General features: G+C 40.8%; 3 protein-coding genes across 6 annotated transcripts in view; all 3 read left to right on the top strand.

Annotated features, from left to right (window-relative positions):
• Window positions 1–18,161: 18,161 nt before the first annotated feature.
• Window positions 18,162–64,317, top strand: TEAD4 (TEA domain transcription factor 4). 2 transcript variants are annotated; one of them, XM_084297733.1, is made up of 11 exons: window positions 18,162–18,305; window positions 38,152–38,216; window positions 39,094–39,156; window positions 42,939–43,073; window positions 44,002–44,045; window positions 46,799–46,854; window positions 47,679–47,809; window positions 49,078–49,251; window positions 60,901–61,041; window positions 62,062–62,214; window positions 64,077–64,317. In XM_084297733.1, the coding sequence occupies exons 1-11, from the start codon at window positions 18,299–18,301 to the stop codon at window positions 64,188–64,190; spliced, it is 1,083 nt and encodes a 360-aa protein (XP_084153859.1). In that variant the 5' UTR covers window positions 18,162–18,298; the 3' UTR covers window positions 64,191–64,317. The 2 variants fall into 2 exon arrangements, with proteins under 2 accessions (XP_084153859.1, XP_084153860.1); XM_084297734.1 differs by having other exon boundaries at window positions 62,062–62,253.
• Window positions 64,318–78,930: 14,613 nt separating this feature from the next.
• Window positions 78,931–250,725, top strand: TSPAN9 (tetraspanin 9). Of its 3 annotated transcripts, none has more exons than XM_084294415.1 (8): window positions 78,931–78,958; window positions 156,051–156,130; window positions 240,005–240,196; window positions 241,833–241,907; window positions 243,492–243,593; window positions 245,491–245,622; window positions 245,733–245,816; window positions 246,616–250,725. In XM_084294415.1, the coding sequence occupies exons 2-8, from the start codon at window positions 156,068–156,070 to the stop codon at window positions 246,685–246,687; spliced, it is 720 nt and encodes a 239-aa protein (XP_084150541.1). In that variant the 5' UTR covers window positions 78,931–78,958; window positions 156,051–156,067; the 3' UTR covers window positions 246,688–250,725. The 3 variants fall into 3 exon arrangements, with proteins under 3 accessions (XP_084150541.1, XP_084150540.1, XP_084150539.1); XM_084294414.1 differs by lacking the exon at window positions 78,931–78,958 and adding an exon at window positions 147,926–147,977; XM_084294413.1 differs by lacking the exon at window positions 78,931–78,958 and having other exon boundaries at window positions 155,140–156,130.
• A 17,316-nt stretch (window positions 250,726–268,041) lies between these two features.
• PARP11 (poly(ADP-ribose) polymerase family member 11) overlaps window positions 268,042–270,481 on the top strand; it is an 8,755-nt gene continuing 6,315 nt past the window's right edge. Inside the window, exon 1 of the mRNA XM_084293278.1 lies at window positions 268,042–268,102. Coding sequence (XP_084149404.1) covers window positions 268,067–268,102 — 36 coding nt within the window. The 5' untranslated portion in view covers window positions 268,042–268,066. The remainder of the gene's footprint in view (window positions 268,103–270,481) is intronic.

Raw genomic sequence — 270,481 nt, 5'->3', positions numbered from 1 at the left:
CCTTGGACATGCTCCAGGGCCTCGATATCTTTTTTGTAGTGAGGGGCCCAAAACTGAACACAGTACTCGAGGTGCGGCATCACCAGAGCAGAGTTCAGGGGGACAATCACTTTCCTGGTCCTGCTGGCTAGACTGTTATACAAGCCAGGATGCTGTTTTTCTTAGCTGCCTGGGCACACTGCTGGCTCATATTCAGCCAGCTGTCAACCAACGCCCTCAGGTCCTTTTCTGCCAATCAGCTTTCCAGGCACTCTTCCCCAAAACCTGCAGAATTGCACAAGATTGTGACCTAAGTGCAGGGCCCAGTGATTGAATTATTTTTTCCTGTCCCTGTTATAGAAGACAAGCAAAGTCTTCCCCATGGTTTACAGGTCAAGAGCAGGGAGTTTGTGCAAAACCTTGTGAAACTCAACTACAGACACACTCCTTCTTTGACAGAGACAAGAATTTCATCTTCTCTGCTATAATGTTGAACTTGTAAGTAACTGCAGTTCTGAACTATTACAGCAGAAATCCAGAACTAAGAAAGAAACTGAAGTATTCTAGGGCCAAGTGATTGTCCCACTATATAATAATGAAGATCAGTAGCAGAGCAACTGTGGTGAGGGCTTCCTTACTAACAGGGAAAAGAGCCTGCTACAACTATAAAGTGCTAACAATCAAAAACCCTGCCATGAAAGATCCCTTTACTCACTGTTAATCTTGTACCTTTTGAACTGTACAGTCTTGCTTCATTGAATTGAGCCCATTATTAAAGAAAAAATAATACTATTTTATTGTGAAAAATGACTATTTTAAAAGCTGCATATCAAAATCATTCAGACAAACAGTGAAAGGTTGGGGAATTAGGTCTGATCAAGTTGTCCAGCTCCTTCTGCTTTCTGTTCTAGGCAGAATAGTTTGCTTCCACGTTACCACCAGTAACAAAACGTAACAAAACAAAAAAATACTCTCTTCTCCTGAGCGAGTTCCCATATGTGATTGACTGGAGGCCTGCAAACAATTTGTGTGATGATTCACAGGAAGGAATAGGCTTCAACTCTTTCTCTTTGAGCTGTGTTGATTCGGCAGGGAAATGTGAGCAAAACTGTATGCTGGTCACATAATTGTGAGACCGGGCCTAGAAATCATAGTCAGACGTTATGAGAAATAGTTGCCTTTAATATAAAAAAAAAGTTTTTCATAAAATTACATGTTTTAAAATATGGTTTAATAGAAACAGTGGCTAAATGTCGTAATTACGGGGCTTTATGTAACAACAACAAAATAATAATTTCATTAAATGTTATATTTTTGTCTTGTACTGTATATACTTTTGATTCCTACAGTTTTGTGAGAAAGCTTTTTTTTTATGTATTCATAAAATAAAACGCTTATTGCATTTTGCTACAAAGAAAAGCAATTATAAGAGTACTAGAAAACATTTCTGATATCAGTTAACTTCATCACTGCTAAACTTAAAAACAAAACAAAACAAAAAACAATTTAAATTAAGTGGAGCTTGCCTTCTAAATCACAAGAATACATTTTTGAAGGTGTTTTTTGCACCTGGTTTCTGACGCTCTAAGATGTATTTAGGTCCTGTTTTCAGTCTTTTCTCTGCAACAGAGAGTTATGAACTTCTTCCTGTTCCTCCAAAAGCTTAACATATTTCTTTTTGCATTTCTTCAATATATCGAAGTTTTAAACAAAGCCAACTTTATCATAATTCTTTCACAGGTAGCTATGTATACACGAGGCATCTGTGACAAAGTCATTTGCTGAAGACATGAAAAAGTTTGATTATTTTGCTAATGTAGCTGCACTGCCCAGAGCCCCTAATAGTTACATTTACTAGACTTGCTGTTTTACCAGGGTGATCTGCTTGTTTTGGAAATGTGCCTTTCCAACCCAAGTGCAGCAATCAGTCTCCTTGTATCATCATCTTCTAGTGCTGGACAAAATTTCTAGTATATGTATACCTTTGAAAAGAGATTATTTTTGCTACCTTAGATGTTTCTGCAGTGGTTAAACTATGCAGTATGCGCACACTTAAACAATGCAATAGGCTTATATCAATTTGCTTCTTTTTTAAGTCATTATTGTTACTTGCCTGGTATTTCTTTGGCCCGGACCCCTTGTGCTATGTGGCACAAAATGCTGAATCCTCACTCAAAATTTTCTAAATAGGTTTAGGACAACAGATATCAGAGGCAGACAAGCAGGGACGTTATCAGGAAAGAGTGGGGCAATGCTGATTATTATGATACTCTGCATTTTAGCACAATAGCCTAAAGATAAAGTTTTCTCTGGGTCTCATGATACGCAAAACAGTTTTTAAAGCTGGGGAGATTTTTGTGCAAATAAATAATTTTCATTTAAATGAAATAAATGTTTCATCCAAATAATTAGAACTAAAAGGGGGTTAAAAGTACACAGGCAGAGAAAAGTGTTCTCAGGCTTACAGTGCTCCAAACAGAAATAGCTGAATTCCCTTGGCATGTTTTTGACCATGGTCCTGCTTTCTCAGGTGGTCGATTTCCAAATGTAACAACAGGAAAGGAAAAAGAAGGGAAATGGAAATCAAACAGGACCACCGTGGGACAGGAGCACAGCGGGAGACTGGTCACTGATCAGAAGAGACCACCGAGAAAGAAACATGTTAAAAGACCCCGAAGGACCCTTAGGACTTAATGGTGAAGATGTTCTGTTATTTGTTGCTGTGAGGAAGAGCCAGGCAGTGCCAACAAAGCATGGAGATGCATGGAAAAGAGCAGCTATGTAGTGAACCAGACTAGCCAAAGGACATGGTTCCAACTAACCTGCCCCAAGGCAAGTCTGGCAGGCGTAAGCAAATAAAGGTCTGCTACCAAGATGGGACTGCCTACTTTGGTGGCATGCCAGAGCATGCATGGGGTCACAGTGTGTTGTCCATGTAGTGATGGGTCACGGAGTGTGCTTTGCAGATGGGGGAGGACTGTGAAGGGAAGGCAGAGAAGGGACGCACGGAGCCCCCCCAGAGAACTGGAAGCCATTTTAAAGTCAACTACCTGCGAGAGCGATTGAGAAAAGGCTGCAGAGGACATCCCATTGCTGTTAAGTGAGTAATTTCCTTTCTGGGATGCTCTCTGGACAGCTGAACTGCTGTAACCACTCCTGCAGTGCCGAGGCCGGCTTGTTCTGCAGCAGCTCAGCTGCAGGGGCTGGAAGTCACGTCCCCGAGGGGCTCCGAAGCGGCGTTTCCTGCGGGTCACGCCTGGCTGCGAGGGGCTGGCCGCGGGACCAGCGCCTCTCCCCCGGGCTGCGGCGCTGCAGGGCAGCTCCGACGGGGGCCACGGCGCGGGCGGGCGGGTGGGCGCTCCTCAGGGCTCCGCACCCCCGGCGCTGGGAAGGCGCCGGGAAAGTGGCTGCGGTCCCGGGGATGAGGCTGGCTGCTTCCAGGGGACGAGCCCGTCCCGTCCCGGACAGCGCCCGCAAGTTCCCAGCCCGCCCTCGCCGCCGCACTGATTGCTGGCGGCCGCTCCCGCAGCCGGCCCCTCGCCGTCCCTCCGCCTCCCCCCGCCTCCGCTTTTCCCTGGCGGCCGCCTGGAGTTTCCTTCCTCCGCTCCTCTGTTCAGGGGGCAGCCCGCCCCCGCCTCCGCAGGGCTTTTCTTCCGGCCATTGCCCCGCGCTCCCTCCTCCCTGGGCACGCACGGCCCGGAGCCAGAGGCGGCCGATCCCTGCTGTGTTTTGTTCCCAACTCCGCCTCGGCCTTTCTCTCGCCTTCCTCTCCTTCCTCCCCCCCACCCCGGCCAGCCCCCTCCCTAGCCCTGCTCCAGCCTCTACGTTAGACGGGAGTCCCCTCCCTCGGCCGCGTTCATTTCATACCAGCTCTCATTCCTCGCATTCCTCACTTCCTCGTTTCAAACTCCAGGGGAAATAAAAACCCTCCCTTTTCCTCCCAAACTCCTGCCCGGCCGCCGCACGGGCTTGCCGTCCCGCCAGCCGCTCCAAGCTCTCGAGGTGAGTTGTTGGCAGCGCCGGCCCGGGCTGCGCCTGGGGCCGCTTCCCCCTCGCCCCCCGCTCGCCCCCTGCCCGCCCCCGGTCGCCCCCCGGCAGCCCGGCCGGCGGCGGCGCCCAGCCCGGCTTTGTTCGCTCCGGCCCCGCCGTCGGGCTGGGGAAGGGGGGGGCCGGGAGCCCATCCCGGAGCCGCCCCGAGGGCAGCCGCGGCTCCCGGCAACTTTTTCCGCTGTTTTTTTGGCGGCGGCGACACCGAGCGCGAAGCGGCTCCTCCCGCTCCGCCTTCCCAAACCCCTGCCCTGACCCCCGCGGGCTCGGGGGTGGGGATCGGGCGGGGGAGAGGGACGGGCGCATCCCGAATAACTCTCATCTGCTCTCTTGGCAGAAAGTCCTGGAGCAGAAGGAGGATTTGAAGCCGGTCCTCTCTGCCTTTGCGGAACGGCAGCTGCTCTTGCCTCGCTCAGGTCAGGACACGCTCTTTTCACGGTCGCTTTCCCGCGGGGTAAAGGGGACCGGGTGCCTGCCGGAGGGTGAAAGGAGGGGTTTGAAGCCAGTCATGTGCGACGGAGGAGACACGGCCGTACAAAGGAAGCGATCGGAAAATTCTCAATGGAGGCTGCTGGCGGCTGCCCCCGCTCCCTGCCTGCGCCGAGACTTCGGGGTCTCGGTGGTGTGGTGCATCGGCAGGAAACTGCCAGCGCTTTTCGTTGAAAAAATAGGTTTCTGTAACTTTAGTAAAGATGTGCAGGGTATGGGGGGTGGAGAGGAGGATCAGTGCTTTCTGTTATAAGGATATAAATTCTGGTGTAAACTACAGAAAGTGCTTTTTTTCGGGAAACAACAACAATAACAACAAATGCAAAATATAGAATAAGCAAAAACAACCGTGAGAAAGCATCTGGGTTGTTACAAGGCATTTAACAAAAGATGGGGGAATATTGTTTTCCGAGATGAGTTTCTCTGAAGTTGGAAGAGTTAAGTTTGGGTGGCATGTCTCTGGAAATGATTAAAAAAAAAAAAGGCAAATGATCATCCTTAAGTAACTTCTTATCTTACTTATATAAATCCTTCTAAACAACTCCTTGTGTGGGATGCTACAGGTTTTTTTTTTTTTTTTTTTTTTTTTGTGGAAAGGGGGAAAACATGCAACTCCTTAATATATCTTAAGGGCTAATTCCACCAAGTTGTTTTGTTTTTATTTAACCTGAAGTTACACACGTGTTACTTTCCAACCTTAAGAGCAGAGCTCTGCAGATCAGCTATAAATAAACAACACAAAATACTTTTTAAAGACAGGAGAGATAGGTAGTAAAGCAGTTTTTTTTTTCTTGTTTCTCTTTACTTGGAACAGATTGTTTTCCCTTAGACTTGATTTCACTGTGTGCAAACTGAGTGGAGCACTCATTCACCTGTCTGTCCATCTGCCTGTGTAGATGGAGAAGATCTTATTTTTCCTTTTACAGAAGGAGGTGGGCAGTACAATAGGGAATAAAGTAATGGGGAGGGAGGAGTAAGATGAACAGAACAAGGGGGAAAACAGACAGGGTTTTTCCAGGCTAGGGCCCTGTTGCAGCTGCTGTGCTACCACCAGTACAATTGAAAACTTTTGTTCTCAGTAGATTTTTCTCACTAGAGCAAGGAGGTTGAACTGTGCTGTAATGAACATAGAGGGGCTTCTTTATCAAGGCTGTGGGATGTGGTAGGCTCTTTGGCACTTTAATTCACAGACCAAAAGGCAGCCAGTCTGTGCGGTCACCTCACAGGGTTTTCCTAAAACCTGGTCTGGATTTCTCAAACTTGAGCATGTGGCAAATTTATCATCTCTAAACTGGAGCATCAGCTCATTGCTCTTACCCCTTAGAGGTGATCTTGTAATGATCTAGTGTGTATGGGAATTACTATTGCAAATGGGGGTTAGTATCTTCTCCACTCTCTTGGTTCCCACTGCATCTTTTAGATTTATTAATGTTACTGACAGCTTTCAAGTATTTTAGGTTATTACCATGGTAAGTGTTTTTTAACGTTCCTATACTACGTAACTTTTTGTGGGAAAAATGTAGGAGAACAGCACTGCCAGGCTCTGAAGAGAAGGGCTCCATGGCACGGAATCTTCCCGTGGTTTAAAATAAAATAAGAGTTGCTGGTGGTTGTTTTACTCTGATATTTGTTTCACAGAACTCAAAATCAGTAAGTAGAGTTTTGAGCAGGTTGCCGAAAAGTACAATTTCTGATACCTGCTGCTTGAGATTATCTCTGGAGTGGCGTTATACTCAATCACAGCTTTCCTTAGTGCTGTGGGTTTTTTTGTTTTGTTTTGTTTTGTTTTGTTTTTTCCTCCTCTGAATGTATCTTTTAACTCTTGGTTTCATCACAGTAGAATTCAAGGTGAAGACCAACAAATACTTTAGGCTGGCACTGCTGAAGACACAACTTATCTGCACAGACTGTCCCTTCCTGTACTTGTCTTACCTCTTTCCTTTGTCGATTCCATGGGTATTTGTGCAGCCATTTAGTGACTTGGGCCAGGGGAGGCTAACCAAAATGAAAAGTAACGCTGTTCTATCAACTTAGTTTTCAGCCAGATCTGTTCCCAAGTCCAGTTAATTATATATTGATACAAATAGAGCTGTGTTTGGAGAAGGGGGTGCAATGAATGGGGAGTAGGGGAAGAAGCAACATTGCCACCTTAGCAGCATTGCCATCTTATCCTGTCTTAGGTAGTTCTTTGGACCATGTTTACAGTTGCTACTGTGGTAGTCAAAACAATTTGTCTTATCTGGCCACAAAACTGTAGCTTAAGGAAGCAAAAATCAGCGTTACATTTATTTTTTTTAATATTAAAAAGAAAAAGAAACACCGTCCATATACCTCATATTTGTCCTTCATTGATTTATTTCTTTTTCCTAAGTGCCATGCAACAAATCTTCTAGCAATGCTCTTGGGCAGCTTTTCCATAGCCCAGTGTTTTTTTAACATCAGTAAGGATTTCCAGAAATTTAGACTGATTTTTCTTAGTCTACTGCACCAGGATTTGCCTTGGCATGTTTCAGTGAAATTATTGGTTTTCTCTCTCTATTGCATTTACACCTAAGTTCTTATAGCCTAGCAATGAGAATATTTTTGTAGTTTGTTTCTGCAAGATGTTGGAGGTAATTCATCTCGCTTTGTTGCCTGAAGTAATAACTGAGCATAGGCAGACAAAAGTTACCGTGGTCTTACAAAATTGTAGAAGTATTTGCTTTTTTGTTCTTTGAGGTTTCTTCAGTTTCTTGGCATTACTTTTCCAGATACTCTAATTTGTCTCCCTTTTATCCCCTTCTCTTGTTTATTTATCAGCCATCCTTTTGAGTTGCCTATATCCACTGGTGTTTGTAAACTTTATTCTGTATCATCTGCAAGTTTCATTAACATTCCCTTTATTCCATTTTATATCATTCATTAAGATGTCAAAGAAAACTGGACTACCAAAGATCCCTGCAGCAAAACAGCAGGTGCCCCCTGTACCTGTTTGTTCCATTAGTATATACCATTACACTTAATTTTGAAGTGCTAGGTAATTTTCTAATAATATGAGCAGAGCTATCCAAGCCAATTTGATTTTTTTTTTCAGTCTTTATTTCCTGAAGAGAGTAGCAAATGTTTTTCTAAATCTTAACCTATCACATTGTGCACTTGTCTTCTTTTCATTCTCTAGCTTCATGGTAATTCTGTCCTCCTTTGAAGAACATTCATGTTTATCAAGATTTACAGTAGCGTTTATGAAGCCACGGTCTTTATTGATTATGGTATGCTTCTTTCTCTGCCCCAACTTATCCGTTATGCCCATCACCGTGTTAAATGCCCAACATGTTACTTTGTGGAGCTGTGATCTAGTGAAGAGCCTTGTAAAAAGTTTGGAATTTGCATGTTTGGAGCTCATTACAAGGTATGAGATTAGATGACTGGAGTTCTTTGTTTTTTGTTGGTGGTGAGTTTTTTTTGTTTTGCTCTTTTTCCCTGCCCGTTAGGTCCTCCTTTTTCTGGAGATGATGCAGTCACTCCCCTTTGTTTTTAACACCATATGAATTAGACGTTTTCCTGCTAGGGAGGGGCAGGTTTTCCAGTTCCCTGTGCCACTGACTGAGTCATTGGCTCTGTTTTTCTGTTCCATTGTAGGCTCATAATTACGGAGTCCTACTTTCATTAGAGTATGTTTGCTAAAAGGGAGGTGTTTTATTCTGCTGTACTAAGACATGAGTGCCAGTGGCTGGATACAAGGCACTGAAGCATCTGCTTTGCTATTGCCAGTGACAAAATAAATTAGCATGGTCCTCACTGTGCCTTCCTTGGTACAGTGGTAAGCATTAATGATAGATGTCCAGTCAAAATCTAATCTCTTGTAACCAGGACTGCTGTGCTTCAACTAAAGGAAGAAACGTCAAAAGAGCACTGAGCATGTGTATGCTGGAATGGAAAGGGAGAAAAGATGTGCTGGTGTTCTTACCAGATCATACATCAGTATAGCAGGTCCTTGAATCCAGCTCACTGATACTGAACTAGCAGGTTTTAGTCAGGCTCTCTTTGGGTGAAAATCTTGTCAGCTTAGGGGAAAAAAAGAGAGAGAGAATTGAAGAGGGTTGCATAAGATGATTTTCTCCAAGTACACTTACTGCTTTAGTTTTTTGTTTGTTTGTTTTTGTTTGTTTTTGTTTTTTAAACTAAATAATAACAGTATTTATTTCCCCTTCTCATTTCTTTGTGAAAGATCTACACAAACAAGAAAATTACTGTACAGGTGAAACAAAGTAATTTTTTTTTTCCCACATGGTAAAATAACCGAGAAATAGAGAAGAAGCATGGTTTTCCACCACTTTTGGTCACAAGTTTAATTTGTAAGAATGAGCTTTAAAAACTGGAGTTAAGTCTGTGGTTGTCTGTGTCCCTTTAAGAGTCTAGTTTTGCTTGGCTGGCTGCCCCTGTTCCTCCTGTAGATTAATCCAACAGAAGGTATATAACCTGTTGACCTTCCTGGGAAGAAAGGTCTGGAAGGGCAAAGAGATCAATCAAAAGGTTTGTGCTTTCCTGTAATATCCTGAAGCAAGCTTAACCTGTGTTTTTCAGTTTTGCTTTTTCTGTTTCCTCTTTCTATGCTTAGGGATTCCAGTTTGAGCGTTGGACTTGTACTTACAGGTTTTCATGGTTTTCACTTGCTTTCTATGAAATCACTGTATTTTCTATAGCTTGGAAATGACTGTGTACTGTCACAGCTGAGAGGGAAAAGTTCTGACTAGTCTGAGTTGTGGACAGCTTTACTACATTTTGTATCAAGCCAATGGGAGAACTGGAATCAGTCCAAAATGGCTGGAATCTCCTTGTCTGTTGGGAATTTTCAGACTTTTTTTTTTTACAAAAGAACAAATCTGGTGGACCTTCCTGAGTGTTAGCCAAGAAACAATCATCTTATCTGTAAGTAGGCAATATTCACCTGCTTCATGTTTCAGGTGGGCTGTGTACTACAAAACTGAGCTGTGATGGTTTCTAATTTCATGGGGAGAATGTGGTTTTGGTTCGCAGTTGTGAGCAGGGCTTATGCCTATGAATCAGAATGGTTTGTGTTGGAAGGTATCTTAAAGATCACCTAATCCCAACCCCTTTGCCATGGGCAGAAATGCCACCTATTAGATTAGATTGCTCAAAAGCCCCATCTAACCTGGCCTTGAACACTTCCAAGGATGGGTCATCCACAACTTCTCTGGGCAACTTATTGCAGTGCCTCACTACCCCCTGAGTAAAGAATTTCTTCCTAATATATCCAATCTAAATCTACTCTCTTTTAGTTTAAGACCACTACCCCTTGTACTGTCAACACACTCACTGATAAAGAGTCCTTCCCTGGTCTCTCTAGCAGGCTCCCTTTAAGCACTGGAATGTTGCTATAAGGTTTCCCCAGAGCCTTCTTTTCTCCAGGCTAAATAACCCCAATTTAGCCTGTTTTCATAGGACAGGTGCTCTAGCCCTCTGAATATCCTTTGGACCTTCTCTCACAGATGATGCAGATATTTCATGGTTGATCTTTACTTAGGCATTGGTGCATCAAAACACCTTTAAGCTCCTGTCTAACTCCTACTAAAATCAGGGCACATGCTTAAATTATTAATGAATGTTGACTGAACCGAGGTCCCATTTAATATACCTGTTCTGCCTGTTTGTGGTTTGCTTCTGTCTTAAGGCTTTAGTAAAGGCCTTCTTTAGCCCTGACTGGACAGGGAGGCACACAGATTATGCTTGCAACATAGGCCACCTGAAAGCAAGGAAAATGTGGAAATCTGACTGCTTGTGCATTGTGGTTAGTGCTTGTGTCTATCCTGTTGTAAGACTCCTAGCGCTGGTTCAGCTATTGCTTTTGTTGAAGACTGGCCCTAGTTTTGGAGCTAAACACTTTCAGAGCTTTAGATGAGATTTGCAAACATTTATTTCCTGTCTAAGTTCATGTGAAATTCTGCCACTGGTTTTATGGGAACTGAAGTATGTAACAGTTGTGCTGTTTTGGGACATGTACCCCTGAGTCCTAGAAAAGAATCATAGAATCACAAAATATGTTGAGGTGAAAGGGATCCATGAGGATCATCAAGTCCAGCCCCTGACTCGAAATGAGGCAATTGAAGAGTTAAACCACATTTTTAAGAGTGTTGTCCAAACACGTCTTGAACACTGATAGGCTTGGGGCCATGATCAGTTCCCTGGCTAGCCTTTCAGTGAAGAACTTTTTCCTAACATCCAATCTGAGTTTATATTGTCAGAGCTTTAAGCAATTCCCTCATATCCTATCACCAGTTGAAAGAGCAGAGGCTGAGAGACATCCTCAATAGGAGGCAGGATTGAGAAATAAGAATTTAATTTGGATATCATAAAATGACAGAACATTATGAGTCCATCAATTTTGTGCTACTTGACTGGAGACTCAAAAGATGCTCAATTTCTGGAAAGTGTTAAACATCAGTCCTGAGAAAAATGAGCCCCTCTGAAGTTAAAGCAGCTGCATTCACAAATCACTTTTAAAGTTCATCTTTCCTTGTGTTGACATTCTTGGCTGGATTTTGCCCTCAGTCTGATTTTCATCATTGGGCAATTCATTTAGGTAGATCTTTGTGCTATATTTCTTTTCCACAAGTAAAATAGGGGCTATTTTAGCCTCATGGTGAGATTTTCAGAACAGGGGGTTTAGGAGTAAATATTTTTTAGGTTCCTAGTAAAGGTTCCATTTCATTTAATAATTAAGTGAAGAATACTCTTTGGTAAGCAAGACTTGCTTCTTCAAATTTGATTTGGTAAGATCTAAGTCATTTTAATCAGTAAACCCAGAGGCAGTTGTGTTAAATAACATGTTAAATAATACTACTAAAAATTCTGTGATAGAAGGGGAACACAATTATTGGAGCTCTTCCTGGTTAATTCTTCTCTAATTAGCTTGGTGACTGTTGAAAGAAGGGCTATTGGTGACCACTGCTGCTAGTATAAGGGTGGCTAACCACCTTCACTCTACCACAACCTTTTTTTTTTTTTTTTTTTTTTTTTTTTTTTTTCTGACTCCCCAGGAATTACATAGTTCCGCTGAAGGCTGGAGCCAACCCTGTGTATGGCTTAATCCCAGGGCAACCTGGCAGTGTCAATCTCAGCTACCATTGCTGGCTCATTTTCTCTCCCAGCTGCCATGTAAATGGTATAGTTGTCATTTTCTCAGCCCAAAGCGCAGCCTGTGTTGTCGTGTAGCCAGTGTTGGAGCTGTGAATGGGTTGCCCGTGGCTAGGGATCAAGCCACAAGTTGGCCACCCCTGGAACAGTGGGAGCACACCAAACCTTTGAGCCTGCATATGTTTTGTTGTTAGATTTGGGGTTTTGTTGCTGTTGTTTGTTTTTGTTTGATATGGGTTGTTTTATTTTTCTTCTTCCTCCTCTTAGGGCGGCAAGACTGTTCTGTTTTCTTTATCACAAATGTACCTGACTGGATAGCGTGCAAGGCCACACAAAGTCTTTTGTCATCACACCCTATCTGACTGCATTATCCAGTGCTGCACTGATAGAAGTTCTCCTTTCTTGTTGTTTTGATTTATATCACTGCATTGGACACTACATCCTCTCTCTGTTTCAGCCAGAGCTCAGCTACTGCAATAATTTAAAAGCATTGTTTTGCTTTGGTCATGAAGTCAGGTGCCTTTCGTACAGTAGCTGCTGTGGACAATTTCAGTGTAGCAAGCAAACCAAGCTTGATTTTGCACCTAGCACAAAATCATAAGCGTACAGATGGAGTTCAGTCTTGTATGTTGAATATGATCCAAGGCCAAAAGTGCTTGTTCCTTTGTAAACCAGTCTTGTTCAGTGGTTGGATGGAGACAAAAGTCTTACAGTGCAGTCTGTAGGTGTAATAATTATACTACCTTACACAACACACAGAGGGAAATCTCGATTCTCTTTTCTTCCTTGCCCGGTGCTGTTGCCTATTAAGAGCTTTTGCTTCACCTACTGCCTGTAACACATATTTTAACTGGTTTTACTCTCAGGATTAGTCAGCAATACTCTGATGTCCTGGGTGAATAGAGGCATTCAGAGGGAATAGCCAGCATTGCCCCAGGATTGCAGAAGTCCAAGGGCAACAGCTGTGGTTGTAGCCCATCTCAACAGTTGGCTAAGTTGTAGAGTGAGTGAGTGGAGACCCTTCAAAGGCTCAGTGAACTGTTCCCACTTGCTTCCACCATTGCTGGACCTTCTGATGGAACTTAAACTAGCACTGGGTCCAGGCCAATTTAATGACTAGATTGTAACACCTTAGGGAGCCTGAATAACTGGTGGCTAGGGTGCTGTGGAAGAGTTATACCCTGCTAGTTTAGAGCTAGTTGGTCATGCTACAGTTGCATCATCATTTTTTTTTTTTTTGTCGTTGTTGTTTCTTAGAGTCCCTGTAAAAACATGTTCATGATTTTTGTCCTCTTTTGCCTGTAAACTTCAGACATCATTCAGTTATTGTTGTGTAACTGTTTTTGCACCTTTTCCCCTTCTAGTACTTTTGTTTTTCCCCCTGCAATCTCTAAGTTGAACTCACTTGGAGCTAGTCATCCATTGATTGCACTCATTCTTCTCTTTCAGAGGATCTGAGCTATTGTTGTAGTATGCTATAAAATTTCCCCACCGTTTTCCTCTGGTAAGTTTCAATACTATGCTCTGTTATACCCTATACATTTCACATTATTCCAAACTGTTACTTTTCTAAACCCACATCTTGTATGACTGCATTGGCTAAGTTCATCTCTTAACATGTTCTGGGTGGAAGTAATTGGTTGTTGCTGTTTCCAAGTCTTCTTATTATACACTACTCCTATGAAGTTATTGCTTGAGTAGCAGGACATACTCCCTTCTGGCTGAACTCATTCTTGTTTGAAGTCCTTTATTTTACTGTTTCTGTGGATGAGACATGAAAATGAAGAAAGTAAGCCTTTCCTTTGAAGAAAAGCTGAGAGACCTGAGGATGTTCAGCCTGAAGAAGAGAAGGCTCTGGGGGACTTTACTGCAGCTTTTCAATACTTAAAAATGGGCTTATTAAAAAGATGGAGAGGAACTTTTTTCTCAGGTAGACAATGACAGAACAAGGGGGAATGGTTTTAAACTAAAAGAGGGGAGATTTAAATTAAACGTCAGGAAGAAATTCTTCACTCAGAGGGTGGTGAGGCACTGGAACAAGTTGCTTAGGGAGGCTGTGGATGCCTCATCCCTGGAGGTGTTAGATCAGGTTGGATGAGGCCCTGGGCAACCTAATCTAGTGGTTGGTGTCCGTGCTCATGGCAGGGGCTTTGGAATTAGATGATCTTTAAGGTCCCTTCCAACTCGAGCCATTGTAAGGTTCTCTGAAAATGTTGTGGTTCACATCCTTGATAGTAGCAGTATTTGACTCCTGTAACTTAGAAACGAATGCTAGAGTTGCTTTTTTTTTTTTTTTTTTCAATAACATCGAAGAATACCTGTAATGACAAACAGTCCTTGACCCAACAGCTTGCAGTTCCATTGAACAAGACAAAGGTTGAAGAGACGTCCATGGTAAAGTGAATTGCTCAGAGTGCAGCCAGCTCAGAAGCAAGACTGGAACCACACTGTCAGATTTCACAAAGCTGTGCTGGCAAGCACTGCTGCCTGGGAGGAGTGAATAGGGACATCTCTAGTTAGTGTGTTGTGCCTGATACTGATTTCAGCAGGGAAAGGGGGGCAGATATATAGTAGGGGCTATAAGGGACCTTAAAGATCCTCTAGTTCCAACCCCCCTGCCATGGACAGGGACATCTCCCGCTAGACTAGGTTGCTCAAAGCCCCATCCAACCTGGTCTTAAACACTTCTGGGGATGGGACATCCACAGCTTCTCTGGGCAAGCTGTTCCAGTGCCTCACCACCCTCACAGTAAAGAATTTGTTCCTTAGATCTAGACTAGATCTACCCACTTTTAGTTCAAAGCCATTACTCCTTGTCCTACCAAAACACTCCCTGATAAAGTCCCTCTCCTGCCTTCTTGTAGGCCTTCTTTAGGTACTGGAAGGTCACTATAACGTCTTCCCAGAATCTTCTCCAGGCTGAACAACCCCAACTCCCTCAGCCTGTCTCGATAAGGAGAGGTATTCCAGTCCTTTTATCATCCTCATGTCCCTCCTCTGGACTCACTCTAATAGATCCATGTACTTCTTGTGTTGATGCAGCCCAGGATACAGTTGGCTTTCTGGGCTGCAAGCACACGTTGCTGGCTCATGTTGAGCTTGTTGTCAGCCTACACTCACCAGTCCTTATCAGTGCTGCTTTCAATCTATTCTCCACCCAGACCGTTTGTGCTTTGGATTGCCCTGACCTCGGAGCAGGACCTTGCAGTTGGTCTTGTTGAACCTCATGAGGTTCTGACAGGCCCACCCCTCAAGCCTGTCCAGGTCCCTCTGGATGGCGTCCATTCTCTCCAGCATGTAGACCACACCATGCAGCTTGGTGTCATCTGCAGACTTCTCAAATATGATGAAAAGTGACTTAGCAACTACATGTGCCAGTTCCCTCGGGACCCACAGATGCATCTCATCAATTCCCATGGACTTCTATACCTTTGGCTTCCTTAGATGGTCTTGAACCTGCTCTTCTCCTATAGTGTGTGGTTCTTCATTCTCCCAGTCCCTGCCTTTGCCTCTGGGGCTTGGGCTGTGTGGCTGTAGGTCTTGCTGGTATAGACTGAGGCAAAAAAAAGTAATTGTCTTCTCCGTATCTAGATTTCCCATTTTCTTCTGGAGAGGACCCACAGTTTCTCTAGTTTTCATTTTATCACAGATGTACTTACAGTTATCCTCAGTGTTTTGTGTTGAACAGCTGCCACAAACACTTGAGAGGGAACTGTTACTGACAGCAACGACTGTGGGACTGATATTAGAAAGTATATGTGTCAGACTATGGAGTTGGTAAAAGATGTGCTCCTTGTCAATGAGACCTCACTGAAGGTCCCTTGGCAGCTCTCTGGCCGTGCAGGATCTCTGAATCTCAGTGAGATGCTATGTGTGAAAGGAGAGAGTTAGCATTGAAATTGCCAGCATCAGAACAATTAAACTGAATCTGCTGGAGGTAAAATATTTGTGCTTTTTTCATGGCTTGGCTTTCCACTGACCCCAAAGCCTGTCTCTGTGGTTTGTGTTAAGAGATGGGCCACGACAGAAATAAGAACAGAGAGACCAAGAGTGAATAAGAAACAGCGTTTGAACAGAGGGAAATGTAACAAGGAAACAGAGATACTGTGGTGAGGAGGCGGAGGTGCTGTGAGGAGCCTGTGTCTTTTATCCTGGTGGAGAATGCATCACTGGAACATCGTTAATCTCTCAGTAAAACAATGGGTTCAGAATAAGAAATGTGAGAGTGGAGGAGTATAAGGTTCAAATTGGTGGAAACTGAAGAGAACAAATGCCAAGCCTGGAACCTCTGGCAAAACTTGCTCTAATGAGAAAGGAAGTCAGAGGATGTCCAAAATACATGTGCCCATCCAGGGGATTCAAAAGGGGAAGGAACCAGTTGAGCATGCTTTGTCTCTCACCAATGTGAGATAAAGCTGACAGATTCTGTCTCTGGTTTTGTGGACTTCCCTGAATACACAGGTGACATCTGATGAAGTTAGTGCAACTCTTTCGTGCTGAAAGAAGAGAGTCTTGGGAGTTGGCACACAACTGAACAGTGTGTATTTTTTTCTCTTCCACTAAATTGTGGAGCTTGGATCAGAATGGACTCAGAGCTTCCGCTGTCACTGAAAGTGCTTGGCGTAGATATGAAACCTTGAACTGTATTCAAAATGCTTTTTATGTTTATGTTGGCCATACATCCTTCAGGAGATGGTGTTGTCTACTTGTATGCATTGCTAGGGAGGGGATTTGTCTTGAGCAAAGTGACTGGCTTTGGAAGCCATACAGCTGAGCAATTAAGTGCATCTTTTCACTTGGTGTGAAAATTTTAATCATGAAATCCAAAGAAAACAACAAAAAAAGGCTAAAAAGGAGTGTATCATGTAATGTTTTGGTAAGCTGATGTCAGGAAAATTTCTGGAGACTTCAACCCTTACTTTTTGAACTTCTGAAGTTGAACAAATGGGTCTGCTTTGTGTTTGGGGTTTTTTGTTTGTTTATGTAATGTATACATTGTATGTATTTAGCCAACCAGGGCATGGCATATCCACTTTTTTTTTTTTTTTTTTTGTCTAGATAGTTTTTGACATAGACTACATAGACCATGCTCAAATTCATCTTCAGTCCTCCTTTACTGTGGTATTTCTGAGCTTGTCTGACTTGGTGTGTCAGAGCGTTCTCCTCATTCTCTCGTTTATTGAGGCTTTGATGATTCTGTTGCTTTTGATTAATTAAAAAAAAAAACCCTTATTGTTATTTTCTTGCTACCCAGCTGAACATGATGGTACACAAAAATTTTGAACACTGTCATTTAACTAGGGAATCTCAGATGGTAGCTTGTGAACATTCTTTGTGGCTCAGATAATGAAACTATTAAAAAGGTAAACAGTTTTGGAATTAAGGCAGGGGAATGATCTTGCATCCTTAGAAGACATTTGTCTTCTATATGGCTGACTGGAAGTGGCTGTACGATTTGCATTTGCTTTCTGAATGAAAGCTTTTACAGCTCCATTTAATTACTTCAGTCTCCACCATAGGGGTTTATAAGTAGACTGCAATTTATTGTAGTTTTCAAGAGCTGGTAGCTGCCTGCTTAGGTTCAATTGAAAAAGTTTCTGCTCCTACCTAATGGCAGTTTAATAGCCCAAGAATGGTTAAGGATGGAGGGGACAGAGAGGCACAGAGAACTGAAGGCAATTGGCGGAGGTAGTCCTGATGATAAGGAGTAGAAACTGTCCAAGCAACTGGGATTCATAACCCGCAACCTAGTGACTTTATCCTTTTACTTTATCCTTTTACTCATGGTGCCTTTGGCTCCTGCCAGGATATAATTGCTGAGATTTGGGAGACATTGCATTAAACTGCCTGGCTCCAGGAAATGCTCTTTAGAAGTGCAGTTGATCCTTGAGAAGAAATGTCAGTGTTAAAAGTGGCACCGACTGCGAACTCCAAAGCAATGAAACAGCATCTGAGAAAATTTCAGCTCCAATGCTCAGTAATGAGTAGATAATGCATCACTGCTTTGCTTTGTGTAGCCTTTCATACAGACTGAATCACTGTATGCATGCTTCAGGAAGTTAAATAACGCTTTCAAAATTAATGACATCAGCAGGAGAAGGAAATTAGGAGATGAAGACACAGACAGGCAAGAGGACAGTTTCTGAGGAGAACTGGAAAGTGATAGAGAGTTAATGAACCAAACAGAAACTGGAGCTGTTGTTTCAGAAGCGTTTGGAGAAAAGGTTTCTATCTCCAACATTAGTAGAAATCAAGCACATGATCAATTCACCTTTTAAGATAAACTTGAAGTAAAACTCCTCCTCACTGAGTACTTTTTTGTTGCTGTTTCTTTAGTATAGCTTCATTTTTCTAGAGAGGAGGATTTCTAACTCATGGATGGGATATGTTTGTCAACACAGGTTCTGAGTCTGCTTCTCCACGTGGCACCTTGGAGCTTCTAGCTGGCACCATTACCTCCAACGAGTGGAGCTCTCCCACCTCCCCTGAGGGGAGCAACGACTCAGGGGGCAGCGAGGCCTTGGACAAACCAATTGACAATGATGCTGAGGGTGTATGGAGTCCGGACATTGAGCAGAGCTTCCAGGAAGCGCTAGCCATCTACCCACCATGTGGACGGCGGAAGATTATCTTGTCAGACGAAGGCAAGATGTATGGTAAGGAGAAAGAAAGAACACGTCACCAAATTTCAGGCAGCCTACCCTGTGCAAGTCAGTTCTACCACTCATGTTCTGAATGAATTCTTTCTTTTCAAGTTACCCCAAATTGATGCAGTTGGTCACTTCAAGTTGTATTTAGGAAAATTCACAAAGGTTTTAGTTAGCATAAGATTTTAACATCTGTATACGCATATGTGAAAATCAGAAAGAATTAGAGATTGGATGCCAGGGGAATCCAATTGGATGCCTTACTGATTTTCAGGGGAAAATCAGTAAGGTAGCTCCCAGAGTTGGTCATGCTGTTGAATTAAATTTTGGGAAGATGGCTCCATGAAGTGACTAAGTCTATCTTTTAAGGTATCTCTCACTGCTGTCCCCAACATTCTTGTTATTCTAACAGGTAAAGGCTTGTGTGTCTGTTGCTACGAGACAGAAATTCAGCTCCTGAACCTCCCACTGATCCTGGTGGTGGTGTGCAAGCAGCTACAGTTAGTTTTCTAGTTACACTTTTGTGATCTTCAGAAGGACAGAAAACAGACTCTTTTGGATGCACCCTTTCATTGTAGCTAGCCATCTTTCAGTTCTGGCATGAATGCCTTTCACCAGTGAGTTGTTCTCAGCTAGCTAGCTAGTTACCCAGTCCTGAACACAGAATTGCTGGCTTGCAGTTGCAGCAGAAGTCAACTTCTTAGGTAGTAGACATGATTTTGAATTAATCTTTTGACCCATTCCACAGTTAAGCAATATTTCTTGTTTTTTGTCCACAAAAAAAAACAAGTCCAACCTGCATTCTCTACCTCAGAGTTTTGGAAGGAGTCACCTGGTACTTCTATGACTAAAAAGCAATGGTCAGGTTGAGAGTGCATAGTTGTTTTTAGTTAAAAGTCCAAGCTTAAAACTGTGCGCTAGCAAGGATCTTATGTAAGTCAGACCTCTCACTGCCCAGTCAGTGTTTTTTTTTTCCCTTTACAATTGAATCTGTTTCTCTTTGCACACATGGGAGTGCCCTGCCCTGAAGTTTCATATGGAACACTTCACAAGTCATTCTGTAGATTTCTGTCCACCCATCGGGCCATTGTTCTTTGAACTAGGGATTAGATTACCCTCATTAAGGGGGCAGGGGTGGGATTTTGTTTACACAGCTTTATCTGCAATTCATGTTTTTAATGGTTACATGCATCAGTATATCTGTAACAGAGCAATGTATGTTGAATAAGACTGATCACCCTAAATTGCAATAAGTGTCAATATTCAGATGTAGACATCCATTCTTGCCCTATGTTGGCACTAATACTGTTATGGTTATGCCATGGAACTGCCCAAGGAACTGATCCGTAATACTAACACAAAGAAAAAGGGTGAAAAAGTGAACTTCAGTTTACATAGGGCTGATGGTATGTTTCATTGCCCAGCCACACAATTGCTTGTGCTGATATTTAGAGAAGGGATGATGGGAATGGGAATGAGGATCTGTAACTAAGGTGAGCATAGGACTGCTTCTAAAATCTTACTTGAAAATCTATCCCATGGTGCTTTATGGTAATGAAACATAGGTTAGAGACATGTTCCTTGCTGCTGTAAGTCTGTGCTACTTTTCATGACAGCTGACTTTTAAAATTACTGGTGAACGTGTTGTGTTTAAAGACTGTCTTCATTCACTAATCATTCTGTGCATAGCCTTTGAACTACTTCAGCTTTGGGGTTAATATGTCAGAGCAGGGAGTGAAATGGACTGGAAAAGAAATGAGAGAGCAAAAGTAAAAGTGAAGTAGAATGAACTACAGAAGCAAATGAAAATTAGCTGGAATTTTGTGGAAAGTCCCTTACTGCACTGGTGAGTTGGAGAAGGTAAATAACCTACTTGCAGGGTAAAAAGTTTAGGCTCAGCTCTGGGAGATGAAATGAACAAATTTTCTTCAACCCCTCGCTCATTACTCCAAATAGGACAGTGTCCCTGCTTGCCTTCAGTGCACCTGTTCCCAGCATGGATAGTTAGTTCAATGAACTCCTGACAGACGCCTAGGCTCAGATTTATGCCCTCCTTTGCTTACTAGTCTCTAGGATCCATGCCAAAGAAGCAGGGCGCAGCCTGGGATCTATAGAAAGATATGACCGGGCAGGGAGAACAAATATAGTCCCTGATTTCATCTTCTCAATGCTTATGAGCCAGGTCCCAGAACAGGACAAGCTGTAGGTGGAGCAGGACCTGCCTCCAAGGGAAGGTTGTTTAGCTGTCCTATGACTGGTTTGCACATAACACTTCTCAAGTCTCATTCAGTAAGTTACAGAGAAGCGCATATGCACCTTTTTTTTGAAAAATGTGAAACACAGAATGATAGAATATCCCAAGTTGGAAGGGATCCACAAGGATCATAGAGTCCGACTTCTGGCTCCACACAAACATTTTCATTGTTTCCCAGTAAGAACTGGGTTGGTACTATTCTGGATGGTGTACTGTCGTGGTACTATTCTGCATGATGTTTCATTTCCAAGGATCTCTTCTGTGTGTGATTTATATAGTTTTCACCTGGTGGGAGGCAATTTGTTATCAGTTTTAAATTAGTAGCTATTACCAGTGAACACGTTGAACAAGCTAAAGTGCACCAGGCCATTATGAAGAACTTGTGCTGTTTTGTTTGAAAACATTTAAAATTGCACCAAAATGTGCAGTTCAGCTTATACACTGGCCTCATGGTCATGTTCCCTACCCTCTTCAGAATTCACATGCTTTTTGTAGCTCTTCAGGTGACATTCCACTTATTGCTGCTGTATGGAATCCATCATGTGGACATGATTCCTGCTTCACCTGCAAGCCAGTCAAGTTCTTGATGCCTTTGCCATTTTCTTTTCTTTCATTATCTTTTTACCTCCTAGACATGTTGTACTGCCATAGGCAGCATCCTGATTGGATAAGCTTATACCACAACACTGCTTACAATGCAAGCCCTCGCTCTCCCTACCAATAGTCTCTGCTTACCACCTGCTTGAGGCATGAAAAGCTGTGTTGTCATATATGGGATCCTGTTATGTTGATCTTTCTATTCACTTTAGTATCAGTGAGTCCAGTACACCCATTAACTGGCTGATCTGCTGCCTTCTGGTACCACCAAGGTCTTGCAAGGATAACTCTCATAATAGTGCTTCCTACTAGAATAACACGGGAGTACAGTATTACAGATCTGGCTTTTACATTGTCCATCTGTTTTTATGTGGGAGAAATAATACCTATATCATTTATCCCAAATAAACAATCACATAGTTCAGTGTTACAGTCATTATTTCCTGGTATCTTCGGTATTGGTCTAGAGAAAGAGGAGAGAAAAACATTAGTACCTTTGTGTGATTTGCATGAGGATCCTTAAGAGTGAGAGTCTCCCAACACTAATGAGCATGGAGAAATAAAAAGTAACTAGCAAAGTGAGATTTAGTTTAACAAAACACTGCTGAGCGGGCTTAGCCAAACAAACTTCTGAACACTGAACAAACATCTGGCTTAGAGCACCTTTTTGTAACATGAGCTGGAATCGGCCACTGTTCTGAAGGAGGCAGTAGTTCAGCAGATAGCTTTCAAATGGCTCAGTAACTTCTGTGCTGAGCAGGGTGGAGCAGATAGCTGAGGGCGCTCATCTCTCAGTCCGGTGCCATCTGTTTGTTTCTTAAAGTCCTGATATGGCAAAGAGCAAATATCAAAAGATGCTCAAAACTCAGTCTGAGTGACAAGAGAAACATAATTAACCATGTTAATAGTTAAAAACCTAGAAGAGGCAGTGAACTGCAAAGATTTGAACTTGCAATATGAAATAAGCTGCTATAAAACGTCATTCTGATGCTGAAAACCTCCACATCTCAGGTAGTTCTTCCTACCCCTGTTCTGAAGTGTCTAGGTAAATTGTAGAATATAGTCTTCATTTCAAAGGGACATGTTACCAGTTAATATTTTTTCCCCAACCTCAGAAATTAATCTAGTAAATCTGAAAAGCAAACAAACCCAAAGAAACAAAACATATACTGCCTGTCCCCGTTCAAAAACAATTTTCCTCCATGAGTGGAAGGAGGAATATTACAGCTATTACAATTGTAGAAACCTTCAAGACCTTTAATGCTTTCAAGGTCTTAATACTTTCTTCTATAGCTAGTTCAGAGTCTCGCCTGATATTGTTTCAGTCAAAGCAATTGGAATATGCTGAGGATACACTCAGTTGCCACTGAACTGCCTGGCCCAGGTAACTGCAAAACTTGGATTTGAGCTGTGATATCTGTCAGGGAAAAAAACTAATGCAGTTCCTATTCCTTCCATTATCTTGACCTAATGAACCATAGAATGTCCCTTTATCCCACAGTTTTGGTAACAGAATGGAATCTTCCATTGTAGATACTAGAAGGTAGACAAAACGTAGTTTCTGTCAGGATGCAGACTTTTCCATCTTCTGTTCTTTTTCTGGGGATATGTATGATGTTTTTGGAGTTGCTTAATAACAAGGCTTAGTTTCACTGAGTCAGTTTTCCACTTTGCTTATGTGTAGTTCTAGTTCTTTGTTGTTAACTAGGTGGAACCAGGTTTCTGGAGACTTTTGCAACAAATAAAACTTCTGCTGGAGTTTGTCAAGTTTCTCCTTCCATCTCCTTTCTAAGCAGAATTTAGTTTTCTTAATATTAAATTATATGTCAGTTTAACTGCTCATTTTTCTATGTGAACATAAAAACAACTTTTTTTTTCTATGTATTACAAGCACTTCCTGAGTATTGAGGTATTTACCACTTTTGAAATGTCTACCAACTAGGAAACTGCTTGCAATTGCAATTAATATAACTGATAACACTGGCTGTGGCATTTTTCCTTAACGTGCTTGGTGAACAGAAATAAATTAGTAGTTTTATTGTGCCCTACATGTTATCTAAATGACTGTGAGTACTTTCTTTTTCTTCATTCTGCTGTTTAAACAACGGGCATTTCCTTTTCATGTCCCTTTGTGATTTTAGCAATTTTGTAGTCCCATTTTTATACGTCAGGCCTAAAACTAAGTATGTTTTGTGGAATCGAGATTTTCCCACTGTATCTGTCTGCAGCCACAGAGCTTTTCTCATGTTGATGTAACTTCCTTCATTAGCAACAGTGCACTGCTTTTTTTGGCTCTTCCTTTGGCTTTTTCATTTCTAAATTTCGAATGTTTAGTAATTCTCCAAGATAGAGCTAATCTGTAGCAGTTTACTGTCAGCAGTGTAATTCTTTGTTATAAATTGCACAGAGTTTAAATCATTCCTGGTTTAGTAAGCCAGTCATGTGCTTTGTAGTTGGGTCCACTCCTTCTGTCTTGTTACCTGAGAGATGGTTTCAATTTAATTTGTCAGCCTTTTCCTTTGTTTCAAGTCACTGCTTTATTTTCTGCTGTGCTTCTGGGTAACTATGTGTTTCCAGTTGTTTTCTGAAAAGTTTAGTAGAAAGCCCTAGTGTTTCTTTCCATTTTAAAAAACACTATTCCTTCACAATTGAATCCAAATATTTGCTAGTATGCTCTTAGATAAATCTGCTCTTAAATAAAGAAAACGTTTGTTTATAACTTCAGTTTCAATCCAAAACCTGGGAACAAAATCAGATGTGGAAAATGAAAATTAATCAAGTCCAGTGGCTTGGGTTTCTTTTTGCCTGAAAACAAGAACATGTAAATCTCTTCTGGCCAGGCTTTTGCAAACACATTACCAGAAGGATCTCAAAAACATGGATTGAGTTCTAAGAAGAGCAATGAGCATACCAGACTTAACACTGAACTCTGGGAGTTGAAGGGACTGATTTAGGAGGAAAGATTAAAGTAGCTAAATATACATAGCTTGGCTAAGTGATGACTGAATGGTGGGGGGTGGGGTGGACACATAATAACAGTCTAAAAATATTTGAAGGGTGTTAACATTTAGGGGAGAGAGAGGGATTTTATGTGGAACATGTGAGCATGACTAGGATTAATGGTAGAGAAAAAAGGAATATAGGATGGATATCAGAAGAAGTTTCATGATAGCACAGTGTTCAGTACTGAGAGATCTCTTACATAAGGAGATAGAATAGAAAAGCTGTTATTTGAGATTTTTAAAATTGTATCAGATAAAACTATTAAGAAATGTATTTGTAAAACTAGTGCTAAAGTATACCCTGGTGTAGCAGAGTTTTGTATAAATGAGACTGATTACAGATTGGATATAATTTTATACGGCATTGTAATAGAGGAAATAGAAAACTGTGGCCATTAGTTGGTGATTAAATATTGCTTTCCACTTTGAATATCTGTGGATTTTTTTCAAAATTGTTAGTAATATGTTACATACTGTTTGTGGGTTCATTTGAACCAAAAAAGTTAATTAGACCAATGAAGGCACAGACTTCTCAAGCTTGCAACAGGAAAAGCAAACTTCAAGATAAATACAAGGAATGCTTTCGCAGAATGTCTTAATTCTGTTGATTATTGAGGGGGATGATAGCATTTCTCAAGCAAGGATTTGCATCTACAAAGAGCTGATGAGCATCAATGCACAGATTGCACAGGAAAAAATTAGCCTTTTTTCTTCTACAGTGCAAGTAAATAAAATCTGTCACATGAATGAAGTCTCCCTTAAAGGTGTGTCTTAAAGCTGGAGGGCAGGGGTGATGTAAAACTTAGCAAAGCTTTATGTAATTGCATATCAAAACATCCCTGTGCATTTGTTAAGCAAAATGAAGACAAGTCAACATAGCCTTTTGAGGTTCCAGCGCCTTAAGGGGTGGCCCAAAAAGGAAGGAAAGATGCTTGATCAGAAAAATACTATTACAGCTATAAGATGAGGAAGCATTCTCATTTGTACAGGATCCAGCTAATGAACACAGGAGAACTAGGACTGTGTGTTGGTTTTAACAGTTGCTCATTAGCTAATCCATAACAAACCCTGTATTGTCTGTGTACAGCAAAGATCTGGGCAGCAAAACTGTGAAGGCTGTGTGTAATTTGTACCCAAACAGATGGTCTCACAAGTCTATTGGTCACTGGCAGAGCAGACTTAAACCTCTGGCCTGGGTGCACCTGCTGCTGAAGGGTACATAGCAGCTGTTCCTCATTTTTGTCACCTTGAACTTCTGACCCATCCTCTGGGTACTCCTTCAAATTCTCTGGAGCTTATTGCATGCATGCATACAGACACAGTCTTGCTCTATCCCTAGCTTTTTGAACAGGAAATGTCACTGTTTTCATTGAAAACCTTCCACCGAAAATGTCTTTAAGAATCACTCTCTTCCCCAGAGCATGATTTGCGCAGTAATCACAAATCCCTTTTCAGGAACTTGGTGTCTACAGACTGGAATGCCAGTCGTGTAACCAGCTCTTGATTAAATAACACAATAGGAATAACCCAAACTGTTGACTAGAAGTGCATGGGGCATAGGCCTACTTCTAATCACAGTGGTGTTACAGGGAAACACATGTGTGAGTGTGTTATTTAGCACAATGGTATCTGGAACCTTCACTGGAGTTTCTAAGCTTTTCTTCAACATGAGCAGTGTGTCATCATCTTTACTTGTAGAACTATTTAAAAAAAAACAAAAAACTTCAAAGCTTATCTCCTCTCTTTCTAGGCATGGAGAAAGAGCCAACTCTAATTAAGCTGTTCATGACTAGCCTGATATTTTTATGGCTAAAACTGGAGGAAAGTGATTCTAGATACAACAACCTTTGTCTACAAAATAAATGAAACACATAGATATTTGTGAATTTCCTTCTAGATCCACGTGCATTTTTAAGTATTCCTTGCAGCTTAAATAGCTTTGTCAGCCTCCTGTTCCTGCTTTTGTGCCAGTGCCTGAATCCTGGTTGCCAGCTATCAGGTTACATTATAAACTGTAAGGGAACATGTGTTTAAATAATGTAGAACAGAACTGCTCCAGTGTTAGGTGCAAAAAGAAAGAGGGGGAAAAATCACAAGTCACTGTAAAGAAATGTTATGAACTTGGCACAATTTAGCTATTATCCATACCAGATTCTGGGTAGCTACCCAGAACAAAGTTCACAGAACAAAGCCTTAATTTCTGTGAAGCTTTTCTGTCCACATTCTCTTATGACCAGCAATGATCAGTTCTTAATTTTCACCTCTTAGAGAATGTGTTGACCTGATCTATGGAATAATCTGGTGAGAGGGAGTTAAGGAAAAAGGCAAATGCATTTTCAGGAAGAGTCAGCCATTCAGTTAGGCTCAGCTTCCCATAAAGCTATAACCTGATGTCTTAGAGTAATCTTCCGCATACAAAGAAGGACTGGGTCCTGGTGTTCAGGTTAGTGAAGCAGTCAGAACACAAGAGCTAAACTAGACCAGACCAAATGCCTAGAGAACTGAATAGTCCTGTGTTGGTCATGCAGCAACTGGCTGAATGGATCTCACAGATCCCTTTTAGCTCTGATTTCTGTCATGGCTGGAACTTTGAATATTTGATTAGCGTGCCATCAGGGCACATGCTCAAGAATGGCACTTGGGCAGAAATCTTCAAGAAACAGTGTACTGTTGGTGCCAACAGAGGCAGTTGAGTGAAAAAGCAGGAGGACAAGATGTGCTGAAGTTTTGGTATCCTTTGAGGCAGTATCACTGAGGACTACTGAGAGTTGCTTTCAGATGCCCTTCAGCTATTGGAAGTTACTGAAACAGGTGGGCAAAACATTAATTGACCTAAAAGAGAGTTTAGCATATGTCTGATTGTGTAATGTAGAACTTGGATTCATGGGAACTAGAGGATGTTGTTATAGTTAAGCATAGGTTTCAGTGCTACCCTCAATGGTCATGCTTTCCTAACAACGTGGGCCTTAGTGAGGAAAATATTCTTGTGCCTGTACAACATTGTCATTCTCAGATGACCTATGAGAATGAAAGTCTGACATGCCTTTCCATGCGTGATTTTTACTGGCTCTTTTGTGTATTACCTGATGCCATGCTTTGTGGCATATTCAAGACTCATTACTCCATGTAGCTGCTTTGGTGTGATTTTGGGATTTCCCAGACAAAGTCAGTCTAAACAATTTATTTAAGATTCTCATCAGTCTTGGTTCCTGCCTACTTACTGGATCAGCTTACATTTCTATGTCCTGATGCGATAATGTGGGAAAACAAAGCTGATGAGGCTGTTCAACTGATGCACTGAAAAACACTGTACTCAAGGCTGAGGGTTGGTGCAGAACTGCATAGCCTGGAGCTTCCCATTAGGGTAATGGTGAAGGATTGCTACATAGATGCATTGCTGCACTCCTTTCCAAGGAATAACCTCCCATACCTTTGGGGCAGTAATTAGGAGTTACTTTAATTCTGTCTTCAAACAAATGAATAAAGGACAGGAAGAGCATTGCCCATACTCTTACCAGTCCATGTTCTACAGTTAGGTGGAATACAATTCCAAGCTGCAGTTTCCCTGCTGGCAAAATTGTTTTAAGAAGTTCTACTCTGATTCTTACTCTATTCTATCTACTGTGCCAGCACTGTGGTCCACAGGGCCACAAAAGGAACTGACTGAAAGGAAAACAAAACAGAAAAACAGAAACCCAGAACTAACCAACGAACCAACCAACAATCCCTATTCCCAACCCTACTGCCGCAAAAAAACAACCGAACCCAAACAAACAAACAAAACCAAATACCATACACCAAATAAACAAAACCAACAAAATCCAAGGGGGGTGCTTATTTTTTAATTTTGGCAATTAGAGTAGTATATGTCTGCTCTCCCTTCCATCCTCCTTATTTCAGAAATTTAGTTGGAATCACTGCACACAGGAGATAATGAAATACTTTATGGGCAGAAATGACCAGCTGAGGAAAAGGGAAGCTCTTCAAGTTGAATGAAGAATTTGTTGCTGTAACTACTCACAAGGTGACTGACTTTTCACCTATCTCCACTCATTATTTGGAACCAATAAGAAGCTACCCAAACCCTGCAGACTCTGTAATTATTAACCCTCATTCATGTACCTTGCATGAAACATCTTAAACTGGCCATCAAGGAAGAGCAGTTTCTGAATGCAGTTAGCCCTTTTTGTGTTTCTAGGTTTGGGTTTAATTTATACAGTGAAAAAGAGAATTGCTCTTCTCAGGAAGACTTTTTATGTGAGACAGTTTCATTTTTTAGATCGGTTATTAAATGAAACACTTGAGTTTTATGACCATAAGCAAATTTTCCCTTATATGAGGGGATGAAATAATATTTTGTCACCTTTGCAAAGTACATTTAGATTCAGGGTTGAAAAGTGCAGCATCTTCTTTCCAAACAAGTGTATGTCTAATGAAGAGATGCTGGTCTAGCTTAACTAACATGTTCTGCCCCAGCAAATAAAGCTTTAACTTCTTTAAAAGTCTTCTTAACAGCTTTAAAACTTCTTTAACCGGGTTGTTGCACTCAAAGAGTCAACAACTCAGTGTCCAGGTGGAAACAAGTGGCAAACCTGAGGAGACAGTATTGGGAATGACACTATTTAACGTCTTTGTCGGTGATACGGAAAAGTGAGATTGAGTGTACCCTCAAAAAGTTTGCCAATGTCACCATGCTGTGTGGTATGGTTGACATACTGGAAAGAATGGATGCCATCCAGAGGGACCTGGACAGGCTTGAGGGGTGGGCCTGTGAGAATCTCATGAGGTTCAACAAGACCAACTGCAAGGTCTTGCACTGAGGCCAGGGCAATCCAAAACACAAGTAGGGAGAAGAATGCATTGTAAGCAGCACTGGTAAGAAGGACTGGCGGGTATTGGTTGACAGCAAGCTCAACATGAGCCAGCAACGTGTGCTTGAAGCCCAGAAAGCCAACTGTATCCTGGGCTGCATCAAAAGGAGCATGGCCAGCAGGTTGAGGAAGGTGAATCTTCCCCTCTACTCTGCTCTCAGGAGACCCTACCTGGAGTAATGCGTTCAGCTCTGGGGACCCCAACAAAAGAAGGATATGGGCCTATTAGAACGAGTCCAGACGAGGGACATGAGAATGATCAAAGGACTGGAATACCTCTCCGTATCGAGACAGGCTGAGGGAGTTGGGGTTGTTCAGCCTGGAGAAGATTCTTGGGTGACCTTATAGTGACCTTCCAGTACCTAAAGAAGGCCTACAAGAAGGCAGGAGAGGGACTTTATCAGGGAGTGTTTTGATAGGACAAGGAGTAATGGCTTTGAACTAAAAGTGGGTAGATCTAGTCTAGATCTAAGGAACAAATTCTTTACTGTGAAGGTGGTGAGGCAATAGAACAGGTTGCCCAGAGAAGCTGTGGATGTCCCATCCCCAGAAGTGTTTAAGACCAGGTTGGATGGGGCTTTGAGCAACCTAGTCTAGTGGGAGGTGTCCCTGCCCATGGCAGGGGGGTTGGAACTGGATGGTCTTTAAGGTCCCTTCCAGCCCAAACCATTCAAAGATTCTATGATTTTGCTTCATTTCAGAGGATGAAGGAGCTGAGCAATTTGCACAGTCAAATAATGAAAACAGATATGTCAAGACAGAGCTTAAGATGATGTGGTACTAAGCACTTCATAAAAATGCTTGCATTTATATGATTTTTTTGATTTTTTTTTTTCAGAAGGACTAGCTCAGCTTTTTTTCTTGAGTTTTCATCTCAAAATTTTATTGCAGGAACTGCAATGATCTCAGAGATTTTTCTCATGGAAGGTTAAAACAGAAAATTAAAGAATGATAGGAGTGATGAAACTCATCTCACAGCTGGATATAAAGTTCTCTGGTATGTGTAACTGTGCTACAGGAACTCAAACTTGACTGCTAAGCACTGTAATTCTGCAGTGGCAGGGGAGAGATGTCTTCATAGTATAGACCAGTGCGCTGCAGTAAACTACTATGTTTTTCTATGGTCTGTTTCATGCAAAGGGTCTCAGTATGATGATCACAACTATGTATTAATTTTTTTTCTTGCTTCCTGAGTATGTCTGGATTCAGTATAGAAGTTAGGAAGAAAAATACAGGCTGTTAAGAATTGTGAAAGAAATTTGATCAGAGTTAAGTTTGTTAATATATCATTTAAAGAGTTGTCTGCAACTCTTGTCTCAAAATGAACATGCCACTCTTGAGATTGTACACTGTTATTGGGGCCACTTGCCACATGGATTTGCCACAGCTGCAGTCCAGATTAATGGGAAGAACAAGACACCATGCTGCATTATTTGCTCAGTATATTTAATTTATAGTTACTGTTGAAGACTACAGAACAATGAAGAGCAGACATCAGAGTTTAGAGATTAATGGTTGGGAAGTTGAGGATGTAGGGTCTCAGGGAGGGGTGAATAGAAAGATTGTTACCACATTTTTCTTTTTTTATTAACTTTGGGGATAGCCTTAACTCTGGTATTGGAATTATGAGTAGAAGCAAGAGCGGAAGCAAAGGGGGGGTGAAATTGAGCCTTTCAAAGAGCCTGGGTGCTGAACATCATCGCTGTATTATATATGTGATATACGAAGACAAAATTCAGAAAGAGGGTGAGAAGGAACTGTAGAAGAGATAGAGTTCAAAGTCTAAAATTTCATAGACAAGTTCACTAATTAGGAGATTTTAAGGTTGAAAACAAGCAAGCTAAGGAATCAAGAAAGATGTGACATTAATGATTGCCAGCAGTCAAGGAAGATAGGAAGGGGTGAAGGGAACCCAGGCCAGAAAGGGAAAAGTCACATGCTGCATTTTATCTGGCTTTGGACAAGTTAGGCTGGGAAACTGGAAAGCTAGCAGAAGATTCTCACCAAGTCTTGGGTAGGAAAAAATGATTTGTGTCAGAGGGATCTAATAAAATCAGCATAAAAACTAATGTTAAGGATGATATCAGTAAGAGTTGAGTGTGCATCTTGCTGAGAAGATGGGATTAGCCAACAGAAAGACAAAAATGTGGTTTTGAAATATGCAGCCCTGTTTGTGGAAAAGGTGATGCCCAGGAAGGCATTTAGGGTAGATGGGAGGAGGAAGCAATGCATTGAGTGGCAGAAAATAAGGCTGTACAAGGAAGTAGGGACCAGGGCAGAGGCCAGTGTCAGTTAATCCCATATTGTACATGCTCTCATGAACATTATATGGTTTTGTATTAAGTGTCATTCTGTAGTAACTTGCTGGATGTTTAGTTTTGTGTCATATTCACAGAATCACAAAATCATTGAATAGGTTAGGTTGGAAGGAACCTTAACGTTCATCTAGTTTCGGCCTCCCCCACTGCCCCCATCATGGGCAGAGATGCCACCCACTAGATCACGTTGCCCAGGGCCTTATCCAACCTTATCTTGAACACTTCCAGGGATGGGGCATCCACAGCTTCTCTTGGAAACCTGTTCCAGTGCCTCACCACCCTGAGAGAAGAATTTTCTCCTAACCTCTAATCTAAATATCCCCTCTTTTAGTTTGAAGTCATTCCTCCTTGTCCTGTCATTGTCTGCCTGAACAAAATGTTGCTCTCCATCTTTTTTTATAAGCCTCCTTTAAGTATTGAAAAGCTGCAATAAGTTTACCCAGAGCCTTCTCTTCTTCAGGCTGAATATCCCCAGCTCTCTCATTCTTTCTTCATAGGAGAGGTGCTCCAGCCCCTTGATCATCTTCGTGTCCTTACTCTGGACCTGTTCTAACAGATTCACATTCTTCTTGTGAATTCTGAAATGATAGTTGAGATGGCTTTCTTGACCTTGCTTTGATTAACCTTTCACTGGATACACCTGGATAGTTGCTTTTTTAGATCTCTTGTCTTTGCTGCACTTCACAGGTAGGTAGGTACACACAGTAGCTTTTGGAACAGAACAGAACAGGTATCACTATCAAGAAGCAGATACTTTCATGTAGTTTCCTTCTGGAAGGATTTTGCAGAAATCACAATGAGTTCTTTGCTCTCATCCATCACAGAAGAGTGTTTTTAGTTCTCCTACCTGTCTTTGAAAATAGGTGTGCAAGAAATATCAAGGCTTAAAGAGAAACCTTTTCCGCCTCTTGTACAAGCAGTAATATACTAGTACTAGCAGAAAGCCAGCATGAAGCTTTGAGGTGGGCTTGGAAATGCTTTCTGTCTGTGGAATTGCCGTCATTTTTTCCCCCTCTCCCTTGGATGTAGACACTTCTCTCCTCTGACACTGAAAGGCTCACAACTGTAGAAAGAATGGAGAATCAAAAAGTCATTTTACTCACTTCTGTTAGCAGTGTCTTCCTGGTAGCTGCTGAAATGCACAGTTTTGCAATTCAGTGTGAGAGCGAGTGTGAGTTAAATTGATGTCATCAGAAATTTATTTGTGAGGAGTGAGAAGTAAAGAACATGAGAGAGTATCTCTTTACTTCTCTCTCTCTCTCTCTCTCTCTTTTTCATGTCATGCTTACAAGGGGAAGGCTTCAGGGGAGGATAAAGAGCTTTTGGGTCCTGGGCTGCAGTTGGTATGTTGGCTAGAGCTTCATGAAACCCAATGCGTGGTTTCGACAGAGGAGGCACAACTGTTGGCAGGTTCTGGTGACCATGGCAGGCCTCAGCAAGAGTTATTCTAAGAACACAACATATGATCAGATTACTGAGGGACACTTTACACGGCTCTAAAAAATGAACCATCCAATGTTTTATGACAGCTCTGCCTGTTGTGGCCAAGTGAGGAGTGCTACCCTTTGCTTACCCAACAGCCAGAGCTGTGAAACAAATAAAATGCTTGCCATAGGCTATGAGCCTTCAGACTTTCAGTAGAGTAACACCTGCTTACATCTAACTTCTGATAAACAAAAGACACTTAGGACTTGTTTCTCTTGCAGTTTTGGTTCATGGTAATTTAATACATTCTTGCTTCAGAGATTACTGAGCTTGGCAATTTGCATAGTTCCATCTTTAATAATCCCTGTGTTGATAATGTCTTTGTGGGGGTGGTCTGTTTTTTTTTGCTACCAGTATCTTTATTTGCTTAACATACTCTGCCACCTTTCTTTTTTTCCTGGTTTTGTGAGGACACAATTCTGGAAGAGGAAGTCTCGTACATTTATATGAAAGCTGGCAAGCAGGAAAGTGAATTCTAAATCTGGAAATTTGGGGGATGCATATTTAAATGCTCTCTCTCTACAGAATTTCTACACCAGCTTCTAATATGTATAATTTTTACAATAGTTTCCCTTCCTCTCAGTGTTCTTCAGTGTAATGCATTGCCTGCTTTGCAATATTTGCTGATTTTGTCAAAGACAAAGAGTTAAACATACACTTTAGGAAACAATTTCCACTTCCAAAGGCTCAACTTCAGTTTATTGCCTCTCCAACCCATTTTCCAGTCTCAGCTTCCCTAGTTTTATTCACTTAGTCCCTCCTAGTTCCTCTGGTGATGTGGCAGATAATGCAGTTTTTTTCCTCCAGTGCTCCTTATTTCTTACTGTGCCTCTACTCCTACATGGGTTCTCCTTGGGCTGCAGTTGTTTCAGAGTTGTCCCTGCTCTGGCATGGGTCCTCTACAGGCTGCAGTTGCCTCTGTAGTCTCTGCCATGGAGCACCTCTTTCCAAAATTACTTTGCCAGCCTTATCCCCAAGAATATCTCCTTCCACGTCTCATCCTTTTTTTTTTTTTTTTTTTTCTCCAAATATATCTTTTCACACATCTTACATGTCTCCTTTTGCACATCCTCACATCTCCTTTTGGTGATTCCTTTCGTCTGTCTCCTCATGTGTCTCCTGCCTCTAGTGGCTATTGCCCTTTCTGAAATGTTTGAGCAAAGGTGGCATGTGGTTCTCTAACTGGTTAAGGTTTTGGTACATAAAGGGATGTTTTCGTCCATTTTGGAGATGGCTAGAATCAACTGTGACTGGCACAGGGCAGTTCATGGCATCTTCTCACACAAATATAGCCTTGCAGCTCTCTACTATTGAAGCAGAGTAGTGCTCTGTCTTACTGGTCAGTTTGTATAATTTATTGACTTCCATGGAATCACAACAAATCTAATCTTATTCTATACCATCTATTATACCTGTCTGATAATCCATTGAAATTTAGTTATGCAAGGATGACCCATACTTCAGTAGTGTCCATAGTGTTTTTATGTGTTCAAATTGTAGTATAACCCAATGTGCATCCTTTTAAAGTTTGTCTGCATGAAATTCTTCACATCCACTTCTTTTCAAGGGTAATTTTTCCTCTCTCTTCCATTAAATCATTTTCCCTTGTCCCACAACAGGCCATCTTGGTGTATATACATTTTCCTTCTTGTTTCTGTGCAGATAATGTGTTTTGAGCACCTTGTCTTGTTCTGCCTATTTCCCACATTTGAATTGTGCCAAACCATCCTGAAATTCTAGATATTACAATATATGTGGGAGCAGCACCTCTTAACATCACTTCAGTAGTTGCTTACCTTGCAACTTGGATCCATGGAGATCTTTGGATCACATGGAGACTTTGAAGAACTATATATTTCTGGCACTAGAGAAAGGTGGTCTGGATATTTGTCACTAGTAATGGGTGTTAGCTTTGTAAAAATGGTTACACTGGTTGAAAAAACAGCCAGGTGGAATGTAGCAACAATAGTGGCTCTTCCCATAAAAATCTCTTGGGCATGTCACTATGCTATGCTGAAACTGGGAAATGAAGAGGTCAGTGATTATATGCTGTGCATTGTGTGTCTGGCACAAAAGCAGTTCCTAATTTGCGTATAGAGGAGCTGGAGCTGTTTTCTTGTCTCAGCTACAGACCTGATCCTTCCACAAGGAGAATAAGGAGAACTTTGGTAATGATACCATTAGAAAAAAAGATTAACATCTGTAAAGGTAAAACACTTTCCCATCCCTACCTGTGCTTTGGTGAACATGGCCTAAATACAATCATGGAAATTTACGTTCTTTCTGTGAAATAGATGGAATTAGTAACATTGTCAGCCCTTCCCTAAAGGTTTGGCTGGTGAATCTGTAGCACAGAATCTGTCCTTACATTCATTATTTTTTTTTCTGTCTTGAGTTGAAAAAGGATTTAGAATAAAACCAATGTTTTCAAGGAAGAGTAAACTCTCTGAATAAAAATCACATTTCTTACCACTGCTTGCTTTCTTGATGTCTATGATGTCCTAATGTACAAGTTTTTCCCATACATTTTCCACAGAAAATAAAGCCTTTTTAACAGTTACAAATAAGCTTCACAAGAGCTGTGGCTTTGCATCCCAGTTTGTTCTTGTTCCATTCCTCAAACAGTTGCGGCCATATAAGACATTGCAGCTGTATACTTCCCACTCCAAATTTTAATTGAGGTATTCTATCACGACTAGTGTGGTCACCACAGCTGTGTTATTTTGCAGAGCCTGCTCTTTCTGTCATGTTTCCTGCCTTGAATCAGCCTAGAGTTCAGATGTGTAGCTACTGCTTTTCTGTTTCTGCTTTTTATTCCTCCATCACACTCCTGCTCAAAAAAAAAAAAAAAAAAAAAAAAAAAGACAATAAAATAAGGATATTTGTTAAGAGCTGATACATGTGAACCTGTTTATGGAACTGCATAGTCTGCCTTGTATCTTGGTGTCCACTGTCCAGCTGTGGTGATAGTTGTGAATCAAGTCTAAACCTTATTCTCCTGTTTGCTCCTGAAGTTGTCAGTAGTTCATCGCTTCTGTTTCTCTTCCTGATTTTTAAATCCTGGATCTCATTCTTGTGCAGTTTCATGCTGTCATTCCAAGCAATTTCAAATTCTGTACTTGTAACTCTGTAGCTTCATGTTTCATTGTGTTTTGCAATTCATGTTGCTGATAATAAATACCATTTTCCTCATTTATCACTGTGACTGTCTTTTCTTTGTATCCCTGTACTGGCCTCTCATTTTCCTACACTGCTCATTCCCTTGGCCCTGAAGGACCTATTCTGCCTGTCTGAGCCTGCAATGACTGTTTGTTCTATATTCAGACAAGGATTTCTTCACCTCTTTCAGACAGTGCCCCACATTCCTGTTTATTGGAGCTCCCCATAATCTTCCACAAAACTAAGCTTACTTGTCTCTGTCTTCTCTAAAGAATTTACTGTATCATTTCACACTCCAAAATCCCATGTAACCATTTTCATATATTTACCGATTGTTGTTTATTTTCTTAGTCCTAGTTTCACAGAATGACAGAATCATTTAGGTTGGAAGGGTTCTCTTGAGAGATTCCTCTTTTGCTACAGCAAATTGCCCAAGACTGTGTCCAGTTGGGTTTTGAGTATCTCTAAGGATGGATACTACACAACCTCTCTGGGCAACCTGTTCCAGTATTTGACCACCCTCACAGTAAATAAGTGTTTTTTGTTGGTGTTTTATTTTATTTTATTTTATTTTATTTTATTTTATTTTATTTTATTTTATTTTATTTTATTTTATTTTATTTTATTTTATTTTATTTTATTTTATTTTATTTTATTTTATTTTATTTTTTTCTTGTGTTCAGGTGGAATTTCATGAGTTTCATTTTGTGATTGTTGTCTCTTGTCCTGTGCACTACTGAGAAGAGAGTGGGCCCTTCTTCGTTCACTCACATCAGGCATTTATATTCATTGGTAAAACTATCCAAGAGTCTTCTCTAGGCAGAGAACAAGTCCAGCACTCTCAGTCTTATGTGAAAGATGTTTTAGTCCATTAATCTTCGATTTATTTATTTATTTATTTATTGATGGACCTTTGCAGGACTTAATCCAGTATGTCCATATCTTTCTTGTGCTGAAGAGCCTCAAACTGGACTCAGTATTCCAGGTATCTCCTTAGCAGCACTGAGGAGAGGGGAAGGATCACCTCCCTTGACCTGCTGGCAATGTTCTTCCTAATGCAGCCTGGGATGCTGTTGCCCTTCTTAGCTGTAGGGGCACATTCCTGCTTCACATTCAGTTTGTTTTCAGCCCAGGTCCTTTCCTTCAAAGCAGCTTTCCAAATTGTCAGTTCCCAGCATATGCTGATGCTTAGAGTTATGCAGAACTCTGCATTTCCCTTTGTGGGACTCCATGAGATTACTGTTTGACCATTTCTCCAGTCAAGGTCCTTCTCCTGTCAAACACATTCTGAATAGCAGTACAGACAATCTGGTCTATCAGCAACTCCTCCCAGTTTTGTGTGAACTTTCTGTGGTGCATTACGTCCCATTGTCTAGGTCATTAATAAAGGTGCTGAACTGTATTGGCCTAGTACACCACTACAGACTTGCCTCTAACTGAACTTTGTGCAATTGGTCAGAATCCTCTGGGTCTGGCTGTTCAGCCAGTTTTCAGTCCACCTTCTTGTCTGCTTACCCAACTCATGCTTCTTCTGCTTGTCAATGAGGGTTTATGGGAGACAGTTTCAAATGCTATACTAAAGTTGAGGTACTCAATATGTAGTGGTCTCCAAGTTAGTCATCTCATTGCAGAAGCTGTGTTGGGTAAGAATGATTTCCCATTTGTAAATCCATGTGTACTACTTCCAATCACCTTCTTGTCCTTTGTGTGTCTGGAAATGAAGTATGAGGTGCTCCATCACTTCCAGGTATTGAGGTATTTCCTGGTTCTTCCTTCTTGCCTTTCTGAATGATGGAGAGTGAATGGATTTTTTTTTTTTTTGATTGGTTAGTTGGTTGGTTTTGTTTGTTTGTTTTCTGTTCATAGTGGCTATCTTGATCCATGCCTACGGAGTTTACACACTGTGGTAGGAAAACTATTAAGCAAAGTGTTTGATTCTCTTTTTTATCGATAAACTGTATTTTTATTGGGAAGCTATACAGATGCAAGCTGAGAAATAGCATTAGTAGCCCAAAGTTCTGCTTAGACTCCTACCATGTGAACTAATCATCGCCTTTCTAAAATCACTGCACTGGCAATCTCTATAGAAAGAAAAAGAAAAAAAGGTGGGGGGGGAAAACGAAACAACAGTTTCTCTAAACTTTTATTTGCATTATTTCTCTGTTTCAGGCCGAAATGAGCTGATTGCTCGCTATATTAAGCTGAGAACAGGGAAAACACGCACAAGGAAACAGGTAGGTGTAAAGTTTTGGGGTTATTTTGGACCACTACACATACTGTAGGCTTATGAGAACAAATTCCTTGCTACGCGCTTGCTATTAGTTTCTAGCTTTTGTGGAAATAGATGGTTGTGCTGAGCTAGTTAGTAACAGTGGTGGGAAGAGTCAGCTCAGGCATTTGATAATAGGACTGTAGCACTCCCACCTCCCATCCATATTGTGACCCACAATTCTTCCTGCTGTTAAACAGTGTGGGATTTTATTCATTCATTTCAGTGAACATCATTGGAGGATTCTTTATTCAGGTCAGACAAATAGACAGCAATGGTGATTTTGAAAACACATGGTACGTGTGATGAAAAAGGCACTTCTGTGTTTTAGGAATGACTGTACAGGCTATGCTGGACAAAGCACTGAGCAGCATGGACCTCCTTTGGGTAGAGGGTTGATAGTTGATCTCCAGAAGTTCCTTCTAACCTAAACTATTCTATGATGTGTTTCAGCCCAGATTCTGAGAGTCATTGTATAGTAGCCAAGGGTATGTAACATGGGTTTCCCTTCTCCCAAGAGGAGGCCAAGACTGGGAGTAAAGAGATTAGAACTCTTAATCCCCAGATACATGGATGGGTTGCTCAGTTTTAGAAGATGTCTCTGGTTTAATAAAGACATTTGAATTGGAAAAGGCTTTATATGGCTTGTCTTTGTTGATAACCCATCTTACTTCATGACAGTTATGCTCAGAAAAGCATCTCATTACTACCTCAACGCTCCCTTCCTCCACAAACCTAAATAACTCCCTATTGCATAAGGTGCATAAAGTAAACTGTTTACTTCTGCAAGCAGCTACCAAATACTCCTCTTCAATGAAGATGGATTTTGTCTTTCAATGCAGGTATCTAGTCACATCCAGGTCCTGGCAAGGCGGAAAGCCAGAGAGATCCAAGCCAAGCTCAAGGTATTATGGGTATCCTTTTAACATATCATACAAGCCCCCTGAGTCAGCCATTCCCTCATCCGTTCCCTCTTTGAATAGCCTCAGAAAAGGCTGAGATTAGGCACTGGATTGTGGTAAGCTGGAGAGGAAAAGGTACTTCCCAGGAAATGTTGTGCAAACATTTGTATTGTTGGAGCTCTGTGACGTCTGAGGCAATTCTATTTAAAGAGTAAAGAAACAATAACTTAAATTTTGATGTGTCTGATTTCTACCTCCGGTTTATGCTGCTGTCCTTCAAGTCTGAATGTCCTTTGGACTTGGGAGCATGGGAAGAGTGTTCACCTGAGAAAGAGGGGGTTATGGTCACAAATGTTGACCAGTAATCACTCCATAGTGTTTTGTGGGCCTTGGGAATGGGTAGCCTTACAGTTAGGGCTGTACTAGTTCTATCTTTACTAGTGGTATTGACATGGAGTTGTCCCTGGGAAAGTATTCTGAGTCAGCAGAACTTGGAAGGAAGTTACAAAGCCACCTGGGAAAATGTAAAATGGTACTAGCTGAAGAGACTTTGCCCTTTGATTAATTCAGACCCAATTTGAAGAGGCCTGGGCTAATAAGGAAAATGGTTGACTTCTGTCTACTTGCCTGAGTGAATCTGTGTTTTCCTTTCTGTAGGAAGAGCTCTGAGATCAAGTTAATGAACTGATACCTCTTGATGTTTATTTCCACTCACACCTGAAGCAGGGAAATGGCTCAGACTGAATTGCCAGAAATATCAAGAAGGTCATGTTTATGGGTGACAATTGCACAAGAGGGTGCTCCCATTAGAATGGGGCCTGGCCATTCTAGCCCATCCAGAAAGGGCCTGCTGAGCAGGATGTGTGGTCCAATGCTTATTATAAATCATTCAGATGGTGAGGGAAGGAAGGCCTTTCTGACTTGTTATGGCATGCTTTAGGTGATGGTGAGGGTCTTGATATCTCAGTCCAGCCCAGACTCTTAGGTGGAAAGCTGTCACGCTATTTCTCTTGGCTGGCTATGTAGCTTCTTCCTGAGCCACACAAGGTGTAGATTTTCTGTGAATGAAATGTTAGCACCTAGTCTTGACCAGTGCTGAAGTGCATGCATCTCTAGTGTGAGCAGTGATTGCCTCTAATGATCGTGACTGTGCACTTCCCTCACCCCATTCCCAGGTCCATTTTAGAAACTCCTGTGGTGTCTGTAATTTGCCTGTTGTGTTTCCAGCTGCTCTGATAAAGAGAAGGAGCCGCAAATTGCGACTATCTAATTCAGTGCTTCTAGGTAGGGCTGCCAAAGTTTGAAGCCTGTGGTGCTGTTAAGCAGTCAATTCAGGTGGAGGCCTGGTTGAGAGGCAAGTTAGAGCGAGTAGGAAACAACAACTGCCTGGGGTGTTAAAAGATATACTGCTGCTTATATCTGTGACCTTGATTTTGTTCCTTGCTTGTCACAGCTCTGGGATTTGGCATGATTGAAAAGTCCATCAGCCGAGCTTGTTTCTACTTAGTACACAAGAGCTGGCCGTTTTTGTTCTCAGGGAATGGAGGTGTCTTGGGGAGCTCCATGAAGCCATTGGTTGTTCTCCTTTTACACTACCTCTGGCCATGCTGTGAGCTCTACCTGCTGCCTGCAGTGAACCATTCCCCACTACCAGACTGTTCCTTTCTGCCTGCAGAGGCGAGTCTGTAGCACTGATTCAATTCATTTACTTCTTTGCTTTTCCTAGTCATTTTCACAGAGTAAGGAAATGAAATCACATAAGTTACTGCCCTTCCTCTAAGTTCTTGCTGGTAGCTGCATGTTCTTCTATCAACGTTCATTTTCCACACTATGTATATGTATTCATACTTATATAGTAGAGATCCAAGCAGCTATGTGCTGACTTTTCAGAGCATGTAGTCTAATACTACTTTCTCCCACGCAAACTGGGGTCTCTTCCTTAAGTGTGCACTGTTCCTACAGTAGATAGAGGTGTGGGCAGTAGGGTAAAGCTTGAAGAAAAATCTGTCACCAGAAGGCAGTAGTTTTCTGTCTTGGGTGGCTAATTGATACTATACTAAGGAAAAAAGAGGGACGTTTTGTTTTTATTATTATTTATTCCAGTGTGTTTTGAAAATATAAAAACAAAAGACAAAAATTGCTAATGTCTGGGAAAAGTTTTTGATGCTTTTTTTTTTATTATTAAACTGGAAACACAAATATAAATAATTAGAGAATTGTTAGCTGAAAGAGCAAAAGAGAAAGGAGATGTCTCTAGCAAAAACATGCTATTTTCCAGTAGTCTGACAGGCATTTAAACAAAAGATGAAAACAAAAGAGATTTTGAGAGAGAAAATCTTTTGCCTTCTTAATTTTCCTTTTTTTTTTTTCTTTAAAAAAATATTTATTTATTTTAATACACCCATAAGTAATTTTAATTCTTTCTCCCCATAAACTCATGGATAAACTCAAGTTGACAAAACTCAGGTTGACAAATATGATTTTTCTAGAGAGAAAATAAAGGAAGAGAAAAGCCACTTTTCTGCACTGACAACTTGAAATGTCATGGGAAAAATAAAAGTAAAAGGAATTCTTACCTTTATAATGTTGCATGTAATCCTTAAAAAATTACCCAAGGCATCATTTAAACTGCATTCTGAAAAATGTAATCTTCACTTTGGAGATACTCAGGAACTTTCTTAGTAATTAAAATGCTTCCATACATTTTAATGGTACTAACAAGAGTCATAGATACCATAAAAAATGTTGTGCCCATTCAGATTATTTCACTTAAAAGTTATCATTTATTCTTGAGCTTTTGTTACACTTCCTCCAAATGTTTTTGCATTACACACATCAGTATCCCTGGGATATGACCTTCAGAAAACCCTAGGAAGGGGGAGAGAGAGTGGAGACCCAAGGGTGAGAACTTACTGCAGTTACTAAAATTAACAAATCTCATAGTTTTGAGAATTCCTGAGGAGGACAAGAGCTTACCTCTTTCAGCAACTTCTCCAAGCCATCAATTCATCTGTGGCATTCCCATTATAATTATAATGCCACGGATAAATGTGGCGTGTCTAAGCGATAAAGATTACTTGTTGGAGGGATGTAGGAAGAATGTGGCAAAGTACTTTTGCTTGTCCAGTTATTTCTTGGTAGAAGAAATTAAGAATGTCCTTAGTTTTAACCATACATTAGACCCCCTGTTTGTTGCACTGTTATTGCCTGTAAAGATGTGTACAATTCCACAGTGCTGCTAAAATACAAAACAGAATGTTCTTGTGTATGTGCCCTGGGAGGTTATTAAGATTTCCTGTTTCCCCAAGAATGGTAATAAAACATTCAGTTCTACCTGGGAGTAATGCAGTCCTGAACTGAGATAGTCTTTTTGCAATGATGAAGACAAACTCCTTTTGTGTTAACATGTTAACAAGTAGCTAATTAGCTGCTTTTTTTTTTTTTTTTTTTTTTTTTAATTAAGGTCATATTTTCTGTAACAAAACATTTCAACTGTGGGGCTTAAAAACCTTCAGATAGAAAGTACAATTGCTTAATAGTGTCTAAAACAGTGATCCCAATATTTCAGAAAGGAAGATTAGTCACATTGAAAACACAGTAATGGATAAGGGACTCAAGCTTTGAAGAGTTCTTAGGATAGTTATTGGCAAATCTGATGCCCAGTTTCTTAGGGATACTTATTCCCTATAAAGAAGCTGGTGATAATCCTGTGTATGCAGCATTAGGCCAGGCAACAGGTTTATCATTATAATCATTCTGTTTTCTCTTTCTACTCTTGCCCTTAGGATCAGGCAGCTAAAGATAAAGCCATGCAGAGTATGGCTACAATGTCATCTGCCCAGATTATCTCTGCAACTGCCTTCCATAGTAAAATGGCTTTGCCTGGTCTCCCACGACCAGCCTACCCTGCTGTTTCTGGGGTGAGTGAATCATTGCCTTAGAGGAGTTGGACTGAAGACACTTGAATACTTAAAAGGGTGTTGGGACCTGCTCAGGAATATTCTGAAAACATTGGAAAGAATGGACCAAAAGGCATTTTCTTTGTAGAGTAAATCTATCATATGACTTCAAAGTTTGAGTCTGATTCTTGGCTCACACTGATGCAAAATAACAGTGTTTTTATTTATTTTATTTTATTTTATTTTATTTTATTTTATTTTATTTTATTTTATTTTATTTTATTTTATTTTATTTTATTTTATTTTATTTTATTTTATTTTATGACACAAGTGAAAGAACAATCAGAGATCCTCTGGGTATTCACCTTCCTGAAATATTTTTAGGTGTCTGTACCCCTTTCTTAGTCCAGGATCTTGGATAAAACAATTTGGGCCACCCTAACCCTTTCTCAAGCCCATCATTCCCAACCTCATTCTGAGTGTTTAGATCACAAATTGATGGCCCTTACATAAAAACTTTAAGAGAGGAGGCCTCTCAGCATCCTACATTCTTTGTGTTGGACCTAGTAAGATTTGCTGAGCAGTGATTTCTGCCAAAATATTTCTGCAAAGTTTTCCTGGAGAAAATGGTCCATCCAAGAGGGGGAATCCCTCAGAAGATGGAGGTACAAGAACGTGTACATAACATTTCACATTAAAAAACACTGTTGGGTCAGTTTCTTGCATGTCACTACCAGTAACATGTAAAAAGAAAACCAAGACCAGTGAGCACCTCCACAAGTATTAAATCAAGAAAGTAGAACGAGTAAATCAAGAAGTGAATGAATGTAGCAAAGTCACATCTTTAAGTCTGTGAGCCTGCAGTTTCTTTCTTTAGACAGTGGCAAGTCTGGCTTTTTAACTCTGTCCTGAGAGTGATGACCATTGCCTGTATGTTGTTGTTTTGCAGTTTTGGCAAGGACCTTTGCCAGGCCAAGCTGGATCTTCTCAAGAGTGAGTATTCCTTCATCTGAGTGTCTAAAGCAGGTGCTTCCTTTATCCTCCTTGAGGAACACCATTAGCTATTTCAAGATTTATGAAATGCTAAGATAATGCGGTCTTTGTTCTCAGACAGATTCCGTAACAGTGGATCTGAGACTTAAATTAAGGTCCATAGTTGAAGACAAACTGAGGGTCACAAGAGAGTCTTAAACAGATAAAACCCTATGACTTCATAAACAACACAGACAGACTCTGAGCATTTGTAGAAATACAAACGGCACCAACAGCCTCGTCCTTTACCCATCTCTGGCTGATCAAGGTAAAGGTGTTTGTATGAAATAAACAAATGACATGGATCCATCCAGTAGCTGGGTGTGTGCACTCTATCCAGAAGCTATCCATGGATCCATTGTCTCCCTTTTTGCTGGCACCCAAGCATGTGAACCCCAGAGGCTGCAACTCCACTCCGTTTGCTGTTGCAGGCCCCTCACTCACAGAATCACAGAATCACAGAATTTTCTAGGTTGGAAGAGACCTCAAGGTCATCGAGTCCAACCTCTGACCTAACGCTAACAGTCCCCACTAAACCATTTCCCTAAGCTCTACATCTAAACGTCTTTTGAAGACTTCCAGGGATGGTGACTCCACCACTTCCCTGGGCAGCCTGTTCCAGTGCCTCACAACCCTTTCAGTGAAGAAGTTCTTCCTAACATCTAACCTAAAACTCCCCTGGCTCAACTTAAGCCCATTCCCCCTCGTCCTGTCACCAGGCACGTGGGAGAACAGGCCAACCCCCACCTCGCTACAGCCTCCCTTGAGGTACCTATAAAGAGCGATAAGGTCACCCCTGAGCCTCCTCTTCTCCAGGCTGAACAAGCCCAGCTCCCTCAGCCGCTCCTCGTAGGACTTGTTCTCCAGGCCCCTCACCAGCTTCGTCGCCCTTCTCTGCACCCTCTCAAGCACCTCCATGTCCTTCTTGTAGCGAGGGGCCCAAAACTGAACACAGTACTCGAGGTGCGGCCTCACCAGAGCTGAGTACAGGGGGACGATCACCTCCCTAGCCCTGCTGGCCACACTGTTCCTGATACAAGCCAGGATGCCGTTGGCCTTCTTGGCCACCTGAGCACACTGCTGGCTCATATTCAGCCAACTATCCACCATCACTCCCAGGTCCTTCTCTGCCTGGCAGCTCTCCAACCATTCCTCTCCCAGCCTGTAGCTCTGCTTGGGGTTATTGCGCCCCAGGTGGAGAACCCGGCACTTGGCCTTGTTGAACTTCATGCAGTTGACCTCAGCCCATTGGTCCAGCCTATCCAGATCCTCCTGCAGAGCTTTCCTACCCTCAAGCAGATCGACACACGCACCTAACTTGGTGTCATCTGCGAACTTACTGAGGGTGCACTCGATGCCCTCGTCCAGATCATTGATGAAGATATTAAAGAGGACCGGCCCCAGCACCGAGCCCTGGGGGACGCCACTAGTGACTGGCCTCCAACTGGACTTGGCTCCATTCACCACGACTCTTTGGGCCCGGCTATCCAGCCAGTTTCTAACCCAACGAAGCGTGCGCCAGTCCAAGCCAAGAGCAGCCAGTTTCTTGAGGAGAATGCTGTGGGAGACGGTGTCAAAAGCCTTGCTGAAGTCAAGGTAGACCACATCCACAGCCTTTCCCTCATCCACCCAGCGCGTCACTCTGTCATAGAAGGAGATCAGGTTCGTCAAGCAGGACCTGCCTTTCATAAAGCCATGCTGACTGGGCCTGATCGCCTGCTTCCCCTGCAAGTGCTGCATGATGACTCTCAGGAGGATCTGCTCCATGAGCTTTCCTGGCACTGAGGTCAAACTGACAGGCCTGTAGTTTCCCGGGTCTGCCCTCCGGCCCTTCTTGTAGATGGGCGTCACGTTTGCTAGCCGCCAGTCGACTGGGACCTCCCCCGATAGCCAGGACTGTTGATAAATGATGGATGGTGGCTTGGCCAGCTCCTCTGCCAGTTCCCTCAGTACCCTTGGGTGGATCCCATCCGGCCCCATCGACTTGTGCACATCTAAGTGCCGTAGCAGGTCACCAACCAGTTCCTCACACACACAAACACACATGTATGTGCAAAAACACACAGAGTGAATCGCTTTGGTAGCTGGGTGTAGATGCACGGTCCATCCAGTAGCTGGGTCTGGGTCTTCAATCTCCCTAGTTTGCCTCCCACAAAAATAAACACACACACACATGAACTGGACTTACAGTCACCATCCAGGTTCCATCATTCATAATTCAGGTTGTTCTGCCTGCCATTGTTCTGTGCTACTTTTGAGTGTGTGGAGACAAACTTTTTATCACGTAACTTAACAGGATATGTTTCTGTGAACAATTTAAGCCACAGAAAGGACAAGTGGCTGGAAGGGATATGGTCTATATTCTTCACCCTGGCTATGTGTTCTTGCTCTCTTCTGGTGCTGTTGTTGATGTTTGTGGAGCAGATCAGGGAACAGACAGGCACAGGGAACAGATAGGAATAGATAGACTATTAGTATTAGATACTAATAGGCTATTGGTAACAGACACCAATAGGCTATTAATATGGGGAAAAGTGGTTTGTAGAAGAATAGAAGCCATTCTGGGAGAAATGAAAAGGGTTTGATTTAATCATCTAATCTGTGTAAACCGTTGATCAAGTGTCTTTTCTTTTTTTTTTTTTTTCCTTTTAATTATTTTTTTTTTTTGGTTATTTTCTTGTTATTTTTAACCATCTTTCTGTGTATATCTGTAGTGTGAAACCTTTTTCTCAACAACCATATGCTGTACAGCCTCCGCTGCCACTACCAGGTAGGTAAGAGAATGCAGTTCCTTGCTTTGAAATTGTGCTAACTTCAAAAATAGCTAACACTTTAAAAAAATGATGCAGTTATTTTTTTAAAGTCTTTTTACCTACTGAAAAATTTTAGTGCATCCAAAATTAATTTTATATGATTTCCCCTTATCACCATTTTCCATCCTTTTATTAAGAGAGCTGAAGCACTTTAATTTTGGTTTATTTAAATAAACACACACACACACACGCATTTTATCCTATTTTGGTTAGTTGTTTGGGTGTTTCTTTTCCTCATAGCTAAACATAAAATGAAAGCTTATGTATCTCTATTGCTCTTCCACCATGATGCATATACTACAACAGTATTTTTTGTCATAACATGATTGCCTTTACAATTCCTTATTAAATGGAACAATAAATGTCTTTTTCTTCTCAACATCCTCAGTTTGAGAAGTTAATGATCATGTTAATGGTATTGCTTCATTCTCTGATACTAAAACAGCCTATTCCTCTGCTCATTTAGGGCCCAGTCCAGGTCCTGTTAAAGTTGCTGAATATGTTTTCACTGGTGTCAAAACCAGGTAGATTGTCTTTTACAGTCATGACAACCATGATATTACTGTCTTAGCAGAGGGTGACTGAAAAGCCGTTTAGAGCACATGTGGATTGAGAAACCACATGTGAATTGTGAATATTTATGAATAATTATGAAGTTTATTTCTAATTATGAAGTTAGATGAAAATGTAATTAATCAGCTTTGACAACAGGTGCTTTTCTGGAAAGTTATTACCAACTTGTCTATTTCCAAATTTTGATACATAAATCTTGTGTATTTAGGGTTTGAGTCTCCTGCTGGTCTTTCCCCTTCACCATCAGTACCAGCTTGGCAAGGACGAAGGGTTGCTAGCTCCAAACTTTGGATGTTAGAATTCTCTGCATTCTTGGAACAGCAACAAGATCAAGATACAGTAAGATAAACACCTGACTTCTACCCCTCATTTATTTTTGATATTCAGGTAGCTTCTGCTCATTGTGGATGTGTTATGCTACTATATGTACATGGAAATAATTGCTTCATTGCTCTACTGAGGATACGTCTTCGGGAAACAACCCAGTTAAAATAAATCTCTCTCTTAGAGGACAGAATTGCTTATAGCAATATAGCCAGCTCTGTGCCGTGTGCTTCTGGCCTCCCTTTACAGGGTCATGGTTGTTCACGTACCAGATCTCAAGGCACTGACATCATAAGCTGGTGGAACAGGCCCTGCAGGGCTATTCTAGCTATCTTTTTCAGACTTGGAGTACAGATCCAACACCAGATGATGCTAAGATAACATGGAGCTACATAGTCTCCCTGGTGTGCTGAGAACTTAAATCTGGGGGCAACTGGGATGAATGTGAATCAGAGTGTTTCTGTGTTGCCACCTGTAAAATGGGAATAATAAGACTTGCTTGTCTCACTGAAGTCTTGTGATATTGCATATTGAGACACGTTGGTGATGGACCAGTTACACTTCCTGTCCCTGAGACAGGATAACTGCAGTTCAGAAAAGATAGTAGTATTTGGCTGGTATCTTGCTGTAGGAATTTAGGCAGTTCTTCACAGGATAAGGAGCTTTGATGTTTATTGACTGAGTGATTTGTGACAGGTAGCATTCTGCATCTCAAGTCATTTCATACTATATAACAGTGGCATGAGGCAATGGTTTAGGACTGAATATAGGAAAAAAAGCAATACACAATGTTTCAGAAGAAGCAAGAAGCATGAATGCATTGATAAGAAAGAAATAACAACATGAGCTAGTATTAGCTGATATCTTTCTGCTAATTTTTCTGCTTTTTTAGAAAGTGCTGTCAAATTTTCAGTGATTCCAGTAGTCAGGCTGTGTTTGCCTGTTACTTCTGGATAAAGATGACAGAACAATTATTGTCACAGTTCTGGAGTGATGGTTTAGTGCGTAGTGTGGGGGTACAGAGCTTTCTGTGTAATCACTCAAACAGTTTTAGGCAGCACCCCCTTCTGTATACTGTTCATACACCCTGAATAGATTGATAAGTGAACTGCATGCTTTCTGAGCATGAGGATATTTTAAAATGATCTTATGAGCTTTTTGGTTTTCTGTGGTGGGACAGACTCTACCAGTTTGCTAAAGTGTCAGCTTTTCTCCCATGAAGAAATGTATGCTCAGAATGTACTGAACAATTTCCTAATTCCATGCTTTTCTTCTTCTTGCAGTATAACAAACACCTGTTCGTGCACATTGGGCAATCAAGTCCTAGCTACAATGATCCCTATCTCGAGGCAGTGGATATCCGACAGATCTATGACAAGTTCCCTGAGAAAAAAGGGGGCCTGAAGGAGCTGTTTGAAAGGGGGCCAGCTAATGCCTTCTTCCTTGTCAAGTTCTGGGTAAGGGAAGGGCCCTTTGTAGGGTACCCATTTGCTATGAAATTCTCACTTTAAAGCTTATAGCTGTTAGAAGACTAGCAGCTCCAACAAATTTACACTGTGCAGAAGACTTAATAGAGTCACAGCTGTCTTTGGGGATCTTTCCTCGATTGCACAAGGCCCTCATTCCAGCCTGGAGCAAGACATATCTTTCAGAGTGTCATTTGTAGAGTTCTTCTTGACTTGTGTCTGTGGAGTTTGGTAATTAGAATTTATTTATTCATTTATTTTGAATTTTTTATTTATGTATAAGAGAAGAATTCGGAGAAAATTCTTCTTTGTGTACGCATATGCATTCACTTCTCTCAGTGCTGAGTAAATTCTCAGTCAGAGGCAACATTTTTCCTTCTCTTCTCCTATCTAATTAGCTGGATTTTGTGTTATCCAAGTACCAATGATTTACAGATATGTATTGACTGCAGGCACAAGGATAGACAATAGACAAGAGGGACATATTATGAAATTGGATTATGTTGTTAATATACTACTGAGTTTACTTATGGTAAGCTGGCAGAAATCAGCCTGGCAAAAAACTATGTACTCAATTTGGCATGGATAGAATTTTCATGAGTTAGCTTAAATTTGCAAAAATCTGTGCCGTTGTGCTTCAGGATACAAATAAAATAGTTTTGATGATCAATATTATTACAGATATTACACAATTAAAAATAATATGAGCTTGGGGCAGTTGCAAGCTAGATGGCTGAGGGAATTTGTAATGAGATTTGAAGCTTTTCACCTTGAACTTACCACTTATGATTCAACCCCAGGTCAGGAGTGAGATGATGAGAAATGATCTTCCATATCTCATACTCTTCAAACAAACTGGAATTAAAAAGCCTCTTAACTATTGCTTTCAGGAGAAAGAGGAGTTAATTTAAGTGCCTTGATGTGTCTTCCCAGCTGTCCCAAGCCTGGCCTTTCCAGAACTGAATTGGAGAATGCTGGCTAGGAGTCTGCTGTTCAAGTGTCTGGTATTTTTCCTTGGAGACACATCATTTTTACTGCCCTAGATTGTGTACTACTGAGCTGTATTGGTAATGGGATTAGCCTCAGTCAAAATACAACAAAGCCTGCTTGAGAAAGTTGAAATAAAATGTAAAATACCAGCCCTATTTCCCTGTGGATGGCAGATACTTGGGAGAGACAGCAGCATCTTGCTGGAAAGGGTCTCCTTTGACAGATGTCTGGGTAGTAAATGCCCTGCTAAGAACTGTCTGAGAAAGGAAACAGAAGTCTGATGTGACAAAAGAAAGGAAAAGCTAAGAGGGAATGGCTTCTAAGAAGAGGTCCTTGCAGAAGTAGGAGCAGCAACAAAGCTTAGGTGCTTTGTTCTGTAGGGATCACATATTAATGCTTGTGCCAAGGTGAAGAGGACTGGCTCTTCTGTGGTATCACTTGGAAGTGCTTTGGAAGTTTTCCAAGAACAAAACAAAACAAAACAGGGAATCATAGACTCATAGAATAGGAGCTTATAGGGAGATGTTAACTAGACAGAATAAAACACTCTGAATTCCTTGACTTAAGGGGAGAAAAATCACAATGAACTTGTGATCTAGTGCAACTGTGATTTTATTTATCTAAACAGCATACTTTTGTGCTTGTGGGGTTTGCTTTGGAGATTTTGCTTCTTTTTAATAACAAGGGTAAATGTGGCCTACATACCATGTCAGACCAATTTGAATCAGGCTTTTAAGGATTTACATGTTGCATTGTCATTGAGTTGGCCCTCACTGGGCCCACATGGGGTGTCTGGTGTTCAGAGGGTATCAACTCATCGAAGCTTGGTTTGCATAAAGAGATATGGCATAGGATTTGAAGAATCTTTCCTCTACTGTCAGTGGTACTATACATGATGCCCTGGGGGTCTACATTTGTACTCTTCACAACAGTGATATTTCTGGATTTCTGATTTAATATTTTGGCTTTCTCACTTGTTTTTTGGTACCTTTGCATTGTTGAGTCCTGTCTGGAGTTGACATCAGGTTTTATTGGTGGAGACATTGAAGGATGTTGCTTACAAGTAAGCTTACAAGAAAAGTCATTGATTGAATAAAATTAAATAAGGTTTGTAAGGAGTAAATAATTCTGTCTTGTATTTGTTTCTCAGAGTAGTAAGGGGATGAAAGCATGACTCCTGCTGCCATTATTCTGGATGAAGGAGGGTTGGGGCACTTTTATGATTTGTATTGTGCTTTACAGGTATGCTTACTTACGTTAATCCTGTTGTAAGATTTCAGCTAGGATCTCTAAGGTAGCATAACAGAAGAAATTATTATTTTTTTTTAATCTTTTTTTTTTTTTTTTAATCCAAAGCTTTTTATTGGAAAACTTTGAATTCAGTCTTCCAATGTGCTTCATATGTTGTGTTAGTTCAATCTTATACTTAATCAAAGCACATGAGCCATGACTGTAATGCACTGTGCCACATTTATAATGGGAATTTGTGAGTTTTATGTATTGCAATAGATGGTGCAACTCAGCCCACAGGAGAGACCAGCTGTGACATTATGTTGGTATTTCCAAATATGGAAGTGTGGGCTTGACCAAATGTTTTACAGGCTCTGGGCAAGAGCAAAAAGTGTTCTTGTTTTCAAAAGTTCATTTTTGCCACACCTCACCCTCCCTAAACAAATGCTTTTCATAGATAAGACAATGTAATTAAAAAAAAAGGTTTTCAGAAAAAAAATGAGATTTCAGCTGAGATTTTTATATATCTTTGCATCTTTATATCTCTGTAAACAGTATACGATAGAGTATTTTTTGGATTTTATTCTCTGATTGCTCTGAAAAGCTGTATGAGTACACTGATGTCCAAAGGTGCTGGATAAAGCAATTGCTATACTATTGAATTCATAGTTCTGTTCGTTTGTTTGTTTTGTTAAGTTAAAAGTCTTATCCAAAAGCAACTTACTGATAATCTAAAATTGGATGGGTAATTAAACACTTATTAAGGTATGTTTTGAGACATGAAGATAATGAATGTATTTTTCAGAGGTTCTGAACTGAAATGGTGGTTGCAGGTGGCAAAGATTTACAAAAAAAAAAATCAAGACATTGAATAAATTGTTTTTGTATTTATGCAGTTTTACACCTGAAGAACCTGAGTCAGGAAACTGCCAGTACTGCACTATGAAGTGAATATATTCAATGATCTGTTGTGCACTAGAAGCCTAACTCCAAACACTAGGTCTGAGATTTCTTGACATTTCACAGGAGATAGTAGAACTGAGATATAGAGTTCACATTTATTCACTGGTGCTTTAAATTATTTATACAATAGCTAAGTGTTAAAAGTTTACTAATTTGAAAGATAAGCAGTGTTCACAATTCTTCCTTGATTTTGGCTTTGAAAGTCTGGTACAATGAACTAACTCTTTGACTTGGATTGGCAGGTTGTGTATGATATCTCAGTGACATTTCTCCGTGCTCCAAGTGCATTCTAGCACACAACAATGAATGTGAGACATTTGCCTTCCAACACATAGGCAGTGGCAGCTCTGCTCTTTTCCAGTGTAATATTATCTCTACCACCTGTTACTTGTTTCTCCCCATGAACTCCTCCTAAATTCATCGTTATTAATAGTTTGGGGAAGAGGAGTTTTCAGGGCTTTGCACATTAGTAGAATGGTGTACTTGCATCTTAAAGCTTTCAGAAGTTGTGAAAATGACTAAAAGATTGAAGGAAAATGAGGAAAAAAATTAAAAAAGAAAGAAACAAAGAAAGAAAGAGATTCGGGATAGGCAGTACTTTGTCCAGAGCAGACATCTGCATTGGGGTATTATCAAGGGAATTGCTTAGGAGACCTTTCCTGTCAATGATGAAAACATGTAATAATTTCTCATCAGTGATAGGCAAGTCGAATCAGTCAAATCACTGTGTGGTTTCTTTCCATTAAATGAATTATACTTTAGTGGAAGGGGCTGGAGGGGTGGGCTAGAGTGCACGTCCTGCACCTGGCTACTCTCCTCTCCCAGGCAAATCCAGTCAGCACAGCAGCAGTGCAAATTCCCTTTGTCACCTTGTCCTGTATGCCTTATGCCTTCCATCCTGATTTTTAAGATCTTTTATCTTTTTTTTTTTTTTTTTTTTGAGAATGGATCTGATTTGACAGTGCATTAATTTCACCTGCAGCCAACAGCAACACCTCCTAACATTTGCTAGCTTATGTAAGGGATCTCTATGTCAATCAGTGACACTTTTTTCACCAATGTTATTCCCCAGAGTGTTCAACAGAACAGATATTGTTGGCAGCAAAAAGCACATTGAATTGCTGAGGCAATCTGTCCGCTGGGTGTTAAAATTACACAATCCTTGGTGGCTAGCTAAGTCATAGCTAACCTAATTGATTGCAATACCTGCAATTTTTGTCTACCTCTGGAACTGCCATCTTGCACCTTTCTTGGAGGTAGTGGCACACATTTTGAAACATTCTTAAAGAATTGCTTACCATATGCCTTTCCATTGACCGTGGGACATGTGTGCAAGGTATTGTCAAGCTATGGTTTCTCACAACATTTACTACAACTTGGACTCTTGTCCAGTTACTGCTTTTCAAAACCTCAGATAAGCTGAAGACTGATTCTCAAAGGTCACATTTCCCTTTGTGAAAAGTTTCTGAGAAATTTTGATTCATAGCCTTATCCTAGCAGGAACGAGGCCTTTCTCAGTAATCAGTTACGAAACTCACTCCCACCAAAGATCAGACAAAAAACTTAGTGTTGTTAGGACACTGTACAATGCCAACTTTTCTGTAAGTGTTTCTTTCCTGGGGTTGCAGTTATTGAGTAATAAACACAGGCTCATCTAAACTGTTTGCGGCAGAGCTGCTAAGAACTCAGACCACCAAGATGATTTTTTAAAAGAAAGAAAAAAAAAAAAAAGTAGTACTAGCCTTGTTCAGGATTACTATGCCTTTCCCCAAATAAATCCATTTTCTTCTGTCTAGATTTTTTTTTTTTTGCATTTAAAAAAATTGCTTACTTCTCCATAAAGGAGGAAATCTCAGATGTTAGCACCAAAACAGGCAAATCAACTCTCTTGAATGCAATCTGTAGATCTCTGAGACCTATTTCCACAGACACCTCAGTGACTGTAATTTCAGTATATTTGGAATTCAACAGGCAAGCTGAAGACGAGTATGTCATCTCTGCTGAGCTTGCACAATAAGTTGAATGCATTCCAGACGCATTAGATTGTTGCTATGAGCAGGCTAAAGTGTGCACACCTTCTTGCATCTGGAATTTCTTGGACAGAAGGCAAGAGCCCTGACTTTTTCAGATAAAGTAGTATGGTCCAGTCAGTGGCTCATCAATCACATTTAGCTTGTAATATGTCTCTTGTATTTATTCTTCTTCTTTGCCCTTGAAGAAATGTGAACAGCTGTTTGAATGCTGACAGCACCCAACCAGCTTAAATGTTGCTTCTGCTCCATGTTGCTAGCAGTGGCTGCTAGGAGCCTGGGGGACAAGGCAACTCATCCCATTGGGTGGGGTCTTTCTTAAATCCCAACTGTCTTTCCTTTGGCTGCCTAGGATGGAGTAAGGAATGTGTTCAAGAGCTATCTCATGATTTGTTGGATATGCTAGTGTATTTGCCACTGAGGAGCTCGGAGACCTAGGTTCTAGCCTCCAAATCTGAATCACATTTAGTGTTATGTCTTCAAGAAGTCCATGCATTCCCAGACTATAAAGTGAGGACTGGCCTTCCCACTTGATGAATTGATGGGGAAATTAATTCACTCTAAGTTATAATTAATATTATTGCCTTGTATCTTTGAGGCATGGAATGTACTGGACAGACCTTCCTCTGCTTGGTTTCATACTTGGTACATTCTGGGCAGAGAGATATGTGAGCAGGCACAGGAAGAGGTGTGATTTGGCACAAACTTTTGTTTAGAGGAAGAAACACTGGAAGTGAAGAGAAAGGAAGAATCCTTTCCCCAAAGTGACAATATGGTTTTGATTCCTGTTGATGAGGAGCTTAGAGGAAGAAACACTGGAAGTGAAGAGAAAGGAAGAATCCTTTCCCCAAAGTGACAATATGGTTTTGATTCCTGTTGATGAGGAGCTCATAAGAATCTAGGCATGGAGTCTGTATCACTTTCAGATGATAAGTTAAAAGCAATATCTTTTTTGGTCATTAGAGATTCTATTACATAAAGCAAGATTTTGTCCTTGTGCAATCATGGGAAGTGTAACTGCATCCATTAGGGATTCATTAGGGATTAGGGATATCAACCTGACTGTCCACTTGATACTTGAGGTTAGATTGGCTATGGCACATGTTATTGTTTTTTTTTTCCCCTCAATTGTCATCTCCCTTTGGAAGTAATAATCTCCGTAGGAGGGAAAACTAGTGTATTGGGATTCGACTCCTGAGCTGTTGTGGTTCTTTGGCCTTATATTTACATATAGAATCACAGAATAATTGAGGTTGGAAGGGTCCTCTGGAGATCATCTAGTCCAACATCCCTGCCAAGGAGGGTCACTTAGAACACATTGCACAGGATGGCATCCAGGTGAGTTTTGAATATCTCCAGAGAAGGAGACTCCACAGCCTCCATGGGCAACTTGTTCCACTGCTCCCTCACCCTCACAGTAAAGATGTTTTTCCTCATATGCAGATAGAACTTCCTGGGTTTCAGTTTGTTCCTATTGCTTCTCATCCTATCACTGGGCACTGCCAAAAGGAGTCTCTTCCCACTGTCTCGACACCCCTCCCTACAGGTATTTATACACATTGATGAAATCCCCTCTCAGCCTTTTCTTTTATAGGCTAAACAGGCACAGCTCTCTCATCCTGTCCTTGTAAGAGAGTTGCTCCAGTCCCCTCATGATCATAGTAGCCCTCTGCTGGACTTGTTCCAGTAGCTCCATGTCCCTCTTGTACTGGGGAGCCCAGAACTGGACGCAGAACTCCAGGTGTAGCCTCACCAGTGTTGAGCAGAGGGGGAGGGTCACCTTTTTCAACCTGCTGTCCACAGCCCTCTTGATGCAGGCTAGGATCTCATTGGCCTTCTTGGCCACAAGGGCACACTGCTGGCTTATGGTTAACTTGTTGTCCACCATGATCCCCAGGTCCCTCCACAGAGCTGCCAGCAGTATCCGTCTGAGGTGTTGCAGCTCCATTCTGCTACAAACATGAATCAAAGTCCTCAGCCAGTGCTGCTCTCCTTCCCTAGAGTTGCTGAGATTTCACGTATGTTTTTTTTCATTGTGTTTATCCCCCCCAGCCCAAGACATAGCTGAACACTATTGTGAAGGACTCCTAGTCTGGTTCCTCTTTTGAGAAGAAAAGGAATTAATCTTTATTCAGACAGCTGGAGTATAGGTCAAATAAACCAAATAAGCAATACAGTTAGCTGCCTTGACATCTGGCCTGAAGGCCAAACCCAGAGAGTGGTGGTCAATGGCTCTATGTTCAGTTGGAGGCTGGTGAAAAGTGGTGTCCCTCAGCTGTTCATCCTGGGACCAGTCCTGTTTAATATCTTTATCAATGACATAGACAGTGGCATTAAGTGCACCCTCAGCAAGTTCACAGATGACACCAAGCTGAGTGGTGCAGTCAGTACAACAGAAGGAAGGGATGCCATCCAAAGGGACCTGGACAAAGTTGAGAAGTGTGCTCATGTGAACCTAATGAGGTTCAACAAGTCCAAGTGCAAGGTGCTGCACCTGGGTCAGGGCAATCCCAGGCATGAGGACAGACTGGTAGAAGAACTCATTTAGAGCAGCCTTGCATAGAAGGACTTGGGGATGCTGGTGGATGGAAAGCTGACAAGAGCTGGCAGTGTGCACTTGCAGCCCAGAATTCCAACTGCATCCTGGACTGCATCAATAGAGGTGTGGCCAACAGGTGGAGGGAGGTGATTGTCCCCCTCTGCTCTGCCTTTGTGAGGCCCTACCTGGAGTGCTGCATCCAGGTCTGGGGCGCCCAGCACAAGAAAGATGTGGATCTGTTAGAATGAGTCTGGAAGAGGGCCACAAAGTTGATCCGAGGGGTGGAGCACATTTCATATGAAGAAAGGCTGAGAGAGCTGGGGATGTTCAGCCTGAAGAAGAGAAGGCTCTGGGATGACCTTACTGCAGCTTTTCAATATTCAAAGGAGGCTTATAAAAAAGATAGAGAGCAACTTTTTGCTTAGATAATGACAGGACAAGGGGGGATGGTTTTAAACTAAAAGAGGAGTGATTTAGATTAGAGGTTAGGAGGAAATACTTCTCTCAGAGGGTGGTGAGGCAATGGAACAGGTTGCCCAGAGAGGTTGTGGAGGCTCCATTCCTGGAGGTGTTCAAGACAAGGTGATCTAGTGATCTAGTGGGTGGCATCCCTGGCCTTGACAGGGCGGGGGGCGGGGGGAGGGCGAAGAAGGAGGGAGGGTAGGTACATTCTATGATTCTACAATAAATGAGCATTGTGGTAACTCAGTAAAAACCCAAGCCAGAAAAAAGTAACATTGCTTCTCTCTAATACATGTGTATTGGTAGTGCAAATGAGGTATCTGCATAAATACAGTGGGGAAAATTAGATAGCAGTGACTGCTTCGTGAACTTAACAATTCACTAGGCAACCTGAATTATGATCAAGCCTGTAATGCTTGTGCCTTGCTCCTATTAAAACTGGTTCTACCAGGTAAAAGTTAGCCTGGATTTATCTACATATGCTGCTCAAGTTTTGACAGACTGTGGAAGTATAACACTGCATAAAATATTTGCTGGCTTTGTACAGCTATCACCTGATAAACCAGAGGGTGTTCGTGGTATAGTGGCATGTAGGAGATGATGAGTTTAGGAAAACGTAAAGGGTTGGGTGCATAGCTGGTGCAAACTGGTGTGGATGTGTTATATATAGAGCCAAGCAGGTTTACAATGGTTGAAGATTTGTCACTGTTTCAGAGGGAGACATTCTACTTAAAAGAGGGGGTTGGAGAGAGGAGGGGATTATAGAAAAAAAAAGTAAACCATTTTGACAAATGGATTTTCTTTCATCATAGTCTGTGGTGTGAATGACACAACTATTAAGGATATTTGTAGAAACTGTGGGCAACACCTTGTATTTTGAAGAGTGATTTGTGATCATGTATTTAAATACTGTGCTGTTATGCTCTCAATTAAGAAAACAAGCAGATTGAAAGCTGTGTATCCATCCCTAATGCTTCCAGCATTTACTCTAGAACATTAGACTATCCTGTCATCTTGTCTGGACTGAATATTTGTACTGCTAGAATTATCTGGATGCTACAGCTGCTTGTCTATGAGATATTCCAGGAGATGCACTGCTCAATGTACTTTATGAAAAACCTGTCCAAAATCTGTCTTTCTGAGTTTGTACTTTAACAAAAAATCATGATAATTGGATTTTATTGGATTGTTGGCTTGGATTTTCTGTGATATCATTATCAAACGGAGATGGTAGTTCTTTAGGTGGAAATACGCATGCACAAATGCAGAGTAGCAGCAATGTCCCAGTGTTGTGCTAAATGGTAAATGGAACTGGATTTTCTGAAATAAATGAGGAGATTTTTTTTTTTTTTTTTTTGCTGTCATCTCTTCATCCTTCGTATGCCTGAGGTGGCAAGTTAACAGCTAGGGGAATTGGACTGTAAAGAAATACTGCACATTACTACATGACTGCTCTTCCTGTTAGTGCCTTTGTCGTCACTACTGGCAATACCTCTGCGAGATGGGAGCTGCTGGTGAGTGTTGTGGTACAGGAAAGTTTCAGCCTGATTGTGCAGAGCCAAAACTTAACTTGAAAGGAGTGGCAACAAAAAGGCTTCTAGCAGGTTTCTAGTTCCCGCTATAGTTGCTCAAACCCAGCATTTACTAGTAGAAGCAGATGTGCCTTCTGCTTTCCCCATTGCTGCCCATCCTCCCAACACACATTGTCTGAATATACACAAGTGGTTTTGAAACAGGTCACGGAAGTGATCGATCCCATGAAGAGCTAGCTGAGTAATTCCTCAATGACTTTTGTACTACAACTACACAAAAGTTTGTGCCAGTACAAGAGGAACGAGAGGGCATGAGGTACTGAGGTACAGATTCCCAGTGTGTGTTGCTATCAAAATAGGCAGCCCTTAGTTTTCATGTATGTATACCTCTTCCAGCCCCTATAGCTTTGTGAGGATCCAAATCTTTCTTGTCTGACTGAAAACTATCCTACCAAAACCACAACAAAATTTAAAAAACTGTTTTGGCTGCAATTAGTTTTCTCATCTGGCTTAATCACAGACTTGTACAATTGCTAATGGTAGCACAATGGCAGCAGCAGGCTTGTGTTGCTGCAGATGGGGAGAAGGCTGGATTGGCACTTTCTATCAGCAGCACAGATGTCGATTGACTTAAATCTTTTTTGAAATTGCTACTTCAGAGAAATAAGTTAACAGTATTATCTCGTAATAGAGAAGAGACAGGTATTGTAAATGGCATAGAAAAAGGACATTCGTTATTGAGATTCTCCATTTCCAATGTTAGTGTTGCTTGTCCTAAGTCTTACTCTAGTTCTCAGGTGAAAACAATCATCAATGACATCAGCTAAGAAAACCACACTAGAATCACATCGAATACAATCCTATTCATGCTGTATCCACTGTAGCAGGAATACAATTTCTACAGTTTCCTGTTTCCCTCAGTTCAGCAGAAAGTATAGAATAGGCTGAAACAGCCTATGGGAACTGATCATTGCTTTTCTGATGAAGTAAGGTAGCACCTGGGCTTATAGAGTACAGAGATCTACCCTCTTAGTATTGAAACGGAGGAAGCTGAACTGGATATTCCCACACACTCTTTGTGTTTTCAAAGTGTAAGTGAATGTCACTTCTTCTTTTCTTAAATGTAGTTTGAATGACCCCCAGTGGACTCTTCAGAGAACCACGATTTCAATGAGCTAGGTCCCAACATGAGGCTTCAGTTGGCCAAACTTAGGCACCCACATTCCAAAACTGTGGCTACTAATGAAGATGGGTTTGTATTCAGGTGGAACTGGGCTGGATCCTTGAACCACCTACATTCTTTTTGTTGCATCCTATTTAATTACATTCTTCAAATCACTGTACCTGAGCACAGCATGTGTGTGTGTGTGTGTACTCACACACTCCTTCTCCCTGCTCTGTCTCTTTCCATGCATTTGTTGAGTGGAAGAACTTTATTCCAGTTACTCTACCCTTATTTTTCCTTCTAAGTGAAGCAGCCCAGTATAGCCTATCCGTTGCATTGCTCTGACTCTACAATGCCCTCCTGTCTGCTCTCCAGATGCTTTGTGTACCTCCATGTTGTTCTCTCACTGCCTTGTTATGGTAAATATCAGCTAAAGCAAGAGGCCATGCCATACATTTTTGATGTTCAAATTTTAATGTACATATTTTCCCCAAATATGTACAAATTCCTACCAAGTTTTTCTGAAGAAGTTTTTGAAGTTTCCAACTGGATTTTAGTGTATACTCTTCAGATTTCTCCTGCTTGCTTGATGCACATTGATCTGCTTTGGAGCTTGGGACAGTCCTGGCTAAGCAAAATCCATTCAGGTAATGGTAAAAAAAAAAACACACAACAGGTACTTGATAATCATCTATTTTTCCTTTGTTTTTATTTTTTTACTTTTGGCAGGCTGATTTGAACACCAACATTGAAGATGAATCCAGATCTTTCTATGGTGTTTCCAGCCAATATGAGAGCCCGGAAAACATGGTCATTACCTGTTCCACTAAAGTGTGTTCCTTTGGAAAGCAGGTGGTGGAGAAAGTGGAGGTAGGGAGCAGACCTTTGCGTGCAAGGTCCTCTGGCTGCTGTTCTGTCACTTCAAGTATTTGCATGCTGCATATATCTAAAGGTGAAATATATCCCATGCTTCCCACCAGGGAGATGGATGCCATAGATTATTATTTTGGAGACATGCAAAATTGTTCCAGTCTTCACCATGGCATTTTCAGGACTTTATGGAAGGCCTCATATTGCTTGATGCTTTTTCTTTAAATCTCAGTTTCTGAAGACTTGGGAATATGTAAGACTTTCAGGTGATTATCTGGATTTTCTGGGGAGCAAAAAAAAGCTAGGAAACCTGGACTTCTGTTTTGTAGTCCTGAAAGGTGAAAACAGATCATAGACTACAGTAATTAGTGAATAGACTGTAATCATTTGCAGACTATAGTCTTACGATTTTTTGAGGCTTATCTCAGTGCTTGCATACTTACAGCTCTAGCAACAGTGAAGCTGCATAATTATGTGTATAACTGCTGTTGAAGAGACGTTTTCTGATACGACATTCAGCTGCTAAGAGAGCTGCTCTGACCTGCTTCCTGCTGCTGTCTTTCTCAAAGCAGCAGCCATGTGCAGAACACCAGATGTTCCGGTGTCAGCAGTCAGTTCAAGCTATGTTCTTTCCCAAGACTCATCTCCAGTCATATGATAGACATGCCTGGAGTCTGGTTATGGATTTGCATGATAGGTTATTTAGGTCAGGGAAAGGTTTCATGGTGTATGGGAAAGGAAATCAAGCTCCTGAGGTGAAAGGAGGTAAAGGGCATCTAAGAGTCTGCTATGAAATGATACAAACAAGCATCAGTTTCTGTTCAAAGGAAGATGAAATATACAGGAGCTAAGATGTGTATGAAAACCAAAAAAATCCCTCTGTGTAAGGCTGTCCAGAAACTCTCATAAGGAGGAGCCTTGACAAAGTCTTTAAGTCTTTTTTTTTTTTTTCTTTTTCTGAGCCTTTTTATGTGATTGTTATTGATGTGACATATGCCCCTTTTCTATTTTACATTGCAGACAGAGTATGCACGGTATGAAAACGGACACTATTCCTATCGCATTCACCGTTCCCCTCTTTGTGAATACATGATAAACTTCATTCATAAACTCAAGCACCTTCCTGAGAAGTATATGATGAACAGTGTGCTGGAGAACTTTACTATCTTACAGGTGGGACTTTGAACTGTTTTCGTTGGAGCTTGGAAACATGTAAGCCCCATGCAGGAGTTCACTGTTGTGAGTCAAAGCAGATTCCTTTTACAGCTCAGCATCTAATTGTAGTTAGTGTTTCTCATGTGTATTGCACCTCAAGACAGGAGCTCTAGAGATCGTAGGTCATGTAGAGAAGTAGTAGAATTTGAGAGGCCTGCATAACAGGGAAAAGAAAAGACAGATAAAGGGAGAATTGATGAGGCAGAGACATACAGTAAGGAGAAGGATGCGAAGACATAGTGAAGAAAGTACTCATTCCACTATTAGGTGGACATTGAGGTCCTATCTGTGCCCTGGTACTTTTTGCAAGTTAATAAAGCAAGAACACTGTTAAATAACTATATAATTTTGTCATGGGGAGAGTTCTTCACCCAGGCCTGGTAGGAAAAAAGAACAAACCAAAAAAGTTGTTTTCTTAGTACCATCCTGAACCTTGAAAGAATATTAAGGCAAGTAAAGGAAGAGACATGTTAGGGGAAGCTCTATGACACATTCATGAATCACTGCAACCTCTAGGTAGTGTAGTACTACAAGGCTACAGTAACTAGATTGCATTAGTGCCTGTATTATACCAGGAGTCTTTCCTGGCTCGGATGCAGCCTAAATTTGGGAAAAGGGCAAAGTCATCCTAGAAGGTGGATTATCCTAGTGGACTGTGAGTTCTGTGCTCGCCTCTACAAGATGTGTCTCAGATCTTTGCCCAGAAAACCTGAAGTTGGGTAAGTGGAAGAGATTCTACAGACTGCAAAGAAGTGGTGTTTATTCCATTCTCTGGAGGTGCTGTGGCTCTGATTTGTGGCTTATGTATCTTGGCTATAAAACAAAGTTAATAATATCATTATACATCCGAGGGTATGAGGTAAAGGAGGCTTTACTCTTTTATGTTTCTACTAAGCTCTTTAGCATCTGGAAGAAAAGATAAGTATAAGTGCTAAGGGTTTTTTTAGATGAGCAAAGGCATGAAGTGGGCAGGGACAGAGAGATTGAAAGCATGTATGCTGTCATTTATACTGAGAAATGCTGTAACTGCTTTCTGCATGTGTCATTCCACATTTAGGCCAGTGCTTGCTATAAATTTAGTGAACAAAATTGTCATATATTTATACTTCATCTGGAGCTTTATGTTTTCAGTAATCTCATGTCCTTTTCTCACCTCCTGTCACAGAGAGGCATATCTCATGTGGGTGCTAGCACAGCCTTTTTTATATTACCTTTGTAGACCTGCAGTCCTGCTTCCTGAACAGCATGCTGAGAATTTTCTACCCCTGACTGGGGAGATGAAAAATGGTTGCTCTTAATATCTCCTGTAAAATGAGATATACTCTCTAATTCTCATGGTCTGTGCCTACCACTGACAAGCAGGATCAGATGGTGGGAAAGAATTGTTCATGGCTGTGGTATACCATCACATGAGCAGGAGTGGATGTGCAACAGGAGATGGCCTCTCTAAACCCAACAAACAGAGCAAAAATACTTTTCTGCAGATCCCTTCTCTGATGAAACCTGTAACACCAGGGGGTGGGGAGTAGAGTGGACCTGCTTCCACTTGGGTGGTTGCTGCTTGGTCACAGCTTTCTATTCTCCTCTGTAGACTCTGCTCACCTCCCTGTCTCTTCACTGCATTGTAGCCCTGCTGCTGCAAAAGTGCTTCCCTTGAGGGTGTGTGCACATAGATTAGGGCATGTGGTGGCTGAGTTGTGCATCATTCCTATGGTTCTGTTCTTTGCTTATTAATGACTTTTTGCTCTATGTGTTGGAATATGTAAGCAGAGAAACAGCAGATGCCATCTCAGCTTCTGTCTTCTTCCTTTTCTGTCTAGGTTGTGACAAACAGGGACACACAGGAGACCTTGCTGTGCATAGCATATGTTTTTGAGGTGTCAGCTAGTGACCATGGTGCCCAGCATCACATCTACCGGCTGGTGAAGGACTAGAGACTTATCTGCCCTGAGTCATCCATGGGATGCATGCCTGAGGAAAAAGCCCATGCTTGAAAATCCCTTGTTCCCTCATACCAAACTGAAAAATAAACTGCAGATACTGTGTATTTTCAGAAAAGCACCTCTGAGCGGTTCTCTGATTCGCAGTGTCAAATAAGTTTGTATCTCCAGGTTTGTGCAAATAGGGAAAAGGCTTGGAGTCAAAGAAGCAGACAAATAATGGCTTAAGTGTTTCACCCAAACAGCATCCTCTGGAATGTATTCCTCACACTGGAACCAGCCCTTAGAGCACACAGTAGGTGTGACTGAGCACATAGAAAGAGCAGCGTGCATGCTACACCGGGTCTGAGTGTGTGCACGCATGCATTCATTTGTAGGTCAACACATGCACAGACATGCTTACCATGCATTTGCATAGATGCATGTTCATTTAAACATGCATGGCAACATGCATGTGTGTTGAGAGTTCACATAAAAACTACACATCTGCCTGGATAGCTGTCCACCTCAGTAGATGAACAGTTACAGGCTCATTCAGCCTTCCTCCTGTTAGAAGCTAGACATAGTTTCTCTCTCTTCTATGCACGATGATGAGAGACCAACCATTCTTTTGCCTTTAAAGCTGGCCTTTAAAATGCTGTTGTGCTTAGAAAACTTTGTGTGTTAAACCATGTTGTCTTGCCTAGCTGATTTCCTCCATGTGTCAGGTCTGCTGTCTTGACTGACTAAAATAACTCTTGATAATTTTGCTTCAGTTTTCCCCATGCAGTTAGCACTGCTCAGGGAGCTAGAATCTGCTCTTTTCTTGTGCAGAAGTAAAATAATTGTTTACAAAGATCAACTTGTTACACCTGTTGGTTGCAGACAGTGAGGTGCACAAGTATTACCAAGAATGCCATTTGGCCAGCAAATCACAGGAAAAATATGAGAGAGAATAGTAAAAAGAGGTTATCTTTCCATGTTTCAAAGGCAATCAAACCCACTCTCTCTACACAGATTGTTTACTCAGGAGGCACTGAAAGGCAATAGCCTTAGTCCCCACAATGCTGATGATGGTGGGGAAGAGGCAGCCATTCGTGTTACTTTGAAGGAGGAGGTGGATGGTGTGATGATCTCTGGCAGCCACTGAACAGGCAATTTATTGGGTGGCCAGGCACAGTCCCTTGGTACAGATTTGAATAGATAGTGTTACATCTGCTCTTTCCACAGTGCATCACAACACCACAGAAAACACCTCACATTTGTTTCAGATGTTTCCATCCTTGGATTCTGGTATAGAGAAAAAGACTCACTGGTACTTGGCATTTGAGATACTGTCTGAAATAAAATGCTTTATTGGAATGCCAGAAGGTAAGGACTTCAGATACACACACATGAAATCTGACTTGCTTAAAGAACTCATAAGCTTATTGATACTCCTTTCTACAGCTCTCAGTGTGGTTGTTAAAAGGTTCTTTGGACTCCATGAAGATACTGTACAAATTTTCCCATAGCAAATGTAGATGCCTGCAGACCTGCATCTCCACTCCAACTTCCCATCTGTCTTCCTATCCTTTACAATGTTTAATTTCTGCATTTGAATTTTAAGTTGTAATCAGTTATGAGATACTTCAGAAGTCTTCTCACAGTTTGACAATTTTGTTTCCTGCACACTTAAATCTCAACTCCCTTCAGAGTTTAAATCTTTCACTCCTAGAGAACGTTCTTTCCATGCGTTACAGAGTATTTCAAAGTCTAAGTTTCCACTGTTTTTTTTTTTTTGTTTGTTTTTGTTTTTTTCCAGAAGTGTTGCTGAATATTCCCTATTCTGTTGTTGAAATTAATGAGAAATGCTAGCCAGCCACCTTCCAGTGCGTCGTTAACATCACTACTACTTGGTATATTAGATTGGAGGTGGTGTGGAAGACTGCCTTCCTTTAAAATAGAGTATTATATTTTATAAACATTGTACTCAAATATCTCCTCAAAATTCTTCACTAAGCTCAGAGAAACCATGGGCATGTTGTAAGAAGAGGCACTTCCATCACATCCTCTTCTTGTTTTTGATGGATACTTCTTACACATCAACTCTCAGCTCTTTCACTTTCCAGGGGTTCTCAGGTTTTCCCTACAAGGTACTTCCAGGCAATCCACTGCTCTAGATGTTTGTTTCAACAACCTAGTTTTTCATCAGCTCTTCTTGTTTTTTCTCCTTGACTGTTTTACTAGCTGTGCATTCTCTTACACCACTTTAAACAAGGATAATGGTAGCTTCAGCCACTCCCTGCAGTGTTTCTAAGGAGGAGCCTGTTGATGCCTTGGTATCAACATGGTTTTATTTTGAAGCTGATACTAAGAGCAATTGCTAGCTCATAAGAGTAGAGAAACATGCAGTGTTTTCTCCACTGACTCAAATCTTCCTTATTCCTCTGGCTCTTTGCTGCCAATACTATAGAATTTCTTTCTCTGAACTGTTTTCTAAAGCCTGTGTAAAACTGATTCAAGACTATAATGCTGCCTTAAGGTTTGTAATACTTAGTTCATGAACTCAAATTGAAATGACAAATAATGAATTGAAATAATTGAATGCAATAATTTCTTACTCTCTGTTGAAGCTGAGTGAGTTGATTCCTCCCAAGGAATTCATATCCAACCAACAGTAAAGAACAAACTACTAAAATTTAACTTCTAAATCAAATTAGATAGACAAGTTACTCAACGTTTTTTTTTGTCTCAGTCTTCACCAACAATTGCCCTTTCTACACATACCAAGTAAAAATGTCTCAAGTCTGGGACTGGTGAAATGAGGTCTCACCCACTGTAAGAGAAGACCAGGTTCAAATCTATCTGAAGAACTTGGATGTGCATAAGTCCACAGGATGCAATGAGATACATCCCAGAGTCCTGAGGGAACTAGTGGGAAGCCACTATCCAGGATACTTCATAGGTTGGAAAAGACCTCCAAGATCATCTAGTTCCAACCACCCACCTATTACCAATATTACCTACTAAACTGTGTCACTAAGTACAAGATCCAACCTTTTCTTGAACACTCTCAGGGATGGTGACTCCACCATCTCCCTGGGCAACCCATTCCAATGCCTGACTGCTCTTTCTGAGAAGAAATGTCTCCTAATTTCTAACCTAAACCTCCCCTGGCACAACTTGAGGCCGTTCCTTCTTCTCCTATCACTAGTTACCTGTGAAAAGAGGCCAGTCCCCAGCTTCCCACAACTTCCTTTCAGGTAGGTGTAGAGAGCACTAAGGTCTCCCCTGAGCCTCCTCTTCTCCAGACTGAACAATCCCAGTTCCCTCAGTTGCTCCTCACAGGACTTGTGTTATAGGCTCTTCACCACCTTCATAGCACTTCTCTGGACATGCTCCAAGGCCCCAATGTCCCTCTTGTACTGAGGGGCCCAAAACTGAAAAAAGTACTTCAGGTGTGACCTCACCAGAGCAGAGTAGAGAGGGACAATCACCTTCCTGGTCCTGCTGGCTACACTGTTCCTGATACAAGCCAGGATGCTGTCGGCTGTCTTGGCAAACTGAGCACACTGCCCGTTCATGTTCAGACAAGCATCGACCAACACCCTCAGATCCTTTTCCTCTGCACAGCTTTCCAGCCACTCTGCCCCAAGCCTGTAGCCATGTTGAACCTCATCCCATTGGCCTCTGACCATTGACTCAACCTGTCCAGGTCCCTCTGCAGGGCTTTCCTGTCCTCCAGCAGATTGACACTTCCCCCAATATCATGTCATCTGCAAATGACTTTGTCGCCCATTCTGCGTGCATTAGTGTAAATGCACTTCAGTTGCACCTTTTGCTCTCACCCCCAACCCTGGCATTTCTCCCCCAGGTTTATCTCTAATGACCCTCATTTCATCCATGTCCCCCTTTACACCTAGTTTAAAGCCCTATTAAAGAGCTCTGCCATCTCATCGTTTAGGATATTTGAGAAGTCATAGCAGTCTGGTGAAGTTCCAACTAACTCGAAAAGGGGAAATATCACATGCATTTTCAAGAAGGGTTAAAAAGAAAAATCTGGGGAACTACAGACCAGACAGCCTCACCTCTCTGCCTGGTAAGGTCATGGCACAGATCCTCCTGGAAACCACGTTAAGGCATACAGAAGACAGAGAGTTGGTTGGAAACAGCCAATATAGATCCCCAAATGTAAATTATGCTTGACTAATCTGGTGACATTCTATGACAGAGTTACAGCATTGTTGGACAAGGGAAGAGCAACAGAAGTCATCTACCTTGAATTGTGTAAAGCTTTGGATACAGTCCCCGTCAACATCCTTGTCTCTAAATTGGAGGGACATGGATTTGATGGATGGGTGGTTCAGCGGATAAAGAATTGGCTGGATGGCTGCATCCAAATAGTCATAGTCAATGGCTCAATGTCCAGGTGGAGATCAGTGATGAGTGGTGTACCTCAGGATTCTGTACTGGGAATTGTATTGATTAATAACTTTATTAATGACATGGTAGGAAAGTTTGTGGATGACTCCAAGCTGAGTCGTGAAGTTGAAACTTAAAAGGAAAGGAATGCTGTCCAGAAGAATCTTGGCAGGTTTGAGGAGTGGTCCTCTGTGAACCTTGGGAAGTTCAGCAAGACCAAGTACAAGGTCCAGCACCTGTGTTGAGACAATCCCCAATATCAGCACAGACTGGGTGATGAACTGATGGAGAGCAGCCCTACAGAGAAGGACTTGGGGGTACTGGTGGATTAAAAATTGGACATGAGCCAGCAATGTGTGCCTGCAGCCCAGAAAGTCAATTGTATCCTTGACTACATCAAAAGGGAAAGACTCCTTATCAGGGTGCGTAGTGACAGGAGATGGGGCAGTGGTTTTAAACTCAAAGAGGGTAGATTTAGGTTAGATATAAGGAAGGAATTATTTAGAATGAAGGTGGTTAGATGCTGGAAGAAGTTGCCCAGAGAAGCAGCACATCCCATCATTGGAAGTGTTCAAACTTGTGGGGATGGGACTTTGAGCAACCTGGTCTTATAGAAGGTGTCCGTGCCCATGGCAGGGGGGTTGAATTAGATGCTCTTTAAATGCTCCTTCCAGCTCAAGCCATTCTGTGAATCTATGGTTCTAAGTTTAGCATGGGAAAATTTTGATATGGGTCCCTCTCTCCTTCTTCCCTCCCCCCCCCCCCAATAAATAAATAAATGTCTGAAGTATGTTTTCATGTTGGTTTAGCTATGCACACTGTGCTTGAACTGGGAGAATGTACACAAGACTTGAACTAGGGTAATAAAATGGTAAGAATTGTTTGAAATATAATTCAAAATGTCCGTGAGAAATAACAACAACAACAACAAAAACACAAGAGACAGATGGCAAGTGGAAGGTAAATTATCGGAAAGGTAATCAGTACCTGAGAGGGACTGAGAAATAAGAAGCTTTGTACATACAGCATGATCCAAAACCGGACAGCACAGAATACTGGAACTGCAAAATATCAAATGTACAAATAAAACTTCAGTGCCAGAATTGAATGCAGGAGTCAGAGTTGGATGAAAGTCTCACAGTGGTACCCACTCAGCGATATGGAGACATTCACTGAGGGATGAAGATTTCATTACCTGTAGAAGAAGTGATGCAAGATCCTACAAAGGGTCTTTTATTTGGCCTGGCACATGACTGGTCCTGAGGATTTTCATCTTGAGTTTTCAAACAGAAGACCAGAATACAGTTATGTGCAAAGTTCTACTGGATATGCTTCATAAGCAGATGCAATTTCTCTATTCAGGTAAGCACAAGCTGCACCAGGACTAGCCTTACAACACACAGCTCTGCAGTCCCCGTGGGTGTGACAAACAATTTGATGTGGAAGTGGGACTAATTTTTATCTAATGTTAACCCCATTAAGTTATTGCATGCCAGTTGCTTTGTTGTAACTGTCTAAGTACAGCTTCTTATCTGCATGTGGGAGGTCCCTCACAGAATGAGTCTTCACCAGACGTTACTGTGGAGCTGCTGACTTGATACCTCCTCCACTTTGGGGCTTGTGACCTGCAAGTAAGACAGAATCACGCAAAAAAATGAAGGGGTGTGGATAAAGTTAAGTTTGCAGATGACACCAAGTTAGGTGCGTGTGTCGATCTGCCCGAGGGTAGGAAAGCTCTGCAGGAGGATCTGGATAGGCTGCACCGATGGGCTGAGGTCAACTGCATGAAGTTCAACAAGGCCAAGTGCCGGGTACTGCACCTGGGGCGCAATAACCCCAAGCAGAGCTACAGGCTGGGAGAGGAATGGTTGGAGAGCTGCCAGACAGAGAAGGACCTGGGAGTGATGGTGGATAGTCGGCTGAATATGAGCCAGCAGTGTGCTCAGGTGGCCAAGAAGGCCAACGGCATCCTGGCTTGTATCAGGAACAGTGTGACCAGCAGGGCTAGGGAGGTGATCGTCCCCCTGTACTCAGCTCTGGTGAGGCCGCACCTCGAGTACTGTGTTCAGTTTTGGGCCCCTCGCTACAAGAAGGACATCGAGGTGCTCGAGCGGGTGCAGAGAAGGGCAACAAAGCTGGTGAGGGGCCTGGAGAACAAGTCCTACGAGGAGCGGCTGAGGGAGCTGGGCTTGTTCAGCCTGGAGAAAAGGAGGCTCAGGGGCGACCTTATTGCTCTGTACAGGTACCTCAAGGGAGGCTGTAGCGAGGTGGGGGTTGGCCTGTTCTCCCACGTGCCTGGTGTCAGGACAAGGGGGAATGGGCTAAAGTTGAGCCAGGGGAGTTTTAGGTTAGATGTTAGGAAGAACTTCTTTACTGAAAGGGTTGTGAGGCACTGGAACAGGCTGCCCAGGGAAGTGGTGGAGTCACCATCCGTGGAGGTCTTCAAAAGATGTTTAGATGTAGAGCTTAGGGATATGGTTTAGTGGGGACTGTTAGCGTTAGGTCAGAGGTTGGACTCGATGATCTTGAGGTCTCTTCCAACCTAGAAATTCTGTGATTCTGTAAAGAGAATAGCAAAGATGATGCCATGAAGTCACAGCTGGGGAAAGATGGGTTTGTTCTCATTTTGGGAAGAGGGGTCCATTTTATTTATTTATTAATATAATGAAGATTTTCCCTCCTAATCTTGCAGACCCGGTACCCAGAAGAGACTGTTCTTAAGTACTGTGTAGGGCTAGTGCTGTTAGTCTTCTCTATGCAAGTGGCTAGTAAAGGACAACATCACTTTTTACACCAATTAAGCAACATCTGTACCTTTTTTTCTGTGCATGAATGTCCTGCTGTGGCTACTGTCTCTAACAGAAATAATGCCTCCAATATGTGACTTCCAAACTGCAACAGAGCAAGCAGACTATTTTTTGGGTCTAGCTGCAGTTGCCAAAATAACAGTATTCTCCATTGGACGCTGCCAATACCTTTTCATAAGGTCTGGTGTGGCTGGTAATCAGAGTCAGTCAAGCCTGGATAATGTCAAGCCAAGTCCTTTAAAGATCTAGAAAACAGAGCATCTCAAAATGCTTGCTGTTCTCTGCTGTACAGAAGAAATTCATGCAGGCGCAGTTCTGCTCATTTTCATCAAGTGTCATTTCTAACCACAGAATGGTGGGAAATCAGCCAGGACCGAATTAATTACTTTTCTGCAACCCAACAAGTTCCTACATTTGGCCAAATACATATGAATGGCACCAACTGACTATAGCTCACTACTGACACATGCACCTGCCTATGCCAGCTCCATCTTTCCTTCCTGATTTTTGAACCAGGTGTGAGGCAGAAAAAAAATCAAACCAACCTCTCTAATGATAAAATGACTGACTCTGGGGTCAGTACTTTTGTACTGTTGGCAAACATAGACAATAAATATGTTTTGAAATTGAAACCTGTACAGAGAAAGGGCATTGCTTAGTTTGAAGCAAAGGAAAATTGTTTGTGTGTATTACAGCTCTTCTGCAAATATGAGCCAAGTGTCTTGCATGCATTCACTGCAGTTTTATACCAGCACAACAGATGCCATGAAGGATTCCCTAAAGGAGATGAGGACTCTGCTTAGTCCCTCATTTGATCATGAGTAAAATCAAGTCAGAACATCTACATGTATAAGATGTTATCAAAGCAATGAATACAACTGAAGTGCATCTACACTAATGCACACATCATGGGCAACAAAGAGGAGGAGCTGAAAGCCATTGTGTGGCAGGCAAACTGCGACCTAGTTGCCATCACTGAAAAGGTGGTGGGACCACTCCCATGACTGAAGTGCTGCAATGGGTGGCTGTAAGCTCTTCAGAAGGGACAGGCAACTAAGGAACGGAGGTGGCATATTAAGGAGTGTTTTGAACAGGTCATCTTGAATACAATCACACAGTGCAAGACAACCAGGGGATCAGACCTAGCCATCATGGGTTTATGAAAGGCAAGTCCTGCCTGAACAACCTCATCTCTTTCTATGACTGGGTGAGCTGCCTGGTGGATGAGAGAAAGGCTGTTGATGTAGTCTACCTAGGCTTCAGCAAAGCCTTTGACATGGTCTCCCACAGTATTCTCTTGGAGAAGCTGGAAGCCAGTGGCTTAGAGAGGTATACTTTGCTGGGTTAAAAAATGGTTGGACAGCTGGGCTCAGAGTGGTGAACAGAGTGAAGCTGGCGACCAGTCATGAGTGGTGTCCCCCAGGGGTTGGTGTTAGGGCCCATTTTTGTCTCCTCTTAGAGCCAAATCTTTATTGATGATTTGGACAAAGGAATTGAGTGCACCCTCAGTAAGTCTGCAGATGACACCAAGCTGGGGGGAAGTGTTGATCTGCTGGAGGATAGGAAGGCCCTGTAGAGGGACCTGGACAGGTCGGGTCAATGTTCAGAGGCCAATTGGATGAGGTTCAAAATGGCTAAGTGATGGATCCAGCACTTTGGCCACAAACAACCCCATGCAAATGATACAGGCTTGGGGCAGAGTGGCTGGAAAGCTGTGCAGAGGATCTGGGGGGTGTTGGTTGATGCTCATCTGAACATGAGCCGTCAGTGTGCCCAGGTGGCCAAGAAGGTCAACAGCATCCTAGCTTGTATCAGGAATAGTGCAGCCAGCAGGACCAGGGAGGTGATCGTCCCTCTCTACTCTGCTCTGGTGAGGCCACACAGGATCACACAGGATCACAGAATTTTAGGTGTTGGAAGGGACCTCAGGAGATCATCAGGTCCAACCCCCCTGCCAAAGCAGATCTTGAGTACTGTGTTCACTTTTGGGCCCCTCAGTACAAGGAGGACATTGGGGCCTTGGAGCATGTCCAGAGAAGTGCTATGAAGCTGGTGAAGAGCCTATAACACAAGTCCTGTGAGGAGCAACTGAGGGAACTGGGATTGTTCAGTCTGGAGAAGAGGAGGCTCAGGGGAGACCTTAGTGCTCTCTACACCTACCTGAAAGGAAGTTGTGGGAAGCTGGGGACTGGCCTCTTTTCACAGGTAACTAGTGATAGGAGAAGAAGGAACGGCCTCAAGTTGTGCCAGGGGAGGTTTAGGTTAGAAATTAGGAGACATTTCTTCTCAGAAAGAGCAGTCAGGCATTGGAATGGGTTGCCCAGGGAGATGGTGGAGTCACCGTCCCTGGGGGTGTTCAAGGAAAGGCTGGACTTGATGCTTAGGGACATGGTTTAGTGGGTGACATTGGTAGTAGGGTGATGGTTGGACCAGATGATCTTGGAGGTCATTTCTAACCTTAATAATTCTATGATTCTATGATTCCTACCTCCAAGGCTCCCTTTCTTGGAAACTCACCAGAAGAAACCAAATAGTGTATCAGGCTAAAAGCCAGCTGCAATTTTGCTGAAAACAATGGAAAGTTGTGAGAATTAAAGTTGTGTTTTTGCAGTGGAAAATTCCACTAACCCTACATATTCAGAAGTGCAGGCATAACAGTGGCGTAACAGTGGGGAGTATGTTAAGCAGATCAAGGGACAGTGGAAGATGGCTAAGAAAAACAAGACAAGCGGTTGTGGAATCAGCAAAAAGAAAATACCACGGGCTCCTCCAGCCAAGAGAGAAGAAGAAAAAAGGGGAAAAGGAGATATTAAAGGTTGGTTGTGTATATATGGTATAGTAACAAGCATCGAGTAGGTTGTGAACCTCTTGTACAAAGCCAATGAGGAAACAGGAGGAACCAAGCGTCAGCTAATAGGGGATATAAGTTTAAGATACACTTCTGCTGTGTGTTCCTGCTTGCAGGACTCCCGCCATTGCAATTGTGAATAAAAATGCTACTTCACTGAGATCTTTGCCTGTGTTATTTATTGGCTGTGGATTGTTTCTCAGAATATAAACACCAAAAAGCAGCACATGTTAAAAATGAACTAGCCTAATTTTGAAAAGGAAAGTCTAACCTGAACTCTAACCAACCAAAAATAAATGAGGATATCAGTGCCTTATGAGTGTAATTTCTTTCGGGGCAGAAATATTAGAAAACACCACCTAAACCTGTAAGAACTTGCTGTAAAATCAAAGGGCAAGGCAGCAAAAGCTGATCCCACTGATCACTGTATAGCCGCAACACTAGGGCGTTAGATGATTAAGTGACAAAATGGGGATCTAAATGTCCATGGTGCAAAGCAGCTCAGTATTTTTCTTTCATCGATGTCTCCTTTCTTTTCTAACCCCATATGCTTCCATTTACCAGCCTTCATTTTTGCAGCTACAACTGCTTGTGGAGTCATGTCAAACTCAATTACTGAACTGATTCCACTTAGAGATAGCCTTCTGAGATAAGATAAAATAAACTATGGGTCTCAGCAACACAGAACTAGGCAAGATAGGAGCCCCTCCCTTCAACTTCACTTCAAAGCAAAAAGAAACATTTCAGGTAAGATGAGTTCATTTGAATTCTTTCATTTATCTGTGATGAGGGGGTGGGAACTTCTTAAGTGGACATTGTCAATAAAGAAAACATGTAAGTCGACTTAGAGACAGAGGTAGGGATTGAATTAAATCTCTTTCTACTTCTGTATCTAGACCCAATGATCAAATTTGTTCCTTGAGTATTACATACCTGCTTTAGCCTTTGGCAAATGGTTTCCCATTGACTTTTTCTTCTCTATTATTCAGCTCATCTTTCATTGGTTCTTGGACGAGATAAAGGAGGTGAAGAACTTGAGTAGTGACAGCAAAGAATAAGAACTGATTCAGACAGAGGAGAATGCCCTCAAACTTGTGTGAAAGATATAGTAGAGGCAAAGGAACATGTCCAGTGCTGCTAAGGAGTAATGCTGCTTCATCAGTCCTGCATCACCAGTCTGCAGCAATACCAATGGCAGCATCAATACCAAGATAACCAGGCTGATCACGTACCACCCCATTTCCCTCACTTCTCAGCACTATGGTAAGCACATTTGCTCATCAATATTGCCAAAGCCCAGGTGCTGGGTTGCCAGGAAGTAGTGAATGAAACCCATTGTGGAACAGGGAAGCTTAACCACATTTGAAATACTGCATGTCAAATCAAGCAGGTGCAAGTCCTCAGTGGGACTTTAGACTGGGATTGCTGCTGGATGGCAAACTCCCTGATCCTCAGGAATATCTCCACAATTGTCTTCTTCCTCTGAGGGCTGAGAGATTGACTTGTGTTTTTCTAGTTGAATTCCAAGTCTAGATTATGGTTATAGTATTGTGCAGTGATTATTCAGAATTTGACCTGTTATGCAGAGGGTCCAGGTGACTAACAATTCTAGATGAATAAAAACTGCAGATAATAATAAAACCATGCTAATTATTAAGATTTCTGTGTACAAATAACCTGCATTATTTATTAAACAAACAAACAACAAGCTATGCTGATTGTTAGTATTTTTATGCAGTAATAAAGCTCTAATTATAACCACAACCCTGTGGTGAGTCCTCATTCTACCAAGGATCCCTAAAAAAAACAGCCTGTCCCTGTAGTGTTGTATGACAGACATTTTGCCTGCATTTCCATAAAGTAATCAAGACTCTAGATCCATGATTCAAGCCAGTTTGGGCCACTGAAATGAGTCACAAAGTACTGGTGCTCATTCTGAGGAAAACAAACAGTGCCTCATCACATCCTTCAAATGGGCAATATAGCAATAATGAGGGAAGAACCTGCTCTGAATATAGCAGTGCTAGAGGGTAGAGATGGATCATCTCTTTCTGCGAAAGACAAGACAGATTTTTATTTTTGTCCTCCCTAATTTCCCGAAGTATTCAGTACTGTTGCCATGCCAAAGGGGATATACCCTGTGAATCATGCTGGAAAGCTGTATATCCATTTCTAGATGCCTCAAATACAGCTACTCAAAGCTGCTTTCAAAAGCTGTGTGCAACCTTCAGATTCCTTGGTCAGATGTCATAGATTCAAGCATACTGCTGATGAAGTGCAATTCTTTCTGTTCCTCATTGTGTGCAAAAGGTGTGAACACAACTAGAGAGCCCCAATGTTAGATTTGTTCACATTGGAAAGACAGCTAGTTGAAAATGAAACAAAAGTATAAAGAGATTATTTTTCCTAAATTTACTAGCATATCAAGAAGAGATCTGCAGCCTAGTGCAGTATCCTTGGTAGAATGTGATTCTGCAGTATCAGTCTCCCCAGTTGCCAGTTTCGGTGATCCTCAAGTTCATTCAAAGTTCCAAAATAGCATCATTTTTTTACCTTCATTCCATGACAGAGTTTTGAATGATGACTTGTTCTCACCTATTCCTTTTTCACTCTAACTAGAACTATAGATATCCAGTACCTTTGAGTATAAAGCTGCTTGTGCTAGCTGTCTCTGCTAAAGCAAACAAATGAACAAAACAACAACAACAAAGAGCAAACAAAACCAAACTCAGACTTGTCCTCCCTTGCCAGTATTGGCTTCTTGTATTGCTCATTTTTGAGGAAGTGGTTCTTTATCTCCAAGGTACACCCTTATTTAAGCCTGAGTTATTTAAAGATTGAGCACAATTCTGGAATGAAGATCCTTCAGTTCTCAGGTACATTGGGAGTTACTGCATTAGAGCTACAGCATAAAGGAGATGGAGCTTTTCTGGAGCCTAGAAATACAGAGCCAAATCAAATTCCCTTCACGGCTCTCTATCACATGCTGCATTGCAAGACAGATATCCTTCATTGCTTGCTGTAAGGCAAACGCATAGAAACATTTGTGTACATTTGTACACAAATAAATGAAGAACAGAACACTGCTGCACATGTCTCTCTCCTGGATACAGAAGCAAACATGGTAGTTGTATTGTTGGCAATATGATGACCAGGACGCTCAGGGACTGCTGCATCAAGAAGTGTGTAAGAATATGCAAAGGACAGAATGAAAAGTATGAGAGAATATATCAAAGTGAACAGACCCTTGAATTGAGAAACATGACAACAATAGTGCCATCAGGGAAGAAAATGAGAGTACACAAGGCATTTAGGAATGTGAAACAGCTTTCTTCTGTGGTAATACTTATAGACGAGCTTAGAGTTGCTCTACACTTTTGGTTGATAGTTGGCTGAATATGAGCCAGCAGTGTGCTCAGGTGGCCAAGAAGGCCAACGGCATCCTGGCTTGTATAAGAAGCAGTGTGGCCAGCAGGTCTAGGGAAGTGATTGTCCCCCTGTACTCAGCTCTGGTGAGGCCGCACCTCGAGTACTGTGTTCAGTTTTGGGCCCCTCGCTACAAGAAGGACATCGAGGTGCTCAAGCGGGTCCAGAGAAGGGCGACGAAGCTGGCGAGGGGTCTGGAGAACAAGTCCTACGAGGAGCGGCTGAGGGAGCTGGGCTTGTTCAGCCTGGAGAAAAGGAGGCTCAGGGGCAACCTTATCGCTCTCCACATGTACCTTAAAGGAGGCTGTAGCGAGGTGGGGGTTGGTCTATTCTTCCACGTGCCTGGTGACAGGATGAGGGGGAATGGGCTAAAGTTGCGCCAGGGGAGTTTTAGGTTGGATGTTAGGAAGAACTTCTTTACTGAAAGGGTTGTTAGGCATTGGAACAGGCTGCCCAGGGAAGTGGTGGAGTCACCATCCGTGGAGGTCTTTAAAAGACGTTTAGATCACAGAATCACACAGAATCAGAGCTTAGGGATATGGTTTAGTGGGGACTGTTAGTGTTAGGTCAGAGGTTGGACTCGATGATCTTGAGGTCTCTTCCAACCTAGAAATTCTGTGATTCTGTGATACACACACTACAAAATATAGTACCCCTCAACAGCTTATCCTCTGTGCTGGAAGTCGCAGCAATACTGCCTGACACAGGCTTGGAGCAGCTAACAGCTGAACTGTTCACAGCTTAGCATGGTTACTACCCCTGCCCTGCAGAGCGCAGTAGATGCTCAACTGCAGGCCCCGCAGGACAGCAGAGGCAGCTGAGGGAGGGAGATGGAAGGTGCTCCCCGCAGCCTTCGGTTGCAGTCCCCTAAGTCTGTGAGGGTCCAGAAGCCCCTGGCACCCATTTTGGGGATGCCCCAGGGGTCCCGTGGCGGACACCTCGGGCCACGGGTGAGCAGGTTCCAGGCAGAGCTCCCCAAAAGGGGACGCGGTGCGGGATGGCCGCAGCCCCGCTCCGAATTCAGCCGGGTCGGCTCCGGATGCGCGGCGCTGCTGGGGCGAGCCCCGCTGGGGGCCGGGGCCGGTGCTGGTGCTGCTCCCTCCCCTCGGCGGGGCTGGAGCCGGCCCCTGGGCAGCGCCCCCAGCTCCTCCCCGCTCTGTAGGGCCGGTCCCAGCCCCTCCTCCCGTTTCCGCTGGCAGGAGCTGGAGCCGTGTCCTGCCGTGCCTCTGCAGCTCCCTTAGGACTCGGCCCTATCCGGCCCGGCCCGGCCCAGCCCAGCGCGGTCCGGGGACGTGCGGGTGAGCCCCGGCGGCGCGGGGTGCAGGGAGCCCGAGGGAAAAGTTGCGGGCGCTTCCCGGCCTCGGGGAGGGGAAGCAGCGGGGCGGAGGGGGAGAAGCCGGTGGCGGGGGGTGCTGCGTGGTGCCGGAGTTGCGGCCTGGCGGGTAGAGGCGCTGGGGAGCGGCAGGGACCCCGCGGGAGGGTGAGGGTGGGTGGCAGGGGCAGGGAGATGGGAGCTGAAAGCAGCGACACCGTCCCACCGCCCGGCGCCTGTGTGATTTCTTCTGCGGAAGCTGGAAAGTTAATGGAGAGGGACAAGGCGAGCCCAGTGGCTCCTGTGTACGCGCTCCTGATCCGAGCCAGGGAACTTGTAGTGCCCATCTTCCAGCGGAGCAGATGCCTTCAGCCAGAGAGTGCTCCCTGCCACCAGGGGAAATACGCCTACGGCAGTGCTGCCCTGGACGAGGAGGGGAGCCTGCCTTCCTTCTCCCCTTGTACAGCCCCTAGGGCTGCAGCACGATGTGAAGATGCCGACCCGAGCTGAGCCTTGGGTGGGTGGGAGCGGGGAGAAGTCCCCGCAGGAGGCAGAGCAGAGGTGAGATTGCCCCAGAGGTGAGGTAGCGCCGGAGGGAAGCCCCAGGGCAGTTCAGGGAGAAAGCGGTGGCTGCTGGAGGAGCTGACAGCTCTCAGAAGCTGCCACTGAGGTGCTTCCTGCCTCCCCCCTTTGTACGCAGAACTTGGCTCTGGGCTTTGTCTTTTCCTGTTCAAGCTTTTGGAAACTTTTCTGGATGAATCTTTGGGTGTTTACCTGTCACCCTGCTTCTGGTGTGGGGTGGGAGCTCCGTGACCTCTGCCTCTCTTGAAAAGGCCTTCAGATCAGGAGATTTCAGATGGGCAGGGAGGAGGACCTGTGGTGTGGAGATGCTGTGTTGGGGAAAAACTAGAGTGCAAGGGTAAATAAAGCTGTATTTCCTTACTTAGTGCTACTATCAAGTCTTGTTCTGCTTTTACACTGTATAGTTTTTATGGTTTGAACAACAGGGCTGGGAATGTGAACATCCGAATTTCTTGCCTGACTGCACTGAACTTATTTTAAGACTTTTGGTGGGTCACTTGGGATTTGACTGGAAAAAGTTAGGTATTCTCCAGAAGAACCATGGAAGTCAAATTGTGCAGCTTGTTTTTGCTGTAATTCCCAGATGGACTTAAACTTTACCTTCACCATGTAGATGCAAACATTTGGCATATTACTGTAGCCAGTTCTACTATTTTTAGTAGCAGGTGCTACAGGTAGTTTTAAAGGATAATAATTACTGAAGAAATGAATTAATATGACTTATATCAGCATAGAATATGAGCCAAACTTAGAACTTAAAATATTTAAAATGATTTCAAAAGATAATTTATCAATGTGGTATGTGTGTGGCTGATAACATCAAGGAAATCACTTTTTATGCTCCTATGCCATTCGTTTCCATTTTACATTTTACTGAGCTTCTGAAATGAAAACTGATGAAGCTAATATAGCTTCTGCCTCCAGATCTTTTCCTTTCCTTCTTTATTTTTAGACCTGTGCTGTTCATGTTGCAAATCCTGCAGACAAGGCCTTTTTTCTAAAAAAAAGGGGCTGGAGAACTTGTTGCAAATTTGGTTTGGGGCACCTGTATTTTCTTTAAAACTGAATAATTCTAATTAATAAAATTGCATGAGAAGACTTTGGGGTCAGAATATAACTAAGGTGGCATCACTTGCATTATTCAGACAAAGCTCAGAGGTGCAAGCAATCCTATTAATATTTCTTGAGGAGGGTGGAGGGTTAATTGTGAATGTCAGTGTTATCTTAGATACCATGATTATTTCACCAGAAAATATCAATTAGAGATGCATATTTCCAGTCCATGGTACTTAGTGAGACAGACGTTGGGGATGGGATGGCAGACACTGCCAAGCAAGAGTCTAGATTACCAGGCATGACTGTGGTAATGAGGTAGGTCCAAGGTCAACTTGGGAAGTGAATTTGCAGGTCAGGTTAAGGCTAATTGATGGTAACCAGGGTCAGACACAGTCCAGTTATCATGGGTCAGGTCCATAGTGATGCAGCAGGTCTGAGGTCAAGATAGGAAGTCAGTCTGTGTGTCAGTGTGGCTCAAGTGAGTGGCCAGACAAAGGCACAGCTGTGACAAAGCTGGATACAGACACACCTCAGGCTGGGACTGAAGACCCAGGGCTGAGCTGAAATGGATCCTATAGGCCGTTTGGCATAGCGGTTGTGGAGGCACTAGGTAAGGCTGATTAAGGTATTTAAAGGCCTTTCATGTGCTCAGGGCCCTAATACAGTATGAGGGCCTGAGACTGAGAAATAGGCTTGTTCAGCCTTGAGAAGAGAAGGCTTTGATGAGACCTAATAGTATCCTTCTAGTACTTAAGAGAGAGTATTTAACAAGAAGACTGAACTACACTCTTCTCAGTGGTGCATGATGGTATGATGAGAGACAACAAACACGTTGAAACAAGTCGTACAAGCCAGATATAACAAAAAACTTTTCCAGTGTGAAGACAGTCAAGTGTTAGAACAAGTTATGCAATGTCTGTCCTCACAGGCTCTTAAGACCTGAGCGGATAAAGCCCTGTTCTGACTTATAGCTGACCATGTGCTGAGCATCATTTGGACTAGATGGCCTCCTCAGGTTTGCTCCAACATGAGTTTCTGATTTTAATATTAAGCAGCTGTTAGGTCTGGGAAGGAAGGTAGTATTTGTATGTGAAACTATGGCAATATTTGTAAGTACCAAAGATAAAGAATCATAGAATGCTTTGGGTTGGAAAGGACATTAAAGATCATCTAAATTGACACCCGCCCCCCATGCCACACCTCCCACCAGACCAGGTTGCTCAAAGCCTTATCCAACCTGGTCTTGGACACTTCCAGGGATGGGACATCCACAGCTTCTCTTGGCAACCTGTTCCAGTGCCTCATCACCCTCACAGTAAAGAATTTCTTCCTTAGATCTAATCAAAATCTATCTGCTTTTAATTCAAAGCCTTGTCTTCAAAGCCTTGATGTTCTATCAAAATACTCCCTGATAAAATCCCTTTCCTGCCTTCTTGTAGGCCCCCTTTAGGTATTGGAAGGCTGCTATAAGGTCTTCCCAGAGCCTTTTCTCCACATTGAACAACTCCAGCTCCCTCAGCCTGTCTTCACAGGAGAGGTATTGCAGCCCTTTGATCATCCTCATGTCCCTCCTCTGGACTCACTCTAATAGATCCACATCCTTCTTGTGCTGGGGTCCCCAGAGCTGAATGCATTACTCCACGTAGGGTCTCCTGAGAGCAGACTAGAGGGGGAGATTCACCTTCCTCAACCTGCTGGCCATACTTCTTTTGATGCAGCTCAGGATACAGTTGGCTTCCTGGGCTGCAAGCATACGTTGCTGGCTCATGTTGAGCTTGTCGTCAACCAACACCCCCCAGTCCTTCTTATCAGTGCTGCTTTCAATCCATTCTCCTCCCAGCCTGTTTTTGTGCTTTGGATAGCCCTGACCTCGGTGCAGGACCTTGCAGTTGGTCTTGTTGAATCTCATGAGGTTGCTACAGGCCCACCCCTCAAGCCTGTCCAGGTCCCTCTGGTTGATATCCATTCTCTCCAGCATGTAGACCACACCATGCAGCTTGGTGTCATCTGCAGACTTCTCAAATATGACAAACAGTGATCCTTGAATATTAACCAGATTTCTGAGTCCGTCTTCCCTCCAGGGCTTTGTCCCATGGTACTCTACCAAGCAGATCACTGAAGAGACCAAAGTCTGCTCTCCCAAAGTCCAGGGTAGCAAGTTTGCTGTACTCCCTCCTTGCTGCTCTCATGATCCTAAACCACACCATTTCTCGGTCACTGCAGCCAAGGCTGCCCTTGAGTTTCACATTCCTCACCAGCCCCTCCTTGTTGGTAAGAATGAGGTCCAGAATAGCCACTCTCCTCATTGGCTTCTCCATGAGGAGAAACAGTAAAAGGTTTTAGGATGATGATATGTTGCTAAGAAACTTAATAAGGGAATTTAAAAAAGTTAAACATTTTCCTCACTATGCTGAAGGCTTATGCTGGAAAGGTGTATGTGTAATGGGGTTAAAGAATCTTTCTTTTTGAAAATTCGCTTTCCTTTGGTGATTCCCAATGTACAAAATGGCTTCTTAGCTTGCCATCACTTAAAGATACCTTTGGGAGATGGTTAAGTCCTGTTCTTTCAGAGTTCATGTAGGAAGTGTGATGACAGTACATCATGCTGCCAAGATTGGGAAAAGACAGTGTATGATCAGGGAGAATTTTTTGTCTGAGGGCTGCCTTCTTTGACTCTAGAAAATGGAATAAATATGTCAGGATCAGGAGAGAACTTTCCCGTTAGTGGTGTGGTTGTTACAGATATTAGGGCAGAATCAGTCCTGGCAGGGCCAGCTTCTTGATACCCAGAGAATGTGAGTGCATCAGAGATGGGTCTTTGCCATTTCCACTCTGTGTAGCGGTGCAATTGTGATAAAGTAGGGAAGTGCCGATGGACTGCCTTGTCTTTCCTTACCATAATGCATGCTAGAATTTCATTGTGAATACAAATACTCACTGGGAAGTTGTAAAATTCTCTGCACTTTTGCTCATGTGTAACAAGATGCTCTATTGGAGATGAAAGAACTGTCACTCATCCATTCTGTCCTACCTCTCCATCTCTCCAAGTTTCTTAAAACTGTCTTTCAGAAACTGTTTCTGCTGCTTTTTGTAGTCTATCTCAGGTGAATCTTTCAGTGCTGGATATAAATGCTATGTTTCCTGGGGAAAAAAAACCAAAAAAAACAAAAAACAAAAAAAAAACCACAAAAATCATCACCTCATTTGCATGGCTTACTTTCTGTGATTCAATAACATGCTTTCTGTCCTGTGTTTGTAATGAGGCAGGAGACTGTTCTCTGTTAAATAAGTTAGATGCTTTCCTCACTGCACAGGTGTTTGTGAGAAAGTCATGATGTATTTCTTGAGAAGTTGTCTATTAGTTATCTATTGCTACATTTGAAGGCATTGTTCTTAAACTGGCTTTTAACCCCTTTCTCACTCTTCCATCTCAGCCTGCTTTCAAAAACACTTCCTCTTCATGCTCTATTAAACTGCTTCTTCCATTATTCCAAGCTCTTCCAGTCCTTGCTGTCCAAAATAAACCTTGAGGGATAGAGTTGGCAGCATAGGGCATGGTCATCGGGCAGACGCTGACTGCAAAGTTAACCAGGATGCATCTGACCTCTATGCTTCATACAGAAGAAAGGATAGTTAGGAAATACGGCATCCCCAGGAGGCAAAGAACTGCATTTTCATGGCTGTTAAACTGCCTGTTGAGGAGGGGTAAAAAATCCTATTGTTGAAGAGCTTTTAAGACTGAGAATATAAAACAGGTAAGCATATTCTAGGGATAGCTCCAAGGAATCACAGAATCAGAGAATCACAGAATTTCTAGGTTGGAAGAGACCTCAAGATCATCGAGTCCAACCTCTGACCTAACACTAACAGTCCCCACTAAACCATATCCCTAAGCTCTACATCTAAACGTCTTTTAAAGACTTCCAGGGATGGTGACTCCACCACTTCCCTGGGCAGCCTGTTCCAATGCCTCACAACCCTTTCGGTAAAGAAGTTCTTCCTAACATCCAACCTAAAACTACCCTGGCGCAACTTAAGGAGATGAGGCAGACTAAATTGTAAGCATATGCTCCAATAAATACTTAAATGGACAAAGGTATTCATTGAGCGTAGTGTTTCTTTGCAGTGATATGAATATTATTTTGTATTAACACTGAAGTGATAACATAATTTTAAAAGATTTGAAGTTTGAATCATAGAATATCCCGAGTTGGAAGGGACCCATAAGGATCATCGAGTCCAACTTTTGGCACCACACAGGTCTACCCAAAAATTCAGACCATATGACTAAGAGCACAGCCCAAATGCTTCTTACACTCCGACAGTCTTGGTGCCGTGACTATGTCCCTGGGGAGCCTGTTTCAGTGCACGACAACCCTCTCAGTGAAGAACATCTTCATAATATCCAGCCTGAACCTCCCCTACAGCAGCTTGACACCATTCCTGTGGGTCCTATCACTGGTCACTAAAGAGAATAGATCAGCGCCTGCCCCTTCACTCCCCATTGTGAGGAAGCTGTAGGCTGCGATGAGGTCCCCCCTCAGCCTCCTCTTTTCCAGGCTGAACAGGCCTAGTGACCTCAGCTGCTCCCCATATGTCTTCCCCTCTAGGCCCTTCACCATCTTTGTAGCCCTAAGTTTGCATTGATCTTTATTTCAAAATGTACAACAGGAAAGTTTTTAAGTTCTTTTGAAGGTTTTTCCTTTTGCTGCCAGAGTTCTCCATTACAATACAAACGCCGTTGTGCTACTCTAATGCCTGATATTTCTGAAGGTGGAAGTGACTAATAGCTGGAGCGTTTATTTCCATGATCCCTGTTGTAAAAAAAGGAAGCACATCACACTAACTAGTGAAAAGCTGATTGTATTTCTGAGGCCAAGTTACTGCGTGTCTCTAGAATCAGCTGTGAACTGAGCTTTAGTTTTTATACTGGTGTTAAAATTGAATTGTCTTTGCCGTGGACAGTCTTTACTGATTTGTGATTGCTTGGACTGTTCCGTATATTCTCATGAAAAGGATATGATGGCTTCCGTGAACCTCATGCAGTCATAGGACCTTGAGAGTGGTGTTATCCTTATGTGGTGTGTCTGAGGAGAAGACAGAACTAGACTGGAGAAGAAACCCAAGGGGTACTAAGTAAGAAGTCAGTAGGCTAAGGGAGAGGATGTCTGCAGCTGTCCATGGGGAGGAAGGACTGAAAAGGAAGGATGAGTTGGTGCTGAAAAGAGAGGAACGGAAGAAAAGCTGAAATACCACACCCAGCGGGTTTGAAAGGGCTTTAGAGCTTGTAACTCTGTGCTAGAAAGCTGCTGATCGACTCAAATCATAGAAAGTGTAGGTCTTTGTGGACCTTGTGGTGTCATTCAGGTTCACTCCTAATTAAAGTCATTTGAACTGAAGGACTGAGGGAGGAAGTGCTTGAAACTGAAGGAATCCTGAATTTAGGAGACTGGTGGGAAGGATTTGGTAAAAATAATGTGACAAAGCTAGGTAAGTATTTTCTGATTGGTAGACTCTTCATAGAATCACAGAATGGTTGAGGCTAGGAGGGACCTCTGGAGATCATCTAGTCCAGCCCCCTTGCTTAAGCAGGATCACATAGAGCACATTGCACGGGATTACGAGCAGGTGAATTTTGAATATCTTCAGAGAAGGAGACTCCACAACATCTCTGGGCAACCTGTTCCAGTGCTCTGTCACACCCACAGTAAAAAATATATTTTACTAGATATTGCCTCATATTCAGATGCAGGCTGTCCCTTCATCCAGGTCATAAACGAGTAAGTTGAATAGTACTGGACCCAGTACTGACCCCTGGGGGACGCTGCTAGCCACAGGCCTCCAACTAGACTCCATGGCACTGATCACAACCCTCTGAGCTCTGCCATCCAGCCAGTTCTCAATCTCACTGTTCACTCCTCTATCCCATGCTTCCTGAGCTTACCTGTGAGGATGTTGTGGGAGACAGTGTCAGAAGCCTTGCTGAACTCAAGGTTGACAACATCCATTGCTCTCCCCCCATCTACCCAACCAGTCATTCCATCACAGAAGGCTATCAGATTGGTTAAGCTTGATTTTGCCTTGGTGAATCCATGCTGGCTAAGTCTGATAACCTTCGTCTCCTCCATGTGCTTGGAGATGACCTCCAGAATGAGTTGTTCCATCACCTTTCTAGAGGTGGAGGTGAGGCTGACTGGCCTACAGTTTCCTGGGATCTCCTTCTTGACATTTTTGAAGACTGGAGTGACGCTTGTCTTTCTTCCAGTCCTCAGGCACCTCTCCTGTTCTCCATGACCTTTCAAAGATGACATAGAGTGTCCTAGCAGTAATGTCCTCCACCTCTCTCAGCACTCATGGTGCATCCCATCTGGGCCCATGGATTTGTGGGTTTCAAATTTGCCTAAATGATCTCTAACCTGATCCTCCTTGACCAAGGGAAAGGTTTCCTTTCTCCAGGTTTTCTCTCTTTCCTCTAGGGTCTGGGATTCATGAGGGCTGGTCTTAGCAGTGAAGACTGAAGCAAAGAAGGCATTCGGTAACTCTTCCTTCTCTGTATCCTTTGTCACAAGGGCACCTACCCCATTCAGCAGTGGACACACATTTTCCCTAGTCTTCCTTTTGCTACTGATGAGTTTGAAGAAGCCCTTCATGTTGTCCTTGATATACCTTCCTAGATTTAAATCAAATTGGGCAGTAGCCTTCCTTATTGCATCCCTGCATGTTCTGATGACATTCCTATATTCCTCCCATGTGACCTGTCCCTTTTTCCACATTCCATATACTTCCTTCTTCTGTTTGAGTTTTGCCAGGAACTGCTTGCTCGTCCATGCAGGTCTCCTGCCCCCTTTGCTTTTATCTGTTTTCAGGGATTGTACTGCTCTGTATAACTTCTACATAATCATCATGAATTTCTAAATGAATATATCTACAGAGGGACAAAGACTGAGGGACAGCCTTGTATACTCTACTATTACTAATCCAAGTTCCTAGTCTTTTGCAATTTGGTAGTGAATGGGGCTTATGGCAGTATGATGATGAGCAGTGTTTTCTATGGCGATAGCAGCTGTACTCAGAATGCATGTTGAGCATAGGCAAGGAGACTTTCTGTTTGGGTTTTCTCATTACTATAGGTTTAATAATGCACAAATGTTTCTGAAAGCTTGTTTTCTTTTCTCTATGTCTATTGTTTTTTTTAATCCATTTTTTTATCCAGTTGCAGTTCAGTGGGAGGTGGTTCTTCACACAGTGTTCAGCTTTGTTTTGAATCATACTATGATTTCTCAGATGTGTACTTATCCCCAAATCAGCTTTGGATTGCATGTTAAGAATCCAGCCTTATGTGAATGAAGGTTGTTGCCTTGCTTTGTTTGAAGAAAGTGCATCTGAGATTATGAAGGATCAAAGGCAACATCCTAAGAATGTATAGCATAGTTTCCTCATTAATTTGAGGATAGTATACAGACTATTGTTTATATATATTTATACACACATGGGGAAAATACTGTCACTGAAATGGAATAATGGCACTGATAAAAGAAAAGACCTGTACTAATAAGCTGTCCAGAGCTTGTCTTCTTGTAAAGTAAAACTAAATGGTTGGCTTAAATGCCTGTAAAAGAAATTTTCCAAATATAAATAGCTTAAAGTGATTCTCTTTCTTACAGCAGAATACTTGGTATTCTGTGCAGAGCTGCTGTACAAAGTTTTGGCAGGTAATGGTGTCTCTGAGTGCTAAAAAGTCTCTTGCTGATCTGTTTCCCAGCAGTGCAGAATGTGACAGAACAGGTGACAATCCTGCATTTCATAGCACTTGTGATGCTTGATAGCAACAGAGGCAGCTAGAGGGAGCATATAAATTGCATAGATACCTATTGCCTAGCTATTTGGTATTGTAAAAGATGAAAGGCAAAGGGGAAGAATTGCAGCTCTGGAAAAATTTGCCACTTATTCCCCTCAGAACCACTTGAGTTGAAAGAAAGGCTGGATCTTATACTGTGAAGCTCTTCCTGTTTTAGATGGGTAACGGGGAAGGAAAAGGACAGTATTTAGAATCATAGAATCGTAGAATATCCTGAGTTTCAAGGGATCCATAAGGGTCATCAAGTCCAACTCCTGGCTCCACACAGGTCTACCCAAAAATTCTGAGCATATGGCTAAGTACGCAGTCCAGACGCATCTTAAACTCCGACAGGCAAGTGACTACGTCCCTGGGGAGCCTGTTCCAGTATGTGACAACCCTCTCAGAATTTAGGTGAATGTGGTCATAGATTAGGATAAGAAAGACATGGTAAAAATAATTGCTAGGACCAGTGTTCCACAGAGATGTGAAAGAGAGGAAGAGACTTCATTGTGAATAGGAGTTGTTTGGGAGAATTTTCTTATTCCAAATATAGAAGGCAAAGTGAAAAGGACTCTGAAGGAGAAGGGATCTTCTGAGGAGAACCAGGAGGAGGAAATAAGAACAGATTCTTAAGTTTCCCCACCAACGGCACTTCATCTGTGTGGCTTTCAGTTTTCCACGTTCCTTATTGTTCCACCCTTTCTTGATGGGATGGTCACCACAGAATATCTCCTGAGAGTTCTTATAGAAATTGTCCCCTTTTAAGTCTTTATTTTTTCTTTAAAAAAAATAATATCTCAGGACATTGTTTTTTTTAAGGCAGTAAGTTTTCCCTTATCACCTTCACTAGCTTCTTTCACTTTCTTGCTCTTAGGCTTTCCTTTTCTTACTCTACTAGTTGCCAGGTATCTCCAGGCAATATTTATTATGCCTTGCTTTCTCTTTTGTAAGCAAAAGTCCTATTACAGCCTCATTGTAACATGGTTCTCCCAGCTAGTTTCCTAGTTTTCTCTATGTAGTTTTCGTCTCCACTTCTTCGTGTTCTTTTATTCATCAATTCCTCTTTGAAGAGCTGAAGAAGTTCATTCTGCGTAAGAAATATGTATTCCGTTTTGGTGTGTGTAATCTGTTTGTTCCTCCCTCTTATTTTTACATTAAACCATACCAGGGGAAACAAAACTAGTTCAAGTCATTTAGATATCCAGATGTTTTTTCTAAACTGCTTTTTTTAAGAACTTCAACTAAAGGGAAATGTTGCTACATGCGGGAATCTTCACCTTTCTTCCTGCTTTAGTAAATAGTATTTCTTTCCTCTGTTTTATAGATTTTTCTTCAGGCACTTGTCCTCTTTGGAGTTGCTAAGATATCCCTCTCCTTGACTCTTAAGATGCACTGACTGGTTAAATTCTTTGATCCATGTTTCTCTGAAGTCAGTAGAAGATAGCTGTCAGGCTTTCTGCTTGAATTACTACACAGCCCTGTTACTGTTTCAAAGATCTTCAAGTGGTTAGTAATGTAGCCTTTATTCCAATTAATTAAAGGAACTCATCCAGTGCTTCAGGTACAAAATATTGCTACAGCGAACTTGAAACTGCCAGTGACAGCCAAAGTTGGTACTTACCTAATGGCAATAGTCCAAGGCATTCATTAAAAAAGCAAACAGACTTTGCTTGCCTGTGGGACATGATTTGAGGAACTGAAAGGCACATACGCTTTATTTCAGAGGACTGAGTGTTGTGATATAGCAATGGTTATGAGGAAATAAATACCTACCAATCAGTGAGCTTTCTAGAAGAGGAAGTTCTGTGTTTTCTTTTGTGGTTTGCTAACCCTCAAGTTTTAGGACATGAGGGTTAGTTATGCAGCCCTGTCTCTTGGCCTCCTGCTGGGAACAATGGGTTGTACAGGTTGCCTGGCTGTTGAGTAGAGTTCCCCACATGTATATGCAACCAGATGAAAGATGCAAGTTTTTGAGGGACCCAGAGTTTATCCATTCCTTTCATCATCATTTGTTGTAATAACCTGTACCTACGTGAGTCCTGTAGTAACTATTGGAGGGCATGAATGAACTTTTCTGTTGCATGTGCCTGTGAATTGTCTTCTCACCAGTTCTGCTTTGTCAGAAGATTCATGTTTCTTTGTGTTTGTTACCAACATTTATTTTGATCCACACCAAGAGCTCTTTCCTCTAATATTTTTATTGGAAAAATTTTATTTTTCTTTCTTAATTTTACTGTAGAGACCTGGCTTACATCAAACCAAGCAGTGTACCTCTGATGTGGCTAGGACTGCTACCTGGCGCTGGATTACATGGCTCAAAGGACTCCCTTCAGACCATCTCTGACTTTGCTGCAGATCATGCTGCATTCATAGCAGGCTTGATTCAGTAGTGAATAAAGTTCATCCTTTAAGATGTAGATGATAGTCTACTACTGCATGTGGCATGAGTTTGACTAATCAGCTAATGTCTATGTAGTGGAACTGTGGGAATTGTGGATTATTTCATTCTTTTTAAAATTAATTTTGATTTTTGCTAAGCCAGATTTGAATTCAACAGGATTAATTCAGTTGCTAAAGTCTATTTTGTCTCTAGAGAATTAACTGCATGTGCTTGACATACAATCATAATGTTGGGGTGAGTTTTATTTTCATATAGTATTACTTTACTTTATGGAAGGTATGTATAACTGATGTGTATGATAAGAGGTGCCCATGTGCTAGAGAAGCTATAGTAAATAGACTGTGTGAACTGTGAAATCAACAAGACATTGGGTGCAGTGGTTAATGTGAGATAAATTAATTCTTAAACTTGAATGTACAAATATATGAAGGTGAAGGCAACTAATCATGCCCATGTTCACTATTCTGAAAAGGGCAGTAGTCAGTTTTGAAAACACTATTCACAAAATCAGATTTTTTTTTTTACTTTCAAAAATGCCTTATATTAGAAATCTAAAAACATTTAGAAATCAACTATTTTCTTATAGATATGCTTGAATACTTTTTGTGACATCTAGTCTTTGGAAATAATACTTCAGAATCATACATGATAAAGTAATGCAGGTTGAGGGAAAACATTCATTTAAAAACAACAGCAGCTATGTTACAATGGAAAAGTTTCTGTTGACCAGGTTTTACGGAGATTTATAAATAATCAGTCTGTACTTCTTGTATGCAGTTGCAATAATTTTTATGAGGTTTTAAACATTGGAGACGGTACTGTTCTGTAACTTCTCTTCATGTTACTAATGGAAGTTCTGGACTCAGGCTGGCCAGTTTGCTATTTCTGCAGCACTCTTCTACCATTGTTGTGGTGCTGTTACAGCCATGATAGTACCAGTATGAATTGTAGAAAGCGAGGTACTTTGTGTTGTTTGTTTTTTTGTGTAATTTTTCATTACAGCAGTGGTCTATCGTACTACAAGCAGAGATGGGACCAGTCAGAAAGTGGGACTAGTACGGGAAACCTCAGCAGAAGTCTTGTTTAATCAGTTCTTGCTGTTGTAAACATGTATGTCATCGGGTGTCTTGGTGGTGATAAGGGACCTAACTACAAAGGGGACCAGTAGTTCTGATTTAACTTGGCACACAAGGGTTTGCTTTTTCCCTTAATTTCTGCTTTCCCTTTGGTTTCTGTGAGTTTTCTTAATATTTTTCTATTGCCAATATTTAAATTAATTCCTGGATGAAATTAGTGTGTTATAATCTAGATACCAATGTTTAGACTTACTCCTTTTGTTCAGAAGCAGATGGGATTTGATGTAAAGTTGTTTTGTTTGTTTGTTTTCTGTTTTTTCCTCAAGTCTTTTCTGTCCTCTTGAGGAAATTATGTTTGTGATATGAAGTGAGTCCACAAGGCAACAAGATTCACTTTGGTTTTCTTCATCTCTCCAGGTTTGCTTGGGGACCTTTCCATTGGCATACATCCAATTGCCTCAAGTAAGAAAGATCTCTGGTGATGGATACTCAGAATCAGACAAAGCAATCTTTAGTGAAGTTTAAGTTAATATTGAAGGGACATACGTTGGGCCAACATTAAGCCCTTATGAAACCTTGTTGTAACCTGTTCTTGCCACAAATTCTGAGTGAATTCAGAGTAAAGTGATTGCTGGTGCAGTTGCCTCCGAGTACTACTTTAGATACCAAATCAAGTGTAGCGGAGGAGGTCAGTAATTCTACTAATTATCTGCAAACATTGTTTTTTCATAACTTTTCTTACCTGTTTCTGCCATTTGGAGGGAAAGGAAGCAGGGAAGATGCTGGATTGCTACTGATACAAAGTCTATGGTCCACTGTCATTAATCCATATAAGCTTTGTCCTTTTGTACAAGTGTACATTTATAAACAGACTTGGAAAAATAATCTTATCTTTAAAGGACCTACTGTTACCCTTATGTTAGCTGTCCTATGGCAGCTGTAGGATGAGCTGCAGAGCTATTGCTTTGTGTTTTTGTACTTTCTTCTTCAGGGATTTAGCCTTGGCTAACAAGTGAGTGGACAATGTAGTACTGCCTGCCTTTCATTGCATTTCTGACATAGTGAGCTCAGTGAAAGGAAGGCAGGCAGACAGACACTTTCTTTGTCAAATGGTCATGGGATCCGCCGAAGGCTCCAAGGAGTGCAGACCTAGCAATGGGACCAGCAGAAAGATAATACTTCGCTTATACACTTGGCCTGCTATGAACTGTTGCATACCTTTGTGCTGCTCCACAGCTTCCCACAAAATGCAGTTCTTGCCCAATATGGGTCTGTACCACAGGGGTCCGTTCTTAAGGAATGGACTGCTTCAGCATGGGTCACCCAGGGAACAGCAGCTCCCCCCAGACCCCCTGCTCCTGCGTGGGCTCCTTTCCACGGGCTGCAGCTCCAGCCCGGGGCCTGCTCCTGCGGGGGCTCTCCATGAGCTGCAGCCTCCTCCAGGCCACATCCACCTGCTCCACCGGGGGCTCCTCCACCCATGGGGGGGGCTGCAGCGTGGAGATCTGCTCCATGTGGGACCCATGGGCTGCAGGGGGACAGCCTGCTCCACCATGGCCCTCTCCATGAGTTGCAGGGAAGCTTCTGCTCTGGTGCCTGGAGCAAGTCCTCCTGCTCCTCATTGACTTTAGTGTCTGCATTTTTTTTTTGCCTTTATTCAGTGTGCTGTCCCACAGGCACAAGCAGTGTCTCTCACTGACTTGGCTCTAGCCAGTGGTGGGTCCCTTTGGAGCCAGATGGAACTGGCTCTTATCTAACAAGGGGCAGCTTCTGGACTCTTTTCACAGAGGCCACCCTGACAGCCCACCTGCTACCTAACCCATGCCACGTAAACCCAGTATAGACGCTTGTATAAAACTTGTGAAGACAACTGTAGGCAAAGAACATGTGTTGTACCTTTTGGGATGAGTGATTGGAGATTATGGTCTGTGAAGGAAAAACATCTCCTTCCTGCAAATGGAAAATGCAGATAATATGTTAGGTGAGGCTAAGAAAAAGAAGTGCTGAAGCTTTCCTTACTCTTGTGTAAATCATCATTACAGGTGATACCACACAATGGCTAGTGTTGTTTTTTGAGGATATTGCACAGATGCATTGACCTTGGAAAACTGTTTATATAAGGGAGAACTAAGAAGGATAATCTGTGGGATTTTTCTGTATCAAAGCAATAGTTCTGTTTAACTGCATGGAAAATCTCACTTGTGGGTTCTGTAAGTTTTTGAGAAAAAATAATTAGTGTATTAATGAAGTGCACAACTAGTTTAAAATATGTACTTGTATTGGGCAGAAATAGCTTCAGGATCTTTCTGTTGCAAGACAAAGAGCTAAGCGATGATTGGGCAGTGTTAGATGTTGATATAGGTAACATCTGTGTTTGTAGTAGATAAGAGAATATTACAGTACATCAGATAAAGAACCTATGAAACTTTATGCTATAGCATTTAAGCCATTTGTAAAAAGCATTGATTTAGGCATAAAATATATTTCCTGTAAGACTACTGTGTGTTTACACCTTGTAATGATTCTTTGGTTTACTTTTTGTATGTGTGTCATGCTCTGAATGGTGTTCTGTTAATTCCCTTGTAGGGCTCTACTCTTGGGTGGTGGAGCACACCAGTGAAAACCTAGCTGGGGAAGACTGAAATGCTTGATTCTTGGCTCACGAGTTTGCATTTTGTTTCTCCTTGTGCCACTTGACATGATTGCAGTTTTGTGATCTTTTTTTTTGGCCCTGTTTCCACCCCTTTAAATTTTGATATTATGGAAATTAATGTACCATTAACTATTTTGCTTAAACTAGTTTATATTATGAAAATAAGAATTCCCATGGCCGCCTTAACTCTGACCCGAGAAAAGAAAGCACACCAAGTGAGTGTCCTAAGTTACACAATTATGTAGCAGCGGGCACTAGGATATATATTACATGTGGCAAATATTTCCATTGCAAATCTGTTCCAAGTCCGTAACAGTGTCAAAATGCTAATTATGCTAAATGATTGTATTACACTGGTAAATCAGTATAGACTTGATTCCCAGGATGCTAATCTGTGAGTCATATCATCAAGGAGTGCAAAAGAATGCACACTCATCAAGAGAAAGAGAAGACAGATAAAGTTATTGAAACATTTTTCTTGCGTGCACAGGAATATGTAGTTTTCTACCCTTTCCATTATGTTACTGAAATTATTTTCTCTGCATATTGAATATTTAGTATCCCTTGTCTAAAGCAGGCCTTTAAATTACATCAATTTCATTATTTTGATAATCAGTGTTAGCTGTGTAAGCTACAGAATTTCAAATACTCCCTTACTGTAATTCAAAGATTTTATTTTCAAAGATGTCCATTTCTGTTAAGAAGATAGGATTTTGTCAGAATGGGAAATGTGATTTTTACTTTTTATGAAAGATGCTTATATTTATACATATTAAAAAGTTGAATTTTTAGTAAGTGATCAATAAAGTTATTGATAACATAATTTAATTTCTTACTAGTGTGTGGTGTTAACATTGAATGAAATGCTTCTCATTTGAAATTAAATGCAGTGTATAGCAAAAGCTGTGGTAGGGAACTGTTCAATAAAGAAGTCAGACTCAGGTTGGTTTTTTTATTACAAAGAAGCTACCAAGTCTGGTGTGTTCCAAAGACTACCGCCCCTTCCTACTTTTTCAAGTAGGATCAAGTGATGCTGTAATAAGGAAACTCCGAAATATCAAAGGATTTTATGCCATATATTATGTCAAAAAGGAGGGGGAGCACAAGTAGTGTTCTCCTCTGTCCTCCCAGTTGGTGACTGGGACCCAGGAAGAAAGAGACGAATGCGCTGAGTGAATGATTGGCTGCAAGGCTGGTTTCGTGCCAAAGGTTTTGGGTTCTGTGACCTTGGATGCACTTTTGAGGGACCGGGCATGCTCGTGCCAGATGAGGCACATCTGACCAGGTGGGGCAAGAGTATTCTGGGCAGTAAGCTGGCTGGGCTTATCAGGAGGGCTTTAAACTACTTGCAGTGGGGAAAGGGGATGCACCTCCGCGTGAAGGAAGCATACCTGAAAACACTATCACTCTAAGTACCAGCAGGGAAATACTTGTGAACTGTCCCAATGCAGTCAGGAAGGGTTCTGGAAACGTGATACAACCGATTGCCCAGCTGGAGTGCCTCCACACCAACACCCGCAGCATGGGAAACAAGCAAGAGGAATTGGAAACCATGGTGCAATTAGACAAATATGACCTGATTGCTATCACGGAAATGTGGGATGGATCACATAACTGGAGCATTGGATTAGAGGGCTACAAACTCTTCAGAAGGGATAGACAGGGAAGAAAGGGGGGGGGTAGAAGGGATAGACAGGGAAGAAAGGGGGGGGGGGTTGTTGCCCTCTACATTAGGGAAGGGATTACTTGTGAAGAGTTGCCTCTGAGAAACAGCCATGGACAGGTTGAGAGCTTGTGGGAGAGAGCTAAAGACAATACCAATAAAGGACAGGTTGTAGTTGGGGCCTACTGCAGGCCACCCGATCAAGGCGAGCCTGTGGATGAGGCGTTCAGGCTCCAGCTACAAGAAGTGTGGTGCTCGCACGCTCTCATCCTGATGGGGGACTTCAACCAGGGGGATGTCTTCTGGAAAACTAGACAGCAGGCTGTAAGCAATCCAGAAGGTTCCTAGAGTATGCTGAGGACAACTTCCTGGTCCAGATATTAGACAAACCAACCAGAGGAGAAGCGTTACTTGACCTAGTGCTTACCAATGTGGAAGAGTTCATTAAAAAGGTCAAGATTGGAGGCAGTCTGGGCTGCAGTGAACACACCCTGGTTGAGTTTGTGAACTCGAGGAATTATGGCCTGGCAAAGAGCAAAGTCAGGACCAGGAACTTCTGAAGAGCAAACTTCAAAGTATTTAAAGACTGAGTAGATGAGATCCCCTGGAACACCATCCTTAGGGACAAAGGAGCTGGGCAGATCTGGCAACACTTCAAGGATGTTTTCCTTAGAGCACAAGAACTCTCCATCCCCTTGTGTAAAAAAGTGGGCAGGGAGGGGAGACAACAGGGATGGTTGAGCAAGGCAACGATTCTATAGGTACATTGCTCAGAAAAGAAAGGCCAAGGAGATTGTGCCCCTCTGATAAACGAGAAGGGTGGACTGGTACCAGAAGACATGGAGAAGGCTGAGGTACTCAGCAACTTCTTTGCCTCAGTCTTTGCTGCCAGTCACACTTCCCCAGTCTTTCATTTCCCTGAACCCATAGATGGAGGCTGGGGGAGCAAAGTTCTTCTGACTGTAAGTGAAGAGCAGGTTTGAGACCACCTGATGAAACTAAACAAGTACAAGTCTATGGGGCCTGATGTCATGCATCCCAGGGTCCTGAGGGAACTGGCTGATGTAGTTGCCAAGCCTCTCTCCATCATATTTGAAAAGTCCTGGCAGTCGGGTGAGGTCCCTGTCGACTGGAAAAAGGGAAACATCACTCCCATTTTGAAAAAGATTAGAAAGGAGGACCCAGGGAACTACAGACCAGTGAGACTCACCTCTGTGCCTGGCAAGATCATGGAAAAGCTCCTCCTGGAAGCAATGTCAAGGCACATTCAAGACAAAGAGGTGATCTAAGATAGCCAGCATGGCTTTCAGTAAGGGTAAATCGTGCCTGATGAATCTGGTGGCTTTCTGTGACAAAGTGACTGCATCAGTTGACAAAGAAGGACTGACAAATGTCATCTACCTGGATTTCTGCAAGGCCTTTGACACAGTTCCACATGACATCCTGATCGCCAAATTGGAGAGAGATGGATTTGAAGGGTGGGCCATTCAGTGGTTAAGGAGTTGGCTTGAAGGTCACACCCAGAGAGTGGTAGTCAATGGCTCTACATGTATGTCCTAGTGGAGACTGGTGACAAGTGGTGTCCCTCAAGGGTCTGTCCTGGTGTGTCTGTTTAATATCTTTATTGATGATACAGACAGTGGGATTGAGTACACCCTCAGCAAGTTCACAGATGACACCAAGCTGAGTGGTGCAGTCAGTACCACAGAAGGGACCTAGACAAGCTTGAGAAGTGGGCCTACATGAACCTAAAGGGGTTCAACAAGTCCAAGTGCAAGGTGCTGCACCTGGGTTGGAGCAATCCCAGACACGAGGACAGACTGGTAGAAGAACTCATTGAGAGCAGCCCTGCAGAGAAGGACTTGGGGGTGCTGGTGGATGAAAAGCTCGACATGAACTGGCAGTGTTCACTTGCAGTCCAGAAGGTCAACAGCATCCTGGTCTGCATCAGCAGAGGGGTGGCCAGCAGGTCTAGAGAGGTGATTGTCCCTCTCTGTTCTGACCTTTTGAGGCCCCACCTGGAGTACTGTATCCAGATTTGAGGCCTCCAGCACAAGGAAGATGTTGATCTATTAGAATGAGGAGGGCTACACAGATGATCAAGGGGCTGGAGCACCTCTGCTATGAAGAAAGATTGAGAGAGTTGGGGAGGTTTAGCCTGAAGAAGAGTAGGCTCTGGGGTGACCTCGTGAACCCAATAGGTTCACTGGGGTGAACCCAATTCTTGGGTTCTGATTTTTTTTAATGCCTGTAAAGCACTGAGCACCCTGATTGTTCTCACTTGTGGAATGAAATCCAAAAGGGTATAAGAGATGCTTTGTGATGGTATGTTTTTGGCAAGCAGCTATTTCAAATGAGATGGACATTTTAACATGTAGGATGTATTGAATAATGGGTTTTAATTGTTTGAGTTGCTGTTGTAAGGAGGTAAGGTGGCACTATGCCTGACCAGTGTGGACTGTGGGTTCTCCTAGGGTAACCTTGGGTAACTCTTCAGGGCAGGCCTGTTTTTCATTTGTCTAGGGTTATTGCCCAAAAATTCTTTGTTCTGCATCAGGGTGAGGTACCGGGAGGAGGGCCTGAGAAATACTCTACAATTACAGGCTGTGGAGTTTAATCCAATGAGATCAAACAAGGAAGGTGGCAGAAGTATGAGAGCAGATTTGTTAACTTATTTGACTGTTACAGAAATAACTTGATTACCTGGTTGTATAAGAGGTGTGTATTTATTAAAATGCATGTAAAGCACCTGGGTGTTCTACAGCTAACATTTTGTTCATCTCTGATTTAAGTGAGTTCTTGACATAGGTCTGTGTTCTTTGTCATATAAATAGCTTGTTCAATTAAATGGGTAATGGAATATCAGGTCTTCAGGCACGTTATTAAAAGTCCTGTTAAGGTAGTTTGAGGAAAAGAAAATTCCATTTGGCTACAGCCTTGGGATTGGCTTTTTGCAAGGTGATGGTAATTTCACTTACAGGGGTCTGTTTCAAAATGCATTCTAAAGCCTCGAGGCAGAATTGTAAATGATCCCATCATGTAAGTTGCTAAGTAATACAATACAGTTAAGCTATAGTATGCCATAATCTTGAATCTCCATGTAAGAGCACCCCACTGGCAAAAGATAAATTAGTTATGGGGAAAGGAAAATGGTTTGTCCCAGAGGTATTGTTAATCACTGGTTCTCAGGTTGCTTGAACCTCGGATTTTTACTCCCATCATTAATTAACTTAGGAGGTGCTCTCTGGTATCACCAAAGAAAACTGTTTCACCAAGAAAACTTTTTTTTTTTTTTTTTATTACTTCTGATCCATTAGAATATCAGATTTGTGGCTTTCTGCTACAGGTAGATTTTTTTTAAGCTTTTTGATGTGGAGAAACATTTTCACATAAGTCTTTAGTGACATACAGAACCAAATCTGCTTATGAAAAACTAAGTGAGACTCTCTTGCTCTTTGAGTAAGGCACAGAGGAAAGTGATTACTGATGTAGCATTATTGTCTGGTCTTCCTTAGCTTGTTTTCCTTGTTCCTTGTCACATAGCTCCTGCAGAGAGCTGTGGTTCTTGGCTGCCTTCCATACAGCAGTTCTAAAGCATGTCTATCTTTGAAAACAATTGGGTGCTTCTCTCTGGTTTGAGCTTGTCTCTTCTATGTAGGTATTTTGCTAATTAACTCTTTCAGAAGGATCATAACACATTTGTAAACTCACAGATAACACTAAGCTGAGATGAAAGGGAACATGAACACTCAGAAGACCACTGAGATAACAGAAATAAACTGGGATACAAAAATTGGAACCTGAACTTACAATTTTAAGTCTATAATGAGAGACTGAAATAAACACTTAGAGTTACAAAAATGTTAAGTATTCAAGAAGGACTTTTTACTTCAATGTGAGTTTCTGTAAATGTCTCATGTTTTCAAAACAGACATCACAAAGGATTCAAGAAACTACACTAAGCTACTCAAATCTTCTAGTTTTAATTACTTAACCCAAGTGAGCTCATCATCAGTTCAGGAGAATGTTCTTATTCCAAATGTTTTAGTTTTAGATATGTGAATATATACTTATTGTTTTCTTTAAAAAAAGTTATAATTTAAAATAGGATAGAGGAAAAAAATGAAGTTAAATACTGTTCACATTTGTGAGATGAAATGGGAAAGCCTCATTTTTAGCTGTGATGTGTATTGGTGTTCATCTGCTAGCTTATTGGACAGCTGTGAACTAAATATGATTTGTTAAAGCAGTAGTTTCAGTCTTTCTGTTTTCAGATAATAAACATATTCTGCTGGAAGCTCTCTATATGGTCAATTCAAACACACTTTGAACTCTGATTTTGAGCTGCTGTATTAAAGTTCCTGTCCCAGCTACTCATGTCTACTTGCACATCACTCTCATGCTGCTCAGCTCCAGAGAAACTCTGTATGGCTGTATCTATTTATTTTTAGGAACTAATAAAAAGAATTTATTAGAGTACCAAAACTTTCATAGTCAGTGGATTCTTTATTTTATTTTATTTTATTTTATTTTATTTTATTTTATTTTATTTTATTTTATTTTATTTTATTTTATTTTATTTTATTTTATTTTATTTTATTTTATTTTATTTTATTTTATTTTGTGTAAAATTAGCTCTTATTATTCCTGAACATTTTCATTCAGTACAGGAGAGAAATTAGGTCATATAGCTGTGTCTCCATGTGGACATGTGTTTATTTTTTCCTTCTCTTTCAGGAATGAGCATTAAAAGTCAGGTTTGCCTATACGTTGCTAGCAGTGGTAAGAATGATGGGAGGCACTGTGTGCATGGAGAATGAATTTTGCAAGGCTAAGAACAGAAATGGAATTCGGTACCTGTGACTGTAGGCAGGACAGATGACACAGATTTGTGGGAAACAGTTGAAAAAGTAGGACATCTCACCCTTACAGGAAGGTTAGTTTGAATTGTGGCAGAAAGTGAACTTGAAGCAGAACCAGACTTTGCAGGGGCTCTGCCTCTGTCATGGGAATGCACAGTGTTGACAGTAGTTATTTTGCAATTGTTTCCAGATCAAGTAATCTATAATGGACTAATCACAGTGCTGCTGAATGAAAATAAGTTAATACCAGTTACTGGTAGTTACAGATGCAGTTTTTTCAAGTGGCTTATATTTTAGAATGTATTTGTTTTTTTAAACAAACAAACAAACAAACAAACATACTTTTCAAGTGGCAGCATACAACAATTAATTTATATTGTCTCCAGGGATTTATTTTTAGCTTGTGTCATGTTTACCTAAAGTATAGTTCAGTGATACATATTTCTCTGACACCATTTTCTGCTTTTTTTCTTACATGCCTCATATATATTGCAAAGTTTAAAAACTGGTAAGGAAGAATTTAATGAAGACTGCTTGTTGTGATGTGTACATTTCGTTCACTCTTGATGTTAATTTTTTAATGGGTGCAATAGAATTCAAACATAAAGCACTATGAGCAGTGTTACTTAAAATATGCCATGCTAAACCTGTTTTTTTTTTTTTTTTCTCCCCTCCTCCCATGGTTCTAACTCCTGTTCATGTACTAAAAAGTAAAAGTTGTGCTAAGAGCTGATTTTTGTAGGGAGGCTTCGCAGAAAACCTGTCAAACATGCTTTTTGTCCAGCCACACCTTTGATACTTGCTGCTGTTAGAGTCAATCCAGAGACATGCAAGATGGGAAGAAGATGCCAGGATTGAACTGATATTGATATTTTGCAGTCTTGAATAAGAACATCAGTAGACTTGTAAAGTTGGTATCCTTCCCTGTATTTTATTACTATAAACTTGTTACATAATTAATTAAAAAAAAAAAAGAGTTTGTGGAAAGCTAATGAGCATGGCTGTATTCAAATATAAGCATGCTATTTATTACCTTTGGTGTGCGTTGATGTGTATTTGGTTTTAAAAGCTAATGACTGAAATAAAAATCTTAGGAGCAGTGTTAAGTTTATTGTTAAGATTCCTTACAAGTCAAAAGTGTTGTCTGCTTTAGTCTACAGTTTGCTTTTTTTTTTTTATTTCTTTAAGGCTGTGTACGGTGTCTTTATTTATTGGCATAATGCCATATGCAATGGAGTTCTCAGCAGGGAAAGAGCTGGTGCCAAGGGATGTACATTTTTAGTGTTTCCTGCCTTTGTATTTTCATGCAAGTGCTTCCTTTGATAGCAGAATATAATAACGCATAGACTGAACTCTAAGTTTGTTTTTGTTGTTGTTGTTTGTGTGTGTGTGTGTGTGTGGTGTTGTTTTGTGTTTTATTTTTTAAACAGTTGTTACTTGTTCAGGAACAATGGATTACAGTAGACTAGTACCAGCCATCTACAAGTAATGGATGAGGGTGCAGTTGAGAGAATCCAGCCAAGCTCAGACAAATTCTTGTTTGTTAAAACATCCAGAGCTACCCAATTTGAAATGTATCAAATGAGGCTGATGAAGCTTAGGTGAATGAGGGGATAATAGCACAATGTGGAAGTAAAGAGTAGAATGGACATGGGAATTCTTTCTTTTAAAGGTAGGGTATGTAAAGAGAGAAACAAAAAAGTCACCTTCAACATTTTCATAGGTTTAGATACTGAAATTATTCAGTGACTTTGTCCATTTTTCGTTCTCTGCTTTCAGTTTACAGCAAGTTGCAGATAAATTTCTGTACCCTTGTTTCAAAACAATGTATGTTAATTTACCTTATGCATTTTTATTTGCATAATTTCATGGACACCCAATCAGAAGAAATATGAAGTAAGTACTTAAAATTCAAAATATATACTATGGCTGTATGATTATATATGTTCTTTTATCTTACAATTTACTAGTCTTCCAAGATTCTTAAAAGAAAGGTTTTGGTTTCTTTCTGCCATGGTACAGGAAGAGGAGGTTCACATGAAAAGGTGGGAAAAACAATAAAAAAAGACTGTATGTATTACTTTTCATAGAGCATATCATCATTATAGATTGTAGAAGTCATCATCAGGGTTTATGGTGGGGCTTTGAGATCAATGCATTTAAAAGAGTTCTGGAAGTATAGTTACATAATGAATACCAAGTATTATACTCCAGAAATCTTACTTGGAGAGGGATTTCAAATGTTTGGGTTTAGCTTTTCAATCTATACCCTATTAACTATGTGTAATTAAAGATTTTCAAGTGGGAACAACTTGCAGGAGAGTCACTATTAGACAACTAACTTCTATTAAATTCTTGTCAGTTCCTGTGAGAATACAGCACTCACCATTTCAAGACTGCACACAATCCCACCTTTTATGTGAAGAGGCAGGCTGTGCATCACAGTGTGTTAGTTCTGGTCTGACCAAGATGCCAGAACAATTCCTCTTGATGGACCAGTGAACTTCTGGTGTTGTAAGAACACAGCATGTGTACTGCACCATGTGAAGGGAAGATTGTTGCATAAGATTGGATGCATGCTTCCTATTCAGCAGAAATGGAGGCATTTTCTTCCTGTTGCAGTAACTTTTGTTGTTACCTGTTCTAAACCGTATTTATCTTTTCTCCTCCTAAATATTTAACTCTGCTTCAGAGAGCCAGACTGCTTACTGTGATGCAATGCGTACTGCTGATAATGGTGTGAATAATACTGAATTTTTTGACAGATTTCACAGAAATTCTGAACAATACTGGCTATGTAATGTGGGTGACTGTTTCAGTATGTGTAACTCAGAGTCATGGGTTCAAATCGAAGCCAAGTATTACGTCAGACTGTGTTCCAGGCAGTGATTTGTGTTGGCCCTGCTGGGTTACTGCTTTTCTCAGAGTTTGTGTCAGCAGCTCTATTCATGATTGACACGAAGTCTTCATCAAGATAATGGCATTAAAGGTGGGCCCTTTCATTGACTGGTGTTGGCAGACGCTTGACACTATTCAACTGGTAGCCTTCATGCTAATGATGGCTCTTATGGAGCAGATATGGAAGGATAATGGTACTATAGAGGGGATACAAAGGTCAAGGGTGACCATCTGCATCAAGGAACCTTTCAAAATATTTGCTTCCCAGACTGATTAACAGCTTGTGTCTATATGACCTTATGTATCTTTGTACCCATATCAGTGCGTTTGCATTGAAAGAAGCATAAGGAGAGAGTGGGGAAACTGAATTAAATTTTCCTGGAACAAATGCTGCTAAGTAAAGTGCAAAAGCTGTGGTTGAGCAGCCCAAACATGCCTCAGTACTAAAAACATGTGACAGCACTCCTTGTAAATGCAGAACAGGAAACCCTGGTATAGGCATGTGTCAGCTGTAATGCCTTTTCAAATACAGTCTTAACAGCATTTACGCATGCTGTTGCTTCAAGGTGATAGCACCCAAAAATAAATAACTACTGATGTTCATAATGTTACTATCAGAAAGGGTATTGACTCCCTTGTGGTTAGGGTTATTGGGTGAGACGACATCTCCAGCTAATAGTTGGCACACTGACTACATCAGATTGATAACAAAATTGATAATAAATTGATAACAAGAGGGCAAATTGTGCCTGACCAATCCGGTGGCCTCCTATGATGGAGTGACTGCATCAGTCGACAAAGGAAGATCGACCAATGTCATCTACCTGGACTTCTGTAAGGCCTTTGACACGGTCCCATGTGACATCCTGATCTCCAAATCGGTGAGAGTTGGATTCGAAGGGTGGACCATTCAGTCGATAAGGGATTGAAGGCCACACCCAGAGAGTAGTGGTCAGTGGCTCTATGTCCAGGTGGAGGCTGGTGACAAGTGGTGTCCCTCAGGGGTTCGTCTTGGGACTGGTACTGTTTAATATCTTTATCAATGATGTAGACAATGGTATCTCCAGCTAATAGTTGGCACATTGACTATAATAGATTGATAACAAAATTGATAATAAATTGATAACAAGAGGGCAGTGTGCCTCTTTTTTTTTACTGTGAGGGTTGTCAAACACTGGAGTAGGTTACTTACAGAAGTGGGAGATGTACAAAACCCAACTGGACACAGTCCTTTGCAACCTGCTGCAGCTGAACCTGCATGATTAGGGTGACTGGACTAGATGATCTCAAGAGGCTGCTTCCAAACGCTATGATTCTGTGATTTCATTATTTTTTTTCCAGGTACCAAAGTGAAGTAGTCCAGCTTATATTAGCCTTTATTTTCCTTTTTCCCTTTTTGAAGACATATGAAACATTTGCCATTCTCCAGTCACAACAGACCTACCATGTGATCTCTACAAGCTTTCAAACATGACAGTGAGCAGTCTTGCTATTATGTCAGCCTATTCTTTCAGCACCCTAGAATGCATCGTCTCTGGTCTCAGATACTTCTGTAGGTTGAGTTTTTTTAAGAGATCCCTGACTCAGTCTGCTTGTGCTACTGATGTTTCTTACGCACCTTGAGCTCTGTCTCTGTACATAGTGCCTGAGGTCTTCCTCATGAAGACTGAGGCAAAGACATTAAGAACCTCACCTTTATCTGTATCTGGTGACATTACACCATTTGCTACCCAGCAGGCCCATGTTTATTCTTTTCCTGTTGAGGTAGCTTTTGTTTTCACCCGTGATGTCTCTTGCCAGTTTCAAATTTAGTTGAGTTTTGGCTTTACTAGCAACACTCAACGTACCAGATGGGGTTTCAATCTTCCTCCTTTCTACTCTGTCCTCATTTCTATTTCTTGTGAATGTCCTCTTTGCATTAGAACTCAGTCCTAAGTTCCTTGTTTAGCCAAGCCATTCTCTTGTATATACAACTTTTCCTGAGTGGTAGAACAGACTGTTCTTGTGCTTTCTTATTTATGATTTCTGATATGTAATAAGAAAATCCTCAGCTATTGCTCACTGAAGTATACCTATGGTATCATGTGCAGATGTTAACTAAGCTTGGGAAGCAGAGTGGCTGTGTTTGTAATGTTACAACTGACCTAATCAGTCTTATCTGTCAGCCAGGTTAATCAGTTCAGGAACAGCACTGTCCTGATGCAATTACACTTCCATTGCTTCTACAGCAAACCTGGTTAGTACTTGTTCATAGATCTATATTTCATGCTACAAACATACCTGTGAATAATGATTTCCAGGAAACATAGTGCATTATATCCAACTTCAGACTGGGCCCTGACTCCTCAGTCATAATGCTAGATGAGTTTCATGTAGCAATCCAGATGTGGTGGTGATTTTTTTCCCTACTAACTAAAACCTGACTTTTATTTTCCTTTTTTAGCCCAATAGATAGCTTATCTTGATAGCTTACCTGTTAAAAATATTTCTTTTTTTTCCGTCAGCATCTAATATTCTTAGGTGTCTCACTTTTTGGTACGGTAGCTTTGTTCTTTATTTTGTTATTGGTGCTCAGGAATTCATTTAATTTGCTGACAAAGGACTTTATCCCCTTCAGCGCATGTTTCCCTCTGAGCTTTTCTGGTTCTGCATGCCAGCATGGTAGTTAAACTCAAGTTAAAATTCATATGTAGGGCTTGAGGAGGAAAATAAGATTTTTTCAGCAATGTTTTTATATAAATAGATTATTTTAAATATAGTGAATTTTAAAAGCTATAAAATATCAATAGTTCTTTAGTTTTAATGTTTGTTCATTTTACGGCTTGGGCTATGGAAATACATGATTAATTCTTTTCTCTTTTAAAATTTTAATAATTTCCTTCTTCAGCATCAAGCAGAGCTTTTCATTTGGCACCCTTTCAGTTTTCATAGAAAAATAGGGCTGAAGTTGAGAAAAAAAAAAAAAAACACACAGAAAACTATCCATCATGACTTCATTTAGTCAGCTGCTGCAGCACAGAATCATACCTTACAGAGATGTGGTTGAAAACCTTCATTTTAAAAACAAAATTGGCCCAACACTTGTTTAAAAATTGAATTTCATTTTTTTTTTAATCTTAAAGTGGTTAATAATACACAATAAAAAATAATTTCCTAATTCATGTCTCATTTCAGTCTTCATCTTGGCTAGTCTTTACATTAATTTTAACACTAGATGGCGGTTGAAACACTTCAGTCCTACCAGAAAGCGCACTTAGGAGGGCAGCATTCATTTTTCATTACCAGAAGAATGGAGGTTTGTTAACTGCCTGCTATATAATGCTTATTTTTAGCAAATAATTTCCTTGTTTTCTTTCATTCCTTTAAAAACTTAAACATCTAGCTTGTTACAGCACTTATGTATGTTTTTATAGCACTATCATGCAGTTTGTTTAGCAGTTAAGGAGGGAGAATAGTTTTTCATTTTAGTAGATATGAAAACATACAGCTTGTATTTCCTGTATGATTACATGGATGATGGAACACTGTTGTTTAAGAAACAAGGAGAGGTGTCAGAGATTGGAATGTGTTAAAGGCCTATACTGTTATTTTTTTCCTCAAGCAGGCAAAAGCACTTCTGATTCTTTTTTTTTTTTTTTTTTTGTATGTAATTCTAAATTTAATTCGAAAACACTAAAACATTTGAGTTGATCTTTCCTTATTTTGTTCATTGCTTCAAGGTTATTTTTTCCCAGTTGAGCTTCAAAATTGCAACTCACACTTCCAGATACTATGTTATTCTTTCAGCAATCAGAAAACATAATCCAATATGAAGGCTTTAGAAAAGAAAGTTCCAAATAAACTTGAGTTATTAAAATCCAAGTTAAACTTGATTATTTTCAAAGTTTGCATGAAAATTGCCACAAGATCTCTTCCTGTCTTAATATTGGAACCATTACATATTCATATTACGAATGTGTGGTGAAAAACATGGTACTCTTTCCAAGTTGCTTCAATGGTGTATTGTCAGAGGTGTGATACTCATCTGTTCTGACTGTCAAGTAAAGACCTGTTATAATTTACAAGTGAGTTGATTGCTCGTGTATATGTTTGGCTTTTACCTTGTCTCTTCTTTTGAATCCATTAGACTTACTGAAATGTTGAACAATATTTGAATGACTGAATATTTATTTGCGCTTGAACTTTGAATGGTATTTGCAACAACAACAAAATATTATCAGTAAGACTTAAGGTAAGGAACTCTTTGTCTCTAATGATTAGTTTAAGAGAATGATCTCCTTTTTCCTTGTATTGATGTCAGATGATTTATTTATATCTCTACAAATAATGTATTCTGAAAAGTAATCTATGCCTGTTTTAGGGACGTACTGTACCTTAGCAAATTTTTAGTGACAATCAGGGCATAGTATTTTCTCTTTCCAGCTAAGCTTCTGGAATTGTATAATATAAGGAATTATTGGCTTTCTCTATTTTTATCAAAAGCTTCTCTTTAGTTTCGAGAAAATACCTAAGCTATAGACACAAGCAGCAAAAGAAAAATAAATTGTATTATTAAAAACAAACAGCAACAAAACAAACAAAAACAACATCAAAAAACCTAAGCCTGGTTTCAGATAGCAGACTGCATGGTTTTGCTAGGGATGCTGAGACTGATGAAAAACTATAGATTGCAGTTTTGCAGGGTTTTAGATTGGCTTGGACTGTAGTAATCATTGAGGATGGAATGGCTGTATTTCTTATTGCTGTGATATCTTTAAATTGATGCGGGTTTTGTGTCCTTCGTTGTTTTCTCCTATAATTTCCTTTTTATATTGCAGAGAATACCTGTCAGTACACACTCAAATGGTGAGGCTGGTGTAAAATAGTAAGTTTCTGAAATGCAAGTAAGTGAATCCTAATAAAAAGGTTTACCATGCACCTGGGTAGTTGCTGGGCATCATTCAGGTGTAATTTGTTAAGACTTCTAAGAGATGTGACAACAAGCCCTTGTAGCAAGGTGATATGTTTACTATTGCAGAACAGGAAGATAATTTACGTCAGACTAAGGTTGAAGTAAAAAGCCACTTCCATGGGAACTGAACAGGCTAAGTGACATAGAGAAGAGGAGGAATGGCTACATGTTCTGAACTTTTTTTCATTGGAGCCAAGATTTTGACTGAAGTGATAATCTACTGTTCTTTCATTTGGTTAGGCCCAGGGAGACACCCAGGAAAGAGACTTATGCAACTTTTCCCCCTCTCCAGTGTTATTCACAATCTTTCAGCTAGTGGCTCTGTTGTGCAGCTGTGTAGACACTACGCTGCACGCTGATAAGTTTAGCAGTGCAGAATCTGCCTTATCAGTAGGTAGAACAGTGGCCTACTGTGCCACCTGGTTTTAGTCAGTCAGGCATTTAGTCAGTTGGACATAACATAATCATTCTCACCAGCCTGTGCTGATTGATAGACAGATTTTTAAAGTGGCTGATTCTGGCTTAATTTTTTTCATATGTGGTTCTATGACATCCAGGGCTGCTTGGCTTTTAGAAAAAAAAAAAAAAAAAAAAAAAAAGCAGTATTAGAGCACTTTTTTTTAATTCTCTTACCAGTTCTGGATTACAAAAGGCAACCAATTAAAAATGAGTAAAGCAATAGGACTTTTGTCCTATTTTGTTCCTAACTGCCATCCTTGCAAGCTGATTGATTGTAGTAGGCTTTATTTATACTCATTACAAGAGACATTGCTGGGGTCCAAATTTTCTTCAAGTGATGCTTAAGTGTTGGGTTGTGACTATGGCCTGAATTGTCACTGTGTGATCTCATTGTTCCTATTTGGAAGGAAATGAAACCAGCAGAAATTTATTAAGTGCTTTTTTGCTTACAGTCAATGGTAAACTTCTGCTTTCTCTCTCTGAACTGCGTTGTCTCCATGGGATAAAGAGGAGAGATAAACTTTCATTGTTATTTTTATCTATCCTTAATAGTTGAAACTGGCTGTAAGTGAGGAATATACCTAGAGAAATGTTCTGTGACATTTTCAAACAGAGTGCATTTGAGCTTGACTGCTTATTAGGCCATCTCTCTTTGAATATGACTCTTGTAAAATAAATCCCTTTGTAGTAGGCACACGCTATTTTAATATTAAAGTTTCATATTTAGAGACCCTGATAGATAAATAAGGTTTGGTTCCTTTGGTTGTTTTCCCCTTGCTCATCTTTTCTTTTTATAACATGAGTGACTGGAAAACTTACTTCTTTTAGTAGCTTGCCTCGTTTTCTGCTGGGTTATGCAGTGTCCTGGCAGCAGTTCTGTTGTGCTATCAGGAGAATAGTTCTTACAGAAGTTTCAGATTTTGATATTCCATTACAGCTTCCTCTAGTGTGCAGGAATTTAAAGGAAACGGTGCTTTTCAAATAATAAAGTTTTGATATTTTTGACATAGAAAACTGTGTTAACATTCATTACTTACACTATGGGCTTTTATTTTGATCTTGTTTGAGCTCTGCTCACAGAAGGCCCTTATGTCACATGGCAGAAAGCAGACTAGACCAGAACAGTTAGAAGGAACGAAACATGTCAAGCTGATGAAAAAGTCCTGAGGTGGCCATGAGTTCGTTCTTATCCACCTCACATCTCTTCTCTGTTCATTATGAGGTAGATACTGGATATCTTCTGCAGTCCACTTCAGTTTGTCTGTGTGGTGTAGGGAAAAGCTGAGCGATAGCCATTTTCTACTACATAGTGCAGAGTGGCGTGGTTATGTATGAGGGAGTCATAAAAGTGGAATATGTAGATTTTCCTCCATAATCCCGCTATCTCTGTCAGATCAGCAGTTGAGAAACAGCTCTTGCTGGAAGAGTTTTGCAGCAGCAAAAAGGTACTGCTTGTTTACCCCTGTTCCTCTTTCTGTATAGAATGCATTGAACCGTCACCTGTAACAGCACTGCTCCATTGGTTTGACTGGTGATCAGAACAGATTAAATTTGTCTTGTACATTGGTTAAATCTGTGAAAAACTAGCATAATGGTGTCTTCCTCCCTAGGAGTGTTAAATGCCTGAGTATGAGCACGGAAGCATTATAAATAACAAAAGCCTCCTATCTTGCTCCAGTTTCTTACAGCTTTCTGATAAAGATGCATCTAGTACAGCCTTTAGTCTTCCTTTTACAGACAGGAAATCCTGATACATTGTGAAGTGGCATAATATTACATTTCATTTTTATAGAAGATTTTTGGGTAAGAAGAGAGCAATGCACAATAGGTTCATTTGCAAATTAAAGTTATTCTCTAAAACTGAAGTAGAACTACAATCGTTTTATTTTCAAGCAGCTTTGACTTGTAGTTAGTTACTGCTTCCCACAACCAATCCTGTCATAATATTTTTTTATGGTGGGTCAGATACAATGATTGTAACACACAGTAAAAACAAAAGCAAAAGCACAACACTAACAAAAAGAAATCTGCAGAAAGACTTCTTTTTGAGATGAGTCATACAGTGCTTGAATTTCTTACAGATGAACTCAGTTGTGGTTGCTTAGTATACTTCCTGATCTAACAGTGTGGGAATCGATAGTAACATTGTTGGTATCTAAACCACTCAGATACTACTTGCTTCTTGGTGACACAGAACACTGGATTACCACTTCTGCACTATGAGGTTCTGATCCTAAAAAAAAAATCCTATGGCTCCTTCCTTCTGAATAAGGCCACTTTTATGTTCTTGTTTGCTTAAAATCTATCTGCATGTCTTATTTTTAGGAAATAAATTTGACTTTTAGAAATGTGTGGGATATTTTTTACTTTCATGTTATAAAACCAGAAGGACATGGTGGCTAATGTTTTGAATTAGAATAAAATAATTTATTTTTTTTAATACAGAAAGTTGTTTTCAATGGTTTCTAAATAGATGTTTTTAGAAGCTTTGAGTGTAGAAGCTTTTGAAGATATTTCAAGAGGTAGGTGATTGCACTTTGATAATGCACTTTAATTTCATGTTTTTAGAGGAAACAAAACAGGATTGGTAGTGGCACCTCTCTTTTTTAACAGGGATATGTAAGTTATATTTTATGTTGAAAGGTGGCATCATGTTTTTATGTATAAACCAACAGATGTGTAAACAGTTTTGTGATTATTGGGATGTGTAGTGTATGATATATTTGACTGGAGAAAAAGGAATATTGTAAAAACTTTTAAAAAGAGAAAGAAGGAGGACCCAGGGAACTACTGACCAGTCAGCCACACCTCAGTGCCTGGTAAGATCATGGAACAGATCCTCCTGGAAGCTGTATCATGCCTGACTCATCAAGTTGCCTTCCATGATGGGGCAATTACAGTAGTGGACAAGGGAAGAGCTACAGATATAATCTACCTGGATCTTCTGTAAGGCCTTTGATACAGTCCCTCACAACATTCTTGCCACAAAATTGGAGGGCTGTGAGTTTGAAGGATGATCTGGCTGTTAAATGGCTAAAGAATTGGCTGGATACCTGTGTCCAAAGAGTTACAGTTAATGGCTCAAGTGGACAGTTAGTGTCCAGTGGAAACCAGTAGCGAGCGATGTCCTTCAAGGGTCTGTGCTGGGAACAATGCTATTAAATATCTTCATCAGTGACACAGGGAGTGGGATTGATAGAACCCTTAGCAAGTTTGTGGATGACACCAAGCTGAGTGGTGAAGTTGAATCTTCAAAGGGAAGGGATGCCATCCAGAATGACCTTGGCAGGCTTGAGGAGTGGTCCTCTGTGAACCTTAGGAAGTTCAACAAGGCCAAGTACAAGGTCCAGCACCTGAGTTGAGACAATCCCCAATATCAACACAGACCAGGTGATGAGTTAATTGAGAGCAGCCCTGCAGAGAAGGACTTGGGGGTACTGGTGAATGTAAAATCGGACATGAGCCAGCAACATGCACCTGCAGCCCAGAAAGTCAATTGTATCCTTGACTACCTCAAAAGAAGTTTAACCAGCAGTCTGAGGGAGGCGATTCTCCCCCAGTATTCTCATGAGACCCCACTAGGAGTACTGCATCCAGTTCTGGGGTCCCCAGTACGGGAAAGTCATTGGCCTGGTACAGCAGGTCCAGAGGAGGGCCATGAAAATGATCAGTGGGATAGAGCACTTCTCCTATGAAGAAAGGTTGAGAGAGTTGTGTTTTTTTTTTGTAGCCTGGAGAAGAGAAGGCTCTGGGGAGACCTTATTGTGGCCTTCTAATACATGAAGTGGGCCTACAAGACAGATGGTGAGAGACGCTTTATCAGGGTGTGTAGTGACAGGAGATGGGGCAGTGTTTTTAAACTGAAAGAGGGTAGATTTAGATTAGATATAAGGAAGGAATTATTTAGTGTAAGGGTGGTTAGGTGCTGGAAGAGGTTGCCCAGAGAAGAAGCAGATGTCTCATCACTGGAAGTGTTCAAAGTTGTCCTGGATGGGGCTTTGAGCAGCCTGGTCTTATAGAATGTGTCAGTGCCCATGGCAGAGAAGTTGGACTAGATGATCTTTAAAGGTCCTTTCCCACCCAAACTATTCTATGATTGTCAGGGAGGAACTACTAGGAGAAAGCCTGTGCTTTCAGTTACTTAAGTGGTCAGGTGAGATAGTCAGAATGTCCACATGAATAAAAGATTTATTTTTCTTTTTAACAGCAAAGTTGTATTTGTTGAAATCAAAGTCTGTAAGAGCATATTTTGTGATACAACAATAGAGCCAAATCTGAAATGTTTTATGAACAGATAGGCCAAACCTTTACTGTTCAGTTAGGTAGAAGGAAGTTTAGAAAGTTTGTATGTGTAAATGATGACCCAGGCCTGAAGGATGTGTCTGAAAAGATAAGGTGAGGAACTCATGTTATGCATATATCCTTAGACATGTAAATGACTTAGCTTAGCTTTGTATGCATGCCTAAATTGACTATTTTGACTAAATTTGACTATAATTGATGAAATTAACCTATTGAGGAACTCGACAAGCATAGGAAGAACAGGAAAGGCAACCAGTAGAAACAAATGCACATACTTTAATGAGTTCCAGGAAATGATGTGGATATGTTGTTTTTCTTTTTTCTTTTTTCTTTTTTGAAATAGAATGAATATATGTGTTTTGATTGTATATAACCCCTGTAGCCTGGACAATTCAGCATGAACACTAGGTGGAGTAATCCCCTGTGCATCTGGCACAAAGAGAGTTTCTTTGACCAGCTTTTATGGTAACATAGATGTACAGCAGTAAGCTTCCTGCTGGAGTTGCAGTTTAAATCAATTCTTTAAATGGAAAGATGATACAGTGGCAAGTAAAATTTTGCTGATGTAATGACACAGTATAAATGTCCAGTCTAAGCAAATTTAAGGATGGGATTGAGGTGAATAGCACAGCTATGCTGGTGAAATTGAAGCGTAGAGAAATGACTCCAAGCCTTCACTGGCCTTCTGGTGGCAGTACTTGCTAAAGTACTTGTGGTCAGTGTTGTACTCTGCCCATTCAGTCAATTGTGGTTCTTAGAGCTCTAAGCCTTACTTTAAGCTTCTTTAATTTCCTTGTTTTGGTAAGCATTGTTAACGGGTATTGTTGGCAAAGGCTGTGTGGCTTGAAGACTGTTCACATGCAGTAGGCTGGATCTGCTATGCAGAATACAGCTCTAAGTGGTGATCCTTGAGGTGATAACAGAGATTGTAGCTGTTCAGACTGTTATGGGATGTGGCTTGGTTAAGTCCCTTTGGCACATATCAGCTATAGCCCACACAGCATCTCGAGCCTGTGTTAAAATACACAGAGCTGCATGAGACATCTTTGCGCACACAGTGTGAGACTTCCCTCATTAAAAAAAAAAAAAAAAAAGTGTTGATACCAAGGGGTTCAAGATAGGCTTTATAAATGAGTTTTCTTTTGAATTGAAACCAGAACGGGACTCAGGCTCAATGGAGATGAAGTAACACAAAAGAGTAGCTGCAGGATACATAAAAGTGGAGAAAGTGAAAATAAATACTCTCCAGCAATCAACTGGGGACGCTGTTAAAGCATATTAATTTTAAACTGCACTGTTTCTCATGTTTCTGCAAGTCCTGTCCTCTGGACAAAAGGCTCCAATTTTCATAATCACTATGTGACTGGTTCTCCTACATATAGTGAACTTGTACATCTCTGTTTTCATTGGCTCAAAATTTCCAACTGTTTGTCAGCAACAAAGATGTTGCTTTAGCTTTAGCTAAAGCTACAGCTGGAATGTAGAATTGCCAAAATGTTCTTGAAGGAAAAAAGAATAAAGGCAATGAAAATATGGTGGTCAAACAGCTGAGAAGGATAATGAGCTTAAACCCTCAATTTTTTTCCTCCCCATTTTCAACTCTTTGCTTACTCTTCCATGTAAGCCCTAGACAGCTGAAGGATAGAAGCTTTAATGAACTGAAGGTCCCAAAGTGTGTTATAAAGATGGGTGTTTATTACTATCCCCCTTCCACATATGGTATCCTGAAGCATTGGTAGCACTAAGTGACCTGGCATAGCCAACTATGTGGCAGCTGAGAGGAGAACCTGCAAATCTCCAGCAGGCAATATGCTGTGCTTTTTTGCTTGAGCCATTAAACTGTGTGCCTTCATTTGAAGGTATAGCTTTTACATAAAAGCTTATTCACTATTCACCTACCTACTGCTTGGTTTATTATTATTTTTTTATTTATTTTTTTTATTAATAAAGTATGTGCAAGGCCTAGGCTATTGCAGCTTCTGCCAAGAACTTTTCTAACACATAAGTACTAAATATTTGAAAGACGAGGAATTATTGTTGATGGATATTTCCTTTTATTGAATGTGCTGTACTGCATTCATTTGTCTGCTGTGGAGTGTCATCACATATTCCATAACTCAATGTCACTAGAATCAGAGCAAAGCAGTGCATGCTGGGATATTTTATCTGTTTGCTACAGCTCCATAAGACCACAGAGTAATGCTGCATCTCCATTTCAGGTAGGAAGGCAGTGGGGTCGAGAAAAAGTATTGCAGTCCTCTTATTTAATCCAATTCCCAGAAATGACAAAAGGCAGTATGCTATCTGATACATTTTATGCATAGTGGCCCTAACCACCAAGAACCTGGCCAATTGCCAGTGAGGATTTCAATATGTGCTTGTGGTGGTCATGAAGGTCAAGTTTCTGATGCCTCTTTGAAATGAGATTTAGTAACAGCTGCGCATTCCTATCCCGCTGCAGAACAGGAGTGGGATTCACGTTCTGATTTTGATTCATACTCATGTGCTAGAACGTGTTTCTGATTGCCTTCCAAATGGTGGTCAACTGACTCTCACTTTGGTGTCTTAAAAGCACTTCTGACGTCAGAACACTCCAGGAACTGGGAGTGAAGAAACAGGAAGAGTAATGGTCAGCAGCCTTCAAAGAGCATTTTAGTAGCAGTCTGGGCTGATGAGGAGTGTCTTCGCTATATAAAGCATCTGTGATCCAGTGCAAAAGGATGTAACCAATGGAATGGGAAATTCTATTCCTGATTCTTTGACCTGCTTCTTGATGCTGGTCCAGTAGTTTTATCAGTTTCTGCTTCAGTATTTCCATCTGCCCAATGCAATGCTGCTTATAATGAACTCGACAAACTGACATTCTCTCTCATGCAGCCAATAAGTATGCTTTCTTCTTCTGTTTAAGGTTTCCCAAGAGCTCCTTGCCCATCTACGCAGGTCTCTTGCCCCCCTTGCTTGACTTCTTTCTCATAGGGATGCACTGATCCTGAGCTTGGAGGACATGGTGCTTGAATATTAGCCAACTCTCCAGGGTTCCCTTTCTCTCTAGGGTCCTGGCCCAGGGGATTCCTCCAATTAGGTTCCTGAAGAGGTCAAAGTTAACTCTCTTGAAACCCAGGGTTGCAGTCCTACTTTTTGCCCTGTTTCCTCCTCGCAGGATCTTGAACTCCAACATCTCATGATCACTGCAGCCGAGACTGCCCTCAGCCTTCACTAGACCATCTCTTTGTTAGTACCAGGTCCAGCTGCTGCTGGACCCCTCTCCTTGTTGGCTCTCCTACCACCTGCATCACGAAGTTACCTGCAGTGTTCTGCAGTAAGCTCCTGGACTGTTTGTTCTGAGCTGTGTTGTCTTCCCAGCAAATATCAGGATGGTTAAAGTCCCCCATAAGAACCAGGGCCTGTGAATGGGAAGCAACTTGCAGCTGCCTGTAGAAGGCCTCATCCACTTCCTGGTCCAGTGGCCTGTAGTAATCACCCACCACAATGTCACCCCTCTTGGCTTGCCCTTTAATCCTCACCCATAAGCTCTCGACTTACACTTTGTCCCACCCTAGGCAGAGCTGCATATGTTCCAGTTGCTCACTCACGTAAGGAACAACTCTACCACCTCGCCTTCCTGTTGTGTCCTTCCTAAGAAGCAAAGAGCTGTTCATGGCCACATTCCAGTCATGAGAGTGTTGTCTGTAGGTTCATGCCTGATGAGCCGCACCAATAAGCACACAGAATCGGAATCCACATGAGGGTCTTTTAATTAAATATTTAATTATATAACTCTGCAGAATTAGGTGCTTTTGCAAAGCAAGCACAACTCTGACTTGAATCACCGTCATTTATACACACAATCTTGTGAAAACTATCTCTTTGTCTACTTCTGATTGGCTGTTACAGCTCACCTAATTTATCTCTACTGAGTTTCTGAGTTTACACGACAGAGGAACAGGGGGGGGGGGGGGGGAGCGACACAACACGATGGGACCAAATACCACATTAGCATACATTACCATTTTGTTGGGTGTGATTTTTAATATGTTAATGACCCTTAATGAGCAGAAGGTTACTATAGGTCAGTCTGGAGCTGTTTTTCTCCTTATTTTTTTTTACCTTTTATCCCGTATCTTCCTTGCTTCTGCTAGCTCAAGGCTACCTGTCTCTCTCTTTCCTTACTTTCTCAGCTAAAAGACTACACAGGCTATAGAAAAACTACACTAGTTTTCCTCCCTGTTTTCTTCAAGTTTTCCTCGTTTTCTCCCAGCTTTGGGACTGCAAGAGCTGTCCCACCATGTCTCAGTAATTGCAATGAGATCATAACCCTGCAATTGCATAAACATCTCCAGTTCCCCTTGTTTATTCCCCATACTGTGTGCATTTACATAGAGGTATTGGAGTTGGGCTCCCATTGTGTCTGCTTTTCTGGATGGGGCAACTATAACTCGTCCATGTGGGCCTATGGTAGCTCTCCTGTTAAGCTCTGCTCCCTCTCTAGGCTCTGGGCATCCTTTGCTGGATCTGGTGTTCAGCTGGTGTGAGTGGGATGACGTGTCATCCTATACCTTATTGTCAGTATCCCTGATGGTATCTACCTCCCCCATCGAATCAGTGAGATCGTAGCTTTGTGATTGCACGCAGATCTCCAGTTCTTCCTGTTTTTTTCCCATACTACGTGCATTAGTATATACAAGCATTACAGGGAGCTGAAAGGCTTATTTCTCATGCTGTGTGTGTATGTATAGAAACACTTCAGATGCCTTTCATTCAACTCAGCCCTTCATGGGGCAGACTGAAGGGCCTCACCAGCATGCAGTTCCTCAATAATTGGCCTGCAGTCCCATAGCTTATCACTGGTGGACCTGTTTTTGTCCCTTTCCCCCTTGAAAACTAGTTTAAAGCCTTGTTGATCAGCCCTGATAATTCCTGGGCAAAAATCATTTTTCCCCTAATAGAAAGGTGCTCCCCCTCAGGAGTCAGTAGGTTTGGTGTCATGTAGACCTTCCCACGATCAAGAAACCTGAAACTGTGTTGGTGGCACCAGCCTTGGAGCCACATATTGATCAGCTGGGTTCGCCTGTTCCTTTCAATATTAATCCCCACTACTAGAAGGATGGAGGAAAGCACTCCCTGTGCACCTGATCCTTCAACCAATCACCCCAAAGCCCTAAAATCCCTTTTGATTGCTCTGGGGCTTCTCTTTGCCACCTCATCACTGCCAACTTGGAAAACCAATAAAGGGTAATAATCAGAGGGGGGAGTACCAGATGAGTGACTTTCTCTGAGCGACATCTCTTACCTGTGCCCCAGGGAGACAGAAGACTTCCCTAGGGGTTGGGTCTAGATGACAAATCAGGCCCTCAGTTCGCTTCAGAAGGGAGTCCCCTATGACTATAACCCTTCTTTTTTTCTTGGTGGGGCTTGTTGTGATGCAAGGCTTAGGTCAACTTACCCTGGGCAACTTCCCCAGTGTGGATGGACCTTTGTCTACATCGTCATTTGCTTGCCCATCCAGTTCCAGAGCCTCGTACCTGTTGTGTAGGGGCACCTGGGAAGGTGATGTATGCAGTAGGGGGTTCACCTGCTGTGCCAAACAGAAACCTGCTTCTACTCCCCCCTGTCTCTTAGTTCCTCTCCCTCTGCTTGGTTTCAGGGGGGTAGGGGAACCTTCATTTCTTGTGTAGTGGCTGTGGCTGGCTGAGGAGCCTGCCTCAGGGATGGCTGAGCTATACCCCACCAGCTAATCTTCTCTGATTCCCTAATGCTCCTCAGCCTGCCCACCTCCTCCTGAAGCTCTGCTACTTGCTAAAGCACTTCTTCAACCTTCACACACCTCCCACAGCTGTGCTTGCTACTGCCATCTTGTACTGGTTTAAGAGTAGGGCACACCCGACAACCTGACAGCTGGGTGGCAGCATGTTTTCACCAGAACTCTTGTCTGGGAGGCTGCATCAACTGTGGTGGGTGCCAAGCTCCATGAGGCCACAGATTTTGGCTCTGTGGTCACCATCGCTCCCAGGATGAGTTGGCCAACCTTCAGTGCTCTCCCTGCTCGCCTTGCCTGCGCAAACTGCTGTGCAACCTGCCGTGCCACACCCTTACTGATGTCCCACACCCTGTTTGCCTGCTCTGTTCACTGTCCTTGTGGTCGCTTGTGCTCCCCAGCGTCTGCCATTTTATGGCACAGGAGGGGCTTCTGGCTCTGCCCATGCCTCATCAGCTGCCCTCATGTGGGCTGCCAGGTCCCAGCAGGCATTGATTGGAACAGGTTGCCCAGGGAGGTGGTGGAATCACGGTCCCTGGGGGTGTTAAAGGAAAGGTTTGACCTGGTGCTTAGGGACATGGCTTAGTGGATAATATTTGTGGTGGGGGTATGGTTGGACCAGATGATCTGGGAGGTCTTTTCCAATCTTAATGATTCTGTAATTTGCCTTCCTCAGCTCCTCAGCCCAGTCTAATAACTGTCTGTGCAACAGCTGTAGCTTTTGCACTGCAGAAATCTTCAATTACTTCTCTGTATCTGTCTATTTGAGTGAATTCCCCTCTCATATCCAGGCTCAGCCATTCCCTCATGCCTCTTGCTGTTGTCTTCTTTTATCTAATGACATAAAGCATTTTGATGTACAGTTTGCATTAAAAAGAAAACAAAAGCTGTCCCACAAAAAAAAAACACCACCAACCACCACCACCACCAGAAAAAACACAACCAAACAAGCACTGAACAAAACTGTATTGTGTGAGCAAATGTCTCATTAAAAACCTTATTTTGAGATTCTTAGACTGGGAAAATAAAATCACACTGTGCATCTTCATGTCTCACTGAACTCATTCCAGTGAGTTAAGCTCAGCTCTCTTTTCCTCCAACTCATTGTTTGATCAGGACCATGCAAGTGTCTGAGATGTATAGCAACATAAAGGGATGTTGTGTCTGTTCATGTAGCGTAAAAATATACATGACAAGAGAGCATAGTATGAAAATATAATTAAAAAAAAAAAGTGGTGATAGAAACAAACAATAAAAGACATGCATGCTTTACTCAGATAATGTTCCTTTCAGAACAAAGTGTGGCTGCTAGTGTGGTTTGGTTACACTGCTACTCCAGTAGGTGCATTTTTTTCTTAGTCTAAAAGCATGTATGAGAAGAATCAATTCAATAAATAAATGTAATGTGTTTAAGGATGGCCTTCTTTAAACTTGCTTTCTTTGCTCTTTCTTGATGCAGTGTAAAGGTCATGTCATAAACCTAATGTGCAAATAAGGGATGAAGAAAAAGAACAAAAAAAAATTATATATTTCTCTTGTACCATGTGAAGAATGTTTTTAAACGTTTGTTTCTTTTGCATATATTGTTTACTTTGGTTCATTCTTGTACACTAGAAATTCAGATGCACCAACAGTATGATGGAAGCAAGATTGGTGTTAGTTTGAAGTGAGGGAACTAGAGATGGGACATAAGGGGTAAAGGGGCATATTAAGGCTTTGTCCCATCTCTGTGACACTCATTTTATTTTAAAGCTGTTTTGTGTTTCTGTTATTGCCATTAAACTTTTTCAAGCTTATTTTTCACAGACCTATAGACCAGAAAATGTCTTCCCAGACATGCTCCCCCCCCCCCCCCCCATCCCCGGCTTCACAAGTATACACTGGAATTTAACAAAATATCTGTAAGTCCAAAACATACAGTACAATTGTAAAGGAAATAACCCTGGACATATGTACTGGTGTATCTAAGGAATTGCATTCATTCCTTGCCACTACCTAGTGTTACACGCTTGACTTTGTAGTAATAGCCATGCAGTTAATTCTTTCATCTTCTAACCTTTCCTAATTTCCTGCCAATAGATAGTGGCTTCCTCTATTTGTACTTAAATACATTGTCAAATTGGCATGCTAGAAACACTTCGGAATTTGCAGCTGATGTGTGCATTTGAATTGTCTCCTTGTCAAAGCAAGAGCTGTTTTGTGGTTTTTGTTTTGACAAGGCAGGAAAAATAGAAACTTGCCACTTGCCTGTGATTTTGTAATGTCCATGTCAGAACTGTAGGAATTTTCTGAACCCATAACAGTCAGTGCATGTGCATGTATTTGAGCTTCTTTTCGCTGCTTTCTGTATGCTATTCCTCTGCATCCCACAATGTGTCACATACTCCTGGGCAGTAACTTCTGTAAGGTGACCCTGAGAGCCTCTTCAGTTGACTCATCTGATGGGCGTCACACCTGGGCAATGGTGCTGGTGGGACAGCCTTGGGTGGGGAGAGAGACACTCTACTTTCTGATGATTGATGGGGTACCCCTGCCTGCTGTTGTGCTCTGTGCATATGTTTGCATGCGTGTACATGCATGTAGATAAAAGCCTTTGAGGGGCTGATTGATCTTTCATGGCCCTGGGAGTAACTTTTCAATGTGTTACTGGTGTTCCTCCACCTGTCCTTGTCTTTCTGTGCGCTGTGTGTCAGAGTCACAGTCACCATCTACAGGAACCTGAATAAGTAGACCTCAACCTTTGGTACCAATTATTCCCCTAAAGGATTGATGACTTTTTTTTTTTTTTAATCGTTTCTATTTTTGTATGACTCTTATTCTCTTATTCAAGAATTTTCAAATATTGGGTGGCTGCTGAACTTCTTTGTGTAGGACGTAGTAGTGATTGATGCTTGGCTTTGTTTCTGGTCATCTTTGCATTTATTTTTTTTATTAAGAAGTTTTGTGTACTGTTCATCATCAGTGTGTTTAAGTGTTTATGTGACAGAGATTCGTGATGTGATGCATGATGACCTGACAAGGTTGATGAGAACTAGTGTAGGTCATTTATGCACTACTACTTTCTTTCCTATAGCTGGTAAAATATAATAGGTATGGAAATGGTGTGGGAGTTCCCAAGATATCTCTCATCTTGAGCTGCTGTGATCCAGCTGTTAGCTTGGCTCCAGCCCTCCAGTATCACCACTCCTGTCTCTTTTCTCTCTTATTTTTTCCCACCCTATAGTGTGCTGCAGCTGTTGGAATTTCATCACTGTCTCCAAATACCACATTTTACATTAGTGTCACAGCCCCTTCTGTACTAAAGGGAATGACAGTCATGTGCCTTGCATATGTATTATTGTTAGATGATCTGTATCCAAAATGATCTTTATACCTTTGAATGTTGGAAAGCTGGATTCCTTGGTAAGAGCCACATAAAACACGTGGAAATGTTGAATGACTTGCAGACTAGCTGGCAGAAAGTTGCTAAGTTTTTTGTTGCTGTGATCTACTGATCAAATGCCTTTGCACTGTAGTTAGCCTGATCAATATTTGATTTAACACTGGATGTCAGCATACGTATTCCATTTGGCAGTTTTAGCATGATGTCACTCATTAACTGCCATAGGTGTATCAGATATTGGATGTTTTATCCTAAAAAAATGGTTTTCAGGAATTCAACCCCTGCCCATTTTAATGTTCTTACTCATCTCTCCCTCCCCTCAGCTGATTTTTAGGTTAGTGTAAATGTGTGTGTTGAAGCAACTGCTTTTGTGAAGTTCCTTCTGCCCGATGTCTTCTTTTCTGCCTTGTCCCTGGTGTACTTGCCTTCATATGGTTCTTTTATATGGTTCTGTACTTTGCATTCTACATTTTTCTCATTACTTGTTCAGCTCCTCTGCATGTATTCCCGTTTCCCATCCTGTAGCAGGTGCTTAGGTGCCTTTCATTGTCTCTCTGTGGGAGCACAGGTGTCAAGTCTAGAACAAGCACCTATTAGGTGTGTATGTATGTGCCAAAAAAAATGATGTGGCCTTGGATGTATAAAATAAAGTGATGGAACATATGTGATCCCTGATGCAGAACTTCTATGCTCTTCACATGCCTGATCATTGCAAATGTATGCTCAGTGTTACATGCCATTGTTTGCTGGCTCATTTCAGGGATGGATGCACATTATGAGTTCTGTTGTGCAAACATGACCTTACTTTGTGCAATCTAAGATAGTTTGAAGTAAACTACTTCTCAGTGGACTTGTTATCTTTTATTTTCCTCTCTCAGAAAGTAGAAATAGTATTTGCACAACTCTTGGATAGTTCTGGATCCTCCTTTACCAAAGTCACACTTGCTCTGTATTTTCTCAGTGGTCACAGGGACCTGAGATTCCATGAAATGAGTTTTACCAGTAAAGACCAAGGTGAAGAAAGCCCTGAATACCTTGGGTTTTTCTGTGTCCCTTGTTACCAGGTCCCCAGCACTAATCAGTAGTGGGCTCACATTTTCCCTAGTTGTCTTTTTGCTGCTGCTATGTTTTATTAATGTTGATTGTCACACTCCTACTGGCATATTCTTAGTAGTATTTATTCTTGCTGTGTATCCTTGATATAGTATTCTCTGACAAAGCAAGGGCCTAGCATGTTTTGGTGCCTTGAGAAAACAAAGACAATGAGCACAATGCCAGCAGTGCTGTTATAAACAAAGAAGAGCAGTACTATGAGTTGTACAGAATCCAGCACAGTCAGAGGAATACTGCAGTGAAGCATTGAAACCTGTATTACTTAATCAGTTGAGTAGATCAAATCATGTGAACATTTGGTTGTCTCTAGGGTCAACGCATTATGATGGGCAGATTGGAGAAGGGGTAGGCAATGACTGTTTGAAATGATGTAACTAAAGTCTTTGGAAAGAGGAGATCCTGTTTAGTATTAGGATAAAAGGATTTTTTCTGTGAATGACTGTTCAGTCTTCACTAATGTGATAACTTCAGTACTGGATAACTGTTGATTCTCAGTTGTGGATAGGCATTTATTCAGAAACTTCTCAGCATCACTGAAATAATTTTCTTCTTTGTATCTTGCCACTGTTCTGCTTGCAGGTGCTAGTTTTCTCCTTGCTACTATCCTACTATAGATAACTAAGGTACTCCTGCCTTTTGCTTTGAAGACGCAAGGAGACCAACACCCATATATTAATGAAGGCAAAAATTAGAAGTTGAGCAATATATGTGGAGAGATTTGAACCTTTGGGGGTTCCACAGAGATAGTCTGCAAGAAGCACAACAATCACCTCTGTTGCACATCTTTCTGAAAAAAAGATGTTAATGAAGTGAATGTATTGTGGTGTCACTCAGTCTATAGGTTTAGTTACCTGTGTTGGTTAACAGCTGCTGGTCATTGGTTGTGAAGTCCATAGATAATGTTAGCAGGTGTTGCCATGAATGCATGTCCCCTAACTGTGAGTTCTTTGCCAGCAAAGCTGGTACACATTCATGTCTCATCCTGTCTAGTAGTAATATCTAGTGTGGGATGCTGAAGGAGAGGAAGTCATGATGGCAAATACAGCTTCATGAAATTCTTAATTACTTTGGTAGCTCAGAGTAAAAGCAGTATCTTGCTGGGTGACTTAAGCAGGATGAGTGTTTGTTGAATGCAGTATGGCTCCATTGCATGAAGCTTAAGCGAGTGCTCCTCTACTACAGGGAGCTTGGAATTCCCCAATGACAAGGAGTGTATGTGTTTGTTCTGTGTATTAGTGCTTCAAAAAGGATGCACTGCACTACAGAGTGTTCGGTGATACGAAGACAGAAGTGAATAACTGTGATGCTTACCTTTGGTTCTCTAAGTCAAAGACATCCTAAATGGAAATCCTCATGAGACTATAAGAAGTCCTGAGGACTTCAGGTGGTGTCTCCTAGTACAGGAGTAATACTCAGCACATTTTGAGTTAAGGGGAATGCAATGACTTTGTAACCATCGTGGATGTATCTTTCTGTTTCTAACTTTTACTAGGCAGGAGAGATTTGCTTTCTTAAGCTGCCTGTGACTTATTGGCTTCATGATTTTAATTTGCTCCATTCAGGAGAGAATGCTCAGCCTTCTTCCACTTGGTGTTGAATGCCAGTGGTTGAAAGCTGCATCTGGTATGGTTGACATTCACAGAAAGCAATGCCAAAAGTGTGTTTTTACCTTGTGTTGCTTTTCACAGAGACCGTGATTTTTTAAATGCACTTTAAATAATGCATTTAAACTCTGCAAGTACTGATCTTCTGAAAACAAGCGTTGAAAACTGATTGCCAACTTGTGCTGGGGATGTGGAACGCTTACCTGATTTGTTCTTTTAACAGTTTTTATGGACTTTTACAAGTCTCATCAAATCCTGTCTGCTTTTTCTGGCTGACCAGTAATTTCCAAATCTGTTCCTTTGGTTTTATTATTTATAAATATATATTTATTTATTTTTCCTTTGGGAAGCCTAGACTGACTTACACATGAGCTGCTTCCTGGCAGAAGCTCATTGCAGCTTCTGTATAGTGTGCTGTATTTGGCAGTGTTCCTTGAATAATCACTGGTACTCTGGAAAATCAACACTGAATAGTGATGTTCCTGAAGGGTGCATAGGTATCTTAAGAGAATAAAATAAAATAGCATGTCTTTACTATGCACCAAGGGAGTAAGTTAATTCTGGACTTTACTGTACTTTTCATTCTTATATTGAACAGTTAAATTCTTGGTTATTTGCAGGATATGAAATGGATCTTCTGTAGAACCCCTTTGCATGTACCTTCCTAGTTGGCATTAGTAACTAGTAGTAAGTTCAACATTTAGACTTGTCTAAACATTCTGAATAATTGCTTCATAAACAAACTGAATAAACATTTTGAATAGTTTTGTTTTAAAATTCGCTTGTTCTCATATGTTTACCATGCATGTGTCTTTAACTTCTGCTCTGTCAACATCCTAATGGTAGAATTGCACACACAATCAGCAGCACCATTCCCAAAGAAGAAAAAGGAAGGAAATGCAGATCTTGTCTATGTCACTCACTTATGAATAGGTTTCTGCAGAATAATAAAGGGCTTCAGTGTTGCTGGCTTTTTTTTTTTTTTTTCCCTTGCCATGTAGTCATAGACTTCACACAAGTATAAGATCCCTCTAGCTGGGTATCTTTTTAGGAGAGGGCTGTATTATATTACATGTTCCTAGCTGCTGGCTCACATTTCTGAAGTAGGATTTTTCTGATTACAAGCTAAAGTTTGAATTTCCAGCCCCACTGTATACCCTTCCAAATCTGCTGACTATAACAGGCAGACCGATATTCTAGTGGATTTGTCGATGTTCAAGCTGCATTCCTACCATTCTTTTCTCACAGGAAAATATCTGTAAATAACTGTCTAAAATTTCTTACTCTGCTGGGTTTCCTGTCACCCTCAGGAACTTTAGTGCCTTCTTTATTTTGAATGTTAGTGTAACTCTAAGAATAACCAACTCAGGGTATGATGATGGATCATTGCCATTTGGTTGAAGGAACATACGTTGATGTATGTCTTTCCTACCTCATTTTGTGTTCAGGAAATATTTATTTCTAGTTTTTAATTTTAAGACAGCATTATTGCAGCCCTAGCCCTAGCTTCCTTTTTTTTTTTTTTTTTTTTTTTTTTTTTTTTTTATGCAGGAGTCATTAGTTCTATAAAGGTTTAGTGCTTGAATCTCACACACAAGATTTTTTCCTCATTCCTAGTGTTTTCATCCGTTAAAGTTGGTGTCAAAAATTGTGTTACATTTAGTGTACCTTGATAAAAAAAGTTCAGCTTAAGTAGGAAAAACATGCAAAACTGTTTATAAGTATTTAAGCTAGTTGTAAACTTTAGTCTACTATATACTTATCTGTTTAGTCTACTTTTTTTTTTTTTTTTTTTATTCCAAAAGTTAATTCTCATAGTTTATTTTGATGCAAAACAGATGAGATAAGGGCCACTTTCAATATAGCTATGTTTAGGCCAGCGTTTTCAAACTTTTGTGCTTTTAAAATACAGACTTGAATATGTTTCCATCTTCTTTTATTAAAAGATTTTTTTTAACAAGATTGTGGATAATTGTCAGCTTTACAAATTGAGCTTAAATTTGTATTGCAGAACTTTAAGCAAACAAATTTCAAAAGTTAGTATTCATAGCTTGGACTGGTAAGAATTAATCCAATCCTCATTGTGTTTGGGGTGTGAGGTTTCTATGTTTATCTGAAGAGTTCCTGTTTGACATTCTTACTGGTTGATTTCTTTCAAAAAAATCACCCAAATAATCTGTTTGTTATTCAGTTTTGATACCTTGATAGAACACCTGAGAAATGCCAGATAGTTCACTTTCACCACAGATATTATTTTGAATCTCTGATGTCTTGTTTTCTTTTTTCTTTTTTTGGTGATCTCAGAGTTCTGAAACCAAGCAGCTAATTTACTATTCAGACTTTTCTCTGTAAGTAGATGACCTCAAAATGGTTCCTGGAAGTTTTGTCCTCTGCTACATTGACTGTTACCTGCTTCCTCTTAATGGTTAGCCCTGTAGATTTTACAAGAATCCCATCAACAAAAAGCTAAGGTGAAATTTGGGCCCTGTGAAGGTTATTGCTGTCATTCACAAGATCACAGAGTCACAGAATGGTTGAGGTTGGAAGGGACCTCAGAAGGTTATCTGGTACAACCCCCCTGCTCAAGCAGTTACCCAGGAATGTGTCTGGGTGGCTTCTGAAGATCTCTCTGGCCAACCCGTTCTAGTGCTGAGTCACTTGCCCAGTTAAGAAATTCTCCCTGATATTTAGATAGAACCTCTCGTGTTGCAGGTTTCCAAGTAACTATTTCCCTAGTTAGTACAGTGCGTGTAAGGATTGCTGTTTGAGTCGCTTAGCGAATCAGTAAGGACCTGCTAGCACTGGGCTCTGGCAAGAACAAAATGGGATTATGTCTTGGTTTGACAAAGTGCTCTTGATGTGTCAGCTTTTAGCTATGTTGTAGCTGCATACTAAATTGTCTTAGGAGTGTAGCTGGAGTTTGGGTGTAGAAAGAGTAACATTATTTGTACTCTAAGGATATTAGGGTTCTTGTCTTTATACACAGTTAAGTGCCTGAATTGGATGAAAGCATTTGTGCATGCTTTTGTTCACTGAAAGGGTGGGATATCTGTAGCTGATTGGAAGTCCTATGTCTGGAAGTTTATGATGTCCTTATAAGCACCACCCTGGGAATTTCAGGATTTTTAGGTTTTCTAGTCTCAATATCAACCTTGAGGGTTAGATGCTTTATATGTAAAGATGAATGTATTGTAATTGTAAACTTATTGTAAATGAGACTAACATATAGGCAGGCATATTCAAGAAATATGACACAATATTAAGAGCTATGAGTGGTAGCTGTTTAATGCAAGATCCTTTTGCTCTGATTGGCTGGCAGTTTGGACTTAATTGGATTTTTTTTTTTTAATTGTGATAATTTATATTGAATTTGATTGGATAGTACTGGGTGATAAGAATGTTATAAATGTAATAAATCTTATGCTGGGTACTTTATAATACAATACATTTTCTAGAGCTGTCAGGTTTTGTACAAGCTGCATTATCATGCAAAATATCTAAGAGCATATGAATTATGCCAAAGGTGTTGGAATATTGCATAAATTTAAGACTTTTATTCTGACTACCACATTTGCACACTAAAATGATTATAGGTTGCTGATGATGTAGCACCGTTTAATAAAATGAATGACTGAATGTTACTTAAGTCTATTGTTTGAAGTGAAACTGTGCTACTATATTAAAAAATAAAAGACAAAACCTCGTACAAGTGGTTGAAATGCTGTCAAGTCACAGATCATAACACTGGAAATGGGAGTGGCCATATGTGGGAAAATTCTATTGTTTTAGCCAGCTTTTATTAACTTGTTCGTACATGATGGGAGAGGTCCATACAAATGCTGATATTTGGTGAGATCTCTGTTGCTGTTGGCTTTTCATATTGACTATCTAAGGCTATGGGCAGTAGTTTAATCTGAACTGACAGACTGTGAAAAGATTACTATAATTATTTGTACTCAATGTCAATGTTTTCTTTATTTGGGGAAAAGAAATCATCAAAAAAAAAGAAAAAATCATAGTGCAGTGGCATTCAGAACTACCAAAGCATTAGATCTTGTGTATATACATAGTACCATAAGTAGTGTGCCTGATGGTTAGTGCTTCAGTGTCAGTACCCACCTACACCTTGCATTTGAACCCAAGACCGCTCAACTGCATCCTACTAACTATGCTTTCTGAAAAGGAATGTCTCTTAATTTCCAACCTAAACCTCTGCTGGCACAACTCGAGGCCATTCCCTCCCATCCTGTCACTAGTTATCTGTGAGAAGATGCCGACCAAAGCAGTAGCCTCTGAAAAATATTGCTGCTATCAAAAATGACATCCCTCAGTTAGACACCCCACTTTGTTTAACAGCAAAACTGGAATGCTTAAATATGTTTATATAATTCAAGATATTTTAATAGCTTGGATTTTTTTAGATGTTAGAACTTGTTGTAATTTGAATTTTTAGTAATTTACTTTTATATAAAAAATATGTCTTATAGTAGCAAGTATATATTATTATTATTATTTTTACTCACCTTGTTTACTGTGTGGAAAATGGCATAGCTTGTATTTAAAATGAAGCTATCACCCTCCAAGTTGTTCATCCTATTTTAAGAATTCATTTTCTTTCAGTTTCTTTGCACACCTTAGCTTTTTAATTTTTAAATTTGAAAAAATGGCTATATAAAGTCAATTATTATCATACTGATGTAGGTTTTTGCATTTGAAAGATGAACAAAGATTTGGGATAGTGTTAATTTCTGCAAGATCGGTTGTGAAAATGCTGAACTATATTTTTAGCTGCTATGCAAGGCTTTTGGAGAGGCTACTTTCCCATCAGGGTTTCAGTTTCAGAATGAAAAAGACACATGGAGCAAGCAGTCACTGCATTGCCATGTTGCAGCAGAATCCCATGAAGTGAAGTATCTGTAATTCAAAACTTCAAGAGGGGTCCAGCTGAAGCAATGAAGGTCCCTCTTTTGGCATTCTTACAGCAGCTGCCTGGGCATTGGGCCATTCATCAGATGCAACATACATTCCTTCTCAATCGTGCTGTGATTCCCTTCCCTCCCTCCTGTTTCAAATGCTTTAGTAGAGCTATAAGCTGTGTGAACTTTCATCAGAGGAGGTGAAAGTGGTGTTGTTCATTCTGAACATACCAGGATTATTCGTCCAAGTTCATGTCCCACTGAAGGTTTGCTGCTGTGTTTCTCCTCATGGTTGCTCCCTCATAGCCCTAAAGCTGGCTTGCATTTTATTGTAATTACAAGAAAAAGAGCCTTTTCCAAGCAAGGAAAATTAACATCCTTTTACTCTGAACTGTACTGTTTTACCACTAATCCAGTTATATTCAATCCTTTCAAATGTAGACCATAAAAAACAAGCAGCTTTGATCTGTCTCAGTTCCAATAGCCATGAGATCCCATCCTCAGAGTCAGTGCGGAATTTTTCACCAACAGGTGGTACAGCTGCTAAATGTGGAACTTAATTTTCATTGTTATATGTTAAAAAATGGTGGTTAGGGAGATTTTTATTACCTCATTTTGTGAGGAGCTATAGCTAAAAGTATATATGGCTCCTATCTGTCTTCTGGAAAAATGGAAATTAAAAAAAAAATGTTATAATGAAATAAACCTCAGGGATCTCTGCACAAGAGCAGCTGTTAGAGGGAATACCTGATGGGTGGTATCTCCATCATGGACTGTTTGCTGCTTTCTAAAATATGCTTTGCTGATGTGAGAAGGCTGATGAACATTTAGGTAAGGCCCTAAGGTATAAGAAGACCTTCCATTTTAATATATATTGTGATGCATTCATTTTGTTTAAAACTTAATCCATTTATTTCCTAAGTGGTTGTAGTGTCTATGTATTGAAGTAAGAAGCACTTGTGCTAAAATAGATGGAGAAATAATGCTGACTAAGAGTAACCATAAATCTTAATGAATGAAAGAGCCTTTGTGGGTCACTTCTGCACACGATGAGTTTCTATATATGGAATTTTGAAGATAGTTCTCTGAATTGCTCTTAAACCTTTCAAGTAGTAGAGCGTTGCAGCTTGCTCTGTCTTGCTAGCTGTGCTGCTTTTGGCCTTTTCCCTTAAATCCATCCTTCTACTTTTTTAAAGGAAAAAAAGTCAAGGAAGACAGACTACATGTATGTAATGATCTGTAATAGTCTCTGTATATCTGTATTACTGGTTTACACCCAGCCCAGGTTGGTAAGGTGTGAAATCGGTTGCCAACAGATAGTTTTCTGTGAAGCGGTGAGAAATGAGCTTCTGTCCAGTCTTTAGTGGGTAGGTGTATCTGGTACAGAAAAGCAGTTTTGCTGCTTACTCCCTCTTTGCAGTGTCAGCACAGATGCTGAGGCAGGAAAGTCCCAAGGGAATGAATTCCTTTGGATTTATGTTGCCATGATCATTTTGTCTTGGTGCAGAGAAAATAACTGCTTGTGTTGCAGGACAGACTGTAGGGAAGAGACAGGCTACAAACAGACTCTGTAGAAACACAATATTGTTTTCACTTAACATGGTATTAGAACCAATAAAAAAATAAAACCAGTAATAGGAATCCACTACGCTGGTTTTATATACTAATGAGGAAACAAAAAGCACTACTGAGGTTGCAGAAGTTAAGCACTGACAAGAAGTAAGAAGCAAAGGAGGCTCATGGTAAGTGTTCTTAACACTGAGGAAAGGACAGACATCTACCTGATTGACTGAAGAAGGTGCAGAATTTCCAGCCTTGGAGGCTTTTAGAATATGTATTTTGCAAGCTACTCAGATGGAGAGTACAGCCCTGGATAGTAAGTAGATTTTTCTGTAATTTTTGTGAGGCTTGGCAGACATAAAATACTATTCACGGTGCTGTGAGAAATAGTGTATTACTTCTGCTGGTCTGCTGGGGAGTATTTACACGGCATCTCTCCTGTTTCCCAGCTGTAAATGTGGCATGCAACATCTGTCAGGGTTGGAACTGATATGCAGATTCCTGCTGAGCAGCTGTCTCTATCTGTTGATACTGCTTTTGGACAGAATTCATACTACATGAATTCTTGAGCCCTTTTCCTTGAGTCCGATTCTGTGCAAGTTAGGTCACTAATGGGTTTAGGGTAATCTGCATGACTTTTGTTCAATTGCCTTATGTGGATGCATGGTGATGTAACTTTTTAGTGGGATCATACCCAGCTGTTTACCTGCCTTCAGTGTAGTATTTTAACAGGCCATTGTAGTGATTGATTTTTCCAGAGGCTGGTGCATGATAGGGGATGTGAAATACACACTCAATACCATGCTCTTTGGCCCAAGTGTCTGTGAGGTTGTTTTGGAAATGAGTCCCATTGCCTGACTTAGTTCTTTCTGGGGTGCCATGTCTCCATAGGACTTGCTTTTCAAGGCCCAGGATAGTGTTCCAGGTGGTGTCGTGTGGCACAGGCTATGTTTCCAACCATGCGGTGATTGCTTCCACTACTGTAAGTACATGACGCTTGCCACTGCGTGTTTGAGGGAGTGTGATATAATCAATCTGCCAGGCTTCCCCATATTTATATTTCAGCAATTGTCTTCTGTACCAGAGAGGCTTTAACTGCTTGGCTTGCTTGATTGCAGCACATGTTTCACAATCACGAATAACGTGTGCAGTAGTGTCCATGGTCAGGCCCACCCCCTGATTGTGAGCATCTTTGCCTTGATGGCCTTAGGTCTCAAGGTCCCATTGAGCTATAAAAAAATAACTTTTATGTTGCCAGTCCAGATCCACCTGAGCCACTTCAATCTTAGCAGCCTGATTCACCTGCTGGTTGTTTTGATGTTCTTCAGTGGCCCGACTCTTGGGTGTGTGAGCATCTACATAATGTAATTTTACAGCCAGGTTCTCTCCCCAGACAGCAATATCTTGCCCCAGTGTGGCACCCCAGATGGGTTTGCCTCTGTGCTGCCAGTCGCTCTGCTTCCATTGCTGTAACCACCACCCCCAGGGCATTTGCTACCACCCATGAGTTAGTCTAGAGTTAGAGCACTGGCCACTTTTCCCATTCAGCAGTATCTAAAGCCAACTGGATGGCCTTCACTTCTGCAAATTGGCTTGGTTCGCCTTCTCCTTCATCAGTTTCTGCAAATTGTTTTATAGTGCTCCATACAGCAGTTTTCCACTCCTAGTGCTTTCTCTTGATACAACAGGACCCATTGGTGAAGAACGCATATTCTCATTTTCTGGTATATTATAATGCATTGGTGCTTCTTCAGCACATGTCACCTCCTCCTCCTCTGGTAATATTCAAAAATCTTTGCCTTCTGGACAGTCCATAATCACTTCCAAGATTCCTGGGTGGCTGGGGTTTCCTATTTGAGCCTGCTGTGCAACCCACTTACTCCATGTAACATCAGTTGCATGATGTGTAGAGGGGACCCTCCCTTTGAACACCCAGCCCAGCACCATTAGTCAGGATGCCAGGAGGAGCTGTGTTTCAGTATCAAACACTTCTGAAGCAGCTCAAACCCCTTCACACACTGCAACATCTCCTTTTCAGTTGGAGTGTAGCGGGCTTTGGATCCTCTGCATTCCCAACTGTAAAACTCCAGGGGCTGACCTTGAGTGTCCCCTAGCTCTTTCTGCCAGAGGCTCCAGGTGGGGCCATTCTCCCCAGGTGTGGTGTAAAGCATGTTTTTTTACATCTTGTGCTGCTCAGATGGCCCAAGGGGTAGTGCATGAACTATCTCCCACTGAATTTGTTCAAAGGCTTTGTTCAAAGCCCACCAGTACCTTCCTTTTTGGTACTTTGAAGTACCAAAGTATCTTTGAAGTACCCTCTCCTGAGGTAGTCTATGCCAAAGATGCAGAGAGCTTCAGGGTCAATCACAATGGGGTGCTTTTGACACTCATTCCCAATTAGACTCACCTCAACCTCCAATACAGTTAACTGTTGGGATCCAGAAATATAAATGGGTTTTGCCTCTTTGTAGCTTGATGGCATTGCAATACAATCTGCACCAGTGTTCACTAGAACTTTATGCTTCTGTGTGATGTTCCTAGCCATTGGATCTATACAGTCCAATTAACAGAGTTGTCCCTTTCCTCCCACTGGCTAGAGGCAGGGTCCTTCTAGTTCTGGTCAGTGCTCCTTACTCTGCCTGGGGCTCTGCCTGCTGGAAACTGGAGCAGCAACTTTCTAAGCACCCCGTGTTGTGATTGCTTTTCCTTGCAACTCATGTACCAGTGCTTCTAGGGTCAAGGTAGATTTTCCATCCCATTTTTGCATGTCCTTTCCATGGTCAGGCAGGTCAAACCACAGGGTGGCATGTGGTGTGTATCCACTATATCCCCTTTCTTGAGCAGAGGGATGCTTGTTCCTGATCACTTAGATACTGGTTTGTACAGGTGAGGAAGAAGATACCTTCTCTTTAAGTCGATGGACCTCTTGAGAAAGTTTCTCTATACCCAAGATGCAGGCCTGAAGGGAAGAAGAGAGACTTTCATTACGCTGTAATTTTTTGAGAGGTAGTTACAAGGCTTGATACCACTCTATTTACTTTTTGATCTCAAAGAGCTCCCCTCTCAGTAGTCAGACCATGTATTTCTGTTTCTTCTGGAGCTAAAACTTTGTATTCTGCCTGGTTCCCCAAACAACTTTCCTAAACAGATGGCCTCCTGTGAGAGGAAACTTCGTTATACTCATGGCTTGTGTAGCAGACAGGCCTTTGCCTCGTAACAGCCCTCAGATATTTGCAAATAAACTTTTTTTTTTTTTGAAGTCATTCTGTTTCCTTACTGTTTGTTTTCCTTTTTCAACATCCCTGATAAATTAGGCCAATACATGACTGCTATAAATGTCCCGAGAGTAAAATTAGTCTTTGTTACTCCTAAACAAAAAGAGGACTATTCTGGGTCTGTCAGGCCATTGGTACTAATGCAGATAGGAAAGTAGGGACTGATGTATGCATCCTAACACCAATCTGTGAACTGAAATTCAGAACAAAAGCTATTGTTCAATGCATGCTTCCTTCCTCTCTTTATGGCCTGGAGGCCAACACTGCTCTTTTATTTATTATTTTCTGTTGCTACGGGAGTCATTGGCTTGTGCTGTGTACCAAAAAAGCATGATTTTTGAAATGTCCCCCAAACTGCTTTTCTTGTGCTCCGTGAGGTCTGCTGTTCATCTGTTTTATTAGCTGCTGCCAAGCTTGTGCTTTAAACCTTTTCTGTCTGTAGTTCCACTGCTTAAATCATTACTGCTACCAGTTCAATTGTTAATTTTTATAGATTTGATGTGACATGTACTGTGCTGTTTGTTCTTAACTATTTTTGGCACTTTGTCTGACCTCCTGTTATCTGCCTTGGTCCTACCTTTCTTCTCTCTTGTTCTTCATGCTTTCACTGCGTAAATTTTCTGTTCTATCTTTCAGTGCATGCAAACCTGTAGTTAACTAATACATGCCCCTTAAAATCCTTGACATAATTTAGCCTCACTTTTTCTTGGTTTGTGATAGTGTGTGCATGTGAAAAAACAGACCGTCTTCTCCACTCTCCATTTTGCTTGCAGTATGGCCATTACTGAGAAATCTCTCTCCCAATGAAATATAAATAGTAACACAGTGTTTAAAAGCTCAGGCAATGTAGGGTTTTATCTTACTAGGCTTTATGCATACATATGAGAAGGTCTTCATTTTTGCATGTATTTACATACCCCTTTCTGACTTACTAAAATCTAAATCTTTTGAACTGACTGAAGTGGTACAACTCCTTGATCTTGCCTGCTATTGCCCTTTCTTCTTTTCTCTGCTGCTTTCCCTCAGGCATAGCAACAGTGTTTGTACCCTACTCTCTCGCTTTTTCTTCTTCTTTTCCCTCTGTTCTGTTGCTGCTTATTGACCAAGGGAAACTGGTTAAAAGCATGCAGAGGTTTAAACAGATCTAGTGCAAATATCATGATTTGGTGTGTTAACATCAGCTTTTGCTGAATGTATCAGTTAAAAATCTGAATTTTCAGAGTGATTAGAAGTCACAGAGTCGTTGAGGTTGAGAAGGACCTCTGGAAGCCATCTGGTCCAACCCCACTGCTCAAGCAGGAACACATAGAGCACAGTGCCCAGCAGCATGTCCAGGTGGCTTTTAAAGATCTTGGAGGAGGGAGACTCCACAACCTCTCTGGGCAGCCTGTGCTAGTGCTCTGTCACCTGCACAGTAAGGAAGTGTTCCCTGATGTTTAGATGGAACCTCCTGTGTTCCAGTTTGTGCTCATTCTCTCTTGACTTGGCACTGGGCACCACTGGAAAGAGCATGGCTCCATCTTCATTGCACCCTTCCATCAGGTATTTACACACATTGATGAGATCCGCTCTTAGGCTTCTCTTCTCCAGGATGAACAGTCCCAGCTCCCTCTACCTCTCCTCACAGGAGAGCTGCTCCAGTCCCCTCTTGGTGGCCCTCATTTGAACTCCTTCCGGTATGTCTAGGTCTCTCTTGTACTGGGGGGCCCAGAACTGGTCAAAATACTCCAGGTGTAGCCTCACCAATTCTGAGTAGAGGAGAAGAATCACTTCACTTGACCTGCTGGCAATACTTTGCCTAATGCAGCCCAGGATGCTGTTAGCCTTGTTTACTGCAAGGGCACATTGCTGACTTATGTTCAACTTGGTGTCCACTAGTACTCCTTGGTCCTTTCCTGCAAAAGTGCTGTCCAGCTGGGTGGCCTCTAGCATGTATTCGTGCCTGGAATTGTTCCTCCCCAGGTACAGGACTTTGCACTTCCCCTTGTTGAACTTTGAGGTGCCCATCCTTGTTCCCTGGTGAGAGGACATGGAAAAGGAGTGAAAAGGGTATAAAGTATGCCAGTGTGCTCTTGATGACCAGGGTAAATAAATGTCTTTGCAGCAATTAAGGATAAATTCATACTACACTTTAATGACAAATATGTAGCCAGAAATTCAAGGCAAGTGATTATTTCTGTTTCCTACTGCTCAGTTCTTGAGGGCACATCTGGAATGTTACATCCAGTGTTACATCTCCCAGTACAAGAGAGCTAGAGAGATGCTGACAAGCAAATCCAGTTAAGGGTCACAAGGAAATTTTTAAGGAGAACATGATAGTTAGAAGTCCTAGGTAGCTGGATTCCATTCCTGAAAAAAAGGCTAATTTACATAATCTTTATCTGCCTAGAGGACACCGTAGAGAAGACACACAGGTTCTTCTCAGAGATGCACAGAAAAGACAAGAGGCAGTGGTCACAGTGTGTTGCAAAGTCCCAAATGGAGACAAAGGAAAAATTCTTGCCTGAGAATGCTGCTGTGGGAAGAGATTATAGTAAGAAGCAGTAGAATCACCAGCCTTGGAAATATTCCAAATGCAGTTGGACAAGGTCTTAAGTAACATGATACAGCTTTGAAGTTAGTCCTGCTTTGAGCATAGGGTTGGAAAAGGTGATCTCTCAAGGTCCCCTCCAACCTGAGGTATTCTGTGAGTCTAAGTAGTATTACTAACCGTTTTCTTGTAGAAAAAGCTTGACTTAAAATTTCTTTTAATATTAGTGATTAGGGCAGATATGAGAAACAAGATTTTTTTTTTTCTCAACTCCACCACAAACTTTTCAGTTTAGTTTTAGCAAGCCTTTTTAGTGCTGCTATTGCATGACTATTGCTTTTATGAGATGGTAGCTAAAATGAAGTGTCAGTGTGAATGAAAAGTAGCAAGTGTAGTGTTCACCTCTGAAAGGAAGGCAAGGTTTTCTTATGAATTACTGTTCTAAAAGTATAATTGCTAGTAAAATCATGGACCTGATATTAAAAGGGATGCAAAATAAGTCTGCAGGGTGAAAGAATTGTAAGCAGTAACATAAAAATAACATAAAATAAATCTGACCAGGCAATATGATTGTTTTTTTGACAGGATTATAAAATTAATTGTTTTAAGGAGTGAAGAGAGAAGTAGGTATATATGTTAGTTTTCTAACACAAAGATTAATTGAAATTGGTTTAGGTAGGAAGAGTATCAGGTGGACTGAAAATTTGGTGAAAGATATTAAAAATTCATTATCAACAGCAATGCATTAGTTATATGGGTTGTGATTTTGTTATATCAACAGCAGTGCATCAGTTATATGTGTTGGGTGTTATGTAACATCATTAATGATGTAGCAGAATTAGAGGAAAGTACTCTTAACAAGCTTTGAAGATGAAGTGGGAATTATGAGCCTCAGAGCAGAAAATAACACAAAGGGAGGCAATGAAGTTAGATACATAAGGAGAAAATAAAATTAAATTTAATTTGTAGAACTGTTAAATAAGGAGCACATATGCTAAAGAGAAGCGAGGAGAGGGGTGTTCAGAAGAGGCATACAAATTCGTGGTGCTGAAAATGGTAGCTAGTCTCCTAGAACCCTTTCTGAGCAGCGGACTTGGTCTTGCTAATGCCACTGGGCAGGGCCATTTTAAAATAGTTTCCTATGCCATTGGGCTAGGACAATAGAGTATACTGTTCTTAGAAATAGATTAAATAAAATTAATAAAATAAAATAAAATAAAATAAAATTAAATTAAATAAAATTAATCCAATCTGCATGAGTTAGTATACCCTCTACAAGCATTTTGGAGGTACAAAGATGAACTGTTGGTAAAATTTGTTGTTTGGAAGTGCCTGTGTTGCTTAGAATGAGATGGACTTGAGAATGACTGATGGAAAATGGTTGCACCCAGAACTGTTCAGATCATAGACTAGAAGAACTTTTCTACACAGTTCGGAGACTATGGGGCTTAATATCATACTTTATTATGGAAGGTATGCTAGAAAAAGGATACACAACTGACTGTTTTGGTGATAGGTCTTCTGAACTCCACTTCTAAAGTAGTGTTCTTGGCATGTGTATTTTGTATGATGCATTGTGCTTTTTTCAGAAAGCTCTATTTGATCTCTGCAGTCCTCTGACTCCACATAACTAACAAGGGACTAGATAACTTTTTTTTTTTTGCCGTTGTTACTTCAACTTCACTTTTATGAGCAATGGTGTAAGAGTAATGTAGAAGTACCAGATGCAAGGCTCGTTTTTTTTTTTTTTTTCAGTATGAATCGTGTGCACCTGCTATGAATATGTTTGGACAATACCAGTTTAATTGATTATTTTTGGTATTTCAGCCTTGGCTTAGAAACTACTTTGATGGGCTAAACTTAAGAGCTGTAAACCAAAGCAGATGAGGATCCCTGGCTTAAAGTTTAGTATAACTGTTATGGTACCCCTCAAATTCTTTATCACTATTCACAACTTTCCTTAGCTCTCTAGGATGCAACGTGATTCAGTTCTACCATGCTAGATGCAAGCTGAGAGCTGATAATGAACTCTGTGAATTATTCTTGTTTCCATGAAAGGATGTAACCTGTACATTTGATCTCACTGCACTATCTGAATGGGGGGGGGGGGGGGAGATATGTGATAGTAAGCAAACCTTACATTCCTAATCTGAAAAGCTCATTTAACTCAAAATGTCTTATTTATTTAGAGATAGTTAAGGATCAGAACAATACATAGCCTTTTTTTTTTGGGGGGGGGGGGCAGGGAGGGGAGGTGGTCAGGGAGTAAGTTATAATTTAGGTAAGAGTGATTTTTACACTTGGAGGAGAAATTTTGGGGCTAATGTTCTGGTTAAATTAGCAATCACAGGGTTTTCAGGGAGGTAAGTTTCGATCAGAACAAAAGTCTATGGAGAGATGCTTGTATGAATGTATTGCATGAGTACTGGATCCTAGTTGCAAATCTGTGGTATGTTCTTGAAGGCTTATCGTCTAGTTGAAATAGAGAAGTAAGTTTACATGGCTGGATATTAATACGATTGTTTTTCTTCATAAACTTAATAGCTCAAACTGTTACTAGTATTTTCGTCTTCAGTTTCTTCTTAGCATTTATCTCGTGTTCTGGATGACTTCAAAACATTTTTCTCAGGCCTTCAGTGGCATTAGGGTGGTCTATGTTGTTTAGATTTCTTACTTGTTTTATGCCTATTGTAGATAATGACTGTTGTGCTTAAAAACTATGGCAACAAACCACCATTAAAAAAAAGAAGGACTGTGAATGTTGGAATGTTGTTGGTACTGGTCTATTTGAGCATTGCCTGAGAACTGCAAGAGCCCTTCATGAAACATCTGAAATGTTTGACTATTTTGGAATCTTTTTTCAATGATTACATGAGGACAGCCTTTAAAGTGATCTTCTGCCTAATCTCCTAGCTACACTGATTTGATTATTGCATTCATGTTGACAGCTGCTCAGCTGATAACTTCAATCAAACTCCCTCTGCTGTCACTAGTGACACACGCTGCTTCAGCTTCAGAGGTCTGACTCTCACATAAGGCCTCCCATTTCTTTTAGCTCCTGCTCCGTGTTATGATTCCATTCAGCAATGTGCCCTTGCTGCTAAGAGGGCTAATGGTATTCTGTTATTCTCTACATAAGAATACTACACACACTGTCAGTTCAGAGTGTGACTGCACAACTGCAATTTTGTCTTGTACCTTTCAAAATTCTGATGAAGCAGAATGAACAAGTCCTGATTTTAGACTTACGGTTGACGTCATTACAGTCTTATCCCTTTCTTCCTCACCTTCCAGCCACCCAGACTTAAGCTCTCCAGCCATCTTGACATCCCCTATTTACTTCTAATTCAGCTCTTCAGGCTAATGGCACAGTGTATAGGGTACTAGTCTGGAGTCACGTGCATGCTCCTTTGTTGTGCAGACTCTGGATGAGCCTTGCAGGCTATTCTGCCTTGCTGCTGATGATATGCCAGACACATGGTGCTGTGTGTTGTGTTGGGTTTCCAGGAATTCTATTACATTCTGCTTTCTCCCTTCTTTCAGATTTAATTAAAGATGTTAAAACATTTAAAAATTCCTGAAAGTTCATGATAGATAGTCCTGTTGCATAAATCTTATTTCCCTAGCCAGAGTGAAAATAAGTCAAGCAAGACACAGTGGTTAGAATCTGTCGCTAATGCCCTGCTGCATACTTTGTAAGAAAGGCATAGGTTTTGTGTTTGCTTGCTTTTTCTTTTTTTTTTTTTTTAATTTATGTTTTTATTTCTATCTATGTATTTATTTATTTATTTATTTTTATTCTGAGGTCACCAGAATAAACTAGAATTGGAGGTGCAGTCCCAGCTGATGGACTAGCACTGATGGACCCCAATGCCATCCAAGGCAGAAAGAAAAGAAAGAATTTTTCCAAGAAAGAAAAATGCTTGCAAGAAGAGAACAGTATGATAGGAAAGCTACAGCTACAGGGGGGGTTTGGAATAGAAGGCATATCTGAAGAAACTTTCAAGGCTGTTTGCAAAAACTGGCATTTGTTTATGTTGGTAATACCCATTTAAGGAGTTGGGTGAACCTAAAACTGTATCGGCTTCTCAAATCAAAGTCTTTAAATAGCTTTCCACTGTCATGACATAGTGGCAACACTGAAAGAAATTTCAGCATCTCTGTGCTCAAACATCAAGGTTTCTTCTGTAAAAATAACTTTTATTTGGAGTTTTTCAGAAAATTATAATTGAGGACAATAAAACAGCACTTCATCTGTGCAGCTGGTACATCTCTAAGGGCAGTTATATTTCCATGACTGAAGCTTTAAATAATTACTAATCTCTGTTTTTGCAGATGTTACATTACTCTCTTTGGGGAAGTTTCTGGATTCTATCAAATAAACTCTTGTAGGGGCTTCACACTCTAGTGGGGTGGAAAACATGCAGAATGTGGTGATAGGAAGGACTGGGATCTGTTGTGTCATATCTTCTGTTAAATGTAGATTTCAACAACATGATAGTTACCAGATTAGAAAGGATAATTACCAAATTAATTCACACAAATTGGAGAGGAATTATGCTCTGCAAATACCCAGTTGATAGGATAAGGATGTTACTAATTTGTCAAATCTAGATACTTATAAGATGTTTCTCCTCATCAGAATGATAGTAATTTCAGTTTGCCAGTTTTTCAGTGCATCTGATTTTATTTACATTGTAAGTCAGTGAATACTACTCTGTCCTTAAAAAGCTCTGAACCATGAAATTCAGTCTCAGTCTTTTACATCCTGGGGAGATTACCTGTGGTAGGGAATCACACAGGGACTAACTCAAGTTTTTAATATTAGGGCAAAATGTTAAAGTCATAGAAAATTTGGGTTGAAGGGACAAACTGGAGACTGTGTAGTCCAACCTTCTGTTGAAAGCAGAGCCTTAGTTTAGGTTATCCAAGGGCCCTGACAAGCAGTCTTGAATATTTCCAGTAAGGGAGATTCCACCATTTGTCCACACAATCTGTTCCAATGGTTAATTGTTCTAACATTGAAGATTATTTTTTCCTTATATCCAGAACAAATTTTCCCCTGAAGCAACTTGTTTCTCTTGCTTGTCTTGTCACCTTGCATCCTTGTGAACAAAGTAATGTCATTTTCTATAACTGCTTATTGGAAGACACTGATTATCCTTTTGGAAAGTGAAAATATTTTAGGTATTATGCAGAACATCTGATCATGACCTTAGTGCCTACCTAAAGCCCTAATATTAACGTCCTGTGATCTGAAAGTTTTGTTTCAAAATAATGTATATCACCTCTTGAGGGCATCTTCCTTTGGCATTCTCCCCTAAGCATGCATCTATCCTCTTCTAGAATAGAGGTCAAGAGTTTAACATTTCTCAGTATTGAGATGTGTGTGTCGATAACGTATATCTGGCTTTTCTTTTTGAATGGTCCTTGGTTACTTTCAAAATGTGGTTTACAGAATGTATGTAATATCCGCCAGTGACTAGTCTGTGGGAGAATGTCTGGTTGACAGAACTTTGCAGTAATAGTGTAGTAGTGCACCATGCCCTGTTTTTTTTCTTCTTTGTTGTTTTTTTTTTTTTTTTTTTTTTTCGGTTGGCTGTTTTTTTTTTGTTGTTGTTGTTGTTGTTTTTTTCCAATGCTTGAGAGTACAGGAGACTATGGAGCAATCTGTTTTGGCTTCTTTGAATTTTAAGTATTTCTTCTTTATATTAAAAGAAAAAATAACTGGATGTTAAATATGAAGATAGTTGAAAATGTATGAAGATAGTTCTGTGATAGACATTTAGAAGGCTTTGGTGCCTATGAACAATTAATTAAAGAGCGATTCATAGTGAAGAATTCATTAAACCCTTCCTCCTACACACCCATCCACCCACAGCTTTGACATAATCTTCCAGACTCAGAGATCATTGATATTTGAGAGAGCCATATAGACTCTCTATGTAGAGAAGTATTACATCTGTACTGTACAGCAGATGTATTAGGTAGGGACAAAACTGAGAAATCAGTAAAAATGAAGCTAAAAGCTCTATTGCAAAATTGCAATAGATACTCTTTGGGAGGCACTGAACTGGAATAAATATATATATATATTTTGAAATGATCGAGATACTTTCTTAGTCTTTTTTACAGCATAATACAAAAAACTGGCATTGAATTAGATGACAGGTGCAAAGCATCATTCTGTTTGGAAAAGTATTCTGTGCAGAAAAAGAAATTACACCTTCCAATGCATCATTTCTGTTCTCTTCGTATGTCCATAGATCCATAGATACCAATCTATTGATTAAACTTATACTGTTTTTTGTTTTCTTTTAAACTTCAGAGCTTCAGTGGTACATCTGTCAGGGAGCGAGAAGGTTTTTATTTTAGATTTAGGCCAGATTACAATTATAGTTACAATTTCTGAATCTTTCTTTTCTGTGTACAGGGTAGAAAGCATTCAAGTTGATTTAAAAGAAAAAATATTTATATATAGGGAACTGATCTGACTTGATTTAGCTGTTCTTGGAATACAAGACACTTGAGTTCTCAGAGTGCAATTTATACAATCAGGTTTTGGTTAGAATCATGTTTAAAGCTATGTATTTGAGTATAATATTTCTTCAAAAAAGAGATAGATATAGAGAATCTTTCCCTAATTGTATCTGCCAAATTATCTTGCTGAGATTTCAGTAGGAGGGAGTAGACTCCTTACTGATAAATATCTAATATGGTAGTTTCCATGCTATTGGAATAGAAACACTAAGTACTATAAAAGTGTCCTATAATAAATCAATGGCACAGAAGGAGGTGGGAGAGGAGAAGATCAAGATATGGGCAATTTATAATAGGTGGATTTCAGAAATGAGATAGAATGATGAGTTCTTAAAACTCGTATGAAAAATGTCTGGGTGGTCAACAATAATTTTATGTTTCTTCTGGCCAGATGCTTGGCAGGAAAAGGACCTGAGAATATGAGAAAAATAGCACAGAAGGATCCCACAGTCTGGATTAAATTCAGGGAGCAAAGCATCTCTTATGTTAACATTCATGTCCAAACCTACATAGATCTGTTTTATAGACATTGAGATTAGAGGGTTAAAACAACAAAAGCAAGCATAACATTATCATGTGGATTACATCATTGCAGATTTACTATTACAGATTACTATTAACTTGTTCCTCTGAAGGGAAGAGGTCTGGAAAGTCTTTCCAGTAAATCAGGTTAGGCTTGAAAGTAACCTAGAAAACTAGCTAGACTTGGACACTGAGGAGAGAAGAGAGAAAGGTTATATACATATTGACATTATGAGCATGAAATTTGGGTCCTGAAAGGCATACTTGTACCAAACTTAGCACTGTCTACCCTTATCTGGTATTACAGTTTGGAAGCTTTTATTATAATTCATGTTCTTTAAAGATCTGTGCTGATACACACTACTTACACACATAAGCATTTACAGCCATTTATTTGATAGATTCCTGTGAACCAATGTGCAGAGCATATGCAGAGGGACCTGGACAGGTTGGATCGATGGGCAGAGGCCAGTGGGATAATGTTTAACATGGCTAAGTGCCAGGTCCTACATTTTGGTCATAACAACCCCATGCAATGCTACAGGCTTGGGGCAGAGTGGCTGGAAAGCTGTGCAAAGGAAAGGGATCTGGGGGTGCTGGTAGATGCTCACCTTAACATAAGCCAGCAGTGTGCCCAGGAGGCCAAGAAGGCCAATGGCATCCTGGCCTGTATCAGGAATAGTATAGCCAGCAGGACCAGGGAAGTGATCGTCCACCTGTACTCTGCTCTGGTGAGGCCGCAGCTCAAGTACTGTGTTCAGGTTTGGGCCCCTCACTACAAGAAGAACATCGAGGCCCTGGAGCGTGTCCAGAGAAGGGCTATGAAGCTGGTGAAGGGCCTGGAATACAAGTCCTGTGAGGAGTGGCCAAGGGAGCTGGGGTTGTTTAGTCTGGGGAAGAGGAGGCTCAAGGGAGACCACATTGCTCTCTACAGCTACCTGAAAGGAAGGTGTGGGGAGCTGGGGGTCAGCCTCTTCTCACAGGTAACTAGTAATAGGAGAAGAGGGAATGGCCTCAAGTTGCACCAGGGGAGGTTTAGATTGGAAATTAGGTGACAGTTGTTCTCAGAAAGAGCAGTCAGGCATTGAAACGGGTTGCCTAGGGAGGTGGTGGAGTCACCATCCCTGGGGGTGTTTAAGGAAAGGTTGGAGGTGGTGCTTAGGGACATGGTTTAGTGGGTGATATTGGTGGTAGGGGGATGGTTGGACCGGGTGATCTTGGAGGTCTTTTCCAACCTTAATGATTCTATGATTCTATTAAGTGTCATGCCTATATCCCAATTTATTTGTAAATAAATAAATAAACCTGCCTGTGCTGAATTAACATAGTATGCTCACTTAGGTAGATCAGAGTAGGATGAATTGCACAAGTAGTTTTCCCTTCCACAGTATACCAGTATACTTACCAGTATACTTACCAGTATACTTTTTTTTTTTTTTTTTTTTTTTTTGTCTTTTCGATGTCACTGTGATGAACTTTTGCAATGTTGTTAGTTGCAGGCTGCTGATAAGGGGTGTTTTGGTTTTCTCATCTTTGGTAAACTGATGGTATAAATAAAATTCTCAAAACTTAAGGGAATGTGGGCTTGGCTTTTGGGAAGGAGTCAAACATCTTTGCATCCATTCTTTACACCTCATATTAGGCTTTGCATGCTTGGTATTGCAGCTAGCACAAGGCATTCTCACCAACTGTAAATAAAACTATAGATCATATTCAGCAGTAATAGTTCTGCCTTTAAAATGGATCATTAATGTACTGTAAGAAGTTAAATAACTCATCCTGTAAATCAGGTAATTGAACTGCTGCATGATTGTGTCTTGACAGATAGGGTCATGTCAAATTGTACCCTGTTATTTCCCCTTTTTCCTCGTCCCTATTCCCCTTTTTTTTTTTCCCTTTCTCCTTTTCTCTTTCTCCTTTCCCCTTTCCTAAAACCCTCACATCCTTGTAATAAGAGTTGACATTGATCGTAAAGCTCATGAACAGCTGTACCTAAACCTGCTGGATTACAGCAAGAGATTTACCTTGGTTTCATTTTTACACCCTTTCTTGTATCTCATGCAGAATAGATGAGAACCATGTAGCCTCATTTTTGTGACATGAGTAAAGCGGATAAAGTATCTCTCTCCTCTTGGCATTTAAATCTGACTTTACTGTTGCTGGCAAAGCAAAAACATTAATTGCATGACTGTTACATTACAGGCGCATCCTATTTTTTATGTCAAAGTTGACAATTTTCCATAGTGTTACCACAAAACATGCAAGAAGCTTTATTGTGAGGGTAAATGCAGTTGCTCAAATAAGATGACTTCTATAAATCTAAAAGGCTTCGAGTCAGGAAGGAGTCTGTGGACTTCGCTCTGACTATATTTTTGCAGAAGCTTTCTGGAAGCCATAGGAGAGTCCAACCCAAACTTGCAGGGTGAAATAAAACTGTTATCCAGTAGTTTGACCATAACTCGGAAGGTGCTGTTAACGCCACTTCAGATATTTGCAAATTATATTGAATTATTCAAAAAAACAAACCATTTCACATGATTTCAATAATGTTTCTCTTGAATGACAAAAGGAAGTGTGAGAGGAATTGTTAGGCAATGTAGCTTGTTACTACAGGTGGTAAACCTCAGGGAGGGCAAGGAGCAGGCTAAGGATTTAATGTCTGTAGAGGCTAGATTGCACTCTTGTTTCCAGGCATTTCTGCTCTGGGTCACATTGAGGGCCCAGCAGAGGGGAACTTTGTACTGTGGCTTGAACTCAGCCTATTCCGCTGACAACTTTTAGCTCTGAGGTTACTACTGGCTCTGGGCCCTTAGCAGATAGGTAATTCATCTGGCATTTTGACTCCCTTATGAAAGCTGTAGACCTGTGCCTCTTTGACCTGAACATTGAACCTGGGATCAGGTTTTGCTTGGAAGTGCTGCTGGTAAACACTCTTTTGATGACTCACACATCTCTGAGGTGACTGCTCTCCAGTTAGGCAGTCAGTCAGTCACTTTCAGGGATGTCTTAAAGTGGAGGCTGGGGCTGCTGATGAGTTAATGGGAGAAGGAACCTAAAATAATGATGTAAGTTTTTGACAATTGTAGACATCTGGGGCTCTGCCAGCCCTGATGCAGTGGTTTTAAATATCCTCATTCATGGAATCACAAGTGTGATGCAGATGGATATTAGGAAAACGTTCTTCACTGAGAGGGGCACTGGAACTGGTTCCCCAGGGAAATAGTCACAGCACCAAACCTGCCAGAGTTCAAGAAGTGTTGGGACAACACTCTCAGACATAGGGTCTGATTTTTGTGTGGTCCTGTGTAGTGCCAAGAGTTGGACTTAAGGATCCTTGTGGGTCCCTTCCAACTCAGGATAGTTTATGATTCTATGAAATGCCAAAATATGAATATTTTAATGATGAAGGAATTCACTTAATTATGAAAGGAATATGTCTAAAAAAGTTCTTTCATGGCACTGTTGAGCAGGGTTGGGAAATGTGTGTTGCCTTTTAAAGTGAATGATGTCATTTTCATTTCTTTATGTGGAACCATTTGTGTGAGTTTTCTTTCCTTTATTTTTTATGGGTTTTGTTCATCTTTAAGTTTAATAGTTATGTTGATACCAGATGCCAGCTGTCTACCAATTCAGAACAGCAGGCTGCTGGTGAAAGACAGTCTCTTTAGAATAGAGGATAAAGAATAACAGTCTGATTTTGTTCAAGGAATATCTACACATTGGACAGGGTTAGAGAAGTTCCTGTATTAACAAAGTGCTCCTACACTGACCAAGGGTAAGAAGAGATATCATCTCTCATGATAGGCAAAAGTCTTCTGCTATTTGATAGCTTTCTTTAATCTGTAGTGCAATTGGGATCATGACAAAACTAAACTGTCATTGAAATTGTGAGTGGAAGAGAAGTGCTTGGATTTTGTGCTTTCTGCAAAAAATAGATAATACATAAGAAGAACCCTTCTTCTTTCCCTCCCCTTTCATTTCCCTTCTGTGGAGATGGTGATGGGAGCATATTTTTTAAAGCATGATTTTGGAGATCTGACTTCTGGTGTTTCATACCATGGGGATGTCAGGGAAATAATGTTGTTGCTTTGCAGCATGTGGCTGACAATTTTCTACTACCTTGATCTTTGTTTTCTGTGTGTGCATGATAAAAAACACTTATCTCCATATGCTTTTTGGTGTTCTGGGAGGAGGCATCAGTTGATGTCACACATTTATTTTCACTATTGCTGGCCAAAGCTTGGTTCAGTTTATGTTAGATTCTTTGCAAGGAGTCCCTGACTTGCAGATGGACATTCTGATGATTTTATAAGTATCAAGTATTAAACTATCGCTGTTATAGTGAGAACCTCCTTTCTTCCTACAGGTAAAATACAGAATTTAAATTATAAGGGTTTTCTTGTTTGTCTCTGAGGTGTTGGACTTCTCAGAGACCAAATTTATAATCTGAAATAGAAAAGCAAAATAGTAGTGAAAAATAAAAGTGTTTTGAATCTAAATGACTTCACCTTTCATGAAGGTAAGTTGTTGATAGAGACAGAATTGATCAATTAAACTTTGCATTTAAATGTCAACTTTTGTCCTTTAAAAATAAAAAGATCTTGTCATCAACTGATCTGACAAGATTATGGTATAAACACAACTCAAATAGCAAGAAAGCATAAGATGGCTGCCTGAAGTTATTAGGGAGTCAGAGAGCTTTCAATAACAGGAGGCACTGAAAAGATTATACGTGCTTTGATTAATGTAGGACAAATGACATGGGGTGTAACAGAGGATTACAAAATAATGAATTGTGTGATAAGGGCAAATGCCAGAATGGGACAAATAATTAAGCTGGAAGGCTGACAGCAAATGATAGGAAGATTTTTTTTAACATAATGCCTACCTATGGAACTCGATGCTGGAAGATATTGAGGTTAAAGTCTCAGCAGAATTCAAGAAGGATTAGCTGTTAATGGAGATGGAATGATGTATTTGCCCCAGTAGAAGATGAGCTAAAACCCCCATAATTAGAAGGGATACAGATTCTTATATTAAGGGGTTAAAGGGCATAATCAAAATGTTTCAAAGATCTGGTACTCTCTGCTGCCTGGCAGAATAGGCTCATCTGCTTGGGTGTGTGCTATTTTTTTGCCTCGCAAATCTTCTGTGTTCTCCCACCTGCTAGTGGAAGTATTGGTAAGGTAGTTTTGAGACTCTTTCTTTAAATGTCCAATATAGTTGCTATATTCAAAGTCAGCTATTAATGTTTTGCTTTCTGTCTGGATTGTAGGTTCTATGTTGTATGGGTTGACTTGATCTTGGTACATGCACTGCAAAGCCCCAGAAAGTTCAAACTACTAGGGCTTCTCAGAAACAAGCAATAAATAGCCTTTCCAGGTTTCAGTTCTTAAAGGTGAAAATAGCAATGGTGAATTGCATACTAACATAGTCTTTAGAGGACTAAATCTTTAGTTTAGCATAGTTCATGATGTTTATAAAGTGAAGACAAAACTCTAGAAGACCCTTGTGCTAGTACACATTTTGATTTAGAAGCTTAAATGTAGGTAGCTGTATTTCTGTTTTTAATAAAGTTATGTTTTTCCTGTAACTTTGAAAACTCAGGCATTCTTTCTGCTCAGTCTGAGGGACAACTGGTATGAAGGTGTGACATAATCACAATTTCTTAGCTTTGGGACCCCACATTGCACTTTGACCCTCATCTCCCATGTCTCCTCTGCATCAGCATGTCATGTTATCATCTGCAGCTGATCGTGGTGGGTTAAGGTCCCTGACATGGTCTACAACTAATTCCTTTGTACAGTTTTGAGACAGAATGTCATACTGTCATGGTTTTTAATGGAAACATCATGGACTGTGCCACAGAATATTTGATGCAGTGGGAAGTCTTATAACAAGGTCTTATTTTATTGATTGTCCATCCAGTGGGGACACCATGTTAGAAGGATAAACTGTTCTTACAGGTATATAAACAAGATAAGTATTAGTTTAGACAACTCAAAGAGAGTTTACCTCTTTGACTTGGGTAGGCAAGGAGAGTTACTGTGTTGCTGATAAGGCTGGTATTTTGACTTGCTGGAGTTTATAAGCTCTTTGTTGCGAAGCCAAGGGCATGGGAGTCCAGAGAACTCCATGTTTTTGTTTTTCAGGTGATATTTATTTCAGCTATGATTATTTGAACACTCTCTTCTCTTTAAGATTATTCCAAAATGAACTGTGTATTTTTTCTAAGCTGAGCTTTCATCTGTATATGACTTCTTATGCCAGAGTCACAAACTACTCTTTCCAAATCTTGTTACATGTCTCCCTCTCATGGTCTTCTAGGATTTGGAGCAGTGACTTGAACTGCTGATTGGGAAGCTATAGTCCTTCAGCTTATGCGGAGCAATCTAGCTCTTTTGTCTACCTACTGTAATCTAGGTAGTAGTACCTAATCTTCCTGCCTGAGGAAGGAGTGTATAACTGAGGCTTTGGTCAATATCATTCAAAATAAAAGTGTGAATTTAACAGCTGTTTTCCTGGAACATTTGATAGCGTATATGTTTGTGCATCTCTCTACAAGGCTCCACATTTTTCTGAAGTCATGCAACAAGATTACTAAAGCTCATGATTTCTAAAAATATTTAATTCCAGAATGGTGCAACGGTTAGTGTACTAACCTGGGACTATGTGAGGCCTAGATTCAGTCCGATCCTTTGCCAGTGATTTCCTATCTATCCTCAGCAAACTACTTGATCATCAAATTCCCCATGTTTAAAATGGCTACAGTACCACTACATTAGCCTACATGATGGATTGCATATCATGGTGACTGGAGTTTTCATTTCCCCTCTTCAAAAACTCCTAATGTTTCATATTTTCAAGTCTGGAATCATGGGATATCATAAGAGAAGCTTAAGAAATTTTTACTCAGCCTTTGACATTTATTCCTGTTCTTGCCTGCTATAGTCCCTGTCCCCTTCACTGTGTGAGCAAGGTCATCTAGGGGGCTGTTTTGTAAAATAAATTGGGATCTTTTACAAAGGAAAAAGTAAGATTTTTTTTCTTCATATGCTGCTTAAATACACTTGTATCTGTATTATGTCTTTATAAATACGTGGTTATAAATATGTGTCTAAACTTGGTCAGCTTTTGTTCTGCTTTGCATCATGGTTCCACAAGGCAGTTGTGTAGAAACAGCTGAAGAGGGTAGAAACAAACAAAAGTGTTCAGGAGCACTGTAGCTGTGTGTAATTGGCACCGAAGTTCTGGTGAGATAAAACTAAAGGCTTAGGAAAAGTACAAATAAAAAATGAAGTTGTTGGGATCTTTGTTCTGAGGACAATGGTGTGCTGTTCCCAGAAGAGACCTAGGCAAGTTGGTATCAATAGGAGACCCAGCCTATGTTGTCTGGGCGTTGTTACTAATAACCTTCCTTTCCATTCTTTCTGCTACACCAGTTGTGACATTCACTTTTGTACATTATATCTGAAAGTGGCCTAAATTCTTACCACTGAAACTGGACTGAGCTATTCAGATGTCAGAGGCTGATATTTTTTCTTTGTCCCAGGCATTTGTGTTGGAGACTGAGATTATATTTTTGATGTGGAGGCTTTTTTTGGCATCAAAATTCTCTGATTCAGTAATTGAAGAATAATGAAGTGCAGAGCGAGCTTTTGAATGTTTTTCATGCCCTAATTACTCATCAGAGATGAGAGCTGCAGTGAAGCCAAATATGCTCTTTCCTGTGCTGAGGTCCCATGTCAAGTGGGACAACTGTAACGTTGAATGGCCTTGCAGCAACACCTGCCAATAAAGTCTCGATCAGAGAAAGTTACGTGTTATGGCTAGTCAAAACACAGTTGGAGGAACTGGGTACAGATTTTTCATTGGTTATTTTTTCAGCAAATAAGTAGTTCTGTGTGATTTATTAACTGAGCTACATAAGCACTGAGTTAGTGTTTCTAGCAGGAGGAAGTGGCATCTAATCTGTAAAGCTGCTCTGGGGCCTTAGATTCAAGTGTCAGAAGGTTACTGAAGCTTGTAGAGTCTCCCTAGCAGCATAGCCGTAGGAGAGTCATGCGTTTGCTTTGTACACCAATGAAGGGGAAGCTACGCTGGTTCATTTTGCTCCAGTGCTAGTTACTCAAACTTGGATTTTGAAAGTGGGTATTGGCTACACTTATTTCTTTGGCTGTGCATTCTAAAGTATAAATGGTGATGTAGACCGGTCATGGTTAGCTCTGAATGAAAGGTGCTTTACAAGTAATTTTAGAAAAAGCAAATCTTTTGTAGTATTTGAAAGCAAAAATAGAAAAATTGAAAACTGAAATTTGAAAGGTGGTCTACTAATAAAAAATTGAAAAAAAAGCACGAGGAAGAATTGTAGTGCTTTTTTTTATGCATTAGTTTTCACAAATGCACTTTTTTTTTTTTTTCCTGAAGATCTAATTCCTTTCTTTCTATTTTATGTAAGTGTAAAATTTATAACAAACCAAAGAGTAAATATTAAAAAAATGTTTTAGACTACTTGTGCATTCTCATATTATTTTTGACTGAGATCTCAGTTTTGTAAATTCTAAAAGTACTTCACAACCAGTAAATGATTTTTCAAACTGAAGAGCCTTTTCAGACTTCTAAAACCATGCTCAGGCATTTGCCTTGTGCTTTGACTGATACTTATACTGCAAGTTCCAGTGTCTCAGGTAGATACCTGGTCATGGCCTGCAAGTTTCTCCCATGTTTTTTTCTGAGACTGGTGGTCCTTACAAACTTCCAAGGGAGCAGTTGTTATTCACATCATAGACATGTACAGAAATGCAGAAATGCCCCGCTTTGATCACTGTAATTTATCTTTTTTTTTTTTTTTTTTTTTTCCTAGGGTGTTTTGTGAGTAACCTTCTCTGCTGCACTGTATGATGTGGACTACTTAGTCATTATCTTGTAGTCATATTTCTGATGGAGAAGTTTTATGCAAGTAGTTCTGAAATTGCTTTTAAAAAGCAAAGTGAATAAATTTGTTTGACACAGTCTTGGGCCTGCCTGTTAAAATCCTGTTCTAACAAGAAGCAGAAGAAGTGAGAGAAGGTTATTACATTTACAAATACTATGTATTTCATGGTATGAAGTACTTCATGGTAGAAAGATTTCTTCACAGAAAAGGCTTATCAGGAGAGGTACTGCATTGCTTTAGAATGTTGATTCTAATGTTGCAATATAAAAATAATAGAATTTTAAGGTGCTGTTGGGCATAAAAGACTGAAGAAATGTGAGAGGGTCAGTTAAAATTGGGAATAACTTTTGTTTTTACTGGTAGCTGTATTTCTTTTGTAGTGGCCTCCTGAGATGATTTCTTTCTTAAAAAAAATAAAAAATAACCAGCAATTTAAATGTTTTCCCACTTTGCACCATCGATGTGCTCTTTTTATGGTTGTGACAAAATGACAAATTTGTAAGTTCCAGCTGTGACCTGAAGTTTTTCTCTCCCTCCACTCCAAGCACTTGCACACATAGGCACCACCACATTTGCACACTCCTGCCCACTTTGTTTCAGAGCTCTACCAGATATGTTGTGTTACTATCCAGAAAAGTAATGTGGCATTTGGGTCAGAGTTTCTAGTTCACAGTCTACGTGCAATGTAGGATGATTTATTAGCATACACAAGAATAATCTCTGACTTACTAGTTAAACAGACTGTAAATAGCTGCAGGTTCAGATATCCTTGCATTTCAAGTCTTAAGAATTGACTGATCATCCTTTAAGAGACAGCAGCTCTGCTTTTCTTATTATGGTTAATTATATCATAGGTGATGGCGTTGTGCTATGTGCATGTATAGATATGTGCCTATTCAGTGTATGTCAGCTGCTAGTCTGTACCAGTTCCTTGTCCCGTGACATTTAAGCCAGAAAAAAATGTAAGTACGTGCAGTCACTGTTAATTTTGCGAGCAGGGAGAGGCTAGGTCTCGTCTATCTAATCCATACTTTTAGCAGAATTTTATTGCATAAAATGAGTATCATTACCTCACAGTTCAAGCTCATAAACAGCTAAACAGTACTTGACATTTAAAGAGATTTTCTGTTGTGCACTTGTACAGTCAAGAGTAATTCTAAATCCTCTTAAAGGTACTGTGTCATGGAGGTGTGCCCTAGGGGAGAAGGCTTCTTCTAACTGGTCAGATGGGAAGCAGAGAGGAGGGGCAAGCAAGAGGGTGGATTTATTACTTGATAGTTAGGTCAGGGATTTCTGTGGGAAATGCCCAGTGGTTGCAGCTGCTGATGATTTCACATCAACAGCAGTGAAACACAGAGCGTGCTGTTACAGCTGATTACTGAATGAGATACTGCAAACGGGTGGCAAAAAAAAAAAAAAAAAAAAAAAGACAGCGTGTGTGAAACGGTCAGAGAGGCACAGAGAAGGAAGCTGAGAGCAAGAAAAGTGATCAGGCTACAGGAAAGTCGCCCAGGTGTACTGCAGAAGCTTTTTGGAAATGGATGCAAGGACCATCTGCTGCCTATAGATTAGAGGGCTGTAGACTAAGGGCAGAGAGAAGGAGCTTATGGCTTTTCTGAATAAAAATTGAAGTTCTGCATAACTGATTCATCAAGATAAATCATGAGTATGCTCCTGCATGGGATGTTAATATATAAATCCATGGTACAGATAGAGTACAGTCTGCATTGCTATAAAAAATAGATAAAAACAACAACAATGCAGTGAATAAATTCTGCAGTGATTATCTGATTTACGTATGAAGAAAAAAAGAAGCAAAATACAGACAGCCCTTATTGTACTGTGCGTTTGCAAGGCACTGCGTTTAATGGTGAGAGATGCTATACATTAAATCTGACAACTGTGGAAAGAGAGATCATGGAGAAGTCAAGTAGCGAGGATTCTTCAATTCACCGGAGTCCATCTTTGGATAGCAAAGATTCAGATTTTGCTAAGCCTTCCGCCTCAGGGAGGCAATTTGGTCGAGGTTTTACTGCTGGAGCTTTCTATGGTACAGCTGGATCACGCACACAGAACCACGCCGGGGTTGGAACCGGGACCGGTGTTGGAACTGGGACTGGCATAAAAAGTGACAAATACAGTGCACCCAAAGGCAGCAAATATGTGGTCTTTTATCTGGATCTGTCCTTTGTTTTCCTTTTAGAATTTAAGAAGTGCAACATGGCAAGAGGCTGCCTGTGTTGTTTGAAATATGTGATGTTCCTTTTCAATTTGATATTTTGGGTGAGTACTGCCTTTTCAGTTGCCTTCATTTATTAGTGTATCCTGTACTGCTGCATTATGTGAATAGTGCATCTGTGAAGTACTACAGTAAGTCACCCCCCCCCATGTTTCCCTCCCCTCCCCCTCCACCTGCATAGAATATTTTCCGTGTTAAACCTGTGCCTAATGGGAAAATGCACAAGCTTTCTATATCTTTACTATCACCTGATTACTGTGGTTTAACTACTAATTCTTGAAACTCAGTGTTCTAATATGTGTTTTGAACTGTATTATTTAAGAAAGGGCAAAATTGTTGTCCTTTAGGAAGAGCAGAATTATTGTAGCATTAAAGTCGTGTGGTTAGAAGGATTTTTGCATTCTTTTGTAATACCTCATATTTTATTAAGCTGTAGGTTAGTTTAATTTAGAAGTGCATTCTCATTGCTGCCATAAATCTCATTTATTTTATGTAAACTTCATTTGACAAATGGCTTTTTCATTTGAACGAAGTTCTGTTCCATTTGTCCAATTAAAAACAGTAAATTACATATGTTCTAACCTATTATGGTATCAGCATAAATGCGAAATTACTGGAATGATGAATTAGTCTGGATTCAGTTTCAGCTACATTTGTCCATGTTGATGTGTGAAGTTGGAGACTTGCATTTGCTTCTCAGGGGTCTAAATTCTTCCCTTGGCCAAGACACATGAAGAGTTGTAACAATGCCTCAGCAAGCAAATTAAAAGCATAGTGCCTACTTTGAGCAAAACAGTGTCACGTACAAGGGAGGGAGGAAAAGTTCAAGTCAACTGCCAGCTAGGCATCCTTAAGTGAACAGTACTTTTGAGGAAATCACAGGCTAATTGAAATACTGTGTATGCATGAACAGAGCTCAATATGAAGTAGTTTGCTTTGTTTAAAATCAAAGCACACTGCTTTCCTGATGGTTGCAACTTCTGGACAAATGAACAAAATCATTCATGGCTGTGATCCAGAAATATACAATATGCCTCATACATAAACGAATACACCTCTTTCTGGATTTATTTTGGAAGAATGACCACTAACAGTCCAGATACCTATCTCTGATGTAGGGCTCATCAGTGTACAAATGGATGTCTTACTAGGAGTTTCTCTGTTTCTCTTGACCCAGTTACTGAAATAACATTGAGAGAAAGTATTAATGGGAGATTTGGTATAGTGTTGAACCACCCAAACAACAGTGATCTTTTAGGAGTAATAGATTAAAATGTTTCAGTCACTGAAGTTGTGGGAATCTTACTTAAACAGAAAGATAGGAGTGGTAGATGAAGACCATTTGATCAAAATTCACTAGTAATTGTTTTTATTTTTTATTTTATGTATACAAACCCTACCAGAATGTTGCCTTAACTATTCCTGGAATAAATCATTTCTATTTGACTCAAAGGTTTTATTACTTTGACACCTTAGAAGTATGTGTATATATATATGTATATACTTATTTTCATGTACTGTATGTTGCCATTATTTTTTATAGCTCTTCTGATACCATTGTTCATGTCCTCTTAACTGTCACCTTTTTTTTTTTTTTCTTTTATCTTCTTCCCAAGCAGCAACATTGGCTGGGTATAAGACCCTCTGTGCACATTTTTCCATTTCTTGACCTTGCAAACAATATTTTAGACCTCTTCTGTGTGCTCATCTATGACTATTTAGCTTCTGCTGGACTTTGTACAAATACATTGCTTCTTGACTAAGTCTAACCTACTATCTGAAATAGTCTAGAACCCTGTACTTGCTTAACTCTTACCTCTGAATCCCCTTTGCCCCTTCCCTTATATGTCTTTTCTAATTAGGCTTATACTGCTTTTATTTCAGTTATTAAACTTAGTCACATCTCTGTCTGATCTAATATATATATATATTTATGAGGCAGGCTAAACAGAATGAATATGGTGCTTTAATGACTGTTACAGAAAAATGCTAAAATGCAAGATGTCAGGTAGTTTACAACAGAAATGTGATCCATTGTCCCGATTCAGAAGTCCCCCGTTCTTGACTCTATCTGACTTAAATTCAGTTTTCTAGCCAGTCTTGACAATTCTGTGCATTCTTCCAGAGGACTGCAGTCTTGCTAGATTCTTGTTCTCTATAACCAGGCTATGCTATTGTCCTGTGTCTTGAGCCATTTGAATAAATAAAATTCTTCTCTTTTTATTCATGGCAATGTGAGCTAGAATGAATCATGCTATTGGCAGATGTTCTTGTAGTTTGACATCCCTGGCTTTGCACCTGGAACCTATGCTTGTCCTACTATGGCTGTCTTGGTTGTTTGGCTCTACATGCACTCCTTGCTGACACTGAAATTGTCAGTGCCTCCTGCTAGACCAGCCCTGTCCTTCCCTCACAGCTCTGCCACTGCCCCCAACTCCCTGTACTGGAACACTCCATGTTATTTTAGTCCTGTCTTTCCTCTCAACTTTTTTTTCCCCCATTGACAGGTTTGCTTGTTCTCGTCTGTCCTGGCTTTCAGCACACTGGGCTATTAAGTACAGAATGTGTCTCCAAGCATCACTGTCAGGGCCGTGTTTGAGACTGTAGCACCCTGCTGCAGTTCGAACCTTGCTTCCTTCTGAATTTCTGTTAAGAAATTCAAGTCCAAAACCATGAATTTGTGTCTGCTCTTGAGCAGTGGCTTTCATCTTTTCTGATGCAAGGTGATTTTTTTATATATTATATGTATATATAAAAGAAGAGTCCTGTTTGAGCATGAAATCTGTCTGAACTTCATATTTAAAACCAAGTGAGACTCCTGTTCTTAGAGGTGAAGAGACCATTTCCACACGTTTATATTCTGACAAAGTCAAGAATTGTATTTTTCATACAGGAACTGATTTAGGCAACTGGAAACATAGGTGGAAAAACTGTGTTTCAAGGAATTTTTATAGACACAGTCTAGCAGCTGTGTGGTGAATGAAGCAGTTAATGGGCCATCCAGTCTGCTTGTCACAAAGCTATGTTGTTCTGAATCTGTAGTAGCAGAAGGCTGGGCTGTGGGAAGTGATGTTTTTCTCCAGTAAAAAGGTGGTTCTTCAATACTTATATACTTCAGTACTTGTAGGGTCCCAGAATGCTGGTCACTATTAGCTTGAACAATTCTCAGTGTTGGCTCAAAGAAGGATGCTCTTCTGTTGAAGAAGAGGAATCTTTGTTCATTATTTGCTTCTTGGCACAGAGAAAAGGACATAATCTGTCCCTCGTGCAGCACTGAGCTGTGCTACACCTTCAGTCTGGCAACCAGCTCATGCATATTTGAAGACCAATTATATATGTGTGTATATATACATATACAGTATGCACATTGTTTTATATATATACTATTTTGTATATGTTATTTTTTTATATGTACCTATATATGTATATGTATGTATATGCCTGAAGGTGATGGAGAAGCACAGTGGTTAGTGGATTGTCTTTATCTTCGTATAACAAACATACTGCCACTGTGATAAGTATGACAAAGAGGTGGTGCATTGTTTCTGCCAGACAGGAATTAAGTGTTGGTAAATTAGATTCATGACAATAAAATACAGGTTTTGAAAACTCCTAGCAGATGTATGAGTTAATGTGGAAGGACTGCATGTGAGTTCCACAAGGCAATTTGATCTAAGTGTGGCCCAGCAGTAAGTCGAAACAGAAGGTGTTTCTCCACCGTATCACTGAGGGCTTCAGGTGTTTCTCTGTGGCCCTCTGATTCTTAGCAGTTGTTCATGGCCATCTGGCATTGCTTTCTTTTAGAGATTAGGGAAGTCTGAGCTGAGGGTTAAGGAAGCTTATAGTATTTAAATGTGTGGCTAGGATGATGATTTACACCGAATTTATCCTAAGTGCATAATATGTTTTGCATATGATGGACGGGGCAACTAGAAATGTTGGTTGATTTAATTTGCCTTCAGAATATTTATGTGCAAACACATGGAGATTGCAAAGCAGCCAATATAGCACTGCAGAAGAAATCAAATATTGATTTTTGCTTCTACAGATTACAGCTTAGTTTTCAAGAAAGGTAATCACCAAATGTAAAGATTAGGGTACAAGTATTTAATGGGTACATTTCACTTCATTATTATTTTTTTTAATTAGAAAAAAGATTTACAAGATTTTTTTTTTTTTCACAGACTATACCAGAAAATCTTATTGCCGTAAAATGTAAATTTTATAATCCAAAAATTTTGAAAAGAAATTTTGTTCATGAAATGAGAATTTCATAATGAGAATTAAAAGGTAAAGTTTACAGTGACAGGAATAAATTACTAAAACTTCAGTAGAGAACTTTACAAGTAGACAGTCTTCCAAAGTATAATTTGTTCTATTAAATTAAGGTTATGACTCCACATACAGTGAAACATTCATAATACACATCTTGTTAGATTTCAGCATTGCTTTCATTTTAATATAAAACGCATTTTATTAGGGGTAACATCTAGCAAGATGATTAAATTTCTCATCTTCTGTATTTCAATGGGTAGGAAGGCTAAGTATAGTCAGGAAGGAAGATTCTTAATGTGGCTTCTTCTATAAGTTGTTTATACCTAAACTACTATAAATTCTCATAGGAATAGTACCTGTTAATTAATAGTGTAATTATGAGCAGAAGTTAACATTTATCTAAGTTAAATGGAGTCAAATTTCCAAATCCAGATATTTATCATACAGTTTTGAAATAAATTTTTTAGTTGTTTGTGAACATTTTCTTTTTGCTAAAACATAGCTAGAAGAGAAAAATGTGCTTTGGAAAGTTGCTGGTCCAGAAATATCAGTGAAAAGTCAAATATAGCAAATTTTTCATTGATGGTGTTATGAAAATTATACTGCATTGATAATTTGCCTTATTTAATCTTATAGCAGGAGTGATTCATATATTTTCTTATAGATGAAAAATAATGTTGTATGATTATCAGTGAGCATAAAGTAGCACAGCAGCCATGAAAGTCACTTTTTATTAAGTATCAGACCAAATTAAAACAAAGGGAGCGTGTCCCTTCTCTGGGTGAGGCTGGTGTCAGAAGTATTGATACTGTTGAGCAGCTAAAAATTTTAGAATGGCTTATATGGGGTAATCCATTCTTAAATGTGTATCTGTCCCTATCTGGAATAACTACTATAGCACACTAGTCTGAAGTACAAAGCTTTAATGCTCATCTGAGCCCGCTGGTCAAACAGATAAATCTTGTGAGCAGACTTTGTCCCTATGCATAACCGAAAGTTAATCTCTGAGGTTTAAGAGAGGCACGGCAGAGGGTTTGTTCCTGAAATGAGAACAAAATTGTACATTACAGACTGCTTAGAATGCAAAGCATTTTGAAATTCTCTCATTTGTTGTCCTGCCCTGAATGCATTATCTGATAGCACCCATTTTTTGACACAGGGAATAATGACAAGGAGAGACAGTGAGTGACCCCAAGATGCTTTTTCTCTTGACATAATAACAATATTTACTTCTGCCATATTTTTACTGTGATGACACAGAACAGCAGTGAGGTGACAATTGTACAATTCCATGAGAGTAAGGCTACTAAAAATAAAAATAATAATTTAAAAAGTTATTGAGGGCAATACAGTGAAATCTGGAAAACCAATGGTCTTAATTTTCTAAAGGCTAGTATGTTCAGTCACATTAGCAGGAAGAACTCAGTTTTTAATAGGGATTTGAGAAGCTGTGAAAAGAGTCCGGCGTTTAGTTTGTTTCCCCTCCAGATGGTATACCACTCTTTAGTTTGCCTATGTAAACATGCACATCAGTGTTGGAGTACAATTAGACAAATGTTTTTGCATGTCAGCATTTTGGCTGAGAGAAGAAAATGCAGTATGTAGTTCAAATGCTGTGGTGTCCTAATGAATATGGTGTAAATAAACTCCATTAAAAAAAACTGTAATGTGACATTATAGCTTAATAATCAAACTTGATTTGAGGCCTGAGACTATTTTTATTTTAAAATAGCAAGGATTGCTTCAGAGCTGATTTAGACTGGTTAATCCAGGTGGTGGAGGCCCCATAACTGTTTTTAGGGGAGTGAGTCTAAGCAGTTGAAACTTGACAAGGGAGACATCCGATATGGCACTTTTCATGGTGTTCCTCTCACTTACTGCTCTTTACTAACACCATATTTAATCAGTTGGTGTTTTTTTTTTTTTTTTAATAATTAATTTTGTTTTCCTTCAGTGCAGAGGTGTTTACTCCAGATGTAGGTAGGTGTGAGGGCCATTTGTATCTGTTATTTTGGATAAATGATAAGTTGATTCATAACTCAAAAAGCAGATGTTTTATACATCAGTTATAATGTAGCCTGCTGTATATAGTTTCCTCATTTGTATATGCAGACAGTCATTGAAAGTGAGAAGCAGAATAAGAATTTGAAACTAGAAAGCATGTGACAACCCCCAGCCTTCCTGAAGGTTAAACCTCTTGAAGAATATTCAAGTTCTATTCCTTATATCCTCTGGCTGTGTGACCTTAAGCAAATCTCTTCAGCTCTATGTCTCAAGTCCCCAGTTTTTAAAAATAATCAAAATACCAACTTTTATAAGGCTATGGTTGTAATCATGGTGTAGAATTATTGTTAGCTTTGTTATTTTATCTTAGTAACTGCAATGTATCTTACTTACCTCTGGACTCACAGGCTCCTGTAGAACGTATCAGTAAGCTGCTTGATTTGGCCTTTGTTAGCATGCTCCCTCTATGTCTCTTTGTGCTGCCTTCCTGGTAAGTATGTCTGCAAAAAGCTGATCCAAAGGGGTATAATCTTCCTCACGCATGTAGAATAGGATAAGCTTGTAACTCCATTGTCTGGCTGTCTGAGAGGGCATCTGATTTGCTTATTTAAATGTGCTGATGAAGAACAGAACCTGAGTAGAAAAGATGAGGGAATGTAGTTCAGTTTTTGGAAAGTAATGTTCACTTAATTGGGGTTTTGCTGTACATAACGTTAAGACATTCCAAGGGGGCAGCCAAGTTGTTGCAGATAATTTGGTATAGTATACTTAGTAGTTCCTCTGTGTTCATACTACATCACTGGTAAGGTTACCCAACCTTTCAGCATCTCACTGGAACTTGGAATTAATGGAGGAATTCTGATGAATATTTTGGACTCTGTTTTAAATACCTTGAATGTATAAATAAATTACACCTTCCAAGAAAAGTAAAGGGACCTAATATGGCTGGAGGTATGTTGAACAGTGAATATTTGCTGAGCTTTTTGGGGTGATAACATAAAATTTAATCATTTTAATATCAATTTAGAGAAAAGGCTGCAGACAGTGAACCCAAAGCAATTTCAGAACTTTCTGGAACAAATTAGACCTAATTCTATTCAGATCTATTCAGCTCAGTCCCTTGCTGCTTAGAAGCAACTTAAATTGCTGCATGTATTCAGCAGACATAGCCAAACTTCCAAGTGTTTGGAAATTTGGAGTGATTGTTCTTTCATCCATCATTTCCTGAACCAGGCAAAAGTTCACGTTGCTGTCCAAGCCTCTTTCATTGAACCACTCCATCTAGCTTAGCAGGGATATTGAATATTTTTGGAGCTTGCTGCTGGTTTGAAGTTCAAAAGTCATCTGTCATTTATCTTCATTAGTGTCTGTCAAAACTTGGCACCATGGCAAATAGGTTTATCACTGCTGAGGTAGTGCAGGTGGTGCTAGGTATGCCACAGCATTACTATTCGTCTAGCTCATGTTTGTGGTTGTCCTTTAACAAGTCACAGTCAAGTCCCTAGAGCATTAGTAACCAGTCTGAACCCAACTGTAAATGTTTAGTGTCACAGTTGCCACATAGGCTTTCATCTAGTTTCTCACCCAGTGCCTCTGTATGCTCTAGCTGTTGGTCGTCCTTGCATCCCTTGGAAGGGAATGGAAGCTGAAGCACAGCATGTCTAGCTAGCAATATCTTTGATTCTGTTTCCTTGAGTTGTTTATGTTCGTTGTTAAATGAAGTATATGAGAATTAGTTTTTCAGAGTCAAAAGAACTAATAATTTAAAAGAAAATTGTTGCTTTTGTTTTACTCGGGAAGGAATTGTGCACCCATGGATTCTTGTTGAGTCTGCTTGGTCCTCACTGCAAGCTGAATTTGCTACTCCTGTCTTTTTGCCCATCTTCTGACTATCCTAAATGTAAACCCTTGTGCACCAGAGAGGCATACATTTGAAAATACATTGAACTACTAAGTGTCTATGTGTCTTTCTTTCAATATAATACTTGTCGTGGAATGTCAGAGACTGAATTTGTATCTTTCTGATTTCTTTTGTATACTTCTTCATATTTCTTTCTCAAGTGCATTCAGGTACAATTTCAAGGGCTGTAGGTACAAACTGTAGGAAGTCACTGCATGACTGTTGATTCTTAAAAGCAACATCTTGAAACATCCCTGTGTGATTGGGAAGTATATATCATGCATTGAGAGTCATTGCAAGGATTTAAAATCAATAGAAATTGGTGTGCTAATCTCTTGCTACTTACAGAACTATTAATTTCCAAATTGTAAGGAGCTGTGATTTACAGTTTTTTAAACTAAATTAAGCATTTTTTTTTTTTTTAATTTCTGTATGGTTAAGAGGACTGAAGCAAGAATATGATGAGCTTTCAATGAAAATATGGTTATGAACAGACAACTGTAAGCCTGTAAGCTGTAGGGTTTCATCAGCTTAACAAATTACTAGTAGTTAGCAGAGATGTATTAGTTGCTTGTGCGTACGTTTCTGCTATGCTGTACATGCAATGAAAAGCATGTTAAGTTAAACCAAACAGCTTACTCTGCAAATACTGTGTGTAATAGTTAACAATGGAAGCAGTTAACTCAGACTAATTCTGTCATATGTAATAATCTCTGTATGCCGTAATGTACGATCACTGTAATGGTGTACATTCTGAAATGGTGCAAAAATGAAAGAGGGGTAAAAATTGGCACTGCACAATAAGATTCACTTCATTTGGTAGCTCAGAGAACTAAAATCCACATAAGATTTGCAAATCTAAAATGAACAGTTTTGCAACTGATCACTTCTGATTCATTAGATTTTTGCACCTGAGCATGTAGCAGGTCCTCTGATTTTTCCTTTTAAATGGTTTGACTTATATAGATACATAGTAACTGAAAGTTATTCTGCTGGTAACTTTAAGTAACTTTGAGTTACCACGAAGGCTACTTCTGAATCAGAGGTTTGTTCTTCTTTTAGGGTTCTTGATTGATTTATTAAGCACATCTTTAAATAATGTTGCTGGATGTTACATTTTGTTAGTATCTGTGTCATTGCTGGGTAGCTTGCATTCTTCACAATTCTTATTTTTTCTTCTGTGTTGTCTTGGAGAACTTCCAACCAATTATGTTCTTAAGCAGGTAGAAGAGCTGCCTGTCAATAGATTGTAGTTCAGAAATGTAAACTCATTTCACATCATTTCAAAGCAGTTTTAAACTAAATTACTGATTAAGAATCTTGCTGTCCTATATGCTTGTTCACCATCCATTCCAGTTATTCTAGCTATCACCATGTTCCCAATGAGTGCCTTTTCTGCAGTGTCCTTTGGTTGCAGACAAAGCCAGTTCAGGGGGTGAAAAAAGAAAAGACAATTTTCTGATCTTAACTGCTCTTTCCTCAGAGTTCTGATTGCCCTGTCATCTCCACTTCTGCTGTTTTAAGGAACTGACATTACATCTGTTGCTGTAAGACTTAGTCCCTTAAGACCATTCGATGTATTTATCCTCTTGACACCTTGTAAGTATGGGCAGTGCTTTTATCCTCATAATACAGATGGAAAGCTACCAAAACAAAGAGAATACCTACAGTGGAGCACAGGCTAGAGGGCTGAAAGCTATTGAAGACCAGAACTAGCAAGTCCACATGTAGTACAGATATGCTTGTATGGAATTCTGTTTGGTTGTGTGTGCATGGCATTGTACATGAGCTTAGAAATCCTGCTTGTCACATATCATAAGCTTGGGTGTCTTTTGCTGCAGTCTTCCCTGCACTTTCATTTCCAGATTAGTTTGGGCAGAGAGCTTAAATCTGTCTATATCCATGGCGTAGATGTGTCCTACTAAATGTTTTGTACAAAGTTAAACTGAATCTGGACCTCTCAAGTCTTTCATAAGTGTCTTAAGCAACAGGCCATCTGTTATGCCCAGTGCCTTGTGGGAGACTTGGTGCAGGCAAGACACCTCTGAACTCTGCGTGCTTATATAGCATGGTCCCCAGGCATAAGACTCCTTTCATGTTCAGGACCTTAAGACCATCCAGGCTGTACTCTCCAGAACTCTAGCATGTCACTGGCTTCCAGAATTACCTAGAAGAGTGGAAGTTTTCTCATGTCATGTAACAAAAATCCTAAAACTGCCCACTACCTGTAAAGTGTCCCTAGGAAAATTAAAGCTGTCTTCTTGAGACTGTCAACCAATGGACTTGAGTCAAGGTGAAGACTTTGCTAGGGGATATCTCTCTTTGCTGTGTACATTAAAATAAGTTATTTTATGACTCCAAACTAGCTAATACAATAATTTCATGAATGGTAAATAAATAAACCAAAATAAACACTTACAAAAGGTAGAGGAATTAAGATGAAAAAGCTTCCTGTTGCATATCTGGCAATAATGATTTTTTCTGCTTTTCCAAGCCTTTGAAGCCATCCGTATGTGTGTCTTCAGTTGTCAAACTTTTGCTATAATTGCCTTTTCAGTGGGTAAAATGTAGAAAGAACTCTCTGGTAGGATCTTTTTATTCCACAGCCAGGATGATGTGTTTATGTCTTTCAGTGCTACATTGGTTTTGTGTCTTATGGGGTGTACTTTGTTGTTGTGTTTGTTTGGTTTTTAGGTGTTACCTACTTTGTTCATAGACCTGTGGAGGTAACTGCGATATATGACCTTGGTGTGATAGAGCTATCTGTTATTCTGGCAGGTTTGAAGCTATTTTCTTGGGAATTTTCACTGTCTGCCTTTTGGTAAATATGGAAACAGTCACTATTATTGGATTTAGTCCTGTTTTTTTTTTTTTTTTTTTTTTTTTTTTCTCAGTCTGTTCTCCCTTTTATATCTCGGTTAGAATAAAGTGTTATTGTGTTTCATGATTTATTAAATCGTAGTGCTAAGGCTTCTATCATTCTTCTGTGAGCATCTAAACTGATGATCCAAATAAACCATAGTAGTATGGTTACACGCTGAGACTACTGTGTTTGATTTATATTGGTTTGATTTATCTTCTTGTAATGAGGCTTGAACAAAAAAATGGATATATTGGATCAAACCAGAAGTTCACATATTCTGAGTGTAGATGAAGAAGATTGCAACTCTATAAACAGTTATAAAATGGTGTAAATAATATTTCCTTGACTTATTTTCCCAGCTTCCAGAGGATGCTAGGGATTTCTTAAACTGGAGGTGACAGGTCTATCCTTCCTGCTTAAAAGGCACTAAAGGAATTGAACAAAATCATGTAATGCCTTTCAAGTAATTTATCCTTTTGGCCTTCTGAAATGCTGTGGCAGTAAGTTCAGTAGCCTAATTATGCATTGTGTGAAAGAGAACTTGCTTTTAAGCTTACTGCTTGATAATTTCAAGAGATGCTGACAGTCTTTCTGAAAAACAGTGAACTGTCCTTTCTGCTTGTCATTATTGTTTTTATTTATTTTATTTCATTAGTGGAATGTGAAGGAAGTCAGAGAAATTCTAATATAAAAATGAGGTTACAGTATATAGCAGATGTTTAGATCATAGTGTATGTTTAGATTATAGGGTCATAGAAAAAAGTTTAGTTTGATAGGGATCTCTGTAGACCATCTTGTCCAACCTTCTATGGAAAGCAAGGCCTTAGGTTATAATACCCCGGGTCTTGTCAGCTCAGCCTTGAGTGTTTACTGAAAGAGAGATTCCATCATTTCTTTTAGTAATTTATTTCACTATTTATCAATTCATTCCAATTGTTTTCAGTTTTTCTCACGTGCACACAAAAATTCCCTCAGCAACTTGTGCCTATTGCTTGTCTTAGTGGCACTCTGCTGGATGGTCTCCAAGTTTTGAATGTCTTCTGGGAAGACCAAACCTGGACACAGCATTCCAAGTGTGGTGTATCAAGTACTGAGAAGAGTAAAATATACTTGTAATAATAATTGTATCCCTTGATGTGCTGAATATAATCTTGCCAGTGCAGCCTGGGACATGATTTAGATGCTTACACTAATATTTATGCTGTTGTGGTGCACTGTGGTGTAGCTTTTAACATACAATTTAAAACACTGGCATGCACAGCACTCCATGTGAGTTCAGTTAGATGAAGTTTTACTCCAATGACAGAAAACTTTTCATCCTCACTTTTGAGCATTTACATTCCTACTATATTGCTGCAATTTAACACTTTCCTTCTTTTATTATTTATTCCCTGAAAGAATGGATCTGACTGCTTTCCCTTGCAGTCTCTCCTGAAGAACACTTCAGATAAATACTTCTGCTTCTTTGAGCCATTCAGCACTTTTTGTAGTCTATCCTGCAACTGTGTCACTAAGTCACATTTAAACTCCATCCAGCTTGAATGTACAGATGGCACAAGTGCTGACAAGAACAAAGATACTGATCTTTTCCCTCCTGCATCCAAGCAGCATCAATGTGTGACTGTGTTCTTTGGTATAGTATATTGATTTTATGCATTGCTGTATGTGTTATACTGCTTCACAGTATTTATCTGAACTGCTTACTAATTTTTTTTGCTTCTACAGCAGTTGTATTTCTAGCCTGAGCTGAGCTCCTGCTGTCCACGAAGTGCTTGTTTTGTCTGTTACATTTAGTCTCATTAACAAAGTGAGATTCTTTTATATCAGAATCAAGAGATTTCAGGAGTTCATGATTTCATGTTTTTTACTGGGGCTAGGGGAGTGTGAGTGCTTTTTTTTTTTTTTGAATAAAAACTTAATTTTTAGTGTGTTTGCTCAAGTGTTTTTAAACGTTGCTTTATATTTTAAACTTACCTTGGGCTAAGACAGGAAATGTCTTTAAAAAAAAAAAAAAAAAAAGTGTGTGAAAAATCATCTGTAGAAATATAGTTGTTGGTTGTTTTTGTTTTGTTTTGTTTTTTAAAGTGTTTTATTGAAGTGACTCTGACAACTCTGTGTGTTTCCCAGAGGTGTATCTGTTTTGGTGTATCCTAGTTTTAGCCACTTTTTCATGTTCTTAAATATGTTTTCTTCAGAGGACTGTGTTGGACCCCAAACATACTTTTTTCAGGATACTTCATCTTGCTTGTCCTCACAGAAAATTGCTGGAATCAGGCTTGTTTCCACAACACACATATTTCTAGAAGGTCCAGGAATGCAGGTTTCTTGCTTAAAAGCTTCTACAACTGTGTGTGAGCAGTAATAAATGGTTGACACAAGCCTTTGGGGACAACTTTAAATGACTGAACTGTTGCCTATTTCAGCAGTCTCGGGGATTTTTTTCCCAACTGCTTGGATGTGGTGTTATGAGCCTGACCCAATCCTTAGTGACATCTTGTCAGGCTGATTAATGTAGACTCCAGAGAATATCTGGAGCTTTTGCTGTATGATTGATTCATTTTTCCAATATAATTCACATTCCTGTGGTCTGAATAACAAACAAGTGATTTAATGAACCCCTCCCCAGCTTATTCTAAATGGCTTATCCTGATTGGAGCAAGGCATGCTTTTGGAAAGCTTAAATACTTGCTGTATTTTACATGCTGAAAATCCACTGAATTATACACTTCTCCCATAAATTCAAATTAGAAACACAAGCATGAATTTCCTTCTTTGTCCTAGAAACAGACATCAGAAACTTCATTGGTATTACAGTTGTCACTTAATCCTAATTTTGCTGTCCACTGCTCTTATTTCCTCACTGTGCTTCTTACCCTGGAATGTGTTTCTCCTGAAACGTATTTCTCTGCAGCATTTCCTATTTCTTATCTCAAAAGGTGACTCGCAAAAAGTGGGAAAAGATTTGTTATTCCTCAAGGTTGTTTTTATCTCCTGTGTCCCTGATGTTGATATTTTCTGGTGATGTCCCATGTTGTTTTGTGGTTGTGTTTATAACTCGTCCATAGGTGTTGCCTATCTCAATACCTGTGTCTTGGGAAATTCCCAGGAGAGCGAAATAATCTATATCAGGAGGGTAGTACTGTGCCAAAACAACAGAAAGGAGAAATAAGCCATCCAGATACAAACAGAAATTGTGTTTGCCTATTATTCAACAAGTTTTACAATCCCAGTTATGAGATCCTGATTCTGGATCTATAAAGAGTTCTTCAACAACCTCATTCAAGGAGGATGTGCATAAAAATGAATATGAAAGGAGGAAAACAACACTATTTATTTTTATATGTGGGAATCCATACTCAGCTTTTACAGCTGTGCTATCTGCATCATAAAGAAATATGAAAGATAATGGAGAGGATAAAAGCTTCCTCCATTTTTTCCTCTCTGTTGGCCCCTAGTCTCTTCTTCTTTCCTTTTGTCAGGATCCATGTCATGCAGTTTGCTGGTGTCTCAAGCCTAGCTATACACCTACCTATCTCTAGTCCACTCTTAGATTTGTTCATATTAATATCCTACCTGCCCTGCTATCATTCAAAACTTGGTAACTGAGTAGGGGAAGCAAAAATCCTGATCAGGTTATGATCAGGTTTCTGAGGAATAACAGCTGCTTACTTATTTGCTTTCTTTCCCAACCCCCATCAGAGAAAGCTGAGAGAGGGTTCATTTGCACTTGTGTGAGACATTGCTTTTATAAATCAGATAGCAGCATGCTAGCACGTATGCAGTTTGTCTGACATGACTTCAAACTATTGAGTGGATAATAGGTAGATTTTTTTTTCTCTTAGGTTTTAAAGAAGAGCTCAGCACTTTATAAAGAGCCTTGTTTCTGATTTCAACTTATTGCTAAAGGTTTCTAGAAATGGTAATTACAGTACCATCTCAGTAATGACCTCCAGAATAATTTCTTGCTTCATTGCAGCTTAGGGGAGAGGAAGGCTTCTTCCTTCATTGCTGCTGCCCTGTGGTGTCTCCTACCTCTCTTCTTATAAGACTGCAATCAGATGTGACATTTGTTTCAGCAGTGGCTCTTTTTGCCTCAGTATGAGTGCAGATGTATGGCTTGTCGTTGATGCAATGTATTTTCTGACTAGTCAGCTTAAGGTTATCTGTGTTATAGGCAGTGTTCTGGGCAGGCCTAGCAAAGGAAATTTTCAAACCCAATAGCATGAAGGGGAAAAAAAGGATTACTGAATTACAGCTGCTTAGGATTATATAGATTTAAGACCTGTCTTAGTGCTGTAATGAGCACAGCAGTGAGGAAACAAAAGGCAGCGTACAGAATCAGGAAGCCATGCCTGAAAGGAAAAACCTTGGGACCATAGAGCTTTCCACAAAGACATGACATGTCATCACTGTTCTGGATGGACCCTGAGTTATTTTTCCTCTGAAAGATTAAGTAGTATTTGTGGTGCTTATTTTGGTTAAGTTTAACTAAGTAAGCTAAGTTCCTTAGTTTAATTTAAAAGTGGTTTAAGAAACTGAGCTGGAGGGCATGACATTATACATAATGGAGTTTGAAATTGTTCTGATGGTATGGCATGGCTCAGCTCTTTGAGACTCAGCAGGGGCAGCCTTTTGCCTAGGAAAAAGGAGGAGAAAGAAAAGGGTACAAACATATTTGGTTCTCCCAGGTGAAACAGTGGACACTGGAGAAAGACTGGATACACTAGATCATGAATATTCCTAACATATTTTTTGAGTACTTGGCAATAGTTGAGCCCATTTTAATATACCTTTTAAATAGACTGTATGGCTTTCAGTGAAGTTGTAACACAGCAGTTGTGCAAATAGTTGGAAAATCAAGTCTTGTACTGTGGTTCTATTTTTTTTTTTTTAGTGGTTTTGCTGTTGTTGGTCCTCTTCCTCTCTCCCTGTTTTTGGCATGAAGCAAAAACTCATTGTGATTTAGTTGCTGTGTAAGGTACTATTTAGGAAGGGACCTTTTAAAATTGTTTTCAGAGCCTAGTCATACAAATATAGCAATAGAGATAAAAAATACATTTCAGCTGACAAATGACATGAGCTTTTATTTAACATTTTTTATTCAAAGGTAGTGAATTGGGAAGACCTGCTTAAATGAACCCATTCTTCTAATTTAGAATAGTGTGGTTTCATAAAAGAGATTCCTGCTCGTTCTGGACTAATGTGTACCCATGTGAGCCTATGGCAAGAGCATAAAGAGCTCCATTTATGACTTCATGGGGACTTCCCACAGCATAGGGAGTACAAGCTGATGGCACTGCCATAGCTGCTACTGAGCTGCAACCTCTACACAATTTCTTTACAGAGGTTTCTTTTAATACATTTGATCACAAAAAGATGCCTTGTGGTGTTTCCAAATTGATTTAGGAGACATTGGCAGAGGGAGATATAAGGGTGTTTTATATTGAGGTTACTCGTGTTGTATATGACAGATCTTCTATTTTTTCCATCTGCTAAGCAAAAACTAGAGGTGAAAAATCAGAAGAGCACAGGGACTTGGGAGAATCCAGGTTTGCTTTGGAGTTATACGCACATTGTTTTTTACTGCCACCTTTAATGAGCATAAATAAAATAAATCAATAAAGAAACTTAGGGCTCGGGAGGAGCCTTATACTTTTCTTGTGCTAATCCCACTGAAATGAAAACTAACAAAAAATTAAGATGAAGATCTTGAAGGGACAAGGAAAGTTAATACACCTTTCTTCTTCAAATTTCAAAGTACTTCACTAAGGACTTCGCTTCACTTTCTGTTGGGTTACAAGGTGGACATCTGAGATACAAAGTAAATACCTGTCCTGACCAGAGTCATTCAGTATAAAACGTATGTAGGGAAGTATACTTCACATTTAGTCAGGTCTCCCGTCTGCTAGGGGTCTTTCTAGAGACCATCTTTCTTTCTTTTTTTCCCCCTTTTTATTTATTTATTTATTTATTTATTTATTTATTTATTTATTTATTTATTTCTGTAGTTGCAACCACCAATTGGCCAGTTGTGATTGGCTGTTGATTTTTGTGTCTGAGATAACCTGGAGCTCTTTCCACTCCTCCTCCTTTTAGCGCTACCAAGCCCAGGAGTGTATCTACATGATTGACAGAAATAGTTGCTTCATTGAATCTGTGATACCTTGTGTACAAGAGTGTCGTAACAACTGCTCAAACAGCAGAACTTGCCTTGCAGAAGCTTAGCTATGAGTCAAAATGTGGCAGGAGAAAATAGCTCAATTTGTCTCTAAATGGGAAGGTGGATATTTCCAATTTCAGAGTCAGCAGAAAAAAAAGTCGGTATGAAAACAAACATGACTGATGGAGAAAAAAAAATATATAACACCGGTTACAGTGAGATAGTCATGCCTGATACCAAACACAGGGTAGTAAGGTTTAAATTTTTGTTGCTCAGGGCAGAAAATATATTTTTTTTCTAGAATGGAAAAAACAGCTCCTTGCGAGAGGGATTGTGTGTCATCATTGTCACATAAAATAATATTGTCCTAATAAGTATAATCTTTGTCTCAAAGAGTCGGAGCTGGAAGTAGAAAAGAGTTGTTTTTTACTGATTTGCTTATTGATCACATATAATTTCAGAATGATCTGACAGGCTGTTGCAGTCAGGTTTTGCTAGGCTTATGGGAAGATTGAAGGAAGTAAAGAGTTGATAGGTGAGCTCCAAAGAGAGGCCTAAAAATGACATGCCCTGGTACATGGTATGTACCTGCTAGCACAGAATTTAGTCCTGGGAGGAGGCTTTAACTTTGATTATCTTATCTGCATATGCAAGTCTACCATTCCTTCTGGGACCCTGCAGGTAACCTGGAGTGGAGCACAGTGTGGACATATGCTTATGTTGATACTTGCCTAAAGTGCTGTATCAGGATAATTTTCAGCAAGAGAGGTTGTGTGTGATGAGATTCTGAATGAAGAGACAGTAAGAGATGCTCCCAACAGTTGAGGGATGGACCTGAAATGGGTTAGGCAAACACAGGAAATACTTCTCCATATATTTTACAGATGGTGAGTTGGAATATATAAATATATAATACAGTTAATGAATGATTTGTAGAACAGCTGAGAATTGAACCCATGTCTCCTGAGGTATGATTAAAGTTCTCAACTGCAATATTGTTCTTACTTCTCTTAGGACCTCTAGATGTTGACGGTCTTTGCAGGGTGTTAGAGATTTTTGAATTCAGTAATTCTGTGGACAGTTTTGAAGCGATGCTGAATCCTGAATGTACAGAATGTTTGTAGACTCTGCAGGAGTTAAATGACTCTTGAAAAAATTGATTTCTCTCTGTTATCCTTTTTCTGTTGTGCAAATGACAATGAACAAAAAGGGAGTAGTACTTTGTTCCAGAGCCTACATTTAAGATGCTGTGAGGAATACAGGTGGTCCCGGCTCATACTCTTCGTTCATTTTCCACTGAATGTTTCATGTACTCTTAGGAGGTTTGTGCTAGGAAAAAGAATCTCACATAACTGGTGATTACCGCGGTTAGTGCAGCTACTAGGGGGCTTATAAATAAGATAGAAAGAGACTTTTTACAAGGGTGTGTAGTGATAGAACAAGGGTTAATAGTTTTAAACTGAAATAGGGTAGTTTTAGATTAGACAGTAGGAAGAAATACTTTACTGTGAGGGAGGTGAGGCACTGAAACAGGTTGTCCAGGAAAGCTGTGGATGCCCCATTCCCGTTAGTACTCAAGGTCAGGTTGGATGGGGATTTGGGAACTTGCTGTAGTGGAAGGTGTCCCTGTCCATGGCAGGAGGGTTGAAACTAGATGATCTTTAGCCCCTTCCAACCCAAGCCATTCTATACTTTGCCACTAATGAAAATGTTGCCAAGCTTTTTAAGCAGCTTAGGTGGTCCAGCTTTGTCCTCTGTCTTTGATAGCAAGGAGAAAAGGACACTTAGTGTCAGATTAATGTTGCTGCTTTGAGAAGAGTATTCTCTGATCAGAAAAATCTTGAGGAGATCTGGACTGTTCTTCAAATCACCTGCTTGCAAAATGGCTCTCTTAGAGCTACTGTCGAAATCTTGCTATTTGCATATGATTTGAGGAACACCATAAACACATCTGCTCTTTATGTTAGTGCCCAAGAGTATAGTTACTTTTTATTATCCTAGTTTATGTAAAAATTAGCCCTGGAAAAGCGGAGTTTTCATTCAGTCATTCCCTGAAGAACTTGCTCTTCGTTTGCCTTTAAGGAACCAAATATAAAAAGTGGTTTGGCAAGTCAGTTTGTGTAAACCACAGCAACCAAGCTGCAAGTGTCCCAGCAGTGAGGTAAGTGTAAGATCTCTTCCCTACTGGCTTGTCATGGCCCTGACACTTCCCCCTGCACCCCCTCACCTCTGCTGCATTCTTTTGAATGGCACTTCTGAGCACAAGTGATTTTAGAAATAGCCCAGCCTGAGGAACAGAATAATTCTTTACATTGCACTACTTGTGCTAGACTGGGAGAGCTCAAAACATTCTTCTTAGTGTTCTTTTTGTTGTTGAAAACCAATCCCCTTACAGAATGCACAGGTATTTTTTGCCTGCTTAGTGGAAGTAAGTTTTTATTATTATTATTTTTTTTTTCATCTATATTCTCCTTGAGGAGTTATCACTGCTTCTTAGCAGCTGAACATGACCACCCAGGGGTGTAATGCTTGTGGTGTGTCTTGGCGTAGTGAGCAGGAATGCAGAGAATGGAAAAGAGAGATGGGTTCTTACAAATGTGGGTTTTGGGATGTGGTTGTTGTTGTTTTTTTGTTCCTTTTCACTATGTTTTGACTAAATTAAGCAATGAAGAGTCTCTTAAACTTATGAAAGAATTATCCAGCTCTATTAAACCCTTGCAGTATTGCGTAATCCTTTTGAGATGCTTGTTTCATCAACATTGGCCAGATTTGGTTTTGCTATGATGCCTTCTTGATCCAAACTAAATTCCTTCTCTTTCTATAGTACCTTTTTATTTTTATTTTTATTTCTTTAATTATGAAGTGAGTGTGCAAGCACTGAATGGGTAGATAGATACAGGACACCTAACGGTGATACCTTCCTTGACTGAATTAAAGTTTCATTTGAAACCAGTATAGGTGAATGGGAAGACTTTAACAGCAAATGATGATAACAATGTAGCAATTAGTATTGGAAAGATTTCAATATTGTCAAATATCATGATTTTTGTATCTCCAATAATTCAAGAATTATCTTAAACTCTTGATCACAGAGCTGTGTGATTATTCAAAATACTAGCTGAAAAGAAAAAAATGCAGAAAACTAGGCAAAGCATAAGCTCTGACAGTTTGTGAGAAAAGCTCTAAAACATGAGTCAGAAGGCATAAGCGGAAAAAGAAAGAAAAATAATCTAGAATATATTACTGACAAAAAAATACCTGTCTTTTTAATTGGAAAAAAAAAAAAAAAGCTCTTAAACATGGGTTTTGAGGAACCAGACTTGTTAATTGTTCCGTCAACAAAGGAAATGAGGAAAAGAAAGGGCAAGGGTGCATCTGGAAAGCAAGTAGTCAAGCAGTTGTAATAGAAGGAATTGGAATGAAGTTAGTTGGAAGTGAAAAAAGAGATAATCAGTCAATGAAAGGAATTTCTCTTATGCTCAGCTCTTTGTATTTTCAGTGGGAGTTGAGTGATGACTCAGCACCTTGCTGTCTTATGCTCGAATGGACCCATTTATTGAGGGAGCTGAAAGGGATGTTCAGAATGAGGGAGTTAATTCAAAAACGCAAGTTAAGAACTCTAGAGAACAGTTGTTCCTGGCTGTAATGGTGAGGAGTGAGTTTTAGATGTGGAGTAGTTAGCAAAGCAATATTTTCTAAAGCAAATTTTGTCAAGGTACTATAGCAGTCTCCTGAAAAACTTCCTAAGAGACTCCCTACTGAAGGGAACAAAAAGCCCAATATGTAGACCAGACCCACTTCACAGGGAGGCCTGTTGCCTCCCTGAGGCCCAGGTTAGGTATGTGAAGAGAAAGCATGAGAAAGAGAAGAGAAAGAACTTAGCCTGCGGGGGCTGTCCACAGGCAGCAGCTCTTCAAGAACTGCTCCAATATGGGTCTATACCATGGGGTCCATCCATCAGGAGCAAACTGCTCCAACGTGGGTCCCCCACGGGTGTCAGCTCTTGCCAGGTCACCTGCTCCTGCGTGGTCTCCTCCCCACAAGCTGCAACCTCCTCCAGGCCACATCTAACTGCTCCTCCACGGGCTGCGGCATGGAGATCTGCTCCACAGTGATGCACCATGGGCTGCCGGGGGACAGCCTGCTCCACCAGGGGCCTCTCCACAGTCTCCAGGGGAACTTTAGCTCTGATGCCTGGAGCATCTCTTTCTCCTCCTTCTTCACTGACCTTGGTGTCTGCAGGGATGGTTCTCACTTTTTGCTCTCCCAGCTCCTGTTGCGCAGCAGATTTATTTTCCCTTTCTTAAACCTGCTCTCTCAGAGGTCATTTCCAACCTAAAGAGATTAGGTTTGATTCTATGATTATAATTCTTATTAGTTCTGTGAGTTGAAATTCCAGTGCTGGTTTCATTTGGAGCTTTTGGAAGGAAAAATTTTGCCTTCTTATGCATTAGAACAGCATTTTGCTTATCACATGTACTACTGGTCATGAATAAACAGTAATGCCATTAAAGTAGAATTGATTTTCTCCTCTGCCCTATACAACAAAATGTCTTGGAGAAAAGCAGCATAGACTGGTTTTGATTTTAAAACAAAACATCTACTTTGCTGTTTTACTTTTGAGATTTGTTTCACAAAAAGAGCAAATGCATAGTTGGCACCTCCCATGCTATTGGAGAAGTAGTGCTTATCTGTTATGTACATGTTAGCTTCTTTAAGTCTCCAGATTGAATTTTAAATACTTCCTGAATATTTTTGTGGGGATTTATGTTCAGCTGTATCATAAGCTTTTTGAATAGCTGTCTCTGTATTCACCTTTGAATACAGCTGAATTGACAGGGAGATAAAATTTGTTGCAAGCCACAGCTGCTCATTGTATACTTTCCTAAATAAGATGTACCTGTTACTGCTCTCTCTGGAAAACTCTGTCATAAGGAAAGAGGCCAATTGCCCAGTATCTAAGTCTTATACTTTAGGATAGCTATTTTGTCGTTCTGAATACTTGAAGGTTATCCAGTACTTGGGGGTTTAATCATGTGGCTAGAAGGAGGCTGCTGGGTAATCCAGCCACCAGCTGCAGAAGGGAGCAAGCCAACACATTTGGGGGACTGCTGAATCTGACATCTGGAAGTTACAGGATACTGCTACACACAAAGCCACACGTATTGTGCATTAGAGCAGTGGGCTCCGGACAGCTGCTGTTATTTTGTTTAGTGCTCTTCTACCTGTGTGATGGGTCTCAGTCTCTGTTTCATGCCCTCATCTCCCCCCTCCCCCAGAAGACTTTTGTAGGTCTTCCGTGTTCCAATAAGGTCAGAAGATGTAATTTTATTTTGCTGGTAGTAGGGCTGCAAGACTTGGTCAGTGGCTTTTCTGCAGCAAGGGATGTTGATTCAAAGCTAATAGTGAACTAGGGAAGGAATGAACTTTTCCCTAAGTGTTTTAGGAATTTATTCCTATACAAGTAGAATTTGCTTTTGTTTATGCTCATTTATGAGAGCTATGATATAAGACCAGAGAAAGCTTTTTTTAATCATATGGTTTTATAACAACTATTGTGTAACCCCCCCTGCTGCATGTGATGTATGCACAGAGAAGAGTCAAACCCATGTATGTGTTGGAATTCAGATGTTTGATGGTCCCTCAGCTAACATTTCGCATGGCTAAAAGTAATGTTTCCTGGTGTTTAGACAACTTCAGAGAAGGAAAGGCTTTTAGACAATGTCAGTTTCTTATCTTTCAGTCAAAATAAGAACTGACTTGAGTCAGTCTATTCATCTATCTCACGTGCTTGTGCACTAGAGTTTGGAAAACTTGAGTAACAAGATGTTGCTGGGGAAAGAAATGCCAATTCCCTTCTGTTCTTCTGTATTTAAGCCTTCAGCATCAATGAAAAGTTAACTGTCTGCTAGCCTTAGGGTTGGCAGATTGTGGCTGCAGAACAGAGGAGTTAGGGTTCTTTAAAGCAAGCCTCCTGCACTTATCTATCCAACTCTACACTCTGACAGTGAGGACTGGTTGAGTTGGTCTCTGTGTCTGTTCATATAATCAACACTGTCAGGAGATGTTGAAAAAGCTGTCGGTTGCTGTAAATAACATGAAAAGTAGGATGGGCATGTAGATCCTTTCCTTTCTGCTAGTAATTTTTTCAGTCTGTTTCAGATTGTTGACCTAGATAAAGTGAAAGATGGAATTATCTCTTGACCAGCCTGTGATCCCTGGATCCATCTGGTTCTTTCTGGTCCTACGTGTTTGGATTGATAGTTTAAATCCTGAAAGAATGGATAGTGCCTTGGTTTTACAGACACATGCATTATACAGTCTATTGACTGTCTTTTGATAGCTGTATTGCTCAAGTGAAGAGTTTGTGAGTAGTTTCATTTGCAATGCCTCAGTTGCTAGTGAGTTTGCAACTTTCCAGACAACATATTAAAAGACCAGTCAAAGTTTCCTACTGAGAGCTAGGAATAGATAGATGAAAAAATTAGGGCAAAAATGACCTACAAAAATGCTTACAACAATTTTTGATAGTGCTTGCTAACTCTGTGTGTGTGTGCATGTACACACATTTGTATGTGAGTGATATTTTTGGAAGAAAGAAGACAGGGAAGAAGGGCTCTGAAGTTACATAAGGCAGGTGCTACCTGGAAAACTTAACCTTCCTATAACACTCTCTTACAGGTTTATTACTTAAGTAAAGCTCAACAGATCCCAGAAAGTTTCCCATTGTATTAGTCACTAGCAATAAAGACAGCCCTTGCCCCGTGAAGACTGTAGTGAAGAATTTTTTTTAGTGCAATCATTGATACCCAGCTAAAAAGTAAAATTAAGGATAAGTAGTATTGAGTAGCAAGTTCACTGATATGTGTTAGGTTCTCAGTGCTCCAAGTCTTGGTTGGTGACAGTCAATCTACCTCGATGAAGTTGGCTGCCACTTTTATGAGAGCTTTCAAAAGAGGACTGAGCATCTATCTTTACATTTTAAGTGTTAAGTTGATCCCATGGTAGTTTGGCTGGCAAAGAAGAAAGCTATGTTTGGGAGATAAAGCTGTCAATGAATTCTTAGGTGAACCATGCATATTTAAAACTTGGCAAAGGAGTTTTTATAGCTGAAGCAGTGCGATGTTGTATTTGATAGGGATGCGTTGCAGGTGAGTGTGGAAAGACGGGAGGCACCTTTTTTAAGAAATGTGTCACCTAATGGCTGCTGAGCTGCGGTGGTATTGCTTCTTCCAGAAGCAATTCTTTACAAAAAATTGTAACCATCATCTGATAGTGAGGGGCAGAAGTAACTCTCTTGCTTTTGTATTTAGAGTTGTTTTATTTGCCCATGTTGACACACCAGTTACTTCTACACTGAGAATTAAGTTTTAATTAATGGGAAAATTAAGTATCTTGCAGTCATTGTGTGGTTAGAGTGCAGAAGCAGCAACTCCTTATTCTGGTATATATTCCCCCATACCCCCTGCTCCTGTGTGGGCTCCTCTCCACGGGCTGCAGCTCCAGCCCAGGGCCTGCTCCTGCAGGGGCTCTCCATGGGCCGCAGCCTCCTCCAGGCCACATCCACCTGCTCCACCGGGGGCTCCTCCACCCATGGGGGGGCTGCAGCGTGGAGATCTGCTCCATGTGGGACCCATGGGCTGCAGGGGGACAGCCTGCTCCACCAGGGGCCTCTCCACAGGCTGCAGAAGAACTGCTGCTGCCTGCCTGGAGCACCTCCTGTCCTCCTTCTGCACTGACCTTGGTGTCTGCAGGGCTGGTTCTCACTTTTTGCTCTCACAGCTGCTGTTGCGTAGCAGATTTATTTCTTCTTTCTTAAATCTGCTCTCTCAGAGGCACAACCAACATTGCTCATTGCCTTGGCTCTGGCCAGGGATGGGTCCCTTCCGGATTCGGCTGAAACTGGCCCTCATCTAACATGGGGCAGCTTCTGGATTCTTCTCAAAAAGACCACCCCTGCAGCTCCCTGCTTCCTAAACCTTGACACATAAACCCAATACAGTCTCTTAGAGCTATCATCAGGGAGGTGACTTTCCCCTCTACTCTGCTCTTGTGAGAGCCCAACTAGAGTACTGCATTCAGCTCTGGGACCACTAGCACAAGAAAGACATGGACCTGTTGGAGCAAGTCCAGAGGAGGGCCACAAGGATGATTAGAGGACTGGAGCACCTCTCCTCTGAAGAACAGATGAGACAGCTTAGGGTTGTTTAGTCTAGAGAAGAGAGGGAATCTTGGGAAACTTTACAGCAGCCTTCCAGTACTTAAAGGGAGCCTACACAAAAGATGGGGAGAGACTCTTTATCAGGGAATGTAGTGATAGGAGAAAGAGTATGGTTTTAAACTGAAAGAGGTTAGGTTTAGATTAGATACTAGGAAGAAACTCAGTCTAAAGAAGAGAACGCTCTGGGGTGACCTTTGCAGCTTTCAGTACTTAAAGGGGGCTTATAAAGAAAAAAGAGAGCAACTTTTTTACCAATCAGATAATGTCAGGATGAGGGAGAATGATTTTAAACTAAAAGAGTGGAGATTTCAATTAGAGGTTAGGAGGAAATTCTTTACTCAGAGGGTGGTGAGGTACTAGAACAGGTTGCCCAGAGAGGTTGTGGATGCCCCATCCTTGGAGGTGTTCAAGACCTGCTTAGATGAGGCCCTGAGAAACCTGATCTAGTGGTGGCATCCCTGCCTATGGCAGGGGGTTTGGAACTAGATGGTCTTCGATGTCCCTTCCAACCCTTAACATTCTATGATTGTGGAAGTTGGCAGGTCTAAAAATAAGCCTTTCATTTGTGTGCTGGACATGTTTGCTCTGGTATAGATAAAATGCGACAGAGTGTGATTTTAACCTGTCTTTTTTGACTTTGTTGCATATTTCTCACTTGTATGTAAGCATCACACATTTAGCCATAAAATCTCTCCAGTCTTCTGAGCAAGAAACTATCAAATATAATGCATTTCTCTCATTTCATTAGTTTGACAGTGCACCAGAGACTTAATCTGTGCTGTTAAAATGTTTCATTACATTTTATAGAGATTCATTTTATCAAATCTGCTTTCATGTATTTATCACTTGCTCCTTCAACATTCTGCTCTTATGTCATTTTCATGGCACAGTGTTGGGAAGTTTTAATACCGTTTTCACTGTAAAGCCATATGTGAAAACCTTGTGATGTCAAGCAAATGTCTTTCCTGTGTTTGTACTTCTTAATGTTGCAGAAGGAAGAACATTAAAGTCATCTTCAGTTCTGTGTGTATTGATTAACAGTGAGGAACTAGGCAATAAAGCTACTATCACTCAGCAATTTTCTTCCTATGTGACTGGCATGATACGCAGTGTAATGGGCGCTAGAGTCTGCACTTATAACACACAGAAATCTGAAGACAGATCTTCATACTTATTCTCTATTAATTTTCATGTTTGGCTTAAGTAGTGACTTTAACTGTTAGTTTTATAATGCTGCTGTGTTGCTTGCAAATTGGAGATGTTGTTAGGCTAAGTCTGCTTTTAAAATCAATGCAGAGTAGTTCCAGTATGCTCATAGTTTAAAGATATTATCAAGAGAAATGTATAGTGGTAGTACTTGGTACAAAGAAGCAATTACAGCTAAATTCTATGTCTTTTTCAAGCTAATTAAAGCATATTTTTACAGTATAGGTCCTTAGACTTTTAAAGCTGTTTACTATGGGAAAAAAAAAAAAAGGAATGAAAAAAATCAGACAACTATCTTCAATAATATGTTGCATCAGCATTCTGTTTGGAATGGGTATGCTGCTTATCTGTCCTCTGGATGAAGTTTTTCAGATGCCTGTCCCAAGTATCTCATGTCTCATTTTCTTGAAAGTATCAAACTGTCATGGTAAAACTTCTTGGTACATTATGTTTTTTTATTCTGTATTTGTATTTTGTGGTGACTTTACTGTTTATCCCTGTCTTTCTGATATCAGCCACTTTTACAATAATATTACGGACATGTATTTTGTATATCTACATTAACATATTCACAAAGTCTCCTGAGAATTGGCATGTTGGTTACTAACATAGCAAGTTTCTCAGTCTAACAGAGAGTGTATGCTCCTCCTGTAATAAACAAAGTAAGTAATTGCAGTTTGTTTTTTGTGATTCTCAGCAATGATCGGTAAATTGATTTGGTATATGTACTTCAAGTATTTTCCAATAAAGGGCTTTTTGATTGCATAATTTACATATTTGAGAAAGTGTGAAGTAACAAGCAATGAGAATGTTCTATTTTCTTTTTTTCTTAAGATACTTATGGATCTTCTGCAGGTAGAGAAGAATAGTAAGTAATGGTAATTACTATTCCACAGAGACAGTTGAAGGTGCTGAGTGGTTGGAGATTGCATCTGAATTGTATTGTTGCATTTACCTGGCAAGGCTTAAAGTTGACTATGTCCCTAAGAAAATTTGTATTTCTTGTCATATTTCTGATAGGAAAGAACAGAGGAGTGGTGCAAGTGGAATTCCACTTGTAATCTCCCACCAGATATTAATTAAAGGTGTAAGGGATGTGTTTGAGACTAGTCATGAAAGCATTAAGTAGACCACAGCTTAGACAAAAAGATCCATGTTCACAGCTGATGTCATATAATGGCCTGACATTCTCTGATGCATGACAGACAAATAGTGACAGCTGTCACAGAGCATTTAATTTTAGGTTTGGCCTGATTCCAAAATCAAATTGCCCAACTACACTCCTCTGCTTTGCTGAAATGCTAAAAACTGAATTTACTTTATGAATTAATTTCTCAGTTTGGCTGTACAGAAGTGTATGCATATATGTGTATGATGACTTTAATATTAGATTGAAGTTATGTGCACAAGCGTATATTGTTTTGCTATAAAGATAAAGGAGTATTCTCTGTAGATGAATAGAAAGTTAAGAATATGAATGTGAAATGTATAGGGATAGAGCTAGGTCAGGATGTCATCATTTTACTACTTTTTCCTTTTGTTTTTCCTATATTAGAATTTACTGGTGCCAGAAAGTGTAAAAATGTCATTAGTGTTGTGTATTAATGCTTGACAGGGAGGGGAAAAAAAAAAAAAAAAAAAAAGCTTCTGTCTTGATCTGAGAAAAAAGATCCATTATTGCTATTTTACACTTCAAGTAATTGCCACTTTTCTTGCAGCACCGTTTCTTGGCTCTGATGTTCTCTCCAGGGGTGAAAAGCTGCTCAGAAGTTCAGGTTGACAATATCTTCAATTCAGATGCACATTAATAATGATATTTTACTATAATTTTGCAGTTCTGTAGAGCCTTTAATCACAGAATTTCAGCATGCTTACTTTAAGAATATTTGGGATTTAGAATGAGTGGCTTCTGTCTGAGGATTACAAACTCTTTAGAAATAAGAAAGATAGGGTGCAGAATTGAAATGATGTGGCCAGGGTCACACAGCAAGTTGATGACCATCAAATATCAACACCAGAGATGGGTGCTAGTGTTGGCAGTTAGTGGTAGACATAAGAACTAAATCCAGAAGCTGAGAATGTAAATACCAAATTGAAGCTAACTTGCTGTAAGTTTTATATAATTTTGATAAAGTTATCATACTTTTGATAAAGTAAATTCCAAGTACTTATATAAGGAAACACAATGAGTCTGTCACTGTAGAAGGGGAAGATGGAGGATATATCAAGTTCATGTGAATATGCAGTGAGTGCAGGCAGTCACCTTTGTGAAGGAAGGAATTATAGCACTCTACCTACACCACAAGTATGATATTTTTCTGTTTTGCAGCCTTTCAAGGTTTGCTGGGGAGTGTCAGTAAAGTGGTAATAGCGATCCACCTATGCATCAAAGAAGATGTGTGGAGTTCCATGAGAAATTAAAGGATTATGCACATTCCTTAGTTAAAAGATGCTCATAGGGAAAAGAAAGTGCTTTTATCATTTAGGTGAGTTCATGTATGAGAAAGTAGGCAGAAAAAGGATGCAAATATTGGTGAAAACTCATTTCATCCTAACTCTGTTACCATTTAAGATATGGCAGGAAGGCTTGTACAGCTTGGATTGTAAAGACGTTTTATAGACTGAGAGAAGAATTAAAGAATTGCATGCAGACATATGCTTTGACCTTGACTACAGGGATATGTGGATTAAATGCTTTATGTAGAAAAATTGGAGAGAAAAATTGGAGATCCTTTATGACTCGTGTCAGTTCTAGATGCTTAAAAAAAGGGAAGGCAAAGGTGAATAGTTGCTACAGTTGGAATGAATAACCTGGGGGCCCCTGGGAGACTAACAATCCAGAGATTTTGTGGGGGAAAATATTGAGGGCATTTGCTTCAGTGCATAAATTTCAAAAAAAAATCTGTGAAAAATAACTTCTTGTCATACTAGGTGGTGGAATCTGACAGTCTCATATCACACCATGGTAGGCTGAGCTGATCTTGCAATCTGTGCTGGAGCTGGGTGTTTCAAGGACTAGACTTGGTGATCCTACAGGGAGACTGCTGCAGGATATGATGCTGGCAATCAGCAGATGGTGCTCTGGGTTTTCATTCAGAAATGGATAAATTTGCTGTACTTCAAAAAGGTACAAGATTCTGCTGAAAGGTTTGCTGGAATAATGTGTTGGTTTTGTGTGCAGCTGCCATATTTTCAAGCTAAATCTTTACTGTCATCTCCACATTTTTATTTCTTTTTTTTATTATTATTTTTTTTTAATCTGTGTAGCTTTCTCTCAGGGGATTTGTGTATGATTTGTGTATGTTCATAGCCTTTAAGCCCTCTCTGGCACACAGAAGACTCAAAGAATAATACCAGGTTCTAATCTCAGCTCTCCCAGTTGTCACCAGTTTTCTCGACCATAGATATTTGAATTGTGATGCTGATTAATAATGTATTAGGAAGGGTTGTCTGTCTGACTTACTGGCTGGTTATGTTACTGTCAAGGGTATGAAAGGTTCTCATGTTGATTCTGCTATGATGTAGCTTCTGCATATGCTGATTTTTGTTTGATATGAAATGGCTGTCCTGATGGCTTTCTGACATTAGGCATTAGTATTTTTAGCAAGATGGTCTGTCTGATGGGGGAAAGGGAGAGACATTTAGCTACTGATTGGTTGTGTCTTCCTTGGGGTAGCCTGAACTAAATCATTCCTAACCCTGATGCTGCTTCAACCTCATTAAATGTGCTTCTGATCATTAATAAACTACCCTGAGAGAAATGATGCACTGAGGAAGTACTGCTTACAGCTAGCATTTCTGTATGAAGCCAAAAGCTTTCAGATTTTTAAATCACATTCTGATCTCTTCATCTTCCAATTTATATTAGGCAGTTTGCTTGGTGCTGTTTCTGCAGTCCTTTGATGACACATGTGGTATGGACAGGGTAAGCCTACTTCAGGCACATTCTCAGGCTGATGGGATAGGAACTCAGGACAGAAAAGCACCCACGCTTGGTCAAACAGGCAGCACTTGATATTTGCTTGGTGCAGAAAATTCTCATCCAGTGCCCTGCCCTCCATACGTCTAAGTCACAGAACACTCTTGTAGATTGAAGCGAACAAATTTCTGTTGTATAAAAGATGAAAGGCATAAAAAAGCTGTCACAAGCTGCGGGAAAGCACTAGAGTCCCATGTATGTTCAGTAGTATGGACATTATCTTTGGTCAGAAGTGACCATATGGTCCTTGGGAGCAGACAATACCACAGAAAGTAAGTGAGCTATCCCTGTGGGTCTTAGAATTCCTGCTTCAGGGAAACTCTGAGCTTCTTTACTTTGCTTTCATAATCAAGTTGTATCAGTCAGCTTCCTATTGTTTTTATCATACCAACTGATACAAAAAAAGAAGTATGATTTCAGGCATACAAGCTTTTTGTTAGATTTGAACCTGTCTCATCCATGTGCTGCTGTAAATCTAAATCATCTCCATCAGTTTTATTAGGAAGCAGCTAGGTTTGACACACACCCATCTAGGAGTTAAATTTAGTGATGATTGGTAATTCAGGACAAGAATTCTGAAAAAATCCTTAATATTAGTTTGATGTTGGTTTTGTTCCTGAATGATGTAAACATACCATGAGCTGCTGCAGAGTTATTTCTGCATGAGGAAAGTAGATATTGTCATTCAACTCTGACACAGCTACTACTAGCAGCAGTAGAGATTGGTGGAACAATTATGACATAAACATAAGTAACTTATTTCCCGTGCAAAAGTATGAAGCTTCCACTGATTGTGAAAGCAGTACTGTGTTTGACAACTAACTCATTTTCATTGTCCTGCGCCAAATGAGAAAAAAAAGTCAAGTTACTGTTACACATTAATGTAGTCTGTCTAGCTTCCATTGATCAAAATATATTTCTATGTATTCTGTGCATTAGTATCCAAGTGCATAACTGATGCACACAAATTAGATTTTCTGTCGTTGGAGAAAGCCTTCTGAATTATAAGCAAAAGATGCAATAGTAAGTAGTCCTGTGTACTGTTTTGAAATATGTACTACCTCCTATATTTGTCATCTCAAATTTTGTTCTTGTAACATCTTGTTTAATGCCACGGAAGGAAAAGTCTCGTGTCACCTTTAGATGTATTTGTTTTCCTTTGGAAGTAACAGTACTGCAAGTCTGCACGGAATTTACTTTCTACAGATAGCTTTCCAGGTATTCCTAGTTTTAACAGCGTCTTTTCTGTGCTGTGGACAAAGTAAGGCTGAACTCATTGTTGAGTTTCAGGAAAAGGAATTTCCAGTTGTTTCAAAACCCGGTGTATGTTTATTATTAATAAACCTACTTTTTCTTATTTAACACTCATAATAAATTCAGCTCCTACTCTATAAGAAGAAAAAGACTGCAGATTAATATTAACATTTCAGAGAATTTTCACCAGATTCTAAAATTACAGACATTGTTAGCGTTGGAGATTAATGTGAGTACATCAAAACACTTGATGTTCTCTTATGCATTTTTGGAGAAGAATTACTGTTATGAAGAAAGCTCATGTGTCATGTAGAATGAAAGCTCACTGCAAAAAAGCCATTAGTTACATAGCTGAGACTTCTAAATGAAACCTTAATTATGCAAGCTCTTATCAGTTATATATAGAAGAGAGTCCATGCATAGAGCAATCTAGCATGTCTTGTGACAGCTATGACTGTATTAAATTGCATTCTCTGGTGGCATTCTGCCAGCCAAACAGGCCTGTAAAATTGAAAGACTATGGTTATTTACAAAATAAATAAATAAATAAAAATCTGTCCTTCTAAACCCAAAGGTACTTTATCTTTTTAGGTATGGAGCTTTGTAAGGAATGCAGGTGTGCAGGTAGTTTTTTCAATTCATTGGGACTGGATCATCTTTAACCCAAAACATTCTGTGATGTTGTTTTTTTTTTCTTTTTTAAAAACTTATTAGAAAGCAGATTTTGTATCCCAGATTAGCAGTTGCAATATTGCTCTTATGCTATAAACTATGATGTTCCCTTGATATATTGCATGTGCTTGTTAGAATTATATGATCACAGAACATCCTGAGTTAGAAAGGACCTATGACAATCATCACTCCTGACTCCATACAGGACAACCTAGGAGTTAATCCATTATGTCTATAAGCATTGTCCAAACACTTCTAACCTATCACCAGAGAGAAGAGATCAGCACATCCCCCTCCACTCCCTGTCATGAGCAAGTTGTATTCAGCAGTGAGGTCACCCCTTGGTCTGTTAAATTATCAGTGTAAACATTGCTTCAGTGGAAAATGTGAACTGATAATGAACAGTGACAAACAGAAAACTCGCTTAAAAATGTCAAGTTGCTCAGGGATATTAAAAAAATCTTGAAAGCAAGGTAAGGATGGTGTGAAAATATGTATGTCCAAAGAGACAGAGCTCATCACACTGTGCTGGAGGTCTGGTCTATGCCTATTAAGCAATAGTTAACACTATTCTGCACCCTCAAGGAGAAGAGATGACAGAATAAAAGATTCTGTGGCTAAATCAGAGAGACAGATTTTGAAGATATCAGTCTCCCTAATAGTCAAGAAGAAACAATGGAAGTGGAAAATCAACTGCTTTAGTAAGAGAAGAAGAAGCTCCTAAGAGGGAGCAGGAGGAACATTCAGAAGAGGCAGTCTGTTCTGCAGCAGTACAGTCACAAGAACAGTAGGGGGAAGACAAAGAAATCATAAACAAGTCAGAAACCACCTGATTCCTGTCCCTGAGTGAGCTGCAAGATGCATGAAAAGATTTCAGCCATTGTTCAGAAGATTACCATTGTTCAGCCCATGATCTATCACCTGGTTGCTCCAACACTGGAGTACTGGGGCCAGGAATTAGAAGTCAAGGAAACCCAGCAGCTGGGATTCCTTTCTAGGGATAGGGCCATTGACTTTATCCCTAGGAAAATCCAATATCCAATAGGAAAAGTGTCACAGCTTCTGTAAGCCAACTCCTGTTGATTATGAACAAAAGATATTATAAATTACTGAAGCAAGTGGATCACCGTGGAGGGGGGTGTCCAGTACCTGAGGGAATTAGCTGTGCTGAATGTGATCTATAGCAACCTGGACAACAACCGGGCATTGAAAGACCTGGATGAAATCCAGTGCACATGGGCCATGTGGCAGAAGTTTGTATGGACCACACCATAGTCATACTCCAGCACCCAGGCAATAATGAATTGGAAAGACACAGAGGCAACAACAGTGAATGGGTTGGCCAACCAACTGTGGCAATACAAAGCAAATATCTATTTCTACCTATGGGCCTGTGTCTTGCCTGTGATGAACCTGTCTAGAGAATTCCATCAGTTCAAAGAGACAATGTGTTCCTCCCCATCCATACCAACCAAGATCAGTTATTAGGAGTCAGTGTTTCTCTATGCCACTGTATCGTTTTCTCGGTGTGACCACAGGGAGAACATGAGGAAGTGGAATGGTAAATGTACCTCAAACCTAGATTGTGAGTTGCAAGAAAAAACAGCAGCCAAAAGGGGTTCTTTCAGGAAAATTACTGCTGTAGTAATTGGGCAGTCTCCCAGAGTAGAGGACCCAATCTTCATTCTAACCCTAACGAAGGGACTTCTGGTTTGCATCTACAAGTTTTAAGTGATTGATACTTTGGTGAGAACTAGAGAACCTGCCTGTGGCCAGGTAGAGGAAAGGGACAGATGGGTTTACTGAGGGCATACTTTGAGCTGTTCAGGACACTGGCAGGGATGGTCCTTTGGGAGTCAGTCTTGAAGGATAGAGGAGTCCAGGAAGGCTGGATGCTCCTCAAGAAGGAAGTCTTAAAGGCGCAGGAGCAGGCGTCCCTGTGTGCCATAAAATGAGCAGGTGAGGGAGAAGACCGTCATGGCTGAACAAGGAACCTTTCCTGAGTCTCCAGGGGAAAAAGCGAGTCTGTGTCCAGTGGAAGAAGAGGCAGACAATTTGAGGAGAGTACAAGGAACTTGCCAGCATATGCAGAGAAAAAAACAGAAAGGCTAAAGCTCAGCTTGAGCTCAACATGGCCACTATGGTTAAGGATAACAAAAAAAACATTTTTACAAATATATTAACAGCAAGAGGAGGGCCAAGGAGAATCTCCATTCTTTACTGGACGCAGTGGGGAACGTGACTAATTAGGACAAGGAAAAGGCTGAAGTTCTTAATGCTTTCTTTATATCTCTCTTTACTAGTCAGACCACTTATCCTTGGGATACTCAGCCTCCTGACATAGAAGTCTGGGATGGGAAAGAGAATAAACCCACAGCAGTTCAGGTGGAAGCAGTTAGAGACCTGCTGCTCCACCTGGACCATCACAAATCCATGGGGCCAGATGGTGCTGAGGGAGCTGGTGGATGTGATTGCTGTGCTGCTTGCCATCATCTATCAGTGGTCATGGTCATCTGGAGAGGTCCCGTGTGACTGGAGCCTTGCTAATGTGACACCCATCTACAAGAAGGGTTATAAGGAGGACCCAGGGAACCACAGACCTGTCACCTTCACCTCAAATCATCTTGAATGAAATCACACAGTATGTGCAAGACAACCAGGGGATCAGACTCAGCCAGCATGGGTTCATGAAAGGCAAGTCCTGCCTGACCAACCTCATTTCTTTCTATGACTGGGTGAGCTGCCTGGTGGATGAGGGAAAGGCTGTTGATGTAGTCTACCTAGACTTCAGCAAGGCCTTTGATACAGTATCCCACAGTATTCTCTTGGAGAAGCTGGAAGCCCATGGCTTGGACAGGTACACTCTATGCTTGGTTTAAAAACTATCAGGATGGCTGGGCCCAGTGGAGAATGGAGTGAAATCCAGCTGGTGACTGGTCACCGGTGTTGTTCCCCAGGGTTTGGTGGGGTCCATCCTCTTTCATATCTTTATTGATGATTTGGATGAGGAAATTGAGTGCACCCTCAATAAGTTTGTAGATGACACCAAGTTGGGGGAAAGTGTTGATCTGCCGGAGGATAGGAGGGCCCTGCAGAGGGACCTGGACAGGATGGGTCAACGGTCAGAGGCCAATGAGATAATTTCAACATGGCCAAGTGCTGGATCCTGCACTTTGGTCATAACAACCCCATGCAACACTACAGGCTTGGGGCAGAGTGGCTGGAAAGCTGTGCAGAGGAAAACGACCTGGGGGAGTTGGTTGATACTCACCTGAACATGAGCTGTCAGTGTGCCCAGGTGGCCAAGAAGGCCAATGGCATCCTGGTCTGTATCAAGAATAGTGTAGCCAGCAGGACCAGGGAGGTGATCCTCCCCCTGTCCTCTGCTCAGGTGAGGCCGCACCTTGTGTACTGTGTTCAGTTTTGAGCCCTTCTCTACCAGAAAGACATTGGGGCCCTGGGGTGTGCCTAGAGAAGGGCTATGAAGCTGGTGAAATGCCTGGAACACAAGTCCTGTGAGGAGCAACTGAGGGAATTGGGGTTGTTTAGTCTACAGAAGACGAGGCTCAGGGGAGACCTCATTGCTCTCTACAGCTACCTGAAAGGAAGGTGTGGGGAGCTGGGGGTTGGCCTCTTCTCAGAGATAACTAGCAATAGGACAAGAGGGAATGCCCTCAAGTTGCACCAGGGGAGGTTTAGTTTGGAAATTACAAGATATTTGTTCTCAGAAAGAGTAGATAGGTATTGAAATGGGTTGCCCAGGGAGTTGATGGAGTTACCGTCCCTGGGGGTGTTCAAGGAAAGGTTGGAGGTGGTGCTTAGGGACATGGTTTAGTGGGTGATATTGGTGGTAGGGGGATGGTTGGACCAGATGATCTTGGAGATCTTTTCCAACCCTAGAATCAGAGAATCATTATGATCATGCAACTGATGCTTCATGGGGTAAGTGGGTTACACTGATCAAACAACAAGCTCAAATAGGAAATCCCAGTCATCCAGGAATCTTGGAAGTTATCATGGACTTTCCAGAAGGCAAAGAATGCAGAATATCACCAGAGGAGGAGGTAGTGCGTGCTGAGGAGGCCTGATCTGTAATAAGCTACCAAAAAAACGAGAAGAAATATACCTTCTTCCCTGATGGGTCTTGTAGGAAAACTTTGGAAGTGGAAAACTGCTGTATGGAGCACTATAAAACAATTTGCAGAAACTACTGAAGGAGGTGAACCAAGCCAAATTGCAGAAGTGAAGGCCAGCCAGCTGGATTTAGATATTGCTGAGTGGGAAAAGTGGCCAGTGCTCTAACTCTAGACTGATTCATGGGTGGTAGCAATTGTTCTGGGGGTGGTGGTTACAGCAATGGTAGCAGAGCAATTGGCAGCACAGAGGCAAACCTGTCTGGGTTGCCGCATTGGGGCAAGGTATTGCTGTCTGGGAAGAGAACCTGGCTGTAAAGGTACATCAAGTAGATGCTCACATATCCGAGTCAGGCTACTGAAGAACATCAAAACAACCAGCAGGTGAATCAGGCTGTTAAGATTGAAGTGTCTCAGGTGGACTTGGACTGGCAACAAAAGGGTTGCATTTATTGCTTGCTGTACCCATGACACCTCAGGCCACCAAGGCAGAGTTGCAACCTACAGATGGGCTCATAATCGAGGGGTGGACGTGACCACAGACACCATTGCACAGGTTATCCATAATTTCAAACATGCACTACAGTCAAGCATGTCAAGCAGCAAAAGCTTCTCTGGTATGCTGGGTGATGGTTGAAAAATTGATCATCTTCGTAGCCCCCCTCTGAATTTATTTTAACAGATCCACATCCTTCTTGTGCTGGGGGCCCCAGACCTGTATGCAGTACTGCAAGTGGGGCCTTACAAGGGCAAAGTAGAGGAGATACAGATCAAAATGATCCTCACGTTTGTGGTTGCTGAGCAGGAGGCTCACGCTTAATACACCACTCCTTTGTTTCCAAATGACAGTTACTTCACTGGGTTTATTTATTTTGTTCCTTACCTGTACAGTTGGCTGGCTGATGATTGACAGAATATGAAATTGTCTTTTATAAATTTATTTCTGCTGCAGGTTAAAAAGAAATTACAATTATTCCAACAGGCATATAAGTTTCAAACTGAAGCTAAATAAAATTTTAATGGTTTATGGAAGTTTTCAAAGAGTGGTATGTGGTTATATCATCATGTATCATCGTCATTTATTCTATCATCAGAATGCAAAGAGCTTAGGTGCTTGCACTATGTGTATTTTACTGTTTATTTCTATCTGCAAATATGCCTTCTCACTGTTACGTATGAAAGGACAAGCATTGTTTAGGCACATTGCAGTCCATCTTGCTGAGGTTCAACATACAGAGGTAGGCAAGTACACTAGAAATCCATTTCAGGCAAAGAATTCTGGGATCTAACAATTATGAAAGCAGCCTGCGTTGCAAGGGAGACAAATAGAGTAACTATTGCCTCTTTTTAATACAGGAAGTAGGCACCACCTAATAGTTTGCACTACAGTAATGTTGTCCAGAGTTGATAGCTGTTGTGATCCTGGCATTCTGGCAATCCACCTATCTGCAGACATAGTGAGGTGGGTTTTTCTGTTTTTGTTTGTTTGTTTGTTTTGTTTTGTTTATTTGTTTGGTTTGGTTGTTTGTTTCTTTGCTTTTTACTTTCTTGTGAAGTTCACTCATGAGTATGTAAGAAAATGAAGAGTTCTGACATGGAGGATTATTCTAGTATTTACCTAAGGAGTCTTTATTTGCAGATGTGGTACCACTGAAATCAAAGGCTTTATTTACCATGAATAAAGATGTACAGGATGAGATTTCTTCTTTTGGCTCAGACATACCAGACACTATCTTTCTTTGATAAAAGCAATCATCTTATGAAATTTATTAATGAACATCCTTCAAAGTTAAAGGAGTTCAGTGTTGTCTTGTTAAATATATGTTTTCTAAATACTCTGCTTTCAGCTGGGGCTGTTTTTCCCCAGTAAAGGCTTTCCTCATTGTAATTACATCTTACTTTCCTTATCACGTACTTCTATGGGGCCTGATAGAATTCATCCCAGGGGACTCAGAGAGGTGGCTGATGTCATCACAAGACCTCTCTTAATTGTTTTTAAATGGTCTTGGGAATCTGGAGAGGTCCCAGTTGACTGGAAGCTGGAAGACTTCTTTCCAATTTTCAAGAAGGGCAAGAAGAAAGACTGTGGTACTTACAGGCCTGTCAGTCTCATTTCAGTGCCTGGTAAAATTATGGAGAAGATTATTCTAGGAGTTACCAAAAAACATCTGAAAGACAATGCAGTCATTCATGAGGGGAAGGTCCTGTTTAACAAACTTAATTTCCTTTTATGACAAGGTCACCGAGGTAGTTGACCAAGGGAAGTCAGTTAATGTAATCTTGTTGGATTAGAGCACAGCTTTTGATACTGTTTCTCACAGTATCCTTCTGGACAAAATGTCCAGTATAGAGTTAGATAAGCACAAGGGGTGAAAAACTGGCTGATGGATCGAGCTCAAAGGGTTCTAGTAAATGGGGTTACATCAGGCTGGTGGCCAGTCACTGGCAGGGTTCCACAGGGCTCCATTTTAGAGCTATTCCTCTTTAATATTTTCATAAATGACTTGTATGCTGGACTTGAAGGTATAGTAAGTATGTTTGTGGATGACACTAAAACTGAAGGAACTGTTGACTCCCTCAAGGTCAGAGAAGTCTTGCAGAGAGATCTTGACAAATTAAAGGGCTGAGAAGTCACCAACAATATGAAATTCAAAAAGAGTAAGTGTCGGATTCTGCACCTGGGACAGGGCAACACTGGCTATACAGACTGACTGGACGAGAGGCTGGACAGCAGTCCCATGGAAAGGGATGTGGAAGTTTTGGTCCACAGCAAGTTGAATGTGAGTCAGCAGTGTGCCCTGGTAGCCAAAAGGCCAACTGTATTCTGTGGTTTATCAGGCACAGCATTGCTAGCTGGCTGAGGGAAATGATTGTCCTGCTGTATTCTGCGTTGGTGAAGCCTCACCGTGTCTACAGTTTGCGGGTTTGGGATCCACAATATCAGAAAGACATGGAACTATTAGAGGAGATCCAAAGGAGGGCTATATAGATGGTGAAGGGTCTAAAGTGCAAGATGTATGAGAAACAGCTGAAGCTAATACATTTGTTCAGCCTGGAGAAGAGGAGACGTAGGGGAGACATGCCTCATGGTAGCCTACAGCTTCTTCACGAAGGGGAGCAGAGGGGCAAGTCCAGTTGCTGATCTCTCTCTGGTGACCAGTGATAGGTCCTGAGGGAGTGTCATGAAGCTGCATTAGGGGAAGTTCAGGCTGGATATTAGGAAAAAGTTCTTCAATGAGAGAACTTTTGGAAGTCAGGCATTGGAACAGGCTCACTAAAGAAGTGGTCGCAGTAGCAAGTTCGTCAGAGTTCAAGAAGCATTTGGAAAATGCACTCAGATATGTGGTTTGATTTTAGGGTGGTCCTGTGTGGGGCTAGGAGTTGGACTTGATCATCCTTTGAGTACCTTTCAATTCAGGATATTCTATGATTCTGTGAATTGGATGGCCTAATACTCTGGTAATTTACAATCAATCCTGCATAAAATGGAAGTAGAGGCATGTGAGGAATGTATACACACACATTTCAGTGCACAAAACAAGGTCCATTGCGTTTTAAGTGATTTATTTATTATTTAAATGAAGTGTGTAGGAAACAGTACAGAAAATCTGAGTGTCAAGAAGGTACATGATAAATACCCATTCATCTGTCTTCTTACCTTATGATTGCAGTACTTGCAGAGGATGTGGTCATATGAGATGTGTGACAAACTAATAACTTGATGAATGTGCTTCTGTTGTGTGGTTCTAGTATTAATGCCCAGACTAAACTGATGTTAGTGTCTATATTCTTAGATGTTTGGACAGGAGCCAAATACATTAAAATAATATAATGAACTGTAACATATATGTCTTTTTAAAGTAAGATTAAATCTTGGAAAGCTCTGCTCCTCTTGCTGAGTGTGATGGACCAAGATAAACTTTATTCGGACTGATCTTCCTCCCAGATACATAACTGAATACGCTAGTGCTGTATGTACAGCACAAGCATGTTTGTCTCCTCTCTATAAATACTCCTGCATGGTAAATTTTTCAGATGGTAGACTAAAGCTCTTTAGATAGTAGCTGTTGAATTAGTTCAGTTTTGTTACGTTCAGATACATGTTTTTCTCCACATTCTTTTTGATTCACAGATTTGAATGCAGTAGTAGTACAGTTCTACTAACAGTAGGTAGTACAGTTCTCTGTAGATTTTAATGCTTGCTTGAAAGTAAATTCCATCTAGCAAATTCCATCTAGTTGCCTTTAGTTCACACAGCCAGCTGTTGCAGTTGTGCTGAAAGGTATAATCATTTCCATCTGTGGCATCTATGACTCTTATAAAAATCTTTTAAATTGTGTTTATGAATTGTAAATGTGTTCTTTGCAGGTCAAAATTCCAAAGCTGAGAAAGGAATTTGCTGTATAGAAATTACAGGTTCCATGTCAACCTTTTATTCTTTTTTGATAGCTTTCACTAGATCGTTTTTGTTTGTTTTGGTCTTTTTGGTTTTGTTTTGTTTTGTTTTCCACAGCTTTTTTTTTCAGCTTTTGGTGCAATAGATTGGTGATAGAAAAGACTGACAAGAGAGAAGCATATCAAATATATTTATATAGCATCAGAAATGTACTTAGTTAAGTTTTGATGTTTGTGGCAGATGTTAAGTGATTCATGACAATATGCAATAGCTTTTTGGGTATTTCAGCCCTTTCCTCCTATTGGTATGGAAGCATGTTTTAACATCATCTATGTGTAAAAGACTGTTCACAGAGGTAAGGTTTCAGACTGTTTTTATGGATCTGAGGCTTTTTGCTAGATAATTTACCTATTCCAATGAAACTTCAATATAGAAAAATAACCTAAAAATTCTGCCTCTACAGAAGTGGTTTCTACTGAGTATTTACATAGTGAAAATAGAGAATAATTTTGGCAAAAGTAGATATACGAAAAAAGTAGATAAACGAAATAAAACTGAGCAAGTTAGATAGGACTTTCCATTTCACACATTTGTGTAATTACAATTATATAATAAGCTTGTCATAGACTAGTGAATTCCTAATGCTAGTTCCAGTTGATTTCCAGTGAATCCATAGTAGCTGAAGTGGGTAATGCAAATAGATATAGCTGCCTTAGGGTTGTTAATCCTTTTCTTTACAGTAGAAACACGTTCATCTTATATATTTTAAAAAGGTTCTAAGTTTTAGAGTCCGACTTAATAATACCTTTAAAATAATATTACTTAAGAATTTGTGGAGTGTAATTAAACATTTTAATTTTGCCTCTAGCAACTACAGGAAGTAACACACTGCTTTTCCTTACAGTAGTTATTTCTACACCTCATTATTGCGGTATGTTTTGACTTCAGTATCTCAAAATGTTCCCATGAAAGAAAACATGAAGAATCATTTAGTTCTTTCCAGGATGAGGATAGGATTCTGCTTAGAGGGAAGACAATGGAGGGTGTGGGAACGGCTGGGGAGCACAGGCTTTTTCAGTCTGATTTGGCTGCTTTTGAAAAACAAAAACAAAACACAGAAACTATTTTGGAGAAAAGTCATTGCTGCTTTGTCCTATAGAGAATGTAAAATATAAGATAAAAGTACCCTCCTGTGCTATGCAACACTTCATAAGTAAATAGTTTTCATGAGTCAGTGTTTGTGTGTGTGTGTGTACAACTCTATGGCTCTGGTAGAGTCCAAGATAGTTTAATTTCAGTCTTGCCTAAATAGTGACAATATTTATGATCTGTTTATTCTACAAGTGCAGATGTTGTGATACATTTGCCTAACTCCACTGCATAACTGCAGTTAATGAGCATTCACTGTAACTGGCAAGAAGACTTGTGTATTCAGTAGCTGCCAAAAGGAATTTCAGGCCTGAGATGAGGGGAATCTTTCACTGTTCTTTGTACTGTAGAAGGATTATCTTGCCACAGACTACCCTTATGTCAAGTGTAAAGTTCTAGCAGAAGTTCCTTGAACTCCCTTCCCTTGCCTCGTCCAGACACTTGGGATCTCCTCTTCCTTGTGTGAGAATTGTTGACAACTCATGTTTCTGTATGCTAGATAGTAACTTTATTAAAAGACAGGCAGTTTCATTCTCCGTTATGCAGACCAGTCATATAATGTGAGGGGACAAAAGAATGAGGCAAAAGTAATATACTTGTAGTGTAATGTAGTAGAAGGGAAATGGAAAAAGTTGATCGCTACAGAACAGTAAAAAGCAGAGAAATAGGGTAGTAGAAAGCCTGTGAGTGGAAACAGAAGATTTGTGTGGCTTAAAATAAAAGAGGAAGAAGAATATTTTGAAGAAGAGGATTGGGAAGAGGTTGAGAACATGGAAGAAGGGAAGGAGCCAACAAATACCCATTTCCCATTGCTTCCTGGGAGTTGCTTCTCCAAGAAATGATTCAGATGTCAGGCCTTTAGCTTGTATTTGATATGCCTTTAGATTACATTTTCTACCTGGAAACATCAAATAGCACATCAATTTTTCCCCTGTCATAAAGTTTGAAAATAAACAAATCCTGCCATACACTGTAGGCCTAGCTAAAGACCTGGGTGCTGAATCAATAGCCTAAGTAGTACTAGTTTCATTGGTTTGATGGATTAAATACACTGACTATTTTCATTTCATCCTCTGGTTGTCTTTTGATTTGAATATTTGGAAGAGGAGGGGCAATTGCTGGGTTGTGACTGAGCTTAGCTTCACAATTCTGGTCTCTCATAGCTCTGCTACAAGACCCCAGACTCTTTCACCATTTTGTCAGTTGGTTCTCCCTTTCAGCTGCTGAACTCTGTGTGTTTTCCACTGATCCTGTTTCCCTGTACATCTATCTGCATCCTGTCATCTGTACTTAACCACTTTGTTCACAACTTAGTACATTTACTGCCATGAAGCGACCGCATTTGCTTGTTGTTTTTTTATGTGATAAGACCATTGCATCTTCAGAGAAGAGCCTTGTCCATTCCAGTCTTTCCTTTGGTTGCTCTCTCCCTCCTTCTTTTTTCAATTTTGAAAAGTGGACATCCTGTTTCCTTTCACAGATAGTCCAGTCAGCCATGATATAAGTGCTGACCACTGTTAATGCCAATGCTGTTGAGATATATATATATATATATATATATATATATATATATATGAAGAGGAAGACAGCATTTCTGCCATAGTCCAAGTCAGGCACACAGATGGAGAGTCAGTGCACTTAACATTTTCTTCTCTTTCAAAGTTGCGCATAAGTTTATTGCTTATCAAATTGTTAGTACTATATCTTATTCAAAATGAATGGAAAAATGAACAGGTAGCAAATCAAAAGTATAATCCTTCTTTTCTTCCTTTTTTTTTTTTTTTTTTTTTTTTTTTAAAGAAAGCAGAAATGCTTGCATAAAAGAAAGGGCTTTGTGCACTGGGAGTATGCATTCATATGTCTAATATCATTTTAAGTGAATTATGAATATAAATGTATTTATAAATTCTGTTTTATGCACAAACTATATTCTATATTTCATGCAAAGTCTGAACATGTGAATATTTCAGGAGAGGAGAGCAGCAGTTGTATTGGTCTACGTTTTCTTGTTGGCTGGACAGTGCTGTAAATCTATTTCTCTACAGGAGTGATTCTCCATTTCTTGGTGACAATCTGCGTGTATAATCTAATGTACCTACATATCTGAGAAGAGCAGGAGTTTCTCTGGGAAAGCCTTCTTTATTGAACTGTGTCCATCATACTTCATGGAAGAAACACTGTCTGCAATGGATTTGTGTGTTTTCTTAGCTTGTGTGTACACACTTGCGGATGAACAAAGAATCAGATGAAGTGTGGTCTCTGGTTGTTGGGCAGCATTATAACCCAAATAGGAAACTTCAGGTGAAGAAGTGCTTCAGTAGAGTGTTTTCTAGCTTACCCTGCCAAGCCCCAACTGTAATTGTTAAATGGGGCAGTCGTGCAGGTAGCCTTGTTCCAACAGCTGAGAGAAAAGAGCTGAAATTTTAGATTCATCCTGTAGCATTTCACATGTGAGACAGTGCAGCCACAAACCCAGTAAAACGTCAACACTAATCTCAAGACCATCATACATGGACTTTGGTAAGTGAAAGACAATCCTGTGACAAAGTTGAAAGGAATGGCTCGCATAGGCTGTTTATAGAAAGGGTGAAAGCTGCTTTTCCCTGCCCCCTTTCTCTCTCCTTCCTCCCCCCACACCCCTATGAATTAGCAGTGTCTACCATGATGAGATGATGGTGAGGCACCAGTAGAGCGAGGAGATAAAATAGTCTGATACAGTAATATCTGCCACTGTGTCTTTCTCCTCTCTTTCCACCCTGATGATCAGAACAGGCAGTGGGAGTAATGAAGAATTTGTCTGCTTGCTTGGGAAGATGCATAGAAAGAGGATGTGAATTTTGGCTAAGATGTAACTGTGTGCCATGAGACACAGGGGGTGCAAGGAACATAAAATCAAAAGACCCTGTGTTCCCAGTCCTTTTCCAGTATGTTGGGTTGTGTGTTTTTCTTTTTTCCATCGTCGATTCTCATCTTAGGTTTTTTTTTTTCTTTGCCTTTTTTTTTTTTTTAAATCTATCATTATGAAAAAATACTGCTGTCATTCTAAGAAGAAACAGAAAACTCAAAACATACCCAGCATCCAGGCTTAATTGTTAACTGATTATCTACAGTATCTCCCTCCATTTTATGAGATATGGATGGGAACGATGGGATTCCTTCACCCTCAGGTCACCAAGGTCACACCTCTCTCTGCAGTTTTCTGGCATTCATTTTTTACCACTTTTATGATAGAAAGTGCAGTTACTTCCATTTTTATTACTTCCATTAAACAAAAGATGCCTTAAATCTAACTTCCTTGCATTTTATCAAACTGGTTTCTGATTTTGTTCATATTGACTAATGGGTAAATGAGATTTTCCTTTCCCTTTTTTAGTAAGCCTTCCATGTTCTGACTAGACCTCTCAGCTGTGCATGTCATCTCTCCTGTCTAAATTTGTTGTGTTATTGTGGCCCCACATTCATTGGCATTACTCAACACAAAGTATACAGTTTAATTTAAAGAACAAGAAGCTTGCTTAAAGAAAAAACAAACAAGCAAACAAACAAAACCACAAAAACTATAATTTTCATAATGCCAGAGGTTTTGCCACCTTTCATTAAGAAAAGAAAAATGTCAAGACTAGAGTATAAATAATATATGAATAACTAATAAAGGTCAGGGAGAAAGCAATATAGACTCATGCAGTAACTATGTATAAGTTTAGTTGTACTGCTACATTGATTTTCACATCTAGGAATTTTTGAAGTAAAAAATGTTGGCTAATGTTTCCAGACCATGGCATTTGGGAAACCAAACTGCCAGCCTGCAGCCCCAGCTTATGTTAGTGAGCAGTACCTCAGAAACAGAAGCCACCTACCTTTTGGTGGCTAAGAGGGAATGAAAAAACATTAGCCACACATTTGCCTTAAGCTTTAAAGACTTTTTTTACACTAATGGATTTGGTTATGTTAAAATAAATAAGTAAATAAACAAACTTTCAATGAATGTCATCAGCTGAGATTGCTGTGCCATATGCCACTTTCCATTTTAGGGAGATTATCATCTTGACATCCAAATTAAGTATTCAATTTACTGCCCAGTCTGACCAATCTGTCAATGAGATCTGTCCATGTAGAACAGCTGCCAAAACAGTTAACCATTGTTTTGTTCTTGTGCATTAGAAAGGAATAATCACTGTGAATCACTTCCTATTTGTCTTTATTGAATTTTAGTTTAATACATTTCTGTTTTCTCCTTCAATCTGTCAGTTTTATTACTAGATTGAATGTTAAGTCTAAGCTCCTTTGCACTATCCCCAATTTTAAAACTGTATTTTTATGAGATGATTCTAATTTTATAAATAAATGATAAGGACCAAAAACACTTTTATTTGAAAAAAAAACACTCCTGCTTTGAGTGTACACTGCTGTCTCTGGAAAGCTTTGTACATGTATTATTCTTCCTGCAGCATATTTATTTATTTTTCCTCTTGTTCATGCCAGTTTAGTATTGAGAAGGATTTTTTTTTTTTTAAGTCTTTCTAAAAGTTCATAGCTCAGACAGGTAGAATTCTTGATCAGTAAGTAGTATGTTAGCACAGAGTAGTATTTTTGAGTATGTCATTTTATATGTATATTTTATAATATGTGTTGCTGCAGAGGCTTATTTCTTCTTTGATTTGTTTAGCCTCTCCATGGTTTCTGTGAATAAAATTTATGAGCATTTAATTTCAGTTAATAATAAAGCTTGAGCTTAGCCTTTTCTTATTGGAGCAAAGGACCAAGAAAGACAGAGAGAATGCTTGTTCAGCATATGCTTCTCTGACAAAGGACAGATTTCATTTTCCTGGCATTTTGCCTCTGGATGAAGGGAGGGAGGGAGAAGGGAGGGAGGGGGAGGAGAAGGTGGGGGCAGTGAAAGGAGAGAGAGATTCAGCTTGCAGGGTTTCATTGCTTTAATTTATGTCACCCACTTAATATAGAACAGAATTCTGCCAAGAGACACAGTTAAGTCCTCTGTGAAAATAGATGCTGTACTCTGCTCTCAGGCTAGCGGCTGCCTGCTTTGAAATATAGGCTTCGTCAGGGAAGTGGTCACATGACCTTGATATAAAACAGTCTTTTTTTTTTTTTTTTTTTTTTTTTTTTTTTTTTTTTTTTGTGGAACTTCTATGTAGTTTCAGTGAGTGTCAGCTGTAGAGTATGTCAGCAAATGAAACCTAACAGCTTTACTGCATGAGAAGAGCAGGGAATTCTCTGTGATACCATTTTGGTGTAGATTAACCTAACAGTCGGATTTTTAGTTTTGTTTTTTAAGCTGCTTAAAAATTTTAAAAATACATTTAAAATTTGATGACGATGACTTGTTTATGCTCAAAACAAATGTATTAGCTTTGACTCTTTTGGAGTGGTAAATTGCAGAGGCTGATGCTGTTGCAGTTGTAACCGCTCATGGTTGACAGAGAATGTGTCACAGCGAGGGGATATGTTGATGTTTGTGCTGTGCTGTCTTAATGCTTGAGCTTTATCTGTACTGGGAGCATGGTGGATAAAAGAATCATACTTCACAGACAAAGGGAGAATCCTGCTTCTACTTTTGGCACTGAATGGGAAAGTCTGCTCGATTCTGTGCTTCAGAGGTAGAACAAGTATGAAGAACCTGAGGAGACTGATACTGTTTTTTCTAGGAATGAGTAAAGCAATTAAATTGAGTTGAACAAATAAGACTAACTGAGTGCAAATAATGAAATGATAGAGAGAAGCAAATCTGTAGTTTCTCTTCATCGTGTTTCACAGTGTGTGGCAAATCAATCTGCAAACACAATTGTGACCCCAAAAGTTTTCAAAATGCTATTATCATGGTTCACACTTTGGCAGTGGATTTCACTGATATGAGGTGATATCAAAACTAAAGAGGTTCTAAGAGAATTTGGGCTTCTGTGTAATAAGACTACACACTGGTCAAATATCAGAGAAAAGAAAGGCTCACTTTCTATGTGATTTAATCTGATCTTTGTCTCCAGGCAGTCACTTGACATTCTTTAATTAACTTTCATGGGGGTGTTTAGGTTTTGGGGCTATCTTTGGGTACATCTGGTTTTGGCTGGTTGTCAAAGGCAAGCTACTGAAGTGGTGGGGAGTTAACATTTGATCATGTGTGACAGTTCTTCTGTAGTACAATCCTAGAATATATTCTACTTATTATACTGAATTTGGAATAAGAAATATGATTGACACCTTACCCCTTGCCTCAATGTGTCCATGCACAGTATGTGTATGGCATCACTTCGTGTCCTGATGTACCTTCTGATCCTACCTGGAAGTGCCCACTCTCTGTGGGATAGTTTCAAAATATTTCAGTCATTTATCAGGCCCAATTCTTGTGCTGATAGTATCAATAATGGAAAGGTTATTTATTTTTTAGGCACAAGCAATTGCTGTTGGGAGCAATCTAGACTAAACCTGTTTCCATTAACCTTCTTACAAGTGGTGGTAGTGCAGCTTCAGTGGCATAGAATTATCTAACACAGGAATAATTTCCCAATTGATTAAAGTAATCTCATGCCACAACATTGCTTTTCTTTAAAGAAAGGAGAAGGTGAAATTGGGAGCAGAATTCTCCTACCAGCTATGAAGCAATGCTTCATGGTTACCATGCCCTTGCCTCATGATGTCTTCTTGCAGTTACAAATTAGCCCTGTGTTTACATTTTAAGATAACACTCATTACGAGGGATCTTAGTAGAACATGAGGGAATAAATATAATTGGAATACCTTTGTGAGAGAGCATGGCCCAGAGGTTTTTACCACTAAAGTACAAAGAAAAATAATACTGAATAAAGTATAGTTTTTTTGAGGATCCCTCTTGATCTTCCTATTGAAAAGCAGAGAATACAGTCTCAGTAATCTTTTTCTTTCTTGCCCTTCATTTCTTTTGACATTTTTATCTGCCACCTTTTCTTTATTAAATAGTAAAAAAAGAAGGACTTACTCATATGTTTGTCCTTCATCCTCTCTAGATTTCGTAGGTTCTTATGTAGTCACTTCACTCAGATCTGAATGTTCCTAGCTACACAGGGACCCAAAGATATTGCAAATAATATCAAAAATATCTTTCAACATTGCAGGAGTGGATAGTTAACAGAATTTGGGCCCCCCATTCTCACTGCAAATGATTTGGAGCCTTCATCTCTTTCATAGGACACTCTTGTGGGATTTACACATTACAGGGAACAATAAGAATGATTTGTTCCACACGGGGAGGTGATCTAGAAGCTGAGGGTGACAGCAAAATAGGCAGGGACAGTGATGTCATTGGCAGGGGATGCAGTATGGCAGTGCTGAACAGGGATAGTGAAAAGGGTCTGGTGGCAGTATTCAAGTTCAGACAGCAGTCAAGTGATTACCTGACACATCTGTAATGATGAAGTAGGTCCAAGGTCAAGCCAGGAAAACAAGTCATGGTCAGGGTTCAGATCAGCAGGATATATGGCCAGACAAGTTGCAGTGTAGTCTAGGCAAGGTCAATGGTGAAGAGTCTTAACTCAAATGCAGTTATTGAGGGAAGGCGGAACAGCTTCTGACAGGCTTTTCTGAAACAGGTCTTTTCACAGCAGTTTCATTCAAGGCCACACAACTGTACAATGTCAAAGCTGGCCATGGGCACGGACAGCTGTATCCATGGGTGGGGTCAAGACAGTATAAAAATTGTAATACATCCTTTGAGGGTAACGTTGGTTTAGCTTTAGTGGCAGGACTAGCCCAACTTAAACATTTGAGAAACAGAACTAACAACATACTAATGCTTAGTCTTTGAAATGTTCTTATTCCTTCTCTGCAGCTAAAAATTTTGTTGACCTTTGTAATAGCAGTCTCCTGTCATCCCTATGAATCTACTGAAATAGAAAATGTAAACTTCACTTTTTATTTACATTCACACACACTGCTCTTGCACATGCAAAACAGATGCAAAGAGATTTTTTTGTTTGTTTTATTTACTTATTTTTTTATTTGGGGAAAAGCATATGGCTCACTCTTTACATATACATGTGCCTGTGTGGACAGAGGGGTGAAAACAGAGGATAAAAAAGACACCAGCTGGTTATTTTTTCCTGACCCAGTTTGTGCTATCCTGTTGCAATAACATTTCTGTTCTCACAGACATTTCTGCACTTTCCTAAATCTTACGGAGAAGATTGAGGGTGTACACTTCAATCACCTGCCACTGCAAAAAGACTGAAAAAATACTTTGCTAATTATTGTACAGGAATATCTTGTGAATGAAATAAAGAAGCTTAAAATTACAACTGATTATCAGCTTCTGTGACATGCTGTACTTGGCCTGGTTTAGAATTGAGAAATCACTATAGTTAGTAAATTACATTATTGAATCTGGTTCACGTTATTTAGTCCAAGTCTATACTGAAAAATCTTCCTTGGTCTGTCTGTATACAACATTTTTCAGGTCTATATTAACACTAAGCTTGATTGGAAATTGAGAGATTTGGCCCTGAATTTTCATTTATAATTCCCAAAGATTCTCCAGAACCTTCTTGCATTTTCTAGGCGATATCCCATATTGTCCTGAAGGGATCTGTGCTCTGGTGTGTTGTGGGTATGGACTTTGACTGTATTAATTTTTGGTTTGTAGTCTCCTAAGGGGTAGGGTTTAATTTATAATTTCCTTGTATATTGGTTGTATAGCATGCATGAATTTTCAGGGGTCTTCTACTACAACAAAAACTAATTTGTGGATCTGCAGAGATTCTTAAGATAACTGCTGTTATACAGAGTACAGTAAATATACTTGATTAAGGGGATGCAGCATCTGCAACAGTGTGCTTTAAGGGCTTTTTATCCAGTAAAGCAAAACGCAGACCAGTAATAAGGAGGTATGGCAACTTGTTAGTCCTCTGCTAGTACTTAGAGACTTAAAGTTAACCACATACTGCTTAGTTGTAGGTGTTTCCCTTTCATCTTCTCTTGATTATACACATACAAATAATCCATTATTGATATGTGTCTTGGCTAGATGCCATCTCCACAGCACTTTTCTAGAGACGTCCATCTTGCAGAGGATATGGTAGCAGTGGGTATATAATGAGATCAGATTCAAGAAAAAAAATACAAAGATGAAGGAAACTGCTACAAGGAATACCACTTTTACATCTGAGACACAGGATTAGGTGAATTGATAATCTGACTGAGATATAAAATATTGTACAGCAGGTCACAGTTTCAAATCCAGCCCAGGTTATTTAGCAACAGACTTGTTGCTATCAAATTTTTATCTGCCTTATGTCTGGAACACAAGTCTTGTGATTCTAAAGAACTGATAAGGAGTCAGCCCAATGGCCATTGAAAAACAGGATTTTTGAACAATATGGAGCAGCTAAGCAGGTTTGGTTGGACAGGATGACAGACCACCTAAAAGATCGTTGCTACTATAAGGAGAAGACGTATCAATTCTGTAAAGAGATTTTTCACTTTTATGGACTACTAGATTTCTGATTTTTGTGGTTTTCTTTTATGTCATGTTTTTGATGATCAATTAACAATGACTGTACTGATGAAATCTCTTCCTGGTGATACTGTCATCATACTCATTTTTCATTGCTATAGAACCTTTGAGTCCTAGTTAGATCCTTATTATACAAACACAGAATCAGGAGGTGTGCACGATTGACTTTTGTAATGGTTTCCAACAGTACATAGAAAAGTGTTTTTAAAAACAGCTGAATACCCCTTAGGCCCATTTTATTAATGGAGAAACCAAATCATAGTCAATGAAATCACTCACAGAATCACAGAATATTAGGGATTGGAAGGGACCTTGAAAGATCATCTAGTCCAATCCCCCTGCCAGAGCAGGAACACGTAGATCATGTCAGACAGAAATGTGTCCAGGTGGGTTTTGAAAGTCTCCAGAGAAGGAGACTCCACAACCCCCCTGGGCAGCCTGTTCCAGTGTTCGGTCACCCTTACTGTAAAAAAAGTTTTGTCTCATATTTAAGCGAAACCTCCTATGTTTCAGCTTGCACCCATTGCCCCTTGTCCTATCATTGGGTGTCACCGAGAAGAGCCTGGCTCTGTCCTCCTGACACTCGCCTTTTACATATTTATAAACATTAATAAGGTCACCCCCCAGTCTCCTCTTCTCCAAGCTAAAGAGCCCCAGCTCCCTCAGCCTTTTCTTGTAAGGGAGATGCTCCACTTGCTTAATCATCCTCATGGCTCTGTGCTGGTCTCTCAAGCAGTTTCCCGTCCTTCTTGAACTGAGGGGCCCAGAACTGGACGCAATATTCTAGATGTGGTCTCATTAGAGCAGAGTAGAGGGGGAGGAGAACCTCTCTTATACCCCTTCTGATACACCAGGATGCCATTGGTCTTCTTGGCCACAAAGGCACAGTGCTGACTCATGGTCATCTGGCTGTCCACCAGGACCCCCAGTTCCCTCTCCCCTTCACTGCTTTCCAGCAGAGAAGACCCCAACTTAGACTGATGTCTGGGGTTGTTCTTGCCTAGATGCAGGACTCTACACTTGCCCTCCTTATATTTCATTCACTCCTTATATTTCACTTCACTCCTTGAAGACTCTCCAGCAGGCCAGAGTCATGTTGAGGAGAGAAACTAGGTCTTGAGAGTCATGCTATTCTCTTGGTCATACATTTCAGAATGTATTTCATCGTAAAATGTATGACCAAGAGAATAGCATGGCTAACATTTCAGGCCTGATTTACTGTGGTGATTTACTTTCAGTTTCTTATGACTTCAACCCAAATTCTGAATGCTCGATATCTCAAAAAACAAAGCCCAGCTTAGCAAAAATGCCTGCAGCAACCTGTAGTTTGACATGGAAGGCTGTATTGCCCTTATGAAGCTATTGTGGTTTTTTTCTTTAAAATGTTAAAAGTGTTCACAGTAGTGATGAAAGGAATTTGCATGCAAATACTGTAACTCCTATTGTTAGGAATAGGAAAGTAAGAAGTGAAGATTCCATACTGGAAAATTGAATATTATAAGGTATGGTAGTAGCATTTTTTTTAAGTTGTGGTTTATGGGTGTTGATAACATGGAAATCTCAGATGGTATACTCCCTCATTTTTCTTCTTGTATAAGTAAGTCATTCTTCAACTTTTAAGCGAGAAGAAAGTTGATGTAATTTGCCTGAATCTGTAATGCTTGCTACATGAACAAGAAGCTGTTCATTCTGGGTTCTCATCATTGATGGATTCTTCATGTAGATATTAGGTTGCAATTAAAAATTCATTTGGACATGGAAATAACATTGGAAGTTTTTCTTAATAGCTGTGGAGAATGTATTGATTTCCATAGCTAGCTGGCAGGAAAAAAAAATAAAATAAAAAATTGCTTTTCTGTTTTTCCAGGGTCTGCTTTGCACAATTTTGTCCATGTGAAAGAGTCACTGGTTTGAGTCACTTAGAAATTCAGCCCACATAGGGCATGGCCAAAGAAAGTCTGCTTCTCTCTCAGTTCTTGGATACTTGTACAGTTCGCTGGGAAGATCTAAACTTAGGAAATGGCAAATAAGGTCCTCTCAAATCTTGTACCAATCTTAGCACCTCTAGGCAGGGGCTAGCATTTGGGGATAGGAAATCCAAATTATAAATGTGAGTACCTATTTTAATTTGATATCCTGCATATTCCAAACAACCACACTAGGAATGGGAGGTATTAGCTGCCCTGTGAGGAAGAAGTCATGCAAGCAAAAATGCCTTTTTTTCTTTTGAGCATGATGAAATAAAGTAAGACATACACGCAGCAGTTGAGAACAGACTGAAACTCCTTTTTGCTCTTTGTTCCTTGGTTAGTCTTAAACAGTTGTGTAACTCAGGACAGTTATTTTTTCTGACAGAATTCTGATATTCTGAATACTTTTGACCCCAGTGGAGTTTATGAAAAGTACACCAGAGTACTTGAGGATAGAACACTGTGTGTTATCTCTTTTTGAAAAAACAAACAAAACAAAACAAAACAAACACACGACAACAATGGGGAATATAAATAAAAACTGTAAAAACATTTGATTCTTGGGGATGTCTTTGTTCCTGTAATAGGGAAACAGTCTCTTTTCCTCCTTCTTAAAAGGCTCATTGAAAGCCATTAATGCCTTGACGCCTAGAAACACCAGTCTGTTGATGAATGTCTGGTGCAGGTAAGATTCCACTAACTCAGGTTTAGGTCAGACAGCTCTCCTTCATAAATCAGTACATGAGAATTCCCAGCTTCCCGTCATTTTAATCGGCTATTTCTTTAATATTTTTCATGGGTTGTTAGCATGCTGAGATGCAAAAGTTGTGGTGTGCATGGTTCCCCAGTTTGTTGCTACCTACAATAATGAGATAATAAATAACTTCTCAGGAAGGTATATTACTGATCTACCTGAGTTTGATTGTTTTCTTGTTCTTTTTCTTAATCTGCACATGTCAGTGACTTCCAGGGTCTTAAGTGTTCTCATACAGTTCTGGGCAATAACACATTTAAATATTTTCTTTCTTAGCCAGAAAGCAAACATCTTATTTAGATTGACTTTTTGGAAACTAAGGTTCATTCCCACTAGAATTATTTTCTCCATTATTTTCTTTGCCTGCACTAAGCATGGTAAAACAACTCTGCACCTGCAAAACCAGCTAACTTACATCTCTACCAACAAAATTCTGTCACTGGGAATCCCAATGTCATTAGTAAGGGCCGAGCACTCTTTCAACGTCCTTGCGTATAACAGAATAGGTTTCTGCATTGCTTACAGTAGCCTTTAATGCTACTGCAAGTTCTAAAAGGAACAAACTGAGATCAAATAGGCATTTCTGTGCTTTCAGCTTTCAGCTAAGTGGAACAGCTGGTACCCTCCTCTAACTGTCAGCTGTGTAGCATAAAGTTCATTCTTGTTACATTCTTGTTGCACTGCTATGTGCTGTAGGAATATGTCGGTATTCTTTCCTATTTATATATTTAACACACCTGGGCTAGTATTTGGCAATGCTTGACACTTCAAAAGTATTGAAATTCTCTGAGTGTTATCAAGCACCTGTATCACTGCAAGCCAGAGGTATGTCGATCAACAGGTCTTTTCTTTGGGCTATGTTTTCAAAATGCCTTCTGTTAGATGATTTTAGTTTTGGGGAGCTTTTGATTGTTGGACTGAAAAGATAGTGAAAACCCTAAGGAAAAGAGAAGACCAGGAACTTAGGACCCATTATTCTATTTACAACTTAGTCTTACTTATCAAAAACAAACAAACAAACAACAACAACAGCAAAACATCCAAAAGACAAGGTCATTCAGCTCACCATGCATAAAATATGAAAGAATATAGTTAGCTGTATTTTTGAAGCATGGGTGCAAAAGAGTGATTTCCTGTGTCTTTAAGGTTCCCCAAAAGTGTTTTCCCCAAAGGGTGAGAAGCTGCGCAGCTATTAATCTAGTTTTTTGAAAAACAGCAGTTCAGCTAATGTGGTGAGAACTGGAATTTCACATATGTTTTTAGTCATTCATCAAGCTATATTTCAATACCTGAGATGTACAGAATGATCCAAGTTTGAAAAAATTGTTGCCATTGTCACAGTATTCAGTCTTTGAATGGAGCTAAGATTGTTTACATTAGAATGACTCACAGAGGCAGTATCTTCAAGTAACTAAACGAACTTTTTCATTATCCACTTTCATTTGGTTGGGAATAGATAAGATAACCAGAGAAACTTAGATCTAAATCACAGAATTCCAGAATGGTTGAGGTTGGAAGGGACCTCCAGAGATCATCTAGTCCAACCCCCCGTCAAGCAGGGTCGCCTAGAACACATCGCACCATATCACATCCAGGTGAGTTTTGAATATCTCCAAAGAAGGAGACTCCACAACCTCTCTGGGCAGTCTGTTCCAGTGCTTTGTCACCCAAGCTGTAAAGAAGGTCTTCCTCACATGGAGATGAAACCTCCTGTGGTTCAATTTATACCCATTACCCCTTGTCATATCACTGGCCACCACTGAGAAAAGTTTGGCCCCATCGACTTTACATTGTTCCCTCAGGTACTTGTAGAGGTTGGTAAGGTCCCCTCCTAATCTCCTCTTCTCTAGGCTAATCCCAGCTCTCTTAGTCTTTCCTCATAGGACAGATGCTCCAGTCCCTTAATCATCTTTGTGGCTCTACGCTGGACCCTCTCTAGATGTTCTACATCCCTCTTGTACTGGGGAGCCCAGAACTGGACACAGCATTCTGGGTGTGGCCTCACCAGTGTTGAGTAGAGGGAGAGGATCACCTCTCTCAGCATGCTGTCCACAGTCCTCTTGATGCAGGCTAGGATCTCATAGGCCTTCTTGGCCACAAGGGCATACTGCTGGCTCACGGTTAACTTGTTGTCCACCACGACCCCCAGGTCCCTCTCTGCAGAGCTGCTCTCCAGCAGGTCAGCCCCCAACCTGTACTGGTGCCTGGGGTTGTACCTCCCCAGGTGTAGGACCCTGTCACTATCTTGTTCTTTATGAGGAAATAAAGATGAATATGAATGTAATATTTTGAAGTCTTTGTCTTCTGTATATCTTATTCTCCAGGGCTAGATATTTCAGATGCATATGGCAGCTATTGTTTTCACGTACATGCATATATGACAATGAGATCAAAAATACTGGTTCTGAAATAAGTTTTGAGTAATAGATTATAATGGAATACCTTCTTAAAATGAACTTCTGCCAGCTTTCTCTGCACAAAACCCATCTGATCTGTGGATTAGGTGAGTCAAAGCTTAATTTAATCTGAAAACTTAACCTAACTGTTTGTAAAGTGATTTACCGTCTGTATTCATTAAGGACAGTAGTCTTAAGAATAATATTCCTCAAGGATTTTAGCCTTTCTCAAAATCAATGAAATGACTGCATTGCCAATAAGTGGGAGCCACTAACACCTTTGTCAAGGGAGTATTTAAAGTTCTTCAAATATTTTGTCTTCTTACAAGTACTGTTAGGAAATGAAGTAAGAAGCCATCACGCCCTAGAGACTTCTCTAGAATTTATGGAGGAAATAGCCTTTGAAAATTTTTGCTGCAGCAGAAGAATCATCATATACAGCTTTCTTGTCACTAAGAAAGAATTCATTTAGCAGAAATTAATCTTGAGAAATGTACTTGGACAGAACCAATTCTTGTCAGACACAAAGCAACTGATGTATAAATAAATGATCCCAACACATTTCACTTATGCAAACTGCTTCATTTCTGACCTCCATGTTTCTTCAATGTTTTATGTAGTGTGAGAAAAAATCTGTAACAACACAGGCTCAGATGAGGACTACCTGGTCCACTGTAAAGACCGTTAGCTTCACTCTCTGCTTTTCCTTCTCATCTTCTCTCCTGACGAACACCTTCTGGGCCTCCTGCAGGAGGGCCTCCAGTGACTGTTTGCTCCATCCTTCTACCTTTTGGAGCTTTTTCTGTATACCTGGCCAGGCTTTAGTCACAAAATGAACTTTCAAGAACCCTTGCGCTACTGGGCTCTCAGGATTCATCCCCGAGTACTTTCTCATTCTGTACCTAAGTCTCTCATATGATTTCCGTGTTGTGGGTTGTTATTATCCCAGTTGGATAAGCAGATATTTCTGCTCTATTGGAATTACTCCCAATCCTGGGGGGGGAGGGGAAGGGGGAAGAGGGAGAGGGAGAGCTTGGTTCTTTTTCATTCTTTCATAGCTGCCTGCCTAATCATTCCTCTCCTAAACATTCTTCTCCAGTGAATACCATACTCAAGATTGACATTCCCCCCCACTTCTCCCACCCCCCCGGAATATAAATTAGGCCTTAGAAACTGATCTAACTGTTCTGCTAGTCCTATGGGGTCCTCAGTTAAAGACTTCATTTTCTTTTTAAAACTCCTAACCTCTCTGCTGGTAAGGAGCGGGGGGGGGGGAGGGGTTCACATAACCTATTTGTCCTTGCCTCACTGAGACCTCCCTAAGAAGATACATAGGAGTGTTAGTACGGTTAATATCAGGGAAGGGGAAATTCTCAATATCTCTTCTACATTGTTCTAAGTCTTGACAGAGCCTAGAGTGCACTCCTTCTCTAGGGACAGGGTTAATTGCAATCCTTGGCTTCCTTCCTGGAGCAGCTGCTGCTGCTACTGGTGCAATATTAGGATTATAGGGAGGGGGTGAATAATCCAATATTTCCTGTCCTTCTCTCTGACTTCTCTTTCTCCTGGTCCTGACCCTTTTTCAATAAAAACTGACTTACCCCCTGCACCTATCATAACTTGACTCCTCTTCCAAAAAAGGAGTCTTACTATTTACATATAAATTTAAAGCCTGAATTTTCATCAGACCTGTATTTTGGCCAGAAAGATACAGTATTTAATCATTTCCTTTTTATCATTTCCTCTAATTTTGGGATTATTTTTCCAATTTCTTATCATTCTTCCTCAAGGACTGTTGGTAGGCCAATATAAATATCCTCAGGGATATTTCCCTGTTCTCTGGAACACTCGCCATCAGAAATTTTTCCTCCTGTAGGTTACCACACACTAACATTCCAGTTCTAGAAAATTAGGGTGTACTGCTGAGCACTTTACTGTGCATGGGGTACCGTACACTTATGGGTTTACCAGATTCCCTGGCATACTGCCATGTACTTTACTGTGCAAGTGGATATCATACACCAGATTTCCCCAAGACTCTTCCTTTTTTCCTTGTAACTCTCGCTTCGTCTGTCTCTGGCTGCACCCCTTGTGGAGCTACGGGACTGCAGATGGGACTCCACACTCACTTCTTAGAAAACTATGTCTCAATCACACTTCACAAAAGAATCTTACCTGACCCCCAAGGCAATACTTAATATTTCTTACCTTGGTCTGTGCACAGAGTTACTGGGTCAATTCTTGAAACCAGAGTGCCTACCTTCCTTTCTTCCCTAATTCTTCACCAATCCTGCCTTAACCAGTCTCTGTTCCTTTGTCAGCTCTCTGTAGAACCATCGTCACCAAGGGACAGGACTGCTGAAATCAGCGGGGCATGCCTTCCTGCTGCAGTGGTAACAGGGCTCCCCAAAAGGTGACCGGATCCCAGACAAGCCCCCAGCTAGTGAGAAAGTCTGTAGCCAATAACACAGGCTCAGGCGAGGATCTCAGTGAAGTAGTGTTTTTATTCACAATTGCAGTGGCAGGCATCCTGCAAGCAGAATGTAAAAAAAGCAAAAGTGTATCATAACCTTGTATTTCCTATTACCCGACATTTGATTCCTCTTGTTTCCTCATTGGCTGAGTAATACAGGTTCACAAACTACTTGATGCTTATTACTATATGAGGTATGTATAATTTTATTTAACCAACCTTTAATCTCTCCTTTATTTTTCCCTTCTTTTTCTCATGACTAGAGGACCCATGAGTTTTTGCTTTTACTAATTTTGCACTGCTTGTCTTGTTTTCCTTAGCTATCCTTCTTATTTTGGGATAGTGGGATCTTTCCCCTATCTGTTTAACATACTCCCCACTGTTATGCTACTGTTATGCTTGCACAATCACTTTTGAATATGCAAGGTTAGTGGAATTTTCTACTTCAAAAACTCAACTTGATTTCTCATTATAGTATAAGCTGTTCATTTTGAATTCAGTGGTCAGTTTTAGTTTCTGCCTTTTTGCAGAGGTTACAGAAAAAGTGAGATGCTGGTGGTTCAGTTTAAGCTTGGTTGTGATCTTCTGGCAAGTGATTTATTATATGCACAATACTGTGCTGAAAATGAATGAAGAAATATAAAATGGATTTCAGAAATAGCATAGAAAATGTTTGGTTGAGAAGAGTAAGGCATAAAATTACTGCACCAAATATATATATATATATATATATATATATATATATATATATATATTCTCTGTTTATCAAGTTATCCTTCTTAAGGATTTTCCAGCAGCAGGTTTACTATTCTGGTTAATAAAACAGAATCAAAAGATTTCTGAACTGGTGTTGGCCGGAGCCATTAAGCCTACTTGTAACATAGGACAGTCCTCCTGGCTCTTGTCTGGAGTCATTCTAGCTTTTCCACTACCTCTTTTGAATCTAGGACATAGATAGGTGACCCACATGCCCAGTTCCGAAGTTGGCTTGCCTAGACTGTGCTATCATTGTACAACCAGTATACTAAAAAGTATCTTGAATTTTCTTCTTGAACAGGACTAAGGAGAGAGGAATAAGGAATAAGCTGAAGTCGGTTGTACTTGACTGGATGGTCTGCCACACATGGAATCATAGAATCACAGAATTATTTAGGTTGGAAACCACCTTTAAGAGCATCCCATTCCAATGCCCAACCATCCGTTCTGTGAAGACATTCTTCATGATAGCCAGTCTAAACTTCTCCCGGTGCAACTTGATGCCATTGCCTCACATCCTATCACCTGTCACCTGAGAAGGGAGACCAACACCCTCCTTACTGCAGCCTCCTTTCAGATAGTTATAGGGAGCAATAAGGTCTCCCATCAGCCTCCTTTTCTCCAGACTAAAGAACCCCAATTCCCTCAGTCATTCTTCATATGTCTTGTTTTCTAGTCCCTTCGTTGCTCTTCTCTGCACGTACTTGAGCAACTGCATATCCTTCGTGTAGTGAGGGACCTGAAGGTATTCAAGGTGTGGTGTCACCAGTGCTAAGTAGAGAGGTACAATCACTTCCCTAGCCCTGCTGGACGCCTGTTTCTGATGCAGACCAGGAAGTCATTGTTCTTCTTGGCCACCTGAGCACACTGCTGGCTCATGCTCGACCAGCTGTCAACCAGCACCTCTAGGTTTTTTTCTTCCAGGCAACTTTCCAAACACCCTTCCCAGAGCCTATACTATTGCATGGTGTTGTTATGATCCAAGTGCAGCACCTGGCATTTAGCCTTGTTGAATTTCCATACAATTGGATGTGTCACATCGAGCTAACCTATTCAGATCCCTCTGCAAAGCCTTCCTACCCTGAAGCAGATCAATACTCCCACCCAACTTGGTGTTGTCTGCAAACTTACTGAGGGTGCACTCAATCCCCTCATCAATATAATTGATAAATATATTAAAACTGGCTCCAGTACTGACCCTTGAGAACAGCATTTGTGACCAGCTGTCAACTGGATTTAGGTCCATTCACAACACTTTGGACCTGGCCATCCAGTCAATTTTTTACCTATTGAACAATCTGTCCAAGCCATGAACAGTCAGTTTCTCTAGGAGAAGGCTGTGGGAAACAGCATCAAATGCCTTGCTAAAGTCCAAGTAAACAACATCTACAGATACGTGTGTATCCACATCTGTGCTTTTTTTTTTTTTTTTTTACAACCTTTGAGCAATAGATTAAGTGTTTGAGGAAGTAAATATGCTTATAGAGTGATAACAAAGATGCCTTCCCAGTTGAAAGATCTTCTAGCATTACAGGTCAAAGAAGGCAATACATCTAGCTCAAATTGTGAACTGACTAGTCTGAGGTCACATGATATGTCAGGAGACAGATTACGAGTTGAGCCTAAGAATGCCATGTGCCTGACATAGTTGCTATATAGCCTCTACCATGACATTTGGGTTGAATTTCTTTGCAGCAATTATGTTGTCTTTTTTGTGTTGCTTAAAAGTAGTCAGAGCAAGAATGACAGCATGACTAACAGAGGCCTCAGTAGTTCAAGTGGCAGTTTGCACAGATGATGATGCAAAGAGGGCTAACAACTGTGGTCAAGACATCTCGAGACTCCCTAGAATTGTGCAGAAATGTACCTTGTGCAGTAGGACATATTCAGTGATGTTGCCTGGAAAAACTACCCTGGCATATTGCAGTCTTTAGACCAGACAAAGCCTCTGAAAGAGGATAAAATCCAGGCTTTGGACAACAGAATGTACCTGGCACCTGTCTATGAGGCTGGATGTAACAGTGATGTTGCATGCTGGCAATAGAGTCACAGCTGAGTCACCAGAAAAGGGGCTGTGAGGGATGATGCATAGACTGACATATGGGAAGACAAGTAGGAGACTGATGGGATCTTTTCTGAGATCCTGCAGAGGACAGAGCCTGAGACCTGCAATGCAAGAAAGGAGGGACAGCTCAGAGCCTCCATTTGAATGATCAGTTGCTGAATACAACTTCAAGAGATGTATCATAGCCAGTTGAATCTGAACTACATCTGAAACAGCACCGAGAGCAAGTGTAGTGCAACATGGGATGGAGACTTCCTTCTACAGGGTACAGAGGCCTTGTACATTTATTGACCTTAATTGTTACCTCGTGATCTGTGGCAGTAACTCCAGACTCTAAGGCATGTTACCCCTGGCTGCTCATCCATGTGTACATTGATGATACTGTTAAGTGGGACTATAGAAAACCAAGAGTGACTACAGGGATCGGGAGCCCAGGTGCTGTTCTCCTTGGTCCAGCCAATGGAAACAAAAGGCTTGGGTTGGAGGGCATCCAACCAACTGCCTTGCACAGCCAGTGTTACAGGCAGAGCTTTGGCTTTTATGACCATGGCCTCCGTCTTTGAGGAATGAGGTATTGCTGAGAAGGCTTACGATATCATGCAGGCACTGGGGAGGAGCATCTTTGCGAAGAGGCTTTACAGTGTAGCTAGGAGGGCTTCAGCCTAGGTTCATCAGAGCATGTTGACCAAAGCCTGAAGAGAAAGGAAGGCACAGGGAATAGGAAGGAAGTTCCTGGTGAAAGAAAGGTTCCTTGGAATAGGCTGAGGTACTCAACAAATTCTTTGCCTCAGTCTTCACTGACAGTCAGTATTCCCATGTCTCTCGAGTCCCTGAACCTCTAGGCTGGGACTGGGGGAGCAACTGCTATCACTGTAAGTAAAGACCAAGTTTGAGGCTACGTGATGAAACTGAACAGGTACAAGTCCATGGGGCCCAGTGATATGTATCCCAGGGTTCTGAGGGAACTCAGGTACAAACTTCCTATTTTAGGACTATTTCACGTTGTACAAAAATGCTTTTTCTTCAGGCAGATGGAATCAGCATTCTTCTAGGTTTGGTTTCTAAAATAATCCCAGAGGGAAATAAAAAAAAAAAAAAAAGATTGAGTGAAGGCTAAGTGGTGGCTTCTTTGCAATATTTTTGCTGGGAAAGAGAGTTAACAGCAACATGGTATTTTCAAAGCTGAAATCATTCTGGTATTATTCTGACCACAAAGATGATCAGAGAGTTGGATCACCTCTCCTCTGAAGACAGCCTGAAAGAGATGTATTTTTTTGGCCTAGTGAAGAGAAGGCTATAGGGAGACCATACAGCAGCCTTACAGTGACTGAAGGGGGCCTACAAGAAAGCTGGAAAGGGACTTTTTATAAGGGCATGTAGTGATAGGACAAGGGATAATGTCTTTAAACAAAAAGGGGGTAGATTTAGATCAGAAACTAGGAGGAAATTCTTAACTGTGAGGGTGGTAAGGCACAGGAACAGGTTGCCCAGAGAAGCTATGGATGTTCCAGCCCTGGAAATGATAAACTTTCTCATCATGATAATAAAGGACACACTTTCAATGGCTACAACACTCTGACTTTACTGTGGAAATTGGTATTCCTTTGAACCTGGGAAGTCAAGACCATGCTGAACTATGTGTCTTAATTCAGCGTTAGTGCTCTCAGTTCAGCCTCTGAAAGTGTTACTGAGGCGTGGTGAATGGAGCCAAGTCCAGTTGGAGGCCAGTCACTAGTGGCGTCCCCCAGGGCTCGGTGCTGGGGCCGGTCCTCTTTAATATCTTCATCGATGATCTGGACGAGGGCATTGAGTGCACCCTCAGTAAGTTCGCAGATGACACCAAGTTAGGTGCGTGTGTCGATCTGCTTGAGGGTAGGAAAGCTCTGCAGGAGGATCTGGATAGGCTGCACCGATGGGCTGAGGTCAACTGCATGAAGTTCAACAAGGCCAAGTGCCGGGTCCTGCACCTGGGGCGCAATAACCCCAAGCAGAGCTACAGGCTGGGAGAGGAATGGTTGGAGAGCTGCCAGGCAGAGAAGGACCTGGGAGTGATGGTGGATAGTCGGCTGAATATGAGCCAGCAGTGTGCTCAGGTGGCCAAGAAGGCCAACGGCATCCTGGCTTGTATCAGGAACAGTGTGACCAGCAGGGCTAGGGAGGTGATCGTCCCCCTGTACTCAGCTCTGGTGAGGCCGCACCTCGAGTACTGTGTTCAGTTTTGGGCCCCTCGCTACAAGAAGGACATGGAGGTGCTTGAGCGGGTACAGAGAAGGGCAACGAAGCTGGTGAGGGGCCTGGAGAACAAGTCCTACGAGGAGCAGCTGAGGGAGCTGGGCTTGTTCAGCCTGGAGAAGAGGAGGCTCAGGGGCGACCTTATCGCTCTCTACAGGTACCTTAAAGGAGGCTGTAGCAAGGTGGGGGTTGGTCTGTTCTCCCACGTGCCTGGTGACAGGACGAGGGGGAATGGGCTTAAGTTGAGCCAGGGGAGTTTTAGGTTAGATGTTAGGAAGAACTTCTTCACTGAAAGGGTTGTGAGGCACTGGAACAGGCTGCCCAGGGAAGTGGTGGAGTCACCATCCGTGGAGGTCTTCAAAAGACGTTTAGATGTAGAGCTTAGGGAAATGGTTTAGTGGGGACTGCTAGCGTTAGGTCAGAGGTTGGACTCGATGATCTTGAGGTCTCTTCCAACCTAGAAAATTCTGTGATTTCACAGAGGCGTCCTGGAAATGAAGTTTACTGGCTTCCATGTGATCTGTTCTTGTCTTTGACATATCTGTAGGGAAATTTCAGTTTCAAAATGGAGAGGCTATCAGACAGACTCCATAAAGTACATGCTCCATTATCATTCTGCTCATTGTCTTCTCATGAATTTTCACTTTGGTGTATCACAAAGTTTTCAGCTCAAAAAACTTCCCACCTTTTTCATCAAAAAAAAAAAAAGTAAGTAGTAATGACTTCAATGGAAGTCAGTGTATATTCTTTCCACACTTTTTCTGATGCTTTTGCATGTGGAATATGGATGTTTGTTTTAACCAGAGAGGCACACAGACCTTATCTGTGTGGAGTGCCTCTGGAGTTTTGATCCCAGCATAGTCTAGGCATTTTGGTCAATATCAATGTTTTGGCAAAGAGCTCTCATCCTATAGTTGAATCTGTAGTTATATAGTTGAATCTTACTGTAATCCCTTCTCCTCTGGAAATGGAAGATAGACACTTCTTTGTGATGTATAAGTAGTTTGTGAAAGTACGAGGGCAATAATAACTGGTTTATCAGTGGCAGAAATCTGTCTGCTGTGCCCTCCTGTTGTGCATGATAGTTTTCTTCTTAATTTTGATTCTCAATGCAGCTTTAATTTTTAATGAGCCAGTGGTCCAGGACCGTGTTGAGATGGCTTTCTAGTATTTCCAAGGAGGGAGGCTCTACAACCTCTCTGGGCAACCTGTTCCATTTCTTGATGAGTAAAGAAGTGTTTCCTGAAGTTCAGACAAAACTTTCTGTGCTTCACTGTGTGCCCGTTGCCTCTTGTGCTGTCACGGGGCACCACCGAGAAGAACCTGGCTCCCTCTTCTTTACAAACTCCCTTTGGGTGTGATACACACTTAAGAGATCCCCCTAGAGCCTTCTCTTCTCCCGTCTGAAGAGTCCCACATGGAATAGAGAGCATGTGAACTCAAATACACTGTCGTATAATTAAATATAATTCTAAGTTAAAGAAAAAAATCTATTGATAGAGCTGGATAATTTTTCAGAGTAAGAGTAAGATGAGTGATCCCATAGTAGCAGTCCATTTTTTGCTGGTTTTCAAAGCAGGTTCCATCTGTAGCTTTGGAAAGTGAGAACAGTTCTGCATATTATCAATGTTCATGTACAAAAAGGATGGCAATTATTATGCTTTGTGGCCTTCCTCATAGCAGGACATTATCATTCATGTAAGTAAGCTTGTTCATGGCCTAATCAAAAGCCAATAGAATCGGTACAGGGCCTTTTTGCTGACATCATTGCCCTGTGAAGATTGTATCAATCCATTTCTATTAACTTGCCTGTTTCAGTAAGCTGCTGTTAGAAGTAGACAAGTTTATGGAGTTGTGGAGGTGCTCACAGAATTTGACATGTAATTGAATATGCTGGATCATGTCAAATCAGGAGGTCCACTGGAGGACAGCAAAAATCCCACCCTGTTTATGTGTTGCTCAAAGAATCTCAAAGTCAATGGCTGGCTAGGAGCTTCTGCTTCCTGAAGGGAAATTGAGTCTGTGCTGCTGCCTCCCACCTTCTTTTTGATGACTGAGGATGGAATGAGCATGGAAGTGAAGGGAAAACATCAGATTCAAGCCAGTCATCTTAATGTTGTTGAGAATGGCTGCTGTCCCATGTCTGATGAGATGGATGTCACCCTCCGATAACTGCACAGTCTTTGGCCCATATATAGTAGCTGTTTGCAGTCAGATTGTCGCTTGGCTGGATCAAATTGGTCTTTTTTGTAGGCATGGAACAGAACAGTTACATTACTGGCTGTATGATCAGTTTAGCAGACAGAGGTGAACTCCTTAATGAAAGGAATATTGCAAAGGCTCAGTTATGGTGCTTGTTTGGCAGGGAAGATGTAATTAATAATGTCACTGCAGTAAAAGTCAGCTGTTCGGTAGTCATGCTAGCTGCCAAATGTTACACGATGCAGATCCAGAAATATTTCATCCATCTGCCAATACTTTCAAATCATTCTGGCAAGGTTTCTATTTCTATTTTAAACTGTGAAAAGGGAAATTGCTCTCATTCTCTCAGTGCTGAGGATGGTGCAAGCCTCACCTTACCTACTTTTAGAGAAATAGGCAAGGGGAAAAAAAGTATTAGAGGTCATCACAGAGGTTTAATTTAGTGTCTGAATTGTAACAGACATATGCCAGAGTGATTTTGATGGTCTTTACTTTGGGGAAAGGAGCAGTGCATATCAGGATAAAATCATGTGCACCATCAGGAAATATTCCACAGAAACTTTTGAAACAAACAAGAACAACAAAACAAGGTCTATCATCTATGTGTCCCTCTTTTTCCTTCTCACACATGCTGAGCCGGTGCAATCTGCAGTATTCTCTTGGTTAGTAGTAGCATAATAGAATCATCAATAGGAGTTTTGCAGTTTCTTCCCATATTGTTCCCAACCATACCAGTAATCACAGCTTTTTTACTGCTTCCTATGGCCAGACATGTAGATGAAGCTACTGATATACCATAGCTAATAAAATGATATGAATAATAATGGTAACTTGTGCCCAAATATAAGAATTCTACAAGGGCAAAAAAATATTCATCCCATTATTTTTGTCCTCATTATGAAGTACAAGCTTTGTATTGTACTTTATAAAATCTCATACAAGGTCTACAGCTTCCTCACAAGGGGAAGCAGAGGGCTAGGCATTGATCTCTCCTCTCTGGGGATCAGCGATAGGACCTGAGGAAATGGAGTCAAGCTGTGACAGGGGAAGCTCAAGTTGGATATTGGGAAAAGGTTCTACATTGAGAGGGTGGTTGCACACTGGAACAGGCTTCCCAGGGGCATAGACACTGCACCAAGCCTGTCGGAGTTTAAGATCATTTGGACTGTGCTCTTAGTCATATCGTCTGAATTTTAGGGTAGACCTGTGTGGAGTCAGGAGTTGGACTTGATAATCCTTGTGGATCCCTTCCAACTCGGGATATTCTACAATTCTATGAATCCTTGTAACATCTGATCTGTTACCTTCCTGCTTTTCTAGTACAACTATTACTGGAGATAGGTTTTAAAAGAAAAAGAAACAATTCTTATTCTTTGAAAAGGAGAAGACCTTGAAAGAATATAGACAACACAAGAAATGCAACATTAGAAAAGTGTTTCCAAACAAAGACAGAGACAGAATCTGGAAGTCTTTTGTATAGGAAAGTAAAACTGCTATAAGGGAGAAAACTGAGCATATGGAGAAGGTGAATTAAGGACTGGAGGATGTTGGGGAGAGGAAGGCTTACACAAAAACTGCAAACTTCATGGTTGATTCAGTGATTTTAAACATAAATGTGCAAAGGCTAGAGTGAGGGAAGTAGACTAAAAAGTACAAGTAGCATTCTAATGGAGGAAAAACATAGAATCATTGTAGAATGGCTTGGGTTGGAAGGGACCTCAGAGATCATCTAATTCCAATGTCCCTGCCATAGGCAGAGATGCCACCACTAGATCAGGTTGCTCAGAGCCTCATCTAACATGGTCTCGAACACCTCCAGGGATGGGGCATCCACAACCTCTCTGAGCAACTTATTCCAGTGCCTCACCACCCTCTGAGTGAAGAATTTCCTCCTAACCTGTAATCAAAATCTCCACTCTTTTAGCTTAAAACCATTCCACCTTTTCCTGCCATTGGAGTAGAGTCACCATCTTTTTATAAGTCCCCTTTAAGTACTGAAAAGTTGCAATGAGGTCACGCTGGAACATCCCTGCACATCCGGACTGCATCCCTGTTCTCTTCCCAGGCCATGTGTCCCTGCTTCCACTGCCTTTGCATTTCCTTCTTGTGCCTCAGTTTGACCAGCAGGTCCTTGCTCAGCCATCCCCATTGTCTTCCCCCCCGCCCACTTTTTTATGCAAGGGGTTGGAGAGTTCTTGCTCTCTAAGGAAAACATCCTTAAAGAGTTGCCAGATCTGCTCAGCTCCTTTGTCCCTAAGGACAGTGTTCCAGGGGATCTCATCTACTAGGTCTTTAAATACTTTGAAGTTTGCTCTTCAGAAGTTCCTGGTCCTGACTTTGCTCTTTGCCAGGCCCTAATTCCTCGAGATCACAAACTCAACCGGGGCGTGTTCACTGCAGCCCAGACTGCCTCCAATCTTGACCTTTTTAATGTACTCTTCCGCACTGGTGAGCAATGGGCCAAGTAATGCTTCTCCTCTTGTTGGTTTGTCTAACACCTGGACCAGGAAGTTGTCCTCAGCATACTCTAGGAATCCTCTGGATTGCTTACAGCCTGCTGTCTAGTTTTCCAGAAGACATCTGGCAGGTTGAAGTCCCCCGTCAGGATGAATGCGTGTGAACACCACGCTTCTTGTAGTTGAAACCTGAATGCCTCATCAACTGGCTCCCCTTGATCGGGCGGCCTATAGTAGGCCCTAACTACAACGTGTCCTTTATTGGTATTGTCTTTAACTCTCTCCCACAAGCTCTCAACCTGTCCATGGCTGTTTCTCAGAGGCAACTCTTCACAAGTAATCCCTTCCCTAATGTAGAGGGCAACAACCCCCCCCCCCCTTTCTTCCCTGTCTATCCCTTCTGAAGAGTTTGTAGCCCTCTAATCCAATGCTCCAGTTATGTGATCCATCCCACATTTCCGTGATAGCAATCAGGTCATATTTGTCTAATTGCACCATGGTTTCCAATTCCTCTTGCTTGTTTCCCATGCTGCGGGTGTTGGTGTGGAGGCACTCCAGCTGGGCAATCGGTTGTATCACGTTTCCAGAACCCTTCCTGACTGCATTGGGACAGTTCACAAGTATTTCCCTGCTGGTACTTAGAGTGATAGAGTTCTCAGGTATGCTTCCTTCACGCGGAGGTTCATCCCCTTCCCCTACTGCATCCAGTTTAAAGCCCTCCTGACAAGCCCTGCCAGCTTACTGTCCAGAACACTCTTGCCCCACCTGGTCAGATGTGCCCCATCTGTCATCAGCATGCCTGGTCCCTCAAAAGTGCATCCAAGGTCATAGAACCCAAAACCTTTGGCATGAAATCAGCCTTGCATCCAATCATTCACTCAGCCCATTCTTATCCTTCTTCCTGGGTCCTAGTCACAACTGGGAGGACAGAGGAGAACATTACTTGTGCTCCCTATCCCTTCAACATCTTTCCAAGGAACATAAAATCCTTTCTGATATTTCAGAGTTTACCTGTCAATTGATCCTACTTGAAAAAGTAGGAAGGGGTGCTAGTTTTGGGGACCCACCAGACTTGGTAGCCTCTTTGTAATATCAGGAATACAGGCCCTAGCAGGCAGCAAACCTCTCTGGAGAGATTGTCTGGATGGAAAATGGGAGGCTCAGTGCCTCTCAGAGAGGAGTCTCCAGTGACTAACACCCTTCATGCCTTCTTTGTGGCTTCTCAAGGCAAGGTGCCATGCAAATTAAAGCAATCGAATAAGAGTGGGTAACAGAAAAAAGAGATGGCAAGGGATATCTCAGAATCACAAAATGGTTGAGGTTGGAAGGGACCACTGGAGGTCTGGTCCAAGGTCTAACTTCCCTGCTCAAGCAGGGCCAAATTGATAGAGCCAGTGGCCCAGGACCATGTTGAGATGGCTCTCTAGTATTTCCAAGGAGGGAGACTTCACAGCCTCTCTGGGCAATCTGTTCCATTGCTCAGTTACCTGCACAGTAAAGTGTTTCCTGAAGTTCAGACAAAACCTCATGTGTTTCAGTGTGTGCCCATTGCCTCTTGTGCTGTCACTGGGCTCCACTGAAAAAGCCAGGCTCTTCTTTGCAGCCTCATTTCAGGTGTTTATATACATTGAAGAGATCTCCCCTTCAGAGCCATCTCTTTCTAGGCTAAGACCTCGGTCTCTCAGTCTTCCCTCATGGGTGAGGTGCCACAGTCTCATAATATCTTTCTGGCTCTTCGTTGGACTCTCTCTGGTAAATTCATGTCTATCTTCTACTGGAGTCCAAAACTGGACACAGTGCTCCAGCTGTGGCCTCACCAGTACTGAGCAGAGAGGAAGGATCACCCCCCTCGACCTGCAGGCAATACTTTGCCTAATGCAGCCAGAGATACAACAAGCCTTATATATATACATTTTTATATATAAATAATGCAGTACAGAAGACTATACATACATAGTCATCTAATATATATATACAGTCAGCTTATATATATATATATACACGTATATATACTACAGAAAAGTACGAGACAACATTATGTAGGAAAGAAGAATGATCTAGGATGATGTTTAATCAGTAGAACTGAAGAGGAAAAGGAGAGAGAGAAAGAGCTGCTGTTTGTCAGAAAGGAGAGAATCACTAAGACAGAATCTTCTGCAGAAATGTGAGGAGAAAGACAAGAATGAAATGGCTGGAATTAGCCTGCAACTGAAATAAGGAAAAAGTACAGTAATAGCTCAAAGGCCAGGAAAGTTTGATTTAGCAAATTTCTTTGTGATGCTAAGTATGCTACTTGAGAAGACAAACAAACAACTCACTAAGCTCTGAGTTTAAGGTTAAAGTATGCTAGTTTTGAGCCATTGTGATACTACATGTATTTCTGAGCTGTGAATAGCAACAGGAAAAAAAAAAAAAAAGGAAGAACTTGTTGATTATTAGAATTCGTTCATGCTTTGGCAGGAGAGTCCTTCCAGTTTTTGCTAATTGGTAACAGTCCGTGTTTTTAAGCTGGAGGAAGAAAAAAAGAGATTTACATTGTACCTTTTAATTTAACTCAAATTTTCTTTTGAAAAATTCAGCCTTTTTGAAATCTTGACAGCCCATTTTATAACTATAATATCTGAAAATTAAATTTAAATAAAAATTTTCAAGAAGGGCATACTTGCTGTCAATTTCTGCAAAGAAGGCAAGCAAACCAACCAACCAAAAACAGGTAGAAGTTTTAACAGCTGGAAGCAAAGCTGATTGAAAGCCAAAACCAGTTTTTGACATCAATAGCTTTTATTTCAGATTCTTCGTTTAGTTCTTTTCAATGTCAAGTTCATTCAGTTCTGAAAAACTGGAAGCTGAAAAAGCAGACAAACTCTTTCTCTTTGAACATGTGAAGACAATGACATATTAGTTTATTCAGTTACCATGAAGGAAAAATATATGTATATGGTGAAATAAAATACATATCATTCACTGCTTTGTAACATAGTAACAATAAAAAGAATTTGACTAAGAATACAAAGATTCTCTTGTTGACAAAAAGATTCATTAAATAACTACTGAAGAATGCTGACTGAAGAATACAAAAATTACAGTTTAAATCCATGATTTATTCAGTTTCTTGCTTTTGATTTAAATTATGAAGTTGATGGTTGGTGAAAATCATGAAGTTGGTGGTTTAAATAGCTGTGACTTAAATCAGTTTGCATCGACCTTGCCCCATTAGAAAAGCTGTTTTTGAGAACCAAGGTGGCTTCAAAGGGATCCCAATAAAAACAGCAGGGTGCTTCTTTACCACACCTGGGGACAGTGGTGAGATCTCTGTCCAACCTTCACCATTGCAATCTGTGTACTGTTCATAGTTTCATATTCAGAGTAAGCAAAACTAGATACTGTGTTCAGATTGCAGATCTGTGAGTCTTTTTAACATATTTTGTTCACTGCTCTTCTTTTTATTTGATCTTTAATTTATAAACTCACTCAAATTGTTAATCACTCCATTCCCCATACACCATGTTTCTAAAGCAGGTGGGCAAAGGAGAGCTGTGCTTCTTGCAGAAGGTTGTACTTCCTTTTAAATACAGGGTAGTTACTATGCAAGAATATGAGCTGCTAATCTGAGAGGTGAAAATGTTAGTTACTGCTGCAGAATGTACTTGCTTTTTGTCAGATCAGGCTGAGGAAAAAGTTAACAGCTATAAAGATAACAAGCATAACTGAGGTTGGAGTTCTTGTAGGGCTTTGTATTTTACCTTTGGTTTCAGGTATTTGGTACATTTTGGCTTTCACATGGACAGTGTCAGAGCAGAAATAAGAGATCAGGAAATCACAGCATCATGGAATCACAGAATGGCTTGGGTTGGAAAGGACCTTAGTAATCATTTAGTTCCAACCCCTCATACCTTCCACTAGATCAGGTTGCCCAAGGTCCCATTTACCTGGCCTGGAAACTTCCAGGGATGACGCACCTACAGTGTCTCCAGGAAACCTGTTCCAGTGTCTTACCACCCTCACAGAAAAGAATTTCTTTCTAATATCTGATCTAAATCTACACCCTCTTTTAGTTTAAAGCCATTATCCTTTGTCCTATCACTACACTCCCTTAATAAAGAGTCTCTCACATCTTCCCTGGAGTTCCTCTTTAAGGAGGAACTTTTTCTTCTATAAGGTCTCCTGAGAGCTTCCTCTTTTCCAGGCTTAAAAACACCATCTCTTTTCAGAGGAGAGCTACTCCTGCCCTCTGATCATCCTTGTGGCCTTCCTCTACCCTCTCTTTAACAGGTCCATGTCCTGATGTTGGTGGCCCCAGAGCTGAATGCAGTACTCCAGGTAGGGTCTCACAAGAATGGAGAAGAGGGGGAGAATCACCTTCCTTGACCTTCTGGTCACATTTCTTTTGATGCAGCCCAAGATACTATTGGCTTTCAGGACTACAAGCATACATTGCTGCCTCATGTTGAGCTTCTCATCAACCAACATCCACAAGTCCTTCTCAGTGCTGCTGTCAATCCATTCTCTGCCCAACCTATATTTGTGTTTAGGATTGCCCCAACCCAGATGTCCAGAATATGTTATAATGAAGTGTGCCCTTGTTATCTTCACTGACTAATTGAAGGACATCTTAATTGCCGTTGTATTATGAAACTGTTTTTAGGTAAAAGCGCAAAGTAATGCATAATCAATTTGAGTACAAAAGCAAGGTCAAGGTCAAGAGAGTATGAGTTGTTGAGGGTATATTTCACTCAACATAGTTGCCACTATTTAGTTTATTTGTTGCCCTTTCTGGTAACAAGAAAACACTCAGAAGGCTTTTAAAATCTTGTCAGTAGAAGAGTTATAGCAAATTGTTTTATGTTACTGCCACTCATTCAGCAACCGCGTTCCCAGTTGATGGCTGAATTTTATTTGAATTCCACAACAAAAGACACTTAAAAAAGATCAGTATGACTGGTGTAAAAGCTCTGTAACTGTTGTAATCTCTGCAGAAGTGGATACAAAGAAATCTGTCAGAGAATTTACATTGGGATGGAACTGTCTTCTGTAGTCACAGTACTTCCCAGCTGTAACTATTGCAGTTTTGATATATTTGCCACTACGTCCAAATGTAATGTTGTCAATACAGGAGCATTTTGGCAAATATTTTGCATTTGCCAGACATTGCAGCCAAAGCTGCAAAATTGGAAATACACGGGAAATCCACAGAGAACTTGCAGGAAGCCAACGATTCTTTGTGTTACAGTGAGAATCAAGACCAGCACCTTTACCTGCAGATTGCCTGGCAAGGTATTTTCATTTAAGGTTTTCTGAGAATGTAAATTCCTGTTGGAGTCTAGTATTTCCTTATGCATCCATATCTGTTGCATTTCTCTTTGGAAAAACAAAGGTGTCATTGAACTCCATTGGGAAGCACTTTTATCTCCTTCACACTAGATTTGGTCAGATTATTAAAGGTACAGAAAACCCAGCATGCCTACCACCTGAAGTATTTTATCCATTGGTCATGTTAAGAGACTGAAACATGTACTAGAAAAAAGACAGTGTCTAAACCACTGATCAGCCAGCCATTCCTGTCACTTTTCCCTAGGTGTCAGGGACATCAGGTGTTATGTTCTGCTTGCAAAGTCCCTTTAGAATCATAGAATTATAGAACGTCTTGGGTTGGAAGGGACCTTAAAGATTATCTAGTTCCAAACCCCTGCCTTCCAACCCCCCCTGCCATGGGCAGGGATGCCACCCACTAGATCAGGTTGGCCAAGGCCTCATCCAGCCTGGCCCTGAACACCTCCAGGGATGGGGCATCCACAACTTCTCTTGGCAAGCTCTTCCAGTGTCTCACTACCCTTACAGTGAAGAATTTCCTCCTAATGTCTAGTGTAAATCTATCCTGTTTTAGTTTCAGACCATTCACCCTTGTCCTGTCATTATCTACCCAAGTAAAGAGTCCCTCTCCATCTTTTTTATAAGAACCTTTTTAAGTATTGAAAGGTTGCAATGATGTCTCCCTGGAGCCTTCTCTTCTCCAGGCTGAACATCCCCATCTCTCTTTCTTCATAGGAGAGGTGTTTCAGCCCTCTGATTATCTTTGTAGACCTCCTCTGGACTCACTGTAACAGGTCCACATCTTTCTTGTGCTGGGGACCCCAAGCCTGGATGCAGTTCTCCAGGTGGGGCCTCATGAGGGCAGAGCAGAGGGGGACAATCACCTCCCTCGACCTGCTGGTCACACCTCTTTTGATGCAGCCTAGGAGGCAGTTGAATAGAATCATAAAATTGTGTTTATAGAATCATAAAATATTCTTTATAGAATCGTATAACATTTTCTATAGAACCATAAAATAGTTTGGGTTGGAAAGGACCTTAAAGATCATCTAATTCCAACACTGTTGCAGCAGGCAGGGACACCTTCCACTAGACCTCACCAGGTTGCCCAAAGCTCCATCTGGTCAGGCTTTGAACGCTTCCAGGGATGGGGCACCCACAGGTTCTGTAGGCAACCTGTTTCTTATAGTAAATTTCTTCCTTATATTTAATCTAAATCTAACTTCTTTTTGTTTAAATCCATTACCCCTTGTTCTGTCACTGCATTCCTGATAAACAGTCCCTCTCCGCTTGTGATAGTATTCAAAGTTATTTTTCAGTTATGAATCCTTAAGGTCCTGGATTTTTCTTTGCTATCTCAATTCCTCTTTAGTCTGGCATGTGGAAAAGAGAGATACATGAGCTTCCACTTGCCATATGTCCTTGTTTGTCTTCCTGTTCTATTAGCTTTCTTTCACCTTTTCTGGGGCTGCCCCTTTTAGGTTCACCTCTTTCTGTTCTTCTGAAATTACCTCATCACAAACTCTGCTGTCTCTGATTTATTGGCAGTGCATGTCTGAATACTAAATATACACACGTCATGAATACTTGCATGTTAGTGTAAAGTAATTGCAAGACCTGTTAATCTTTGCTGAGATTTAGAGTTAGGTGGCTAGGCATTCTCTTGTCCCAGTTTCTTCTTCCAGCGTTTCAGATTCCAAAATAACATTGCATCTCTTATCTGGGAACAGTGATAGCTTTTCTGATACAAAGATTATTTTGTCATGGTATATGAAAAAAAGTTGTGTAATGGTGATGAAGCAGCCCAATGTCTTTCTCATCCTTTTTGTTATACTCTTCTTTACTTCAGTTCTGTCTATGTCAATGTGAGGGGACCTTGGTATTTGAAAAAGTCCAATAATACAGTTCTTGTATGAGCTATTTGCGAAATGTTTTAATGTTGATGTTTGCTGATTCTTTGTTTCTTACAAAGGCTCTATGAGTGAAAGTTCCAGGAATACATATCATGTAGAACCAGATGCAATAGGAATGTGCTTTTTGACTTGCTCTGATGGTAGCTGAATCATGGAAGTTGCTCAATACTGAGCAGATCAGACCTGGCCTCAGTAGTGCCTTAACTAAACCATACTGGCATCTGTTTCTCTGCTGGTTCCTTGTTGTTGTAGTGGGTTTTGCAAGCACATATTTTTAGAGCTTTCTACATAAAATTGAAACATTTCCTTTTCTTCTTAATTCCATAACAAGTCATCTTCAGCCTCCTTTCAGACAAGACAGTGAAAGGTTTTTCTGCTGTTTTTTCTTGGAAGGAATGAAGGACTGGAAGACAGTTTGTAGCATGAATCTGTATTTAAGCAGTCTAATGCCACTGTCATTTATTTGTTTTGAGATAGCAAAGGTATTTATCTACCTGGAATTGGCTGATTCTTTGTACTGAATTTTCATGTTTCTTCCTGAGCTGGTGTGATTGCCTGTCTTTCATTTTCCTGACACAGATCTGTGGACAGAAGAGTGAGATTCAGTTCACTGACAAGTCATCTGTCTACTTTGATGGATATAACTTTTCTCACTGTAGCATATGGCTGCCCTCCTACCCCCTCTTATTTATTTGCCCTCTTTCTAATGTCAGTTCTTGTTAGCAGGCTCTCTGAAGGGAAATTTGGTTCAGCCTTGTAATATTGCCAGCAGGCTAGAGGTGGAAGGTTTAATTTGCCTGTGCTTTTTTAAGTCTGTGAAAATAATAAGATTGAGATGATCCAAGCAATGGATGGATAACATGTAACATCTTTTTAATTGAAGATCTCTTGCCAAAGTACTTAAGAATATTTCAGAGGTGTTCCCAGTTCATTTGGGTGATGTTGTTTGCCAGGCAGAAGATTCAAAATAGAACATACTACTGAAGAGAGAGAGGGTAAGCTTTGAATACTGATAAAGAAAAATTAAATCTGCACTGAACTAGCCAGTTGTAATACAATTTCTTCTTTTGTATATCTAATATAAATCCTGCTTATCTTGTTCCCAATGAATGTTGAGCAAAGCTATTCACCTTTTATTATCATCACTTTTTTAACATAGAATTGTAGTTTAATACCAAGAAAAACAGATAATGGTCAGGGTAAACAACTCTTTTTTTTTTCTTTTTTTTTTTTTTTTTCCCCACCTTCATTCCCATTGCCTCTTATATTTTAGTATTGACCTGCTGATTTTACTAAAAGCTTAAAAAATACAAGTTCATTGGGGACCAGAAGACATGCTGACTTCCAGTTTTACTTTTTTTTACTCCTTAGTCAGTTATCAGTGGTGCCAGAAAATGTCATGAATCAGAAGGGAGAGTGAATTTCCTATAGTTTTGTGTTCTTTTAGCATGCTAACTGACCAAGAGAAAAATGCTCATAGTGGTCCAACTTAGTACATGATTTACACAGATACTGTGACTGCTTCACAAACCACTCCTTTAGGCATTTCTTCACACTGATTCCTTACATCTCGTCTCAGAAGTACCTCCAACTGCTGAAAGCAAAGTGGCTTTGCAAAATGTAGTTTAAGCACCTTTTGGCATCTTTTGTGCTGATGGAGATCTCTCAGTGTTTGAACACTCTCTTGTGCCCTGTGGTACGTCTTCAAGAGAGCATCTTAAATCATGTTAACTTCTTTGGGGCTCAAAAGTTTCTCAGTATTTTCTAGACAAATTTGGATGAGTGTTACTGACTGTTGTTCCAACAAGTCCTTGAAACATCTCTTTGTTTGCTTGGTTTGGGTTTTGGGTGGTTTGTTTTGTTTTGTTTCTCTTTTGTAACTACTACTTTTGTTTTGGTATTAAAGCACACGAGAGGATAAACAGGCTTCAGGAAGATTGGCTTGGGAAGAAATAGGCACATTAATAACCAATAATGAATACAGCTAACGAGATTTCTTGAAGTCATGCCAGTGAATGCTGAACATATACATGTATGTTTGACAGTGAACTCACCACAAGGTTGTGGCACAGAAAGTGCCCATGAATGAATAGGTGGGGACATCCAACTCAGAAGAAAGTACCACAGACACATTCCCTTGCATTTGTGCAAATATACAGTATATGAATTTGGCCTATAGTTTTAAAAAACCATACAGTTAAGTTTTCAGAAGGCTTTAATGCAGCTGCTCAAAAGCTACAACACTGGGGGAACTCAATAGATCATGGCTCCCTTTGCTTTTCTGCCATTGGAATAAAGAAGGATTTTTTGTCTTGTTTGATACATTTCTCTTTGGGCTTTCATATATTGGAATTTGGAGTGTTATTTACATGTGCTGTTTGCCCTCATAGATACATTTTTATTCTGGAAACCACATTAGTAAAAATATCTCTTCCTGATGATATCTAAATAAGGAGTTGAGAAATCTACTTAACATGTCCAAACACTTGAGTTCTGTTTTTCAATCCGTATATTAAATGTTCTTGGAAAGAGGCTTTATTGAAGAGATTAATCAAAATATCTTTATTAGCCAAATCCATCTACAAACCTTGTATTTTTTTATGCTGGGATAGTGATTAAGGATTGCAGTAGAATATTCTGCTAATCATTCAAAGACCAGGAAAGACAAAATTCAGTTATTTTTCTATTCTACAGCTCTAAGGGCTTAATTAAGCAGCATTGCCTATTTGCTCTTGCTATAAAACTTGGCTCTGAATGTTTCTGTGGAGCAGGTGAATTCAGCAGATCTTCCTGTCCAGCTGGTTTTCATATTGGATTCTCATTTCAGGCAAAATTAATTTTATGGAAATAATTAGGACAATAAAAACATCTTAAAATGATGTTCAATTTCCATTTTTGAAGTAATGTTATTATATAGGGAAAAACTCTAAACTTGCATCTTTTAACAAGTATCTTCAAAAAGTTCTGCAGTAAAAGAGAACATTGCAATTTGCTTCCTTGTTTCAATTTCAAGTCTGCATAGATAGGCTCATTTGCATGATTTAGAAAGACTGAGCCTAATCCCCAAACTCTGCATTACAGAAAGGTATCTTTACAGTTGCATGGTTTTAGGAAATAGGGCTTAATGCTGAGGACTACATTGTTAGGCTGATGGATTTTCATTCACTATGATGAACCGCTTAGAGTCTTGTTCTGCTACTAACCCTTTGCTTACTATTGAGAAAAAAAAAAAAAAAGAAAAAAGAAAAAAAAAAGGTTTAATACAAGGAATATATAAAGACTTTGTTATTGTGTCCTTAAAGAACTATTGTTGTCATATCTGTTATCAAGGACACGTTTAATAATGGCATGTTCTACTTGGGCATGATTTCCCCTTAGTAAATGCATGTGGACTAATTACAAGCACCTTCTTCATGTGTTTTGAAAGGGGCTCCAGGCTTAGTTGCTCCATCACCTTCCCAGGGTTGAGATGTGACTGGTCAGTGTGTTCCCTGGTTCTTCCATTTGGATAGGAGAGAGATTTGTTTTTTTCATAGTCTTTTCAGTAACCTCTCCCAACTGCTGTGACATATTAAAAGTAATCAAGAGTGGCCTTGCAATGACATCAGCTATGTCACTTAGCACTTCTGGGTGCTTCCTGTCAGGCCCTGTGGAGTTACATATGTCCAATTTGTTAAAACTGCTCCCTCGCCTGATCCTTCTCCAGACTTTCACTCTGTCCTCAGGAGCCTGCTTTTAACAGTGAAGACTGAGGCAAAGAAACCATCAAGCACCCTGGCATTTTTAGTGTCCTTTGGCATCAGTATCCCTGTCACATTTACAAGTGGACCCACATTTTTCTTAAGCCTTCTTTTTGTTCTTCATGTTATTGGAGAATCCCTTCTTGTTGTCCTTGACATCCCTTGCCAGATGCAACTCTAGATAGGCTTTGGCTTTTCTAGTCTCTTTCCTGCATGACTGGACAGTGTCTCTTTATACCTTCTGTCTCACCTGTCCCTCTTTCAACCTCTTGTACACTTACCTTTTATGATTTAGTCCGGAGTTTATTGATCATTTGTGGGGGCTTTCTGTAGCCTTTGCTCAATTCCCTGCTTGTTGGGCTGGAGCATTCTTAAGCATGAAGAAGGTGATCCTTGTATATCGGCAGTTCGCTTGGAACTCTCTTCCCTTCAGGGCTGTATCCCATTGGAGTCTTACAAGCAGATCAGTAGTACAGCTACCACTGATAACGCAGGATATACCACTTCAGTATGACTTCAACAACTTTTAAGCAACATCTTGTGAAAAATCAATTTGTGAAAAATCCATCAACCATACCATTTATAATGAGCACAACAAATCTATTAGCTTTAGTAGCCTTATGGGGAAAGCTCTTTTGCCCTTTATGAGGAATCAGCATACTTCTGCGGGTGTCTCTCAAAGGAGAAGGACAACACAGCAGGGCACAAGCAATCTAAGAGATTTCTGAAAAGAGACATGGGTGATTGAGCAGTCAACAAGCAAAGGTACTCTTTTGGACATTTTGCTTATAAACAAGGAAGAACTGGTTGGGGATAGCCTTGTGGAGTTCAGGATCCCGTGATGAGGGAGCAGAGCAGAAAGCAGGACCACAAACAGGACTGAAGACTTCCATCTCTTCAGAGACTGAGTAGTATAGGTACCGCTGATTCACAAATTAGCCAGTGGCAGCTGCCCCAGCTTCTGGCAAAGTCCCTGTGCCCTCTCCCAGCTTCCTCAGCAGCCATTTACCATGGCAGCCACTCCCCTCTTCCAGTCACGAGGTCTATTCTGATAGATGGGCAGGGCCAGCCTCCCTTGCAGGTTTATCTACAAGTACATCAGACCCTCAGGGCCCTTCCACTGGGTGCATGGAAGCTGCTTGGAGAGCACTGACTGGCAATTTTCATGGCCGATCAGAACCATGCAGTTTTTCTTTTTACCTGTATGGTTACTCTCCAAACAGCACTCTCTTTCCTGAAAATATCATGTCGTTAAAGCACAACACTTCAGGTATTGCCTTCCAGATGGAGCAACTGCAGCATGCCCTCTCCACAGCTTATGGATACCATTGTGTCTTTTTGTACATAACCTTTGAACAGCTTTTTAAACTGTATGCTAGTGATACAAAATGACCAGATAGTATTTTTTTTGTAAAATACGAATATAAAGCTTTCCATACAACAGAAAATATGTTTCAGAACATCTTTTGAAACTTTTTTCATAAATACATGCTTTAAATAAAACTTACAACCCAACCACAAGGATATGTGTGTTCTTTAACCCCACCCCATTCCAACATATTTCTTTAAATGGACACCATAGACAGCAAAGGTTTAAGATTTTATGGATATTTTCTTTTTAACAGTAAACTTCACAGGGTGAAGGATGGTGTCAGCCCTCTTCAGCCCTCTTGTTTTCCTGGGACGATGGTAGCACCCTTCAAGCTTATCTGCAGGCACCAGATACATTTTCTCCACATATATGCCATCACTGCTTTACCAAAAACCCTGTGATAAGTAGAAGAACAAAACTTGGAAAACTAATAAACCTACTTGTTTGCTTCACCAGACACTTCTTTCTTTTGAAGGACATATTTTTGCTACTCAGGCTTTTAATCAACATAGGGCCCTTTTTCAGTATGTGTATGTGGTGAGGTGTTAATGGAATGTTCCCCTTCAAGGCATTCAGAGCAATTTCAGAAATGGCCATTATCAGGCCATCAGAAGCTGTGCAGATATTACTTTTCTTTGGGAAGGACTGGATCAACAGCTCCAGGAGCGACAGGTTATTCTTCAGACATAGGAGCATCACATTCCCAAGCCCGTACCAATAGCAACACAAGGTGTTAGTCCAACTATTCTCTGTATATTACAAAATATTAGGTATATTTCTTTTTTCTATTTTTTCTTTACTTTTTTATCTCTTTTTCACTTTTGTCCTTCCTTTATTTTCTTTTTCTTTCTGTAACTCATATAAGAAAACTGCAAAGGCAAAATCTGAGCCCCTCTGAGTAAATGAATGGAATTGCTGAGCTCTGAATCTTCGCCTTCCTCCTTTAACTCATTTGCTTAATAGAGTATGTTGTGGTCTCAACAGAGCAGTTAATGCATTGTAATATTTTGAAAAATCCCTTTATGTGTCTTGATAATCTTTCTGGACAATCAAGTTAATATCTTACAACACTTCAGTTAGTGTGCACTGAAACAAGATTAGGGACTGCTGTGTCTGGTGAGGTAGAAAAAGTGAAAAGGACTTAATAAAATGACTTAAAATATTTTTGCTTTTTTAATTTTCCAGGATTCATTTGTACCAGGGAAAGAGGTGGATCCAGTGAGAATAAATAGCTGTGAGACCATTTTCACAGTGATCACCTTATATCAGAAATGAGATTGGTAGAGAATAAAGGGTCAGAGAAAGCTATTTTACTGCTAGAATTTTTGCAAGCTTGGGATGGTATGGCTGTATGCAATTCAGTCCCAAGACAGTGGAATTATTTGGGATATTTTTAAAGAGCATGAATGATAATTTGGTCTGGGACCTAAGGTCAAAGGATAAATTTTAGCATCAAGAGTACAGCTACTCAGTAGGTTGATAAAGGAGGTACAAACAGAAGAAAGCACAAAAACTGAGGAGTTCCTCTGGAGAGAAGGAAAATAAAATGTGATGTACGCTAGGAGTATGTTAGCACTGTTTGGAAAGGGATGCCTCCTTGTGGAAGTTTTTAGGATCTTTCATCAACTCGCAAATCTTCCTGACTACTTACTCTCTTCTGTCATTGTAGATCATCCTGTTTGCATAGATGAGCCTTGGTGTTTAATATTACCACCATCAACTGATTTTATTATGTAATCTGAACTTTCAATGTAATTTTGGTATGGACAAATCTTATTTTGGGAAGATTAAAGTCTGTGAAATGGAGAACTTGCCCAGTGGTCTTGTGAAATCAGCCATAGTGAGAATGTAGTCAGTGCAGACACGGGTACAACTGAACAATGCACTAACATTCATAGTGAAACATCTCAAAAGGGAACTGTAATCACATTATGTAGATTGGCATGTTGACCCAATAACTACAGCAATTTGAAAGGAGTTATTCCATGGTTGTCTTCAGCAGAACTTTAGAATTGCAGGAGGAAGAACAGTGTCAAACAACAGGAAAGCTCTAAGAACTAATCCTAAACCACAACCAGGCTACTGGGACTGGCCAATGGAAAGTTATGACAAATATTTATTGAAATTATGTTGATCATAACATAACCCTTGCTTGCCCTAGGGTGAGGAACTGTGGGGCTGGCACTCTGAGAGATTGTGGATGACTGTACAAATATGTGTGATGAGGCATTCTTTCAAGTAATGTTTTTTCCTTCCTACAGAAAAATTGTATTGGGCAGTGTTGCTGGAAGATAAATTGTTAACCCTGGTTTCATGTGCTGAGTCTTTAAAAATAGGGTTCTGCCATCCAGTGGCTTTAGAACAGATTTATCAGTATAAGTTACATGACCAAGTCTAGGTAAAAACTTTTAGTTTCATGTTGTTTCAGTACCAAGCCAGTGAGAGCATTACTGCAGAGCAGTTACCTGGGAAATTACTTGAGAAATTCCTTCCTTTTGTAGAGTGGGTGAAGGAGGCAGTGCCATTTATTTTAATGGTGAAATCTTTCTTTTGTTTATCTCTTTGCAGTTATGTGGCTGTGGGCTCCTGGGCGTGGGCATCTGGCTGTCAGTGTCACAAGGAAACTTCGCCACATTTTCTCCTAGCTTTCCATCTCTTTCAGCTGCCAACCTAGTCATTGCCTTTGGCACAGTCATCATGGTGACCGGCTTTCTGGGCTGCCTGGGTGCTATCAAGGAAAACAAGTGCCTACTTCTGAGTGTAAGACATCAATATTTCTTTTCACTAAAACCAGTTACTGTTGCTTTGCGATTATTTTATTTAAAAACATTTTCACCAGTGCAAAATAGTCCTGTGGATCACTGTAACGTATTCCTTAACCTTCAGTCTTCTGTATGATTACAATATGACATTCCACAGGTTTGGTTACAGAGATACTGGTGCATTAGCAAATGTAGCCTTGTTACTGTGTAAACTAAGGTATTAGATAACAAAGCAAATTACTATCAGTTACCTCTGAATGGTTAAACGTGAACTGTGGGTTCAACTGGATAGCCTTTCTGGAAATGTCTTTTAGAAGGATTGACTGGAAAATCTTAAGCACAGCTGTTTTTGGATGCCACTCACAGTTGCTCATGGCTATTTTCTACTTTGCCTTACTTTAGATAAGGCCTGTGTCAGAGGCTGGTGGAAAGCATATGACCTGAAGTCAGCATCTCTGCTTGGTATCAGCAGTAAAAATAAATAAATAAATAAATAAATAAATAGATAGATAGATAGATAGATAGATAGATAGATAGACAAATAAATCCTTAGCAGCCCAGCCATTGTCCAGCACAGATTTGGGAACCCCTCTCAGAAAATACACTGTGGGTCACTTCTCTTGCATAAGTCCAGGGGGTTTCATCATGATCCTTTCCACCCTGAGGAAAAGGTGAGGGGAGTGCTTCCAAAGCAGACAGGTTCCAACTCAGTTGCAGTTTTCAATCAGAGGTGCTGTGACATTAAGGAGCATGTGAGTTTTTCTTGTGTAAATATCTTCCTTATATGGTATTGGGGAATAGCTGAGCAGTGTTCCATAGACCACTTCAGAAAATTAAACTGGAGAAGAAATGTGCACTTGTTCCCTATCTGCTGCTTGTTTTTATCATACAGTTAGGAAAGGAAATAGAGAATAATAATAACGGTATCTATGTTGTTCATGCACATGAGCTACAACACCAACAGAAACTTTTTGTTCTTCTCTTTAAGAGTGTGTTTATATTCTTACAAGGCTCTGCAGAAGTCTTTTGGTACAGATTACCATGAGTTACTGATTGGAGAGCTTGCTGCATCTGATACTCCATCTTCCCCAGTGCCTAAATGGGAATGCTGTGGTTATGTTATACCACTAGTACCTAGAAGAATGCTACTGGGCATGAAAATTAATTAGAAACTGCTGAAGTGCATCTCTCTCTGCCCCCTGCAGAGAGAGATCTGAACTACGGACAGTTGGAAATAGAAGTGCTGAGTAATGTGTATACAAATAGGTAGTCAGATCTGTTCCCACCTAATAGGGAGCCACTGCCATGCCATATCACATTGATCTCTATGACAGTGAGCTTAGCATCTGTTTTGTAGATAGTATGAAGGAAAGAGGCTGGGCTAAGTGCATTGCTGAAACAAGAAAACTGATAGTAGGGGGAAAAAGAATTAGAGACCACTACACAGTGAGCTTCATCATTGATATTGACAGAAGCTTTAGTGACAATATAGTATTAAGATGTCTGACCTGTTTGAAATCAAACGCATATTTTTTGCAAAAGAGGGAAGGTTTGGAGGACAAGGCCAACAATCTTCAGTTTCCAGCTCTCTATTTGGCAAGTGTGTATACACAGTCTCTTTTTCTTTATTCTAGTTTTTCATCGTTTTGCTGATAATTCTCCTGGCAGAGCTGATATTACTGATTTTGTTCTTTGTTTATATGGACAAGGTAAGCAAATATGCCACAGATTAATCATCTGTACTAACAGGTAAACCAGGTTGAGTTTGCTTTTGTTAGGTGAATGTATGTGGGTTTTCCTTGCTCTTCACTTTGGTGAAGGTTTAACCTTGAGACTTTGGCTATTTTCTATAAGCTGCTTCTGGGGGAGGAAGGAAGTAATGAGAAGGACAAACAGGAGAGAAGAATATACTGAGAATGCAGTTCCCTCCCTGAAATAAAACCATTGTCCAGAGCCTGCTTTTTAGTCCTCTCTGGAAGCTAAGATACCTATCAATATAGCTTGTTTATGTCTCTGCAAAAAGCTGATAATCTTGTGGACCCGGGTTGTGGAAGGTCTTGGTTTGGATGTTGTTACCCTCTTAGGGCCAACCCTTCAACAGCACCAGAGGAGCAGGGAGCAAGGCCTGGGGTATTCTCAGGGGATTCCAGATGCCACCAGCTGAATGACTTGACTGGGCTGCCTTAGAGAGTTTGACAAGGTTGGGGAGAGGATCAATAGACAGCTTTTCATAAAGCCCATTTGTAAGAAGTTAGCCTGCTATCTAGTGAAGATTAAGAGGAGCAGGTACAGCTCACTGGCTTGGCAGATAGATAAGAATGGAAAAACCTTGGGGAATCAGAGGGCTCTACTGAACACAGGACGGAGCCTTATGCTATGAGCTTATCCAGACTCATTTTAAAACTGAGCTCTTATCAGATTTATCTCTTCCCATGTTGTCATTATGATATCTGCCACTTCCAGAGAGTTGGGGTGAACTTCCTGAGGGTAGTGAGGTACTGGAACAGATTGCCCAGAGAAGTTGTGGATGCCCCATCTCTGGAACTATTTAAGGCCAAGCTGGATGGGGCTTTGAGCAACTCGCTCTAGTGGAAGGTGACCCTGCCCGTGGTAGGGAGGTTGGCACTAGTCAAAGGTCGCTTCCAACCCAAACCATTTTATGGTTCTATGATTCGGTGATTCCAACTTCCTCCTCTGAAGCAAGAAGAACACTTTTGAAAAATTTAAATCCTGCAAGCCTGTGCCCACAAGCAGAACGATGATAATGCCCTTTTGCAATTGATTCTATATTGGCCATTGATTACAGACTGCCTGAACCTGTGCAAAGGACAACTAAGTTAAGTTTGGGAGACTGGGACTCTTGTTTTATGATATTAGCAAATTAAAGTAGACCACAGGTTAGAGGCAGGAGAGGCTGCTGTGGAATATTGCCAACATCTGTATGTTAAGAATTAACAGAAGCTCAGCATATTTCTGCTGATCACTCTTCAGTTATTTTGGTTCAGGTAATTATATGATGGATTCTAACTAGAGGGAAAGCTGTTTGGTCTCCATTCTCATGAAAATTAACCCAAGATTTTGCAATCTGAGGGATAGACTAGGCCTTGGAGGTGCTGAAAGTCTTTGCTGAAAGAGACCTTGTGAGAGTCTTGAAGCTAAGAGAGATCTTTTTTATCCATGTTAAGTTTGTGGTGAGAAAATGTAAGAGAGATGTGTTCTGTATTCAAGTCTGTACCATTTGGTTCTGTCCTATAAATAGCAGTGCATTGACTTTTTGTATTTATGTGATGTAGGTCAGTGAGAGCGCAAAGAAGGATTTAAAGGAAGGTATGAAGCTGTACAATTCAGAAAATAATGTTGGACTGAAAAATGCGTGGAATATCATTCAAGCAGAGGTAACACTTTTTCTCATTAGAAAAAAATAATCGCAGTTGGACCACAAAGGCTGCCACAGTCTGTTAAATGTAGCATCCATGCCCAGTCTAAAAGGTGGCTAATGCAGGCTGTTTTCTGGTTTTGCACTCTTGAATATCAAGGGAGTATTGTGAAATGCAAAATCAAAGTGTACTTTGTAAGGTGAAAGATGCTCGCTGTCTGAGATTCTCTATTCCTGTCACTTAGAAATACAATCTGAAACATGGAAAAGCAGCAAAAACTGCATAGATTGAACCGCAGCTCTGACAGCTAGCATTTCACAATTCAGGACTTAAAAAACTAAGACACCTTGAATATGAATATAGGACTGTTTTTTCTCCCCCCCCCTTTTTTTTGAACGTCATTAAGCATTTGCTTTTAGAGATCACTGGGCACAGAGAACTTTAAAAACACAGAATTTCTGTAGCATCCTTTTTGAAAGCATACAGTAGTTTAGTGGAAGTAAAGAAGTAAAGAAGCCTCACCTCAGTGAGTAAGATCATGAAACAGATCCTCCTGGAAGCTATGTCAAAACACATGGAAGACAGGGATGTGACTAGAGACAGCCAATGTGGCTTCACCAAGGGCAAATCGTGCCATCTAGTGGATTTCTCTTGTGGAGTGACTGCATCAGTGGACAAGGGAAGAACTACTAATATCATCTATCTGGACTTCTCTAAGGCCTTTGATACAGTCCCCCACTATTCTTGCCACTGAATTGGAGGGCTATGGGTTTGAGGAATGGGCAGTTAAATGGATGAAGAATTAGCTGGAATGCTGCATCCGGAGAGTTATAGTCAATGACTCAGTGTCCAAGTGGAAACTAGTAATGAACGATGTCCCTCAAGGGTCTGTGCTGGAAGCAATACTATTAAATGTCTTCCTCAGTGACATAGGGATTTGGATTGAGTGCACCCTCAGCAAGTTCATGGATGACACCAAGCTGACTAGTGCAGTTAATACAGTAGAGGGAAGGGATGTTATCCAGAAGGGTCTTGGCAGGCTTGAGGAGTGGTCCCATGGGAAGCCTTTGAAGTTCAATGGGGCCAAGTACAATCCCCAATATCATCACAGACTGAGTGGTTAATTAATCACAGACTGGGTGATTAGAGAGCAGCCCAACAGAGAAGGACTTGGGGTACTGGGGTGGAAAAATTGGACATGAGCCATCAATGTGCCCTTGCAGCCCAGAAAGTCAATAGTATGCTGTGCTGCATCAAAAGAGGTGTGGCCAGAAGGTTGAGTGATGTGGTTCTTTCTCTGCTTTCATGAGATCCTACCAGGACTACTGCACCCAGTTCTGGGGTCCCCAGTACAGGAAAGACATTGACCTGTTAGAGCAGGTCCCAAGGAAGGCCATGAAAATGATCAGTGGGCTAGAGCACCTCTCCTATGAAGAAAGCTTGAGAGAGTTGGGAGGAGGGGGGTTGGCCTGGAGAAGAGAAACATTGAGGAGACCTTATTGTGGCCTTCTGATAAATAAAGCCGGCTTATTGGAATGACTGAAAAAAACTTTTAACTAGGGTGTGTAGTGGCAGGACAAAAGGTAGTAGTTTTAAACCGAAACAAGGTAGATTTAGGCTGGATATAAGGAAGAAATTCTTTACTACCAGGGTAGTGAGAAACTGGAAGATGTTGACCAGAGAAGTAGTGGATGACCAGTCATTGGAAGTGTTCAAAGTCAGGTTAGATGGGGCTTTGAGCAACATGATCTAGTGAAAGATGTCCCTACCTAAGGCAGGGAAGTTGGAATTAGGTGATCTTTAAGGATTCTTTCCAACCCAAACCATTCTATGGTTCTGTGATTCTAAGTAAAGTTTGTACAATTCACAAATTGCGTAGTAAAGTTCATTTATTAATCCTTTACTTTTCCCATAGATGAAATGCTGTGGTGTAAATGACTTTACGGATTGGTACCCAGTGCTGGGGGAAAACACTGTCCCAGACAGATGTTGTACAGAAAACTCCCAAGACTGTGGACGGAATTCTACTGAATTAGTGTGGAAAACGGTAAGGCTTACTTTGCTCGGGTCAAGTCGTAGGGAGGGGTGGAAGGTAGAAAATAGAGGAAATGCACGTGAAAGAAATGTAACCTTGGGAATTCAATTTTCATCTTTCAGGGATGTTACGAGAGAGTTATGACTTGGTTTGATGAGAATAAGCATGTCCTTGGTTCGATTGGGATGTGCATCCTTATAATGCAGGTAATGCCAGTATGATGTATGTCAACATAGCTTTGATTTGCTGTCAGCATTCTTGTTTCTGCTATGTGAAAAGCAGTTCTTTGAGTTTGGGTTTGGCTATATTTTCAAAAATATCAGATTTGTTTAATGAGCTCATTTGAGGCCATCTCCTTGGAAAGAAAGCAAGTCAGTAGTCAGTTCCTCAAAGAAGACATGCTACAGTGAAGTTTCACTTATCTGCATTTTCACTTCAGAGCACTGCTTTGGAGTTACCAGGTTTAGATGTTTATTACCTTGTTTCTTAAGGTACTGTTATGTTTTAAATTTTATGAGGAAGTTCTGTCTGGAAATTGCCAAAACAAGTTAAATCATGGCTGCTGAAGTGAGTAAGTTAACATGTGCTTAAAAAAAGAAATGCAGAAGTATCATCATAATCTGCTATAGTTTTGGGGCTCCTGCATAACAGCTATACTTTTGGGACAGAATTTCAGAATCTGATGTATAAGTCACAGGTATCTGGCTAATCAAGAACAAACTTTTGGGCAAAAAGGAAGAGTGACCTGCATTCATTGTTTCAGAAACATTTTTGTATGTGACAAGGAGCCCTGAGAACTTTTTGCCTTCATCTGTGCTTTGACATGTCTTCAGACATAGCTGTGTGCCTGAACAATATACATCCTGGTTTACTGATCAGTGTTGAAGCTTGAGAAAGCTGACTAGTGTAGAATGTCTTTAAAAACTACATTTGGACCATGAACACAGGTAGTTCAGTTTTGGTAACCTTCCTGTACTGAAGACTTCATTGTTTGCTTTCCTTCAGATTCTTGGCATGGCCTTCTCCATGACACTCTTCCAGCAGATTCACAGGACTGGCAAAAAATATGATGCCTAAAGCCTCTGAGACATTATCACATCAACCCTTCTGTCTGATCATAAAAAGGAACAAAAGGAATGACCACAATGAGTATCAGCCGAGCCCCACTAAGAGAATCCGTCCCACTGACCGATCTACTTTGTTGTTACTTATACAGTTATTATCACAGCTTGTTATTTGACTCATGTTTCTGTCTGTTTCACATTTGCCATTTATTTGCCAAAGAGAGGGGAAAGATCCCCAAACAAATGGATTTTCTACACAAAATCATAGATCTGTTCTAAGAATGTTTCCTTAATTTAAGAAAATGTTTCACTCTACTAATCCGTGCTATATGTGCAAAAATGATGTGTGTTCAACTCTAAGGGAGAAATCTTCAAAGTCTTCCATTAAGTTTTTAACCCTCATGTCCAATTCACTGTAAGACTCGGAAAAGCCACTCTAACAGAGAGTCCTAAGAATTGGAGCTGCTTTGCTTTGCAGCTTCTTGTACCAGATGGTGTATAGTTTTTTATTATGATAATGATGATGATGACTATTACGATGAATATAGCTTAGAATTTAGTTGCCTGATTTATAGCTTCTTACTGTTTTTGTTTTTACACATTTATTGTACATTAGTTTAGGAACCACTGTGCAATCTCCAGAGGACACGTTTTTCAAAGTTGGCAGTTGGTGGAGGCAAATAAAGACATAACTTTTCTCAAGTCTGTGGGGAGCTCGCTAGTCCTGTGAGCCCAAATTTCAATGTCTTTATCCACCCAAAGCAATCTTTGGCTCTGTAACTGATGGCCCTCATTAGCTTGCTTTGAAGTCACGCTACTTTGAAAGCTAAAAATACTGACTAAGCAAGTGAATGCTCCCTGGCATGAAGGAGAAAGATTGCAGTCTGACCAGCTGGCCAGTTGTCGGCAGCCTTCACAAACTGTATTGCGTATTGAAACTGTCTGTTTCAAAAAGTTTGCCCAAGGCATAGCGTTTTACTGGATATTAGAAAGGGGGATGGCAATTTGATTGCAATATTGTCATGTCATGTCCTTCATTGAAGGAGTTCCCTTGGGTACAGCTGTCTCCCTGAGCTGGAAAGGGTGTCTCAGGACAGCAAGGAACATGAGTTTTGTTAAAGATCATCAAATGATACAGGAAAGGGGTGGTTTCCAAAACAGCACCCAGAGACAGTATGCATTGTCACATTGTCACACCTTCAGCCCAGAACTGGTTCATGCTGGAACATTACCAATTCCATCCAACAGGGTGTGGTTTGGAGTTCACTGGAATGCATATTTTTACCAACATTTTCTGGCTAGAAAAATCAAACATATTTTTCTAGTTTGAGCTCTGCTTCATTGCAGGCCAATCCCATTTACACTTTGTTCCAGTTTTCTGCAGATGTCTTTCCTCAGTTTTGCAGTTTTGTGAAGGAAGAAGGAAAGGATCAGCTATTGGAAGATGCTGTTATTTAACTCCAGTCAGGGCTCAACTCAGGTCTGAAAGGAATATTGATTCTTATATTAGCAGCAGTTAGAAGGGACCTTAATAGGTTACTTTATCCAATGTCACTCTCAAAAGGGGACTGTGACCTATGTGAGGTGTGTATGACTATGACTTTATTGGACTGAGTCTCAGAAGCTGTTGAGGATGGAGTTTTTGTGCCCTTCTGGTACCCCTTTCAGAGCCATGCTTTATCAAACTCTGGTAAATACATTTCTCCTGATGTCCAGTCTGAATATTTATACTTTAAACTCTTAAAATATATTAGTGTCATTGTATTAATCAGCCAGTCTTCTCATGGTGGGCTGAAATAACTGTTGGGCCACTTCTTGTCTGGGAGGTATTAGTCCCCTGTTTATCTTCCCAGTAGGTCCTGCTTACATCTGTAAGTACAAGTATAGCAGCAATAGCATTTTTTGTGGACTATGTGACACTTTTTAGACTTCATATGAGATTGGTATGACAGGAAGGAGTGTGAATGTGTGGGATATGGAGACAAATTTGGGTGTTGCAGTGATGAAGGAGGTTACTGTTCTTAGAGCCTGGTTCTTGCCCACATGAGCATTACGCCCAAAGTTTCACAGGGCTCTTGTTTCCCCCTAAAGCAGACAATACCACATGGGCTCAGCTATTTAACTTGGATTGCCTTCGAAAGTCCTGGAAGGAGCAGAGGAAAAGCACAGAAACAGAATCCAGTTTTATTTCCATTTCTAATGAAAATTGGGACCAGGAGCATCTGAGCCCCGCTGGAGATGGATGTTTCACATGGAAGAAGGGGCTCTGATTCCCAGTGTATGTGCTGCTACATATAAGACTGTATGCAAAGTTGATAAAATGTGTTCCCATTTCTGCAAGAAAAGACAGGACAATTTTCATCTGATGGCTCTACTGCACTCTCCTTTTGAGCAGAGGTACTTTGCTTTCTCTAGCAAAAAAGGTGCTTTTCTTTCTCTAGTTTTATCTGGGGTTCAGAAAGAGCAGTGTACATCACATCTGTCCTTTTTGGTCACACAGTGGTACCTACCACAACTTAAATTTCAAACTGCATTCAGTTTTTGTACAGAAAAAAAAAAAAAAAAAAAAAAAGTAAAATATATTAGTGAAAGTAGTAGGAAAGTAAAAAAATGTTTATGAGTAACTCTTGAGAAGAAATGTGTAGTTGCAAACTCAGCTATTTTGCCTTTCATCCAAACTTATTTTTGTAGAATGCTTCATTCCATTTCATGATCTGATAGTGGCATAGATCCTGAAATCTTTTTTTTTAATGACTACTTTTGGCATTCTAGGCACAGTATTAATTGAGGTAGTTACACAAGCTTCATGTATTCATTTCCATGAAGCCACCCTACAGGAAGGTAGTCAAGAGCAGGGCTGATTTGTGTCTCTAGCTGACTCACTGATGTGGGAGGAGATGACAGATATCCTGAAAGGAGAAGAAAAGTAATGCCCCTTTCCAGGCAACAAAAACAGTCTTGGAAAGTGTGAGGCTGTATCCGTTAGTTCATCAGAGAAGGCACTGACTTTCCTGTAACTGGTCAAAGGGAGCTTTGTCTCATGTATGTATGCACTTTTTTATGCTTGTGCTGGTGGGTGGCTGTCTATGTGTTTTCCCCAAACATCATTCTGGTTATTTAGCTACAAGTTTTTCGCATGTTTTTAAATAAAAACTGATACTGGGCAAAAATATCTTTAGTATACACAAATATTGATTTGTATAAGTGCATACCTCTCTGTATCTATAATTCATGAAAGCACAGTTCATGTGTGAAAGTACTGATTCTCTGAGTGTTTCTTCAGATTTTAGTGTACCTGCTGTCTCACTGTTCTTCATGATTGGAAGCTGCACTTAAGCGGAGACATATTGGGAGAACTGCTTAAAGAACCTCTACTTGAAAGCTGTGGAAGTGAATTCTGTTCCCTCTTGATGGTACCAAGGCTTTTAGTTATGGGAAGCCCAGGTGGAAGACATTCAAAAAATCTCACTCCCTGCCCATAGTGAAGTAACATGTGAGATGATAAAAACAATGGTATAAATATCTCAGGGATTACAGGAGATGACTTGTGTATGTGATTCATTGAGTTCTTGGACTGTGGTCAAGTTAGGCCAGCTCTCTTATCCTGTGTCCCCCTGTGTCCTTCCCCCACACTTCCATTAATATATGAACTACAAACTCACACACAGGAAGGGTGCAAGCAGAGGAAAACAGACCTGATCTTCATGGTCTTTCTTGGGCAATGTGTTGGTCAGGCATAGAAAAAGCAAGAAAGGAGTGTGTTTTCCCAGCAGATGGTTCTTGGGAGCGGCATAGAATAGGACACACATAATTCTGATGTAACTTCCTTCCATAGAGTTAAGCAGCTTCATCCTGTATCTCATGTGGGAAACCTGGAGATATTTGCCTAAAGGCATCTGTTGTGCAGTAGATAGCAGACACTAAGAAACAACATGCCATTCCCCTCAGGTAATGTTTGCACCTGTATTTCTTCTATGCAATACCTACTTTTGCCTTTATATGAAAGATTTTTACTAGGATGATATCGAAATAAAGGATATTTTAAAAGGTGCCTCTTGAAGCTCATTTCTCTCCCACTCCCAACAACCACTAAAATTAAAAGGGTACCAAAAAAAAAAATCCAAAAGATGACTCACAAAGATCCATCCCAACATAAATTTTTCTGTGATTCTATAGTAGGTGCTTGAATGGGTGGGTTAACAGTGAGACAATCAGGCAGGGGCTTAGAAGGAAGAAAGAAAGGACAGGTAGAAGTTTGGGTGACTGGATGGATAGTGGCTGAGATAAAGGGCTGGAGCTGTGCACTGAGGTGGAGATGTAGGGGGTCAGGAGAGGGCTAGATTTTGAAGCCACATAGGAACAAAGAGAGAGTGAATGGTTTAGAGCATCTGTGTGTTAAGTGAATGGAAGATAGTAGAGTAGAAGCTAGTAGAATGGAAGCTTTGAGAGAAAAAATGATTGTGTCTTGCAATTCAAGGATTGGAAGGGAGTCAAAGCTTCCAGCTCTAGCCTTCTTCCACTCAACTTACATACTAGACTTTGTAGTTGGCTAGATCTGGGGAAAATATGTGAGGTGAAAGGGAGAGTTGAGAACCCTGGAGCTGGAAAGTATATGCAGTCAGGATGAGAAGATTAAAACTGGATGGAGAGAGAAAGAGGAATTGGTATGGAATCCATGTGTGCTGAGAGGAGGAGAAATAGACTTTCAAGAATAAAAGGCTCTGTATGTGGAGAGGGTGAGACCAGGAGAAAGGGGGCGTTTGCCTAGGATAGAGACAAGACTGGCATTGGAGGGTATATGCTTAGAGAGAAAGAGAGACAAAAGGTACAAAATAGTGTAAGGTAAGAGGAAGAAGACTAATAAAGCAAGAGCATATCTGTGTTGAGGGCAGCTCTATCCCTTTAGAGACAACAATCTTCAGAGAAAGACTCTCTTTGCAGCTTTCTCTTGGTTTTAGCAGCCCCTTCCCAATGCCACTCCATCTGTCCTTTGCTTTCTCTTTCTGTCAACCCTAACTAGAATCCAAACTGGCCCACAGTCCAAAGACCCCATACCTTGAATAGACTCAAGAGCTGTTCATAGATGAGTTCTAATTATAGTCTGTATCATCTTGTACAGTCCCTTGCTAGCCTCACTGCACATGTAGCACTCCATATTCTCTTAAACCTTAGGTGTCCTAGGGGCCAGGAACCCCTCTCTGCAGATCCTGTCTTTCTTCATTAGCAGGCCTTTTTCAGTCCCGCCCTAACTATAGCTTTGTGCTTTCCTCTTTCTGTCAACACTAACCTGTAAGCTCTAGTAAGATCTCAATTGTGCCAGAAACTTGGTTTCCCTCAGAGTATTTTTATTTGTAGCTATTGCTTTTCTTTTGGCAGTCCTGTTTGAGTCACTATTGCAGTCTTCTTTGTCTGACTTTCAATTCTAACCTAACTCCATGGATTCCATAATCATCAGAAAGGATTTCCTTTGCACCCCTGACTTTCCTTTGGCAGGTTACTGCAATTTCAATGCTGTACATGTAGATAACTCAATCATAGCCCAAACCCCATGCTGACCCACAGGTCGAGGACCAGGTTGGATGGGCCTTTGAGCAATCTGATTTAGTGGGAGGTGTCCCTGCCCATGGCAAAGGGGTTGGAACTAGATGTTCCGTGATAAAAGTTCATGATGATGATGCAAGACTGAGGCTAAACTAGGCCTCAGTCAATCAATAGGTCAGGGTTAGTATGAAGTCCAGTGATTGCCAAGTTTGTTCATAGTGGTAAGACAGGGATAAGGTCAAGTCAGGAAGTCAGTCCACAAGTTGGAGTCAAGAGGTTTCATTTCCTGCTCATTGGAATGTACCACCCTTGAGCCTGGAGAAGGTGATATCTGAATATTGACCACCTTTACTGGACCACTCTTCAGGTCAATATCCCATGAGATTCCTCCAAAGATATCCCTGAACAGGTAAAAATTTACTCTCCTGAAGTCCAGGGTTATGATTTTGGTTTTTGCTTTGCAGGATCTCAGGATCCTGGAGCCCTCCATCTCATGATCATTACAGACTTTGATCTTAAAATCCCCTTCCTTGTTGATGAATATGAAGCTCAGTAGAGCCCATCTCCTCATTGGTTCCTCTATCATTTGGGCAGAGCTCCATGCACTCCAGCTGCTGTCTCACCCAGGCAACTCCTGGTCTTCCTGTCCTGTTCTGTCCTTCCTAAAGAGCCTGTATCCTTTCATTGCAATGGTCCAGTCATATGAGCTATCCCACCAGCTCTCTGTGAACCCTGTGTTAATTGTAGACTTACAACTGCACACACACCTCTAATGCCTCATTTTTATTTTCTATACGGCATGCTTTAGTGTGCAGGCACTTCAGAAAGGTACATTGGTGTGTTGATTTGCCAGAACAAGTCTGTGGTTTTTTGTTTGTTCGTTTTGTTTGCATGTTTGTTTTCCCATAATGTTGCCCTCTAACCACTTCCTTGCTTACATGCAGATACTTGAGGTGACCCTGCTTAAGCCTCGATTTGTTGATTTTGTATTCCCTTATATTTACATCACCCCATGCCCTTTGCTCATCAGCCCTGTCCACCATTCCCTCATAGGTCTGGCTGCTGGAGACTCTCTCCCTCCATCATCATTCCTAGTTTAAAGCTTTTCTTACCAGGTCATTCATCCTACTGGCAAGGATACCTTTGTTCCCCTTAGTGAGGTGGATCCCATCTCTCCTAAGCACTCACTGATTCCCCAACAGAGTCCAGTGGTCACAGAAATCAAAATCTTGCTGCTGACACCAGCTCCCCAAACAACTGTTGACATACAGTATCAGTGCCTTCTTCCTTACATTCTTTTTCCCATCAAGAGCAGGTTTGAGAAGAACAATGCCTGGGCCCCTCATGCCATTGACTAGTGCCCCCAGCACTCTGTAGTCACTTTTAGTACAGTTCACATTGCCCCTGACAATATCATTGGTGCCCACATGGAAGAATAGCAGGGTGTAATAGCCACAGAGTTGGACAAATTCTTGCAATAGTGTCCCAGATCCAGGCTCCAAGCAATCAGTAAACTTCTCTAGATGAAAGGCCAGGTCAGCAGGTGGGTATCTGTCCCTTGCAGAAAGGAATTGCCACTGCTACTACTTGCCACTTCTTCCTGGTGGTTCAGAGTGAGCTGGCCCAGATGCTTTACTTGAAAGCACAACCAGCTCCTCCTCAATTTTGAGGCCAGTGAACCTATTTTACAGTACTAAGCCTTTAGATGGAGCAGGAGCCTTCCTCTTGGTACCAGAGGTCACCAGCTTCCATTCTTTGTCTTCTACAGAAGTTGCAGTTACCATTCTATTAGGGACAGACTCTGCCTACATCTCTACTGAGGTCCAGAACTCTTCAAGCTGTTACACCTCTGAGAATATAATGTCTCTCTCTCTTGTCCTCTCTCATCTTCCTTCGGTAGAATGTTCTAATAAAAGAAAAATAGGTCTGAAAGATCCACAAATATCAGAGAATTGTTTTTGAGAGCCTTGCAATATAGAAAAGAATGTGTAAGTGTCCCAGAGGATACAGAGTAGCCTACAAGAGGACAAAGTAGTAGAAAGATTTAAAGGCATTTGAAAGACACTGAGAAGTCTCAAAGGAACCATGAAAACTGATGAAATACTAGGACAGATGAAGAGTACAGGATAGTCCTCCAAATGTCTACTACAAAGTAGAAGATGGTGTTGAAGATCCCCGGACAAAACAGTGGAACCAAGCAGAAGACAACAAAGGAACAAAGAGTGTGAAAGAAATTCAGAGAAAATGAAGTAGCCTAAAGGAAGGGAAGACAGGCTGCCAGTGCCAGAAGGAATAAATTGTTGCAGTGTCAGAGAGGGCAAGAAAGAAATCAACAAGCCAAAGGACACCTCCCCTCACCTCCCATCCCTGAGAATAAAGACGAGCCTCAGAGATAGTATAGTTTCAGTGAGATTAAAGGATCCTCAAAGCACCCTGCAGTGCCAAAGGTGACCTCACAGAAGACACACACACACAAAAAGTAAAAAGGCAGAAAGTTTGACAGTGACCCAAAAGAGTAGCATCAAAGAAGAATAAAATGAGTCAAGTTCTGTAAAAGTCTCAGGGAGTACAGAGTAGCCTCAAAGAAGCAGAAAAAAATAGTTGAACGCTTGAAAGAACTATGGGGAATATACCACAGACTTCAGATATAACAAGAAAGCAGCAGAGATTATGAAAGTGCACTAGGGGAACACATAGTACCCCTGCAGCTGCTAAGAAAGAACAGAGGCTAAAAGAATGACAGAGAATAATAGCCTTGGAGTAGCGAAGAAAGAAGCTGGCTTTCTTCCTGGAGAAAGAAGGGTAGTTGCAGAGATTCCAAGAACCTTGAAGACAGCCTGAAACAGCCCCAGAAAACCCAGATTAACCTCAGGAAAGTGGAAAAAAAAAAAAAAAAAACAACAAAAAAAAAACTGCAGGAAGACTGAAAGTGCTCCAGTCATTTTACAGAGAGGAAGGAACAGACCAAAAGCCTGAAAAGGAGCCATAGCAAGTTTGAAAAGCCAGGGAAGAAATGGAAAGGTTGAAAGAGTCCCAGAGAACACAGAATAGCCTTGCAGAGGCTGAGAGTCTAAAAGAGAGCCTGAAAGAACTTCAGTGAAGTCTCAGAAAAGGTAAGAAAATGGCATAAAGTCTGTAAATGTGAAGGACAACAAAGAGTAGACTCAGAAAGGTGGATAAAAGTAGCCAAGGAAGAGACACAGCATACAGTGTCCTTGGAGAGATGAAAAAACAAACAAACAAACAAAACAAAACAAAACAAAACAAAAACAAAACAAAAACAAAAACAAACAAACAAAAAAAAAAAAAAAAAAAAAAAAAAAAAAACAGAAAGAATGCAGAGCAGAGAGTAGACTCAAAGAAGAGACCAAGAAAAAAAGCATAGGTGTTAAAAGAACCCTGGGAGAACATAACATACAGTATCATTGGAGGACAAAGAGTGTAGGAGACAGAGTAGAAGTATGCTGCTGAATGCAGAGTACACTTAGGGCAGTGAAGAAACAAGCAGATAGCCTCAAGCAGATGGCTCAGGGATTATGTCTCTGCAGTGCTGCAAGGGCAGTGTGATACATCACTGCCAGGCTGGGAAACAGAAGTGTTCTGGCTCCTTATGTTTATAGGCATTGGAGCAATATTTTTTCTTACAAGACAATATGCTCTTCTTATCTTTAGAGGATCAAAAATAAATGTGCCTTCAGGTCTTTGTCTTCTGATACTTGTTCAAGTACATCAATTTATGTGTCTTCACTCTTGATATATACCATAGATTAAGGTACTTCCTAGACCCCTCAAGAAGGATAGAGATGGTTATCAGAGACCAAGTCTACAACTCAATGAAGTCAGGAAGGCACTGGTGCACAATTGCATATGACAATAGTAATAATAACAATAATTTTGAGGTGGAAGGGACCTCTGGAAATCACCTTAGTAAAACTTTCCAACTTATATCAGGCTGCTCAGGGCCTTAGCCAGTCAAGCTAAGACTAATATCACAGAGAGTCTACAACCTCTTTGGGCAACCTGTTCTAGCCTTTGAAAACATTAATTACTAAACATTTATTTCCTTATAGCTAACTGGAAATTTCCATGCTCTGACTTAGTCCAATGCCTCTCATCCTTTCACTGTACACATGTGATAGAAGCCTAGTTTTGACTTATCTATACTATCTTCTTAGTTAACTGAAGACTCCAAGTGAGATTTCCCCCTTTTCTTGCTAAGACCAAATTCAGCTCTCACAAATGTTGCAGCCCCCAAATTATCTTGAGGGCATGCCATTGGACTTGCACTGGTATGTATGTCATTTTCTTTCTTCTTCTGGGAAGCCCAAAACTGGGAACAGTAGTCCACTTCCACATGCAGTCTCACAAACACCTAATAGAGTAGAATAGTTTATCTTCCTTGACTCACTCACTACAGTTTTGTTAATACCACCTGATACACGCTCTGGCTTCTTCATCGCAAGGGTTTACTGTTGAGTCATGTTCAACTTGTTTATGAGATTTCTCACATTCTTTTCTGCAAAGATGGTTTCTTTCAAATTGGCTCCCAGTCTGTACTGTTGAATGGGCTTACTCCATCCTACCTACAGTATTTCTTTCATTTGTCCTTACTGAACCTCAGAAAATTCCCGTCAGCCCATTTCTCCAGTCTGTTGAGGCCTCTCTACATGGCAGCCCTTCACTCCAGTGTATGGATCACCTTCCCCACCCATCTGATATCATCCATGAACTTCCTGTGGGGCACTCCATCCCACTGTCCAGGGTGTTAATAACAATAAACAGTGGTGGCACCAGTACCTACGTCCAAAGGGGGCCACTAACAATCAGCCACCCATGAAGTACCTGATGACAGCAATGAGACCAGGTCACACACCCTCTTAAACTCTCTTTCTCTGAATAATTAGTCCAGTTCTCTCAAATTCTCCTTGCCTATCACACATTCCACTTCCCCAAATGATCCTAGTGGATCTCTCCTGAACTTAATTTGGGATGCCCATGTCTTTCTTCCACTGAGGAGCCCAAAACCAAACACATTAGTCCAGGTGCAGTACCAAATAAAGTGCCTGTCTCTTGAATTGCTGTCAATAAATAAATAAAAAGAAGGAGTTAAATAGTATTGTCCCCATATCAAGTCTAGCTGGTTCTTCACCCACCTCATCCTTCGCTTAGCCAAACTTTAGCTCAACTGTTTGTCTACAAGGTTACTATGGGACACTGTGGTAAAAATGCTCAAGTCCAGGACACTCGCTGCTCTCCACTCATCCAGTGAAACAGCTCACTGTAGAAAGCTATCAAGCTATCGTACTGGTTACATGTGATTTTTTTTTTTTTTTTTGTCTTTCATATAGCTGGAAGTAGCTTCCACGAGCATTTGCTCTATATTATTCCAAGGGGGTGAGATTAGGCTGATAGTTATCTGGATATTCTTTCTTAGTTTCTGGGGAGCTGGAGGATGTACTATATGGCTCTTCAAATCATAAGGAACCTCCCCTGAGCAGTATGACTACTCAAGGATGACAGAAGTTTCACAATAACTTTGATCAGCTCCCTCAGCACCTTTGGACATAACCTAGGTGAGCCCATGAACTTGTGCATATCTAGCTTGCCTTTTGGTCTCCAGTGTAGTCTTGCTCTACTGTGGGTAATCCTCCACATTGCCAGATTTTGTGACTAAATTCAGGGACAAGCTTAAGGACAGCTTCTAAGGCTTAAGGACAGACCTTACAGAAGTAAATACCATGTGAACAATTGCTTGATTAGTCCCAGAATAAAAAAGAATTCCTGGACACCCCTCTACTGGTGTGTCACACACGGTTACCACTAGTCTGGATTCAATGGTGCTGACATTCACACTGAACCTGAGGGCTTGCAGAACCCCCAGGATAGGAGGGGAAGAAATAACATGGATTAACAATAACCATATGCCCAGGACACTGTCCATGATTATGGCTAACCTCAGGTTGAACCATTTCTTATGAGGAAAGTGAAGAAACTGACAACAGTGAGTATGCCCAGATATTCACTGGTGTGGCCAAACAGTGCTGAGCAATAATATTCCAAGCCATGGTGGATTAAACCCTCACATCTGACAACTAGGTGTATCAGTTGAAGCCAGCTCCACCAGCTGCTCCAGTTTTCTCTGGTTTCCTCAAGTGGACATAAAATAAAATGGCTTCTGTTTCTCCCTGCAAGACTCAGAGCTACAAAACAGGATCTTGGGGGAGGTGGACTTGTGGTGTAGCTTAGAGGGGTCTCGTCAGGAGAAAGGTGTTTCTAAATGAGTCCGTTGAGTAGGGACAGTGAAGGGGTGTGTAAATAAGTGCTTTATGTGCACTGATTTGTGCCAGAGGTTCTGACAAGACCCTTGGAAGAGGAATCACTAGGTGACACTCTAAGGTACCTTGAGCACATCCCACTGCACAAATGGAACCAAGAGCAAAGGCACCAAAGCCTGCTACAACAAGGGAAGCTGGCAAGCAGTGGAGAGGCTGCAGTCCTTATTATGTGGAAATACCAAAGAGAAAGTTGGGCTGCAGGATGTGATAATACCAACTCTGGAACACCGACTCCTTAGTACTCATGTAAAGGACAGGGACAGCAAAAGAAAGGGAAGAATTCAGGGGTAGTTTCAAGGATGCACTGAGCAGTTTTCACAGAATTACTGAGGTTAGAAGAGATCTCTGGAAATCGTCTTGTCCAACTTCATTTCTCAAAGCAGAAGCCTTGTCCAGTAAGATTTTGAATAGTTCCAAGGATGAAGACTGCACATCTCCCTGGGCAATCTGTTCCAGTTCTTGATCATATGTAAGGCAAGGGTAATGTTAAGTTTTTCTTATGTTTAATTGGAATTTCCTGTATTTTCATTTGTGCCCATCATCTCTTGTACTTTCAATAGATGCTACTAAGAGTCTACTTCTGTCTTCTTTAATCTGTCCCCACCATCAGGTATTTATACAAATTGGTGTCTTTTACCCTTGCAAACTTTCTGTTCTTACAGCTAAACAATCCCAGCTTTCTCAGCCTCTCTTTACATGTCAGATGCTCTTATCCCTTCTCTTTACATGTCAGATGCTCTAATCCCTTAATCAGATGCATGACCCTTGTGCCACCGGTCACAAACCTTGAGCTCAGCAGTTCAGCCAGTTTTCAGTCCACCTCACTGCATTTATCTAGCTAGCGTTTCATTAGCTTGAGGATGTTATGGGAGACAGTGTCGGAAGCCTTACTAAAGTCAAGATAAATATCTACTGATCCTCCTTCATTTACCAAGCAAATTATCTCACTGCAGAAGGCTGGTCAAGTATGCTGCACCCTTTGCAAATCCATGTGGACAACTACCAATCACCTTAATATCTTTAGAAGTATCTATGGTTCATGGGAGGGTTTGTTCCGTCACCTTTCCCAAGATCAATGTTAGGCAGATTGGTCAGCTGTTCCTTGGATCCTCTTTCTTGCCCTTCTTGACAATAGGTGTGAGATATGCTTTCTTCAGCCCTCAGGAACCTGTGATTTCTATGACTTTCCAAAACACCTGAGAGTAACGTTGCAATGACATCAGATGCTTCCCTCAGTATTTGAGGTTGCATCCTAGCAGGTCCCGTGCAATATAGGCACAGTTTGTTCAAATATTCACTGGCAAAGGCTTTCAGAGAGACCCTTTGTATCTGGCAGTAGGAAAGGTACTTCTTCCAAGGTATTCCCAGAGAGACTTGACATGTGCTCCTCCTGTTTTGAGGAACACTGGGGTTAAAGCATGGGCTCACCCCTTGGAGAACAGTCTTTTCCCAGGGCCTGCGAACTCTTCACAGCTTACAGGTGATATTGCAGTAATTTGAACTGCAATAAATAAAAATGCATAATAATAAGAAAATGCATAATAATCAATAAAAAATAATAAATAATACAGAAAATGCTGAAAACACCAAAGATTCTGAAAATCAGTGTGAGCTTGATTTATTTTCTTCATTGAGAATATCTTGATCAGAGCCAATTGCGTGGTCAGCACAGAAAGAGGAGTCCTTGTATGCCAGAATTCACTGATGAGATGTATAGCTCTAAGAAACATATGGTTAGAGACACTTCTGCTTCAGGTTAAGGCCTAGAACTGTATCTCTGTGTTCAGCCCAGGAAGGAGCCACACTGTTGCCTTTATCTTGTTCTTAGTGCAGGCAGTAAAGAAAGTCTTGAGAATGGAACCTTATTTGGGGGAAGAACTATGCTATGTTCTCTTTGCTGTTTTCAAAAAGGATTAGCTGCAGAGTGGGTGGAAATAAAACCTCTAAGTTGAGGGAATGGTCTGTGTAAACCATCCTAAATCCTGTTCAATTTCTCCAGAGAGACCTGATTACTGTAATAGGCTAGAGGTGTTTAGGGACAGAAAAAGATGAGAGGAAAAGATAGGTAACAGGCAGGAAATGGGTGTGAGAGGGCATAGAAGAAAGGTATTAAAAAAGTTGGAATAAGGGAGTGGATAACAGAAGTCTAAGGAAGTCCTAATAATGAAGTCCTAATAAAGAAGTCCTAATAAAGAAGTGAGGAAGTCTATGGAGGGAAGACAGAAGAGAGAAGGAAAGAATAGAGTGTGTGAAAACATGAAGATGGGAGAAAGAGATGGAAGATTTACAAACTAGGAAGACAAAGAAAAGAAGCAAGAGCAGGCAATTAAATTAATAATTTCCTGGAGTGGAAAGAAGGAAAAGACAAGACAATTATAGAATGGTTTGGAGTGAAAAGGACCTTAAAGATCCTACTTCCAAGCCCTTTCTGGGGAAGGGACACCTTCTACTAGATCAGGTGGCTCAAAGCTCCATCCAGCCTGGCCTTAAACACTTGCAGGGATAGGGCACCCACAACTTCTATGTGCAACTTGTTCAAGTGCCTCACCAAACTCATCAAAAAGAATTTCTTCCTTATATCTGATCTAAATCTACCCTCTTTTAGTTTAAAGCCATTACCCCTTGTCCTAAAAACCCTTGCAAAAAATCCCTCTCCAGCTTTCTTGTAGGACCCCTTTAGGTATTGGACAGCTGCTGTAATTCTCCCCAGAGCCTTCTCTTCTCTAGGCTGAACAACCCCAACTCTCTCAGCCTGTCTTCATCGGAGAAGTGCTCTAGCCCTCTGATAATCTTCATGGCCCTCGTCTCGACTCACTTCAACAGGTCCACACCCTTCTTATGTTGGGGCTCCAGAGCTGAACACAGTACTCTAGGTGGGATCTCACAACAGCAGAGTAGAGGCAAGAATCACCTCCCTCGACTTTCTGACTACTCTTCTTTTGATACAGCCCAGAATACAGTTGGCTTTCTGGACTACAAATGCACATTGTCAGCTCATATTGAGCTTCTCATCAAGCACCACCCCCAGGTCCTTCTCCTCAGAGCTGCTCTCATTCCATTCTCCAACCAGGCTCTATTTGTGCTTGGGATTGTCCTGACTCAAGTGCAAGATGTTGCACTTGGCCTCACTGTGGTAGTTTTACCCTGCTGGGCAGCTAAACTCCACCACAACCACTCTCTCACTTCCCCTGCTCAAAGGAAAAAGAGGAGAAAATATGATGGAAAGGACTCAAGGGTTGAGATAAGGACAGGGAGATCACTCACCAATTGCTGTTGCAGGCAAAACAGATTCAGCATAAAGGAGATGAATGCAATTTATTATCTATAAATAGCAGAGTAGAGCAATGAGAAATAAAAGCAAACTAAAAACATCTTCCTGTCCCATCCACTCCTTCTACCTCCTCACCCCAAAGTGCTGTAGGGGAACAGGGAATAAGGGTTACTGTCACTTTGTCTTTTCCATTCTTCCATGGTCACTCTCTCTGCCTCTATTCCAATGTCAGGTCCTTCCCATGGGATATAGTCCTTCCCAAACTGATCTTACATGGGCTTCCAACAAACTGCAGTTCTTCAAGAACTGCTCCAGTGTGAGTCCATACCATAGGGTCCATCTGTCAGGATCAAACTGCTCCAATATGGCCCCCAATGGGTGGCAGCTTCCCCCAGATCATCCGCTCCTGCATGGGCACCTCTCCACAGGCTACAGGTCCATCCTGGAGTCTACTCCAGAGAGGACTCTCCTAGGCTGTGGCCTCCTCCAGGCCACATCCACCTGCTCTACTGTGGGCTCCTCCACGGGCTGCAGCATGGAGGTCTGCTCTGCCATGGTACACCGTGGGCTGCAGGGGGACAGCCTGCTCCACCATGATTCTCTCTCCACAAGCTGCAGGGGAACTTCTGCTGTAGCACGTGGAGCACCTCTTTCATCTCCTTCACTCACCATGATGACTGCAGGGCCGTTTCTCACTCCTCTCTTCCAGCTGCTACTGTGCAACATTTTTTTTTCCCTTACGTAGATATGCTGTCACAGATGCACAACCAACATCACTTACTGGGTCGGCTCTGGCCAGCAGCAGGTCCCTTCTAGAGACAGAAGAATCTGGCTCTTATCTAATGTGGGGATGCTTCCAAACTCTTCTCACAGAGGCCACCCCTGCAGCCCCCTTGCTACCAAAGTCTTGCCATGTAATACATGTACACCCACTGAACTGCCAAGAGTTTGCATGGAACCACCTCTCAACCCTGTCAGTGTCTCTGTGGATGGCATCCCTTTCCTCCAGCACGTCAACTGCCCCACACAGCTTGCTGTCAACTGCAAGCTTGCTGAGGATACCCACAATCTCACTGTCCATGTCACTGACAAAGATGTCAAACATCACCAGTCCCAGTGTTGATCCCTAAGGAATGCCACTTTCCTAACCTCATCCCTGGCTGCTTGGCAATTTCTCTGTATTCTTCCCAGGCAACCTGTCCTTGCTTCCTTTCTCTGTGTGCTTCCTTTCTTGTGTTTGAGTTTGTCCAGAAGCTCCTTGTTCATCCGGACAGACCACCTGGTGTTTTTACTTAGCTTCCTCCTTGTTGGGATGCATTGTTCCTGCACTTGGAGGATGCTATCCTTGAATATTAACCAGCTTTCCTGGGCCCGTCTTCCTTCCAGGGCTTTGTCCCACAGTACTCTACCAAGCAGATCCCCGAAGAGGCCAAAGCCTGCTCCTGTGAAGCCTAGAATAGTGAGCTTGCTGTCTTAAGGATCTTGACCTCCATCATTTCATAGTCACTGCAGCCAAGGCTGCCCTTGAGCTTCCAGAGAAAGACTTTCCCCTATCAAGTACAAGATTGTGCTGTGGACGTAGGTCCTGTTTGCATGGGAGGTTTATGATCATCACTTTATCACCTGACTCACAGTGTACCTTGCCACAGTGTACTGAAAACATGTAGCTGAGTCACGTGGCTTCTTGTTAGTTGCCTTACTACTTCTAGTTAATAAACCTCTGGATGCTGCTTGGTTTCCTTCACCCCAGGTAACTTGTACCAATACATGGGAAAATAAGAAGTCACTCTCGGGGAAAGGTTAGTTGAGAGTTATGTATTCTCCCATTCTGATGTTTCTGTCTGTTAGTTTAAGAAGGCTGGAACTACCATGAGGAGTGGGGGTACTGTGATAAAAGGCCTTCTAGGGAGGGAAGCTACCTGTGGCATCAGCAGCACATAATACAGGCAGAGATATGTGACAGAGTAATGGACAAATCATATTGGGGATGGGAGCAAGGTAGGTAAAGAGTGTGAAATATGACAGTGGTAGATTGGCAGGGAACAGTAAGGAATGATAGTCACATGCAGTTTCAAAAGACATGAATCCTCCATAGCTGACGGGGTCTATGCATCTGTACGTGCACACACTTGAGTACTGGAATGTGTAAGAGCTGTGTGAAAGCCTGACTGTGTGAACAGCAGAGGGACTTTGGAGATTTTTCTTTCTCACTTTGTGGTGGGTTGACCCCAGCTGGAATCTAAGCACCACAGTCACTTACTTACCCCCACCCAGGTAAAGCAAAAGTGAAAGAAAAAAAACAAAAAAAACAAAAAACAAAACAACAGGAAAAGCAAAAGTGAAGAAAACTCGTGAGTTGATAAAGATGATTGAATAAGCAAAGGAAAGAGAAAGGGGAAAAGAAAGCAACAAATAAATAAGGTAAATGCATCACTCACCACTTCCCACAAACAGACCAACTACCAGCCAGTCTGAGCTACCTTCCCAAAGTCCCCTTCCCCTTAGTTTTTGTTGCTGAGGATGACTTTATATGGCATATAATATTCATATGGTAAGTTCAAGTCAGGTGTTCTGCTTGCGTTCCCTCTCAACTTCTTCAACCTATTTATTGCAGGGGGTGAGCAGGAAAAAGAGAAAGCTTCGACACTGTCCAAGGACTGCTGAGCAACAGCCAAAATGCTGGTGTGTTATCAACACTATTTTAGTCAAAAAAACACAACAAAACACAACAACAAACAAACAAACAAACAAAAACACAAAACACAGCACCTTACAAGCTGCTACAAAGAAAACTAACTCCATCTCAGCCAGGCCCAGTACACCCTTCTATGTCACTTGAGTGCTGGAGGAAAGAGATTCCATGAGGACATATGTAGACATGGGATGTAATTTTACTTCTTCTTATGGAGCTCCTTTCCCGACTTCCCAGAAACCACAGGCTCCCAATCCCACAGTTTGTAGTGTATAATTTTCTCTGGTCATCTCAGTCTCATTTACTTCATTCCCCAGGCTGGGAAGAAACTATTGACAGTTGCTTCTGCTGCCCAGTCTAATTGAACACAAAAGATTTTTTCTCCTCAGAAAAATCTTTGCTCAGCATTGTGAGCAGAGACAGAGAAGCTGCACAGAGGCCTCTTCCTACAAGAACACTAAGAGTTGAGCTGGACAGGTCATTGAACAAGGTTGCTAGTAATTACTGTATCCTTTTTCTAGGGTACTGCCATGAACAGTAGTGCACCACACTGTAGGAAAGCCTCTTTCCCCCTATATATGGAACTAACCTTTGTATTGAAATCTTAGGTTGATGGATGTATTGGGTCTGTCTGGGATGGAGTTAACTTCCCCTGCAGTGGCCCATACAGTGCTGTGCTCTGCACTTGTACCTAGAACAACACTGGTATTTTACCAGTGTTGTGTCTACTGCTGAGCAATACTGGCACAGCATCAGGACTTCCCCTAAGCCCCCAGAGCCAGCAGGCTGGGGCTGGGCAAGAGGTGTGGAAGTGACATCACCAGGGCAGCTGACCTAAACCAACCAAAGGGATATTCCATACCATATGAAGTATGGTATGGAATACCAGCAATAAAAGGTGGAAAAAGGAAGAAGAGGGGAGGGGTGGGCTCTCATGAAAATGTCTGTCCTCCAGAACAACGGCTATGTTGTTTTGCTTTTCCTTTTCCTCTTTTCCTTTTCCCTTTAGTTAAATTACTTAATTATTAATATTTTTCCCTTCATAATTATTTTTCCTTTAATTAAATTATTCTTATCTCAACCTGTGAGTTGTTTCTTTCCTTTTCTTCTTTCCCTCCTCTTCTGAGGAGGAGGAGTGAGAGAGTGGTTGTGGTAGAGTTCAGGTGCCTAGCAAGGTAAAACCACCACAATGGAGTTCAGTGCAGACATGATATGCACACTGTAGCACAGAAAACCTCTAGTACACACACTGTAAGGGAAACAGGTTGAGAAGCAAAGTTTAGTCATTAAAACAGGCAGCAGCCCCATTCAGCTGTTCGTGTCATACTTGAGAAACTGTGCTGGTGCTGGCAGCCTCTCTGTTCTTGATGTTATCTCATTTCCTGGCTCTGTCTCACTGTGTTTCAGCTGTTTGACTCTGATTTTGATGTCATTATGCTGGGCTGCACTTGTACATGGTTAACCTAGAAAAGGTCTGTATACCTAGAAAAGGTATATATTTTAGACATAAACTAATTGACAGCATCTTTTAAAGGAAAAAATTGCATTCTGCAACAGCTAAGGTGGTAATCTTCCCTTACTTCTATCTGTGTACAGATTAACAAAGCAAGGCCACACAGACAGGATACATCCCCACAATCATTATGGCTGTTGAACCATGTCAACATGAATATCACACCTGGAAAAGATGTCCCTACTTCTGGAAAATCACTTCATTCCTGAAGCATCATGTTCATGGTAGTGAAATACCCATAGCAATTCACTGGATGCTGCTCTACTTTTTAACTCAGAAAAATAATCTTTTCTACCTATGCACTGGGAGGTGAAGTAAACTCAGCCAGAATCTGTACTTGTCCTGCATGACACTCCCTCAGTATATGAGAAGCTCATCATTTTAAATCCACCTGTTTTTTGTTTGTTTGTTTGTTTTTTGGCTTTCTCTTGTACTGGTTTTGTCTGGGATAGAGTGAATTTTCTTCCTCATAGCTTCTAGTGCTACGTTTTGGATTTGTGAACAAAACAGTGTTGATAACACACTGAAGTTTCAGCTGTTGCTGAACAATCCTTAGACAACATCAAGGACTTCTCTGTTTCTTATACTGCCCCATCAATGAGCAGGCTGGAAGTGGACAAGAAGAGACTAGGAGGAGACACAGCCAGACAGCTGAACCAACTGACCAAAGGGATATTCCACACCATATGACATCATAGCAATAAAAAATGGGTAAAAGAAGAAGAAGGTGGTGGGGTTGTGGTAGTGGAGTTATGGTATTTTCTTCCCAAAGTAACTCTTTTGCGTGATGAAGCCTTGCTTTCCTGGAAACATCTGAGCATTTGCCTGCCAATAGGAAATAGTAAATGAAGTAATCTTACTTTGCTTCTGTACACACTTTTTGCTTTACCTGTCAAAATGTCTTTTGGACATTTTATCTCAACCTGTTAGTTCTCAAACTTTTACCTTTCCAATTCTCTTCCCCACCCCATTACAGGGAAGTGAGCAAGTGGCTGCGTGGTGCTTGGATGACTGCCAGGGTTAAACCACAACAGCTGCTCAATGAAGATCCTTCATAGCAGGATGTACTTCACTGGCTTTGCATCACTTTATGATGATGGCCTATCTGGAAGTTTCCAGCTCAATCTCAAGTGACTGCAGCCTGATTTAGCAGGCAGCTATGGTTTGGTCACTGCCTGCTTTTCTAGCTAGCAGCTCTCATCTTAGAGTCTCTCCAATGAAAGGCTGGGACAAGCTACATTCATGACTACATACTCTTAAAATGAAGTCTTTCCTATGGCTGCTGCTGCTTCTAATTTCAATTATAGTGTAAAGCTGCCCACCGGGTGCTCATTTTTTAAGCCCTGAAGGTCTATTTGATGAATTCAAACTCCAACAGACTGGAGTTTTTATTGATATTTGCACTAGATAAATCTCTTAAAACTGTTCATTTTGCAGCCTGACCTGGTGCTAATATGGTATGAATTATTTAAAATGCTATGTATAAAGAACTAAATATGTGTAGTGGTTCACGGGGCCCATGAGGAGAACCACGGGCTGTGAAAATCATTGGTAGAGAGGAGGCACATTGACTATCCTTAAATGCAGCCAGTAATTAAAAGAACAAGCGTGTGAGGTACAGAGAAATGACCCCAGGAGGATGCTTAAAGGACTGCTGAACCCCACAGGACTGAGGGGTGACTGTCACACTGCTTCCTTATGGAGGTCAGCAGATCCCCACACGGCCATCCAGCCCGAGGCAGAGGCACACTGTGCATCCTCACTGCTCTTCCTCGGGCACAACACATCCTCCTCTTCCTCCTCCTCCTCCTCCAGCCCCGCCTCCCCCGCTGGCAATTTGCATGCCAGGCCTCACCCCCCTCTGTGACGAACCGATATAGCGCTGCCCCTCCCCTTTCCCCTGCCATCACTAACGGAAGCGCCCGGACCCTGAGCGCTGCCGTCCCCCCGAGCTGCGGCGCCCGGCTCGCTTCCTCCCTTGTCCTCCCCCTCCCTCTCCCCCCTCACAGCGCACACGCCCCTCCCCGCCCCCCAGCCAACATGTGGGGAGCGAGCCCGGGGTGGGCGGCGGATGCGGTGAGTGCGGGCGGGTGGGGGACGGGGGAAACGGCCCCTCCTGCCGCCCTGCTGCTGCCTCCGCACGCCGCTCCCCTCCCCTCCCCTCCCCTCTCCGCGCCGCCCCGCCCCGCCTCGCTCCGCCCCTGGCAGCCGTGGAGAGGGAGGGAGGGAGGGAGGCAGGGAGGGAGGGAGGGGAGGGAGAGGGGCGGTGAGGGTGTTGCTACGTTGGGGAGGAGGAAGTGGCGGCGCTGGCCACCATCTTTGGGGGGAGCGTGGCAGGCAGGTTGTGGGGCCGGGGAGTGAGTGAGTGAGTGGTGGTGCGGCGGTGGTTGGATTGCTGCCCCCGCCTCCCGTGTCCTTGAGCTACGAAGGAGTCGCCTCTGGAGGGAGGTGGTGAAGCGGGGTGACCGCAGCAGTGGTCCTCCGCGGTGTAAAGGGGGAAGCGTTGGTGTAGCTGTGGAGGAGATCACCTGCTCTGTCCTGTGTGTGTTTATGCTAGCGTCATTTTCCCTCGCACTCCCGCTTTCCAGCCCTGAGCTCTTGGTTTCAAGTCTCCTGATCAGGTGCCCTGTTTGCTAAGGAAGGGGGACAGAGTCCTTTAACACTGCTTGTGTTCCCATCAGGGCCCTAGATAACATTATTTATAGGCAAAACAGCCTTCAGCAGTAAAGCACAGTCCACCAAATGGATAGTATAAGAAAGCAACTCATCAGGATGCGCCTTAAATCATGCTTATTCAAGTCTAAAATTGCAGCTAGGTAAATGAGACCATGCGTTAACAGTAATTAAAAAACAACCACAAACATATGTAGTCATAGCACAACACACAAATGAGCATTCATTCTCTTTAGAAGGGTGCTTTTGCTGTCAAAAGTAATTGTGTTGGCTTTAAAACGTTCCCGGTCAAAACGGGACCATTAAAAGCAGTAGTATTAGTGGGAGTTGAGAGGACTTCTGCTAGCAACAGCATTGCCAATAAAATTATCATTGCTGCGTCTTTGATATTTGACATCCTGTCATCCAGAAAACCCACTGAGTTTTTTCTGCTCGCTGTGTGTACATTCAGAGCTTTTGGACAAAAAAACTACCTGTTCCTTATAAGTGGTGTGAATATGTTTTTAAATCCATCAGTAAATTGAATAATTTTCTTCAAGCATTTTGGATTTGTATCACTTTTGAAAACAGCTCTTTTGTTGTGTTTTTGGCTTTGGGTCATTCTTCCATACTACCATACATACCATCCTGGAATCTACCTGTTTAGCCTGGACTCTGTGGCTTACTCTAGCTTCAGAAGCTATGAGCATAACTGTCTCATTGACAAATTATTCTGGAGGTTGTGTTGCTCCCAAAGGCATACAGATGTGTTGATAGGGCATAGATGAATATGCCTTCTCTGTTTGTAACTTGTTTGAAAGCCATTACTGATTTGAATGATCAGATTCAAAGCCCTGAACTAGCATTGGCATGGAGTTGTGGTGTCTGGCCATTTTGGTAGAAACATAAGGAAACTAAAGTTTACTAAAAAAGCCTGAATTGCTTTCCTCTTAGTTGTTTAAAAAAAAGAAAAGAAAAGAAAAAAAAAGTGTAGGCTACTGTATGTCAGCCTCTAGGAGAGAACATGGTCAAATACAAATGTAAGCAGAAGAATCAAATTGAAGGTGGAAGTTTATCATCAAAAGATCTTGGTCACTTGTGCTTTAACACCAAGTGAATATAGGCTCTATGTTTTTGTATTGGTGTGAAGAATGGAAGAGGTGTTGATAGATGCCCTCTGTAACAGAAGACATTTTTCTTACTCTTGCAAAATATTTTTGTCATGCAGCTGATGTACCTCTGGTCTAATTTTGCTGGAACTTGAGGCAGTTATATATGTAGTTAGCCTTGCAGGCTCTCATTTCTACTAAAGCAAGTTTGCCCTCAAATGTATTTTAGAGATGTTTTATAGGTCTATCACCAGTTCTGCTTTTTTTCCATTTATGTCTTTATAGCCTTCTAGAGCTTTTGATGGTAAGGGGTCATTCCTTTTTTGAAATATGGTCTCTAGCTGTTGCCATGAAGAGGTTTCTAAAAAATTAAGGCAGAACAATAGCCCTAGGGTAAGTTTTCTGCTCAACTCCTGTCCCAGTAGTACTGGCCAGTTGTTACTTACTTCTAGTTTCTCATATATGCCTTCTTCAGGGCTCTCTACCTTTATTGTGGGTTGAAGTGTCCAGGAAACATCTGAAACATCTAGGAGATGAACTGAACTTTATTTGCCTTATTTGTGCTAAATGCTTCTTGAAATAAAAAGTTTAGTTGAGGAAATTGTTGGGAAGAGTGTCTGTCATGATTAAGCAGTTAGATAAGATGAATTGCTAACCCTGTCTGGGAGGAGGTCATACGTTTTTCTCTGAAAGA

This window comes from Netta rufina (genome assembly GCF_964035555.1).
Source record: "Netta rufina genome assembly, chromosome: 1".
Classification (NCBI taxonomy): Eukaryota; Metazoa; Chordata; class Aves; order Anseriformes; family Anatidae; genus Netta; species Netta rufina.
This window is presented reverse-complemented; position numbering and strand designations above follow the sequence as displayed.

Excerpts from the sequence above, each read along its gene's own strand:
- TEAD4 (XM_084297733.1), top strand. Across the intron at positions 49,252-60,900 it reads TCTTCCTTGTCAAGTTCTGG|GCTGATTTGAACACCAACAT; the intron begins GTAAGGGAAGGG and ends TACTTTTGGCAG. Across the intron at positions 62,215-64,076 it reads AGAACTTTACTATCTTACAG|GTTGTGACAAACAGGGACAC; the intron begins GTGGGACTTTGA and ends TTTTCTGTCTAG.
- TSPAN9 (XM_084294413.1), top strand. The coding sequence starts at position 155,765 with ATGGAGAAGTCAAGTAGCGAGGATTCTTCAATTCACCGGAGTCCATCT. Across the intron at positions 241,908-243,491 it reads TCTTTGTTTATATGGACAAG|GTCAGTGAGAGCGCAAAGAA; the intron begins GTAAGCAAATAT and ends TATGTGATGTAG. Across the intron at positions 245,623-245,732 it reads CTGAATTAGTGTGGAAAACG|GGATGTTACGAGAGAGTTAT; the intron begins GTAAGGCTTACT and ends TTCATCTTTCAG.